This window comes from Artemia franciscana, chromosome 5, assembly GCF_032884065.1.
Source record: "Artemia franciscana chromosome 5, ASM3288406v1, whole genome shotgun sequence".
In the NCBI taxonomy this organism is placed as follows: Eukaryota; Metazoa; Arthropoda; class Branchiopoda; order Anostraca; family Artemiidae; genus Artemia; species Artemia franciscana.
This window is the reverse complement of record NC_088867.1, coordinates 46,062,855-46,297,085: the sequence shown is the minus strand read 5'-3', so window position 1 is coordinate 46,297,085 and position 234,231 is coordinate 46,062,855. Positions and strand designations below refer to the sequence as shown.

General features: G+C 35.1%; 2 protein-coding genes and 1 long non-coding RNA gene across 3 annotated transcripts; all 3 read right to left on the bottom strand.

Moving 5' to 3' along the window:
- Positions 1-4,744: 4,744 nt before the first annotated feature.
- On the bottom strand, positions 4,745-177,391 carry LOC136027492 (zinc finger matrin-type protein 3-like). The gene is made up of 9 exons (XM_065704802.1): positions 177,320-177,391; positions 160,474-160,808; positions 152,766-152,982; positions 113,983-114,068; positions 86,763-86,966; positions 81,906-82,081; positions 44,276-44,458; positions 31,117-31,295; positions 4,745-8,966 (listed from the first exon to the last, which is right to left on the bottom strand). Exons 1-9 carry the CDS (start codon positions 177,324-177,326, stop codon positions 8,950-8,952), a joined length of 1,404 nt encoding a protein of 467 aa, XP_065560874.1. The 5' UTR covers positions 177,327-177,391; the 3' UTR covers positions 4,745-8,949.
- LOC136027488 (uncharacterized) lies at positions 120,426-122,371 on the bottom strand. Its single transcript, XR_010617611.1, has 2 exons — positions 122,178-122,371; positions 120,426-121,537 (listed from the first exon to the last, which is right to left on the bottom strand). It is a non-coding gene; the product is annotated as an uncharacterized LOC136027488 (long non-coding RNA).
- A 6,885-nt stretch (positions 177,392-184,276) lies between the features above and the next one.
- Positions 184,277-227,060, bottom strand: LOC136027490 (carboxylesterase 4A-like). Its single transcript, XM_065704801.1, has 11 exons — positions 226,844-227,060; positions 216,279-216,407; positions 214,768-214,918; positions 209,383-209,568; positions 202,845-203,035; positions 197,748-197,928; positions 194,957-195,049; positions 193,596-193,699; positions 189,071-189,230; positions 187,686-187,803; positions 184,277-184,564 (listed from the first exon to the last, which is right to left on the bottom strand). The coding sequence occupies exons 1-11, from the start codon at positions 227,024-227,026 to the stop codon at positions 184,318-184,320; spliced, it is 1,743 nt and encodes a 580-aa protein (XP_065560873.1). The 5' UTR covers positions 227,027-227,060; the 3' UTR covers positions 184,277-184,317.
- Between the last annotated feature and the right edge of the window lie 7,171 nt (positions 227,061-234,231).

Genomic DNA, 234,231 nt, shown 5'->3' with positions numbered 1-234,231 from the left:
TGTTCTAATTGGCGTTTTCGCTAATATTCTAACTACATGTCTCGTTGTTCTTTATTTTCGTTTATCATTGCTTCAGACATTTTTTTAGTGCCTTTTGCCTTAGCTGCTTCGATTGGTCTTGTCACTTTTGATGGTCTACAATCTACATTGTTCATTACAACTCGTCGCACATTTACATTTCTCAAGTCGTCCTCTTAATATTGTCTCATTTGATGGTCCAACTTGTCCATTTGTGAGTTTACGATTTTGTCCTCTTTTGTTCTTGTTTGTACACATTTTGTGCTTACGTTAATTTATGATTGTGTCCCCAGGATATTATGAAACTGCTGAAAATCCTTTTTGATATTTACATCAACAAAATTTTTTGTTGTCCAACTGCTTCTAAAACAGTTTAAAAATCTACTTTCCTTGTATCTTCACTTTCAATCAACAGATTTGCTAAACTATTTAGTCTGTCTTGATTTATTGTTGATATCAGATAGTTTTTTTTTATTGGTTTTATTCCGGAGTATAGTCTCTCTCCAGAAGCAACGCTTACCGGAATTCTTAAGAACATTTCACAATTGTTAAAATCAATTGCTCATTTTGATGACGGGGGACTTTGGAACGACTGTGCCCCTATTTGGCCCAGTCATTCCAATCACCTTTTTCCGGCACTGGTAAGTAGTAAAAATGGCTGATGCAAGTCCATATTTGAGAAAGGGATATAATACCAAGGGACTTACCTAGGCTGAGCTGTTTGTGGAATTATACTTTTTTTTTACCAGAAGAGCATCCGGCCCCTGGCTCTTGTATATTCTGTTTTGATCAGAACAACCTTTTCTCGTACTGTCCAGAAAAGGTGAAGATTTTTCCTAGACTTTCAACTGGCCAAGAAGGTGTTTTTGTGAAGAGATCTATTGGAAAAGTCAATCGAGAAGTACATTCAGACGAAAGGGAGGGTTGACGCTTTTGACCGGGTGCGTTTCGCGACGGGTTGGAACAAAAGAACCAAGCAATAGTCCACGTGTGAGATTAATTGAATGCAAAACTTAACCTTTACCATCTGGGTCAATGGACTTTAGAGGGGTGGACACGCCATGCTTAAATGCAGATAATTTAAATATTTCAAGTCTGTATTCATGATTTGATGCAAATCTTGTGATCATTTATAGAGACTTTGTTAGGATCAATTTAGACTTCTTTTCTGAGTTAATTTCGGGTCGCTTTAATTTTTGATATCAATCCTTCTATATAAACCGTGAATTTATGGGTTTTTTTTTGTTTTTTTTTAAGTAAGCAAAAACTTATAATTAAAGACTTCAAACCTTTAAACACCATATCTTATAGAAATAAAACATCAGAATGCGAAATATATACTTACTGTCTTACCCTTTGGGACAGTCCTGTTGTAATCTTAATGATACAGAATCATCAGCATCTAATTATTAACATCTATCTAAAAGATCCACATCCTTTCGCATGAGGGGGGAGGAGGGATCCATATACAAATGCATGACTATTTTTACAATGTTCCGCGTGATTTCTCAGACATCATGTAAATTACCTGCTTTTGTTATACGGAAATTTATACCTCCTCTAAACATATTTCACATGTACAAGCACCCGTCAGGGCATTAGCTCGTCTATATTCAAAACTATATGCAACGGCGAGGATTGAAATTTCTAACTATTTCCCTTCCTATTCTACATAACCATGACTATTCAAAGTTAAATATTTCTAATGGAAATGCTAGATGCTTTTAGAAACTAAACGGAATTACAAAACTTTCACTTAGTTTAGAAATTAGATGAAACTCAATGAGAGCTATTTTAGTGATTTGGAAGTAAATTTTCCTTTCTCGTTTAATTGAAGTCTATTTTGGGGTATCAATAGGATCTTCTATCAGATTGTCTTCCTGGCTCACTGGTAAATTATAAAGCCAGTCTCCTTGCGGAAAAGATCAACCTTTTAATCCGTAATAGAAGGCCAGACAAATAGGAGAGACTATTCCCTGAGATTAAACACATGAAAAATGTGAAGTATTTCCTTAATTGCGTTTGATTTTTATCCAATCGATGTCCTTAAACTGGAACAGCTGGAATTATCTTTAAAGGTTGAAGATAGGTTACTCAGGCAGTAGACATGGAGGTTGCAGTCCAAATATAGGAAATAGAATTGCTAAAGTACAGGGAGTTTAACTCAGCTTACGAAAGCAAAAAAGGATACTAACGAATTTGAAACAAGATTGACGACTGTCGCTCATTTCGGGGTATATGACACTAAAATAATATACAGAGGATAGAATAGACCCTATATATAAACCGAGAAACAAAGATAAGCGAGAGGAAAAGATTAATGGTGAGGTACCAAACGCTGCTCTCTATCAACAAGTTGTTTCAAGCTCACTCACTTCGTGGGTCATGAAAAAGTGACTTAGGTAGCTTGCACTTGTCCCCTGATACGAACAACGGTATCCGCAAAGCACTTTTACCAGACGTGTTTTGTAACAGGACAGGAGAAAGGCTAGACATTCCAGCATATGGAAGAATCAGCAAATAAAAATGGCCTGAAACTTTTTAGAATGTCGTCAAAACAGAAAATTTAAAAGATGACGGATGAAGGAATCCTCAGCAGTTTCATGTTGTTGGGTGACATAACACTGCGACAGGCTTTGGGCAGTAGCGGCAAATTTGGTAGTAACAAAATTTGATTTAAGCCATGGTTTTTGAATTAAAATCAAGTTACCATCAATCCATGGCTAATAGGAGAAAGAGCAAGACAGATAGTCTGATTGGAGAGGCACACTTGGCATAAACCTTTTTCAGGAATGTATAAAAATGATGTCATTTTATATATATATATATATATATATATATATATATATATATATATATATATATATATATATATATATATATATATATATATATATATATATATATATATATATATATATATATATATATATATATATATATATATATATATATATATATATATATATATATATATATATATATATATATATATATATATATATATATATATATATATATATATATATATATATATATATATCTATATATATAAAAATAAGTTGTCTGTGGATGGATGGATGGATGTGTCAGGTGACGTCACCTGAAAAAACTGGATCAGGTGACGTCAAAACTGAAAGAACTAAAAAAAGGCAAAAACTACAAAAAAAACTAAAAACTAATAAAAAAAATAAAAAAGCTAAAAAACTAAAAAAACTATAAAGGTAAAAACCAATAAAAAACTAAAAAAAAACTGAAAAAACTAAAAAAAGGCAAAAACTACAAAAAAAACTAAAAACTAATAAAAAAAGTAAAAAAGCTAAAAAACTAAAAAAACTAAAAAAAGGTAAAAAACTAAAAAAAATAAAAAATAAAAAAAACTAAAAAAACTGAAAAATAAGCTAACCGGGACACAGGGACACAACTCCGGTACACCGGGATACAAATGACGACCGGGACACAGGGAATATAAATGACGACCGGGACACAGGGACACAACTACAACGGGGACACCGGGGGAAACAGGGGGATATAAATGACGACCGGGACAAAAAAACTAAAAAGAAAAAAAAACTAAAAACTAATAAAAAAACTAAAAAATCTAAAAATCTAAATAAGCTAAAAAAGAAAAAAAAAGGAAAAAAAAAAAGGAGAAAAACAAAACTAAAAAACGAATGTATATACAGACCGGGACACCGGGATACAAATGACGACCGGGACCCGGGACACAGGGAATATAAATGACGACCGGGACACAGGGACACAACTACAACGGGGACACCGGGGGAAACAGGGGGATGTAAATGACGACCGGGACACCGGGACAGGGAATGGTCGATTAGCAATCACCATCAACAAAGCTCAAGGGCAATCATTAGAATCATGAGGTATAGATCTGAATACAGATTGTTTTCCCATGGACCATTATATGTTGCATGTTCAAGAGTCGGTAAACCTGACAATCTATTTATATGCAAAGACAATGGGACAGCAAAGAATGTTGTATATTCGCAAGTTTTACGTAGTTAAAACCATATATATATATCTATCTATATTCACAGGTGGGACATAGGGACACAACTACAATGGCGCGTAACTATTATGGCGCGTAACGACTTACGCGCGCGGGGGGGCTTGGGGGGGGCGCGAAGCGCCCCCACCAACTAGGTGTTGGGGTGGCGCGAAGCGCCACCCCAACAGCTAGTATATATATATATATATATATATATATATATGTAGTACGTTTCAACCAATAGTTAAATCAACAGATTTATTAGGAAAACAATTCTTACAAGAGACCAGAATACACAAATCACATCACTGATAAACAAATGAGTCAATACATTTTCAATTATATAAAATAAAAAAACAAAAACAAAATAACACTGAAGTGTCAAACCTAATATAGAAGCACGATACCTTCCAAGATATTCAATGGCTGAGAAATCTAAAATAAGTGCTTTGATATACTAAAACAGTTATATGAACGAGTATGTTCAGAGTGTGGTGATATTCCATGGCTCAATTAACAGCATTTTGGGGACCCTAAAGCAATCTTATTTAATAATTGCTGATGGCGATCGCTTCTAATTCTAGTGGTATCCCTTATGGATAATTCCAAACAAAGGAATAGTTAAAAGTCAATTAAAATATTGACACTTCCGACCACCCAAATCGTATCCAGAATATTTAATCAGGGAGGGGGGTACATGATTTTTTTTTTATAAAACGAATCAAAGATTTGTTTATATACAGTTTTGTTGCTTTTTACAAGTCGGGCGACATATTTTTTTGGGCGGGGGATCGGGGTTAAAAACCAGTAGATCCTCCTTAATACGACCTTGCAAACCCCCCTCCTCCGATTTCTGCAGTATAAATATATACCATAGTAAGTATACTGCCCTCCTTAGAAAGAAAATCAAAAGTCCCAAATTCTGTATAGTTCTATACAGCTTGTAATTCCTGAAAGTCAGAACATTCAAAAATTTACACCCTAATCAGAAAGGTTGAATCTGAAGGCGTTATTGTGATTACAGAGGTAGCCTATTCTTTTATTTTCCAAAAAAACGAGAACAAAAAAAAACATCCTTGTTAGGCTAACAATATATATAATTCTGCCCTCGAAGAGGGAAAAAGGTGGGACGAGGGGGGGGGGGGGAGAAGGATAACTTACCCACGAGATTCATCTGTTAAGACTTCCAACACGAATAATGGAAAAATGTACCATCAAATAAGTTTAATTTAAGCGTTAGATCCCCCGCCTCAGAGTGGTAACTGTTTACAGATATAATTTAGTTAAAAGCAGAAAAAAAAAATATGAAAAGACTTTTCATAGGTTATGAAAGCTCGGCAGAAAAAAACTTTGGGGCTAAATATCGCAATTCTACGAATCTGCACAAACGGCTTTCTTGCTTAGCAAGGCAGGAAGGATTTGGTCAAACATTTTATTTAAATAATCAATCTGAAATAACAAAATTTGAGCATACTATGAGGCAAGTAATTCATATCTGCAACATTTATAAAATAAGGGCTCTTCAGAAATCAGCTTAAGCCCACAAACATAGAAAATAATTTGATTAAAACGTATTTATTATATACATTTTAAAGCTACACAGTTGAACCATAACTCCGCATATTCGAGTTTAAACTGAGACAATCGTCAAAACAATGCCTCTCTTACTAACGTCCATTTCCATAAAACTCGCCAAACCAAATGACCTCATGAACTGAATGTCAGTTTCGGAGGCATGTGGGTCAGGGGTAACGCCTTATTTTATGTCTGGTTATTCTTCCAATGAGTAACATGGTTGCCACAACTGGTGAGAAAGTCACACATCGGTTCTCTTCACCCCGCTGTAACTTTTAGACATTTCCGTTAAAGTAGTACTTACAAAATACTGATGTACTTTTTGTCCCAAATTTCCACTTACATAAGAATCTTTCAAACTACAAAGTCGCAGGAACTACACGTAGAGTTCTGAACGTAGCTTAAATGGAAGTTCGGAAAATGGAGCATACATTTCCAACTAAGGGTAATTCCTAGTATAAAATGAGCGAAAAACTTTTCCTAAGTTTGATAATACTTTTCTGGGTTTGCAAATGATGCAACGAAGAAGAATTGCCTATGTTTTATACGTCATAGTTCTATTGCGTCAGATACTAAGGCAGTTATCAGCAGAAACTCCTCATTCAGGATTAAGTCTCCTCTATTCTTCCTCTTTTCGACAATCAATTAAGCTTTTACTCGTTAGTTTCTAGTTCCAGAATAAATCTTGACATCAATGTAGGAGAGAATCAAAATTAAAGAATAAACTACGGACAGGGAAGATTTCCGAACTCTCCGTCCACACTTGAGTCATCTCTCTATCGACCCTTGAAGGCAGAGTCAGGGATCCGGTACCAACAAACTTGCCAGCATTTATGAATACATTATGGGGCTCCCTTGTGCACATATTGCCGTGTAAGTATTAGTTTCAGCAGAAACTTTTCTTCATTGCAGTATTGAACTATATCCCACCCCCCATTTCTAAAAGAAACTCCAGGATTTTTTTTTATTATTACCAAAGAAATATGTCCTTCTTTTGCAGCAAATTTATTACAAATCTATCAGTTGTTTCTTTATTACTTGTATTAGCGTATGTATTACGTTGTTATTGATTGCAATACATTCCTCCTATTCATAGTCAATGGAATTATAACCAGGTGACAACACTTCTACTGAACGCCCGTTTCTCATATCTAGGCCCCAATTTGAAACAAGCTACTACTCAAACCTGCTATATGCGAGACTTGAAGTTGTGAATCCTAGAGGCTACAACCCCGCATAGCTGATGAATAGAACAAGAAGATGGAAGTCTATACAAGCCTATCAGCATAAGACAGTTCCATTGCAAGATAAGACAACAATTACTGAAAATAAATCAATCCGAGTAAAACTTGTGTTTGAGTTTTATACGACAAAAGAGACTAGATGCTGATTGTCCGCGTGCTGCACTTACGGGACGTGGAACTTCTTCCTCAAACATTATACTTTTTGATAGCCCTGGGTATTATCAAATATTCCACTCACGGCAACACTGTTAAGTACACATCCAGTAGTAGCAGCAAGATGTTCCTTTTGCTTGTCGTTTACACACAAGAAAACAGAAACGAAACTATGTAGAAGTACTCCAAAAATTTCTTCAAAAGAGCCGAATAAAATAATGTGGCAGCTATTTTTTGAGAGGTGAAGGATGGGAGTGCTCTTGGTCACAAAATACATATTGATTAGTAGTCGAAATGCATGTAGCAAAATTTGTATTTCTTCCCTTATTGTTGTTGCTGCTGTTTCTTTTTTTTTAATTCCAAACAGGCTCTTTTTTGAACATTCATCAGACTTATTCTGAACAACCCTGACAGGTACTTAGGGCATAATAAAATGACGTCAAAGCGACACTGCTCACAACAACCGATCATAGATATTTTCAAAGACAACATTACCTTTCCATGACGCACGAATAGCAGTTCAAATAGGGTAAATTCTTTTATTAGACATTGAAAAACAATGATAAAATTCTGGATATTTTGATCACACACAGCGATCGTCATCAGCAGATAATCTGACGGCCACTGTGTATGTGATCAAATTATCCAGAATTTTTATCACTGTTTTACAATTTTTATTTTATTTATTAATACCAAATACGGTAAGCTTTCAAGCTTGTCGCACAGTGTCTAAAGGATTTATCCCTATTTAATGTGTCATTTGTAAGCGATCAATTTGCCAATATTGAAACTAGCACATATATACAATGAGGGCCATTAAAAAAAAATGGAAAAAAGAAGAAGATAAAGATAGAAAAAAAAATCTTTAAAACAAAACAAATCATTCAATCAGATCTATAAACATAAATTCATGGCAGTGGTAAAGTGAGGTGCATGTACGCTGTTAGTTAGGGAATTATTTAAAATAATTATTTAAACATAAGTGGACCTAACGTCTTTCACAAATATAAATTATAGTTGGAGCCAGAAATGAAAAAGGAATCTAGCTTATGGGAACTCATTTTGGGAAAAAAAAAGAAAAAAAAATACATACATACAAAAAAAAGAAGCTTGAAGCGCTAATTGGATTACTTGGAATCAAAAAAATGCTTGACCTGTTTCTGACGACACTTTTACCATCATTCCGCAGCTTTTAGCATGTTTTTCAAAAGTTCACCACGTATCTTTGATATAAGCAATATACCCCATAGGATATATACCAAATGCCAGTTATATACTTATCAAGGTTAACGTCACTGTTGCAAGACACGGGTCTTTTCTCAGCCTTAAACTATTTTCAATATATTATTGTAATGGCTACCTAAAGATATACTTATACCAGTGGCGACTCTGGCCTCTCTTGTGGCCGGGGCGAAATTTCAATGATCACATCCCCGCCTTCAAAAATTTTCAGGCAAAGTTTCAACAAAATTGTTATTTATTAACACAATTTGGCCAGCTACTATATTTACAAAAGTAAAACTTCAAAAATTAAAAGAATAATTAGTAGCTGCTACATTATTTATTTAAATTTTGGGCTCCTAATTTCCAGGGTCCGGGGCAAGTACCCCCCTGTCTCTCCCCTGAAACTGCCACTGTCTTATACTTATGGCTACTGCTGCGTAAATGAGAAATTTAGCCGAATACTATTTCGCAGTTGCAAAAAAATTAACATACGTGTTTTGTTTATATAAACTGGTGTAGTTTTAATTATTTATTAGCTTCAGAGCATATTCTTTATCAGTTATTTTACGTAGGAAAATCATATGCTGAAGAAGCCAAAGCACAAATAAGCAAGATACTTCTTCTTAAAAATTACACAGAAATCATACTATTTATACATAAACAGAAAGAAAATATCTTCAAATAAATAGTACAAAAACAATGACAAGTGCTCGGCAGAATCTTCTAGTTTTTTCCAAAACCTGAAATAGATAGGAATATCAATGTATTTGGCGCTAAAAAAGAGTAGCAGTAACAGGTACACATTTAGTTGATAAGAAACGTCAGTCACAAGGCCATGGCAAGACAAGAATATCGATGAATGAGTACTAAACTAATATGCTGAAACTTAAAAAGAGGACCTAGCCTATATAATGAGATGGCGGGTCATATAATGGGCAAGTTTGAATTACTGAGTGAGTTGTGAAAGGATGTATATGGAGACTTCAGGTTTGATTAAAAATGGCTGACAAGCGTAGTGATGGATGAGTGTTTGGTGAGTGTATAAAGATTAGGACGATTTATGAGACTAGCAATGGAGCATACAAATTTTTTTGTCATGGGTGCGATATTTTTGTTTGCGTAGTGTTATGTTTACTCAGTCTTAATGTCAGTTTTGTTAGTATCAATTTGAGTTCGATTTCAAACAGTTTGTGGTAACGAACTGTAGTAAGGAGCGAGCCGGCTCAATAGTAACCGAAACTCTAAAAATTGGAATTTTGATACCAATAGTTACATCAAAAGAATCGTATTTTAATGCTGATTTTAAATATATAAGTTTCATCAAGATAAGTTATACCCATCAAAAGTTAGGAGTGTTAGATTTGCCTCATTTTAGAAAACAGGGGGAAACGCCCCCAAAAAGTCATACAATCTTAACGAAAATCACACCATCAGATTCAGCGTATCAGAGAATCTTATTGCAGAAGTTTCAAGCTCCTATCTACAAAAATGTGGAATTTCGCATTTTTTGCCAGAAGACAGATCACGGATGCGTGTTTATTTGTTTTTTGTTGTTGTTGTTTTTTTCCAGGGACGATTGTATCGACTAAGTGGTCCTAGAATGTCGCGAGGGGGCTCATCCTAACGGATATTAAAAGTTCTAATGCCCTTTTTAAGTGAGCAAAAAACTGGAGGGCACCCAGGCCCCCTCCCACGCTCATTTTCCCCCAAAATTCACCAGATCAAAATTTTGATATAGCCATTTTGTTCAAAATAGTCAAAAACCTAATAACTATGTCTTTGGGGACGAATTACTCCCCCGCAGTCCCCGTGGGAGGGGCTGGAAGTTCCAAACTTTGACCTGTGTTTACATATAGTAATGGTTACTAGGAAGTGTACAGACGTTTTCAGGGGGATTTGAGGGGGGGTTACGTGGGAGGATATTTCCATAGAGAAACTTCTCATGGGAAAGAGAATTTCAATGAAGGGGCGCAGGATTTTCTAGCATTATTTGAAAAAACAATGATAAAATAAATATGAGAAGTTTTTCGTACTGAAAGTAAGGAGCAGCATTAAAACTTAAAACGAACAAAAATTATTACGCATATGAGGGGTTTACCTCTTCGTTATACCTCACTCTTTACGCTAAAGTATTTTTAAGTAATTTCAACTATTTGTTCTACGGCCTTTGTGATTCAGAGGTCATTCTTAAGGAATTGGGACAAAATCTAAGATTTAGTGTTAAAGAGCGACGAAGGTTGAACCCCCTCATATACGCAATAAACATACGAATATAGAAGTTCGTTACGTAAGTTAATTCGTAAGTTACGTATATTTTTTACCAATGAAAACGTTTGTAAAAAAATAAAAGTTCTAGTTGCTGTTTTAAGTAGTCAAAACTTGGAGGGCAACTAGGTCTCCTCCCTCGCTCCTTTTTTCTCAAAACCTTCCGATTAATTGCAATTAATTCATATGCAAATTTCGTTTTAATTATTTATGTGCGGAGAGCCAAGATCAAAACATGCATTAATTCAAGAACGTCCAGAAATTAAATAAAAAAACAAGTTTTTTAAATGAAAGTAAGGAGCAACATTAAAACTTAAAACGAACAGAAATTACTCCGTATATGAAAGGGGCTTTTCCTCCTCAACGCCCCGCTCTTTACGCTAAAGTTTCTTACTGTTTTACAAATAGAATTAAGAGAAAGAGTCAAACTTTAGCGTAAAGAGCGAGGCGTTGAGGAGGAAAAGCCTCTTTCATATACGGAGTAATTTCTGTTCGTTTTAAGTTTTAATCTTGCTCCTTACTTTCATTTAAAAAACTTGTTTTTTTTTCATTATGAGTTGCCATGGCCCTAGGGCTTTAAAAGCAATAAAGTTATTATCATTATTATTACTATCATACACTCTATCTTTTAACATGTTCTGTACGGACTCACGATTGGAAAGGAATTGCCCAAGTGGACGGAGTTTTACTACAGTGGATCATCGAAACACTCAAATCATACGAAACAGACATTCATCATCGCGTCTCTTATATTTGTAGATTAGAGCTCCGAAATGATGAACCAAAACGGTTAAATATTCCGCTTCAATTTTTCAACCCAGGAGTTTAAATTTTATTTCTGATACTACACAAAAGTATCCAGGCCAATCTCAATTTTCCGAAAAGGAAGTATAGGCCATTTGTCACCCAATGGCCTCATATTTTCCTAAGTAAAGTTGGTAGCAATCCTGATGGAATCTTTAGCGAATACCATGCAGAGCCTACCACGCTAAAGCTCTGCAGGGTGAAAAAATAAATCCTAGACCATAACAGCCTCTCATTGATTATTTTGGATAAGTCTCCTTTTTCCTCTCCAATTAAGAATTATTAATACATATTGCTGTCAGTTTCAAATATTTAGAATAAACTATACCCTTGACGGCAAATGATGAGAAAGCAATTTTTCTTTAAAGCAAGATGAATCTCTACTATTTTATACCTAAAGGTCCAACAAATTAACTATGAAAGTTTGACAGTCACCGATATTTGAGAGAAAAGGGGAAATATCATATAGGGGTTAAATCAAACAGTTCGTGGTAACGAACTGTGGTAAGGAGCGACCCGGCTCAAAAGTAACCATGACTCTAAAAATGGAATTTTTATAGAAATAGTTACATTAAAAGGATCGTATTTTAATGCTGATTTTGAATATATAAGTTTCAAAATACCCATCAAAAGTTACGAGCCTGAGAAAATTTGCCTTATTTTAGAAAATAGGGGAAAACACCCCTTAAAAGTCAAAGAATCTTAACGAAAATCACATCATTAGATTCAGCGTATCAGAGAACCCTACAGGAGAAGTTTCAGGCTCTTATCTACACAAATATGGAATTTTGCATTTTTTGTCACAAAACGGATCACGGATGCGTGTTTATTTGTTTGTTTTTAATTCCAAATTATAGAGAAGATATTGCCAATAAGGAGTTTTTTAAGACAGTGAATTACTGAAGAAAACCAATAGAACATTTCGGCTAAGTAACTAACAACAGTCTACAATGAAACAAAGGAATGAAATAAACATAAAATCTGAGTTGCGATAAAACGAGAAAACTAAAAGTGAAAACAGCAATGAAAGAGCACATAATAAAATCCAACAAATCCAACAATAAAATTCGTCCACGATTGAGATGGGAGGAAGTCATAATGAAAGATTTAAGGGAAACGAGAGCTTCCTGGGAGGGTGTAAAGAGGAAGGCTTTGAACAGATTGAGATGGAGGAGGAGCGTACGTAGCTGCGTAGGCCTAAGGCGGCTTAGTGCTGCGGTGAGTTGTTAGTAGTAGTAGGCTTGTAGTGTTACAATTGGAAAGAGCATAAAAAAAGAATCGAGTAGTGTGGTCACCTTGTTTCTATGCCAGTTACGGAATCTCGTATACATTGACCACCAAGACCAACAAAAAAGGTAATTCATACAGATTAGATCAGAAACAAGCTTTCAGCACTATTCATATCTCTTCGGCAACCAGTTTTGTATTTTTCTTAGATCTGAGTTCATGGTAATCAATATTAGTTTTTTTTCTATTGTAAATCGTTTTTAATCTGAGATATCATTAATCCCTGCGCAGCTGACCAGAGCTAGTCCCATCTCTGATACTTAACTGAATTTTTTAGACTTAACTGAATTCTAGTCATCAAAACCCTAATCCAGCTTACCAAAAATGACAACCTTAAAATAATATCATGTGTTTGTGACAAACGAGCTAATGGGACTTTTGTAACAGTTGAGCATGATAAATATATGAATTCTTTCATTTTGCCAACTTTTTCCATCATCTGCAAACTTCGAATAAAAAAAAATATTGTGTTGATTCTACCTATCTGCAGAAGGCTGTTCAGAACGTCTTAATCCTGTTTTTGTCTTCTGCTTAAAACTTTTGGCAATGTTCTTTTATTATTATTAGACAATTGTGTTTTAGGATTCATATTACATCAAATTCTGGAGGTCAACATATAGCTCTAACAAAGAAATGTTGGTTTCGTTGCAAAACTTTTAGACTATATCTTTCACAGAAACTTTTATTCGAAAATATACAACTTTTCTTATTCGTGCTTAGTTATAAATTGGAGAAACTTTGACAATAAAGTTTCATCTGTTTATTGATGAGAGACTATAAGCTTCAATCGACATAAAACGGAGCAGGTAGCAGCCATTTCCACTTTAAATACATTTTGCGAGAAAGCATGGAGTTGTTAAATTCTGGTTCTCCGCAGTTTATTCTAAATGGAAATTATTAGAAACAACAGAAATAAGAGTAGGCAGAAGCTTGAAAATATATAAAACTTAGATGAATTGCAAGGAAATATCTAATAAATTACACTAATAAAACAATATGGAATCTTAAATCAAAAAGAAATGGAACAGGTAGCAGCCTTGTCGCTTTAAACACATTTTGCGAGAAAGTGTACCACTTTGCGAGAATATAATATTGAAGTTTAACAGAGCAAATTTGGCAATCCTGAATTTTGGTGCTAGCGCTCGTCTGTCTTCAGTTTCATCCAATAATTTTTTAATGAATGTTCCCTGTTCAAATCAAATTTATTCAAAACATTTGAACTTTAAAAAGAAATTTAGGAAAATATGATATAACTAGCTGATGGGGTGGCGCTTCGCGCCACCCCAACATTCAAAGCCCTGGCAAACATTCAAAGCCCTGGGCAAACAGCAGTACAAACAGTTCGTGAAGTAACGGCTCGTTGAATGCTCCAAACCAATAACAGCTCCGTTGGTCAAGAATTGCATTGCCATATTTGGGGGGCCTAAGAAGAAAAGACCAACCGCAGCGAAAACTCACCTCAGCGCCGCTAGAAATGATGTATCACTGTTTGGAGCACTTTACGTGGGCTGTGTTGCTCGAGAAGGCGACATGGACGCCTTTTTCAAACACGAAAACAGTCGGTATCCATCGGCTTTGACGTCTGATGGCCAGATTCGTGTCGGCAACAAGGCTTAAATGTCTTAATCAGCTTAACCCCAGCTGCTGAGGTTAACGTTCCAAATGTTACAGCGAAACTGATAGATGTAGCTGCTCTGGTGCAAATGTTGAGCCCAGGGAATTCTAAGACCTTCGGAGAGTAAGCAGAAAACATGTTTTATCCCATGATAGATTATCAGCTCAGACATGCCGAGAGACTTGACCTCGTGTTCGATGTTTACAGATTGGATAGTCTAAAGTCGTCGGTCAGAAGTCAGAGAGGCAAGGGTTCACGACTAAAAGTTGTTCCTAACACACAAATCCCATTGAAGTGGAAAGAATTCCTGCAAGTAGATGCAAACAAAACAGACTTGTTTAACCTGCTGTCCCATGCTGTCGTGAAAAGGTCTCCAACGTCAAAACGGGTATATTGCACTACTGGAAACACATGCATAGCTAACCAGGCATTCGAAGAGCAGAACCTCATCCAGTTATGTTCACAGGATGACACCTGCCTTTTGCTTCACGCTTGTGATGCAGTCTTACAAGGACATGCGTCGACTCTCATACGAACGGTGGAAACAGACGTGATTGTGATTGACCTCATGCTTTGATCGCATTTGAGTATCCAAATTATTTATTGCGTTTGCTGTCCATACACACCTAATGTACGTTTTCATGAAATAATTCGATCGCTCGGGCCGACGAGATCACAGGCACTTTCGTTCTTCCACGCGTTTAAAGGATGTGATACCGTTTCTTCTTTTATCCACCACTCAAAGAGGCAGTTTTTTGCGACTTGGAAAAACATGCCAGGACTGACGTAGACTTTCCTTCAACTGACAAACCAGCGTTCCCAAGTGACAGAAGTCCAAGTACACGATCTTGAACGCTTTGTCATGAAGACATACGAAACAAGACTACGACGACGTGAATGAATTTAGGAAAGAAACATTTCTCCGACAAAAGACCAAGAACATGCAGAGACTTCCTCCAGCTAGTGCTACGCTTTTACAACATATCCTTAGAGCTGCACTACAGTCAGGTCATGTGCGGAGTCGCAGCCTGGAATCAACACCCATACTTCCCAGTTTTTCTGACTTTGGCTGGGTCAGAGGCACCGATGGAAAGTGGCTTTCCAATTGGTTAGGTTCCCTTCCGCCAGCGTTAAAATTGTGTCGCGAGACAGTGCGTTGTGGTTGCAAAAAGGGCGTGAAAGAAGGTGCCGCTGCAGGAAATTTGACCTTAACTGTAGCCCACTATGCTGGTGCAAATCAAAGTGCTTTAATTGTTGAACGTGTGATTATTCTTTTTACCTGAAGATCCGATTGATCTCTTTGTGTTCCCGATAAAATTATAATTCTTAAATGCTTTAATCCGTCCGTTAAGCTTATGTTGATTTATTTACAATAAATAAAGAGATGAAGAGTTAACAAGTATTTAAATGATTTTTGTTTAGCACATGTAAACAAAGGCCATAAATTGGACGCGTCTTGGTCTCATACTTAGGCAATTTGTACTGTACAGACTGTATTACTATTTGGCGTATGTCGGAATGACAGAACGATATTTAAAACTACTGCATTAATTACTCCACTCCAGCCTGTTATATCGGGATCATGAACCTCGTGCGATTCGGAAAACTGACATTTTCTTCCGCCATCTTCGATTTTAGACCCCAAGCGGACCAACGGTACAACTAAGGTATATTTATGTGAATATACGTGCGTTTTCAGAATCTGAAGTATCGATTACTCCTAATCCGCTCATTTGAAGTCATTACTTCTTGTTTTAACAAAACTTTTATTTTTCGACCGCCATCTTGAATCTGAAGCGTCTAGCAACACTACGGTACAACTTAGGTTAGTTTTACGTTCATATTCAGAACTTCTGCCATCGATTACCCCATACTGCCTATTTGAACGGTCTTATCTTTTCATTTTGATAAACTCATATTTTCGACCGCCATCTTGGAATTCAAGCCACCTAGCGGCGTTCCGACGGAAAATTTCACTCGTGTAATAGAGCCATATTAAAGAGCATGCTCGAAAGTATACCTCGGCCAGTTTTGGTGCTTTCCTCAAACATGGAAGCATTTTGGTGCTTTTCGCCCGCACTATACATACATTTTGTCTGTAGTATAGTCAGAGACAGATATTATACAGGAAGATCTGACGAAAATGGGAAGTCATATCCCATCCAACTAATCCTGTGACGAAAGTGGAAGCACACTCTAAGGAATTTCTTGTACCTAGGGTATAAATAATTGATGATTTCTTGTTTGTCCCTTGTCTCACATTTTAGTAGTTGGTTGGAGTACTATGCCATGTTTTACGCAATTGCTGTTTGTGGAAGGGCCATGCAAGCGATTTTTTTTTTACCTTTTATTTGGATAATCCAGTTTTCAATTATGCATATTAGACCGAATTGTACACCCATTTAATATCGGTTTTGCAACTTGATAAATAAAATCATGAAAAAACAACACACAAAAGAAAAGTGTATTTATTGAACTAATAGGCATTTGTGGCAATCTGACTGGTGAAAATTTTAGTTTTAATTGACAAAACAAAAACACTGTGATCTCCCATCCATGGTGATAGCTTGGTATATTAAAAAAACTTCAATTAGCTGTAGCAAAGTTAATGAAATATAGATTAAAATTTAATTAAAAGAAAATCAACTCTCTCGATTGATCTGAACAAGGTTTCTAAATTTGATACCCTTACTTACTGACTTTTTTAGCTCATAGGCCATGCTATTTGAGTATCATTAGTGTCAAGATAATTCTCGGAAAAAATCCCCTGGAAGTATCCTGAAATAAACCTCCTGTTGTCTATCCATTTTTATGTAATTCATCTGTTGCTTGCTTTTTTGGTCTAATTGCCCTTAAAATAAATTTCGACCTAAAATGCAACGAATACATAGATCTTGAATAATGAAGGCATCGACAACGAGTCTGGTTGCAAAGTTTTTCAAATAATTTCAAGAATTTGCTTCTCTTTTCTTTATGACATCCATACGCTTAGAGACAGACAGTCCATACATTTGGCCAGAACAGGAAAAATAAAATACTTATTGTGTATCAGATCTGCCAGACTCAAAGACGTGACATTACCAGATACAATTGAGGTATTTTTCATATTTTCTTTATCGAAAGTGTTGAATGTTTTCTTTATTTTACTTGCAGTCCACGAGAGATCTAGCTCAAAACTTCAAACATCCTATTCATTGTACTTGGAGTTCTCATAAAATATAACTTATCCCTTCTACGGGTAATTTTATTAACCCTCAGAGTCTAGAAATACAGAGTCTTTGGCCGTGGCATCTATATCATATTCTTTTCCACACAAATAGCATTGGTCAGTAAAAGAAAAAGAACTTGCTGGTAAAGTGACATCTAGTGTCTTAAGGGCATTGAAAGAAGATGGTACCTTTGTTATCGGCTATGGAAGTGAACTCCTCTTTTTGTTGGTATCTGTACCACCTTTCCGTCAATCACCAGTTCAGAAATCGAGTCTCTCATTACTGAAGCAGAGATTGAAGATGCAGATGAAGTTTCCAATTTTGGCATTTATAAGGAATTTCAGAAGTTGAATAGGAGCTGTGCGTCCTACCCTGGCAAATTTCTCCTTCTCTTAACTCAAGTCAGTAATGATGCTTGAAATTAAGCAGTACAACTATTTACTTAGTGAGAATGCATCGCCTTATTGTCGAGTGGCTTGACCGAGAAGTGCGATTGTCGATTTTCTCCTAGTGGCTTACCGAAATGCCTTTGACTTTATTCGCCATTTCATAGGAGTGACAAATTTGCGCACAATGGCTTCACGCAAGCATATTCTCCTTTTAGTGCCCGACTTTTTGCAAGACCATTTTCAGTGCGTCTACAGCCTTTTCCCTGGAGACACCAACTTGAAATTGACTGAACTCAATTGTCACCTTGCAAAACGGTTGTTTTTAGCAGTTATAAACTTTGTCCTTTCTGATTTTGAGGACAGGTTTAAGTATGTAGACGACTTGCCAGTTCTTCTGAAATATCTCATTGAAAACTCCGAGGCAATTCTCCAATTTAGTGATGCAATAATAAGCAACTTTGAAGACCAATGTACTATCAACAGCATTCAAATCAACGAAGAAAAACCAAAATCCTTCGCTCTATCCTCTAAAGAGAGACTTCGTCAGTCCTCCTACACCATATCCTAGTGTATCTTCGGCTGTAATTCTCGACGTTGGTGCTCGTTGACCATAGCGTTGACTGCTCGTTTAGTACTCAAGTTGATAAAATCACTAAAAAGGAAAATGGTGCGATGCGGGCCCTTATCTTACTACCTCATTTTGGTTTTTCTGTGTCCCAACTGAAGACGGCCTATCTGACATACATCCGACCAATTCTTGAGTATACTTGCCCTGTATGGGGCCCTCAAGTCAACAGGACAAGTTACCTTAGCGATCAACTTGAGTCACTACAAAAAAAAGTGCCTTTAAAGTTATTCTTTCAGCCGCATATGTAAGTTATGAATCGGCATTATCTTTCCTATAGCTAACGTACCTTCACGAACGTCGTTTGGGTTTGATCTTCCAATTTGACCAACTTCTTCTTAGCAGTTAAAAACATAGAGCAATACTACCACCAATTATGAGGAATAAAATAAATACAAGGTCAGCTAACAAAGTGAGACTGGAATTGCCTACTCAAAAACCGTTTCGCCAATTCGTTCGTTTCTTTTTACATGACAGCGTTTAATAAGTTATAGTCTAATTTTTTTTTCTTGTTTCCGTTGTAAGTACTAGCGCCATTTAGTTGGAATTTTATTCTAAATTACGCTTGCTTGTATAAATAAATTATTCTATATTCTATAATGGTACAGTTAATCCAAATGAGGGACTTTTGGAATGCTCGCTTCCATTATAACATTGGAGCTATGCAAACCAAAAACTACCCAAATTTGCCATAAATTGATACAGAATTTGAAGCCTTCATAAGTAGTTCCCATAATAAACTTGAATGTAACCACCAAGCATTTGGATTTTTTTTTTTTTTTAGTAATGGAAGCCGTTCAGAAATTACACTATACATTTTTTTTTTTTTTACAAAGAAGTCGACTAAATTTCAAAACTATAAAAACGTTCAACGAACTAGTGCTTTACTGAAAACGCGAAACCGACGCAATAATACAAAAATAGAAACAGGAAAATCCTTAATTAGCCAGCACAAATTAAAAGAATAATTCATAAAACTGTCAATAGTCTTTTATCAACCATGAAATCAATAAATTTTACGATACGACTTTAACCCTCTAAAATATTCAATAAAGCTTAGTTTTCTGTAAAGCGCTAATATCCACAATTTTATACATATAGGGAAATATCAAGGACCAGTTTACTTCAAACAATTTAAAAAAAAATATTACATAAACTGCAAAGCAGTAATTCTTGTTGGTTTTAAGTTTCAACTTGTTTTTCAGGTTTAAGAAATATTAACAAATAACCTCACAAAAAGATCTTTGTCCAATTTTGGCTAAAAAACTAAAGATATCAAGATGAGTGTTTGCCAAAAGAGGGCATTACACACAGGTTTGACTGAAAAAAAATGAACTAGAATTTAGTATATAAAAAGTCGATGGAGATTATTATCCTTTACATCATTGAGGAGTTGTAAACAAAAAGTACAATTATCTATGAAATTATTAAAAGAATTTAGGATGTGTAGTTAATATACTTTGCTTCTTTGACATTAACATTTTCCAACTGATCATTAAAAATGAATCAGTGCTAGAAAGAGAAACATGTCAAAAAAAAATTAGACTATAAAATCCTGTTTATAGAAATATGCTTCAAAACTATTTGCTGTTTCGAATCACCCCTATATTACATGCTAGAAATTTAAGACAATATAGTCCAACTATACCTCAAAGGCCTATGGGCACTCGACGCGGCTTTTTAATGCCCTTTTCAATTTAAAATCTACAAAAAAAATACGCTGAAATGATCAGGGTCGGATCAACTAGGCGCGAGGCCCCCTCTATATATTAAACTTCTAGGTAAAATTCAAATCCAGCATATAAATAAGCACACACACACACACACATGTATATATATATATATATATATATATATATATATATATATATATATATATATATATATATATATATATATATATGTTCAAAATAACCTTCAGGAGTTCTGTGATGGGTGCGCCCCTAATAATGTGATATTGTGACTGATATTGTGATACATTTCTCCAGCTATTTTGGAGCTGAAAATATTACAACTATTTTGGGTTCAAGTTTTGTATTTGTTTGTGGAACTCTTTAGAGAGCAAATGATGTCGTATAATAGGTCAAATAAATTCATTTTTGACTCGTTCTGATTCTCGTTGTTCTTTAATAGCACAGTTATTTGCTCTGTAATTTTTGACACTCTTGATACTTGCTTCAGCATGTCTGGTAAACCTACAATTCTTCGTTCTTCACTTTCATCTTTGACGAGTTCTGATTCCTGCTGTTGCTTGTAATACTTGCTGCTGATTATCGTCTAACTACATATTTCTTTGTTTTCATGGTGGTTTATCTTCCAACCCCATATTTCTCTGTTTTTCACATTCAGTTTGATTTCGTTCTGATCTTCATTGTTACATTCCTTGTAACTGGCATGTACGCAGGGGGGGGGCCTTCGCCCCCCCAAAGTTTTGTGAAATATTTAATTTCCCCATGTTTTGGGGGGATTTTTGGAAAAAGTAGGACATTTATTAAGAATCTAGTTACATGTGTGAAGCCTTTTTTGGGGCGATTTTACAGCATGCAATAATCCGGTCAAGTCACAGCCCAATTATTAACCCATTTTCTGTCTAACTTTTTACCCTCTTTGAAGTAATTAGCGATTGTACTGTTGATGGTGAGCCATCGCCCATCAGTAACCAAAGGTTTACAAAGGCGTGCTTCTTTTTTTTTTTTTTTTTTTTTTTTTTTTTTTTTTTTTTTTTTTGTAAAGAGAGTTTGCTTTCCACACCAAAATAGAATTATCCTTCATATTAGGGCGTTTATTCCCCCCCCCCCTTTTAGAATAAAGTACAACTTTTAATGGATCAATTTTTGAAAACTATCCTTTTTCATTAAAACCGACGTTTTCGAAATAGAAGAACTACCCCCCCCCCCCACAGCACCCATATTGCACTGTTAATCTCCCTTTCAGTGGGATATAATAGATTAATCACTGGAACATAACCTGAGCCTAAAACGTACTTTTGAGGCTTCAGTCTTCTCCCCCCCCCCATCCGCTACAATTCTACAGATTAAAGTTAATCTGTATTTTCCGATACACGTGCTTTTTTGCATTTATTTAGTTACTAAATAAAAAAGTGCTATTTTATATCTGCTGTTTCGAAGGTTTTGCCCCCCCCCCGAAAAAATTCCTGCGTATGTGCCTGCCTTGTAACCACATATTTTTTGTTCTTCACTTTTGTTTTTAAATCATTGTGATTCTTGCTGCCACTGGAATTGTTAAGAACATTTCCCAACTTCAAAAATCAATTTTTCATTTTTGAAGGCGGCGCAGGGTCCTTTGAAACACGAGGCTCGATTGGGCTCAATCGTTTCAATCGCCCCTTTTCCAGCCCTGAAAATGATCATTAGCTTGAACTAAACTTTTAAACAACTCTACGATGTTGTCTGCGTGCTAGTTCTAGTGGCGGTGATCGAGGATTGAATGTTTGTCCGTTCCTCGCCTAGTTTGAAAAACAAAACAAACAAACAACCTGGAAAAACAGACCAAGGGGCACTTTTCGGGTGCCATATGGCACTTTATGATGGCGTTACAGAGTCAACTTCATAAAAAGCCCTTTGATGGCTCTCTACGATGTTCCGGTACCATATCCAGCCTTTTCATTCCAGCAATGGAACCAAAACTGCATTTTTTCGGGCGCTATTTGGCACTTTATGATGGCCTTGTCTAGTCGAATTTATTGAGATCGGTTAGATATAAAAATAAGCTTTCAAATGAACCCTTAAAACGCTTTCTATAATGTTACAATGCCCTACTCAGCCTTTCCATTTCGAAAATGGCATCCCAATAACATTTCTGGGTGCCATATGGCACTTTATGATGGCGTTATCAAGTAGAATTTATAAAAAGCAATTATATATAAAAATGAGCTTTTAAATGAGCTCTTAAACGGCTGTCAATGATGTTCTAGTGCTACGCTAGCGGCGATCGATTTTCCTTGTTGTTCAATTTTTCCAAGTTGGGGGAGGGGGCTGTAAATGTTCTATAACAGGTTTTCGACAAAGGAAATTCTGATTCTACATTTTTCGTTCATATCGTGAAACTATCTTTGATGGGTTTTAGGCAGGGGTGTAATTTGCTATGAGACAGGGGGCAACTGCCCTCTCCAGACCTCATTTTGACCCCCCCACGCCGACTTCAGTTTCCCCCCAGCTAAAAATTAGTTTCTGGAAAAAAATGTGTCAAAACTACGATAAGCCTGCATAATCGAAGCATCCAGAGGAACAGGTCAGTTTTCTTTAGTATATCTTTGCCCTTATGGTACCATATGGCTCATTTTTCCTTTTTCACTGTCATTTTCACTTGTTTTGGAAAAATTGGCTCCAACTTTGCCCCCTCACTTAAAATTTTGATGAAATTTCGCCATTGGTTTTAGGCTCTTTTTTAAAAACTCCAGTAAATTTTCTTTCAAAATAGCATTTTACTACGAAGATCAATCGAAATAATCGCTACCATTCTTGGATCTAAAGATTCAATTTCTGATTAGACAGTAAAAAAAAAACAAAAAACAAAAACAAAAAAAAAACAAAAAAAACAAAAAAAAAACAAACAAACAAACACGCCTTTGTAAACTTTTGGTTACTGATGGGCGATGGCTCACTCTTTATTAGATTGCAGCGATCACTACAAACAGAATTGCTGAAAGGATCGTAGAATCACATGACTGGTTGTATCAAAAATCGGACTTCAGGGAAACATCGAGTCTAGTTTTGTTCATCGTAGACCACTTTCTCTCACAGAACCTCTAAGCAGACAGGTAAGCAAGAACAGGGGGGATTAATTAATGTCGAAATAATTCTTAATAATTTAACGTTGTTCAGAGTTCAGTTATTTCACTTATAGCCTGATATTTTTATGCCTAAATAGGTGCTGAGAAGCGGCAGATTCAGCAAAGTATGATATTTAGTTTCTCTTCCGCGCCTGTCCCTCTCACCCTTTGCCTGAAAAAACAACTTCTAATGAGGGAAACAAGACACGTTTACAACTTAAATTTCAGACAAGCCCCTTGACCATCTAAAGTCTAGCAAATATCGAACACATTCATTCCACGCAAAGCAGAACACAATAACATACCTTTCACTATCGTGTGTCTCATGCAAATACAAACAAAATGGTAGAGACGGAATGAATGCAATGGCTATCTGTTTCCCTCCCAGAAACATGGAAAGCTCACACAACTCTAAGGTTTCTTTTCAAATTTTCAGAAAAGTTCAAAGCTAGGAGGGGAGGTATTTTTATTTTTTGTTTTATTTTTCATATCTTCCATTGAGTAATGTAAGGACAATCCCTTTCAAACTAAACTGGACAGTTATCTAGACCTGTCACTCCAAATGACACCATAACAATTGCTAGAGTTGTTAAAATAGATTAAATTAAATAGCTTTCACAAACGGGCCAGCCGGACGGGCTTTTCTTCCAATATACTTAGCACAAACTCTCTAAAAAGGGGTCAGCAAATTAAATTTCGACCACCTGATACCATGATATGATGCCGTTAAGATAAGAAAGCTAAGGACTATCACGGGACCGATTTAATTTGTTTTTCTAAGAGGTCGCCAAGAATGAATTCTATTTCTCCTGTCAAACAGTTCGTGGCAATGAGCTGCAAGAGAGGAGCGACTCGGCTCAATATTAACCGAAATTCTAAACTACGACATTTTGATACTAATAGATACATCAAAAGAATTAGCTTTTTATGCTGATTTGAAATATATAAGATTCATTAAGTTTAGTGTAACCCATTGAAAGCTACGAGCCTGAGAATATTTGCCTGATTTTAGAAAAAGGGGGAAACACCCCCAAAAAGTCAAGAAATCTTAATGAAAATCGCATCATCAGATTTAGCGTATCAGAGAACACTACAGCAGCAGTTTCAAGCATCTATCTGCAAAAATGCGGAATTTTGTATTTTTTTTGTCAGATTAAAGACCACAGATAAGTATTTATTTATTTTTTGTTCTCCGCAGGGGCAATCGTATCGAACCAATGGTCCTAGAATGTTGGCAGAGGGTTCATTCAAATGTAAATAAATGTTCTAATGCCCCTTCTAATTGACCAAAAATATTCAGGGCAACTATCCCTTCTCCCATACCCCCTTTCCCCCAAAGTTGTTCGACCAAAATTTTGAGGTAGCCATTTTGTTCAGCATAGTTGAAAGGTCCAATAACTATGCATTTAAGAATTACATGACCCCCCCCCCCCACAGCCCCTGCAGAAAGAGCTGTAAGTTATGAAATTTACCCGTTGTTTGTGTATAGTATTTGTTACTAGAAAGTGAAATATAAAGACACTTTCAGGGGGGAGGGGTCCTGTCGAAGGAATTTTTCACAGGGAGAATTTTCCGTGGAGAAGGACTTTCCAGAGGTGAATTTTCCAGACGAAATTTTACACTGAGGGAAATTGCCAGAATTCCTGTAAGAAATTCTATTCATTTCTTATTTTCTCTATGTCGACACAATTTTACATGTTCCAGGGAAATTGTGAGGGGGACATTTTCAGTGGAGTTGGAATCGTCTGGAGGATTTTCCCATGGGGAGGGGATTTTCCTTGGGACATTTTTTCCATTTGGGAATTTTCCACGAGAGCAAATTTTCCGCGGAAGGGAGGGATTACAGCATAATTAGAAAAATACCCGAAAACATGTTTTTCAAATGAATGTATAGTAAGGAGAACTTTTCAGACGGAATTGTCCGCATGAACTTTTCCGGGTGAATTTTCAGCGATGATGCAATTTCTCGGGTGAATCTACAAGGGGAGGGGCATTTTAAGTGGGAGGAACTTTCCATAGAGGAATTTTCCATGGAGGGGAGCCATATTTTCCGGCACTATATGAAAAACGATTAGAAAAAAATCCAACTGAAAGTAAGGAGCAACGTTGAAACTTAAAATGAACAAAACTTATTCTGTATATTTTGGGGGTTACTCCCTCCCTTGCTCTTTATACTAAAGTTTGACTTTTTTCTCCCAATTCTTCAAGAACGACCCCTAAAGACAAGAGCAGTTTAATTAGAGTAAGAGCTTCTTTTATAAAACTAAAAAAATTCCGTGAAGAACAAGGAAGGGGGCAACTCCCCTCATACACGAAATCATTTCTGTTAATTTAAGTTTTGATGTGGCTCCTTACCTTCCGGTCAAAAACTTGTCTTTTCTCTATTTAATCACATTATGGGATCTGTGTATTAGTAATCATGGGTCTTAGTTTTTAGTCAATCATGGTAATGAATGGTAGGTAAAAAGCGATCCCTGCCAATAGCAGACAAAAAACAAGAAAAAAAAAGAAACCATAAGAAGATACCATAAAAAAGACTGAAAACAAAAAGCCTAATTTGAAGATGTCACGGTAAGTGAGAATAGAAATATGTCACCGTGCTTAGCCCAAAAGAGACACGACACTAAACTCAGTTTGAGGGATTAGTATTTTTTTAAAAGCCACCAATCACACAAAGTTAAGTTACATTTAATTAATATTTGATATTATGTCTAAGTAAGGCTCGACTGATCTTTAAAGGAATAAACAGAAAACAAAATCTGAGGTGACAGGCCAGCTCACCATGAATTCATTGGATGTTCAATCCACATATATCTTTCTTTCCTCTTGTTTCATTGTTAAGTATTTTCATGGATTCCTCCTTAACTTCTTCAAATAGCTATAACTTTAAATTCTAAAATACGAAAGAAATCTTGTGTTTCTTTTTCTCTCAGAAATGACATGGATATTTTCATTCATAAAACCAAAACCGTAATACCAGATTTTAATCCAGTTTCTTGTTGTGCCTCCCTATGGAATTCCCTAACAGCTAAAACTCAGCTGTGTCATTCTTACAGACAATTTAAAAGAGCTAAAAAACCACCCCTTAAGCCAAGAGAGTTAGTTCTCTCTTCCCTTCTCTTTTTCCCCTCTATCTCTCTTTTTCAATTTGTTTAATTCATTTATTTTGATTGGCATGGTGTTTTTTGTTGTTGTTTAACATTTTTTTTATTTTTTTTTTATTTTTTTTACTTCTTATCCTTCTGTTTGATTTTAGTACCATTATTTGATGTTATGTTTAGTCTCCACTCTCACAGGACAAAGAGCTTCTATGGGGGTATAAAGTTTCGTAACCTTTTCTCTATTTCCTTTAAATAAATTGATTGATGTTAGTACCATTACTACCTATCTTTATTAATTTTACAAGTGGTAAATTCTCGCTCCAAATGCATGACATCAGCTTTTTTACAATTTTCTCACCAGTTGCATGTTCCATGAAATACATCACCATATGGCGACTCACAACTTGATGTCTTAAAGAGGACCAAAAGCACACTCTAATCTAAAGCTTTTTTTCCATTCAATGTTTGTAGTTTTATTGTATTCAAGAACAAAGAAAGCTTCACCTATGTCCTTCATAATACTCTGTTTACAGCGTGGATCAAGTCCATCAGTTATCATGTACATAGCTTTCTTCACACTCATCAGCATCCCAGGCGGCAGATTACCAGGGAATATGTCTTCAAAGACATCAATAATTCCCTCACATGAAGCAGCAGACATAAAAGCTTGCAAGGAGTTGAGTACCCCTATGATTTCTGCTTAGTATGCATCATCTTTGTCACAAAACATCTCAAGAATTTTACTTCCATTGCTAGCTGATGGCTCTTCTCATTAGGACTGTTCCCTAGCACATCCACACAGTCGTAACTGTAACGGATTGAGATGGATTATAACCTGTTTCTTGTGCTCGTCCGATAAAGCATGTTGACTTAAGGTATAAAAGCCGTTACAGCAGCTAAGATTATTCCTGCATATTTTGCAGTAACCGATCAGAAACAACCCATCATCACCAATCCGGCATCAACTTTCTGACACTGCTGTCTTCTTTAGTTAACCAGGAATAATAAAATTTGTAGTTGCTCATTGTCTTTCCTAAATACACTTGAGATATCTGAAAGACAAGTAGGTTCAAACAAAGCAGGAAAAGCGTTAAGATTTTTGCCATCTGAATATTCCACTTATGGTACTCTTCTCACTCAAGCTGATACTAGTTTATCAAACAGCCCCAGAGAAAGAACATATAATTTGTACCATTGGAATGCAAGTCATTTCGAACAAGTTCATACTGGTACATTTTACGAAGCTACAGGAAATTGTCTATCCTTGAATGTTACCACAATATGACCAATCCATCCCACCTACCCTACAGCCTAGGTCAATTTTCCTCTATATTATTAAAGAGTACTACAGTGTCACCCATCTATCCTACCCACAATATTTTCGTGCTTATAATCTTTCTATGTTTACAATAGTTAATAGATACTTTGACCACAGATGAAATTCCCACTGTTTTGTTGCTTTTTTTGTGAACTGCGATAGCGCAGTCAAGAGACTAGTATAGCCATATTTGTGAAGAAGCTATATTTTCTAAAGAAGACCTTTTAAATATTTCATGCTTCAGTTTTCAAACAAACAATGCTCCCAAATAGGGAATTTTAGTGACTTTTGAGGGAGTTAAGGGACTTTCTGCATAAAAAGGGACTTGGGATGAACTTTAGCCAAAAACAGACTTTAGGGACTTTTAGGGACTAAATCCAAGCCATGATTTAGTACATTAGGAGCAGCAATATAACAAGAAGTACCATAGATCCAAAAACTTCGAAATTATAATCTACTAACCTAGTTGAAATATGATACATATTTATATCTCATTCCAGCCTATAGGCATAAGTCAAATTCGTAGAAGGACGGGCGAAGAGCCCGTTTGACGTGGTGATGTAGAGCTGAGAGTTACAGACACTTACTATTTAAGTTGATATAGCTAGAGATTCATAGTAAATGACAATTTATCATGTAATTTATAGTAAACAAGACTGCTTATTTCTGTCTATTTCTGGTAAATTTATTTGATTTTCCTTTTACGGAAAATCTTTTAAGGTAGTTCTATTCAACTTGGATTTTAAATGAATATATACTGATTGACAGAAACTTTTCAGAATTAGAAGTAAAATCAACCAGGAGGTATTCGTGTTACATCTTGTTATAAGGAAATAGTTTTCTATTAAATATTTTATTGTTCCCTAGGAAATAGGGAAGTGTCAGTAAAGTCTTTGAACGTGACAAAGGTCTAGGAATAATAATATTCCTTAGGGGAATTGCAAGGGAATTTCTCTTCTTGGCTCGTAAAAATGTTTTATTACTATTTGAGCTTGAGGCAATCTAGGGGACTTGTTGTACAGCTTCAACCTTTCTGTCTCTTAAGATAATTCAAAATAAATTTAGTAGTGACATTAATTCATCATTTTGGTCTAATTAATCAGATTTATTCGTGAGCCTTAACGTTAATCAGGAAATTGTATCTCTCTTAATCCAAAAGTTCGTTTTCTAGCTGTGGTCAATTTTTGAATATCTGAGGACCACCGGGTGCCTTCCCGACCATTCTCTCTAAATGTAAAACTGGCCAGCCAAAGGAAAATTCAGACAAATAAAAAGAAAAGAGTATGATTGTACATCAGATACTATGAAAGAGGGACGATGGGATACTGTGTACGGGGGAGGGGGATGCCAAATGCCTTAAGGGCCACATTTCAATGCCCAAATTACACGAGCCTCCCAAAAGAGTATGGGAGAATGGTAGTAGGAATTCATTTTTCATCCCCATTCATTTAGACTAAGCTTAAATAAGGGTGCTACGGGGTGATATATTACTTCTTATCGCTGAAAAATGTTTCTGGCATTTGTTCTAAAGCTTCATTTACCTAAACTTATTTTTTTCATGTTTTATAGAATTATAGACAATGATGTATGAGAGCGCATCATCTATTATGAAGTGGTGGATCATTTGATAGGTGAGAGGGGGACAGATGCCTCAAAGAGTGCATTTTAATCTCAGAGCATCCTAACTGTCATTGAGCGGTCACATAAATGTAGAATGAGTTCTAGAGAAAAGGAGGGGCACGGCAAGACGGGGCATGACGGGACATCATATGCCAAGGCAAGATGGGGCATCAAATACCAAAACACAAAATTTCTTGGGGAGAAGGGCTGGCAAGTTCTCTAGGAGCTTTGTTTTCAGCGGTTTTAAATGGTGAACAACATGTTTAAGCATAAGAGAATCCTATGGTGGGGATCACCATAGCTTCCTAACAATACAATAGGCTGGTAGAACAAGTATATAAAAGGGGGAGTTCTAAGCCTCCGGTTAAGGATTTTCAACCATATACATTGTAATGGTCCTCTTTCTATACTTACCTGTCTTTGAACTCCAGCTATGCCACCAAAAACTGCTATTTTTGATCCCGTATAGTCCAACATGACGTCGTTATCAAGACAAATTTACCAGCAAATGTAAACTTGATCAATAGCTCCAAAATAAGCCATTAATCATATCTATGCGACTTTCTATCAGCCTGGTAGTTTTACTAATCAGTAGACAATTTATGAAAACTCTAAGGGAACTGGGAGGGGGTATAAATGAGGAGGAAATGTAAACTCCCATAAATTTTGTCCAATGGGAATTCATTTATAAACTAATATTTCTTGCGAGCCCAGCTTCGATCGAAGTGACCCTCCGGGGCAAAATAACTGGTGATTCTTCGACAAAACGCTTTCTTCTATCTACCTCTATCATCCATCTACTTGTTGCCGAATATGACTGTCCACTTTGTTTTAGCTCCCAAATATTAGCTCGATTGGATCCAATCCTCCTGCTCTAAAACGCTGAGAATAACTATTTTATAATTCGAAGAATTATAATTCTTCGCCCCAGAGCTGTCTTCTATGCAGCTCAATCATCCTGCAAACGATACAACGTAGAAAACAGGTGCTCACTTTTTGTTGGGCTAAAAAAAACTCGTTTGGGCCAACTCTAGGGCTCCCGGAATAGAGCCAGTAGGGCAGGCCATGCCACCACGAAAGACCAACATCTACCTTTAAAGTAAAGATTTGATGTGGCTTCAATGACTGTCTTCAACAAAATAGCGATTCACCTATTTCTGAGGAACTTCCTTTCGACGAACCACCTCATCAAGACAATAAGACGAACATATGACGTATATCATGTTCTTACTAATTGAAGGAGGATATGCCAACAGAAAAAAAAATTGACATACAGCTTTGTACGGAGAAGCATTTTAATCTTTACCTGACTCTTTACCTGAGAACCAAATTTGAGCACAGTGAATTGATGCTCCGCTTGGCGCTAGGGAGCCGGGGGTTCAATCCTGCTGCGGCAAGGTTGGGCGACAGACATTCTTGTATCTGTAATCACAAACACAGAAACTGAAATGTCGATTCAAGGCTCTATGCGTCAGAAACGGCTTTGGAGGATTTTCGCCCTTTCCCTGTTGGGATGGGAGATCATTCCAACAAAGTCGCTGTTGTCTTCAAACAAAGGTTCCACAAAGGAATAAGATCCACTCATTATCATGGGCAAGTGACTAGTAGTACATTGGACAAGCATGATATCCCTGGTACCTTGAAAAAAGGCATACTTAATGGTCCGGTAAAGATTTCACATTTTCTAAAGGATAGTTTATGTTAGAAATAAGTGGAATTTCATCGTTTAAATTTTGTACATTCAACTGGAGGGAACAGAAATGAGAAAATGAAACATACATGCTCGGATACTTCCTCACATACCCAATCAAAACAAAGATAAGAGTTTACAAACCCACTAAAAGTTCTTTATTCGTGAACCTTACCTTTCCTTGTAAAGCGTTGCCTATCGTAAGGTTTTGGACGGAGACCTTTTTTCTCCAACTCAAGCTGCTTCTCAATCCTCTCTTTCTGATCCAGTCTAGTACGATGCTTTTGGCCATTTAAATGTACATCCAGCTGTACTTGGGTAGGAGCAGTAACAGAACATAATTTGCATTCAAATCTGTAACAAAAGTGACCGATGGAATACATGAAATACTGTAAAATAAAAGTATAATCAACGAAGAATGTAAATTTTTGTCGTAAACATATGCTTATACTGGTACACTACGTAAATGAGAATGTACAAGCTCTAACATTGAATCAAGGACGTTCTCTCTATAGGGACGCTACACTGTCTCTGCAATTTCATTTAACATTTTTTTTTCATTTTTGTTCATCCTTGAACCAATTTGATTTAAATTAGCTAAAGAATTTGTCGTGTCGTCACAAGTAAAGAGGCTTACTATCTAATAGTAAATCATTCTCTCTGAAAAAATCAGAGATATCTAAACATATGAGCTAAAACATTAGATTCGAGCACCAAGCCCCTCCTATAAAAATATATTTTGATATCTTTCCCCTGTCCTAAAGGCTTAAATTTAGTACACTGACGAGTACTTACTTTGAAAGCTGCACAAGTTGCACATAGGTAACTTGTGTCAATAGAGAGTTATACTAAGCTCTGATGCACTCGACAACCTCTGCCTATAAAAGTGCTTTCTTAGGTCGAAGAAAACATTGCTGTTGTTACAACAATTGTTGAGAAAGCAAAAGAAATAAAAAGAGAGAAAGAAAAAGAGAAAAAGGGAAAAAAAGAGAAAGAAAAAGAAAAAGAGAGAAAGAAAGAGAAAGATAGAAAGAGAGAAAGAGAAAAAAAGCGAAAGAGACAGAGAAAGAAAGAAAGAAAAGGAGAGAAAGAAAAAGACAGTAGCAACAGTGCTCCGCTACTGCTACTAAAGCTGCTACTATAGTTACTACTTCTAGTACTACTACTGACACTAAATATAAGGCTACTACTATTAATTCGAATGCTACTACAATTATTACTGTTGGTACTACTACTACTACTACTGGTACTAAATCTAAGGCTGTTAAGGCCTATAAAAGGTGTTTCTTAGGTCGAAGAAAACATTGTTGTTGGCCTTTATTTTTGAGTTGGAAAAGTTCAAACCAAGCCGGCTCTCAATCCAAATCTGATTTAGCAGCTGACTTGACAGAATATTGTGATCCTTCTGTCAGAAGCTTTTTTGCAGGTCAACGAGAAAAGGTTTAGCAAAATGTTAGGGCACTCAAATTTCTTAGAAATTTCACCTCGAAGATTTACAAGGTAGATTTACAAGCAAATTGCCCTCCGATTTCACATAACTCATTATTATAGTTTAAACACACCACAGTTTTTCCACGACTGCCTCTGCAGGCCTGGACAACCCTAATGCCTCTTCTAACTGATTGGGTTTGAATATAAAAATTACTTTTAAAGGTTAACTGAGTTAGTCCCATCGAAAAGCCGATTTATTTTTTCCTCAGACAATGACAGAAAAGCAAATTTTTCAAATCGACAAAAATTGATATTTAACTCGGACAAATCTCCCTGAGTCCAGACAACTCAGTAATAGAGTACTAACAAACGATCGCTATTCCATGATCACAGGTTTAATAACCGCTTTATTGATTTGTCTAAACTAGCCATTCAAGAAAAATCAAAGGTCGATACTATGTACGACACAGTGTTCTTTTTAATATGAAACGCGCAAACATAATTTTTTCTTCGGGGGGGGGGGGGATAGTAAAAAAAAAAATCAACGGTGATTTGAATAAGAAGTGCCCAGATATTCATTAAAGTTTAGGATTTGAAAATCAACCTTGAGCCCCTTTCCCTGCGTCAGTGGCGGTTCTGGCTTCTCTTGCGCCCGGGGAAAAACCATGTCTCCCTCACAAAAATTTCAGGCCGAATTTGAACGAAGTTTTCATTTATTTACACAATTATTTTCAATTTATTAGTTAATTAATAAAAACTTTTTTATTCTTAATTTATTATTTGAATTATTATTAATTATATTAATTATTTTTATTATTTAATTTTTTTTTCATTTTATTAATTCAGCAATTATTCTAATGTATTAACTACGACCTCTACTTTATTTTAATAAAATAGAATTTCACAGTGACAAGATAATTATAACTGCTAGATTTTTTGTTTGAAATTTTGTGCCCTTAAGTCTTCAAGTCCGGGGCAAGTGCCCCTTCTGTCCCTCCCTAAAACCTCCTCAGTCCTGCGTAAGTTCTTGCCTTTCATGCCTACGTATATTTCCAGAGCCGCCTTAATGTAGCAGCTATTGTTCATCTATTAAATGTTCAATTAAATATTAGAATAAGCTATTTTGTTGTAGCAAATTTACAACAGCAGATAACAAAAACAGCACATTTATAATAGTAAATTCAATACTAGAAGAAAGGTTCAAACAAGGTTGCCGATTGAAAGTTTATCTACAAAGAAAATGGCCTATTTATCAGAAAGCAATAGACCCTTTTCTCTTTTATCCAAATGCTTTTATGTCTTAACATAGCAGAAAGAGTATAAATTCACACAACACAATAGAACCCGATTTAAAATACGGGATGAAAGATACGCTTGGAAAATTGTAGCTGGGGCAGAAAGAACACGAGCCTTTAAAGCAATTTCATATTTTGTTTAATGTCTTCCATTTTCTCACCTTTTCCCCATCTTTCTGAAATCAACAAGCAAATGAACTTATTTTCTTGGACAAATTTCATACGCAATTTTCTAACGTAACGGAGTGCTAATTTTGACCGTAAGCTCCGTAGCGATCCGTAAGATGGCCAGTCTAAAGCGAAAAAGGAGGAAAATTTTTGGTCTGAAAGGCTCTTAAGACTTGACGCTACTTTATGTAATCTTAGAGAGTAATTTTTTTCTTTACGCAGACAGTGTTAAGAAGATTTACGAATTTTAAATTTAATTTGATTTATTAAATTTAATATTATTTGGGATTTTTAATTTAATATATAATTTTAATTATAATTTAAGAGGATTTAGAATTTTACGTCAAGTCAGTTTCTGTTACGCTACGGAAACTCCAGTACCCAAAAACCAATAGCAGCAACAAATGGCATTCCTGGAAATTTTTGAAAATGAATAATCCATTATTTTTCTAGAAAGCTTTAAACGCTTGATCAGAGCTCGGATCTCCCTCCCCATTCTGCATGTTTACTTTCTCAATAGTCTGCTTACGATATTTTCGGTGATTTTAAACGATTAAAATAATGGTTTTCTGAATGTTTACGTTAGCCAACATTTGACTTGTTTAGGTGTGAAAGGTTATAATTAACGTAACGTAACTTCACCACTTAATATAGACAATTACGTACGTAATGTGAAGGCCACTTTATGGAGAAAATTTTCCCCGTAGCATAGACATTGAAGAGTATACTCGAGGTCAACTTTTACGATCCGCAAATTCATGTTACGTTAAGAAAAAGTCAATAAAGAAGCAACAAAGTGGAACTTCTTGATGAATAATTAATAATTAGTTGGGAACTTTTTTATAAGTTTTTGTCTTAATAAGGCAGTTAATTCAGTAGCACAACTGCAGTAGATTTGGACTCTCCAGTCTTCAAAGGTTCATACATTGAAAGCATCAGACTCGGAGAGTATAACAAAATAGGAGAAAAAAGTGATGGATAACGACCTAACCGCACGGATGCCTCTTCTTTTAACTTCAACTCCATCTTTAGATACTGGGCCTATATCAGAATTATAGAAGTTTATAGAAGTACGAACTTATGAGTCATCCTTAGACTCCTGTACCAACGAGACAAATACAAAAAGCATTTTATTTATTAATAAAAGCTTAGTAAGAAACGTTTATGAACAAACAAAATTTTACCAGCAGCAGGCCTTAGGGCTTTTATATAGATTTATGTTTAGGCATTGTGATAATCAGTTGCCTAAATGTTTTTTGGGTGCACTTTCTGCTAGGTCGGATACGAATTGACCTTTTCTTATAGCCTGTTACAAGTCTCCACGCTCCTCGGACCGTCACTGCCGGATCAACATTTTTTTTTGTTTTGTTTATAAGAAATTAAAGCTCGGAATGTCATAGGTGATAAAACAAAATTCTAGTAATTCGATTCAGAGAAAGAAAAAGATGAGAGAAATACGACAATCAAAATCTGAGTTTTCAATACAGTGGCTTTACTGGTAGTTTATTAATGTTTTGTGTATGTTAGTGATAAAGTTTTGTGTCTGAACTGCAATAAGTACCTATCTATTCCCTTTTAAGCTATTGATTTAAAAAACAACTTCTCCACAAAATAAGTTTTTCAAAGAAAAGAAAAGAACTCCATTACACCAAAAATAAGCAAAAATAGAATTAAATTATCTACCAAGCATTAAACTGCCTCAAATCAGCATCGATAAATAAATAAAACATAAAAAAGAAATTACAATAAATAACCAAGTCAAACTCAAAGCGAGCATAAATTAACATGAGCAAGGCTCAAAACCCCCATGCCTTTCCAAGGCCAGCACATGATTTGCACTTTACTAAAAAAAACAAAAAAACAAATGCATGTGCATTATCAGTTTAATGTACATTTGCTGATATTTATTCCTTAAAATGTAAATAAAACTTGATCTATTAAAGACTAAAAGTGAAAACATTTAAGCTTTTTTCAGTAAAGTTTTTTTTAACTAATTTTTGTTCGTAATTGTTTAAATTGACATAGCCCTTTTCAGCGAAGTTGACCTTAAAAAACAAAACTTAATACCATTCGCAAAAAAAAATCCTATCTATGCTCTTTGGCAGGTTGGATATACTTACACTCTTTTGGTTTAGTAAATTTTAAGAGCAGAAGTAGCAATAGAAGTAGCCCCAAAGGTTTTGACAAAATGTCCTCAGTTGTTCTTGGAATTTTGCTGAGATGCCTTATTGACAACCAACAGACACACAGTGCGTTTTGATTTAATCTTAGAGCAACTTTTAGTTTTTACACATAATGGGCAAATTGCATAACTGTGGGGGGTTGACCTATGCAATATCCCAAGAGATACAGTTACAAGACCGTCCAGCTATGCAGAACGAAATGGCTATCTTGAAATTTTGACTGGCAGTTTATGGAAAATTATGAGCTAAAGAGGAGGGTTGATTGCCCTCAAATTACTTTTGGCTAGTCAAAAGGATACTAGAATTTTGAATTTTCAATCAAATAAACCAGGGGCGGATCTACAGCAAAATCTTGGGGGAGGCCCTATGTGACAAGGGCGCCAATAATTGACCAAATTGACAAATTTATTCTAAAAAAAGAATACAAAAAAGAAATAAACAGGATAAGAGGGCGCCAGAAAAAATCCTGGGGGGATGACGGGGTCCCCCTGGATCAGCCAGTGAAATTAGCTCCTTTAAAATATTAGTGATATAACTAGCTAGGATAGAGCAACGCTGCCTATGATTTTGCTTATATACAATTTAATTTTTGCATGCGCATAGTTTTTTCGTTTAGTTGAAACTCCCCCTAAACGTTTCAACTAAATGCGCTTAGTTACATTAGTTACAGTAACCGTAAAAGTAGTATCAAAAGTATACACATAGTGTCTTCTGGCTAGTTCGAAATTCGTCACGACTTACCCTGAAACATCTAACTTAATATTGTAAGCCGTTATTGTGATATTGCTTTGTCAAGCTTTTGACAATTTACATGATCATAGTTCGTTTGGATTTAGTTCAACATCCGTCAAAATATTCCTTGTAGCTTCACCTTAATACCCTTGGCTTGTTTTTCGATTTATTTCAATAAAATTTCGACATTGTCCAAAATTTTCGCCTTAATACTCTTAGGTCTACTAGCAGCAGTAATAGCACCAGTAATTATAGTAGGAGCTGTAGGAGCAGAAATAATAGTAGCAGTCTAAGCTTTAGTAGCAGTAATAATAATAGTAGCAGTAGTAGTAGGAGTAGGAGTAGAAATAGTAGCAGTATGATGCAAATATCGTATTTTGGTTTATCCAAAATCCCCCACAACAAGCCTTCTAAGTTTTAATTTCACACAAAAAATTGTTCCTAATATATAGCTGATATGTCTTTTTGAAAACCTGCATACGGATGGCAGGTTGCCATCCATACAAAAGAATTTTTTTGAAATATTCTCTGAGAGTTTCACCTACATACCCTTAGGTATAGTTTTAATAGTAGTCACAACAGTAGTATTACTACTCAACTTAATACAATTAGCCATTGCCATGATATTGCCGATATGCCCGTTTAATAACCTGTATATTCATGTAATTCTTGAAGTTTTCGTCTTAATGCTCTTAACCTTACAAGTAGTTACGATAGAAGTAGTATTTGGAGCTAGTAGTAGAACTAGTAAATGTTGCAGTGGTTGTAGTATTAGTAGTAGTGTGCACATATTCCCTTTTTGGTCAATTGAACCACCCCTTTAAGCATTCTCGGAGAGTTCTAACTTAATATACAAATCAATTCTTAAGATACGCTATTTTAACAATCTAATTGCTCATAGTGTGTTTTGTTAGTTCGATTTTGCCATTAATATTCTCTCAAATTTTACCTTCATAGACTTATCCTTAATAGCATTATTATCACAACAGTATCTGAGGTGGTAGAAGCAGTTGCATTGCTAGTATTGTATGAGCATTAGTAGTGTTAGCAGCAGTATTAATAGCGGTAGTAGCATGTATATTTTGTATTTTGGTCAATTGAACATCGCTTTCATGATGTCCCGGAAATTTTACCTTGACTCGGTAAGCCATCCCAAACAAACTGTTGATGTGCGCTTACGACCCCGTTTTGACACCCTTTTCCCTTAATTATCTAAGTCTTACAAGTTTTTGCAATTGAAGTATTAGTTGGAGCAGTTTAGTAGCAGTAGTAGCAATAGAAAAAGTAGCAGTGGTAATAGTGTGAGTAGTGACATGCATATATTACCTTTTTGTCAATTGATCTTCACCTTTAAGTATTCCCCGAAAGTTCCAACTTAATACCCAAATTCATTCTTGAGACACGCTCTTTTGACAACCTGCATTCACATAGTGTGTTTTTAGTTCAAATTCCCCCTCAATATTCTGCCAATTTTTCCCCTCCATGCATGTAGCCTTAATTGCACTAGTGTCATAGTAGTAGTAGTCGTAGTAGTAGGAACATCAGTAGCAGTAGTAGTGTATTTCTATCAGGAGTAACAGTAGTAGCAGCAGCATTAATAGCAGCATTAGCAGGTACATTTTGCGTTTTGGTTAGCCTAACATCCCACTCATGATGCCCCTGAAGTTTCCTCTTGATACGATAAGCCGTTCCGAAAATACTGTTGATACGCCCATATCAGCAATGCACACAGTATGTTTTAATTTAGTTCAAATTTCCCCTCAACGTTTCCTCAGATATTTTTCGATATCCTCTCGCTTAGTAGTACTCGCTAGAGAAGTAGTAGTTTTAGTGATAGTAGTGGTAGTAGTAATAGTATTTGCGGTAGTAGTAGAAGCCACAGTAGTTTTAGTACCGCGTAAATATGGCCTTTTTGGTCAGTTGATCATCTCCCATATAATTTCCTGGAAGTTTCTAATAGTTTTAGCGACAGTAGTGGTAGTAGCAGTAGTAGTAGTAGTGTCAGTAGAACCAGTGGTAGTTATAGTAATAGTAGCAGCAGCGTGCAAATACAGCCTTTTTGGTCAATTGATCACCTCCCTTATCATTTCTGAAAGTTCCAAATTAATATAATCAGTCATTCCTGAGTTACACCCCTTTGATAACCCATCTAGACATAGCATGTTTTGATTTAGCTTAACACTGCCCTCAACATTCCATGAAAAACACATCTTGATGCCCTTCGCATTTCGGGAAAGTAGAAGTCAAACATGCATACCTTTTCTCAATAGCATAATTTCCCATTCCTCAAAAGTAATATACGTTCAAATATATCTTATTCAGCTTTTTATTCCCAACTATTTAGTTATGCATGAATTTGCAGTAATTACACAGATTTTAAAAATAGATGTCAAACGCTTAGCCGAAAATTGATCTTAAAAGGTTTTTCTGCCAATAAAATTAGTTGGCAATCTTACAAAAATTAGTTTTGAACTTTTAATAATGAACTTTAAGGTACATATACAAAAAAATTATCAAGATATGCTGAAGAATATTTTAGTGTAACTTCTCTTTCATTTTTCCTTTGGGATTTTTGTATTTATACAAGGGTTCCGGACCAGCTTTGGGGGCTTTAAATCTATAATTAGTTCCAGAAACCAATAAAGCACTCTGTTTTATAACCCCCCTCCGGCCCAGAGAGTCTGTAATTTTTCCAGATGTGTATTTAAGTTTTACTAACCTATGGAATTCCAATATGAATACAACTATTCTTATTTTGTAGGCATCTTTTGAATAATTTTACTAGTATGCACGTACTTCACAGGTTTTACCAAACATAGGGATACCATAAAAGAGCTTTATGGTAGACGCTCCACCTTGCCGGGTAGAGAAAGTAAAGCGTCAAAACCCATTTAGGCAGGTGGTATTCCTCTGATGAGCCCTAATGGAAGGTAATTACTTGGAAATATTTCGTTAGACTTAAGGTGCTTTTGCTTGTTAACTTACAACGGCTTACATTTATTAATGACGACGTTGCATGGATTTGAACATTTCAATTTGGTAGACTATTTGGTTATAAGTTTTTGTCTTGTGTAATTGGACAGATGAGTAAGGATAAGCCCTTATTCAAGTGCTCATTTATCTCAATTGCTGATTTAGGAAAACAATTCTTTTCTTCTTTTATAACTCTCCTTTTTTTTTTCTTCTCGCTCCTTTTTTTTAGCCAAGTAATTACCTCTAAATTATATGTAAACAATGAACAAATTTTCGAACTTAAATCCCTTCCTCTGAGGCCTCATGGGGGTGGGGATTGACATCCCAAAAGGCAAAATTACTGAACCTTTGAACAATGCTGAAAAATTTGATGTCTCAAAACTTTGTTTGGATGTTTGTTTTGGAAAATGATGGGCGTGGATGGGGAGGGGTTGGTTGCTCTCAAATCACTGTCTCTTAAAAAGGACATTATAATTTTCAATTTCAATTCAAATGAGACCGATCTGAATTTTATACGACCAACAATTTCATAAAACCTTATATGCCCCCAAAGGCATATAAGGTTTTAACTTACAACCCTATCCCCAGATCACTAGGGGGTTGTGTCAACCCTAGAGACATTGTTATACGTTCTTCGAAATTTTTTGAACAAAATTGCTATATTTTCAAGCAGATGCGTTTGGTGAAAAAAGGTTGTCGGGGGGGGGGGGGGGGGGCTAGTTACCCTCCATTATTTTGAGTCTTAAAAGGGAACGAAAATTTCTACTTTTCAACCAAATGAGCCTCCTCTAAAGTTAAACAACCATCCCTTCCGTGAAAACCATAAATGCCCCCAGGGCACAGCTTACAACCCTCGCCCCCAGGCTCTGGTAGTTTGTATCAACCCTAAAAGCCGTTTTATCATCATTGGGCTTTTTTTAATAATAACTAGGAAAATGGAACTATATGTATCTAGAGGCAGAATATCGGTAGAATTGATAGTGTTCCTGTTGTGTTACCTGAAGTAATATATTTTTGGCTATCAAAGTTTGTTTTCAACATTTACCCTTAGACAAAAGTTACCCCTTGCCTTATAGCCTAGCTTATTTAAAATCAATTATTATGTGTAACAATCTTCGTCTTAGATCAAATTTACCCAAGTTAATACGTTACCTAATACGTTAAGTCTGCCTGTTATTTAGATACTTTGTTCCGACTTTAAGATCCTGTGTTCAAGATTGGACAGTATTTTCTATGATTACAACATAAACTTGCCTCTGGCCTTAACTCCTGAAAGCATCAGACCATATCAAAAGGCAAAAATGCAAGTGGGTCCACACAAAAACTGTAGAAAAGACAAAAGTAGAATTCTGGCAGAAACACCAGAAAAAAGAGCACTAGAAGCAGACACTGAGCTAAGGCCTGCTAGGAAAAAGAAAAAGTTGCTAAAAAAGTCAAAGGTTTCATTCATTGCTGACAAAATTAGAGACAGAATTTCAGATATAAATATACAGCTCAACAACAAGTCAGATGACAAGTCTTTACATTGTGGAAGTATCAGTGAGTTTGAGACTGATGAAGAATCAACTTGTTGAAAGTTTGTGCTTGTAAGGTTTACGGCGGGAAAGAAGCAAAACTCTGCTGTTTGCTATGTTGGTGAAATTGAAGAAATAAGTGGCAGACTAGCAAAAATAACCTACCTCCGCCAGTCTGGTGGGAAGTTCATCTTCCCTAAATGTCGAGATTGTGCAGAAACTGACTTTCAAGACACTATCATGAAGCTTCCCGCACTGTTTTCAATAGGAGGAACTGGGCAAACAGCCAAAACTCTTGTATTTGGTTTTGATTTGGCCCAATTTCCCATAAAATAAATTTAATGTTGCATTTTATTTGTATATTATCTGAATTAATTATTACAAGCATTAATCAGCGAATGTCCAGAAATGCCAAATGTGTGTCGGAAGTCATCCCTGGTTGGGACGACTTTGGAGATTTGAAAAGGTCACACGTTTTCGGGTCTCTCCAAGAAACGATTCGATTGATGTCATTGAAAAAAATCACCAATAAAAGTGAATAATCAAGTTATCTATTCGTTTAAAGGGAAGTTTGTATCTTAAGAATTTCGCCTTGTAGGGGTCAAATCCACAAAATGTACGGTTTCATCCCTCTCTCCCTTGTATAAGCGTCACTATGAATAACGATTTTATTCTGTGCTCCTTTTGTTCAAAAGCAAAATTTTTCTTTGAGTGTTTCTTTACCTTGTCTTAATTTTTCACTTATTCAAATTCCTTCTTTTTTATATCATGGCAAAAACAAATTTATCTTACCTCGAAGAAATAATACTTGGGGAGGAGAATATAAACAATTGAAGTACCGCATTTCTTCAGCAAGGCTATATTTTTATTCGTGAACTGGTTTACGTAAACCTATCCCTCCAAAATTCACCGATGTCAAAATTAACTACCACAATATGTATATTCTCTATCTGACTCCCTACTACTATCCAAGCTGAAAGGAGAAAAAAAAACAATTTTTTTCACTCCAGCTGGAATTTTCATCAAATTTGCATATAACTGGACTTTCTAGAAATCCTAATACCGCAACTCTGGTTTCACAAAATAGAACCTTAGATATTCTAAACCGGCCTCTGTTTATGGAGTTATTCTCAATATGAGTGCAGATTAGGGCATTAGCAGTTTTTCAAGGTCAATAAGGGGAAAAGAAACTTAGTGGTACGTCAACTCAGAGATAAGGACCACTCTAAATTTCCTTATTTCAAAGGGAAAAAAAGAAAAGAGACTTCTTATATTTACGAGAGAAAGAGAAAATCTTCATCAAATGCCATAACTACGAAGAGCTAAATATTCTAGGATAAGAGGAAAAACCAAAGGAAGGAGTTAAAAAAGAAACATGACAGAATAATTCACTTCATGAGACAAGTATGCAACCACATATGAAAGCTACGTTTAAAAAAGTATATCTGTAAGTAAACATAAGTTTTACTCAGAGATTCCATAATTATGAAATTACAGCAAAAGAAAAAGCACTGAAAGTAAAAACCTAGAATCTTTGAATTTGACAACGACAGAGGGACATCGTCAAAGGAACAAAAAATAATCACCAGAATGATTAGGCTCATGTATCCATTTATAGCCAATATACGACGAAGGTACGTATTGTTTAAGTATATCTTTAATTTGGAGAGCAGGGATAAAAACGAGCAATAAGACTAAAAAAAAGGAAAAAGGCTGAGGTTGGCAAAGCCTTTAAGATAATGGGATTAGAGTTCAGATCAACAAAATGACTCGGATTATCAACAAAATGACTCGGATTAGATCAACAAAAAGACAAAGCATTAAATGGCGTGTAACAGGCAAGTACGTCAAAATATTAAAATGAATGAAATGCAAAAATTAAGAAATAAAATAGGGAGTAAAATAAAAGGAAAGAAAAAAACAAAACCAAAAGTGAAAGGGTTAAAAAATTCGAAAAAAAACACAAAAATACGTGTCTCGAGATAAACAGAATTCACATCATCAGCAAAAGCTCATTTCAGCCTGCAAGTTTCTAGATAAAGGGAGAAGTAGATGCGGGTACAGAATTACTCAGCATATTTTCCAGCCTCTTGTCTTTACGTTGTAGCCACTCCTTTTTCTGCTGGACATAGATACTAGATGCCGTAATTCTACTATGTTTGCCCTGAGTTTTATTGCAGAAAACCGGCAAAATACGTTTTGGCCACAGTAGATAATAGACTGGATCCCGGAAATCATAGAAAGACGATGAGTGTATCATTGGGCTAATCGTTTACAGATCAAAGAATATCCATCCCCATGTCAAACTCGAATTTTTATGTAGATAGAATACTGGATTTTTGTATAGGTCAGCCAAAGGTAATCAGTAAGAGTGAGGTTACGACGAATTACTTTTACCTTACAAAACTCTCAACCTTACACCGTAAAAAGAATTCTCTCTTATTACAGCCAACATAGATAGTTTTTTAATAAATTACGTCAGCACACAGCGCGACTAGGAAGGAGGGAAGGAGAGGGGGGTTTTCTTCACTGTTTGGGTGTTCCTAGCTTACAGAGTAATCCAGTAAAACTCTTAACTTTAAAACACAATACAATATGTACCCTAACAGCTAGGCCAGAGCCAAAAACAGTAATCAACATATAAACAAAAATCACTAGTTTTGTACTGTCTCTGGACATAGGGAATCCTTTGCAGCTACCCTTGCAATTCTACCATAACCAAAACATTATCCAATGCACAGACCAAAGTCAACAGCAATTCAACGACATAGAATGTCGAAGCTAGAGATAGACTCCCTAAGAGGATTTTTCGAGAACCCCCTCCTCCCTCTGCTAGTTATATTCTGAAACAGAGTTTTGTATGCTTTTGACATACATAATTTTCTGAAGCGTCACATCCAAGCTCATAGAAAAAATGTAAGGAACCCTCATCAGACTTTTGTTCATTCACAGCACTGATCCAAAAGAATAAAAGCATCATCTTCCAGATCGAACAGTCAAGGTAAGAGAAAAGAATAAGAAAGGTAAAGCCAACTTACATATATTTAACAGTAGTATTTGTATCAATTGGAATAAGAGTGGCCAGATTTTTAAGTTTTTGTCCACTTTCTGTTTCGTAGGTCTTGCCACTAATAGCTGATCCGCCGCCACCAAGAGGAACCAAATTTGCCGAGAAACTGTTTTGCTGTGTCTTGTCTAATTCGCCGGTTAATCGTTGAGGTCTGAAAATAGAAAAGCTGCATATAGCACCCAAATTATGAGAAAGAAAGAATTTGAAATTTATTTTCTAGTGAGCACTTTAATCAGGAACATACGTAAGAGATTAATTTCGAGTGGTGGTAGGATTTTGAAATAAGACACAAGTAAAGCTAAAATTTTATGAGAAATAGGTGTAACTATAAAGAGGTCGTAAAAACATTGAGATTTCAGGGGCTCATGGCCCAAACCACTCCCCCACCTGTTATTTGGCTGAACAGAAATCATTGTCTAAAGATAGTTAAAAAAAGAAAATAATTTGAAAAATATTGAAATCAGTCATCTACAGGGGAATCAATTCTCAAAAATATAAGAGAGGGACAAAATGCATTCTTCAAGACCTGAACGAGGACAATTTTGTGTTGTTTTTTTTTCAATTTTTCAACGAAAATACAAAAACAGTATCTTCCAATAGAAATACCAAAAAAGGAAATTTAAAACCTGGGAGGGGGTAAGAGTCCATCATGTTTTTGATATTTTACTCTAATAAATAGGGTTAATCCACCCGGTTCCCTAAAGCCATATTTTATTGACCATGTGGCTTTTGGTTCTGTCCCACATGCCAGTCTATGATGAAATCAAGATTAAGATGGCTTGGCTCCACTCTAAGGATGAAGTTTGAAAAAATGTCAAAGACTACGACGCTTCCCCTTTCCGGGATTTCAGAATTTCCCGGGAATTCAATTTCAAATTCAAAACTAAACACGAATGTCATTTAGACAAGTGAAACTGAATATTTTATCAGAAGCTAAGTGGGAAATGGGTTATCAATTATTAAAACACTAATAAAGGAGAGGATGAAACTCTTCTCCTGCCATCGAGTCTGTTTGTCCTTAAAGGTCAAACTTCAATAAACCTAAAGCTACCTTTTCTGATAATTGAAAGTAAGGACCGACCTTAAAAATTAAAAATTAGAAGAATTATTCTGTATATGAAAGGGGCTGTCCCCTCCTCAACGCCTCGCTCTTCACGCTAAAGTTTGACTCTTTCTCATAGCTCTATTTTTTAAAACAGTACAAAACTTTACCGTAAAGAGCGAAGCGATTAAAAGGGGACATCCCTTTTCATATACGGAATAAATAAATCAATGTTCATTTTAAGTTTTAACGTCGGTCCTTACTTTCAGTAGAAAAAACTTGTTGTTTTTTTTTTATTTAATCAACTTAATAATCTTATTCGTTCGAATGCACTGTGCCATTTTGCCAATCAGGATGCAGTCACACTCTTTCCGTTTAATTGAATAATTCTAGTTGTAATAGCAGAAGTTGCAGTAGTATTTGCAGTCACAGTCACAATCAGAGTAGTAGCAGTAGTCACAGTGGCAAGTAGAAGCAGCTGCAGTCATGTGTTGTCTCATTTGAAGTCACAAATTGTCGCAGTGCAAGTAGTCTCAGTCGCAGATAAAAGTAGCCGCAGCAGCAGTCAAGTTCCATTCGTATATGCGAGTAGTTGTAATCGCAGTCATACGTTATCGCAGTCAAAAGTATTCCCAGTCTTAAATAATCGAAGTAATAGTCATAGTCACAAGTTTCCAGTCTCAGATGCAAGTAGTCATAGCCCCCGTAGCCGTCACATAGTCAAGTAGACGCAGTTGCAGTCACAGAGGTAGTACCAATAACGTCCTAAATACTAGAGATTTTCAATATCACCAGATCGGTCCATGATCCAATTAGAGTACCAACCGGGTAGTCATTCTTAAAACAAAATGTACAAAGAAAATTTAAATCCGAGAGGTGTTAATAGGACACAATTTCCACAAAAAAAGTAAACATAGAAGACACAAACATATTTTTTCATAAATTATAATTATAGCGGTTCCACTGAAATTAATTAGCGAAATTTTTAAACGACTTTCAAGAAGTTCCTCGGGTAAAACAAAGAGTTTTCTATCATGATGTCTTTACCTCATCTCTTTTATTTTTTTATTTCTTCTTTCATTCCTAATATTACAAGAGCGTAACTAAGAACTGAGCGTAGTATAGCTGACGGACGAAAATTGGTGAATAGGATCTATTCACTGAACCCGACGATGCGAAAAGACTAGCTTTTTCTTTCTAAGAAAACATAAGAGCTGAGAAAAAACAAATAAAACAGTTTCATCTGAAAGATCTAAGGAAACTTTCATTATTAAGTTAATTCAAACCCAATATTATTTAATAAAGTTCAAAAAGAGATCAGTCAAGATAGAATAGAAATCCTTAAATAATAAAATAGAAATCCAGAATAGAGTAGAAATCCAAGCTTAAAAGAATAGAAATTCATGTTATTGTGTTTGCAATAAAACGTCTTCTGTTGCATTTAACGGTGACTTCAAGCCGGTTTCGTGTGGAGATGCGTTAGATTTTTGGACATTTTCAGAAATCGCCGTTTGTAGTACTTTTTAAAGTTATGTTGATGATGTCGAGTTAAAGGTTACTATTATTTTAGAAGCATATTAAGTAACTAGGTCTGATCAGGTCTCTTCAAAATTCAGAAATGACAAACCCACTGGCTGTCCACATCAAAATAAAAAGAAGGGGCTATGTACTAAATTCGTTACTGAACACTCGAAATGTGGAGACAGATGTCACGGGCATGGGGCTAAAACTGAGCGCAGGCTCTGAAGCAAAAGGATGACTGAGGGTGACCGACGTTTACCCCCTCCCCCTGTAGAAAATAAGGCTCTTCAAATTTGAGAATTTTATTTGAGTTTTGTCTTTTTATTTTCCTTAGGGGGAAGGAATTTTGGTGTTTGTGAATTATGCGCCCCTCACTTAAGTTTACAGAGTGTAAAACTCGAGAACAAACCGATTTCTTCGTTAGCTTTTTTTTTCAGCTTAGCGCGAGACAAGACAAAGACAACCGGTTTGGAAGACAAAGAAACCGGTTTGTTCTCCAGTTTTACACAGCGTAAACTTGAGTGAGTGGCGCACCATACACAAGTGCCAAAATTCCTTCCGCTTATGGAAAAAAACTCAATAAAATTCTCAAATTGGAAAGCCTTAAGCCTTATTTTCCAGGGGGAGGGTATTTTCCGCGGGGGGTGTTTCCCGGAGGTTATTTTCCAAGGGGTGATCGCCGGGGGGAAGTAAACACCTAGAACCATGACTGAGACCATAAATGCTGTATGCAAGATTAGGGAGAAGTGATAGTCTGAAAATCTACTAGGAGCAGAGTTACATGACATCATAACAAGAACAGGCTAGTTTAGATTTTATTCTTATGTCAAGTTCTTGGTCATTAAGATGCCATTTGAAATTCTGTTCTGGCGAATGTTACTTGACTAACACTTTTACGCTTAAAATACATCGGTGAAAAGCTAGCGTTTTTTTTTTTTTTTTCAGTGAAGAAGTAATGTTTCACAGAAGACAAAATCGCACGCACAAAGTAGACACGTGTCTCGTAAAAAACGTTAATATACCCCTTGAAGCATTAAAAAAAAAAAATACCAGAGAAGCGTAAATAATAACGGCAAATAGTTATTCTCCATTAGGGAAAAGAGCTTTACTAATAAAGAGAGCCTAAAGACTATCATTGTTTAGCATATACACTTTATTTTCATTTAGTTAAGCTGTTAAGCAATGTGCTGAACATTGTCAAACATACATTTGGTAATTTTATTGGCAACCTCTTTCGCAATTCGGTGTGCAATATGCTCTTTAAGAAATGTGCTGAATATTGTCAAATACACATTTGGTAATTTTATTGACAACCTCTTTCGCAATGTAATGATCAATGTGCTCCTTAAGCAATGTGCTGAACATTGTCAAACATACATTTGGTAATTTTATTGACAACCTCTTTCGCAATACAATGAGCAATGTGCTGAACATTGTCAAACATACATTTGGTAATTTTATTGGCAACCTCTTTCGCTTAGTTGGGCCAATACTACAGTCTTTGCTAGTAAACAAAACTCTCCCACGGGGCCAAACAAAAAACAGGTCGTCCCCAACCAGAGTAAGAAGAGGTTATAAGAAAAGATTCGAGGAAAATTAGCTTTGAACAGACTGGGGTGGAGGAGGAGCTTGTAAAGCTGTGTTGGGTAACGGCGCATTGCTTCTACAAAGAGTTGTTAGTAACAATAGTGGTATATACTACAAGCAAGATAGGATTTATTCATCATGAAATGCGCATACGATATTACGTTTAACTATTCCCCCAAAGGCTTTTTGGCCTGTAAAGAAGGGGGAGGACAAACGAGTCACTTACTCAGAGAAGAAAAAAAACTAAAGTATGAGCTGGGAAGGCATTCTGAAGTAGCTACCTCAACTCCTTCTCCCTTTAAAAGGCACAAACCTTCGGAAATCATTGTGTTAAAAAAATGAAACCTATCAAAATATATGATTTGATTTAATGAAGAACAAAAAACTGTGTTCAAATAAAAGATAATCACTTATAGAGAGAAGAGCAAAAAGGAGAAGAATAAGAAAATTATATAAAATAAAATCTATAAAAAAGAAAATTAAATATATTGAATAGACTAAATTAATTACGTAGATTGGTAGATTAAACAAACTCAAATAAAATAATATATATATATATATATATATATATATATATATATATATATATATATATATATATATATATATATATATATATATATATATATATATTTTTGTTTTGTAGGCTATACTTAGAACGAGTCCAATATCTTATAGAACTTAATTTACCTTACTGTAAATAAATTATCTTTTAAATTTCCAGCCTTTTCGTCAAATTTCATGAACATTTATTTCGTGAAATCTCATTCACAAATGTCACCGTTCCCCTCTGCTAAGGGAAAGCTTTTTCTGAAATAGCCGAATATTCGAAGGTACTTCAAATTAATTCAATCTTAGAATATTCAAGTTAGAATTCAAAATCTAGATGTTACAATAAAACCAGGGATACTTTATGAGATCACATTAAAATCTATGCACGAATTTGAGGTTGAAAGAGTCTTGAGTGCTTGAAAAGTTCCTTTCTTTTATTGTATGGATCAATATAAACGTTACTTGTAGTTATGAATGACAAATCCAGTTAAGCTGGAAACAGGTTGTTTTGTAATGGGTTATATTTTGAGGAAGTGCATAGGACCTATTTCTTAGGCCTGATAATTTATGAGAGGATAATTCTATAAACACATCTCTCTCAATGTATGAACTGTACGAAAAATTATACAGAAATACTGAGGAGTCCGAAAATTTCAGAGAAATCAATATTGAAAGACCCCCCCCCCTTCCCACTCCTTATAAGTCTCTTTAGACTGGTTAGAATAACAAGATAATGACATCATATACCAGGACTAATGTAAAAAGGAGCATTATGTTAGTAAAAATTGAATCTTTCTGGTCTCCTGGCCCTTGCCATATACCAATTCGGCAGTCGAAAAGTACCATATGTCAATTTTTTAACATTGGAAACTAGAATGGCTTTCTTAAAGTTAATGTTTTTCTGAAAATTACTTGAGTTAAATACAATTTGTCTGTAATTAAAATTATATGTACAATTAAAAATTATCAGAATGCTTGAATGATGGCAACGGTTGTTTCTCTAATTCTGAAAAAAATCGTGCTGTGTTGAAAATTCACGAAATTATGATATTATCCCTATTTAGATAATGCCACAATTTCGATATTCTACTTGAATTATTCAAAGATTTAATGTAAGCCCTATTTGGCTCATTTTTTAAAATAGACCGGTGTAGGTTTTGAAGGAAGGTTATCAAACTTAAGAATTATTTGGGGGTTAAAAGACAGCTTGAAAATCATTAAAAGGTTAAGTTTAATGAATACCCATTATTTGGAATTACACGTACATGTAAATGCTGATTTTATTTTCAAGATTGTTTTCAGACTACCGTTTTTCCGTTTACTACGCACAACACTTCCTATAATCTTCCTTAATCCTCCATAATCTTCCTTTCATTACACCCCTACACAGAGGGGTCGAACTGTGTTTTCTTGCACTTTCTGCTTAATACAGAATGTTTCAAACATGCGCCACCAATAATCCTCAGACGATCCCCTCGGAAAATATCTATTATAACTACGCTTTTGTATTCGAATGTTGCAGAAATCTCTAGACTCTCTTCTCTTTATATTCTTGTCCTTATCTTTTGCTCAAGCATGTTTTTCTGCGTAAAATGATATTTACTAAACATTTCCTCTATAGACAGATTTTAAGTCGGCAATCCAAAAAGTCCAAATTTGTCTAAATTCTGAATTTCGACTTGTCTGAATTCTGTGATTCTCAGCTCGTTGGTTTTGCAAAGCCTAGCACATTGGCCACTTTAGCAGCAAAAAAAGACGAAGTTCGGCTCGGAGATGGAATCTAGATAGTTGAGCCAGTCTTACTTTCCACACCGCTGAGGGAATCTTTGACGTACCTACTAGTCGAACGCATAGAATAAAATTGCAATAAGCGAAACTATGTTCTGAGCAATGCTTGCTTGAAGATTACATGATGCTGAAAGGTTCATTTACCTGTTAACATTCGTAATAATTCCATTATTTTTTATTTGACTTGAACAAGTGGCTTCAAAAATATCGATCAATCTATCTATTTAACGATCAGTCGAATGTCCAGAATAAAACGTATCAAGTGTAATTCATAAAGTTGTCGGCAATAGATTTTAGAAAGTTATAAATTAAATTAAGAATGGAACATAAACATTGACTTTTCATAATAAAAAAAAGAAGACAAGTGTAATTTGTCTTTGCATAAGGACATTTGTGCGCAAGAGCCCGAAATCTTCAAGTTCACAAGTACTTAACATAGTGCCGCAAGCTTAAACAATGTTTCGATACAAAACAGAGAACGAAAATAATAAATAATTAAGAAAAAAACAAAACGAAACGAATATGATTTTCAGCAAGTGAATATAGGCGAAAAGGCAAACAAACAAAAAAGAAACTAATATTTTGTTTTTCTTCAGTTTTTTCCCTTTTTCTACAGGTAACTTCAAACGGTTAGTGCTCTTCTGATCTGAAGATGGCTTAGCGTAAGTCTTTTCAGAAGACTTTGTCGTTTCTTTTCTATTCACTAGATGAATATCACCCTTGTTTGGTTTTGTGGGGGGGGGTCGCATCTACTTTCAGAATATATCTACTAAATAGCACTATATGTGAATGTGCTGAAAATTATTTTTATTTGCAATCAAATATGTTTATATATTTTAAGGCATCAAAATAAATTTAAAAACGAGCTTTTCAAAAAAAGAGACATCTAGGGGGTTTCAGACATCATCAATCGCTGCAGCCAGCCAGATACAATATTACACAGCGATTACTTATGCTAAAGCTACTACTGACAACTCTAGCACTATGCCATCTGAAGCTTTAAAATTGATACTCTAAATTTTTTCTAAAAACTGCTAACCTCCAAAACACTTCTAAATTTGTAATGTGCAGCATATCCCAGACTTCCTCCAATTTAAATACCTTGAATTCCATTCATTTGAAGTACTCTTGGAACATTTCGTCAATTTCAGAAAAAGCATTTCCTTATAAGAGGGGGAGATGCTGAGACTAACAAATGTGATTTCACAGAATACCTGGTCTCAGAAAATCTGGAAGATATTTCAAAGAAACTTTATTTACAGCAGGGTAATTTAAATTGAGCAAGATTCAGAACTCCATCAAGGGAATCATAAGTACCAAGAAGTATGTGAAAGGATACAGGATGAGACCATTATGTTTACTGGGAAACTGCTCGTGCATGGTATATATCTGGCCCGTAGACCTGGTGGACTGATGGTTAGGTTGTTTTTGCGGATGAAGGATATAGGTTGTCAAAAATAGTTCTTTATGGCGATTCAGCTGGGCTTTAACGAAAAGCAGGACATACTAGAACGGAGCAGGAAGAGATGATAATACAAGATATAGGAGAAAGTGTAGGAGAAAGTGCAATAGTGACAAGATATAGGAGAAAGATATACAAGATAAGGAGAAAGTGTGACCACAGAGGGATGTAGGATAAACGTGCACAGATGTGGTGGTCCAGGCGGCTAGTGTTACGTTTTGCATACTACCCAATGCAGCAGTTTAGCGCCTGATCAAACAGTTCATGGTAACGAACTGTAGTAAGGAGCGACCCGGCTCAATAGTAACCAAAACCAAAATACAAATTTCGTTTTAATTATTCCTCTGCGGAGAGCCAAAATCAAAACATGCATTGATTCAAAAACGTTCAGAAATCACGTTTTTGAACTGAGAAACAGTTTTTTACTGTTTTAAAATGTTGAGTTAAAAGAAAGAGTCAAACTTTAGCGTAAAGAGCGGGGCGTTGAGAAGGAAAAGCCCCTTTCATATACGGAGTAATTTCTGTTCGTCTCAAGTTTTAATGTCGCTCCTTACTTTCATTTAAACAACTTGTTTTTTTTATTTAATAAATCTAAGAGGCCACCAAATAATTGTGTTTTGTTTCGGTAATTCATGAGTAACCTTTTTCCCGTTATTCTGTGTTGTTGAATACCTTTTATTAAATGAAAACAGTGCCTAAGTGTTAAGCAAAAATACAAAGTTCCTGATTGAAGGGATCATCGTTTATGATGGAAGGCTCCCAAACGTCATTTTAAATTTGTCGTTTCACCGACCATTTTACCCTTTTAATAGTTTTCACTCTTCAACGAGGTATATGTGCGCGTTGAATCCGTGACTTTTTTTCTTTCGTAATACAACCCAGTCGAGGAACATTCTTGACAACAGGTTTTCACAAGAAAAATTAGTATTTATACAAAAAAAACATGAATCTTAAAGAGATCATAGCTAGCATTTCTGGATGTAAAGTTTGAAAGATTAGAATCTACCAAACTGTAAATCGATGGAGCACACATAGATTGATTGCTTTATTCATATTCTTTAGGCCTCTCACCATTCATCCCTTTTAAAATTGTTTGCCTTTGGTTCTACCTCCATACCTTCGATGATCAGGGGTGAATTCAGTACATATATTTCTGGACTTCCTTAAGATAGAGTTTACATAATTTACCTAAATTATAATAAATGCATTTAAATTATTGTTCTCCATCTTTTTGCAAATTTTGTTTCTCTTTTAATTTCAATTCTACTCTTTTAGTTCAGAATTCAAGTATTCAATAAAAACTGAACACAAAAAGAACACTTCCCATCATATCACCCGCAAGTCTCTACGGCCGGAAATGCAGAGACAGAAAGAAAATGCCATAATAAACATTTTCTGACTGGTGTAACAATTTCTGACTCAAGAACCAAGAACGGATAAGACAGCAAAATTATCCAATATACTATTTACCTAGTACAAAACTCTGCACTAAATTATGCAAGGAGAAAATGTCATCTTTGACGGACATCGTCAAAGATCATGACGATGTTTGTCACATTTTTGAAGAAGCTTCTGTGATGGCTAAGCCTAATTACATTTTTGGGGTGAGGTTATAGGAATGAGTTTTAATATCATCTTTTTTAATCATTTAACTGAAAATCAGGGATAATGGAGTTTCCCGATTTGACCATCTGGGGGGGGGAGTGGGGGCCGGTCTATTCGGAAAATAGAAAAAATGAAGTATTTTTAACTTACAAACGGTTGAACAGAGCTTAATGAAATTTGATGTTTGGAAGGATATCGTGTCTCAGAGATCTTATTTTAAATCCCGACCGGATCTGGATAAAACTATTCTGAACTCTTTCCTGCTAGGAAATTGAAACAAAACAAATGTAAGGGAAATGTAAGGGAAGTGAAACAAAAAACAAATTAAAAGGATGAAGGATGAAGGATGAAAGGACAAAAGGAAAAGGATGTAAAACAAATTGAAAAGCAGGGATAAAACTATTACTCTGACGTACAGGGAACTTCCCATTCAGCGCGCTATGATGTGCGTCATTTTTTAACAAACTTTGCTACTGTTCGTATATATATATATATATATATATATATATATATATATATATATATATATATATATATATATATATATATATATATATATATATACACTAGCTGTTGCTGTACCTAGTGGAAAACTCTGCACTAAATTAAGCAAAGAAAAAATGTCATCATTGACGGACATCGTAGTAAAACGTGTCAACATGCCCATTGTTGGTAAAGCTCCACCGGCAAAGTTGACAGATAATCCACAGTCGCTGAAGATGTCAAAACCTATAGATTTGTGTTAAAATCACCCATTAGGATAACCTCACACGTTCGTATTAGCTCCAAAAGCTCATCAAGAATTTGATTGATTCACTTGAGGATCTGCACTTATCCCCAAGAACTTATCCCATAATTATGGGGATGAAAAGGTTCTTCCCTAGCAATTTAATATCAATGAACTGTAATGAAAAGATCTTTTTTTTTATTCCTTGATAGGTAACTCAAGAATGTATACAGAAAATTGTCAGATATTATACAAGGCGAGAACCCTTCTTCCATCGTCAGCCAACTTAAGTAGCGCATCCTAAAGAAACTTAAGTAGCGCATTTAAATGAAGAACTTCCTACACATTATTTTGCGTACCCCTCTGACTGATCGTGTTTGCAAACAGTGAGTTGTACAAAAACTGTGGTTCAATCCTGCTTTCTAGGGCTATTATAAGAAAATGAACGGTTGAGATGGCTAGAACAAATTTTGGGGACGAAGAATGACATATTACTAAAGATCATCCTTTTCGGCCACCCATCCAGGGCAAAACAAAAAGCAGGTCACCCCCGAATGGGACGGAAAGATGTCGTAAGGGTTTGAAAAAAAATTGGAACTTCTTGGGGGGTTGTAAAGAGGGAAACATTGAATAGGTCAAGACGAAGGGGGTGCACACGCAGCTGTGTTGGCCTCACGGGGCTTGGTGGTGGATTTTTAATAGTAGTAATAGCAGACCATAGAGTTTACGCTCAGGAGTTCATTACCCTTATTTCAAAATACATTAACAATAAATCATTTGGTAATGATGAGCCGTCCTAGCCGAGTGACTGGCGCTCCAGACTTTGAAATCCTTAGGTTAGGCGTACGAGCTCTGGTGTCGCTGGTTATTTGGTTTGGAATGGGAGTCAATGGTGTGAACTCGATAAGCTCAGCCGGAGTCAACCCAGCTGTAATATATATATATATATATATATATATATATATATATATATATATATATATATATATATATATATATATATATATATATATATATATATATATATATATATATATATATATATATATATATATATATATATATATATATATATATATATATATTATACAGGCCTCAATGGACCACACCAAGTTAGTGGTCTTGCTGAATTAATTTTTTCTTCTTACATGAAAGTCCTATTATAATAAGAAATCTATTTTATATTTTTCCGTCTTACATTGTCAGGCTATTACATCATTAGGAGAAAGATAAATAAACAGGATATGTCAAAACAATAGCAAAAGAGGAGAATCATGTTAATTGAAAGCTAATTCTTCCTTCTCAATTTCTCCAGTCAATTATCACCAATCCCAGTTGGATCGTAGAAACAACACGTAGTCTAGGCCCTAATCAAATTGACTGACAGTGAAAAGAGAACTATTGTCTGAAATACCACTTACATAGGAGAATTAAATCAATGGGGAGAACTTCAAAGAATGAATAATGAGCTGCTGATCTTGCATTTAGTAAATTCTTGACGCGTAGGGTGTCACAGGGAAACAAAACAGCATATGAGACTTGATTTCAATCCTCAAAATAAGGTAAACAGGAGACTTCGGTAATTTACCGATTTTTCACCCCCAAGAACGCGAGTCTGAATTTATTTTGAAACCTCACAGTTCAAGGAGAATGGTCAGAACCACTAGAATAACAAGGAATTATACAAATACTGGAAACCTAGAAATTTAAATTATAATCTCCCCTAAACGGAAGACCACAGAATAAGGAACAGAAGACAGAAACGGAAGACCAAAAATAAGGAACGGATAAAGGGAGAGGTGAGATATCTTTAAGTCAGATATCTCATTTGTAAAGTATTCGAAGACCCTCTAACCAAGGGACTTTTTGGAACCAATAATGTGCATTCAGTGATTAGGGCTTAAAATGCATAAAAAAAATATTTTATTAGGAATTTCATTCCCAAGGAATGCTCTCACGAGGAACTTCAATCTCTATGGAGTTTTCAGGCTAGGAATAATCTTCCGGTAAAGAAAGTTAACGCTATTTCAGAGATTTTTTGAGAAACGAAACAAAAATCCTTCCTAGAGAGATTCCCTCCTTTGGAATTTTTCCCTTATACCAAATCTACTTAAAAATAAATTTGGCAGTTTCTATGGAGTTTCAAGAAAGAGAGAAAAAAATAAACGCTATAATTTTTAGACTTTATAGCTTTAATTTAATTTAAACTTTAATATCTTCAATTTTAGACTATCAAATTGATTAAACTTCATAAATTTAAATCTTATATGATATTTATTTTAAATACGCTATTTTCATTTTTAGTGGTTAGTGAAATAAAAATTAAATACTTTCACCGTTAAATCACAGCTTTATTTTTCGGAAAAATTCCATATCTTTTTTATATGGTTAACCAGGCATAAAATGAAGAAAAAATTATTTATAAAATTCAGCAAGTAAGCGATGTCTGAGTTTGTTCTCAACTTTCACCACTGTTTATTCATCTTGAAATCTACGATAGAATAGCTAAAGGTAGGTAAGTATAAAAACATTAAAAACATTTAAAATGTGTTTTCTTCTGCAAAGTGCAAATTATGTTCTGGCCTTGAGAAGGCATGGGGGTTGTCGCCCCTACTCGCGTTTATTTTTACTCGTTTTAAATTTGATTCAGTTGTTTTTGGCAGTTTCTGTTCATTTTGGGTTTCATTTATTTATAGGTGATGATTTGTGGTATTTTTACGCATGGTAGATTATTTGATTTTAATTATGCTCATTTTTGGTCTAATGGAGTTCTTTGATTTTCTTTGAAAAACTTATTTTGAGGAAAAAGTTTTTTAAATTAATTTCTATTCGTTTTTTATAGACAAAGTCATTTTCACGGAAAAAGAAAATAAAATTCGATATCTTTTCCATTTTTTTCTGTAGGAATCCGTAGTTTGGCTTGCTATTTGTATGTCGAAGAAACTTTTTCAACAATATTTGAAAACCTTGGCACAAATAGCCAAGTAAAATTAATTCAGTTTTATGCCTCCTCTGGTTGACCTGAAATATAAAACAATACCATTCCCGAAAAATTCTACTGACTCTTAAAAGGGAACTAGAACTTTCAGTTTCCAATAAAACGAGTCTCCTCTACAGCTTATACGACCGCCCCTTCTATAAAAACCATATACGCCCCTGGGGCATAGCTTTCAACCCTTGCCCCCAAGCTCTGGGGGTTTGTTTCTGCCCAGAAGGCCTTGTTATATGATCTTTGGATTATTTTGAATAAAATGGCAATCGCAAAATTTCTATTGGATTCATTTGGGGAAAAGAGGACGTGGGGGGGGGGTAGTTACCTCTCGATAACTTTTGACTCTTGAAAAGGGCACTATATATTCTGGTTTCCAATCTATGAGCCCCCTCAAATTTCATACAACAACCCCTCCCATAAAACCTTGTATGTTACTAATGGACAACAGACATTGCATTGAGAGCTGTGAGGGTTGTCTTCCTCCAGGACATAATTACTAGGCTTTTAAACTATGCTGAATAAAATGGCTATTTCAAAATTTTGGTTAGATTGTTTGGGGAAATGATTGGCAAGGGGGAGGGCGGGTCACCCTCCAATCATTTTCGACTATTAAAAAGAGCACTAGTACTTTCAATTTCAAATCGAACGAGCCTCCTTTAAAGTGTCTGTGACGACTCCTTCTATACGAAGTGCCTTGGTTAGCAAAATAAATAAATAATACATTGTGCCAACATCGTTCTTTACTTAGGCAGTTCTATTGCGCTGCTTATGATTCGCAATACTTAAAGTGCATTTGGGGAACAGCTTCCGGACCGTCAATCTTCGAATGCGGGCTGGAAAGCCAAACATAAAATTCTTTTTAGCCCTCCTTTGGTTTCAAGATTGTGAAAGCCCTCCTGCAGCATGAAAATTCTGAGCTTCGGAAAAAAGCTGCAATGCTTATCGAGGAATACGCTGACCATGAAGAAAATAGATTAAACGAAAAAATAGTGGCGAAGAATAGGAATGTTCAAAGTTTTGTAAAGTATGGTTACCCAAAAAAATTAATAGAATACAAATAATTTGCAGTTATGAATTATTGTCAAGACCGTATTCAGGGGTGAGACCCACCGAAATTTCAATCAGACTCGTAAAGGCGCAACAATAATAAGTGAAAAATCTTAACCTGGTTTTTAAACTTTTTCTTGTACCTCCCCCCCTACCACCGAAAAAATAACCTCATCCTCAAAACAAAATCCTGGATAAGCCCTTGATTATCATAATAGTTTTGGGTGGCCGTCTGACTGACAGAATTTCAAATAACAAGCTGTAGGAAAATGTGATTCTATCCAACGATAGAAATGTTGAAATGGTTAGGAGTCATCTTGCGGATGAAAGATGACAGATTGATAAAGAACGTTCTTTGCGGCCATCCCGTTAAGACTATAAGTAGATCGTCCTCGAACGGGCGGGAAAGAAATCGTAAGGAAGAATTAAAAGGAAATGGAAAATTATTGTAAGGGGGTGTAAAGAGTGAAGCTTTGAATAGATTATACTGGAGGAGGAGCCTGTTGGCTCCGCTCAGCTGTGTTTTTCCCAGGCAGTTTGGTATCATAGGGAGTCGGTAGTAGGAGTAGTAGTAAATGTCATTATTAATATCATTGTAAATTGTGGTTATCACTATCCCTATCAAATTATTTTCAGTAATCAGTTATCAAAATAAAAATTCCATTATCATTTGTGCGGATTAATAGAGCTATCCGCATATTCCCGGTCTGTGTATCATTTTCAGCAGAAACGTAAATCGCTGTCAAGTTAAGCTAGGAAATAGTTAAAGAATTCCAACCGATATTGGATTTTAATTAAATTGATTATTATTGAAACAAAAATAATTATTTTTTGAAGAATAGTAGTCATGTAATTCAGTTACAGCTAGTCTAATATTACTTTCAAGTTCTAGAGCCCAGTGGATTGCGCATCTTCTTAAAGATTAACGTGTAATTCCAAAGGCAATGCAGAATCCATGAGAAGATCTATTGTTTCTTACTACCATGCTAAGTAGTACCGCATTTCGGCTCTTATAATTGTGTTAGGGACTAAACTCGTCACCATTACAGCAAAATTTAACAAAAAAAAAAAAAAAAAAAAAAAAAAAAAAAAAAAAAAAAAAAAAAAAAAAAAAAAAAAAAAAGATGACCTTTTTGAAAGTTCCATAGAGTTGTCCATGAGTCTTGTACCAGTTTTCAAGGTCCAATATGCAGAAAAAAAAATTAGATTTTTTTTTTTTCGACGAGTTGGTCATGGATACATTTTGTTAGCCATTTTTATTTCACTATGATTCGGACCATCGTGTTTTAACCATCGAGTAAAACCAGCCGCTTGCAACAAGACTGAAGTCTTTGCGCATTCAGGAAGCTAACGCAGTTGGCAGCGTGCCAAGAAGGCGTCCAAATCACGCCGAAGAGTTCGTCAAGCACAAAAGATCAGAGTCAATTCAGTCAAAATATACTACAGTTTGATTTTTGACGGTATTAATACTTTCGTTTTTCTTTTCAGGAAACTTTTCCACCCTACTTTAAATTGGAGAGTGATATCTAACTTTTTTTCGAGAGTCTAAGAGCTTTCCTCAGTTTTACGGAAATCCAACTTTCTCTCATTGGTCTATTAAACCTCGCTAAAGCAAGCCTTTTCCCTTTCCCTACTTAGTTTTTAACATTCTAAATTTAGCTTCCGACTGAAACTTAACACTAAGAATATATATTTCCAACGAGAATTAGTGAAGCAATTTGAGAAAAAGAAAACAAAGACTAGAAACAATTCCTAACTTATATATAAAGGAAAAACCAGTGATGCACAAAACCTTAAAAAACCTCGGAAAGTTCTAAAGAAATAAAACTGAAAACCACTCAAGTAGGCACGAAACCAACCTCTTGTGAATTGGACACTTTGTTCAAATGAACACTTTGTTTCATTTGATACAAAAAGTAAGGGAATTTACTGGCCTACTGATGCATAATAGAAGAAATGAAAAGTAGGTATACTTTTTAATATTCCACAAAAGCAGATAAATTCTGCACGAGTATTAATTCAGAGCGATTTAATGACTATTAAACACTGATTCAGAAATAACCAGGAGAAGATATACTAAAACACACCAAAATTGCGGTGATTTAAAAGGTAGTATAAAATCCTATCGGAGAGGAGGGGGCAAGGTAACGTATAGAGCTTAAAAGCTCGGAACTTGAATTTAAAAACACTGCTTGCTACAGGTTTTGGAAAAAATCGGCAAATAGAGTTACTCAATTCCAACTCTGGACTACCAAACGTTCTGGTAGACAATCCTCTCGGAGGAGAATTGGTGAAAATATAGTAATAATCGAGCGGTAGTTAAATCTGGAAAAGAAAGAAACTGCTCGAAACTCAAATTTACAAAATCTCACCTTATTCTTGCTGTTCGAGAGTACCTAGCCTAAGCGGATCAACTCCCCTTAGTATATCCTACCTATAGGCTACAGTGTTCATCTCCCTAAATAAAAACTGAATACAAGGAACGCAATTATAACTATAAACTAGATTTACGTTGCATGGGCAACGTGAGGTGTTGCGGCAACCTTTGTTCGGCTTCGCCGAGTAAAGTGTTGCGAGAGTATCACTTTAGTTTTGTTTCCTCGCTTCGATTAAACGCTGAAGTTGTTAATCTGTAAGGATCTTAAAATAAATACTAGGTAAACCAAATCGCAAAATTTGCGAACCCCTTATTACAACTAGCAAAAGTTGCAAACCCCTCATCGCTAAAGATGATTGTAGACTAACAGCCGATTATTACTTACAAGTCTCCTACATGTCTTACAGCTGGAACCAAATTGGTCTTACCATCAAATACACCGGAAACAAATAATAGGTAAATCAACTAGCAAAAGTTGCAAGCCCCTCATTGTGGAAGATGATTATGAGCTAACAGCCGACTGTTGCTTAACCGGCCTATTTTTGGCTTCAGTGTGTACCTTACTACTGAAGTTGTCAAACTCTTTAGACCTTCAAACTGGTATATCTCATGAAGGAATTTTTCTACCAAAAAATGGATGATATATACTTTGTTCAGCTCATTAAGAGCTATCGACTGCCGTCGAAAAAAATCTATCTGCCTTAGTTCAAAAGTTGACCTTTTTGCCGTAGGCCAAGTTTCTAACGTCATCACTTAGAAAGGAGCGAAGAATAAACTATAATTTCTTTAGCAATGGGAGAACTTTTAAAGTTGAAGAGGTATATTTGATACCATTTCTGTATCAGCCTATTTTTGGTTTCAGTGTGTACCTTACTATTGAAGTTGTCAACCCCTTTAAACGTTCAAACTGGTATATCTAATGAGGGAATTTTTCTACCAAAAAATGAATGGAATATGCTTTGATCAGCTCATCAAGAGCTATCGACTGCCGTCGAAAAAAAATCTATCTGTCTTAGTTCAAAAGTTGACTTTCTTGCCGTAGGCCAAGTTTCTAATGTCACCACTTAGAAAGGAGCAAAGGATAAACTCTAATTTCTTTAGCAATGAGAGAACTTTTAAATTTTAAGAGATACGTCTGATACCATTTCTCGACCGCAATCCCAAGTGCGAAAAACCGAATGATAAACTCAGCCGAAATCACGAACAGAAATGGGTAAAAACAATAGATGGTAGTACTTTCGGTCCCCACTTTTTTATTTCTGTATTTTTTTCTTTTTATCACTCAAAGAAGATATATTGGCTGTGGGGCCGGGTAACTGCCGCATATATTCAACACTTATAGATTTTAGTCCATCTTTAATTTGAAACTGGTGCCTGCCTGCTTGCCTGCCTGCTAGAACGGAGCTTCCCACTCGAAAGCAGAAACATGGCTTGATGAGACTAAAGTTTCACTGCATAACTTCAGATAGTTCTCTCTCACATAGGCTATAAAACTCCAAGTTACTTCACACATTATAGGCTTACAAGCAAAAAACGTCCTTTTCGGCCCCAGGCAAGAGCTTTACGAAGGTTTCCAAAATGCAAAGTCATATTCATCAATCCGGTCTAAGGTCCACACTTTCCGTAAAAGCCGCAGAGGTTAGACCCTTACCACTTTCTAGTAATATGCTGAAATCGGGGTGCTAGGAACAAAAAAAAAAAACACGACAAAACCAGTGTTGCTCTCGCAACACAATGATCCTCTCTGTAACCGGTGAAAATACAAACGAATAAGTGAACTCAAAACTGGAGTGACTTTACAATGTATGCCTAGACATATTCTGACCGGACAGTATAGCCAGCGTAGAGGCGGTTTTGGTGGGGGTAGAGGGGGCATCTGCCCCGGGAGCAGAAATTTTAGCGGAGCCAAATTTCATAAAAATAATCTATTTTGTAATTTTTACTCATAGATTAATCAAAAAATTTTGTAATTTTTGAAACTTTATTTTTATTAAAATAAAATAGAGGGCGCAGTTAATCAATGAATATAAATTAAAAATTAATAATTAACCAAATAAATTAAGAAAAATAATAATAAGCAAAAATTAAAATAATTATTAATAATTAAACAATCTAAATAATAAATTAAAAAATAAATAATTAATTAATTATCTCTTCCCACACATAAAAATAGTGGAAAATGGAAACATGATACAAGGTTATTTTTTATGGATATTGGATGACGGGAAAACCTTTCTTTTATATACCTTATTACCAGTTAAAACCCAAAACATGTCTTTCAGTTTGTTCGCTCTTTTCAAAGTTTCTATTATGTAACATATCACATTTTGAGTTACTGTAGCCACGTGGTGTAGGCTAAAGAAAACTCAAAAATGAAAAAATTCACATCAGAATAAAGTCACACCTTCATGGCTGTACATAATATATGGAAGAATCGGGTTTCAATAAAAAAAAGAAGCTAAAATCGGGTTTCAATAAAAAAGCTAAATGTGATTTTCTTGCATTTCTTTGATTTTAAAACCTGTGGGGAATTGTTTTTTCTTCTTTAATTATAGTTGCCGCTAAATATGATTTTCTCGCATTTCTTTTAGAATGTAAAGTATTTCTCGCTTTTTTTCTTGTTTTTTTTTCTATATAAGTAACGTGTTTTCACCTTTTTTTATGAGATTCATTCAGGCGATTCTACTATTTTTTGCACATTTTCAGATTTGTGGTTTTTATTTTCAAATGTTAGCCTGTACGTCATTTTTTTGTGTCCGTGGAGCTTTTTTACCGTTTTAAAAAGTAGAGTTGAGAGAAAGAGTCAAACTTTAGCGTAAAGAGCGGATCGTTGATGAGGGAGCAGCCCCATTCATATACGAAGTAATTTCTGTTCGTTTTAAGTTTTAATGTCGCTCCTTACTTTTAGTTAAAAAATAACTTGTTCTTTTTATTTAATTAAAGGAATAGAAGCGTGACTTTGAGACCATTTCACAGGAACAGACAAATGCTTTAAGGGCTTCAATTGCAGATAAAAGCTAAACAGCCAAAATTATGCTAGATGTTATTTAAATGTTTTAGCACTTGGAGAAAGAAGGAATTTAGAGGAGGGGGGTAAGAACGATGGATGGTTCTTATTCATGCTCCGTATGTAGAAGCGTTGGCGAGGGCCCATTTCACTTTATGACTCTATGTCCCGAATTACTGGATCTAAGGAACGATTTGTTTTCAAGTAAAGTGGAGGTAAAATGAGCAATTTGTTTCAGTAATGTTTCAGTAAGTTCTAATAATTATTGGGAAAATTAAAAAAAATTTTAAATATGGTAGATCGGGAATGGTACATAAAAAATATTTTTCAGAGGCAAAGGAAGGGGGATGAGTGCTCAAAATGTTGTTGTATGTGCCTACATTTTGTTTCGTATTTTATTTTGTGTGCTGCCATGGCCCTGTGGTTTTTTTGCAATAAATATCTAAGTATATACCTATGTATCTACAGAAACAATATAGGAAAAATTAAATAAAAACAGTGGTGACAAAAAAAAAAAACCGCTAGCACAGAAAGGAGTAAAAGGAAAGATATTCTTTGATGGAAAATAAACTAAACAGATAGTTTAGGTTAAAATTTTGTTTAGCCAATCGATTTTGCAATGCATTGAAGCAAATGGGTTTCAACAATGAAAACATTGATAAAATTTATGGCATATTTAGCTAATGTGACTAAATTCAATAATTAGAAATATAAAAAAAGATGGCAGCAGTTTCAAATTGAAAGTGATCCTTAAATCTAAAAATGGTCAAGATTTAACTACATAAGATTCCCTGGCTCCATTGCCAAAATGTCTTCTTGAAATAATAAAAAAGGTTTACTGTCAAAACAGAAGAAGAGGCTTGATTACGTCTGAAACTGTTCTGATCCATGATAACACCAGTTCTAACAACACTACCGTAACCCAACAGCTCCATGAGCAATTTAAATGGGACATTTCTCTAACAACATTCCGGTTGCCCCGGAGGGACGTTATTTGCTACGGAGCAGGGAGGGGGCAATTGCCCTTCCCGACCTCGGTTTGCCTCCCCACAGTTTACCTCCCAATATTTTTTGACAAAATATTGTCAAAACGGAGATAAGCCTGCATAATTCAAGCATCCACAAAACGGGTCAGTTATCTTTAGAATATATTTACCTTTATGGAATTATTTGGCTAATTTTTTTGTTTCGTCTGTCATTTTCACTTGATTTGGAAAAACTGGCTCTAACTTTGACCCTCCCCCCCCTACTCCCGGGATTTTGACGAAATTACGCCACTGTTGCCTTAGTGAAGTAAATCCAGGTTCAACCTGTTTTAAGTTTTTGCTTCGCTCTTCATTTGTCATGGAAACCACGTTTTCCGTATTTACTAAAACATAAAATACAAAGACAAAGAGAAGAAGACACTGGAAGAAATTCCGAAAGAAGAAATTTCGAAAGAAGAAGTACTAATATTCAGTCTGGAAACGCTTGTGAGTAGCAATGACAAGCTATCCTAGGAGCCTTCCTGAGGATTAGAAAGAGTAATTTTACGTACAGGAATAACTACAGAAACTATAGGAATAAAGTTTATGGGAATTATCTCGAGCAAGGCATAATAATTGGTCGTGTTTGAATTCGGTCTTAAAGCCCCCCTGATGTAGAATACCTATTTTATTTTTCTCTAAAAAACTCATATAATTATTATTTTTTTATTTATGTTCCAAGATTCTTTTAAAATCGCTTATTCATATTTCAAACTTAATTCTCGTAATGATTTAGTTTTTTTTAGCAAAATTTTAAAATAAATTAAAAATTCTTTTTTTTTTCATTTAGGACATGAATGTTTAAATAGAACAGACTCCTGCAGAATATATTACAGGCGTTCCTTAATTGAACACGAAATACAATTAATTGCCACACCAAAATAAAAGCAAGACATATATTACAAACTGAAATAAGAAATTGGTCTGCACAAATACGGAAACTTTCTTATTGCACCATGTTAAAAGGACAAAATCTCGGAAAGGAAAAAAGGATAAAGGAAACCAGCATTCTCTCTGTGAAAAGTGTCACAGAGCTTTACTTTATGGTATAATTTTTTTACTTTATCCACTTTTTACTTTATGGTATAATTTTGTCCCTCCTCAATCTTTTTTGTAGGAAGAATCGAAAACAGAACAAGAACAGTGGATTTACCAAAGGACTGTTAGCACTTGCACAGAGATCCTCTTTCAAATTAGAACTGGCTAAATTTTTTACCCTGATTCCGAAACCTACAAGCAATAAAAGTAATTTGGGATTTAAAGGATATAAGTTTTCGCAGTAAAATTTTGGTAAACTAATTTTGGAGCAAGGGGAAAAAATTCAAATTATGATGCCGTGAAACTCGTTTAGTTGTCTCCGGTTAAGGCCAGAAAATGCTAGGGGGGAAGAAACAGTTTCGTCAAAAAAGGCACATTTAAAAAAAAAAATCTGACGAGGGCGATCAAGAGCGGGGAAAATAATCCAAGTCGCAAACCGTTAAAGTGCACTTCGCAGATTATGTAACTTCAAATATATTTTTTTATTTTTGGAAATGTCAGTATTTGGGAAATACCAATGAACCATGGCAACACATTTCCAGAACAGATTTACCAAAATGAGGGAACAAAAAATTGGCAATCAAAGTTGCATAGTCCACTAAATATGAAATTCCCCTTTTTATTTGAACATGCCTTGTATAAAATTTTGTGGCAAAACGATTTTTGAGCAAGGGGGGAAATCCAGTCACGACTCTCCGTGAAAATTCACTTTTATTCCACCTATTAAACACATAAAACGTTGGATTTAAGACCATGGTTACCAAAGGGACGTAGAGTAAGCTGAAAATTTCTATATATGATTATAAGGGCAGGATAAATAAATAATTCAAGCCTTGACTCGAAGAAAAGCATCTATTTTCCGCCTATTACAGACAGAAAATGTTGGGGGAAATAACAAGGTTGTCAAACGAATGTACATTTCTAAATCAGGATTTTCTGAACCATTAAATGACAGGAAAGAAAACTTTCAGGTAATGGCTCATTTAGTCGTCTATTTCTTATTACAAATCAAGAACATGGAATGAAAGACCAGGGTTTCCAACTGAAAAAATAGCATTAAACATTATATCAACCAAGTACGGGCAAGAATAAACAATTGTTATGATGACAGGATTGTCAAAGGCAAAAAAATGTGTACCGATTCAAAGGGATGAGAAAAACTTCCAAAACTCCATTAAAACTAGTTGATTTTTGTTCTATAAAATACATAAATATTGAGGGGGGAAAAATATTATCAGAGGCATAAAGGCCTCAACGAAAAGTTATTAGGCCTCAACTTTAGAGCATAAAAAATAATATTAAGGAAGACTCAGCTTGACAAGTTCTCTTTTTTTTATCTATTAAAAATACACTAGTGAAAATTAATATATTTGTAAAAACTTTCACGGAAAGCTTATTGAATATTAAAGACATAGAATTATGTAAATATTTTTAGCCATCCTTTCAGTTTGATAAGCAGCCAAATTTTAGATAACCGCTAAATTGTAGAAGAGAGTACAGTATAAAGGGAGAGTCAATGAGAACTTGAAGAGACGTCTGTGATCCAGGTTGCAGATGTAGCTAGCAACCTCATAAAGGACGATCACATGCAATACTAAGAAATATAATAACCATTAACTCCTAAAAATAGAGTCGGATCAAAACAAAAAGTAGATTATCAGAACCGCCTTGTCCGAAACCCTACATAGGAAACTTACCGTCCTTTGGCTTGAATTAAATAAAAAAACTAGTTTTTTTTTAACTGAAAGTAAGGAGCGACATTAAAACTTAAAACGAACAGAAATTATTCCGTATATGAAATGGGGTTTCCCCTCCGCAATCCCTCGCTCTTTACGCTAAAGTTTTTAATTGTTTTAAAAATTAGAATTGTGGCAAAGAGTCAAACTTTAGCGTAAAGGCGGCTAGTGTCATCGGCTATAGCTGAAATTACTAATAAGACACATCCCCTTCCGCATTGCTACTCTAGAACTACATTACAGAGCTTAATGACTGATAGGTGAAAAAGTATCTACATAATCACAGACAACTTTAAAGTCACATATCTGTAAATCAAGATCTGAAGTGGCAACATGAGCCGTAGTGTTGTAAGTGTACTTAAAACAGTCCCTCAATAACATATCTTCTTTCATTTTTCTAACCCTAGAAACAAACCAAAAAAATGTTGGTTATGATGTGGAGAGAAATCTATGAAATTTTTGAATCTTGTTTTTTCTTATTCTAGCTCAACGATCCATTAATCATGAAATATATTTAATTCATTTCCTCCTGCTGTGGTTTGGACTTGTATATATATATATAACGAAAAGAGAAATCACCAATGCAACAGCACAAAGATTTAGAAGATTTAGAGCATAAATTTCCTGTCATCAATAGACTTTAGCATTCCGCCAGCACAGCTATTTAAACTCTATGTACATAACATGATTTAAACAGATGGATATTTTGAAAACAGGCTTTCTTTATACATAGAAGATAAAAATATCCTGTAATAAATAGACTTTAATAAACAGTCAGCACAACTACTTGAACTCTTTGCACAAAACATGATTTGAAGCAGCTGAACAGCTCGAAATTTTGAAAACAGGCTTTCTTTTTTTATGTAGAGAATAAGAAGCTTCTGTAATCAATAGATTTTAACAATCCGATAGCAGAACTATTTAAGCTCAATACACACCATACGGTTTAAAACAGCCAAAAAAGCTGAAAATTTGGAAAACAGGCTTTCTTTTTTATGTAGAGATAAGAAGCTTCTGTAATCAATAGATTTTAACAATCCGATAGCAGAACTATTTAAGCTCAATACACACCATATGGTTTAAAACAGCCAAAAAGTTGAAAATTTGGAAAACAGGCTTTCTTTTTTATGTAGAGAATAAGAAGCTTCTGTAAACAATAGATTTTAACAATCCGATAGCAGAACTATTTAAGCTCAATACACACCATATGGTTTAAAACAGCCAAAAAGCTGAAAATTTGGAAAACAGGCTTTCTTTTTTATGTAGAGAATAAGAAGCTTCTGTAAACAATAGATTTTAACAATCCGATAGCAGAAATATTTAAGCTCAATACACACCATATGGTTTGAAACAGCCAAAAAGCTGAAAATTTGGAAAACAGGCTTTCTTTTTTATGTAGAGAATAAGAAGCTTCTGTAAACAATAGATTTTAACAATCCGATAGCAGAACTATTTAAGCTCAATACACACCATATGGTTTAAAACAGCCAAAAAGCTGAAAATTTGGAAAACAGGCTTTCTTTTTTATGTAGAGAATAAGAAGCTTCTGTAAACAATAGATTTTAACAATCCGATAGCAGAACTGTTTAAGCTCAATACACACCATATGGTTTAAAACAGCCAAAAAGCTGAAAATTTGGAAAGCAGGCTTTCTTTTTTATGTAGAGAATTAGAAGCTTCTGTAAACAATAGATTTTAACAATCCGATAGCAGAACTATTTAAGCTCAACACACACCATATGGTTTAAAACAGCCAAAAAGCTGAAAATTTGGAAAACCGGCTTTCTTTTTTATGTAGAGAATAAGAAGCTTCTGTAAACAATAGATTTTAACAATCCGATAGCAGAAATATTTAAGCTCAATACACACCATATGGTTTAAAACAGCCAAAAAGCTGAAAATTTGGAAAACAGGCTTTCTTTTTTATGTAGAGAATAAGAAGCTTCTGTAAACAACAGATTTTAACAATCCGATAGCAGAAATATTTAAGCTCAATGCACACCATATGGTTTAAAACAGCCAATAAGCTGAAAACTTGGAAAACAGGCTTTCTTTTTTATGTAGAGAATAAGAAGCTTCTGTAAACAATAGATTTTAATAATCCGATAGCAGAACTATTTAAGCTCAATACACACCATATGGTTTAAAACAGCCAAAAAGCTGAAAATTTGGAAAACAGGCTTTCTTTTTTATGTAGAGAATAAGAAGCTTCTGTAAACAATAGATTTTAACAATCCGATAGCAGAACTATTTAAGCTCAATACACACCATATGGTTTAAAACAGCCAAAAAGCTGAAAATTTGGAAAGCAGGCTTTCTTTTTTATGTAGAGAATAAGAAGCTTCTGTAAACAATAGATTTTAACAATCCGATAGCAGAACTGTTTAAGCTCAATACACACCATATGGTTTAAAACAGCCAAAAAGCTGAAAATTTGGAAAGCAGGCTTTCTTTTTTATGTAGAGAATTAGAAGCTTCTGTAAACAATAGATTTTAACAATCCGATAGCAGAACTATTTAAGCTCAAAACACACCATATGGTTTAAAACAGCCAAAAAGCTGAAAATTTGGAAAACAGGCTTTCTTTTTTATGTAGAGAATAAGAAGCTTCTGTAAACAATAGATTTTAACAATCCGATAGCAGAAATATTTAAGCTCAATACACACCATATGGTTTGAAACAGCCAAAAAGCTGAAAATTTGGAAAACAGGCTTTCTTTTTTATGTAGAGAATAAGAAACTTCTGTAAACAATAGATTTTAACAATCCGATAGCAGAAATATTTAAGCTCAATACACACCATATGGTTTAAAACAGCCAAAAAGCTGAAAATTTGGAAAACAGACTTTCTTTTTTATGTAGAGAATAAGAAGCTTCTGTAAACAATAGATTTTAACAATCCGATAGCAGAACTATTTAAGCTCAATACACACCATATGGTTTAAAACAGCCAAAAGCTGAAAATTTGGAAAACAGGCTTTCTTTTTTATGTAGAGAATAAGAAGCTTCTGTAAACAATAGATTTTAACAATCCGATAGCAGAACTATTTAAGCTCAATACACACCATATGGTTTAAAACAGCCAAAAAGCTGAAAATTTGGAAAACAGGCTTTCTTTTTTATGTAGAGAATAAGAAGTTTCTGTAAACAATAGATTTTAACAATCCGATAGCAGAACTGTTTAAGCTCAATTCACACCATATGGTTTAAAACAGCCAAAAAGCTGAAAATTTGGAAAGCAGGCTTTCTTTTTTATGTAGAGAATTAGAAGCTTCTGTAAACAATAGATTTTAACAATCCGATAGCAGAACTATTTAAGCTCAACACACACCATATGGTTTAAAACAGCCAAAAAGCTGAAAATTTGGAAAACCGGCTTTCTTTTTTATGTAGAGAATAAGAAGCTTCTGTAAACAATAGATTTTAACAATCCGATAGCAGAAATATTTAAGCTCAATACACACCATATGGTTTAAAACAGCCAAAAAGCTGAAAATTTGGAAAACAGGCTTTCTTTTTTATGTAGAGAATAAGAAGCTTCTGTAAACAATAGATTTTAACAATCCGATAGCAGAAATATTTAAGCTCAATACACACCATATGGTTTAAAACAGCCAAAAAGCTGAAAATTTGGAAAACAGGCTTTCTTTTTTATGTAGAGAATAAGAAGTTTCTGTAAACAATAGATTTTAACAATCCGATAGCAGAACTGTTTAAGCTCAATACACACCATATGGTTTAAAACAGCCAAAAAGCTGAAAATTTGGAAAGCAGGCTTTCTTTTTTATGTAGAGAATTAGAAGCTTCTGTAAACAATAGATTTTAACAATCCGATAGCAGAACTATTTAAGCTCAACACACACCATATGGTTTAAAACAGCCAAAAAGCTGAAAATTTGGAAAACCGGCTTTCTTTTTTATGTAGAGAATAAGAAGCTTCTGTAAACAATAGATTTTAACAATCCGATAGCAGAAATATTTAAGCTCAATACACACCATATGGTTTAAAACAGCCAAAAAGCTGAAAATTTGGAAAACAGGCTTTCTTTTTTATGTAGAGAATAAGAAGCTTCTGTAAACAACAGATTTTAACAATCCGATAGCAGAAATATTTAAGCTCAATGCACACCATATGGTTTAAAACAGCCAATAAGCTGAAAAATTGGAAAACAGGCTTTCTTTTTTATGTAGAGAATAAGAAGCTTCTGTAAACAATAGATTTTAATAATCCGATAGCAGAACTATTTAAGCTCAATACACACCATATGGTTTAAAACAGCCAAAAAGCTGAAAATTTGGAAAACAGGCTTTCTTTTTTATGTAGAGAATAAGAAGCTTCTGTAAACAATAGATTTTAACAATCCGATAGCAGAACTATTTAAGCTCAATACACACCATATGGTTTAAAACAGCCAAAAAGCTGAAAATTTGGAAAGCAGGCTTTCTTTTTTATGTAGAGAATAAGAAGCTTCTGTAAACAATAGATTTTAACAATCCGATAGCAGAACTGTTTAAGCTCAATACACACCATATGGTTTAAAACAGCCAAAAAGCTGAAAATTTGGAAAGCAGGCTTTCTTTTTTATGTAGAGAATTAGAAGCTTCTGTAAACAATAGATTTTAACAATCCGATAGCAGAACTATTTAAGCTCAAAACACACCATATGGTTTAAAACAGCCAAAAAGCTGAAAATTTGGAAAACAGGCTTTCTTTTTTATGTAGAGAATAAGAAGCTTCTGTAAACAATAGATTTTAACAATCCGATAGCAGAAATATTTAAGCTCAATACACACCATATGGTTTGAAACAGCCAAAAAGCTGAAAATTTGGAAAACAGGCTTTCTTTTTTATGTAGAGAATAAGAAGCTTCTGTAAACAATAGATTTTAACAATCCGATAGCAGAAATATTTAAGCTCAATACACACCATATGGTTTAAAACAGCCAAAAAGCTTAAAATTTGGAAAACAGACTTTCTTTTTTATGTAGAGAATAAGAAGCTTCTGTAAACAATAGATTTTAACAATCCGATAGCAGAACTATTTAAGCTCAATACACACCATATGGTTTAAAACAGCCAAAAGCTGAAAATTTGGAAAACAGGCTTTCTTTTTTATGTAGAGAATAAGAAGCTTCTGTAAACAATAGATTTTAACAATCCGATAGCAGAACTATTTAAGCTCAATACACACCATATGGTTTAAAACAGCCAAAAAGCTGAAAATTTGGAAAACAGGCTTTCTTTTTTATGTAGAGAATAAGAAGTTTCTGTAAACAATAGATTTTAACAATCCGATAGCAGAACTGTTTAAGCTCAATTCACACCATATGGTTTAAAACAGCCAAAAAGCTGAAAATTTGGAAAGCAGGCTTTCTTTTTTATGTAGAGAATTAGAAGCTTCTGTAAACAATAGATTTTAACAATCCGATAGCAGAACTATTTAAGCTCAACACACACCATATGGTTTAAAACAGCCAAAAAGCATAAAATTTGGAAAACCGGCTTTCTTTTTTATGTAGAGAATAAGAAGCTTCTGTAAACAATAGATTTTAACAATCCGATAGCAGAAATATTTAAGCTCAATACACACCATATGGTTTAAAACAGCCAAAAAGCTGAAAATTTGGAAAACAGGCTTTCTTTTTTATGTAGAGAATAAGAAGCTTCTGTAAACAATAGATTTTAACAATCCGATAGCAGAAATATTTAAGCTCAATACACACCATATGGTTTAAAACAGCCAAAAAGCTGAAAACTTGGAAAACAGGCTTTCTTTTTTATGTAGAGAATAAGAAGCTTCTGTAAACAATAGATTTTAATAATCTGATAGCAGAACTATTTAAGCTCAATACACACCATATGGTTTAAAACAGCCAAAAAGCTGAAAATTTGGAAAACAGGCTTTCTTTTTTATGTAGAGAATAAGAAGCTTCTGTAAACAATAGATTTTAACAATCCGATAGCAGAACTATTTAAGCTCAATACACACCATATGGTTTAAAACAGCCAAAAAGCTGAAAATTTGGAAAACAGGCTTTCTTTTTTATGTAGAGAATAAGAAGCTTCTGTAAACAATAGATTTTAACAATCCGATAACAGAACTATTTAAGCTCAATACACACCATATGGTTTAAAACAGCCAAAAAGCTGAAAATTTGGAAAGCAGGCGTTCTTTTTTATGTAGAGAATTAGAAGCTTCTGTAAACAATAGATTTTAACAATCCGATAGCAGAACTATTTAAGCTCAAAACACACCATTAGGTTTAAAACAGCCAAAAAGCTGAAAATTTGGAAAACAGACTTTCTTTTTTATGTAGAGAATAAGAAGCTTCTGTAAACAATAGATTTTAACAGTCCGATAGCAGAACTATTTAAGCTCAATACACACCATATGGTTTAAAACAGCCAAAAAGCTGAAAATTTGGAAAACAGGCTTTTTGTTTATATGGAGAAGATAAAAATCTCGTGTAACCAGTAGATTTAGTAACCAACCAGCACAACAAATTGTACTCTTGGCAAACAATATGATTTGAACAGCTGAAGAGATGGGAATTTTGCAAACGAGCTTACTCTTTTGCGAATAGAATAAGAATCTCTTGTAATCAATAGACTAATAATCTTCTAGTATAGCTGCCTAAGCCTAGGTGCAAAACATAATTTGAGAAAGCTGAACTTTCATCGGCAACTACGAGCCAGGAGAAATCAATAAACACTAAAACGCGCTCTTTCACGGGAGAATTGAGGTTCTTTCAAGCGTGAAGTCTTTCCCGGGTGATAGTTTCCACTGCACCACACCTGAAACTTCGTAAGTTAATAACTCCTACATAGCACTAGGGAAAGCATGATATCTATAAATGGAACGATAAACTTCTTTCTTTCTGTCTTTGACGCAGTAGAGCCTAGCAGGATTCTTCGTTTTAGAAACACCATGTAACAAAAGCCTTGAAAAGTATAGCAAATCTGACTGCTGACGGGCCAGACACTCTAGGAAGGAAGTAAAGGAAGTAAAAAAAAAATAACAAAGCAAATATATGAGCTATCGTACATTGAATAAGAGATGCGTATACTTCATAGCATTCAGGGGAGTGAACAGTCGTTAAAGACGTCCAAAGGATTTCTTTTCGCTTACGGGGAAGATGAAAGAGCCTTCATCAAATTAGTAAAAACCAGGTGAATTGCATAAAACTTATGAGACATTATAAAAAAAAATTAGATCACGTGATTTTGTGTGAGGGCCCAGGCCCAGTGTCGAAGACTCTCTGAAGCTGTGAAGCCTCCCCCCTCCCCACAAAAAAAAATCCTACATACGTGAGTGTATCAGCTATATTGAAACATTGCTACAAGATACTAGGGTATATAGGAGTGCTGTTATTGATGTCTAGTAGTGTCTAGAATTAATCTAAAGCTGAAATATCGGAAGGGTAACTACCTCCCAGCAAGTTACGATGTTGGTAGACTCCAGGATGAGAATTTGAGAGAAACTTTCCAGGATCGGTTCGAATACTTAACTTAAGCGTTTAAAATTTGACAATGTGAAAGATGGTTGGAATAATTTTAGAAACACAATTTGTGAAGTTGCTGATGGTGTCTTAGGGAAGATATATAAGGGATTTTAACCACAACCTTTTATTTCTTACAGGTGATAAATTTGGCTTTGTTTTTTCTATATGGTTTCAAATAATCTTTACTCCTTAGCTTGTGGTCCAACTCGTACGAGGCGTGTTTTTTAATTAGGGTACACAACAATTGATTATTTAAAAAAAAAGTAAATTTATCTTCAAAAAGTAAATACTTTACTCTATTCAACAGCATAGTTGCCGAGTTTGTTGTAACAAATAACATACCTGACAACTAACTTTAAAGTAACCTTTGTATAAAAACTTGCCGCCTGTTCTTCTAACCAGGAATTCACTTCCATTTTTAAGTCGTCATCATCATTGTAACGTTTACCACTGAGGTGTTGCTTGAGATGGAGAAACGAATGGTATCACTCGGCGTAAGATCAGGACTGGGGTGATCTAAAAATTACAAGCCAAAATGTCCAACAAATTACGAGTCTGACCAGCAGTGTGAGGTCTTGCACTGTCACAACGAAGGACAATCTCCTTTGTCAGCATGCCAAGTTTTTTGTTTATATTTTTTTAATCGCCCTGCGGAGCTTTCTGAGGGTTAGGCAATGTGCTTTTGCATAGATAGTGGTTCCTCCGTTGCATAAAGTCGACCAAAGAAAAAAAAAACAAAAAAAAAAAAAAAAAAAAAAAAAACAAACAAACAAAAAAAAACACCATACCTATTCCCAAACACCGACGCCATGATTTTGCGCTGGGAGAGAGGATGTCCGGCCTTCAAATTTTCAGGGGAGTGTTTGCATTCCAATTTCAAGTTCTGTTGCCTTGGGCGTAATATACGAAACCAATGTTTTGTCTCCAGTTCTACCGGTTGCCACCTCAGTGGCAACCATTAAAAAGATTACGACGACGTAAAAACCGCAGTGAACTCTTGGTTATTGGAGCCGGCGGCAAGTTCTTATAAAGACTTTACTTTAAAATTAGTTGAGAGGTATGATAAGTGTTTCAAAAAAAATTGGTAACTATGTCGAAAAATAGAGTAAAGTATGCACTTTCTGAAAATAAATTCACTTTTTTAGATAATCTTTCGCTGTGTGCTTATGTTCAAACGGACCTAATTAAAAAACACGCCTCGTATATCAAGTCACTCTGCTACTCTGATTGATAATCAGATTGTCGTCGATTCTTACTTATTTGAATCACAGTTGTGCAGATGTGGTTGCACACCCTGGTTCAGACCATCTCCAAGCAGTGGCTCAGTTAGCCTCTCTTAAAGAAGTTTATACAAGGTCAAAGAAAGTAAAGCACGTGCGCTTAGAAAATAAATTATAAATAAATTTGTCAAGGAACTGAGCTAGCTATCTAAGCTGGGACACTGTGTCAGAAATAATCGGTGATTCTTCATTTGCCAACAATAAGTTCATGTTTACTTTACAACCAATTTACGATAAAACGTGTCCCTTGCGAGCTGTCTGGCAGATGAAGGATGAACCATGAAAACACTGAATAACTGACTAAATCATAAGTGGGAGAAACAAAAGAAACCTGCTATATGAACAAACTTTGCCCTCACAAGATACGATTGATTTCGAGGAGTTGAGAAAAGCAAGGAACAGAGTAGACTTTCTGCGACTCCAAGCTAAAAAGAAGCATTTTCGTGAGAAGTTCAATGAGCACAAGAGTGATACTAAAGCAACGTGGCAAATTATCACTGGATTCACGGGAAGAAAAAATTGCAGTCATTCTACTTGCATTAGCATTAATGACACCTCTGATGTCTTAAATCGCTTTGATCGGTTTAATTCAAAAATAGAGTGTTCAGTTCAGGGGGGTCCTAGAAATGAGTCCGAAAATAATTTCCGGGTGAATTTGTGGAAGATCGAGGAGTAGGACAGGATTTTCAGTCTGAAAAATGCACAAGTGATGAGATTGTAAAAATTGCGAAGAATATTAAATCAAATTCTACTGGGATTGATGGTCTCACTCTATGGACATCTAAAATCATAATGGTGTAAATACTTTCTTTTCTGTTTCACATTATTAACGTATCCTTGACAAAAGGGATCTTTCCAGACGCCCAGAAACAGGCTAAAGTAACATCGCTGTTCAAAATATGTTCGAAGTCAGATTTGGGTAACTGGAGACCTATCTCGATATTGCTGTTATTCTCCAAGATACTTGAGAAAGAAACAAGAAGCTTGAGTGTTCCATCGCCGCCTTTATATTCTTGTTAAGAGGCATGGCCTATTAAGTAAGACATAGTTCAGTTTTGGCCACTCGACTAGTTATGCTGCCATTCGTCGCATTGGTTTCGTGAACAATTGTTTGGAAAAGGATGAAATTCCCCTCGAAGGATTCTTTGATTTTAAAAAAAAGCCTTAGATACAGTGGATAATTGTAATTAATTGCGAAGACTGGAATGTATAATTATAAAAAGATCTTGTTTAAAATCGTTTAAAAACTGTTTGAATGGTAGGTTTATTAAAGTTATGACAGATTATGACGCTTCTGTCCCCTTTCGCGCAACTTGTGGGGTCCCACAAGATTCTGTGCTGTTTTTTATTATTCTTATTATCCTTTTCTGCATATTCATTTTTATTCTCATGAGAAAGACTGGTTATAATTTGGTTGTTTCGTTTCTTTTTTGTTTGCTTTTGTTTTATTTGTTTGTTAAAAGCGATATATTTGGTCACCCATCACCAAGTGCTTTCATGGAATTCTTTTGGCGACCACTTGGAATGATGATATGTGTTATACAGTTTTGTAATTAAATGAGCTGAACTGAACTGTCACAATTATTTAAAAAAGGCCAGACATTTGCAATACCCCAGCCCAAAAACTCATTTTCCGTTGGGAGAGGGGCACATTGGGAATTTCTTTCTTGGGAAAAAACGCGACTCTTCATATTGACACGGAATTTCTCCGGTGAAACGATTCAATCCACATAGCCCCCCCCCACGAGTAGCCAAATATCAAACTATCTTTCGGCATGAAGCCACCTAAAAAATTTTGGGAGAATGTTTACCAAGAGAACCAAAAAAGTCAATTTTAATTTCTTGAATTTTCATTCACAAAAAAAAAATTAGTTTTTATACTATTCTTTCCAGGACATATGCTAGACATTTCACATGTCCAAGTACATAAATTTAATATTTGTTATAAATAAACACATAAATTAAGGAACAAAAAAGGGCACTTTCCGTTCAGCAATTCGTTTCACAACAGAAAAGCAATTTTCAAGCCTGGCATATTTTCCATGACAAATACTGGGTACAATCCCTGTTTGTTTTCATTTCAGTATTAAACATATAAATTTGAAAGCTTGATTTGAAAGCTAACCCCTGAAATTGTTAACCCAGTGCTGGCTGAATCAATAGAAGAAAAAGATGAAATAAATCAAACAGGCAACAAATAGTAAAGTTATTTAGACACATTCTGATGTTTTAAAAATATATAAAAACATTAAATGTGAGCAAGAAGTAAAAGAGTTATTTATATTGTAATTAAGACTCGATCTGAATTACCCTTGAACGTATCCGCTTTCTAAATTTGTTACGAGTGAATGAATTTATTGATGCATTTATTGGCAAATTACTTTCGGAAAATAGAACCCTACGTGCCAGTGTCAAATACCACGCACGGTTTCACTAGACAATGAAAATGTTCTACAACAACAACACCCAAATCAATGCAGAATAAAAACTTTCTATTTCAGTGATTACAATACAAAGACATTATGACCAGAAAGAAGGGAAAAGAATCCAGTCAAACCATGGAGAGCAAATATCGAGGAAATTTCGTAAAACAATAGATGACACTTGGCAACTATGAATACTGGTACTGATTTTCAAGGATGAATAAATACAGCAAAATATATACATGAACCAACATTGACGTCTCTGTCACTTCTGTTCCCCTCCTTCAGTTCTAATCAAGCGAAAACAATAATCAAAAGACCCATAGATCATTCCAATATAGAGGTTTCCGTTCTGACAAAGAGAAGATTCTTCATAAATATCGATGATCGGAAAAACAACAAAGATTGTTTTGACAATTAGACTTTTATGAGTGGAAGAAAAGTCTGTTATTTGAGGGGCATCTTTTTGAAAAGCCTATGAATGTAGGCAATGATTTTGGGAGAATTTTTGACAATGCTTCATCCTGACATTGCTTCAAGCTAGAAAATCTAAAGACAAAAGAAACGATTTGACCAATAAGGTGAATTCTGTATTCAGTTCCTTTCGCTTAGCTTAATCTAGCAAAAACAAGTGAAAAGTCATATTCATTCAAAGATTTTCTTATTGATGAAAAACTCGACTCCATAAATACTGCCTATTGAAAACTTGCTTGGAAGTAAACTTGAAGGAGGGGCAGGGGATGCTGGTGTCTAAATATGTCTTTCAGAAAACGTTTCTAAAAAATTAAATTTGTTCAGTCAACTCTAACTGAGCACGTGTAGTACGAGTAAAATTTCTAATAGAGAACGAGGGTAAATAGATTGATTAGATAGGACTAGACGGAGGGTTCAGTTATAGCCAGAATTGGGATATTTTGATCGCCAACTTGCTCACGATCAACAAAAACGTATCAAAATCGATTAAAAATACAAAACATGAGAAGAAGCTGAGAAGATCCCTGCGAACCATGTGCAGTAACAAGAAACCAGACACAACAGAAGCTTGTATTTTGGTGACATAAGGGAGTTATTACTAATCCACCATTACTAACAGCAATTGTAGCAGGAACAGGAGTCCAACAGACCGCAAAACTACATCAGTTTCTAAGGTTTATTTACCCCATTTATCACTACTCCTCGAAGAGGAATGCCTTACCTAGTTCCAACAAAGTTCCCAGGGAAGGCTTTGCTCCCTTATCAATAAGACTGTCCAATTCAAATCCATTTTTAGTACCGATCAAAAGCTATAAAATTATACCTGTGCTGTAAAACTATCGCAAATTTAACCAATAACCTCATTCACGCAATTCTTGGATCTCTACAGGGCCTTTCCTTTCCAAAGACAATAACGCATATTTACCTTCTCGAGGGGGGTGCTGGGTGTCGATGAAGCAGGTACGCTAGTCTATCTCTCGATCTAAGCTAAGACTGAATTCCAAGACTATAGCATTAGCTGAATATTTTCAGAGACCACACTGGCTAATCATGACAAAAACAGAAAAAAAAACGAAGAGAGAAACGAGGATAATAAAAGCCAGTGAAAAACGTAGATTACAATGGAAATATTTCGGTCAAAACATGCGTTTGACCGTCGTCAGTGCATAATATTTAAAAAAAAAGACAAAATGGTGATAAAAATCCAATGATAATATAAATAAAAACCTTAAAACAAACACAAAAAATAAAATATTGTACGGCAATTCAATTTTTTCATTTATACATAGTATTTTTGCCATTCACTTCCCAGGTAAGATATTGTCACATATTCTGTTAGATTGTAAATTGTGATTTTGTTGATTTATATATAAACGATCAGAATTAATTAGTTTATTACAAATGGGGCTTAAATATGTTTTTCCAGTCTCTATTGAGAGCTGCCTTTCGGTGAATGTGTTTTTTTTATCTCAAATACCTCCCTGATACCTTTAACGGGGGCAATAATGGAGGTGCTTTCAAATAAAATGAGATGGTGTGGATTATTGTAGACATGTTAAGCAAAGGCTGAATCAAAAGTCTCATACCTTTGGCGTAGTCCGATAACTTTGTCGACTGAAGACCGGTGTTCCGACAACCTCTTCCACAACTGCTGGTGGGTTCTTCCAACATGGAAACAACCGCAAGAACAGGGAGCCCCATAAACTCCACTGTCCGGGTCTTCATATACCAGAGGGCCTTCACATTTTAGTTTCTGTGTTTGTTTCAAGGTCGTTTCTCTCTTCTTTACTGTTTTTTTTTTTTTTTTTCGTTTTAGCATTAGCTGAGCATAGCACTTCTCAGTTACATTAAAGATGCCAAAGAAAAGAAATTTAATAAGCTGAAGTGACAAAAGAATAACCACTTAGATAAAAGAGCCACTAGATAGTGCTACTGATTTTCCTCTTGGGATTTACTTAAGTTTACGGTCTTATTTGTGACTTGAGGCTACATGTGGGTAGATCACTGCTCTAACCATGCAACAGATGAAGCCAACAGAATAAATTAACAAATCCAAAGGTCCACAAAGGTTCAACCATCAAGAAGGAGAAGGAGGACAGAGAATCATTACTCGGAGAAGCAGTTGAAAAACACAAAAAATGTAGATTTTCACGCTACAATCTTTCCATCTTTCTGGGAAAGGGGAGGAGTTCTTTGGATATATTTTAAAAGACTCTACTCTAGCTACCCATTTAAAAGATTTTTCATTTTTATTTTATTTTTAGCTGGGATTGATTTTTAGTTTTGAAACAAATTACCTATATCTATGCGAACAAATGTACTAGAGTTCACCCAAAATCCACACCCTGCTTTAACATATACAAAAGGCGAACCTACAAAAAAAGGGTACTAGAGAAATAAAATTCGACTTACAGTTTATGCCACCTCCCAGTAGCCGGATTGAAATAACCAGTTTTCAAAGGAGGAAGGCCAACCGCTTTTCTCTGGTGATTCCGTCCTTGCTCATGTTGGGCTTTATGAACTTTTGATGTGAAAGCAATTTGGCATATGTTACAATACAACTCATGAGTTTCAGCAGGGACAGCTTTCTAAAATTGAGAAAATGTACGAATGTAGTTGAGCATTTGAATGAAGGAACTCAGGAGCAGAAACGTTGGTAAATTCACCATGTTTGCGCAAACATTGCCTAAGCCTTGAAACAGTTTCATGAGTCCTCCCATAATAATAATAATTAAAATAATAGCTTTGATAAACTTAGCCACCTCTAATCAGGGACATTCAGCCATACCCCCCCCCCCGCGTGCTGTTCTGTTAAATGTATTCAAGGGAAACAGTCTTTGTGTAGCGTGATGATATTACATGTACTCTAACCACTTCTTCCTGTTATAGAAGCAAACATTAGAAGGTTGAACTGAAAGGAACACGTAGCATCAAGTTCAATTTTTCAAATCAAATTTTCAATTTCAATTTTTCAAATCAAATTTTCAGTTCAAATTTTTAGCTTTTTTTAACGCTGTCCGAAACCAAAAATGGAAGGCGTCGCAAGTAAGGGGAAGGAGACTTTCTTTCAAATGTTACATGCAGTGACAAGCTTTACGCGCATCCAACAGAACAAAACACAGGGATAAATAGAGAATAACCACTAATACTCATTAGCAGCGCATAAAATACGAATTACAAATTAATTTGAAAGGCGCTTCTTCTAAGCAAACTGATTACTTTTTTAATCTCTAAAATTGAAAGGCAAAATAAGCTTTTAAGAAAGTCAAAGCGAAACAACAGGAGAAAAATTTCACATAGAAGGGTTGTCTTTATGGGGACCACGCTAACCACTATCATTAAAGAACCAGGACTAACACTGCATATATTTATCACTATAAGAAAGTGGCTATCGGTAATGTGTAGATGTCGCGGATGAAATTAAAAATTACGATAGCCACAAACTTGATATTAACAACCCATGAGAGAGGCAAGTGGTCAAAACCAATAGCTTCATATAAGACTCGTGCTCCACTGACAGTTAGAAGCAGTGATTCTAATTTAATGTAGTGACTATACCGAAATATAGCACCTGATGAATCACGTATGAAAATAAAGCTACCACTACATGCTATATAACTCTACTAAATCACTATCACTATTTGAAAGAAGCTACGATCAATTTGGAGATGTCAAAACTGAAGAAAAAAGGCGGTAATTCGAGCATATTTGAGTCCAAATTCAGACGAGCAGCAATAAACATCATTGAGAATATTGCACAAGCCCAGTATATTAACAAGGATAGGTCAGATGCTTGGCAGTTTTCAGCATTAAACACTGGCATATAAACACTAAACAGAAGCAAAATCTTTTTACCAAAATAAAGCAGCTTGCAGACGATTGTAATCAATCTCTATAGGCTAAAAACTACTAGAAAGACCGGTGCTACAACCGACACAGACCCTGAAAAATATACGAGTTAACATCTCTATGATGATTTTTTTAAATGATAAAAGCAATCTTTGAATTAAAAAAGGACAAACTGAATTTAGCTAGAATAAAAATGATTCATGAAGACGCATCAACTGATGAGCATCACAAAACAAAAAATTCTGCAGTATAAGAAGACGTGCGGAGATGCATATATACATGGCAAGTTTCATTACCAATTCACAGTGCCAGAACGAGTGCTAATAATGCCGGTATTCTCAAAATTTGAGTACTCACAAGACTTGCGAAACAAGACACCGGCAGGCAAGAGCTTATGGTTCAAAACCGCGTCAAAGTAAACGCAAGGCAACTGTATCTTAAGCAAAGAGTTATGAGCCTGACATTTTAAATAGAGCCTGACCGACAAGGTCACTTACATGAACACCGAAATTAGTTGGAGCAAGCCTCCAAACAAATATTTTACTTGTTTCTATCGTGGCAAGTAACCAGAGACAATTAGAAGGCCTAAATGAGAAATTTATGCTATTTGCCAGTCTTTCATAACAACAAAAACTTCGATTACTGGTATTATTCAGGATCGGAGAATTTAGATTTTTCTGTGTGGTATTCCGCCACGTTCCTGCTGTATCAATGACCTTTCAAAGCTACAGGGAACACACGAACAATTCAGTCCTGATTCAACATTTTACATAATAATATTCACGGCGATGAAATTTTTGAAAATGACTACTAAAACTATTACGGAGATGACGTCAAGAAGAGCATGTGAGACAGACGTAAAAATAAGAAAAGATGGTGGTTTGGCAGAGAATTTACAAGAAGGTAAAGAGAGTATTTCCAATTTAAGAACCTCATAAGAAACAAAAAGTCACTATAAAATCAAAATACGAGGTAAGCAAGAGGGGTAACTTCAGACCAGCGGCTATAAAAAGCAAAACAGACTCAAGATCACATTCTGCGAACATGGAATATCACGGAAAGATTTTTTTGATCTGAAAGAATATATTCCCACAGTAAATCAATACTTTCATTATGCCAAGAAAATCCAACATTTACCACAGAAATATACATCCACCAAGTTATTAATAGAATTAATCACTCCAAAAACTCATTATTTCTTCAATATCCCAAATTTTTTCTGACAAGGACTTGACTACCTTCGAAGAGACTAAAAATTAATTAAAACGAAAAAATAGATCAATTTTACCAAGAAGCTTAACAATACCACGAGTCAGCTCGAAAAAAAGGATGTCTCATATTTCATTTGCTGTGGTTATTATTGTGTACAGCTTGCATCGTACATAATACAAAGGCATCTCGGTAAAAAGTAGACGGCCAAAAACTAAATAAAAATTTAAGAAATAAAAAAGAACAGAGAATACCGGTTTTGATAGCTATGAGTTCAGCATAAAACGTATTACAGAAAATGATATTACCTTAATTTTGTCAATATAATTAATCCAAAAAAGCAAGATTAGCATTAAAAACATGTTTTTAATTATCCTTCGTTCATTTCGATGAATTGCCTCGTGTTATCTCAATTTATTTATCATTCCTGGTTGAATTTCAATGAAGTAAGGATGCTGGGACTGTTTTATACTAATTCCTCTTCATTCAAATACGTGTTTTTGTCACACAAACCAAATTTGTAGCACCGAATCTTATTCTCTGGAAGCTTTTTTTTTCGGAGTAAGCAAGATTACACCCGTTCATAAGTTAAGGCTCATTAGTTAGTGTTGTATTAGTAGTAGTAGCAGTATTATTAGCGGTATTAGCATGTGCATATTGCCCTTTGGTCAGTTGAACATCGCTTTCGCGATGCCCCGGAAGTTTCACCTTGGCATGTTCAGCCGTTCCAAAAATATCGTTGATGCGCGCTTTTGACACCCTTTTCACCTTAATTCTCTAAGTTTTACAAATTGTTTCCATTAAAGTAGTAGTTGGAGTAGTTTAGTAGCAGTAGAAGCATAAGGAAAAGTAGCAGTGGTGCAAGTGTTAGTAGTGACATCATATCGAAAAGAATCACGCTTCGAAGTTAAGGCTCTTCTTCTCCGGAAGTTTTCTTTAGGAGTCTAAAAACAGATGCCATGATGCCAAAACAGACCATGAGGAGTGGTGGGAACTCCCCATTGTGCACGTGAATTCTCAGGCAAAGGTGTGGATAATCATCACCTGACCACTGACAATTTATAAGGCTTATATTGTCTACTATTATTATTTATTAGCAACTTATTGCAGCACCAAGACGCCTGAGAAAAACAGAGCTGCAAACACACCTCCTCCACTTTAATTTATTCAAAGCTTGACTCTTTATCAACTCGATTCCCATTTTATTTAAACATTTCCTTATGACCTCCGCCCACCTTATTGGGGAGGACCTGACTTTTTTTAGGCCCCAGATGGATGATCAAAATGCACCACATTTGGCAATATATCACCCTACATCCGTAAAACGTGGCCTAGACATCATAACTTTTCTTTCATGGATAATGGGCATCATTTTACAGAGTTCAGTGCTGCCCTGTTAGCAGCACCGAACTCTAAAGTTGAAAGTGATGAAAACTAAGGATGGTTTTAGATGCTCAGCCACAGGAGCATCTAACATTATTTTTAGACAATTCCTTTGGAAAATATTCAGTATACCTTCCTGGACACTTCGAAGCGTGATTCCTTTCGAAAACACAATTTTGGTTTTAGGTAAAATATCCCAGTTAACTGAAACCAGGGGTGTAATAACCTATCGGACAGGGAGAAGGAAACTGCCCCCTAACTGAAATTTAGCATTTTCAAAGATCTTGTCAAAACTAAGATAGACCTACATAATTCAAGTATCCACAGAAACAGATCAGACTTGCTTAGTATATGTTTGCCTTTATGGTAAATTAAAGCTCATTTTTCATATTTACTTGGTAATTTTCACTTGACTTGGAAAAAAGTTTCCGACTATGCCCTCCTCCCACGATTTCGTTAACAGGATTTTGACAAAATTATATGTCTGACTGAAACCCCACTAATGTAAGTTCTGAACCTGTTTCTTTGTCTAGATTTCTTTTGTTTTCTACTTTTCTTTATCCGTATACTTGTCCCTTATTTTCTTTTTTCCCGTGTAAATATTTTAAAAAATAATGGTCAATTGGTATTCTCTGTGCATGGAGAAACGATCGAAGCATTTATATTAATTTAGTTGATTCTCTTGAACGCTAAAGTTTGCTATTAGCACTCCATTTTAGATTCCTTTAAATTTCTAGGGTAGCGAAATTAGCAAGTCGCTATCCCAACTTTAGATCAAAAGAGACCCGACCCAGGTACCGAAAAGCCGCCAAAAAAGACTATTCTTACTGCTTCTTCACTTAAGACAAGAACTGTCCCATTTGATGTAGTCCCATTACTAGCAATTATGTTTGATATTGTTTCTTTCTTCCTCTTCAAATAGTAATAGATTGGCATGCCTGTAGTCTGAGCATAAGAGAAGAAAAAGGTGCGCAATTTCTTCTGGTGAACCTTTCCTTCATAATGCGTTTTAGCTATCAGCGGTGACGTCATCTAAAAGAAAATACATAGATTAATTTATGGTTTATTTATAAGAATTCTAAAGAACAGCATGTGAAAATTATATCAGAAGCTAGCAATAATAATAATAATAATTTATTGTTACCCTCTGCAGACAACACAGATGCACTAAAGGGGGGCATAAAAAATGAAAAGAAAAACAAAAAGGGCACAAAAAAAAGAACATGCACAATTTTTGACAACTTCAAACACTTTAAAACACTATGGCAGTGTCCATAAATGTCCACTTGCCAAACAGACATTTGGCAAGCATAAATGAACTTAAAAATGCCATTTGTCAGAACTTCTGCTAGAAAAATCTATCATTAGTGGTACTATATCATAGGACCATTGCATGAACTAGCTCTTATCCCTGATTATTCTCCTCTAGCTCACCCTGATTCTAGAAGTTACAACACCTGTCTGGTATGGAGTGATTTGCAGGTTCAGTCCACTAGTAGCGTTTTTCATCTTATAAGTTAAGATTCCAGATATGTACTTTTGGCAAAACAAAAATATCAGCATACAAACTTTATATTAAGCTAAAGATTAAGCTAGAGGAATTATAATGAATGAAAAACTGAGAAGAAACAACGAAGAAAAAAAAGGATGAACAAAGAAGAGGATAATTTCAAGCCAGTGAATGAGAAATATAAAAGAAAAAAGAAAACGGATATTTAACATAAGAACCTCCACCAAACCGTCTTCAAAGCTAAAAAAAAAAAATATGAGAAAATTTAACCTTCCGAATTATTCGAGAAATAAATAAAACATTTACCACTTGGAAAAGAAAACATACTTATATGCAAACAATAGAAGAGTGTAAGCAATTATTTCGACATTTCCCCCTTTTTGCTAAAGCAAAGCCATATTGTGACAGAATTTTGGAACCTTTACTCTGCTTCATTTTATATACATCTTTTCACAGAGGTGGAAACGTTTATTTATTGTTTGGTTTTATTTCGGACGTCGCTAAAACTTCATGGTATATGACATAAACAAATAAATTATTCTATCAGCCTAATACGCGTAATTTTCTGCTTTTATCATTATTTAAGTGCCACCAAAGCAAACTCATCCCTCTACCCTTCATCCTGCCATCAAAATAACTCATCTAGAGAACCATATCTAACAAACAGGAGGTTGTTAGAGATCGACCATGATTGGTATAAAAGATGTTCCAAACCTATAACCCTCAGACAAAAAGTGATAATTTTATGAAGTGTTCTACAAATTATTCGTATTTGAAGGAGGAGCAACCCCATCCGCTCTAGTATTTTAACTAAAGCTCGAAATAAATATCAATTGCTGCGGTTGAACATAGAAAAAACAAAAAAAAATTGTTGATGCAGCAAGAAGTAGGCCTACAGCCCATTTTAGTACAACCAACAAGAACATTAACTGGCAAAAAATAAATTCCAAAAGTTCAATATTATACAGGTGTTACAATACTTTTTTTTCGACCATCCTAGCTAAACTACTCATGAAAATGAACTTTAACTTTCTTACACGTAAATAACTTTGGGGTATATTTTTCGTTATTAGTTTTTAAGCCTGAAATTTAGCAACAACAAATGATTGATAGTCAATTGTTGCACCACGATCTGGTCTAACACAAACTTGATTATTCTCGGAATTGCATCGGCATCGAGGTGGAACCAGGATTAGAATTGGAATCGATAAAATTATCATACCGACCCACAAATAGTTTTAAAGTCATTCACATCTTTGCTTTCTTCTTATAAGGTGGCTCCCTCTCTTCCCTTCTTTCTTTTTTTGTAAGCGATATGTGTGTTATTTATTTCTTGAAAATTTCAAAAGGTTAATTTTCTTTTGTAAACATATTTCTTTTTTTTTGCACTGAAGACGACCTGGCGGGGAGATCCTTGCCGACATTTCTGCTTAGTTTCGCTTAGTCACTGGCTGAAAATTATCCTTGTTGCTGTAGCTTGTCCTTTTCTTTTTCTATTTTCTCCTTATTTTTTCATTCACCGTAGGTCAGTCTCGTCTTAATACCTATTAAAGGAGTTTTAAATTATAGAGATAGCAATTGGAGGAATCTGAAGGAATAGGGCAAAAATGAACTATACAGGAAACGAATATTTAACAAATTCGTGGAAATATCTGAGAAGTATCTTTAAACAGATATACGTTGGATGTGTTTCCCATTGGCTAAGTAGGTATATCACTCTGATTTACGTAAGATCTTTTGAATTCTTGGGTTAAACAGATTACATTATAGAATGACAACGAGGAACAGCTTTAAGCTTTCACAGGCTTTCCGCGCGATCAAAACCATCGAGTATTCATTTGATTCATCTGCAAGTATGTGCACTGCTCGGGTATACCAAGCCGTAGGGAAAAATAAGTCCGGAATCTTTTGCTGGAGATACAAATCAAGTACAAATTCTTTTGTTCCATTTTTTTTTTCAAACTTGCTTTTTAAGGAAGTATGAATTCTCAAAGCAAGTTAAATTACTGCTGCAACTACTAACAACTCCTCGCAATACCAAGCCGCCTAGGGCCAACTCAGCTACGCACGCTCCTCCTCCGTCGTAATCTATTGGAATCCTCCCACTTTACACCCTCCAAGGAATTTCCCATTTCCCTTAAATCTTTCTTTAAGACATCCTCCCGCACCAACCGGGAACGACCTGCTTTCCGTTTAGCCCTTGGCGGTTGGCCGAAAAGGACAATATTCGGCAATCTGTCATCCTTCATCCGCAGAGCTTGCCCTAACCATCTCAACCTTTATCTCATTATAGCCCTGGAAAGTGGGATTGAACCACACTTTTCGTAGAGCATACTGTTTGAATTACGATCAGCCAACCGGGTCCCCAGAACAATCCGTACGCAATTTTTACGGAAAACATCTAGCCAATCTTCATCCGTTTTTTGGAGCACCCATTCTTCAGAACCATACTGGACCACTGTCATAACTGTACCTTCCAGTATTCTAATATTGGTTGCAGACTTATCTTTCTATTTTTCCAAACTTTTTTCAACTATGAAAAAACATCCTAAGCCTCGGCTATTCTACTTTTAACATCTTCACTACTCCCACCATTTTTACTAATAATACTACCTATGCAGGTAAAGCTGTCCACTTGATAAATCTTTTCGTTTCACAACGTCCTATTAAGGTGTTTTCGCTTATTCTTACTTACTTACTTGTACTTGTGGCGGGAATCAGGCGTTTCCACCTCGCCCGGCATCGATGATCTTAGAGACCTTCTTGAACCATGTTGATCGATCTTGTGCCAGCTGCTCTGCAAAGGCGAGCCACTGTGTTGACCATCTGTGACCAAATTTTCTGAAACCCCTTATTGGTTCAAGGTCTGACTTGGCCAGGTTCCACCAGTTCTTCCTCTGTCCTCCTTGGCGTTTCTTCCAGTAGCTAATAGGCTCAACTAGAAGTATTTGGCGAGGCAGGTACTCTGGCGGTTTCCGCAATACATGGCCCAACCATTTCAAACGGCGTTCTTTAATAGTGAGCACAACATCTCTCTGAATATTGCACATTCGACGTATATTCACGTTGGAGATACGGTCACGTAGCTGTACTCTGAGAATTCTTCGTAGACAAGTATGCTCAAACACCTTAAGTGTATTCTCTTGTTGTAGTTTTGCCGACCATGTTTCGCACCCGTAAAGGAGAACGGTGCGGACTAGTGCCATGTAAATTCGAACTTTCGTTTGGACACTGATTTCACGGCGATTCCATAAGGGTTTCCGAAGAGAGGCAAAGACTGTCTGCGCTTTCTGTATTCTCTGTTGGATATCAGCGTCGGAAGATCCGTCAGTACAAAGCTGGGAGCCTAGGTATGTGAAACGGTTGACTTTTTCCAGCTGAACTTGGTTGATAGTTAGTGGGAATGGTCCTGTGTCATGGTTAATAGCCATGAATTTCGTTTTCTCTGTGCTGACTTTCAAGCCGATCAGATCTGCCCAGGCCACAACGCTGTCAAGCATGTTTTGGGCTTCTACAGGGTCTGACAGGAGGCCAACATCATCCGCATAATCGAGGTCAGTCAGCGAGAGATTCTGTCCAACCTGCGCTCCTGGATAAGACGATAGAGCATTTTCAAGCACCCAATCGATGCAATAATTGAACAGAGTCGGAGAGAGGACATATCCTTGTTTTACTCCGAACTCAACCAGAAATTCTTCAGTTTCTTCGCCATAGATTCTAACTCGGCTCACTGAAGCGTCATAGTATGCCTTCATCAGTTCAACAAACTTCAGCGGCATTCCGTCATTCTCCAGGATCTTCCAAAGTTTCTGGCGAGTGACAGAGTCGAAGGCAGCAATGAAGTCCAGGAACATCAAGATCAGGGGTAGGTTGTATCTTTCAAACTGCTGGATAATGAGGCGAAAGGCGAAGATATTATCAGTACACCCTCTACCTGGTCGAAAGCCGGCTTGATTTCCTCGAGTTCCTTCCTCCCTTGCCCCTTTAAAGCGGTTCAAGAGTATGATCCCGAATATTTTGACGGCAATGTCTATGAGACTTATTCCGCGGTAATTTTTGCATTCGGTTTTGTCTCCTTTCTTATAGAAAGGGAGGATGACTGATGTCTTCCAATCTTTTGGAAAAGTGTTGGTCCTCCACACTTCTTCGAGAATGCCATGGAGCTGTTCAGCAGTGACCTCAGGGCATTGTTTGTATAGTTCCGGGGGGAGGCCGTCTTCACCTGGGGCTTTGTGGTTTTTTAGGGTTTTGATCGCTTTTAGTATTTCGGCTCTGGTCGGTGTATCCAGCTCGATATCATAAGGCTCTTTAGAGACGGAAGGTGGGAAGGCATCATGAGTAGATGAAGGGGATGGGTTCAGGAGGAGCTGAAAGTGATCCTTCCATCTTGCTGAACGTTCCTTCTGACAACTAATGATTTTTCCTGATCTGTTTTTGATTATTTCTGAGACAGCAGCTTTCTTACCAACGGATTCTTTCAGGATCTGGTAAAGCTTGCGGGTGTCATGTAAGCGTGCTGCTTTCTCTAATGACTCGGCAGCATCTTCCCACATTTGGCGGCGGTCCAGCCGAACAGAGCGTTTTACCTGTCTGCGTAACTCCTTTGTTTCTTCTTTAAGGCCTCCCATCTTTTGTCTTCGTTCACCGACTATTGACAGGGTTCTAGCAGTTATCCAGTGTTGTCGTTTGATTTTTGCTCGGCCTAGGATCTCATCGGCAGTCTCTGTCATCACGGTTTTAAAGGTCTCCCATCTCTTATCGGGAGTTAGGTTTTCATCAGAGCTGAGGGCGTCAAACCGGTTAGTTAGTTCCAAATTGAGGGCCTGCCGCACTTCTTTGTCTTGAAGTTTACCGATATCGAAGCCGACCTTTGACTTGTTTTTTCTTCGAATTGCAAGACGTAGCAAAATTTTTGCTGCGACGAGCCTGTGGTCAGATCCAGACTGTGAGCCTGTGTCCGCGCCATTGTAAGAGCGAGAGTCCTGCACGGAGCTTCTCCAGCGCTGGCGTACGAGAATGAAGTCAATTTGGGCCCTAGTGACACCGTCATTTGAATGCCAAGTTAAGAGGTGGCTAGGTTTGTGTTGAAATATGGTATTGGTGATAACAAGGTGGTTCATCAAGGCATAGTTTACCAACCTCTGCCCATTCTCGCATCTGTGACCCTGTCCAAATTTTCCCAGGATTTGTCTTGTGGTCTGGTCAGATGGACCAACTCTTGCGTTGAAGTCTCCAGCAACAATCAAGTAATCACGTGCGGCTATAGAAGAAGACAACTGCTGCAGTTCACCGTAGAAATCATCCTTGGTCGTTTCAGTAGCGTCACGGGTGGGGGCATAGGTAGAAATTATGGACACATTTGCAAGGTTTCCTTTTAGTCTGATTCTAGCAAGTCTACAGGAGACTGGTCCCCATTCTAGGAGAGCGTTTCTGGTTCTTTGGTTCATGATGAAACCAACTCCATGGAGTCCTGAATTATCTTCTATTCCGGAATAGAAAAAGTGGAACTGATGTAGTGTTTCTGGAGCCGTTATAACTATAGAGCCAGAACCGGAGATTCTGGTCTCGGATATGCAGAGTATGTCTATGTTGTACTTCTCCATCTCATGGACAAGAAAAGCTTGTGTGGCTTCTTGTTTAGCGGATCTTACATTCCAGCATCCAACATTTATCCTGGATTTTGCCTGTTTAATGACTGTGGTAGATTTTCCTAGATTTATGGCGTTGAAAAGATTTTTCGACTTCGCCGCCATATTCAAAGTCGCGTCGCCTGCCGGGAACGCCGTAGTATGGTTGGCTAGTTTACTTCTCGACACCCGCGCCAATACGGGGGCCGCGTCGCTTGCCGGGGACGCCGTAGTTGTTACAACTTTTCTTCTAGGTCTCAGATCCATCAATGTTTCTTGGGAATAGAGTTGACCGCAAGGTCCCCAGTCTTGCGGGTCACCCGGAGCGCGTTGGCCACCAAATCGCTCGGCGTGGAGCTCAGTGGTGTTTACACCCTTCCACCGCTTTGAGGTGTGCTGCCGGATTTCCTCTGCTGCCCAGGGACGGAAGATCGAGCCTCATTGCCTGTAACTACCATCACCGCCATGGAGGTATACAGGCTTAGCTTGACCTTTGACTCCCACCTAGAATCAGCAGGGGCTTTAGGAAGCCCCTTTTCGCTTATTCGTATAATTGTTGCTGTAAAAATTATCATCTTCTGCCAGGATAGTAGCTTTTGGGGCATTTATTATTTCAGCTATTGAAAGGATATACTAATTCCCGTTCCTTACTGAATAGGATAGATTTTGAGAAAATAAAAAATGTTGCTTCTTCAAAACATCGTGTTGTCCCAATTAAGCGGTAAATTTCTCTAAATCTTTCCAGCGATAAGTGTCAGCATAACTCCTTTCTAAGGAATGACAACATATCCGTTTATAGACTCCAAAATTTCTTATTCAGCTCCTTAGTTGAGCCAGAGGAAGTACATGCTCGATAGAACTTAAATTGCGTATTTCTAAGCGAAATTTTCTTTTTGAGGAAAATAAATACTATCAAGGGAGAAGAAGTGTTGAGGAAGCCTCTTTTTTATACTCTGTATAATATAAGAGGACCTCAGCTGGTAGAAACTCAACAAAAAAGTTTTCCTCGTTAGTTCTTGCGGTATTTATTTTTTAAGTGGGATTCAATTCGCTTTATTACAAGACGTGAACATTCAAAACAAAAACGGCTCGCCAAAGAAATGCTATTTGTTTGGAGCAGTATGTAATAGTGACAGATTAAAAACCAATAAAAGTTTATTTCCAATGATTTAGCTTGATCTAATTTTCTCGTTATTATCTATTGTGCTGGTTAAATTCGATCTATTAGTCAACAGGCGTTGACTTTTTCTTCTTTTTTTAACGAGGTTTGTGTGATCATGCGAGCTATGAAAGACGAATGGTAAAAGACAGGATAATGCTGACGGTATATTTTACAGGGCTGTTAAAATTTTAGAGCCACTAATTTTTGTGGAATTGAACTTAAATTTTCTTTATTTTTAAGCTTTGTTTGCAAAATAACACAAGTTATGATAGCAAAATTGTAAAAGATAGGATAATACTGAAGGTATATAGAGTACTGTCCAATTTTCTAGATATTCTTATTTTTTTTAGAACTGAATCTTGATTGTACAATCAAGATATAAAGCACACATAGTCAAATAAATTCCTCCAAATAAAGGGAGGCTTAGGAGAATACCCATCATATTGATCTAAATCATCTCTGAAAGACAGCTTCAAAATTGGCGCTTAAAATGTACTCCAAGACATCTACGCCCACAAAAGATAACCGGACTTCAACCCTAATAGTTTGTGCGCACCTTTCGTAGACTGTATAATGCGATGAATGCGCTGCCGAGCAGCAGTATGACCCTTGAAACTGAATGTACAAATTGGCAGAAGTCAGCAATTTGTTGTGTTATGATCCCTTTTGTTGCGAAAATAAGTATCTAGAACTTTAAATATATTTTCTGATGTATCTCCTCTCGATATTCTAAGAAAACCGGCTTGATAGAGGAGAAGGGACAGGGCTTTAAACAGCTTGAATTTGGTAACGCAGTTTTCTCTCGAGTTCAACTCGCTTTTCTGGGTGGTTCCTTTTCTTGCATAATTATGCAGATTTTCGCATGAAATAATTTGTTGATGAACATATATCTGGAATAGATATAAGTAACTAGTTTGCAATGCTTCCTAGAGCCTGGGTTTACATTGATGAGGACCTCTCTTAATTTACCGTTCACTAATATGAAAGATTTTAAATACTCAGTCTATAGGTTCCATTGCAACTGGACCTTCGTATTTCTGAACCCATGTAACTGAATGCTCGTGCATCTGACCCCAGGTGCAATTAAATCCGTGTATAATCCAATCCCCGGTAACTCAACCCTCGTACAACTTAGACCCCATTCAATTGAACCCTCATGCAACTCAACCCCCTGCAACTGAGCCCCGCTTAAATGTCTAATAAGTCTAAGCATAAACAAAGAAAAAGATAAATCCATCGTAAATGCTTTCAAGTCCCACCCGCTTTATTTCATATCAGCGCATAATAGACCCTAGAGGTCAATTTAATCTTTATGTGATTAAATTTTGGAAAATATACCTAAATTAATAAACACGTTTTTTTATATTTTGGAAGTATCTAGATTTTCGAACTATTTTTTTAACGCTTCATATAGGTGTTTAGAACAATCAAAACTCTCATTTAAATTAGTTTGTAAATACAAAAGGTAAACATTATTCTATTTTTTTTAAACAATTTTGCATTTCTTTCCCTTTACACAAAAGTCAAAATCGTCAAGAGAATGAATCCAAGACAGAAAACACCTACCAGGTTCTTTCCAGAAACTGTAACACTCGGTGTCATTTCCAGGTCAATCTTATGTGAAATGACCTAAACAAAATACTTCTACGTAACTTCAAAAGAGCTTAGGGAACCGGTTATAAAACCAGAGTTTTCACTTGTCCCTTGGGAAATCCTTATCTGAGCAGTGACTGAAAAGCTCATACTTTGCAGTAGCCCCCCCTCCCTCCCAAAAAAAAAAACACTCTGGCGATCCCAGATTTCTGCAATAGACCCATTCATGAAAGTGTCTTTCAATTTGGAAAAGTTCTGGGGTTACCTTGCACAAGAAGTCAGTTAATGGAGTTGAGTTCCACATGGGTTGGTTTGAACTGAGGTCCAATTAAACGGGGGTAAAGTTAAATGAGGTTGACTTGCACGTGGGTTGAGCTGCACGGGGGTCTAGTTGCACGAGGGTTCAGTTGCACGAAGATTCAACTAAAGGGGGTTGAGTTGCACTTGGGTTGAGTTGCACGTGGATTAAGTTACACGACGGTTAAGATGCACGGGGTTGATTTAATCGGAGGTTCAGTTAAACGGGGTTCATTTACACCTGGGCCAGATAAACGAGTGTTAAGTTGTACGTGGGTTTATTTACAAGGAGTTTAAGTTAGATAGGGGCTCATTTGTACCTGGGGCCAGATACACGATTTTTCGTGTATCTTTTCATAAATAAAATAAGCCTATATAAGTGGGGTAAGAAGATATCCTGGAACTGGTATTGTCTAAGATAAATAGAAAAGGAAATTAGGAAACTCGGACAATTTTCTGTCCATTCCTGTCCAAGCAACACAACACCATCTAATGTTTTCAGAATTATCTGCTAATATTGTGGAATCATAAGCAAATCCACGGTTAATAATTGTTTTGGGTTGGAGAAAGTACATGCTCTAAATCGGTGACTGATTAAAATTGATTTCAAAAGATTTAAGCTATTTAATTAATCATCTACCGCATTTACCAATTAAATTTAGATTATATTGTTCATTTCCGGGCAAAGTTCTATTTTAGAAAACAGGTCGGTTATTCAATGAGAAGAATTTTTTTTGTTATTATTGTTCTGAGCACTTCTTCACAGAATGGTCCAAGCTGACTGAATACACACAAATTTGAGCTGAATAGACAATACAAATTACCATAGTTTTTACATAATTTATTTTCAGGTTGGTTTCAATCCGCTCTGCTGGATGTCTGAAAGATGTGAGCAGGGAATATAGAAACAAAACTTTAAATTGCATTCAGGACTACACCCTCTAGTTTCCCAATATTTTTAGAAGTATCAGCTTCTCTTGCAAGCAATACAGAAGCCGAGGATCATAATATTGTGATATGTTGCTGTAGGAATATCAATCCGTTTTAAATGCTTCAAGATTTTTTTCGATCTTCTCTTTTGAAACTACACATGCCCAATGGAAATAAATTGTAAATTTATAATGGAGAAATTCTTTTAAACAAAATAAATATAATTAAGGAAAAAGAAGAGTTGAAAAAACTTTTTTAATTTGATAACGGTAAAGGATTATACCTGATGGGATCTCAACGCAAAAGTTTTCTTTATTAGTTCTTAGTTCAGTTATTTTTTAATTTGACTTCAACTTTCTTGTCTTCAAGATCTGGATACCAAACACGATGAAATAAACAAAAAAAGAATAGCTTTGAAATAAAAATCGCGTTTTGGATGTGGAATATTATACTACAAGTAAACCGTACTTCGCACCCAAAAAAATAGTGGATCTCACATTTTAATAGCATTAAAATTACATCCTGAATTTTCTGAGATATTTCTTTTGTTTGTTTCAAAATTATGAATCTCTTAAGCCAACATGACATTCTCATCAGTGGTACCACACTGAACTTTAAAAGTGAATAAGCAAAACTAATTACTTAAATTTGACCGCGTTCTTCATCCGAAAAAATACAAACACTGATGATTCCCCAAAGCAGCTGCACTTTCTGAAGTTGTTGGCGGCAAATATTTTTAGGTTATTCTTTGCTAATTTTCTAACTCACTGTTCCATATTTTTTTTCAAATTGCCATCTGCTACTACTGAAGATCCCAGTGTGACCACAGCTGATGGGATACTGACTGAATTGCCTTTCATTAGGTCTTACTTTAGCTTTTTCAAAGCTAATTCCAACTTTCTCTGCTACAAGATGTGGATGCCAAAATACGAATTTTTTTTTTTTTTTTTTAGATCCGAGAGCAAGGCGGGGGAGGCTTAGCACAGAAGAGCTAAAATATTTCGTCTTAAATCTTTTCAAATGAGGCCACACTTACTCTTAATAAATTTTTAGAATCAGAATCTTCCAAAGATTTTGAATCAGTTCTTCATATAGTTTTGCTGTCTAGATTCGCCCTTTACTAACAAAAACCTACATAACTGCGTATGGAGGTCTGTTTCACAAAAATCGAACCCCCAATTTTTCCTAATGTTTAAAAACATGTCTGATTTTGTAAATTTACACTTAATCAATTCAAACAATCAGATTTCATTTTTCACTTTCCTTAGTATTCTAAAGGAATTAAATAAGAAATTCTAATGTACAACTTTAATTCTAGCTCATATTTGGCACATAATATACATAAATCCTTCTTTAGGTGGATAGGCTGAAACATATCTTTTTTTCTTTTTTATTTTTTTTTTCTGTAGTGGCTGATTTCCACACATAAAGATCAGTAAGTGCAACCCATGGATGGTAAAGGAAAAAGGTAAAAAATACGGCATTGGACTTCACAGTCCCTACCAGCGGTGCTAATCTTCGTTTCATGGCCCTCCAGCAAGGAAGTGCAATAGGATGTTAGGGCCAGCTATCCTGTGCTTTTGCACACCATTCCTGTTTACCAGACCTTCCTCAGATTCCTCCATACTCAATTAGAGCTGGTTCGATTCGGGTTGAGCTTACAGAGCCACGCCGCTGCGCCCGTTTCAAGCCAAATAACCAGCGACACCAGGACTCGAACCCCCGTCCCCACGAACAAAGGATTCCAAGTCTAGCTTGCTAACCACTCGGCTAGGATGGCTGCCATACTTATTAATGTTTTTCATTCAACACTACTTGTTTTTGGAACGGCAACAAACACTGACAAAAGACACGAGATTCTGGGGAAATCATGCACAAAGGTATTTATTCAGCTTTGCTTTAGAGTTTCCACTCATTACTTATTAACTGCTGTATATTCCATGGCCATAAACGAAAAAGAAACTTAGTATACTTATAAAACATTATTCTACCAAAGGAGGTAAAAATTCTCTAATATAGACTCAAGTATAAGAGATAGAGGAAAACTATACATCTATTAAACTTAGAAATAAAAACAAATAAACACGCATCCGTGATCTGTCTTCTGGCAAAAAATGCGAAATTCCACATTTTTGTAGATATGAGCTTGAAAATTCTACAATAAGGTTCTCTGATACGCTGAATCTGATGGTGTGATCTTCGTTGAGATTTTATTGACTTTTAGGGGATGTTTCCCACTATTTTCTAAAATGAGGAAAGTTTTCTTAGGCTTGTAACTTTTGATGGGTATAACTGATCTTGATGAAACTTACATATTTAAAATCACCATTAAAATGTGATTCTTTTGATGTAACTATTGGTATCAAAATTCCATTTTTTAGGGTTTCGGTTACTATTGAGCCGGGTCGCTCCTTACTACAGTTCGTTACCACGAACTGTTTGATATATTTATGGCTCTTTTTTCCATTACTCTTTCGACTACCATTGTTCGTTCCAATGGACATCGAACTTCTTCAAACTTTAGACGGGCCGATGGCACATGCAAAGAAATTTAAATGACTGCGGCAATATACAACTGAACAGTTAATATTATAAACTGTTTTATAAACTGCCTTTACAGTTTTATTGACCTTAAATTTTCTGACGTTTTATACAATGACATTTTCTGACGTTTTCCTAGGAGTAAAATCGTACACAAAATATATTTTTGCCATAGATAATGATATTTTCCCTTCCTTCCTTAGTACTGGAAAGAAATCAGAAGATTTTTAATTTATTGATTACGGTGGAACTGGAAAATTACAATTATTGCTTTTATTGGTTATTGGAAAATTAAAATTTGATTAAATAGTGCCAGACAGCAAAAATTACATCTTGGTTAGCTAAAAATAATCTTAACATCTTTTTTTTATCTGAAAATGTTTCAGATTTCTAAAAGTTTCTGAAAAACTAAGAATTTCTTTCTAGCTTCTCCTTTTTGTGTACTCTATTTTCTGTGTCGTTTTTGTAACACAGATTCTCAATAAATCAGTGCCACTAGAGGATTAATTTGTAGTATTAGCCCCCCAGTAGTCATTCATGTGCCCTGCCTTCTGTTTTCATATTGTAAGAGGGGTTCTCAGTAAATTTTTCATCTTTTAAATACAATAATAATACAATAAAGTACTTTAACGGCCCTCCACGTGATAAGCACCACTTTTCGATTAGTTCGGATTAGTACCCAGTTTCTTAGACGTTATTAGAAATGAGATATATTTTTTTTAATTCTTAGATTGAGAAATTTTAAGCCTTACGGAACATAATGAAAAGAATGGGCTGTTACCATGGCTTCCTACCGGGACTACTTTTGCTTACGAATTCGAGCGGACTCCACGACCTTCTTTAGACACCTTTACAGACAAAAAAAAAAAAAAAAAAAAAAAAAAAAAAAAAAAAAAAAAAAAAAAAAAAAAAAAAAAAAAAAAAAAAAAAAAAAAAAAAACTCAATTATTTTGCAAAGACAGAAGGTTAAACCCTGTATACGAAACAATGCACTGACCGTGTTTTTATTCATGCTAGGAATCTGATAACTTCAAACCATTCCCAAAACTATCCCCGACAAATTAGGAATCGAAAAAGGTACACCATGTATATGTTTGCGAAGCTGAGAGAGGGTGAGGGGCTAAAGCCCATGAGCCTTGGTTTGTCCCTTGCACTTAAGGAGACGAAATTCTTCATAAGATCCTTGTTTCAATAAATATGCACACCTTTCTACAAAAATTTAAGTAGGAAAAATTTGTTTTAATACTGGTCATTGGTGGGCATAATCTCGGCAGTACACGCATCTTTTCGCCAAACGGTGTTCTGCTCTTTGTACCTTTCGACATTTATGGCTAAAATGATTGTTTTAAAATTTTAACACGATGCCATATTAGACCATATGGACGCCACGAGACCCAAACGTTTGGTGGAAACCCAGGGATTGCTTTCATCAGTTAAATGAGAACTAGATCTTAAATTTGCAATTGAATGTTCCCTCCACAAATTTTTGTGATCATCTGTCCAATGACACGGGGTTGTGAGGGGGAGGGGGGGGAATAATAAATGAGATATGAGAGAATCGTCATTAAGTCAAACCTTCAGCGTTTACATTGATCGACGTCATTGTACTAAGTATGATAACCATGTCTTCTCTTAATTATTGATTAATTGATACGTTATCCGTATGGCGGAATACAGACTCCCCAGAACGGTACTCGAGTGGCAACCAGAGGGAACCCGAAGAAGAGGAAAGCCGAAAAATACACTTCGTCGCACATACCAGCAGGACCTGAAGTTTATCAATTCGACAGTCCAACCCCAATGGGAAGACGTGTGGGCAGCAGCACATATGAGGGATGATTGGCGGCTCTTTGTTGATGCCCTGGGTGCCTCTGGCGGCACAGGAGGAACTAAAGTCTAAGGTAAGGTAGCCTATATGGTCATTGAAATAAATCACCGTATTTCTTTTTCATTTTGTAGCACCAAATACGATACTAGTTCACCAAACATCCTTTGAAAGTAGGAAAAAAAGTTAAAATAGAACTTTCAGGTAAGTCCCTTGGGATACGAGAATCCAACGAATTCTAATATCCTTTTCAGTAGAGGGATTCCAAGTTACTTGCGGTGGGCTCCCCAAATTAGACAAAGTACCAAAAGTTTCTTAGCAACTTTTAACAAAATCAACAGGGATATTAGACAATCAACGAAGACTGAGAAAAAAGATTCTTGGAGCGTGAAAAATATAGGTTACTTTCAGATATCGAAATTTATTTCGGGAGTAGAGGGTAAGATTCCAAAAGGCTTAAAAAAAAACAGCGAACGGTACGAATTTTGGGAAAAACATCAGAAGTTTGAAGTCTCATTGGAGGAGGGAAGGCTGGAAGATATGTAATGAGTTGAAAACACATTTAATCTCAGCAGAACCAAAACTAAACAAAACTTAAAAATCGATTTTTCTTTTTCAACAAATACAAACAAATAGTAAAAAACGAAGTAGAACAAAACGCAGTATATAAAAAGTGGGAAGCTTAACGGGTAGTAGCCAGTTTTACTTGGGAGACAAATCAAATTTACAATGTAAATTAAGAGAAACATTCTTACATGATAATATTCTTTGTTCACGGTTTCATCAGCTTCGAAAACATTTATTAAATACAAAACTGCAGAAAATATCTTTTTACAGTACGAAAACCAAGAGAACAAAAAGTTTTTAGCCCCCCTCCCAACAAAAAAAATAATTTGTCTGTAAAAATAAAATCGATAATTAAATAAATAAAGAGATTTCTTTGTCAAAACATTACGATGATTCTTTTTTTAATAATGCGCTTTTATTAAAAGACAGCTTCGTTTTCAAAGCAAAAGACTGAAGGGAAACAGGCATCCTAAATACAATTAAATAAAAAAACAATTTTTTTTAACGGAAAGTAAGGAGCGGCATTAAAACTTAAAACGAACAAAAATTACTTCGTATATGAAGGGGGCTGCTTCCTCATCAACGCCCCGCTCTTTACGCTAAAGTTAGACTCTTTCTCTTAACTCTACTTTTTAAAACAGTAAAAAATTTACTTTTTTTTGTTTTGATTTTGGCTCTCCATAGATGAGGGGGGGGCTAAATGGCTTTCTCATAGTTTTGATCGAATGATTTTGAAAAAAAAGGAGCGGGGAAGGAGGCCTAGTTGCCCTCCAATTTTTTGGTTACTTAAAAAGGCAACTAAAACTTTTAATTTTTTACCAATGTTTTTATTAGTAAAAGATATACATAACTTACAAATTAGCTTACGTAACGAACTTCTGTATTCTCATGTTTTTATTACGTATATGAGGGGGTTCACCCATCGTCAGTACCTCACTCTTTACACTAAAGCTTAAATTTTGTCCCAATTTCTTAAGAATGGCCCCTGAATCACAGAGCCGTAGAATAAATAGTTGAAATTACTAAAAATACTTTAGCGTAAAGAGCGGGGTATTAGGAGGAGTTGAGCCCATCATATGCGTAATAATTTCTGTTCGTTTTATGTTTTAATGCTTCTCCTTACTTTGAGTTGAAAAAACTTTTTCATATTTATTTTTTCATTGTTTTTTTTTAATAATGCTAGAAAATCCTGCGCTCCCTTCATGAAAATTTTCTTCCCCCATGACAAATTCCTCCAAGGAAAGTTCCTCCAACATATCCCCCTCTTCTCATCCTTCCCCCCAACCTAAAAATCCCCCTGAAAACGTCTGTACACTTCCAAATTACCATTACTGTATGTAAGCACTGGTCAAAGTTTGTAACTTGTAGCCCCTCCCAAGGGGACTCTGGGGGAGTAAGTCGTCCCCAAAGAGATAGTTATAAGGTTTTTCGACTACGCTGAATAAAATGACCATCTCAGAATTTCGATCCGGTGACTTTCGGAAAATAATTAGCGTGGGAGGGGGCAGAGGTGCCCTCCAATTTTTTGGTCACTTAAAAGGGGCACTAGAACTTTTCATTTCCGTTAGAATGAGCCCTCTCGCAACATTCTAGGACAATATACGATGACCCTTGGGGAAAAAACAAAAAAAAAATAAAAAAACAAAAAAACAAATAAAATAACCCCCTCTAATGGTCTCATATAGCCCTTGGCTGTAGAAAAAGCCAACCAAAAAAAAAAGAAGATAGAGTTTTTACTTTATAATATGCAGCAAGTATCAATGAATCATATTTCCTTGTTTTTATATTTTTATCTGTTTTTGAATCCTTTTTCATTAATTTTTATGTTAGTTTTTTACATAACCTGTGGCTATATGATACCGCTTAATAGGGGAGGGGTCTAGGGAGGTAGGGGATGAATTGTCCAATCTAGGGATGAATTGTCCAAAACGTGAACCAAACCACAAATATGATCATAAATTAGCAATCCAAAAATGTCTATCTTTCCGTTCTAGCACGTCTCCTTTTGAACAACTGCCATTCTTGACATTTTACCAGCTTTTTTACATATGTTCAGGTACAATGTGCGAACACCATTAGGAGGGGCGGGGCTCCTTTTTAAATTGAATTTAATGATTTGTAAAATTATTTGTTGGGTTTTCAAAATTTTTCAATAAACAAACATTTCAGATACGAGTACATGCAAAAAATACATTCATAAAAAAACAACGAAACTATAGTAGACAAAATTATGAATTAAAGTGGAAGCCACCCAGAAAATAAGCTCGAAAATATGTACAACATAAATTTGTTGTCTATTATAAAATAAGAATGTTATTATTATTACTGTATTTCCTTCACCAGGGGCCATAAAATAGAATGAAGTGCAACAAATAGTATTATAATTTCATCTCTCATCACAAGAATTGCCATTATTTATCTTCATACAGACAACATTCTGTCAAACGAGAAAACGATTACCTTTATCAAAAAAGACCCATAAACAAAGACGAAAAAAAGATTCGGACTAACGTTAATTATAACTTTACACGCTTCGCTTCACGAATAATATTCCACACCCGGAACTTGGCCTAAGAAAATAGTCAGCAAGTAGTTCAATTACCAAAAAAGGGACCAGAATGACAAGGAGGAGATTTAGGAAAAGAATTGTGATTAATTCCCGAACGTCTTTCTTATAAAGAAGTTCCTAAGGGATATTTTTCGAGAAGGCCTGGAAAAAGACAGAGCCAAGCTTAAACAAGGGACTTACAAGATGGCCCAAATGGAGTGTCTCTCTTCAAAACTTCTTTCCCTTCTCAAAAGCTATTTTTCTTCTTAAATGGTAATTTCAAGATGGTTACATCTTTTATATAATACCCTGACCCTCTGAAGTGAGAAAATATTTGGTAGGCTTTATCTTAAATACAATCCTGCTGCCATCTAGCCTTTTTACTAGACAAAGGAAGGTTGAATTGCCACATGTAAGTTCTTTTTGAACCATCATGATTTTGTATTGGTTTAAATTCCTGGGGTTCATAAACGTTAGAAAATACAAGATCAATAAAATCATACAGGTTAAAACTAGTTTTTATTTAACTTCGGAACCTTTAAAGGATTCGAAAAGACCGACAGATTTTGAGGCTTTTAATAAAAGATTAGTGTCATTTAAATTTGCTTCCCTGTACTGTCACATCATTTAGAGTTAGAAGAAGTTTGACGTCCATTGGAATGGACAATGATAGTCAATAAAGTAAAAGAAAAAAAAATCAATAATCTTATTCCTAGCTTAAACAGATGGATAGTCTTCCCTTATTATTTTTCAAGTCCATTTTGGAGCATTTTTACACCTTTTACATAAAAAGGGTAAGAACAGTGTTTTATAAATACAGTAATCTTCTATTTCATATACCATCGTTGCTCTAATGAACCCTGATAAAGCAAAAGAGAGGCATTTTTCTACCTCATCATACCTATATTTACACAAATAAAGGAAAGAGGCATTTATCATTCTTGTCACTACAACACACGAGCAATAAGCAGGCCTGGATTTACTAATAGGCCCACTAGGCCGGGACATAGGGGCGCAATAAATTCCCACTGAGCGATTAAAAAAAAACTGAACCGATGTGATTTATCTTCAAACTAGATTGACATATTTCTATAACCAGACTTAAAGCGAAATTACCTTGCAAATCACGCCTCAGAAATCACGGAACATGTAAGTGAGCTATTGAGTTTTTAACCCTACTACCTTCAGCCTACCTTTCTAAGTACTAGTAGCATAAAACTACAGCTTCAATAAGTTGCAAAGTGGCGAAAATCAATTGTTTCTGTATCGTAAATACGGAGAATTATAATAAATACATATACAGTACAGCTTATTTAAAGTAAGTAAATTGTAAATATGGAAAACTGTAAATAAATGAATAAATTATAAAATACATTACAGATCATATTCGCTAAATGAAGAAATGACAAACTATGCAGTATGAAGTGGCTCTCTTACATTCGGAATTAATACACAATTACGGCTATGGAGAAGGAAACATGCTAAGAAACAATTCTTATTTTATAATATACAAAAAAAAAAATGCAGTAAACATACTTTGAAGCTGCTCGAATGCGGCTGGCTTCAATATGTAAATTCTCACTGTTGCTTGTCTTCTAACCGCAGACAATTTGCTGTCTTTTCATACTAAGATATTTTCAAGGATATTTGATTGATACACTAAGACCGATTTCTTACAACGATATCTACTAAGCTTCAAACTTTTGTTTTTCTTTTTTAACGTTTTTGAATTGTTGTAATCCTTTGTTAAAATGTATAGAAATATTTTCGAAAATACCAGTTGTTTGCTCTTTGCGCAATTTAGTGTCTTTTCATACTCCTGTCTGTTCAAAGAGATTTTATTATTGAAGCTAGACCGATTTCTAACAAAGATATGTACTAAGCTTCAAACTTATCGTTTTCTTTTTTGAGGTTTTTGAATTGTTGTAATCTTTTGTCAAAATATAGAATCATCATTTGTAATAATTGCAAGTTTTCGGTTTTTCGGCCTTCCTACTGAAACTATATTACTGGTTGTGTTCAAAAAGGTTTTCTTATTCCATGTTTTTGAATTGTTGTAATCCCTTGTTAAAATATACACAAATATTTTTGTAATTACGAATTTTTTATCTTTACGCAATTTAACGTCTTTTCATACTGTTTCTTTTCAAAAATATTTTATTATTGAAGCTAGTCCGATTCCTAACTACGATATATACTAAGCTAGAAACTTCTGGTTTTCAAACAGTTCGTGGTAACGAACTGCATTAAGGAGCGACCCGGCTCAATGGTAACCGAAACTCTAAAAAATGAAATTTTGATACCAATAATCACATCAAAAGAATCACATTTTAATGCTGATTTTAAATGTATAAGTTTTATCAAGATCAGTTATACCTATCAAAAGTTACACGCCTGAGAAAATTTGTCTTATTTTAGAAAATAGGGGGAAACAACCCTAAAAGTCATACAATTTTAACGAAAATCACACAATCAGATTCAGCGTATCAGAATACCTTATTGTAGAAGTTTCAAGCTCGTACCTACAAAAATGTGGAATTTCGCATTTTTTTTTGCCGGAAGACAGACCACGGATGCGTGTTTATTTGTTTTTTTTGTTTGTTTTTTTTCTTTTTCCAGGGGTGATCGTATCGACTGAGTGGTCCTAGAATGTTGCGATAGGGCTCATTCTAACGGAAACTAAAAGTTCTAGTGCCATTTTTAAGTGACCAAAAAATTGGAGGGCATCTAGGCCCCCTCCCACGCTCATTTTTTCCCAAAAGTCACCGGATCAAAACTCTGAGATAGCCATTTTATTCACCATAGTCGAAAAACCTAATAACTATGTCTTTAGGGACGACTTACTCCCCTGCAGTCCCCGTGGGAGGGGCTGCAAGTTACAAACTTTGACCTGTATTTACATATAGTAATGATTACTGGGAAGTTTTCAGGGGGATTTTTTGGTTTAGGGGGAGTTGAGGGGGGTGGTTACGTGAGAGGATATTTCCATGGAGAAACTTGTCATGGGGGAAGAGAATTTCAATGAAGAAAAAAAAAGAAAAGTTTTTTCTACTGAAAGTAAGGAGCAGCATTAAAACTTAAAACGAACAATAATTATTACACATATGAAGGGTTTACCTCCTCGTTATACCTCAATCATTACGCTAAAGTATTTTTAGTAATTTCAATTATTTATTCTACTGCCTTTGTGATTCAGAGGTCATTCTTAAGGAATTGGGACAAAATTTCAGCTTCAGTGTAAAGAGCAAGGTATCGACGACGGATGAACCCCCTCTTAAACGCAATAAAAACATACGAATATAGAAGTTCGTTACGTAAGTTAATTCGTAAGTTACGTATATTTTTTACCAATAAAAGCGTTTGTAAAATATTAAAAGTTCTAGCTGCTTTTTTAAGTAATCCAAAAATTGGAGGGCAACTAGGCCTCCTCCATCGCTCCTTTTTCTCAAAATCTTCTGATTAATCGCAATTAATTAATATGCAAATTTCGTTTTAATTATTTATGTGCGGAGAGCCAAGATCAAAACATGCAGTAATTCAAAACGTCCAGAAATTAAATTAAAAAACAAGTTTTTTAAATGAAAGTAAGGAGCAACATTATAACTTAAAAACGAACAGAAATTACTCCGTATAAAAAAGAGGCATTTCCTTCTCAACGCCCCGCTCTTTACGCTAAAGTTCCTTACTGTTTTAAAAATAGAGTTAAGAGAAAGAGTCAAACTTTAGCGTAAAGAGCGAGGCGTTGAGGAGGGGACAGCCCCTTTCATATACAGAATAATTCTTTTAATTTTTAAGTTTTAAGGTCGGTCCTTACTTTCATTTAAAAAAAACTTTTTTATTATTTAATCTCTTTTAAGGTTTTTGAATTGCTGTAATCTCTTGTCAAACTATCGAATCATCATTTGTAATAATTGCAAATTTTCGTTTTTGAGGCCTTCCTACTGACATTATATAACTGGTTGCATTCAAACCTGTAGGCTTAATCACGAAGCGAGTATATTTTATCTAACAAAAAAACAAAATAATTTTAAACTTTTCACGTATTTTTTTAGTTTGAATCAATATATTTAAATTATAGCTTAGGCACCCTATACATTTTTGCAAATTAATAACTTTAGCAATTCGTAATTGAACATCACAACCAGCGAAAAAAAAAGAGAGAAATCCCAAAAATTTCCGCCCTGACTTCAGCTCAGCCCTCTTCAGTGCAACAAGAAGTAAATATATACCAACAAAAGTTCATAGGACAACATAAAACGACAACACTGAAAGACTAAAATAAAAAATGAATGAAAGAAAGAAAATAATGAAAAAATGAAATAACGAAAAAATGAAAAAATGAAAAAAATGAAAAATGAAAATAATGAAATGAAAAATGAAGAAATGAAAAAAAATGAAAAATGAAATAAATGAAAAAATGAAATAATGAAAAAAATGAAAAATGAAATGAAAAATGAGAAAATAATGAAAAAACACTGAATGAAAGAAAATAACGTTGGGTGGCAGATTACACTTTCAATCGGAAATAAAGAAGTTTCTCAATTGGTTTGATAATCTGTCTTTTCTGTATTGTCCTGTGGACTTTTACTTATAACTTTACTCTTCTTATTAGTCTACACCTGAGCCTTCCACTTAAGTCTACACCTGAACCTTCCTACACCTGAGCCTACCATCTAAGCCTTCCACACTCAACACATATCAAGGCAATATTAAGCCTATTTCAATACTTGTACATCAATTTTTCCGACGAACGTTTTGCTGTTGACCCGCTTTCTACTACTCCTCCTTTCGCTGAGAGTTAGTGACAATTTTAACCGATATTCCTTCTCCCTCCCACCATGTTAATAATTGAATATTGTGGCCGTCTAGTGGTTAGATCTACACCCAGTAACAATTTACTAAGGGATTATAGTAACTCCAAGAGCTTACAGGGAACTGAGGAAGTATTACCTAATTGATGTTTTATAATTATCCCTTTGTTTCAGCTATTCCCATTTTCTGCCAAACACAATTAAACTCGCAACTAAAACTAGAGCAAAAACAAGTTATATCCACTCATCCATTAATAATCAAGTTCAACCTAATCTCCTACCAAGCAATTCTCAAAGGCAAATATGGAGTCTGTCTCTGGGGTAACTAAATTCCCAACACTTACTAAAGACCTGCTTTCCTACAATAAGCGTTTTCGTTCTCATAAATCCATACATAATTAAGTGGATCTTGTGGCTATGAATATCATAGAATTACTCAGTAGTGCTTAAAGTTAACTTATAATAGCTATAAACAGCTGTGATCAATTAAGCCCTTTTGTGCGTTATACTTATTAAGGTTGATTTCCCCATGGCTAAAAATGGAGAGAATAAAAACGTTGCATTATTGTTACTATAACCTACAAGATTCCACTGGTAGCACTGAGAAACAGGTCACAAAAAAAAACAAATTTTTTCCTAATTTTTTCAAACGAATTCGGTGGTAAAAAAAAAGAAGCCTATTCCTTGGAAAAACTAGGACAATCATTCCCTGGCAAGGGAATCAATTTAGAAAGTATAGAGAAAATTTGGAGAAAACAGATGCGTTGAATGTTTTCCAAAAGTAAAAATTTGCATTGAATTACCAGTTAAACTGGAAACCACTCAGAAAATGCAACAATTAAAAAATTTTCCCCGAAGGGTCTAAGATTTTGAATGTACATCAAACAATTGATGGTAACGAACTGTAGATAAGGGGCAAACCGGTTCATTAGTAGCCGAAACTCTAAAAACCGTAATTTTGATACCAATAGATACATCAAAAGAATTGGATTTTTATGCTGATTTTAAATATATAAATTTCATTAAGTTTAAAAAACTTGATCAAGTTACTGACGTAGCTTGTCTACTCTAAGTTGCTAGTCTCGGGTACAACGACAATATTTAATGATCAATTTTGCACACAAATTAAAGAGTTTATATAGGTCCGTATTCTTTTATGGAAATTTTTAGATGCGAAAAGCTCCGAAAAAAGAGTTTTTTCAAGTGGGCCACATAATATTAATGATTAGAACATAATAACTTTACTCTATTAGTGTTATGATAATTATATGACGAAAACGAGCATAACAACGTAAATAGCAAGAAATTATACGACTTGTTTTGCGTTCAGCCTTTGGTGGATGACAGACGGTGGGACAGCAGTCGTTCTTACCGTATACGCAACGCGTAAATATAAACATCAAACAAACTTAGATTTTTATACTATTTCTTTAATTTGCATACAAGGGAAAAATAAAACATTAAAAAGTTTCCAAATAAGAAATTAATGAAAGCAGTTTAAATTTCTTAATATTTACACATATTTTAAACCAACTGAGAACTTTCAAACAGAGAACCTTACTGTAGAGGCTTCAAGTTCCTATCTACAAAAATGTGGAATTTTGTAAAGTTGAATTTCTAAAGCTGAAAGTATTAAAAAAAAAGCAATAAAAATTATACTTAGGACGTCTTATACTACATAGGATGAAGGTTTAACTAGAGTTGAACTTACTACATTGGAATCCCGGCTTCACATCCTGACCATGAACTTTGGTCACAAGTGCCTAGTTCTGACTATCATCGGCTTTCTTAATAATTTACACAAATTCTAAACCAAACTTCAAAATTAATGAATATTTCATTGATTCTCAAATTAAGAAGTTATTAAACTATTTAATAGTTTAATGCATCAAAAATAATGCATTAATTAATAATCTTAATTAATCTTCATTACAAATTCGATCGTTTGTAGCTTTTTTATCCGATTGTAAACGTCAGTAGCTATGACTGTTTAAAACGCAAAAAAAAATCTAAAAAATAAAATAAAGTATTAATAAAACATTAAAAATAAAACATTAAAAAGTTTCCAAATAAGAAATTAATGAAAGCAGTTTAAATTTCTTAATATTTACACATATTTTAAACCAACTGAGAACTTTCAAACAGAGAACCTTACTGTAGAGGCTTCAAGTTCCCATCTACAAAAATGTGGAATTTTGTAAAGTTGAATTTCTAAAGCTGAAAGTATTCAAAAAAAGCAATAAAAATTATACTTAGGACGTCTTATACTACATAGGATGAAGGTTTAACTAGAGTTGAACTTACTACATTGGAATCCCGGCTTCACATCCTGACCATGAACTTTGGTCACAAGTGCCTAGTTCTGAATATCATCGGCTTTCTTAATAATTTACACAAATTCTAAACCAAACTTCAAAATTAATGAATATTTCATTGATTCTCAAATTAAGAAGTTATTAAACTATTTAATAGTTTAATGCATCAAAAATAATGCATTAATTAATAATCTTAATTAATCTTCTCATTAATAATAATTAATTAATTAATCTTCATTACATATTCGATCGTTTGTAGCTTTTTTGTCCGATTGTAAACGTCAGTAGCTATCACTGTTTAAAACGCAAAAAAAATCTAAAAAATAAAAAGTCCGAATACACGGTCCACATAAAGATATTTAAATGATGTTACTCTGTAACGGACAGGAGAAAAATGCCTGTAATGGATAGAGGAAAACAAATACTAAATCCGAAAACAAAGTCCACAAAAAGATCGTAGAATACCGTGAAATGGGCAGGATATAGTTAATGGCAAGGGACAGAAGGAAACCAAAGGGAGAAGCTTTTAAGCTCTTGTCCAGAGCAATGATGATCGTTTTCCCCCATCTAGTTCATCATCTGAGCCACATTTACAAGGTCTCATCCCTGGAACTTCCTTCTGCTTTCCAAGTCAAAACACATAAGACTAGAAAAATCATTAGTAGCTACTTGCACAAGAAATCGAAGAATTCAAGCCAGACTAACTAATATAAATTTATCTATTAGCCTTGTTCGTATTGGCTTCCAATTGCAGATTTAAAGAAAAAATTAGGCAACTTTATTGTGAATTCTTATAAAATACGTAACAATAATCAACATATTATTTGTCCAAAACACCTGCCAGTAAAAACGGAAAATTCGTTAAAAGGTCAAGACCAGAAACAGTCATGAACAGTCATGCGTTGAACTAAGCTGAACTAACTTCAAAAGTGGGTGAACTAATCATGAGTGGATGAACAATAAAAAAAAAAATTATAAAATAAAAAAATAAAAGGTTGCATCGGAGATGACACAGCTTATTTTAAGAGCCTAAATTTTGGGCAAAGTAAGAATGAAAATATTTGCTTCAACTACTCTTTAATATTTTAGGGCTAGCTTAAGCAGGTTTTCTAAGTCATTTTTAAGTCAGTCCTGTGGCCTATTGTAAGAACTCGATCAAAATACTTGGAAGAGTCAGGTAACCATTTTCCCACAAAGAACATAATCAAGGAGTAATGTCTGATTTCTCAAGCTGAAACGTACTTTTTTGCCAGAAAATATGCTAGTTACATATTCAAATGTATTTAAACTATTTGTCTGTTGTCAAAACAGAATTACCATGTCCATTTCTTCAACAGATTGCAAATCTAACTGTCCTGAGCACAGAAGATTTTTTTAAAGGATTTTTGAACGATCTAAGATAATTTTTCACAGGAGTGTGGAATGGAACACGAATTAATCGACCAGAATGTATTTCCCATCTTTTATCTGATTGTTCCCCTTCTTTTTTTAAACGTCCCAAATGAAAAGTGGCTTTGATTAAACTACATATCAACCATATTTTCAACATCCCAGACTCTTATAAGGGAGTGGGTCATAATCTGACTTTGAAAAACGGGCAAAAAAGGTGAAGCTATTTGGCTTCCTTTTCTGATATGCACTTAAGGAACAGCGTTATCAGACTAAGAGAATACCTAACAGAGGTCATGGAAGTAGCCTATACAAGGAGAAGCAAGAACAGAAACAATCCGGTGATAATTAACTTTTTATTTTTTTTCTTTTTATTTACTCTTTTCTTTTTACTTTCCGCTTTTTTTACATTTACAGAATAGAGAACACACATAAGAAAGAAAGAAGAAGAGGACACACAAAAAAGGCAAGGATTTACAGCAAAGAAAAAAAATCTCATAATATTCAATTATTTTATATGTCTTGATATGGTATATTAGTTTAACCAGCCTATTCCTTATTTCAAATTGTTTTTGAAGGAGCCAGACCGATCCGTAAAAACAGAAAAGGAAGATTTAGAAATGGGGCAATAAGATGAGAGGTAGAGGGGAGAGCGAAAGAAAGAAGAGAAAAGTCACGAGAGAAAAGAGAAGAGAACCAGTCACGTTTAAAAAGGCGGGGGTATTTAGTTTCCTCTTCTGACATGTTCTTAAGGGATAATGCGAGCGGCTTACGAAAATGCACCACAGAGGTAAACTATTGGCACGCCTTTTTCCGCAGGTTTTTTCTAGAATTATAATTTAGTGTCTTTCCTGTCACTACATCACTCCCGTGTAGGTATGCCTGTAATGAAGCCTAAATAATAAGAACCTGAAGTAAATGATGAACGCTTACCTTGCTGTCACAAAGGTTGCACTCAAATTCTGTAAATTTATCAATCAGCTCATCAGGCCAAGTATCGTCAATTCCATATAGGGGATCTACAAAAGAAAAGAGGTAATATACTGCAGTGCGAAGCTTAAAAGAGGTATTTCAGTTTTGTATGCGTGAGTTTGAGACTCATTCACAGGAGGGAGGGTCTCCCTCCTGTGAATGAGCCCCTTCCCTCAATCAACAGCCATTATCTGTAGCCAATTTATCAAAAGATGTTATCTGCGGTGTCTCGGGAACAGATCGAGGATGCTGAAGAGCAAAAGACAAAAGCGGCTAAGAGGACTTCATAACTTGTATTGGAGGAGGGAAGGGACTAAATTGCGGCCAGGAAAACTACCCTGGGTAAGTCGCATGACTTAGCTGGAGAGTAAAGCAATTTTGCAATAAACCCGAAAGAGTTGAAGAAAAGTCATGTGGCAATGAACTGTTTTAATTAGTTGAGATCTTATTCCCAAAACGCATAATCGCATTTCTTCTTAAGAAATTTCGAGGCACAACTGCAATAAAACGTAGTGCTACGTTACGTAGTAGTTTGTTTCGTAGTAGTCCGTAGCACAACTTTTCCAGAGATGCCAAGTGAAGAAAGGTAATATACTGCAGTGCGAAGCTCAAAAGAGGTATTTCAGTTTTGTATACATGGGTTTGAGACTCATTCATAGGAGAGAGGGTCTCTGTTAGTTTTTTAGCACCCATTTTTCATTCCTCGCAGGTCCGTTTTTATAACATTCTTCTCACATTTTCCAACAGTTTTGTTTAACGCACTAGTCATGTGGGCTTTGGGACAATAAACCCCTTCCAAAAATAAACGACTGTGTAAGTTTTATATTCATTTTTCTACTTAGAAAATGTAAGGTAAGGAGTACCAATAGATTACAACTAACCAGCCAGAGGATTTTATCAATATATTATGCACTCCCAAATTATATTATGTTGCAATAAAGAGTTGTCAGAGCATGCTGCTTAACAGCACTAAAAATCAGTAGGTTTATTTAAAACTTTATTGTCTAAGCACTTCTATTGCTTTTATATATCTTTCCGGAAGTGTGTTATTGTTTTCTATTCGCATAAAAGAAGCACCGATATGAACATGTTATTTTTATTTTTCATTTGTTGTTATTGTTACTTAACCAATCCCTTGCGTAAAAACCCATTTGTATCTGCACATGTTGTATGTATTTAGTTTTTCTTCGCACCAACTTTGCCTCTTGAAATTACGCTGTTGACTTTTTTTTACTTATAAATGTTTTGTCCACACTTCGACAAAAAAGGATTTCATTCCCAACTACATTTGAGAATATTGTCTATTCCCTTATAAAAGGTAACATCTGTGAAATTCATAAATAAAACTGTTGCTTTAACACTCACTATGCTGTTTTGGGAAAGTTGTGAATTAAAAATTACTGTAAAAAAACTGCAATCAGCGCCATCTATAAAACAAGGAAAATCATTACTTTTGTAGTTAACATCTTCGAAGTCAAAATCGTAAACAAAATAATATACCCTAATCTCAATCACTGGTATAAAAAAAAAAAAACAGGGATATAGAGCTGAAAATCCACTCTTCTTCCCATTCTGTAGTATTTTGCCAGGATATCTGCAACAGTACCGATGACGAGGGCTAAGAGATCATCTTACCAGTGTGCCTGAACTATTTTCACATCGCCCTGCGTATATACCATTACTTCAAAGATGAGAAACAGCGCAAGAACACTTACACCATAAAACTTTCGATAATGACCGACATTAAAAAAAAACAAGAACTAGGTTCAAATTTAGCATACATGATTTTCGAAATTTAAAAAACGTCAAAATTGTGGAAAAAGAAACACCTTTTCAAATTCTTAAACAAGTTTATATTCTTAACAAGTATACGTAATATCTCAATTCTGACTCAATGGATGGATAGATATGAATTTGGATGGTTTTTAAATTCCCAAAATGACAGAAAATCATTTTGGTCACTTCAAAAAGGGAATAGAATTTTAATTTCTGCTCGATTGAGCCCCCTGTTGATATTCTAAGACCGTTGGTTCGACATAATCATCACAGTGACAAACAATCAAAAAAACAAATTAACACGCATCCGTGATCTTTCTTCTAGCAAAAATTAAAAAATTCCACATTTTTGCAGAACAGAGCTTAGAGCCTCTATAATAGGGTTCTTTGATACACCAAATCTTATGGCGTAATTTTCATTAACATTCCTTGAATTTCTCAGGATATTTTTTTCTCCCCCCCCCCCCTTTCGAAAATCAGGCAAATTTTCTTAGGCTCGTAGCTTTTGATGGGTAACACTAAACCTAATGAATCTTGTATACTTGGAATCAGCATAAAAAGCCAATACTTTTGATGCATCTTTTGAAGTCATAGTTCTGTTTTAGAGTTTCGGTTACTTTTGAGATATTCCGTGACGCACAACGAAAACATAACTTCACTAATCGCAGTCTCACAAATCGCGTAAATTACGGACGGAGTATTAACGAACTTAGCTATGGGAGGGTCCCATGACACGCGCTGTCTCAAGGATAACAGCACAGGGTGGCCAGGTCGCTTGCAGTATCGCCAGTCTCATTACTTTTATGCCAAACCTCCTACAAATTACCGAGGGCATGTCTATTATATCTCCCACTATTAGCAACAATTTTAGAACAACGCAAGCATTATAAATTTGATTTGCAATAGTAATGCCTAACCACCAAAAGCAAGAACAGAGAACACCGTGTAGAAAAGTAACACCATACAAGGAAAGCATGAGATAAAGGCGTACTATTAAACGTCAAAAGGCGTTTAACGTAAAACATTGTTAAACGTTAGAGACTCACGCTTAATCAGCCCTAAGAGAAAGACCAAATAAGAAACTTCTGTAAGCCGAATGAGATAATTTGACTAAATTTCATATAAAATAATAGATATTCAGACTTTGGATATACTAGGGAGCAAAATCCTCCCTGCTTTCACGTCAACAAACATGGACGAAGGGGGCCCAAATTTATCAATGGGGAGGAAAGAATTATCATACCAAAAACTAAGAAGGAAATTAATAACAGGATTTACATCATTGTCGAAAAGAGAAAAAGCACTTGACTGTGGACCACACTGTCGAAGTCCCAGAAAGGCCGAGTTGGCCTTCCACTTAAAGTGGAAACCCACAGAGAGACTATTGTGTATAGCAGAAGAGAGAATACAGTGAGCATGACGACCAATAAGGAAAATAGCCAATAATCGCATTTATATTTAAATGAAGAAATAAAATATACTTGAGGAATTTAAACATATTACACACACCTGCTGCGGGGCGAAAAGACTAGCAATCCGATGGGATTTTCCTCGCATTACGACTAAAGTGAAATTGGTGCTTTTGATGCAGATTTGTGTTTATGACGGCTCGAAGTCATACAAGTATTTGTAATTTTCGCTAATTATTTAGCATTAATATCAGTCGGTGAAGACTCTAGTTGCTTAGTTGCAGTTTCAACGGTAAGAACTAACCCCCAGATAATTTGGCTTTAATGAAGCGGATCCGGGAGCAATTTAGACAGTAACCGGGAGATATATTATAGTAACGAAGAAACAATTTTAGAGAAAAAAAAACTAGTAAAATGATTACATCTAATTGAAATAGAAATCCAGCCTCTATTATTAAATTCACTACAATCTCGGTATTGAAGCAGAAATATGTATTTTAGGCATACAAAGACGAGTAAGTTGTTTTCTTTATTTCTCCCTTATTTTTCATTACTATTTTAGAAATCACCAGAAAACACAACAATAAGAACCTGTATTATGACAAGGAATATATAACACTGACCTATGAAGCAGCAAATCCAGATTTTACTTGTGAAAATACTTGTAAACAAACATCAATAAACACACAACACTTGTCAATATCTATTTTTCTAGGGTTGTTTTTGTTGCATTTCCTTTTCAAATAATCATAAGACGTCGAGATTCTTTTTTTTACCAGTTGTATTATTGACCAGAAGACACTTTGTAAACCTTTTTCAGAGAGGCCAGTTGACATCAAATATAATAAAAACGAAAAAAAATTCATATAAGACATTCATACAAAATGACAGTGTATGAAAGCATGAAACTTACATAAACATGTTAATACCTAACTTTAGAGAAAATCCTTTCCTTTCGACATCTCTGGCAAAACCTGAATGCTCAAAAAAAGAAAAACGAGAAAAATAACTACTTTGGTGAAAAGTGACTTTTTTTACCAAAGTATACATCAAGTAGGAAAATGTTTCGTTTTATGTCATAAATTTACAAAATGTGACCCTATTTGCCCTTTTATATCCAAAATTTCTAAAACGTTTCATTTTTTGCCCTTTTATGTCATTGTGTCCCTGCATATGGGAATGTGTCCTTTTGACATAGAATGTATCCATTTAGCTAACCTGACATCTGGTTTTCCAGGTCATTCTTTCGTCACGTCCTTAGGCAGCAAATTCTGGGAAGAAAAAAAAGACGGGACGGGTTTTTTGGGAGTCTATTGCATCACACAGGGCCCTTAGGAGCAAACTTCCGTTTTAGCAAAAGTTAGTAAATTTCGGGAGGGCTGACCTTGATGACGAGATCCAAGATTTCCTATTAGTTTTTTCCTTGTTTTCCTTTTATTTCGACTTTATTTACAGGATTTCCTTGAAAACAATGGCAAATAATATGAAAAATACAAGGAATGGTAGAAGAAACAATAAGAGTATCAACATGCATTTGGCTCCAAAGCGTACTCTTTCTCTAAGAAGATCTGTAGGTGCTTGAATAGGCATAAAGAATAAAATCAACTTCATTTAGCAGTTAGTTTTCCATAATCAAATGAAAAACCACAGATGTAAAGTTTCAGCTGCTAAGGCAGAAATCTTTCACGTGAAAATTCCACTTTCGATAAACAGAATTTCCACATGATATCCTCTTGAATTTAGAATGAAACCATCCCAAAAAATTAGGAAAACTTCTACCGAAATTAGATTCCCGGTGTCTTAGTTATCCAACTGATTTCTCGTGAATTTGATCAATACAGCATATCAAATTCGTTTGAGCATACAAGGAGCATCAAAACTAATAAAAGGTAAATTCAGGTAATTTGAATAAAATATTGAACATAAAAATTATACTCTTCAATAAACAGCTGAAACGATGTAAGATGTAAAAAATGATACAAAGAGATTCTATTGCTTATCTATGATATTGATATTTTTTTTTATTTTGACCAATATTCAGAAAAAATTAAAGAATACTGCAAAAGAAGGTTTGGAGAATTTTGCTGTAATTTTTCCTAGTACTCATTGCAAATAGGAAGCCGTACATTCGCTTCGTACAATGAAAATGAATGAATTTCTGACAACTTTTTGAGCCTTTCCATGAGACCCTGGCATTATCTCAACTTTGGTACATCTGGAGCTTGTTTTCTCTTCTCCCTTTCATTTACTTCCTACTAATAAATGTTGTCCATTCATTGTTTTTCTTTGTTCCTTTGTGCTATTTAGTGTTTTTTCTGATACTTTCCGCTGTATTTTGTAGATTAGATAGTGAAATTCTTTGTACGGGTTTGTCGTTGAATCAAATCATTCATTCATCCATGAAGATTTTATCAATGAAAAGAATTTTGCTTTTGTTGATTGAATATGTATTATGATATGTACTGAATATGCATCATGTTGATTACGTTGATTAGTTCTAGTGCAGCTTTTACTATATGGTTCAACTTTGATTGTAGGCACGGCGGCGAAGCATACTATGGAATTTTTTAAGATTAATCGTAAATGAAAGCTACGACCTGGCTCTCGATCTCACGAAAGAATAAAAATGATCAGACTCGTAGTTTTCGGCCCTATTGTATTTGCTCAGGAACTTTACAGTTTAATCGAAGTTAGTTTTTTTTTTCTCTCTCTCACTGTTTCAAGTTCACAGTTCAAGTTTCATAATTTGCCTCCTTTTTCTTTGTTGTTTTCGTGGGTGAAGTTTCAAAAGAAAACTCTGATTTCTTTTTTTAAATCACAGGCTTTATACGATAACCTCACGAATCAAATGAAACCCCAAAAAATATTTGGGGAATTTTCAAACTAAATATATATATATATATATATATATATATATATATATATATATATATATATATATATACTAGCTGTTGGGGTGGCGCTTCGCGCCACCCCAACACCTAGTTGGTGGGGGCGCTTCGCGCCCCCCCCCAAGCCCCCCCGCGCGCGTAAGTCGTTACGCGCCATAATAGTTACGCGCCATTGTAGTTGTGTCCCTATGTCCCACCTGTGAATATAGATAGATATATATATATATGGTTTTAACTACGTAAAACTTGCGAATATACAACATTCTTTGCTGTCCCATTGTCTTTGCATATAAATAGATTGTCAGGTTTACCGACTCTTGAACATGCAACATATAATGGTCCATGGGAAAACAATCTGTATTCAGATCTATACCTCATGATTCTAATGATTGCCCTTGAGCTTTGTTGATGGTGATTGCTAATCGACCATTCCCTGTCCCGGTGTCCCGGTCGTCATTTACATCCCCCTGTTTCCTCCGGTGTCCCCGTTGTAGTTGTGTCCCTGTGTCCCGGTCGTCATTTATATTCCCTGTGTCCCGGTCGTCATTTGTATCCCGGTGTCCCGGTCTGTATATACATTCGTTTTTTAGTTTTGTTTTTCTCCTTTATTTTTTTCCTTTTTTTTTCTTTTTTAGCTTATTTAGATTTTTAGATTTTTTAGTTTTTTTATTAGTTTTTAGTTTTTTTTTCTTTTTAGTTTTTTTGTCCCGGTCGTCATTTATATCCCCCTGTTTCCCCCGGTGTCCCCGTTGTAGTTGTGTCCCTGTGTCCCGGTCGTCATTTATATTCCCTGTGTCCCGGTCGTCATTTGTATCCCGGTGTACCGGTCTGTATATACATTCGTTTTTTAGTTTTGTTTTTCTCCTTTATTTTTTTCCTTTTTTTTTCTTTTTTAGTTTATTTAGATTTTTAGATTTTTTAGTTTTTTTATTAGTTTTTAGTTTTTTTTCTTTTTAGTTTTTTTGTAGTTTTTACCTTCTTTTTAGTTTTGTTAATTTTTTTTTTACTTATGTCCTGGTCGTCATTTATGCTCCCTATGTCCCGGTGCTTTGTTGATTGCTAATCGAACATTCCTTTTGTCCTGGTCGCTTTCTCTTTGAGTGTCGTCATTTATTTTTTTCTTTTTTAGTTCTTTTAGTTTTTACCTTTTTTAGTTTTTTTTAGTTTTTTAGATGAAAATTTTTTTTAGTTTTTTCCTTTTTTTTCTTTTTAGTTTTTATTGGTTTTTACCTTTATGTTAGCTTATTTTTCAGTTTTTTCCTTTTTTCTTAGTTTTTTTTTATTTTTTATTTTTTTTAGTTTTTTACCTTTTTTTAGTTTTTTTAGTTTTTTTAGTTTTTTTTAGCTTTTTTACTTTTTTTATTAGTTTTTAGTTTTTTTGTAGTTTTTGCCTTTTTTTAGTTTTTTCAGTTTTTTTTTTAGTTTTTTATTGGTTTTTACCTTTATTTTAGCTTATTTTTCAGTTTTTTCCTTTTTTTTAGTTTTTTTTAGTTTTTAGTTTTTTTAGTTTTTTACCTTTTTTTAGTTTTTTTAGTTTTTTTAGTTTTTTAGCTTTTTTATTTTTTTTTATTAGTTTTTAGTTTTTTTTGTAGTTTTTGCCTTTTTTTTAGTTTTTTTAGTTTTTTAGCTTTTTTATTAGTTTTTATTTTTTTTTGTAGTTTTTGCCTTTTTTTAGTTTGACAACTTATTTTTATATATATAGATAGTTTTTTTTTTTACTTATGTCCTGGTCGTCATTTATACTCCCTGTGTCCCTGTGCTTTGTTGATTGCTAATCGAACATTCCTTTTGTCCTGGTCGCTTTCTCTTTGAGTGTCGTCATTTATTAGTTTTTTCCTTTTTTTTTTTAGTTTTTTATTGGTTTTTACCTTTATTTTAGCTTATTTTTCAGTTTTTTCCTTTTTTTTAGTTTTTTTTTATTTTTTATTTTTTTTAGTTTTTTACCTTTTTTTAGTTTTTTTTTAGTTTTTTTAGTTTTTTAGCTTTTTTACTTTTTTTATTAGTTTTTAGTTTTTTTTGTAGTTTTTGCCTTTTTTTAGTTTTTTCAGTTTTTTTTTTTTAGTTTTTTATTGGTTTTTACCTTTATAGTTTTTTTAGTTTTTTAGCTTTTTTATTTTTTTTATTAGTTTTTAGTTTTTTTTGTAGTTTTTGCCTTTTTTTAGTTTTTTCAGTTTTGACGTCACCTGATCCAGTTTTTTCAGGTGACGTCACCTGACACATCCATCCATCCATCCACAGACAACTTATTTTTATATATATAGATATATATATATATATATATATATATATATATATATATATATATATATATATATATATATATATATATATATATATATATATGTATATATATATATATATATATATATATATATACATATATATATATATATATATATATATATATATATATATATATATATGAGCGGATTTTTTTTTAAAATTAGCCACATGGTAAAGATGAATTCTATAATTGTTTAGTTCATTCAGGTTTTTGCAATGTGTTAATATTTGTGATTTGGTAAAAGTTATAATATTTAGTTTACCTATTGTTGCTAAAAAGAGGGATATATTAACAGGATAAGCTTGTTTCGATTTTACTAGGTTGTTTTACATTTGCTGTTTTTTTTTTCATAGGCATGTATTTTGGGGGTGATACCTGACACGGGGATGCCATGGATATTCTGTGGTAGCCACAACACTGTGCTGGGTAGAGAATTTAAAGTGGCGAAACCTTATATAGGCCAGTGTATTCTCCTGATGAGCCCTTGTGTTGGGTGTTGCCTCTGAATTATTTGTCTATATTATTTTTTCTATTGTTTGGTAAATGACGACTTATACTTATTGACGACATGACTGCCTGTCCATGGATTATTCTTTATGGTTGATTGTGTATGGCTATCCTGTTTGACCTATGTGATTGTATGGATGAGTAGGGTTAAGGCCTCATTCAAGTGCTGGTCTACATTAATCACTAATTTAGGAAAACAGTCTCCCTTTTCTCATTCTGTCTCTCTTTTTTTTTGTGTGTTTGTGCTGTTGCATTGGTGATTTCTCTTTTCATGATATATATATATATATATATATATATATATATATATATATATATATATATATATATATATATATATATATATATATATGGACAATAATCTCAATAATCAAATGAAACCCTCAAAAACATTTTGAGAATTTTTCAACAATATCAGAACCAAAATCTTCCGCTGTAGCTTGCAGGGCTAGTGACCGAAAACTTGAACTTCGGTAGGTAGGTAACCTCGGCTAAGGAGAAAATTCCTAAGGATAGGCGTGTCAGAGACCTGCACAAATTGACTTGATAAAGTCGTTTTCCCCGATTCGGCCATCTGGGGGGCTGATTTTACATCGCTGACACTTACAGTTCAGGTATTAACAGGCTTCGAAATTTCATAGTTCAATACTTCTTATGATATGAAACTACAAGTTTGCTAGCATCCAGACTATAAGAGCATGCGATCCAAATTTCGTATGGGGCTGTGCTGAAATTTAACCATGTGCCTATCGACTTTCATATTTTATCCCCCTGATCCATTAGCCCACGGTACTTGCCAATTTCAAGCGGGTCTGAGCATTCCCGCGCAATGGTCAGAGAAGGAGTGTATCTCTTTGAAAGTAGTCATTCTAGTGTACCATTAGTCCAAGATACTATCCCAGTAAGTTTCAAACCGGTAGATAAAAACAAAATCATACAAATCGTTCTGTTGGAACACTAATGGATTGACGTTGGAGAAACTGAAGATCCACTTCGAGTCTCCAACCACACATAATGTAACCCATGTATGACCCGGGCTCAAAATAGGATACTCCGTACGTATGTTTATACCAAAGTGGTGTGATGGGGGGATGGAAGGTCAGGGGACCCGAGTGCACTATGGTCTACCAACCATATAGATTGAAAAGGCATGTTGCCCTTGTTCAAACAAGGGACAGCATGCCTATATTTCTACAATATAATTGGCGATGGGGTGGGTAGTTTCAAAGGCTGACTTCGTGGGTTCAAGAATACGGATTGAAATACTTGCAAGTCCAAATTAGGCAAATTTACACATTTCGACCTCTCTCTTAAAAAGTTGGCAGTGAGAGCGGGGGGGGGATGAAGAGCTTAATTCCACTTTGTGCCTCTGATCATACAGATTCAAAATCGCTGCATTTGTCGTTAAAAAAAATCTATTATCTACCTTTCTATCTCCTAAAAAGTTGCCATTGGGTGAGACTAAGTTTATCTAGGACTTATCTCGTTTCTACACCAAGACAGGATTTAGCTCGTTGTTACATCGATCCTGAGTCAGAACTTTTCTCTTTGTCGCACTCATTCACTCCGCAAATGGAACTTGGCACATTTTTGCACTAAGTGAGGACATTCTTGCACCAGGATTTGTTTTGGTACCAAAACGAACTTTTTTTTCTATTAAAGTTTAGCTTTAGAAAATTAAATGAGAAAGAATTAGCTTAAGAAAGAATGAGCCATTCGTACAACTTTGGGTTCTTGCTCCTGGAGCTCGAAGGGTCGTGTCCCTCTGGATATAATTTTTGGGACATCCTGACCCTTTTGAGTAAAATAGATAATTAAAAAATTTGACCTGAAGATATGAGGAGTTATGGCGGTGCCTTGGGGGAGGGGACATATGATGGTTTTTGGTGTCATCCACCCGCTTTTAATCGTTAATGCTTCAATCTCTGACTAAATGAACCCCCTCCATACAGCGTGTCCGAGAATAAATTAAAGTAATTCATGGGAGACCCATCGCTCGTTATCAAGTCAAACACCACGTTGGCTATGATCATATTTGTCATCATAGCAGTTTTTCCTACTCTACAGTCAATAATCGTTGAGGCCACTTTTTCACCCTCCTTGGCCTAAAGTTAGACAATGTAAAAAAATGAAAGAAGTAATAGGGAAAAAACACCATGATTAAATAGAAACAAAAACGGTCCTTTTCCACGATTAAAAATGTACTGTCAGAAATCAAAATTGTTGAATGATCCCTGTTGAATGACACTTATTGTACAGACTTGTATTAAATTGCTCTATCACCATCTGAACTTTGTATCTCTATAAAAAAAAGATCTTACCCTCTGACTATTTTTGTACATAAATCGGACAGAACTAAAAATATTATCCTACCTACACAAGAACTAGTAAACAATACGAAAACGCAAAATGTATATTTCAAGGAGCTACAGTAAAAGTGGCATGAGGGGAAAAAAGACAAGAGAACTTCAAAAGCCACAAAATACTAGCGTTCTCCTTATCTCTTTGTACATACAAAACAAAAATGAATGTCAATTTTCTTTTCCCCTCGAAAACCAATATTCATTGAACTAAAGTGTTTACCCTACCTATACAGAGACTAGAAAACAAAGCAAAAAGTAAACTGCATCACTGAAGAGCTCAAAGTGAAAGACATACAAGAGGAAAAAGGTAGAAACAACCTCACTTCTAAAAGAGTTGCAAAGTAGTGTTTAGGAAACAACAATCAATATAGATCTTAACTCTCAACACCAAAATAAAACTAGTTAAAATCAACTTTTTTCCTTAAATCAATTCATACTCAACTACAGTTAGTACCTTATCTGTGCTAGAGCTTCAAAACCACCTACATATTTCATAACCTGAAAGTTAAGGATTTTTTGCTCAATATAAACGACTTTTGAATGATGGTAATGATAAATTTTGTACATTCCTTTATACAGAAAAGAATTGGATACTTTGAATATATCTGTTTTGGTTTATGGAATGAATTATTCAGGAAAGTATTACATCTAATTGAATAATATTCACAGAATTATAGAATTTCAGCAGAAATCCAAGGCCATTTGTCACGCCTTAATTCCCTGGATGACTTGATATCCCCCATGAATCGGCTATGCGACCCTTCTAACGCCTTATGTGTCCCGAGGCATCCCCAAGCCCAAGATAACAAAAGATCGAAATTTCAAAGAGTCGTTTTAATCAGAACGGCAGAAAGGACCAAACTAAGCTTCCGTGGACGATTTGACGAGCGCAACCCCTTGTGTATGAGTAACAAACTATACAAATGAACCATGAAAAACAGATACTAATAGATACATAGTTTTAGTAAAAAAAAAAAAAAAATCCAGTATAGCTAGTTTACTCCTAATTTAGCTTGCAAAAATCTTGGCAGACTAAGTAGGCTAGTTGACTTTAAGCTGGTAGGCCTGCTGTAAAAACAAATTTGTTGTCTTTTCCCTTTCCTGAATTTCAAGTACCTAAAAAGACAAGCATGCAGTACTTTTGGGTTCAACAAACTTCCCAAACGCTAGATGGCATTAACGGTTTTTCTCTTCGTAACAAGCACCATTTTCCGCTCAAGGAAGTTTCCCAAACTCTTCGGTATCGTCATTTAAAACAAGATCTTTAATCTAAAATATTACCTTTGTCATTATTTATCATTTAGTTTACCTTTTTTTATTTCACTAATCTTTCATACATCTTTTCTTTTATTTGTTTTCTCTGAATATGACGGAATATCTGATAGATAGAGAAACGAAACCATAAAAGAAAAGGTTAAGTGAATGACTTAGAGAGTTCCTAATTATTAATATTAAGAGTTAAAATTTGCTCGTCGCATCCTCTCCCCTTCCTAAGACCACGCTCCTCTTCTCGTAAAACTTTATCTACAGCCTCTTTAACTCGAAGAAGTATCATTGCATATTAAAGTATATATCAAGTATTTTGGCTCCTAGACAAACCAATTTATCAGCTCCATAATTACCACACTCAATATTATAATCTTTCCTATGTAGGAGTTTATTAAACTTTTCCTAACTATTATTAATGCAATTCCAAACTTAGCAAGACTCAGCAGTTTCCTAATTCTTCATGAGCACAACTCCCTCCCTATGCAACCCATACTTCCTGCCTGAGTAAAATAAGTTCTATACTACCTAATTTCAGGTTTCCTACCCCTGGGACTGAAGTTTCTGGACCTCCTTACCTAGTCCTCCTTTAACCTAGTCTTCGGCTATGCACCCCATACTTCCTGCCTGAGTAAATAAATTCTATACTGCCTAATTTCAGGTTTCCTACCCCTGGGATTCAAATTTCTGGAACTCCTTACCTAGTCCTCCTTTAACCTAGTCTTCGGCGCAATCCTTTCTTTAATTGTAAATATTTAATTTTGACAGTTAATTTGACATGGTTTTCAGTGTTCTTTTGATTTTACAGTATTTGGCTTAGAATACGAATTCGGCATTTTTTTTTTCTTTTACCATGTGATATCGTTTCATCCCCTACCCTTTCTGTTCATGTTTTTGCCATTAATTGCATAAAGTTCATTTTAGTTCTTGGACTTTGAATTTTTTCTTCTCTTTTTCTGCATTAAATTTTTACTGGCCATTTTTATGCTTGTTTGGTGTTTCTTTTACTTTTGCCTAGCTGGATTATTTGTTTCTTTGTTTTTCTTTCTCTTTTTGGACATATGAAGCGAATTCGGATCTATTAAAACTTATTATAGCCTTTTGAAAATAAATATTATCTTATCCTAACATGTCCAGTTAAAAACGTTTGAATTCGTCCGTCAAAATATCAAAATGATTTTAAGTTGTATTTTAACGTTGACTCTGATGGCTCTCCAAATATGGCTCTGAAGCATGGGCGCTCCGAAAAGCAGATGAAAATTTACTAGATGTTTTCCAGAGAAATTGCCTACGGAATGTTCTGGGTACCCGGCTGACTGACCGTATTTCAAACAGTAGGTTGTACGAAAAATGTGGTTCAATCCCGCTTTCTAGGGCTATAATGAAAGAAAGGTTGAGATGGCTAGGCCACGTTCTACGGATGAAGGATGACAGATTACCAAAGATTGTCCTTTTTGGCCAACCGTCTGGGGATACACGGAAAGCAGGTCATCCTTGTCTGAGTTGGGAGGATGTCATAAATAAAGATTTAAAGGAAATGGGAACTTCCTGGGAGGATGTAAAGAGAGAGGCTTTAAATAGATTAGGTTGGAAAAGGAGCGTGCGTAGCATTATTGGCCTCAGGCGGCATGGTGCTGCAGTGAGTTATTAGTAGTAGTAGTAGTATTTTAACGTTGTAACATTACAAGTTACAATTTTCACACTACTTAAGTCACTGAATATGATTTATAACCTCAGCACCCTATAGAGAGCCTAACTCCCTCCGTACGCACCCCATACTTTCTATTTAAGTAAATAAATTCTATGCTACCTAATTTTGGGTTTCCTACCCCTTGGATATGAGTCTCTGGAAATCTTAACAAGTCCAGTTAGAAGCGTCTAAATCCATCAGTCAAAATGTGAATACGATAGTTGTATTTTAACTTTGTAACATTCCAAGTTCAAATTTATACATTATTCAAATAACTGAAACTATCCTGGAAATTAAAACTATTCTTGTGAAATTAAACATAACGGGTTCCAGAGTGCTGGACAGGGACTAATACATCTTCTCAAATCTACATGAGGCGTTTGAGCCGTCTTAGAACCGGACAGCAGGGAGTCCCTGGGACCTTCAGTATGATTGGAGGCTTTGTGCAATCCTTCGCCCATCTTGGTCGCAAAGTGGTGATACTACAGTACTGCTACTACTACTAAAACTTCACTGCAGCATCAAGCCGCCTGAGGCCAACACAGCTACGCATACTCCTTCTCAATCCCAATTCATTCTAAGTCTCCCTCTTTACACCCTCCCAAAAAGTTCTGATTTCCCTTAAATCTTTCCTTGCGGCATCCTCACACCGAATTCCAGGAATCAGTATCCACTTTCTTTTCCCATTCTGAACCAACAATTACTAAACCCTTTTTGTTCTAAAAATAGAAAAGGATACGAAAAAGAAAACTGCATCTTTTATGAGGTCAAAGTGAAAGACGTATGGGGCGAAAACAGTAAAGAAAGCTTCGAAGAATCACAAAGCAATGTCAGACTACAACAGTATTTATTGAGTCAAGTCAACTTCCCCCTTTCTATGAAGTGGTCATTCATTCTCCAGATTCCGATCGAGATCACTCGATTATTTGAAGGAGCTGGACAATTTCTTCAAGTAAAAAAAGAATGAGGAAAGGAACTCTCCACCTACTTCTCTTTGATTCTTAGATTATAGACGGAAAAAAAATGTCAATGATGTTTATTCAGTAGTATCGGCGTTTCGATTTAAGAAAAAATAAGGTGTTGATGCCTTTAAGATAAAAGAAATGACTGACAATTGGTTGTCTCCTTACAGCAACCCTTTTTTCATGTTATGATCGTTTCATGACTTTGTCTCTTTACCCTTATTAATTCATTTTTCTTGAGTTAACATCCCATTCACATTTACAGAATCTAATTACGATATGAAACACCCCGGTTATTCTCCTACAGGTTGTGTTAATATCCAAACATTGGTCTCCGATATTAGTTAGCTGTACAAGGCATTTTGTCTAACCCAAAATTTTCTGTTTGTTTCATATTTTGTGCGCCTACCATAACTATTTTGACAAAATTCTACAAGGCCAGGGTATATTAGGCTTAGTTCTGCACAGATATTCAACTTAACAACACGAAATAGTGAGTTTAAGTTAGACAACGGCCATGTGTTCACAAAACACTGAAGGGTCCCTCATAGAAGTGTCAACTTACTAGGATACTGACACCACACCATCCCACATAGCTCAAATGTAAACCACTTCAAAAAGGTAAGTTCTGTAAACTCATACATTTGGCTTTTTGAATAAATCAAACAGTTCGTGGTAATCAAACAGTTCGTGGTAACGAACTGTAGTGAGGAGCGACCTGGCTCAACAGTAACCGAAACCCTACATCAAAAGAATCGCATTTTTACGCTGATTCTAAATAGAGTTAAATACTTAACTATAAATAATATTGGAAAGTTGGCCCGGGTAGGTATGAGGTATCGTGATGTTTTCTTATATAATTAGTTTAGTGTCTTTTCAGTCAATGTTTGTTGCTGTATTTTTTTCACTTATTTTGTGTATGTCACCATGGCCCAATTGGGCTTTTGTGTGAATAAATCTATCTATCTATCTATATCTATCTATCTATATAAGTTTAATCAAGTTTAGTTTTTCGCATGAAAAGTTACAAGCCTGAGAAAATTTGCCTTATTTTAGAAAATATGGGGAAACACCCTCAAAAGTCAAAGTATCTTAACGAAAATCACACCATCCGATTCAGCGTACCAAGGAACCCTACTATAGAAGTTTCAAGCTCCTATCTACAAAAATGTGAAATTTTGTATTTTTTCCCAGAAGACAGATCACGGATGCGTGTTTATTGCCCTTTTAAGTGATCAAAACAATTGAATGGCACCTAGGCCCCCTGCCACACTCATTTTTTCCCAAAGTTACTGGATCACAATTTTGAGATAGCCATTTTGTTCAGCATGGCCTAATAATTATGTCTTTCCGGACGACTTAATCCCCCACAGTCCCCGGGGGAGGGGCTGCAAGTTACAAACTTTGACCATTGTTTAAATATAGTAATGGTTATTGGGACGTGTACAGACATTTTCAAGGGGACGTTTTCACGTTAAAGGGCGGTGGGGGAGGGGGTTACGCGGGAGGATCTTTCCATGGAGGAATTTATCATGAGGGAACAAAATTTTCATGGAGGGGCAGCAGGATTTTCTAGCATTATTAAAAAAAAATGAGGAAATAAATTAAAAAAAATTCCGGGTGGAAGTAAGGAGCAGCATTAGAACCGAAAATGAACAGAAATCATTACGTATATAAGGAAGTTCGTCTCCTCCACAATACCTCACTCTTTACGCTAAAGTATTTTTTAGTAATTTCAAATTCTACGGCCTTGGTGATTCAGGGGTCAATCTCAATGAGTTGTGACCAAATTGAAGCTTTAGGGTAAAGAGTGAGGTATTGACGAGGGGGAGAACCCCCTCATATACGTAATAAAAATATACAAATATAGAATTTCGTTATATAAGTTAATTCGTAAGTTATGTATATTTATTACTAATGAAAACGTTCGTAAAAAAAGAGTTCTAGTTGCCTTTTTAATTAACCAAAAATTGGAGTGCAACTAGGCTCCCCCATCCTTTTTTTATCAAGATCGTCCAATCAAAACTATGAGAAAGCCATTTAGCCAAAAAGAAAATTAATATACAAACTACATTTTAATTACTCATGTGCGGTTAGCCAAAATCAAAACATGCATTAATTAAAAAACGTTCAGAAATTAAATAAAAAAAGTTTTTTAACTGCAAGTAAGGAGCGACATTAAAACTTAAAATGAACAGAAATCATTCCGTATATGAGAGAGTTTGTCTCCTCCTCAACACCACGCTCTTTACGCTAAAGTTTGTAATTGTTTTAAAAAGTAGAGTTGTGAGAAAGAGTCAAACTTTAGCGTAAAGAGCGAGGCGTTGAGGAGGGGACAACTCCTTTCATATACGAAATAATTTTTTGTTCGTTTTAAGTTTTAATATCGCTCCTTACTTGCAGCTAAAAAACTTGTTTTTTAAAAATTTAATTCTATACTGATCAATCCTACATAAGTATATACGATGTCGATTAAAGAACGAAACCGTGCCAACTCTATCCGCTTGATACGTCATACTCGGTTGAATGAGTTAGCATCTGATAATCTAAAAGAACAGTGCGGCTTGACCACTGTTTGACCACTTGACCACTTTCTGAGGCGATAATCAAAGAAAAGTTAAGGTAGTTAGATCAAGTCATCAAAATGAAGGATGATCGTTTTCCAACAACAGCGTTTTTTGGCATTTCGTTTAGAGCCAAATGAAAATCAGGGTTACCGGGATCAACAGAGACCATAAGAGATCTAAAGGAAACGAGAAATTCGTGGGAATGAGTGAAGAGAGAAGCTCTGAATATTTTAGTTGGTTTGGCGCTAAGACGACCTGTCAGCAGCAGTCATATTTCCAGTGCTGTACTAAATAAGATAAAGAACACCTTAATAAACAGCATTATGGAATTTAAAGCTGTAATGTGCAAAAAAAATTGTTTTTTTTTTATCAGCAACGCATTTTCAGACACTTTCAACAATGTTTTGCGACGTATCACCATTGCAACATTTCCAACATTTAAACGCTATAACGTTCAGTAACATTTACAACCTTACAACCTACGCTCTAATAATGATGATGTCTTTGCTTAGACAGTAAGGAACAAAATGTTTATTTTCTTTTAATTATATCAATTGATGCTTTTATAATAAACATTAAGCAATGGGAAAGACGGACTCAACCGATTTGGTATCTGAAAGGAGCATATAAACCATCATCAATTAGCCCTTCTATGCCATTTTAATGTGAAGACAGCAATTTTTGCGTCTTAAGTTAAGCAAACAACATCTCCTCGCCTGTCAAAATTAACTAAATTAACACTTCTTGTCACACTTCAAATATTCAGAAAACCCTTTCTTTTTCTTTCTAAGTGTTTAACATAAAAATGGCTGTCATCTTGAGGATTGCGACATTTTTAAATGCCCCTTTACTTTTCTAACAAAAACAGACTCAAGGACCTTCTACGAGAATAAATGAATTCTGTACATGATTAATTAACCAGTGCCTTACAGCTCGATTTAACAAAGCGAACGTGATAAAGTGGAAATATTGGCTTAGTGAGGGGTAATGAAACTTGTGTTCACAAAGAGATTAAAATTGTCCAGTTCATAATTGTTCGAGATAGTAAAACTTGTCAACGAAACAGAGAGTAAATAATAATTCCTTTGAACTGTAAAGATGTGAAGGCATCACTCATATGGCAGAAATGTGCATTCATCCTACAAGCATGTCATCTTGGATTTTAGCACAATAAGAGTACAAATAAGATCAGTCCAATATTCTAGCTGTAAATAAAGAAGTGGGAAATCAAAGAAAAAACTTCAGTTTATTAATGGAGAAAAATGACCATATATCCCTAGATACAAAGAAAGGGTTATGCACTAGGCTGTATCTTGCACGCCAAAGGCATAAAGTCAACGATATAATCCCGGACATAGAAGAGGAGGCAGAATTGGCTGCATGATCTTTAGTTCAGAGAACAAATTCTTTTAGAATGTAATTATTTATTTACTCGGAAATTAATTTCTATATCTCTAGCAATATTGAACAAAGAACCTTCCATGACAACAAAGACATCTACGAAAGAAACATAATTTTTGGTATCCGATATTTATTTTAATTATCATGTATCGCATTTCTTCGTCACAATGGTGTTACCGGGAAAAAAGTTCCTTTAAGACGTTAAAATTACAGAAAATCAATATTAGAGTGACGAAATTCAAATCCTGAGCATTCAAAGGCCAAATTACAAAAGTGAATAAAGGAACATCTTCCTGATAATAGGATTAAAAGATGTTTTCGAACCCTGTCTGAGTTGTTGCAGTGGTTTCTCTTAATTGAAAATGGTAATATATATATATATATATATGTATATATATATATATATATATATATATATATATATATATATATATATATATATATATATATATATATATATATATATATATATATATATGCCTGTTATGACAAATTGTTAATTGTAACATACAAACTGTAACATACCTATACTAAGAAATTGTCTAGGTGCCTTGAAAGAAATAATTAATTTGTTTAGAATTTCACCTAAACGCTCTGCAATTTTCAAGCCCCCTTTTTTGTGGTCTAGTTTATCCAAAAGATCTTCTGTAATGACTGGGACATCCCTGTGTGTGAATAAGGCCAATCCACTTAGCCCTTCTTGACCTGAGACACTCCTGATATAAGATTTCACTCTTCTCAGGGTAGAAAAAAAACGCTCGTACATAGCCGTAGTGACGGGAATCGTTGCATCAACCTTCAAAAATTGATTTAGAGTGGGGAAAATGCTCGGTAAAATTCTAGTTAATTGACTTCTTGCTAACTCGGAAAGGGTTTAAGTTAGGTAAATGAAACTTTCAGGGATGGGTCTACAGGCTAAAGTATGTCCCGGGAAGGTATTTTGAAGTACCCACCTCCACTCCTTCTCCCTCTAGAGGGCCCTGAAATTTGCCTACATGACAGGTAAATCATGTAGCTACCTATTGAAATTTTGACAAAACAACATTTTACCTTAATTTTCAGTTACTAGTTGCTTTTTCTCTGCCTTTAGTTCTGAAAATCCAATTCCTGTTATTTGAGTAGAATTTTGAGCCATATCAATGGTTTTTTTTTCAAAATTTAGGAAATGTATTTGCATATCTTTAAAACCTCATAAAATGGAATGAGTAAAGTTATGAAGCTGAAAACAATTTTGTTGTACTTCAATTAAGCAGAAAATCTATTTTGCAAGGTTTCACTTTTATAAAACACATATTTTTAAAGGTCATCAAAGGTCTGGGCCCTCTAGAGGGAGAAGGAGTGGAGGTAGTTGCTTCAATATACCTTCCCGGGACATACTTTAGTCTGTAGATTCATCCCTGAAAGTTTCATTTTTCCTAACCTAAACTCTTTCTGAGATAGCAAGAAGTCAATTAACTAGAATTTTACCAAACGCTCTTATCACATTCCTTTAAGCATGTATGAAATATTTTGGTGCCATGTTTCCTAACATTATCCACATTCTCCTCCACAGAGCTAACTCAGCTTGCAAGCTTCCCCTATAGCTGTTTACATCAAGATACCAAAAATTAGTCAGAGTATCTGATATATCCTTTGTTTTTCTTCGTCAATCGAAATACAGTGCTGAGAAGTAGGTATTGCAGTGACTCTAACAACTTTCTATGACTAAGGATCCGCTGATAGAGCTGCTGCAGAGAGTAGTTGGTAATGAAATAAATACAAAAAGTTGGTAATACGTTTCAGGATCATTTTAGGGTGTTGCGTTATTATTTCTATAAGTTCACTTAGGAGCTCATCTGGGCATTCTAGTGCTAATTCCTGCACCTTGGCCCAGTTGAGTTCCTTCAATAAAACATGATGAAACGTGGCTTCACTCCTCTCTCCTCTCATGTCTCTAACTTTGCCCTTAAGATCGTTAGCATGTTCGAGAGAATATACCATATCTATGGTTTCTGATTGCAAAGATGTCGATAAATTGTGTGATAGACTAAAATCTTTACTGATAGTAACCTTAGAAGCAGCAAAACTGTATATCTCAGTAACAGCTAACAAAGAATAAGCTTTGCCTGAAGATTCAGAAGCTGAATCAGGATTTTCCTCATAGCCTTACAGATAATAATGAACATCTCTGTTGACAAAATTATTGTTTTAAGTGCTCCATCCATCTAGTCTCGCAAAATGTGTTCAATCTTATTCTTTTTGTCCCTGTGATAGGATTACTTTCTTGAACAATTTGTTTTTATTTAATAATTACAAATTTTCAGTATTGTCTAAATAAAGAATGTGCCTTATATTCTAAAAACTTTACTTTTTCTTTTTAACCGGTACTATCATCCCTCAGTCAATTTATCCATCTCCCTCCGAAATTTGTCACTTCGTTCGCCCCTGATTTCAGGAATTATTCTTAAAGAATTGGGACAAAAAGTCAAACTTTGGCGTAAAAAGAGTAGGGCGAGGAAGGGGAAACGCCCCTCATATACAGAATAATTTATCTTTGTTTCAAGTTCTAATGTTGCTCTTCACTTTCAGTTGAAAAAATCTGTTTTTTTAGATCAGATTTATGACCTTTTTTCAAATCACACCGGGAAATTCCTTCCGCCCCTCCTCCTCCCATGAAAAACTCCCCATAGAAACTGTCCAAAAGAAGTCTCCCCTTCGTGAATCCCCCTGCAGGACCCCCCCCCCAGAAAAATGTTCGTATATTTCACAATAACAAATATAATATTTAAACACTTAGCAACGCTTACGGCCCTCCCCGGGGCTGTGGGGGGTCATGTCATCCCCAGAGGCTTTCAATATTGCTGAACCAAATAGATACCTCAAGATTTTCACAAGACGTTTATGAGAAAAAATGTGTGGGAATGGGGGTCATCTACCCTCCAGTCTTTTCGCTCACTTAAAAAGGTCACTACGACTTTCAAGTTTTGTTCAAATGAGCCCTTATCTAATCTTCTAGGAGAAACGGTTCGATACGATCCCCCCAGAGGAAAAAAAGATCCGTGATCTTTCTTCGGGCAAAAAAAATAGAATTGCACATTTTTATAGACAGGGATTTTAAACCCCTTTAGTGTGGTCCTCTGATATGCTGAATCTAATGGTGTGATTTCCGTTAAGATTGCTTGACTTTACTGGGTTTTTCCTTCTTCGAAAATCAGGCAAATTTTCTCAGGTTCGTAGCCTCTGATGGGGTAAAAAAAAAAACTTGATGAACCTTATATATATAGAATTAGAATAAAAAACAAACAATTCTTTCAATGCATTAATTGTTATTAAAACTCCTTTTTTAGAGTCTGGATTACTATTGGGCCGAGTCGCTTCTGTTTGATAAACGCTTACAGATGTGAAGCCAAAACGTTTGTTTCATTATTTGTTCAAAAAAGATACGCACTATAGTCAAAGGAATTAGCGAATTCGGCAATGCCAAGAATAGTGACATATCCAGGATCAAATGTAAATGGTGATTTCAGGGGCAAATGCCCCCCCCCACTAAAAAATCATAAGTGTCACTAGCTACCGGGAATGAAAACACCAACAAAGGAGCCTAGGTTTTTTACACCCCCCCCCAAAAAAAAAAAAACCTTAGTTCTGTGTCCACCCCTGCACACATCACCAAGCAATTGATACTGCGACAAATCTCGGTACACAACACAACAACAAAAAACACAACATATACACAACAACAAAAAATACAGTCAAAGATACACTTTATATTTTTCAGTTAGCAGACCTTATAAAAGAAAAGAACAAGTCCAGAAATTTTCCTACATTAGTACTAGTGATGAATTACATGGTCTTTTACTTGTTTTTAATATCCATCTCCCATCTCCTCAACGACAAAGAAATTGTGACGGATTGTCTTCTGTTTTTCCGTTTCCCGGGACATCCAGCTGTTTTCCAAAGTCCCATTTTAGATTACAATATGATTTAGAATAGGAAGCCCAACAAACTGTGGCCTTTCTTACAGTAAAATACAAGGAGATCTATTCTTTGCAAAAATACATTTGACAATAAGCAAGATAATGTTTATACTTCTTATCGTCCCCTTTTTTTCATTTACAATAGTATTGTTGGACTTCTTTACAATAAATACCAACTGCAGTAAAAAAATAGGGAAATCTCCTCTTATTTTCATGGGTAAACTTTATCAGGGGCGCCAATTCACGAAAAATACAGGGAGAGGAGCAAGGATATTTTCAAATTTAAAATATAGAGGGGGCAAATTTTGTCAGTTTTCAAAAACAAAAACAGATATCTTTTGTAGGCATAATAAGAAATATCTAGGGGGCTAGTGTCTCCTCCCCCTCCCCAATGGACGCCTCTACACTTTATACTATATATATATATATATACTATATATATATATATATATATATATATATATATATATATATATATATATATATATATATATATATATATATATATATAAATATATATATATACATATATATATATATATATATGTATATATATATATATATATAAATATATATATATATATATATATATAAATATATATATATATATATATATATATATATATATATATATATATATATATATGTATATATATATACATATATATATATATGTGTATATATATATATATATATATATATATATATATATATATATATATATATATATATATATATATATATATGTATATATATATTTATATTTATGTATATATATATATATATATATATATATATATATATATATATATATATATATATATATATAAACTTGAATGCTAACTTGGACAGGAATTGTAAGTCACAAAACTGATCGGTCAGAGAAGTTTAGCGATTTTTTTTTATCCTGACATGAGACTTAAATTGCCAAAACAGGATTTTCTTAAGAAGGTTTGCAAGACAATAGAAATCCTTTAGTTCCAATTTCTAACACATTCTTCAATTTTTTGCTCGTATATTACAAGTTTTTGTAACTTTTATATGTCAAAAAATAGACTAAACACGAAGTTTGAAAACGTAACATACTTCAGGAAATATTCCAGAAAGAAAATATTTCAGAGTCTAACGAAACAATTATCCAGTTCCTCTTGATCTTCCTGAAAAATTTTTGACAGGATCTCAGAAACCAATTTCAAAATTCAGAGCTATCAGATTAGCTGCAGAGAAGGCAAATATCGCAATAAGAAATTATTCCAATTTTTAACAAATACAGTTAGTGAAATGAATGAACCTTTTTAGCTTGTAAAATGTTAGCTTTTATCACACAGTCTTGGCTGAACTTTTCGTTAAGAAGTAATGATGCCAAGGCTATTTTAAAAAAATGGATTTTTAACCGAGAACTTTTATTTAAGTGTTTTATTGTTTATTATTTTCCTTGCTGAAGAGTGCCCTTAGATATAGGGCCGAAATATTCAAACAGGTTCTGTTGGTTCACTTTCTTTGGGGAAAAAAAAGTCCTCATTATTCTCTCTTTTCTTGTTGTAAAATATTTGTTTGCAAGCGGCTAAATTACAAAAGAAGACGTATTGTTGAAATTGGACGCGGGTTTTCGTAAAACTTCGAAGTTTTGACTTTGGAAAAAAGAAATCCAAGAAAAGTTCAAATTTGTAACTTTAAATGAGATACTTATTAGGTTTTTTTACTTAACCAATTCGTATGATGTATTGTAATAAATGAAACGTCCAATTTAAAATTTCACTGTTCCCTCTTGATCATCTTACAAAAAGAATGACAGCTTCTCAAAGGGTAGCAGTGTTTTAACGCCACCGCGGTTTTCCACCACTATACGTTTTCAGCCGCCTTTTAATTCATGTAGGTCAGAATAGACATAGATATCGACATAGACAAGGACACAAATATAGACAAAAACATAGACATAGAGATAGACATAGACTAGCCTAACCTAACCTGTCTATTCTGACCCAACTAATCTTCTTGTTGATGCTTGATTTCCTGGGTGGCGGAAAACCGCGGTGACGTTAAAACACCCACACCTCTCACAGACCACCTATGGAAGGATCCAAAACCTGTTTTGTATACGACTAAAATTGTCGAAGAAGAAGTAGTGTCGAAATTAGAGACAGATTTTCATAAATTTTCCAAAGAGGCTAATAACCTCGATAATATGTAAACCCTGGTGGCAAATAGGAGACTATAACTGACAAATTTTTGAAGAAAATATAGAAAAAAGTGAGGAGATTAAGATCTAACAATTGTAAAAGATTTACATAAATACAAATTTCTTGTCATTTCAAAAGCAGATAGCATTTTCTGCATTAATATTAATATCGTCTACCAATAAGATAATGGCCTTAGACAAAGACTAGCCCGGGAAAGAAATGAAAAACGTTGTAGACGGCGGTCTAAACTATGGGGATATTACCAAACGACTTGATGGAGATTTATGCGCAAATTAAACTATAATAGCTTCTGGAACTGAAAAATGATGGCAATATTCCCCCTCCCCAACTCCGGTTTTATTATAACTGTTCATTTAGACCTTCTCATTGCCCAAGAGTATACACTACCAAGAAATAAAAAAGGGAAAATTCCTCTAGGATGAATGATATCGACTCTAAAATAATAAAAGAGAAAAAAAAGGAATATTGTTGGATAGAACTTTTATATAAAAAATCTTCAATAAAAAAACTTGATATATTTGTAAAAAGCCTAGAAAATATGACAGTTTCCAAAGACTACTCATTAGTACTCTATTACTCATTGGTGCTATTTTATATGTTCGATTCAGCATCCTAAGAAGTACTATCTCCAATTCAAATAATGGTAAAATAGTTCAAAAGCATTTTGAGCAAATACTGAACAATTTTATTACAGAACAATTAGTTACTTCATAGAATTCTTCTATAAATCCAAGTTTGTTTGTTTGTTTTTTTTTGGGGGGGGAGGGAAGGGTATTATGAACTTCTAATTTTTTTAAAATAACTAAGAATCCTTGAATTAAGATTCCACACTAAAAGTACTAATGGTTAATAAGAATCCTACTAGACTTAAATATAGTACTGCAATATGAATTAATAAAAAGACATATTCTGGGGGAAAAACATGATTTTATCATTGCATAACCAACCAGAAACGAACCGAATATGGGCCAAATTAAGATATTTTTATTTTCCTACGGATAGGAAATCTAACTGGCGATCCAAAATTTATTATAGCTGCTCAATTAGACCTTATCACTGCCAAGAACATACACTCCCGAGGAATAAGAGGGAACACGCCACAAGAAAGCAAAGAAGGATTAATCCTTCCTCTTTGGAAGCGCAAAGGCAGCAGAAGCGATTGCTCCAATTACAGAGGAATCACCCTCCTATCAGTCCCCAGTAAATTGTTTACCATGACTCTACTGAACAGAAGCACCCAATTCCTCCGCAAATACCACCGGATTCCGCAAACAGGTTTTATGCCCTAGAGGTCCACGACAGAGCAGATCTTTACCATCTGTCAGGTGTTAGATAAAGCATATATTGCCTTTTTTGACTTCAAAACAGCCATTGATTGGGTTGACCGTGATTCTCTCTGGCTGATACTTGAACGAATAGGACTCTCTGAAAAGTAGTGCCGTCTGCTCAAGGCTTCCTACACTGATACTAACAGCTCTGTCCAGATAAATGGTCGTTACAGCCCAGTATTCGAAACAAACACCAGTGTAAGGGAAGGATGTACTGCCACCGCTTGACTTTTCAATGCTGTCATCAATTAGGTTACGGACCGAAACGTCTCCACTTTGGACTGTAGATCGGCGACCAAGTCCTAAGTGATTATGACTTCGCGGATGGCATCGCTTTGATATGCACCTCTGTAGCCGAACTCGAAGAAGCCCTTACCACACTGTCGGAAGAAGCATTTAAAGTGGGCCTGAAAATCAGCTGGCAAAATACTAATATAATCATCATTGATCCTGTAGATACAACCTCGAACTCGCCTTATTCAGTATATCAGTACATACCAAAGAAGTTGGGAAATCGTTCATGTATCTTGGCTCCGTCATCATCGACAGCGGATCCATCGAAGCTGAAATTCAGTCCCGTATTGCAAAAGCCACCTCAATCATGGCCCGACTGTGTCGCTCTGTCTGGTCGAAGCCCAACATCACCCGCAGAACGAAGACACATATTCACAACACTACTGTAAACCAAGTTTTTGTCTACAGTGCTTCGACCTGGCCTGCAGCTATTTCGGTCCGAAACGCTATAGACGTGGCTCAAACCAGGTTTCTCAGACGAATCGAAGAGATTAAGTGGTATGACTTTGTCTCCAACACCCAACTACTGTCACTTACCAACCAGACACCCAACTCACGTCAGCTCGCTGCACAAACTCTTCGTTGGTTCGGCAACCTAGCCCCTATGAAAAAAGAAACGCCATCCAGAATTGCGTTTAGTTTGATCCCTTGACCCACGGCTGGAAGCGCCCACGTGGAAAGCCTTGTTCTAGATGGAAGGACAGCCTTGGTCACCTCCTTTCATTGATCGTTACCACCTCAGACGAAGCTATAATGCTAGTTTAGAACCGCCTGGACTGCAGGCGACGAGTGACTTCTATCTCTACGCTGGACCACCAGCAGGAACAGTAAGTCAATTCAAGTAAGATCCAAATTGTAACTCCTTTCAGATCATACCTTCAGAGTCGGGCAATTATTTACTGACTTTCCTGTCCCTACTAACGGTATAGCCTTACTGAAGAACATCTATGCTTCGCACCAATGAAGAAAGAAGCTATTTCCTCTTTTTGCAGAATACCGGTACTTTATTTCTAATATATAAATTAGATAAGCTAACATGTTTCAGGCTACACCCTACTAAAGGTGGAGCCTCATCAAATTAGGTATCTGTTTTGCATGAATAAAGAGAACAGCAATTTCTCTTTTTTAAAGAATCACGATAGCCGCTTTTTAACATATAAATGAAATAGACTACCGCATTTCTGGCTGTAGGCCTATCTGACAAGGGGTATAACCTATTTGAAGTACATCTCTGCTTACATGAATAAAGAAAGCAGCTACTTTCTTTTTTTTAAGAGTCGCGATAGCGGCTTTTTAATATAGATAAAATACGCGACCACATTCAAACCGTATCCTATTATCACAATAGCCTCATAAAAATACATGATTGTTCTGCATCGATAAAGTACTTAGGTACACGTTTTCTTTTTCTTTTCTTTTTAAGAATTACGATACCCACTTTCTATTATAGATGAAACATGATACCACATTTCAAAACGTACCCTTTTAAAAGTACAGCCTCAATTACATACATGTCTCAAACGGAAATACATGTCCGTTTTGTATCAATAAAGAAAGCAGATATTTGTTGTTTTTACAGAATCACGATAGCCGCTTTCTAATAAAGATGAAATACGCTACCACATTAAAAGCCGTATACTTTTAACAGTACAGTCTCATTGAAATAAATGTCTGTTTTGCATCAATAAAGAAAGCAGCTACTTCTCTTTTTTAGAGAATCACGGTGGCCACTTTCTAATAGAAGAATGAAGTACGCTACCAAATTTCAAGCTGTACCCTTTTAACAGTACAGCCTCACTGAAACACATGTTTGTTCTGTATCAATTAAGGACGCAGCTACTTCTTTATTTTTAAAAATCGCGATAGCCACTTTCTAATATAGATGAAATTAGCTACCGCCACTTTCTAATAGAAGAATGAAATACGCAAACGTATTTCATGAGCCAAAGGTTTTCTTTGAAATAAATCAAGATAGTTTCCAATTGAAAAGTATCTTCATGACTTAGTTTCTATGGAACATCTGTAAAAGGCTAAAAACTAATAGTTGTCAGACTTGGAAATAAATAGATATAGAAACGGATTCGCTCCTGATCAAACAGAATTGGAAAACCAGTGTAAAAGCAATGAAGTTCCAAACAAAGAAATAAAAGTTAGATATTAAATTAAGATAATAAATTAGAAAAAAATCCGACAATAAAATAAATTAAGATTAGAATTAGAACAAACAATCACATGACAAAAATAAAACCTTTTCTTATTAGGAAATTTCTCATGGTCTAAAAAAAGTAGAGCAAAAAAATTAAAAAAGAACTATCTTAGAAAAGACAGAAAATATATAAATAGTTGTAGAACAATCCAAAAGAAATAATATGAAATAAAGGTAATAAGAATGTAAGTATTATTATAATACTATATCTACACAGACTTATGCGCGTTAAGAACCCCTTTACACCAAAAAAACTTTCTCTTTCTTGTTTTGTTCTTTTTTTACTTCATAATTGCCATTATCAGACTTGCCAGCATATTTGCCAGGAGTCCTACTTATCAATGATAGGACCATGCCCGATTTTTTCTCCGTTTTGCTTCTAATCCCGATGCCAACTCGATGTCTCGATTCCGACACGATTCCCAATTCCAAAAACACGTACTTTTTTATGGAGCCGATAACACTTATTAGATTTAAGAGGGCCATATCAAGTTCAAGTTAATTTTTTTTTTTTTTTGAACAATCACAAATAATTAAAAAAACAACATTTTCGCGCTGAAGAAAAATCTATGAAGGTTTGCGATCAACCTAATCAAGTTCGCATTATGTTTTTGATGCAACAGTTCGTATTAGACATGGTTTTGATCAAGCAGCAAATCAAAAATTTGCTGCTTCCGAGTTTCAGGCCCCTTGTCAATACCTCGCTCTTTACACTAATTTTTTTTTATTACTTATTCTAATTAAACGGCCTTTGTGATTCAGGGGTCATTTTTAAATAATTGGAACAAAATTCGAACTTCAGCGTAAAGAGGGAGGTATTGACAAGGGGGTGAGCCCCCTCATATACGTAATAATTTCTGTTCGTTTCAAGTTTTAATGTTACTCCTTACTTTCACTTGAAAACACTTGTTTTGTAAAATTTAATTTCTGATCTACACTAAAGTTTTACACTATTTATACTAAATAATCCTGATTTACATAGTTTTTTTAGTATTATTCTATTTAAACGGCCTTTGTGATTCAGGGGTCATTTTTACAAAATTGGAATAAAATTAGCGTAAAGAGCGAGGTATTGACAAGGGGGTGAAACCCCTCATGTACGTAATAATTTCTGTGTGTTTTAAGTTTCAATATTGCTCCTTACTTTCAGTTGAAATAACTAGCTTTTTTTGCTTAATTATTAAAGGATCTACTATTCTGACACGTTAAAAAAAATATGGGTCGCAGCTAAGCAGGCATTTGAGATCTTACCGTAAGGGCGGGAAGGGGGAGGAATTCAAAAAGATACAAGAGTATAAACCTATAAGACACACTAGATAATGAAAACGCTTGGTGGATTCCTTGGGAACTTTTCCCAAAGGCTCACCGGTACACGTCTTTTATTAAGTAAATAGTTACATAACACAAGAATCAAGAATTATAGGTTAATAGAATAATTTCATTTGTATGCGTCATTTATCATGAGGTTTTATAACCGAGAGAAATGAAAACAACCCCAAAAATAAATATTTCCGCGAAGGTAAAATGACGCAATTAAAATTAAATTAAAATAAAGATTCCCAAGTTTTATCATAGCATAGTTTTTCTTTGATTCAGAGGACAACATTTCCACAATAATTACTTATCTTCTTTTATAGCTGGCTTATGAATATTAAAAAAATTACATATGCTTATTAATCACGAACACACGAAGGGAAAGGGGACAATCAGGAAAGTGGCCCCCCAAATCTTGAAATTTTTTCAATTTTTCCTCCAGTAAATATATTATCCGTATTATTTGCATATTTCTTGAAACTTTGCACCCTCCAGTGTAAAATCCTTAGGACGTGCCTGGTCGTCATTATGGATTTTTTAATTATACTAAAACAAACCCAAAGGACGATGAGGATAGATTAGGAAAAGTCAATAAAGCAAAAAGATGTTTCAACAAGACTTGTTAAAAATTTTGCGCCAATTTTGTTGATGCATTGAGAAAGAGGAGCTTTCTTTACCAAACAAAAGAAAAAATACCTTTAAAAATCGAGTTCAAATTAATGTTGAACACCAAATGTCCCTACTGCAACTGCACTTCTATATGTAAAACTAATAAACAAAAACAAACCGACAAGAAAAAAGTTTGTCAGGCAATAAGCGATCATTTTGTTATTATTCAATTGAACTATCTCGTACAATGGCAGCTAATAAAGCAGTTTGCAGCGATCAAGTTACTTACAAATTTAATGTTCAGGACTCAGGGAGTGGAATCGTTTAAAAAAATAGGGAAATTCACTCGATTCCCAGTACGATCCTGATCCTTTGGACACCATGAGTATCATCATACTCATTGATTCTTCTTTGTCATCTCATCACTATCGATGTATTCGATAAGGCTATAACCACTAGCCAAACTAATGATTATAGCTCCGTTTTCAGATGACACTACGAATTAGTATTTTTTAAGAAGTTTAAGTTTCAGCTAGTTTTATTTTTCGTGGAAACACACTCGAAGGCAATCCATTTGCGTCACATTGGATGTATTTTTTTTTATTTACGTAGTAGCACGAATAGGAGGCAACCACTAATACGCGATGCTCCAATATCCGGTATAACATGGGTACACAGTTAATCGAGATCAAAGAGCATTGGAGGCTCATGAGAGATAAAACCCAAGTTCAACCCTGGGCGAAAAACAGCGTATTCTAGCATTAACTAGCAATAAAAGGTATTTGCACTTATCTTTTACGGTTTTCCTTCAAAATGGGTTAAAGGTAAAATATCCTCTTCAACCAAAAGGGAAAAAAGGTGTGTTTTTGAACATGACCAGTCTATACCTGGTAAACTAATCAATTCCTTCCTATTATATAATCCAAAAATGAGTATAAAAACAAAAGAATTTACTTATTTTAAGTCAAACTAGATTCAGAGAAACTTAAAATAACTTAAAATAAATTAAACTCAATTCCATAATCCTAGACAAGAAGAAAAGAACATTCGTTATTGGACTTTACGATCCCTAGCTGTGGTGCTGATCTCCGTTTCATGCCTCTTCAGCTAGGAACAGCAATGGGTGGGTTGGGGGCTAGCCATCCAGCGCTTTCGCACGACCTTCCTGTTTACCTTCCTCTAGATTTCTCCAGGTACCCATTTAGAGCTGGGTTGGCTCTGACTAAAGCCTATAGAGTCAGGCCACTGACCCCATTCAAAACCAAATAACTAGTAACACCAACACTCGAACCCCTGTCCTCACGGACAAAGTATGTCAAGCCTAGCGCGCTAACCACTCGGCTAGGACGGCTCTATTACTCAACTCTATAATAATAGAGCCATCATAAATTAGGTTTACATGTCCATCATTCAATTACAGTTACAGAGGCAAAGCATATAGAATTGTGCCAGTAAGCATCTATTTCAGCGTCCCAATGGATGAGATTTGCTTCGATTGTCTCGGCGTATGGAACAATTACCAAAATGTTCACTTTATATAAACAGGAATAAAAATATAAATATTTCAAAGACAAGGACTAAGAATTACTAGAAGTGCTGCTAAGCAATTTATTGAGTGAACATAGTAATTTTAACACAGAAAAGCGGTTGAACGGTTATTATTATTAGCAATTCGTCACATCACAAAGCCATCAGAGGCTGCCACACCTCAAGTCTGACTTAGTTTCTGGACAACATTATGGTTTAAGAAAAGGGCTCAGAAGTGTTAGTGCCAGACTATGTCAATAAAAAACGAACAGAAATTAATTTTAAAAAACTTTTTCAACAAAACAATAATTTCAAAGAAAATCAAAGAGCTCGATGAAGCCAAGAATAAGCAGAAATAAAGTCAAATAATCTTCCAAGCGTAAGACTACCACAAATCACTATCAGTAAATAAATGAAACTCAAAACGAACAGAAATTACAATAAATAGCCAAGTCAAACTCAAAACGAGCAAAAATTAAGCTGATAACCCCCATGCCTTATCAAGACCAGAACATAATTTGCGTTTTAAATGAAAACAAAAATCGTTTTAAATGTTTTTATTTCTCTTCCTTTCATAAATAAAAATTACCAAAACTTTAAGGAATAGATATCAGTATATGTCAATTAAACTCACAATCCCTTGTCATTTGTTTTCTCTCTTTTTTTCATTAAAGGGCAAATTGTATTCTGGTCTCGAGAAGGCATGCGGGTTAGCAGCCCTACTCATGTTAATTTTTGCTCGTTTTGAGTTTGACTCGGCTATTTATTGTAGTTTCTGTTCGTTATGAGCTTCATTTATTTACTGATAGTGATTTGTGGTAGTTTTACTCTTGGAACATTCTTTGACTTTATTTCTGCTCATTCTTGGCTCATTCGATTTCCTTGCTTTTCTTTGAAAAACATGTTTCGCTGAAAAAGATTTTTAAATTAATTGTTCAAGAAAAGGGCTCACGAGCACCAGAGGTGTTGCTAAATAATTCAATCAGCGAGCATAGTTATTTTAACACCAAAAACAGACTGAAGGATTACTATTGCTAATACTAGCCTGTTGTCACAGCTCAAGGTCGCCTGAGGCCACCACAGCAGAAAGCCATCACAGTTTCATGATTGAATTTCCTTCAAAGGCCACAAGTTTTCAATAGGGAAGCTCTTGCGACGGGCAAGTTTGAACTACAGTCTATAGAGTTTCCAGTCACGTCTTATCCATAGTGTTGTCACAAGGACTGGATAGAATAACAAGAGCTAAGAGCTCATTTGGCACTTGTGACGAGGCAAGAAGAGCTAAGAGCCAAGAGCTCATATGGTGTGAGCTCTAACAAAATTCTAAGAATCAATAGATTGATTTAAAAGGAATAATCAGGATTTAAAATAAGAGCTCTGAGTCACGATGTCCTTCTAAATATCAAAATTCATTAAGATCCGATCACCCTCTCGTAAGTTATAAATACCTAATTTTTTCTAATTTTTCCTCTCCCTTTAGCCCCCAGATGATCGAATCTGGGAAAACGACTTTATTAAGTCAATTTGTGCAGCTCTCTGACACGCCAACCAACTTTCATCGTCCTAGCACGTCCAGAAGAACCAAACTCGCCAAATCACTGAACCCCTCCCCCCAGCTCCCCCAAAGAGAGCGAATCCAGTACGGTTACGTCAATCACGTATCAAGGACATTTGCTTATTCTATCCAACAAGCTTCATCCCAATTCCTCCACTCCAAGTGTTTTCCAAGATTTCCCCCTCCAACTCCCCCCAATGTCAAAAGATCTGGTCGGGATTTGAAATAAGAGCTCTGAGACATGAATTCCTTCTAAATATCAAATTTCATTAAGATCTGATCACATATTCGTAAGATATAAATACCCCAATTTTCACGTTTTCCAAGAATTCCGGTATCCCCCTCCAACTCCCCCCAATGTCACAGGATCTGGTCGGAATTTAAAATTAGAGCTTTAAAGCACAAAATCCTTCTAAATATCAAATTTCATTAAGATCTGGTCACCCTTTCGTAAGTTACAAATACCTCAATTTTCAAAATTACCCCCCCCCCCAACTCCACCAAAGAGAGCAGATCCGGTCCGGTTATATCAGTCACGTATCTTAGACAGGATTTTGTTCTTCCCATCTAGTTTCATCCTGATCTCTCCGCTTTAAGTATTTTCTAAGATTTCCAGTCCCCCCCCCCCAATGACACTGGATCCGGTTGAGATTTAAAATAAGAGATCTGAGTTACGAGGTCCTTCTAAATATGAAGTTTCATGAAGACCCGATCACTCCTTCGTAAGTTAAAAATACGTCATTTTTTCTAATTTTTCAGAATTAACCCCCCCCCCCATAGAGCGGATCTGTTCCAATTATGTAAATCACGTATCTAAGACTTCTGTTATTTTTGCCACCAAGTTCCATCCCGATCCCTCCAATCTAAGCGTTTTCCAAGATCTTAGGTTCCCCCATCCAAACTCCCCCCAATGTCACTAGATCCGGTCGGGATTTAAAATAAGAGCTTTGAGACACGATATCCTTTTAATACCTAATTTCATTGAGATCCGATCACCCGTTCGTAAGTTAAAAATACCTCATTTTTTTCTAATTTTTCAGAATTAAACACACACCCCCCAACTACCCCAAAGAGAGTGGATCCATTCCGGTTATGCCAATCATGTATGTAGGACTTGTGCCTATTTTCCCCGCCAAGTTTCATCCCAATCTCTCCACTAAGTGTTTTCCAAGATTTTAGGTTTTCCCCTCCAAACTTCCCCCCCCCCAATGTCACCTGATCCGGTCGGGATTTAAAATAACAGCTCTGAGACACGATATCCTTCCAAACATCAAATTTCATTAAGATCTGATCAACTGTTCGTAAGTTAAAAATACTTCTATTTTTCTATTTTTTCCAAATTAACGGGCCCCCCACTCCTCCCCAGATGGTCAAATCGGGAAAAAGACTATTTCTAATTTAATCTGGTCCGGTCCCTGATACGCACGCCAAATTTCATCGTCCTAGCTTACCTGGAAGTACCTAAAGTAGCAAAACCGGGACCGACAGACCGACAGAATTTGCGATTGCTATATGTCACTTAATTAATACCAAGTGCCCTAAAAAGTAACAGCAGAACAAGAACCGAACAAGAATTTTCAGAGAGTTTGTCGGATTTACAAGGGAATTCAAATGGTTTACAGGGAATCGGATAAGGCAAATAAGGCAGTTTAGATACTTACATTTAATCTACAGATTGTGACCGAGTTAAATTTGTCCTTTTCAAAGAACTGGCAATTCAGGGGCGCAAGCCTTTTCTTGCCAAGTGAACAACCGGAGGGCCATAAATAGCAACATACTAATAACTAGGATTTTGTTTTTGAGGGGACCAACTCATTTGGATAGAGATGTCCAACTTTTGAAAATGTAGTTTTTTATTTATTATACAATCAAATTTTCTAGCATACATTTACATATTCTAAGGACACTTTTCCCTTGTACATATTCCAAGGAAATCATCTAGTATACTAAGGACACTTTTACAATGTTTTTTTAGTAGTTTTTCCCATGTAATAAGGAAAGGAGGAACAGGGTTTAAAATCAGGTAATTCCCCCAGATATAGATTTGAATAGCAATGAACAATAGTAAAAAAAAGTAAATCATAATCATACTTACTTATAAGTGTTTCAAGTAGATAAATTATCATTCACCAATAATAAGATAAATACCATAAACTTCCATTTCACTTTTTGTTTCTTTTTATTTGCTTTGGTCATTTTTTCTGGAAGGCTATTTTTTTCCTGCTTTTACGGTCAAATATTTGTTTTGCTGTCCGATACTTGTTTTGCTATTGAACTACGACTTTCACTATACAGCTACTAGCTAACAAGATGAAGAAAGTACTTTCTGCCAATTTTTGATTTTTTTGCTTAGTTTCTAAGCAGAAATATTATTCCACTTTGACTCAATAGAACTGGTAAGAGATTTTAACTCTGAAAAGCAATTTAAGCGAAAAAAATCAACAAAATCCACGCATAAAGTTTTACCTGAAAATTTCAAGATTTAGCAGAGCAGAACTGAAAATATAAAGCTGGGATGAAAAAAAATTAAGTTGGAATTCAGCCCCTGGCAAAGTCAAATTATTTTGATATTCTCAATTTCAACCATAAATGGGCTCTATGGCGTAAATTGATTTTGCTGAAAGAACACTATGCTGTTTATCCCGTTGATAATACATGCTTAGATCTCAGGGTATTAAAAATACTGATCTCAGGATTGATATCAAAGTTTAAAAATACTAACAAAATCAGGCCTTTGATGAAACAAAGTTTACACTGTATTTCTTCTTTTTTTTAAGATGATCCGAATAACAGGTGGACTCGTGAGAAAAAAATGAGGCTATCTTATTACCACAAAATATTGACAGGCTAAAAGAATGTTTGAGCTCTTGAAAGAAAAAACAGGATTTCAAGAATCTATGTAATATTGATAATGCAATCTAATATGGTATATTTTTCGACTCATGTTGTCTTTATACCAGTTCCAAGTAAAAAGTATATATTTCTTCCTGTTGATTTTAGCTCTTGAGGTATGTTCGTCTCAGGAGCCGGTGTTTTCACCCCGGAAAAAGTCAAATTATCTTGACATTCTCAATTTTACCCGTAAATCTACCCCGTAAATACCACGTATTACCCGTAATACAAATACCCCGTAAATACCCGTAGGCTCTAGCCTACAACAACAGATGTCTCTATAAGAAATAGAAGAAATTTCTGAACATTTCATGTATAAAACAATACAAATACCCCGTAAATACCCGTAGGCTCTAGCCTACAACAACAGATGTCTCTATAAGAAATAGAAGAAATTTCTGAACATTTCATGTATAAAACAATACAAATACCCCGTAAATACCCGTAGGCTCTAGCCTACAACAACAGATGTCTCTATAAGAAATAGAAGAAATTTCTGAACATTTCATGTATAAAACAATACAAATACCCTGTAAATGCCCGTAGGCTCTAGCCTACAACAACAGATGTCTCTATAAGAAATAGAAGAAATTTCTGAACATTTCATGTATAAAACAATACAAATACCCCGTAAATACACGTAGGCTCTAGCCTACAACAACAGATGTCTCTATAAGAAATAGAAGATATTTCTGAACATTTCATGTATAAAACAATACAAATACCCCGTAAATACCTGTAGGCTCTAGCCTACAACAACAGATGTCTCTATAAGAAATAGAAGAAATTTCTGAACATTTCATGTATAAAACAACGCGAGGCCATCTTTTTCCTGATTTTTCGATCAAATATTCGTTTTGCTGTCCGATACTTGTTTTGCTATCGAACTACAATTATAAGTAAATAATTTCTGAGCTTAGACCCCACTGCTTTTCCGTTTACAAAATTTGAGAGAGAAATAGTGGGTATATAATTTAAATATAACAGTGGAATAAAACAAAACAGTTGTTCGACTGTTTTATTTAAATTATATATTCGTTGTTTCTCTTCTAAATTATGTAACTACAACTATTTTTTCACAAATACTAGCTAACAAGATGAAAAACGTAATTTTGGCCAATTTTTCGTTTTTGCTCAGATCTCTATAAAAAAAAAGAAATTTCTATACAAAAAAGGATTTTTGCTCAGCTCTCTCTATGAAAAAGAGATATTTGAATTTTCATGTTAAAAACAACAGAAGGCTTTTTTTCATGATTGTACAAAAAAAGTACTTTCGGCAAATTTTTCATCTTTTGCTCAGTTTCTGAGCAGAACTTATATTCCAATTTGAGTGACAGTCAAAATGGAACTGGTAACAAGTTTTAAACCCACTTTCTGATGTCATATTGACTCAAGATTTTGCCACCAGTTCAAAAAAAAAATAAGCAAAACAAATCTACAAAATCTAGCAGAAAGTTCTATCTGAAAATTGTAAGCTTCAGCAGAGCAAAACAGAAAGCATGAAGCAGGAAAAAAAAGAATTATTTAGCCGAATGGAGAGTAAAATTATCTTGACACTGCCAACTTAACTTTTAGGATTTTTCTGAATTTTTGGAATTTCAAAGGACCATAGTCTATGACAACAGCGGTTTGTATGAAAAAAATAATTTTTTTTAATTTTCGAGTCAAAAACAAAAGACTAGCTTTTATTGTTTAACCCCAAATAAAGTGGGACGAAAATAACTTTTCTAATGATGGTAAACTTACTCTTCCGCTTCTCGGAAGCCGGGACAGCCGGCTGAACAACTTTTGGGGTTATCGACTCAACGCTAGTGGATGCACCCTTTGTATCCTGTTCAGGTTTGACTGGACCAATGAAATTAGCTTCTTCAATTACGTCTTCAAATGACTTCATTGGGCCACAAGCAACAAAAAGAGCCTCGGGCTTTGACTTAGGCAAAACTGGAGTCGTAGCGCTAGCTCCCTAAGTTTTGGGAAAATTTTAATAATTAAACTGTATTCACAGCATTAGGTCTTGAAAAATACAATTAAAAACAGTAATAACAGAAGTCTACAAAACTAATAAAATCAGTATGTCGAAGATGCGGTGGGCCTAACCTAAATTCTACGACCGGAATTCTTCTTTTATTAAATTTCGTTTGTCAAGTCTCAATAATCACTTTCTCTTATTGATACCCTTAACGGACAATTCCACAAAGTCCTTATAAAAGCCACATTATATGAGAAAATCTTACAATCCAACTAGGGAAAACCCCTAAAATTAATCTTCTAATTTATTAACGCCAACATATGATTTCACTACATCATACATTTAAACTAGGAGCAAAGATAAAGCCCTGTGTTCCTGAAGACGTTGGGGGTACACAACCGACTTATGGCAACAATTAGTAAGGGCAGTGATGGGGTATGATTTCAAAAAGACAGTGAGAGGCAAAGGAGTATAACGTTGTTAGTCCTGTTGTGGCGCAGTGGGTTTGACCTTAGCTTGGTAATACGGGACCCAGAGATCAAATCATGCTGCAGCAATGCACTGCAGGGCCGACGCAGGGACCTTAGTAGTCAAGAAGCGTCGTTAATCTGATACAATACAATACGAGTACAATGTTGTAAACGGCAGGGGCAGGGGACAGACATCGAAGCCAAATGACTACATCTAATAATTCTTTGTTTGGATAAAAATTTAAAGCAATATTTGAAAGTCTATTAATTGTCAAAGCAGTTAATCTAGATATTCACAGTTGGGTAATTTTCAGCATTCATTTATTAGACAACAACCTGATATTGCAGATAGTTTGAAAATATGGTTGGTAATCTTTAACAACTTTCACTTGAAACCTTTAGCGAGAAGATTTAAAACAGCTACCACATTGAGAAACTGACTACAAATCGAAAAATACATTCCCAATTATTTGAAGAATTCTGCAGTACTTGAACTCTAGACAAAGTTAAGCTTCCCGGGATTGGTGCATAATATAATCAAAATCCCGACTAGGATTTATGCAAACTACACCCGGTCAATCGCTACATCCGGTTCCAACTATCCTTAATTTAGAAGAGTATTCTTCTGTTGTCACATTCTGAGCTGTACTAGCTACGTCCTTTCTTTTAGTCTATGTTTCCGCAGTTTGTTCATGTTATATTTGCTGTGTATCTGTATACTGGCAATGATGCTATTGATCTGTCATTTCCTGTCGAGAAAGTTGAGAGCAGTGAGCTTCCTTTATCAGGTATAGTGATCTAGTATTTTCTTTTTTTTTAGAAACTTTAAGTAATGACAGGGATCGCTCAGGCTAAATCCATTAAAAAAAGTGAATTTAGTCACTTTGAGACACACAAAAAGTGAAAAGAAAAACGAAAGTTAAAGATCCTTAGGGTCTGAAAGTAGTACTGAAAACCGTATACGTTGGTTTCCCAACATTCCTCATATCCCTTTTGACCTTTCAGGGTCCCTTACAGACTGTTCTTTACTTGTCTTTTTCATCAGGTAATACGCTTTGTTTATTGTTGTAACGAAGAGTGACAACTTGCAAACAACAGGTACAATGGAAATCAGACTAATTTTCTGGGTACATGACCAAACAATCGATCAAAGTCTGATTTTGTTTTTCAACCCAATTCTACTTTTACTTCGCCCGTACCCCTCTGGCTAACTGAAGTAAAATTTTTGAAATTATGGTAATCTTCTTCCAAACACCTTTATACCAGCAGCAATAGCAAGTCAAGCATTCACTGACTTCTCACTCATTATGTGTCTGACATCAACTAGAATCTGACGTGACCTCCAAACACCATCTTTAACGGTAGAACTTTCATGGGAAAAGCAAAGACTAGCTTTGACTAGTTTGATAATTGCCAGAACAAAGACTAGCGCTTTAGCAAGTTTGGTCATTACCCGGATACTTCAAACTTTCTGTTGCATTCGTAATGCTGACTTGATTATTCTGACACTCATTAATTTTTTGCGGACGACAAAGAGAGACCTACTTTTCTCTAAGTTCAGCAGTTCAAGTTTATCACGTATAGTATCTAGCCTCAGCCAGAAATACAATGCAAACATTGTTTTGTTTCCACCTGGGACAATTTGGATCTGGGACCTCTTGGCCATAAAAATAAAATCGACAACTCTCAAAAAGAACTGGTGTTGCCTCTGTAAAAGGCATTTTTTTTTCATGGCTGTAATATTAATAAAGAGACAGTAAAACGTTTTTAAACTGCCATTCTCGGCATATTTGAAACGTCAATAAAAAGATTAACATAGAACTTTTCAAAAACAAAGTCATTATAGCGATATGGACTTAGTGCGAGTATTTGATCCTTTGAACATATTCCTTGTATTCCTCCCTAAAAAACTTTCTTCATTCTATCCCTGAGCTCGAGCCAAGGAGCCTAAGTCATTTTGCTTCATCAATGACTCAATCAATCATCAATCACTACACATACAGCGTAGTAACGCTGTAGACATTTGTTGTTTCAAGAGTTTGTGAAAAGTGACTTTGCATGAAAAGGGTGAAATCAGTCAAAATGTGTTTTAAATGGTCCTTGCAATGATGCAGACGCCAAAAAAAGAAAAAGCGACTGTTACAATATAGGGCTTTCAAGTTTAAATGTGATCTTTGAAACACTTGTAACTTTATCTAAGTCGTATTGTACTTTTAAAATGGAAAACATTGGCTATTTTTTTATACTGAATATTTCCTCTTGTGCTTCTCCTTTTTAAAATTCCTTTAACCACAAAAATGAATAGACTATAGACATCCAAAAATCCACAATGCCAACGCGTCATAGATACAGACAAACACACTACCTATGACGCATTGACAGTCTTTAAGTTGAATTAGAGCTTTTAAAAAAATTCACTTTCTAAAACAGTCTTTGCTCAACTGTAACCAAAATAAACCAAAGGATTTGTCTAGCCCTACTGTCAAGGGAGTTTGCAGCAGGAGACAAAGTACTGTTCTGTTATAGTCACTTGAGGCAGACCAGAAAGTCCAAGCCGCCTGTCTAGGTTAGGTAATAGAATACTTGTTGTCAGCACAGGATCTATTTTAATTCCAAGAACGAACAATCCAACAAGTGGGGTAGATCATACCAATCAAAGCCAATCCAAGATATAATTCGAAATCCCAGTTTAGCTTATTAACCATTCTAATTCCAAGATAATTTTTCCCTAGGATAGCAGGTTTTATAAGTGCAAAGCGGGGCAGCTTCAGAGTCTCTTTGACAAAAAAAAGGCAACTACAATTGAATAGCAAAAAAAGATGGCAGCCGAAGTGGTTCCAAATATGTTGTCACAACTTTCGTTTTTTTTTCATCTGATATATAACAAAAGAAAAAAAAATAATACAAAAAAATAAATGCAAATAATACAAAAAAAAAGAATAATCAAGATACCAGGAGGACTTTCAGGCAGTAAAAAGAAACAAGACGACACCGCAGATATTCTGGCAAGGACCTATGCCACGCCATCCTCAGTACTCGACACACACACCCATGCCCACAAATAAAAAAGGACGAAAAAAAATGTTAACCTTTTGAATTAAAATGTAACGAAAAAAAGAAAACACTGAAACACAAAACCAAGCCAGAACAAATAAAAGACAACTCAAACACCACAAAGAGCAAGAATCCTGTCCCTAGCAATTGACACAGCCTGTCTGCTAACCTGATTTGTGTTAACACACTCAATTAAGGGTTTAAAATGAGAAGGGATATTAGTTGATTTATCGACAAATCTTAGAACGTAGTATTAGAACGTATCTTAGTATGTATCTTTTATAACTAGGCTCCCACTTTTCACCACCTGGTCTACATCTCACAACGTCACGTGTGCCACACAGTTCCACCAAAATTGGCCGAGTTTGTGCCACGCTTGGAAGACTTTCTGCCATGCTTGGCACACGCCACCACATCACGCGTGCGTAATTTCTGAAAGCCGGCACCCCTTCAATTTTTCATACAATTAAAGATGACATTCAAGTGATTTTATATTGGAGCTAAAAGGAGTTGTACAAAATGCTATGTTTAACTATGGCTTTGTTATTCAACTTTGCCAATATAAATACTATATAACAGGTGAAAACAGTTACAAAATATTTCTACCAATCTACCGCATATAAAACATTGAAAATAAAAATTAAGACGCACAGACAAATTAATATATTGCCAACGCATACTATGATTCGATCCGAGCTATTAAAGAGCAAACGGTCATTAGTAACCAAAACTTTAAAAAATGTTTGGAAAAAAAAAGTCTAGTGAGAAAATCTGTCGTTTGTAGCTGATTCAGGAATTGTAAATATTATTTCGGTTTGTAGGGGTAAAATATTATTTGAAAATGAATGTTTTGAGTATTTTTTAAAAAGAGCTGAAAGTTTCAGGCGGGTAGGGGGTTCAAACCCCCTAACCCCCTCTCCCTGGATACGGCCTTGCCTGAAACCCCTCAAAAAAGGCGTCGAATCAAAATGAAAAATGCACACAGAAATAAGAAATGACAAAATTCCTATATAGGTAAGCTACATCATCTAACCTTGAACAGCAACATTTTCATCACCCTTTGCATGGGTAGCACTGACAAATCTTTTTTTTTCTTTTTGTCACCGCCACCAGGGTAGTCGACATCATAGAGACCTGTTTGAGGGTTCATTTAAATGCTGAGTTTTATAAATAAGTCCATTTCAAAATTTGACTTAACAACGCCATCACAAAATGCCATATACACTAAAAACGACACGCTGGTTGCCATTTCTGGTATATATATGCTTAGAAGAATGAAAAGGGTACCACCATAAGCCCAGATGAAAATTCCAAACCTGAGGCTTACAATGCCCCTCTTGCAAATTCCTCCACCAAGCCCCCTTAATGTTTTTTCGTAAACCATTTACAAACCAACAGAACTAGCAGGCTACTGCAGCATCATAGAGAGCTATTTAAGGTCTCATATACAAGTTAACTTTTATATTTACGTGTTTTAGTCGTCTTAAAGTTAAAGTCGTCTTGATAAAACCGCCATAAACTGGCATTTGGCACCAAAAATGGCACTTTTTGGTGCCATTTTTGGGGTTAAGAGGCTAAGAAGCATGAAAAGGGTGCTGTCATAATCTTCATGGTCAAATCCTTAAATCTGAGTTTTATCCCCCAGTTTTATCTTCCATCCCCCTAGTAAGTTTCATAAATCGTAGGTTGACTAGCAGAAATGGCAAGCTGCTACAACACCAGAAAGATGTTGAATAGCTCATTTTAAAGTTATTGATGATTTATTGAGTAAAGTTATTGAAGCGCTTTTTATATATTTTTCTAAATCATTTCATCATAAAGGGCCTGATGGCGTCAAAAATGACATTTTGGTGCAGTTTCTAGAGTAGAAATGCTGGGAAGCATGAAAAGGGCACTATGCATGTCGACATGGTTGAAAACCAATAACCGGAGGTTTACAATCCCTTAGTTTTAGTGCTACCCTCTCATCCGCTTTAGCAGCCTACTAAAGAACAAAGCACATCTAAAATTTGTTTAATATTCTTCTTTTTTCTAAAATTTCTATATATTTTACATAGGAGAGTATTTCATAAATAAACGTTTGATTTATTTTCAATTTCTCAAAGATACCGAGGATATTATACCCGTTGGACTCTTTCCAACAAAATTCCAATTTTTTTTAGGGAAAGTTTAAGAAAGATGTGTAGTAAAACCTATGTATACATATAATAACATAATTTAGTAAGATTCACAGGAATTCTTTACTTTTACCTCTTTAAACAAAGTCTTTGTGTAAGGTCTATTGTGAATATTTTTAAAACCTTGAAAGAACAAAAATTCATAGAAAAAAAACAAAGTTTTTCGGATGGAAGTAAAGAGCCGAAACTTAAAACGAACAAAAATTATTGGCTTGCAGTTTTATACAACATATATTTGCAATATTTGTTCCAATAAGCTGACTCGTAATGTTTCCTTAACTTTAGAATCCTGACAAACTAACGCTTTGCTGAAAATTGGTCTTACTTGAAGTTTTGAGAGAATTGAGATTATATATTAAAATTTACTGACTTCATGGCCGTTGAGAGACAACTGAGAGCCTTATAAATTAGTCTTGTATTTTCTGCAGGGCAATGATGAACTTTTTAGCTCCTAATAGTGTTGTGTTTCGTCGATTTTTGTTTTCAGTAAAGTAATAGTTTTTCAGAATTTTGCAAATTTAAGGAAATATTAGGAAACAATTTATTTGAACCAATATTGCAGAAATATTGGATAAAAATGCGAGGCGATAACGTTTGTTCGTTTTAAGTTTAATCTTCGCTCTTTACTTTTATCCGAAAAACTTTGTTGTTTCTTTTAGTTAATCACAACCAAAACGTTAAGTTCATCCAAAGTTCAAAGTTAAGTTCATTGAGTTCATCAAAACGTTAGTCATATCCAGAACATTAAGACTAATTGTTCCATAAAATATAGGTTAATCAACTATGGTTTATATTTTAAAACATATGACAACAATAAATGATAATAATGAAGATCTTGCCTTATAGAAAAAAACTGAAAAAAAAAACTTTCTACTAACCTGCGATACAATGCTTAACATACTATTTCAATACTGGTATGAATTTATTATTTATTTCGATGAATATGCTAAACCTCTTCAGAAAAAGAAGTATAGAGCATTGATTTGAAAAGTAAATAGGTCGTAGCAATATTTGTTTTACAAACATCTTATTATTATTATATTTTTTTAATATATATATCATATCATGCTATAGTACTAAATTTAATAGTATCAACAACATTAAAAAATCCTATTATAAGTATTATGATATTACTTCTTTAAACGTTGGATACAACCATAACAAAAAGGAGCCCAAGCACCACTGAAGCAAAGCAAGAGCCACTTCCATGTGCCAAAGACCCAAGCTGCTCATCAATCAGAACAACCACAGGGGAGCAACAAAAAGACTGAAAAGTAGGGTTTCTTGTGATATTTATATAAAAGATTCAATTAAATTATTGGGAAAGTTGCAAATTTTCAGCTTTTCGAAAAAAAAACAATATTCTGTTAGTTTTATTTCAATTCTTCTCTATTTAAGCGATTTTCATTTGAAAATTTAAGTTTTTTCCAATTTTTAGATTAGTCAAATTCGATTTCAAACCCAAAGTTAAAATCAAAGCTGTACACATTAGGGGTGATAGGAAACAAGTTCGTCAAGGAGCCTCGGGAGACATACGTAGGTAAGTAGTTCTCTTTTGTGGTTTGCTCTGAAGACTCCCCTCCCAGAAATTTTCGAAAATAACTTTGTTGGTCTTAAGAGTCCCCTTTAAGAAAAAATCTCGAAAAGTCGAACTTTAACTTTAATTTTCTATTTCTTTACTTTATTGTCTGGGATGTTAAAAATTTTATGGTGAAGGCATTACTTTGCCTCAGAAATTAATGAGAAATTTACTCATAGTATAGTAATTTGCTATATCTACTTACACTAGTTACAGCTATTTCATTTTTCTCAGTCTGTGCTCCAGTGTCAGGCGTTGCAGTTACAGGAGGTGCAGCAGGAGTTTTGGAATTTAAAGCTGATTGATTTTCAACAGGCTTCTTAACCTCTGCTTGGTGTTTTTTGACATTTTTCTGTCTGAAATAATTCCTATGATGTCTGACTGGGCCACCATTCCAGTTGTCTTCAAAACTTTGAAAAAATACAGGTCTTACAGGGAAATTTCCAGCAGCACTAATGAAGTTACCAGGGCCTTGCCAATACATATTATACGGATAGTTTGGATATCCTACTAGTCTAGGGGGCAGGTATGGTCTGGGACCTGTAAAGTTCAACACTATTACAAATAGAAACGACAGTCAGAGAGACACTAATTTGTGTCTCTTTGAAGTTGTTTGGCAACTTCAAAGAGACACGTCAAACAACTTCAAAAATAGCTTTCTTTAGTTAAGGGGAAAATGGGCCATATTCATCCCACACCAAGATTAAAAGGAGTCTAAAAAGTGACTATTAATAAAAAAAAAATATTAAACCATGGCACTTTTTTATAGTGGTAGACTGACAAGATTGGGCAGCAACAAGAAGTCCCTTGCTGTTGGAAACAAAGTAAAAAATTGTCACATCAGCTAGCAGAAGAACCTGTTGAACAAGCGCATAAAAAAAACTCCAGTATACACTTTTTTATGAAAACTAGAGGAAAATATTTTGCTCCTTCCCTCAATCTTTCCTAAACAGTTGTATATTTTTTAATTTTTTTTTTTTTTTTTTTACAGAAAGATTTGGAATTATTTGGATTTGACTTCATAATGAGTAATACTTGCCGGGCTTTAGTCACCAACCATATAACGTTATATGGCTGTTTTTTTACCTTAAGATTATTGATTGGTTGGGAGTGACTTTCAGTGAGGTCTTACACCCCCTGTTAGTTCCAAGCCTATCAGAGACAAGGCACATTTTGATTCCATTTTTTGGGGAACATGAATTCTGCATTATGGTCCCCCTGGCCCATGTAGATATTTAAGTAATTTTCAAGCCGACAGGGGAGACAAAATTCACGGCCTCTTTTTCGAGCAACAAGAATCTTTTATCTTTAGATCTTGGATGATAAAAAAAAACACTTGAAATCCAGTAACTCCTTTTTGGCCTGGACTGAAAAAACCATTATAGTCTTGTCAAAAATGAAAAAAAAGTTTTGACCAATTTTCATACCAAACAAAAATTCTTAAAGTATGTTCAGGGGTCCCTACGACCAAGGGAATAACAAATGTAGGCTTCAACATTTTTAGAAAACTATTTGGCCCTTTTTTGTGTCCAATTTTTTGATAAACCAATGTCTCAAAGAAAACCTATTTGACCCTTCTCATCCCCCTCTCTGAACACTATTTATTTATATTTGTCTTTCATTTCTATGCATACATTCTAAGTTCAACACGGAGTTAATAGCACAAACGTTTGGGAGAATGGGAGACAAAAAAAAATCAATTTTCTCCCATCCAACCTCAAAATCGAAGTTTGAAAAACATTTGACCCTTCTACCACTCCTTGAAACTTGAATTCAAGTCCCAAAGCCATTCCCAAAATATTGCAGATGTGCTATTTTGGCAAGCTGCATCATCAAAAGATTATCTTTTAATTTAACATGCTACTTAACTGTGAATACATTCCAAGTCTAATAGGGGCGAATGTTGCAAACAACTTTAGGCAGATAGGAAAAAGAATATTTTAAGCCCCCCACCCCACCCAGCACGTCCGAAGTTGTGTTACACAACTAATGTCTTCTTACTAACCTTAATACTTTACCACGAACAGTTTCTCATCTCTACAAGGGTTTATTGTGCAAAATCTATTAGACAGATTAAAAACAAAAAGTTGTTTGGTCCTCTTATCCCCTCTCCCTAAACAAAATAAGTCTCTTTGCCCCACCACCCACTTTGTGAAGGTTTCAAAACGATCCCCCAAGCAGTTTCTGAGATATTACAGATAAGTTATTTTGATAACCTGGATATATGTAGTGTACATACATTTACCCCTGCCCTCGCCTCATTCCCTAAATCAAAACTTGAGGTCCATTTAGCTCCTCGGCGCTCCCTGGATATTTAAAGTGACCCAAAATCGGTTTCCCAGGTATTTCTCACATGCTATATTGATAACCTTGGTATATTTACTGTCTTTTGATTTACCTCATTACTTCCCCATGAATAAAATTAGGTTCTGCAAGTGCTAATAATGGCTTCACTCTTCCCCTAATACTCTGAAAGTTTCAACTTGATTCCTTGAAGCCATTAAAAAGGGGAATCGGCGTCTACACCCCCCCCCCCAGTAAATTACCTCCCCGCAGAAAATCCCCCCAAGGAAAATTTACCCACACACAAAACTGAGCAGCCAAAGAGAAAGTACAAAATAGGTAAATCAAAATGTTGATCAGATGTCCTAAGGGTAACAGAAGGACCAGATATCAAAAACAGTTTAAGGACAGAACTGGTTGGTCTCCAATCACTTTCGACTTGCAAAAAAAAAAGAATGAGAACTTTCAAAAATTGTCCATAGGTTTCCCAACAATAAATACTATTTGAAAGCAATGGACTAATTGCAAAACTTACGCCCCTTTCCCCAAAGGTTCTGGGGGGGGGTCTTTATAGGACCTTTCACTTATGATGAACGAAATGCCCATCTCAGGATCTCACTCACATTTCTTTGGGGGGAAAGGGGGCAGGGAATGGGGGTAGTTACCATACATCCTGGGTCAATTAAAAAGGCACTTAAACTTTTAATTTTTGTTAAAGTGAGGCCTCTCCCGATTTTCCAGGACCCTAGCTTTGAAATGATCATCCCTGGGGAAACTTATCGTAAGTTTTATTTAATTTAAATATATTGAGAATTAGTTCTGATGGAGAGACAAAGGGAGGGCAGAGGTAAAAATTGATATGTTCCCAAGGGCTGTATCCAGGAATTTTTTGGGGGTTATTTTTTTAGGGGGGAAGGGATATGAAAATGCATCAAAAATATTTTCCACAGGGAAGGAGGGTTCTGGGGGGAAGGGGTAAACGGTTAGACTCATTAAAAAGACACTGTAGATACGCTATTTTGATGAACTGGATACAAACAATGTACTTTTATTTACTGCTGCCTATTTCCCACTATGTCAAAATCAACGTTTCAATTGGCTCCCCATGTTCAACAATCCCTGAAAGCTTTATTATGATCCTCCAAAATACAACAGATAACATATTTTGGAGATATTCCATGTTTTGATTTTCTTCGGTATGTGTGTTGTTTCAGGAGTCAGTAGCCCCACCCTTTAAGTCAGAAGTCAGGGTACAACTGATCCAACACTCTCTAAGAATTCCAACTGAATCTCCCAAGCTATTCTTGAAATATTGTAGACATATTTTATTGATAACCTGGGTATACATAAAGTCTTCAGATTAACCTTACTACTTGACCACGAACAGTTTTAAGTTCAGCAAGAGCTTAATTGTGCAAAAGGCTTTTAAGCAAATTAAAAACAAAAAATTGTTTGGTCCTCGTATCCCCTCTCCCTAAATACAAATTTTTTAGTCCCTTTGCCCCCCTCCTCCAAACTACGAAGGTTTCAAAACGATCCAAAGGCCATTCCTGGGATATAACAGATATGTTATTTTGATAACCTTGATATATTTAGTGTACTCAAGATTACCTATACCCCCCTAAGTCAAAATTAGAGGTCCATTTAGCACCTCGTCACTCCCTGGATTTTCCAAATCAATCCCCAAATGTGTCCTTGAGGTATTGCTGATATGCTGTAATGATAACCCGGTTACATATATTGTCTTTTGATTTACCTCACTACTTCCCCATTAATAAATTCTATTTTCTGCAGGGGCTAACAGTGCAAAAACTTTAGTTAGATTGGACACAAATATTTGGCCCTCCCATTCCCTCTTCTTAAGTGCAAAATGCGAAGTCTGAAAACTGCTTAACCATCCTACCACAACTCTGAAAGTTAAACTTGATTTCTTCAAGCCATTAAAATGGCATTGCCACATATACTATTTTGATAGCCTGGATACCTATGACTCCCTATTTACCTCTGCCTCTCTCCCCCCATGTCAAAATTTAAGTTTTAATTGGCTCTCCTTGTCCAACACTCCCTGAAAGTTTCATTTTGATCCTCCAAGACATTTCAAATAACATATTTTGAGAGAATAACATAGTACAAGCTTGAAAGCTTACCGTATTTGGTGTTAATAAGTAAATAAATAACATATTTGTTCTATCTTTCAATTCACTTGGGTGTGTGTTTTTTAGGAGTACACCTCTGAACATTCTGGAGAATCTTAACATTCCCGCCATTCTCAACAGTCCCAAGCCGATTTGATGACTTAATATCCCTGCATTTTCTACTACCAATAAGCAAAGGGAAATTTACCTAGTTTAGGGCTATTGCCCCTATGGCTGTAGGTTTAATGTTGACATCAGATACATACTTACTCAACTTGACTATTCTGAACAAGATGGCACATTTCATTTTGAGTCAATACCATTGGGGGAGAAGGAGGGGTATGAAGCTGCCAAAAGGAAAAAAGGCACAGGAGGGCAGCTGGTTGCCTCTGACCCATTTTGGCATTTGCAAGGCTACTAGAACATTTAATTTGGGATCAAATGAACCTGCTTCTATAACCAAGCCTTCCATCCAAAGGTGTCAGAGGAAAACAATGTTTGTCTTCAGAGGGTAATATGGGGAGCAGTATCATTAATAAATATCTTTTTTGTAGTTTTATCTCTAAAAAATCAAAAAAAAAAGAATTTCCTCCTAGATCTTGAAAAGTAAGCTTTTCAAGATCAAGCTCCCCCCCCCTCCTTTAAATTTTATGGATTAATGCCATTGTAAGGAAATAATAGTAGCAGAAACTCAACTCTGGTCGTGACAATTCAAAAGGATGTATGTTACATGCTGCACATTTTACAGCTAGGAGGAAAGACTGAAAAATATATTTTGTAATTGTGAGTGAAATTAAGGACTTGTCTTTTCTGTAAGAAATATTCTTCTAAGACTCCTAAGGCAGAAAACTAAACAATTTCGATATCAGAAGGTATAATGTTACACATTATATGCCAATATTTTATAAGCTGGTGGAAAGACTGAAAAATTAATTTTGTGTTTTATGAACACAATTAAGAACTGGCTTTTTTGTAAGGAAAATTCTTCTAAGGCTCCTATGGTTTACAAACCATGTCTGAAGGCAGTATTTTACAGTAGGTTATATGACAGAGGTGCTAATACGAATGTATTTGGTGCCTTATGAATGCGATTAAGAACTGGTCTTTTGTACAAGGATATTTGTTTCAGTTCAGCATTAAATTTTCTTTGGTCTGCGATAGACTATGTAGTGTCTATAAAATTCCAAGCGTGTCCATTTGTCAATAAATAACATTTTGGAAAAGCAGTAACTAAAAAAAAAATCCAAAAATAAACATGAAAATCCTTTATCTGATTAGAGCTAAATGCAGTGTGTTTGCTACAGAAAAAGAAAGAATTAAAGTATTTAAGCTACAGCATACTCTACACTATACAGGCTTTGCACAAGATAGATGGCATTGTTCCCAATATGCTTTTGTAATATCATGCAAAATGAGGATGTACATTGTAGATATACAGCATTTTGCAATGATATTGATATGTTATTTAACTTTAACAACAATTTGCATACAAAAATCAATATAATTCACCTAAAACCAAACAGTTGGCATGGAGTGAATCAGGTAAGAAAACACATAACATCTTTTAAATTCACTATAATAAGGAAGAAAGAAAGAAACATAATAATAATAAACTAAGAGGGGCAGCAATTACACATCATGTCCATACTATTGGGTCAAACTCCCCAGCCAACAAATAATTACAACTTAGTTTAAATCAAATCTCCTCCAAAACACTAAAATTCATTCTTGCTTTGTAATTTTTCTTTCAATTTTCCTTTAAAATCACTAAAATTGTCTATCTTCTTCATATCATTATCGAATTTATTCCATAAATCTATACCCTTCATATTAAAAGAAAACATGGACCTGGCAGACACTATAGGTGGAGTGCAATAATCCTTCTTTCCCCAAGCATTTAGGTTACATATATTCCACCTGCTATAAAACCAACCATTAAAACACTGAAAACTGGTTCACGTTATACCCATACATAAAAAGATTTTTGAAAAAGGGGAAGTGCCTAGTTATTTTAGGAAACCACTGTATAAGAAAGGTAATTTGATTGAGTGTGGTAATTACAGAGGCACTAACCTCTATGTGATACTTTTAAGACTTAGAGATGTTGTAGATAAACTTTAAGAGAAGAACAGTACAGTTTTAAGAAAATGTGCAGGATGTGTAAATCAAATTTTCACTCTTAGATTAACAATTGACAAGTGCCTGAGTAATCAAACACCTCCCACGCCACAACTTTCACTTATGATTCCAACGAAGACTAAACATAGCAAGGTGAAGCAGCCCTGCTTCCCCCCGAAAATAAAGATTGTTGGATACTTTCTCACTTTAGAAAGAGTTTTACTGTTTTCACAAATTTGCTCCCAATCCCCTGAATACTTTCAGCAGAAATTCTTGATTATACTGAATCAAGTTGACTGGAAAGCACCCTCTATTGATAGCAATTCAAAAAGGTTTTAACTTTTTCTGAACTTAACAAGGTTTTCTACCAGATTTTCCATTACTTTTTAAAGATCTCATTACTTTTTTTTAAAGATCTCATTACTTTTTGTTTTGTTTTTTTAATTCATGCCTACAAACTGAATATACTGAAGTAACTCTCATGTGATAAAACCTGAACCTTTTTCCTTGAGTTCTATCTGTCCGAGAAGGTTGTCTTAGTTCTCTTTACAATATTGGATCTACAAGCTTACTATATGGCTCTTTGTCATCTTCTAGATCAAGAACATTGAAGAGACAGCAAGATAAAAGTTTCCTTCAAACTCTATCGAGAATGTCCTTGAGGGGAAGACCAGTAAATTTAACCATCATAAACCTTTAGGAGACAGGGTTGATCTATCCATTTGATGACCAAGTTACTTCAGTTGTTAGAGCTGGACAATTACAAGAATGGTTTATTGGATTTAAAGGCACTGGACAAGTTCCAGATTTGAGACTCCATTAAGGTATGTGACTCCAACAATCAAGCACAGACATACTATTTCAAAGGCTGTAAGTCTATATGGGTCTTCCCCATTCAGGATCCACAGGCAGAAATGGGCGTGATCAAGATATTGACCAGTTGTGTTCACCTGTTTAAATTCAGATATAGTCCCATTTTTATTTTCATTCTCTTTGCCAGATCTGTGAACAGATGATTTTCAGTGTTTATTTACTTTTTGCCTGATGTTTATCTTGTATTTTAATTGCATTGACAAAAAATCACATACTGGTGAATAATTTACCAGAAGCCAGAAAAGCTTTCAACAACAGAAAACAGAGTAAAGAAATAAGTGAAACTAATTAGTCAGGGGTTAAAAGTTGGAGTTTTACAGTTCAGTATGTACAAAAAATGAGCAAAGAAATGGCATTCAGCTGTTTTGTTGTTGTTGTTTTTTATTTCCAGACCACTGGTGAAGCAATCAGCAACTGGCACACAAAAGCAGGATTTAAATTACAGCTGTTAAGTGATAACAGGTTGCTTCCAAAGTGTAATCCAACCAGATATCAATCAAAGCCAAAGAGCAGTAATTACAAAATTTCAAAATCAAGGCTTCTATAGAGGGATATCTTCAACCAGATCAAAAACGATTTGTCCTTTACCAACCCAAAGATAAGCAGATCCAATTTTAGTAACAGTAGTGAAGGCTTTAAGGAGTTGCAGCACTTATCTTATTTTAAACAAGTTGGGGGTGCAAGACAGGGGATCCTCATTCTGTGTCTTATAACCTTGTCAATTTGGTCAATTATTGGTGCCTTTGTCACACATCCCCCTCCCCAGATTTTGCTCTAGATCTACCTTTGGATAGAAGAATACTTTCATCCTTTTTTTAATCTCCTTCAACATCTATTTATTTTGAAATGATATTTAAAAAAAAATATTAAGTATTTAAAAACCTTCAAATGAGATCGCATTTTATGCAAGCTTAAAACAAACATAAACAAACCTTTTATTTCTGCTATGAAGTACAGTAATGCAAGATTTGACATTATAAACATGTTACATCTTGAAAATTCTCATAAAAATCATCCAGACATGGATACTGAGATATATTATGGATAGCAAGGATTTGCACATTAAAATCCCCCCCCCCAAAAAAAATAGGTGAATTACAAAAAAAAAGACAAAATTAAAAACATATGGAAATTGCAGAGGCAGCAGAGGACACATCACCATTAGGACAAGTACTCAGAACCATGAAAGTAGAGACACATCTAAAGAAGAAGGATATAATAGTCTCATAAACTTTCTATATTTTCAAAATTACTACAGAAGAAGGAAACTACAATGAAAAGCTTGTAAGTACTTTTCACTTTTTAACTTGTCTACATTAGGTAAATGCAGCAGTAAATGTAAAGGTTTAGTATGAAAAAATCCTAGATGATAAGCTTTATGCTATATTGGAATAATTGAATGGAATAATACTGTATTCAAATAATTTATACTATATTGGGATAAATGAAACTTTCAGGAATGGATTCATAACCAAAATTGTGCCTGGGGACAGTATTTTCAAACTTCTTTTTAAACTCTTTTTTCTGTTTATAAGGCTTCAAAGATTAAACAAAAAGGAAGAACCATCTTAACCTTAGTTAGAAAAAACAACTCCATTAATTTTGATTTAAATGTTAGGCTATCCTTTGATTTTATGTCTTGTAATTTGATTCAAAGTATCTGTTATACTTTGATTCTAATGATTCAAATAAGATTTGACACCATATCATGATTCTCTATCAAATTTTAGAAGCGTTTTGAATAAATTATGTAAACATTATAGAAAGGATGTACCAAGGAAAGTTCAAATTACTTTCCCTGTACCTTATTTGTGTACTAAAGCCCTTAATTATAGCACACTTGAAAAGACCATTGAGGGGAGAATCAAATGGTGATTTTTTTTTACTTCTGGTTTTTGCCCTATGTCAATTTGACATAGCCACCTTCCTGGTCTATAGGGCAATTTAGGCCAAGTGTTATCAACCTAACTTCATGGATTTGCATGTTGGTAAAAATACACAAAATTGTAATTTCACTACCTGTCTCTTAAATCACTATTTGTCACTATTAATCATTAACAAATGAACTAACATCATTTTTATGTAATCCTAATAAAGGGGTTAATGCAAGATTTGTCTCTCACTCAATTGGACTATCTGTCTTGGCTTTTCCTACAATTAGTCATGGCTTAATGCCCAAAACTATTCAATTTTAATTCAGTAGGGGAGAGGTTGGTACAGTGGCGCAGTCTGCTACAGTGGCGCTCTTGATCCCACTGCCACCTGTAATTAGATTAAATTCTAAAAAAATACGCACTAGGATGGCAGTCACATGGTCTATGATCGTCAGCCATTTTCAATTTTTTGGGGCGATTGCAGTTTTTGAGGTGTGTGATTAAGTGCTTTGAAAAATAAAATCTTGGACAAATGGAAAATATTTTTTGACTTTGCTAAGGTTTGTAGGCTACAAATAGTGTCGAATTCTGGCGAATATTAGTTCATCTGGAAGCTCCAACAGTTCTAAACATAGTGCAGCCATCTGTTTGTCTCTCGGACATTATTTCAAATTTTGGTTCACAAAATGGATAAAAGAGGGCATTTCGGCTACAGTGGCGCATTTTGGTGGAGGGTATAGTGGCGCACCCCGAAATTTTTTAAATTCATAAACTTCACGCGGTAGGTAGCCTATATGATAGTTTTGACTTCTACTACTACTACTACAAACTCGTCGCAGCCTTAAGCCGCATGAGACCGACACACTGGCGAACACTTCTCCTCCATACCACCCTGTTTAAGGCTTCTGCCCCCAAAGATTTTGGGTAATTTCTTATGATCTCGTCCCAGTCTAACGTGGGACATCCTGTCCCCCCCCTTCAGACCACTAAGTAGAACTAATCTAGGAATTCGATCGCCCAGGTTAGGCTGGGGTTCTAGGTTAAGCTCGGTTCAGGTTAGGCTGCAAGTTCTAGAAGTTCAGTAACAAAGGCTACATCCCCCAAACATTAAATATTGGTCTTTCGCAGAATGCCTAATGAAGCAGAGCGTATGAAGCTTGCCGTGCACGCGGTACTGGAATTGAAGCTTTCACAACGGGCTGCTGCCAAAAAATACGAGATCCCAGAGACAACACTCCGTCGATATGTAAATAAGGCTCGCAACGCGTCGGACGATAAAAAGCTGACTTTAAAATTTGAGCCGAATTACCCAGTCCGTCAAGTGTTAAATGATGAACTTGAACAGCAACTTCACGATTATTTGATAAAGGCATGCAAAATGCACCATGGTTTGACACGGCTCAACGTCCGCCAATTCGCTTTCGAAATTGCAAAGATGAACCAATTGAAGGTGCCATCAACATGGCATGAGAAAAAGATGACGGGGAAAGACTGGTATTACAGTTACATGAAACGCTTCCCAGACCTGTCTATCCGCAAAGCGGAGGGAACAAGCTTGGCCAGAGCCACGGCATTCAACAGAACAACTGTAAACGAGTTCTATAACAACTTGGAGACTGTTATGAATAAGTTTAAGTTTCAGCCTAGTGATATTTATAACTTAGATGAGACGGGGGCAACAACAGTGCAGAGACCACCAAATGTGATAGCACCCAAGGGGCACAAACAGGTGGGCCAAGTGACTTCTGCTGAGCAAGGCGAACTGACCACAGTCTGCTGCACCATCAATGCTCAAGGTAATTTCTTGCCACCTTACTCTGTCTTCCCAAGGAAAAGATTTGGCTCCCAGTTGATGAATGGTGCACCACCAGGCAGTGGCAGTAGCGGTTCTGCCAAAGGATGGATGACATCTGACATCTTCCTGCTTGTCCTCGAACACGTTGTGAAACATGCCCGCTGTACAAAAGAGAGACCCATATTGCTGATAGAAGACAACCACTCTTCTTATGTGTCGATCCAGGCCATTCAGTACTGCAAAGATAACGGGATAGTGGTTCTGACTTTGCCACCCCACACCAGCGGAAAGCTACAGCCACTGGACAGAACAGTCTACAAATCATTCAAAAACTACTACAACATCGCCTGCAATGACTGGATGGTCAGCAAACCCGGACAGACGATTGGCATCTCTATCATCGCTCAACTTGTTGGAAAGGCCTTCCAACTCTCCTTCACACAGAAAAACATAGTCAGTGGCTTTGCTGCTACTGGGATTTTCCCCTTCAACCGCCTACTTTTCACAGACGACGATTTTCTCGCATCAGCTGTGACCGACAGACCAGACCCTAATCCCAGCGCAGCTCCAGAGGCCGAAGAAGTCGAGCAAGAATTGAATAGTCATAACGAAGCGGGTCCAAGCTCTGCCTCCCCAAGCGCTGCCTCCCCTACCGCCGTTACACCCGAAGCTGTAAGGCCCTACCCAAGAGCGCCCCCCAGGAAGCTGCCAGAAGGAGCTCGGAAGAGGAAGAAAACTATCATTGCCACGGATACCCCAGTGAAAGATGCTTTAGAGAAAGAATTCATGGAAAGGGAAGCAAAGAAAAAGGCCAAGACTTCTAAGATTAACCCCAAGACAAAGAAAGCCGTTGTCCAAAAGCCAGTGCCAAAAAAACAGGATGTCCAACCTAAGAAAAAGGGCAGTGCTGTTGGATACTTTGGTAAATTTGACCGCAATTTCAAGAGAAACAGTCATGTAAACACCCTGTTTTCTGATTCTTCGTCTGATGATGACTTTGGTGACTCTGCCACAAAAGGCAACAGTAGCTGTGATAGTGATGAAAGCCTCCACTGTGGCCTAGAAGACCAAAACGATTTTTTGTGTGACGATGAAGTCCGTGTTGGAGATTATGTTCTTGTTTGCGAGGGGGAGATCAAAAAGAACAAAATTTACTCCGTGGGCGAAGTCCTCTCTGAGTCCAGCTTTGACATTGAGCTCATGTATATTAAGAGAATGGTTCCTTTCTACAAGTTCATCAGGACCAGTGAAAATTACACTTTCAGCAAGTCGAGTGTCGAAATGAAGCTACCTGCTTCAAATATTTCTGGTGGCACAGAAAGACAGGCGGAGCAACTGGTCTTCCCCATTGACCTGACTGCTTACAATATTAACTAGTGTGCCTTCTTCTTTTATTTTCAGTTCATTATTTTTTATTTCCTTACTCATTAAACGAAGTATTCATCTTAGCAGTTTGATTACGCCACTGTTCCAGATGGGTGCGCCACTGTTCCAGATGGGGTGCGCCATAGTTCCCGCCTAGTCGGCAACAATGGCGCAAAAAGTGGCTGTCAGAAAACATGACTCCATCAAAAACTGGTTCAAAGAAGAAGTGTGAAATAAATCATCAGTGTAGAATAATAAACTGCCTGCACAACAGTTTAAAAATCGTCCAAAAATGTTAATATTTGCCAAAGTTACGATGCTTTGACCTGAAAGTGCGCCACTGTACCCACCTCTCCCCTACCTATTTTTTTTTTGTTTGAGATGGGGGTCAGTGGCATGATTCTGTAAGTTCAGCTAAAGTCAACCCAGTTCTAAATGGGTATCTGGAGAAGGTAAAAAGGAAGGGTGTGCAAAAGCACAGGATGGCTGGCTCACATCCCCCCATTGCACTTCTTGGCTGAAGGGCCTTGAGATGGAGATCAGCACTGCCAGTTTGGACCTTATGGGTCTAGTCCTGCATCCTTTACCTTTTTTGTCTTTTAAATAGCTTATTAGGTACTATGAATTAGAATTTTGCAATTCAATATGAAGACAATTGAATTCTTCTTCTTCTTTCACAATAAAATTACCTTACAGGTCAGGAGGTACAAAATAAATGTTCATTTAACAATATGCACTGATTCTATCAGTAATCAAAAATAATAAGTAAATATATTGTTTATTGCTCTATGTGGTCCTATCAGAGAAGAAGAGGGGGGGGGCATCATAGTAGTAACCATTATATTGGATAGAATGTTGGGTAAATTAGCTGTTATCAACCACATCTATAGGAAACATGCACATAAAATGAAACTAGTACCATCAAATTCTTATTCTACACTCTTTCCTAATATCATGGCTGTTTATTGGACAATGCATCCCTTGGCCTTTGGCATTTAGAAAAGATATAGCCCTAGGATATGCAAAAAAAAACTAAAAAAAAAATACACTAAAACTATAAAATTCTTAAAATATAACATGAACCATTTTTGTATTAATCAGATAATTATATTTCCTTCCATTGTTTTAGATCATTTAAATAATATTTTTGTCCAGCAATTGTACTAATGTTTTGGTTTACTGTTTTTACTAGGCAAGAATACAATAAAAACAGTTAACAAAAAAGATATTACATATCAGAAGATACAAAACCCAGAGCAATACAACATTAGGGCTACATACAGAGTAATAAAGGGGAAATAGGGCACATTGTTAGAAAAGTGACCACAAAAGATCATAGAATAAGGAATGTAGTGATATCATTTAATTTTATTTGCACATTTCCTTTAGAAGTGATTAAACACAGTTACTGAACGTAAAGGTACTATACTTTGTTATTACAGCCTAATGTTTCATTAGTAGGAACAAACTTTATTCAGGTATATAACCAATATCATTGCATTGACTGTGGAATTCCCAGGTAAGTAGCATAGTCTTGGCAAACTGTAACCCATTGGCCTATCCATGACTGAGAAATAGGAAAAGAAGGAATTCATTTACTGTTTAGCAAAGAGAAAATCTATATAGTTTTGGCTAACACATTTCTTAAAGAATTGAAACAAAATGATTTGCAAAGGTAAAGTTAAAGATGATGGCTTTTTGTTATCTTGGAAAGTAGTAGAAATAGAAGTTGAACTTTTAGCAACAGCCCCAGCTAACAGAAGAAACAAGGCCCAAAAAAAGTGAGCCTATTAAAGTCTTTAAAAGATTCTATTTGTAGTACAAGAATAAAATGAATATAAGGAATTTGTATTCATTATAATAGTCTCTAAAATCTTATAAATCAGAATTGAGCTACAAGGCAGAATTGACTACAATGTACAAGGCTTTTGTTGTGTCTTGTTTAAGCTTGGATCTATATCTGTTGATTTCACTTTTGTATGACTTATGAGTTTGGATAATAGTCTGATGAAAGTCAACATGATAATGTAGCAAGTATTATAGTCTTGAACAAACCTTTATACTAGGGCTATATCTGGGACCATTAAGGGGTGGGGTAAATTTTGGCAATTGTTTAGTTTCATCACAAGCTGTCTAATCTATAGCACTTCAAAATACTAATTCTAGAAGTGCATCCATTTCTGGTTGACCCTCATCCTCCATTGGGCAAGCTAAAAATGCCTTAAGTGGGCAGGGTTTTGAAGCTGCAAGAAAAGTTGGGGTTGTAGGCTGCAATACGACTGAAATTATATTTTATCATCACTGGTAATTTCTGTATAGTAGGAAGTTGAAAGATAATTAAAAAACTCACACATCCTTAAATTACCTTAAATCACAGCTTGGAGCAATATAAGGATTATCCATCCTTGTGATGCTCCATGAAAAAAAGAATTTGTTTGGAGTAGATTGTGGCTGTTAGATTAGACTCTTGTGGAGGACTCTGCAACTTCCCAATTGTAAAGGAACTCCTGGCAGAGCCATTCCCTATCAAGGTGGGACTTGAACATGTCAATGAGCTCTGTGGGCAGCAGGGCAAGGTCTGTATTCTGATTGGTTAAATGCACACCTTGCCTTGCTGCCTGCAGGGCTCATGGACTAATATGCTTTGCTCTATAGGTAATGTTACCTGTAAGCAAAATCAGATGTTGCACTGCCTACCTTCAAATCAACAGAACATAAACATAATTTTTAACTAATCACTCTGATTTGCTGGTTCAAATTTCATCACAGGTCAATGTCACAACAGCTAGTATTGCAATTGTTCAGAAACAATCAGCTAATTTAAACTTGAAAGTGAAAGTGAACCATCTTGGATATCAGCATTAATGGAAGCATGAGTTTTTTAAATATCTTTTGACTTCCTACTATACAGAAATTACCAGTGATGACTGTAATTAGTATTCAAAATATAATTTCACTCATATTGTACAACCCCAATTTTTCTCTCAGCTTCAAAACCCTGCCCACTTTACCATTATTAGTTTGCCCCATGGAGGAGGAGGGTCAACCAGAAATGGATGTGCTTCTAGAAATAGCATTTCTAAGTGCTATAGTATGGAAACTATGCTGCTTTGCAGCATAGTTTCTAATTTAGACAATTTGTGACAAAACTAAAGTTTTACCTACATTTCCAAGTCAAATGTTTATTAAACTAACCTATATTTGAAAAGAGCATAGTGAAAAGATACATCAAGTAGTGTGTTCATCTTATCTTTATGACAGTAAAGCAATATACACATAGGCTTATATATAGCCTACCTTTCTGTGCTATAGAAATAGGGGTAAAATTCTAGTTGACTGACTTTTGACTATCTCAGAAAGGGGTTGGGTTAGGAAAATGAAACTTTCAGGGATGAGTCTACAGGCTAAAGTATGTCCTGGGAAGGTATTTTGAAGAACCCACCTCCACTCCTTCTCCCTCTAGAGTGCCCTGACCTTTGATGACCTTTAAAAATATATGTTTTAAAAAGTGAACCTTGCAAAATAGATCTTCTGCTTGAATGAAGAATAAAAAATTTTTTTTAGCTTCAAAACTTTGCTCAATCCTAATTTATAAGGTTTTAAAAATATTCAAACACTTTTCCTAAATTTTGAAAGAAAAACATAGATATGGCTCAGAATTCTACTCAAATAACAGGAATTGCATTTTCAAAACTAAAGGCAGAGAAAAGGCAACTGGTAACTGAAAATTCAGGTAAAATGTTGTTTTGTCAAAATTTCAATAGGTATAGGACCTGTCATGTAGGCAAATTTCAGGATTTTTCAACTAGAATTTTACTGAAATAGGGAAGGAGTACCCTGGAAATAATCAAGGAGCTTAAAAGACCTTTCCAGGGTATACATTAGGCCTAGATCTGAAAGTTTTAGGTAGAATTTTACTTTAGAAACTTTTGGCTATCTTGGAAAGGGGTTAGGTTGGGAAAATGAAACTTTTGAGGATGGATCTACAGGCTAAAGAATATCCCAGGAAGGTATTTTGAAGTACCCTCCTCTACTCTTTCTCCCTCTAGAGGGTCCTGAAATTTGCCTACATGACAGGTCTATACCTATTGAAATTTTGGTAAAATTATAGTTAATTGACCTCTTGCTATCTTGGAAAGGGTTTGGGTTAGGAAAATGAAACTTTCAGGGATGAATCTACAGACTGAAGTAGGCTATGTCCCGGGAAGGTATCTTGAAGCAACTACCTCTATCTTACACCTAAAACCTTATAAAATGGAATTGAGCAAAGTTATGAAGCTGAAAGCAATTTTGTTGTACTTGAATTAAGCAGAAGATCTATTTTGCAAGGTTTCACTTTTATAACACACATATTTATAAAGGTCATCAAAGGTCAGGGCCCTCTAGATGGAGGAGTGGAGGTAGTTGCTTCAAAATACCTTCCCGGGACATACTTACTCTGTAGATTCATTCCTGAAAGTTTCATTTTTCTAACCTAAACCCTTACTGAGATAGCAAGAAGTCAATTAACTAGAATTTTACCAAGTTTTATTCTCCTGAATCAATAGTCTTCTAATAGTAAAAGACACTCATCTAGAATCTTTAGTAAAATAGAAATTTCAAACAAACCTGGCATTTTTATTCTTTGAGCAGTTTCAGCTGCTTCTTCTTATTAGCTGTGTTGACAAATCAAAAAATTCCCAAACGTACCGCATTGTATCACAACCTCCGAATTTTACCAGAAAATGTGCAATTGTACTGTATTAGTAACGCTACTTATGAACCCTGACGAAAGTGCTTTCACCTCTGCTGGATGGTCTGTAAAACTAATATTCCTACTACTACGAGCTGTCTAAGCTTCAGCTGATCCTTTTCTAATTGCAAGACGAATGCAGAGAGGCAAAATAAGACAGACTAGACGTGTAAACATACTAGCAGGAATAATCGAACTTATATATCAAACAGTTCGTGGTAACGAACTGTAGTAAGGAGCGACCCGGCTCAATAGTAAACGAAACTCTAAAAAACGGAATTTCGATGCTAAAAGATATATCAAAAGAATTGGATTTTCATGCTGATTTTAAATATATAAGTTTCATCAAATTTAGTCTTTGTCATCAAAAGTTAAGAGCCTGAGAAAATTTGCCTAATTTTGGAAAATAGGGGGAAACTCCCCCTAAAAGTCATAGGATCTTAACGAAAATCACACCATCACATTGAGCGTATCAGAGAACCCTATAGAAAAAATTTCAAGGTCCAATCTACAAAGATGTGCTATTTCGTATTTTTGGCCAGAAGACAAATCACGGGTGCGTGTTTATTTGTTTGTTGTTTTTTCCCCAGGGGTCATCGTATCGACCAAGTGGTCCTAGAGTGTTGCAAGAGGGCTCATTCTAACGGAAATGAAAACTTCTAGTGCCCTTTTTAAGTGACCAAAAATTGGAGGGTGCCTAGGCCCCCTCCCACGCTAATTTTATCCCAAAGTCAACGGATCAAAATTTTGAGATAGCCATTTTGTTCCGCATAGTCGAAAAACATAATAACTGTGTCTTTGGGGATGACTTACCCCCCCCCCCCCCCACAGTCCCTGGGGGAGGGGCTGAAAGTTATAAACTTTGACCAATGCTTACTTACAGTAATGGTTATTGGGAAATGTGCCAACGTTTTCAGGGGGATTATTTTGGTTTGGGTGAGGGGTTCAGGGGAGGGGGCTATATGGGAGGATCTTTCCTTGGAGGAATATTTCATGGGGGAAGAGAAATTCAATGAAAAGGGCGCAGGATTTTCTAGCATTACTATTAAAAAAAATGAAAATATAAACATGAAAAAGTTTTTTTCAATTGAAAGTAAGGAGAAGCATTCAAACTTAAAACGAACAGAGATTATTACGCATACGAGGGGCTCTAAAAATACTTTAGTATAAAGAGCAAGGTATTTAGGAGGAGATAAATACTTCGCTCTTTATGCTAAATTATTTTTAGTAATTTCAACTATTTATTCTACGGCCTTTCTGATTCAGGGGTTATTCTTAAAGAATTGGGACAAAACTTAAGATTTAGTGTGAGGAGCGAGGTATTAACGAGGGTACAAACCCCCTCGTATATATAATCAAAAATATAAGAATATAAAAGTTTGTTGCGTAAGTTAATTCTTAAGTAACGTATTTTTTTTTACTAATAAAAACGTTCGTTAAAAATTAAAAGATCTAGCTGCCTTTTTAAGTAACCGAAAAATTGGAGGGCAACTAGGCCTCCTTCTCCACCCCTTATTTCTCAAAATCGTCTGATCAAAACTAAGAGAAAGCCATTTAGCCAAAAAAAGAATTAATATGCAAATTTCATTTTAATAATTTATGTACGGAGAGCCAAAATCAGACATACATTAATTCAAAAACTTTCAGAAATTAAATAAAAAAACAAGTTTTTTGAAATGAAAGTAAGGAGCGACATTAAAACTTAAAACGAACAGAAATTACTCTGTATATGAAAGGGGCTTTTCCTCTTCGACATCCCGCACCTTGCGTTAAAGTTTGATTTTTTCTCGCAAATCTAATTTTTAAAACAATAAAAAACTTTAGCGTAAAGAGCGGGGCGTCGAGGAGGAAAAGCCCCTTTCATATACGGAGTAATTTCTGTTCGTTTTAATTTTTAATGTCGCTCCTTAGTTTCATTTCAAAAAACTTGTTTTTTCTATTTAATAGCCTATATAGATGACATCAACGAAACGCTAGAAACTCAAAAAGAAATCGGGCTTAATTTTGTATGTCTAAGTGAATTTTTCATTAAAATTATTTTTTATTATTATTTTAATCTTGCACTAATTTTAATTAGTGCTATAGTGTATTAAGTCTATTCCCTTCAAATATAGTGGGATAATTAAAGTTTTATATTTGTCCATCGGGCGAATTTTCAGTTTATCCCTCTTCGCTGGTTTCATTTTTCTCGCTTTGTCATGGGGCTTATGCGATAAGTGCTGTGAGATGGTTTGAGGTCCTCTCTCTGTAATAAGTTCTGTTCTCTGTCCCTATCCTAATAAGGGAAACCCTGATTGTGCAGTCGTTTAGGTAAATTTGGGTTGGTCAATCACGAGTTTTCTTAATCTGAGCCTTGACTGCAAACAGTGCTGCAGGGTGACCCTATGTGGTACCATGTCATAGAGGATATCACAGCTTAGTAAACGACAAGCATTGCCTGGACCTGGTTAATGAATAATTCTGCCACATTTTTTGTTTTGATGGGTTTTTATGTGTGTTTTTTGTTGTTGTTTCTTTGGGGGGCGGGGGGCTGAGTAGACTCTTTCTAACTATACTATTTATTCTTAGTTGCCACATTGTAGTGTAATATTTGCAACATGAATATAACTTGATCGGAGATAATAGGCTTAAGATTGTTTATACAGGACTGTGACCCTTGCTGATTGAATAACATCACCAAAAAATGAAATTAAGATAATGTTTGGCAAAAATTGTTCGGGCTGAGTAACCTCTCCTTAACCAGAGGAACCTCCAAACTGGATGACCTGAAGCCCCCCCTAGATTTCTCAGTTTGTATTTTTTTTAAGAGACGAGAAAATTTACATTACTCCTCCCCTCCCAGGATTTTTGTATCTTGAACAAAAACAAAATCGATAAAAATCCTTCCCTCCCCTATATTTTTACGAATTGTAATACCTGTCGGAAAACTTTCTGCTGTCTTGTTCTGAGCCGACTTAATAGCTTAAGTGCTTCCAGGAAGTGTTTAGGGGAATAATGAACTAAGTAAAAAGACACTATGTACAGACACTTTGACTAAATCAAAAGATATTATCTGCATCCAAGTGATCAAAGAGACGCACCTGATATTTCTGAATGTGTGTCTCTCAACATTCAGAGAATGATGAGGGGAATGTTGAATTTAATCAAAAAACGCTGTTTGCATCCAGGCTGTCAAAATGTCCTAACTGGGATAACTCAAGAACGTCTTAAGCTATCAAGTTTATACTTTCAAGGAATGTTTACTGGGATGTTAAACTAAATTAAAATATACCACTTGTTTCCAGGTTGTCAAAAAGACACGTCACTATAATCTGAGGAACGGCTAAGGTTATTAAGTTGAAACTACAAGGGCATGTCGAACGGGATCTTGACGAAATCAAAAGACACTATGTACATCCGTGTTGTCAAACGGTATGTCTTTTGAACTAAATCAAACGACACTATAAACAATAATTTTGTCAAAGGGCGTATGTATAATATCTCCAGAACAATTAAGTATCTTAAGATGAAACTTACAGGGAATGCTGAAGTGAATTTTGAACTTAATCAAAAGAGATTAACTGCATCCAGGTTATTTATACAGCATTTCTGCGATATCTCTGGAACGACTGAGGGTGACAAGTTGGAACTTCTAAGGTGTATTCAGGGGAGATGGAACTAAATTAATAGGCATTATCTGCATCCAGGTTGTCAAAAAGAATTATCTTAAAATCTCAAAAATCTCAGGGCATTTTAAGGGGGTCTTTAACTGAGTACCGTTGTCAAAATCATTTATCTGCAATATCTCAAGAAATACTACAGATATTAAGCTCAGACTTTCAGGGTGTGTTGAAAGGTGTGATCAACTACATAAAAGGCATGTGTGTCTAGGCTGCCAAAAGCACGTATCTAAAATATATTTGGAACAGTTATGAGTATTAAGTTGAAATTGTCGAGCAATGTCGAGGGTCATGTTGAACTAAATCAAAAGACAACATGTGGATCAAGGTCGTCAAGAGCGCATATCTACAACATCTTAATATCAGCTAAGGGCATCAGTTTAAAGCCTTCGGGGGATGTTGAGGAGTTTGTAGAACTAACTCAAAACACACTATTTGTATCCAGGTTGCCAGAACAGCGTAAGCGTAATAGCTCAGAAATAGCTAAGGGCATTAATGTGATAATTTTAACGTATGTTGGGGAGGATGCTGAGCTAAATCAAAATAGAATATACGCATATAGGTTGCAAAAAGGCGTATCTTTTAATATCTTAGAGACGACTGAGGCAATCAAGTTGAAACTTGTTATCTGTTTTATCAACTGGAAGCAGTTCTATTTGCATTGATTCTTGATGTCTCATTTTTATTTTATCAGCAACAAGTCAGAACTATTTTTATTTAATGAGCTTAAAATGCATTTATTTCAACAAACAAGCAGGTAAAACAAAACATAATACAAGAAGATACTTACACTGAAACTGGCAATCAATATTTGTCTACATTCAAAGCTGTAACTTGATAGAGGTCAGAATGGCTTTTGCACTACACCAGGTAAAAACTTCAGATATTTGATTCATATAATTGAATAATAACCAACTCCCCCAGCCTTCGATTCAAAGGTCAATAGAACCACCAGTAATAAAAATCGTTGCAAAGTTTTATTCAAAATAAAAATAGCTAGACCTTAATTCTGATGCAGAAAAAATGAATCAAACCTCACAAATGCTTTTTTTTAAACAAATATAATGACTATTTAAAAGGGAAAAAATAATTTAAAAATCCATAAGAAAAGCTTTAAAAAAAGTTAAGAGATACGTTAAACAAATAACAAGCAGAAATAAAGTAAAAAAAAGAAGAGTCAGACTACCCCCCCCCCCCTGAGCCTCTAAAGGCCAAATTATCATTTTTGCTTTAGCGAAAACAAATTACATTTTAAAAGTGTTTTTATGATTATAATGTTGATGAATACGCAATTGCTGATATTTACAAGAATAAATATCATTATGTATCATAAAATCTGTCTACTCTTAAAATTACTTTTCAGTAATCTTGGTTAATACAGTAAGTTCCCTTCTTTTTTTACTGATGTTTTTACAAATGAAATTCAAGCCGCCAGGAATAAAAATTATTTTCAGTAGATTGCAAATAAAGCTCTGACCTTTAAAAGGTTAGGAAGCATTAGCCCTGCTCTTATTTATGGTAATTTCTGTTTGTTTTAAATTTGACTAGATTATTCATAGTGATTTCTGTTCGTGTTGCGTCTCATTTATTCATTACTGCAAATTTCTGTTCGTTTTAAATTTGAATTGCTCGTCTTTGGTTTAATACAGCTGTTTACCTTCCTTTGCAAAACCTCTTTTATGAATTTTTTTTATTTAATGTGGTGAAAATAGTGGCATGGTCTCTACGACTTTGAAAGAGAACAGTCATATTGAGTTTTTAACAGGCAAATTCAGGTGTTTTGAACTATTCTTTATTGGAGTTTCAGAAACTCCATAACTCCATATTAACTCCATATTGACAGATTACATATTAACAGAAACTCCAAAGGGAAAAACCCCAGGTTAGAAAACCTGAACTAAGGTGAAAAAAAATTTATTTGCGTCAAGTAGGAAGAGTGGGTAGATTGGCAGGGAGTAGAACTCATTATGAATAAGGAAATCTTTAAGTCTTGCTTAGATCAGGAAGGTGTTAATAATAGGATTCAAGTTACTCAGTTTACTACCAAAAACTGCAGTGTATTATTCAAAGTGGTAGATGCCTCTGTAGAACAGAATAATGGTAACAGTAATGACTCGAATGAATTTTACAGACAGTTACAAGAATAAACAGTCAGGATTCCAGGAAAAATGATATTTCTATTAGGGGACTTTAATGCCCAGGCTAGTATAGGTAGAATAGATGGCATTCTAGTTAGAATAAACTTGGTATAGGAGTGACAATAGTATTGATAATAGACCGCTATAACTTTGTAGGTGCAATGCTCCACTTATAAACAATATAGTTCGTATTTGGTCATAAAACAGCCCATAAGCCAATACGACTAAGATGCTCACTGTTTGGAGCATTTATTTTAATATTAGGGATTTTGTCAATAAATCTTGTGTGTATATCTTTAAGCTCATGTACTGTTGGATAAAAAGAGCGGTGAAAATTGAAAGCCATCTGGCAACATGTTCTGTTGCAAGACATCTTCTCAACGGAAAGATAATCATAAGAAAGATTAGCTCCATGAAAGATTAGAGATGCAGGTAACATTATTTTTGGCAGTCTTAATTTCAAGTTTGAATTTATTGCTTCTGGTAATTTTGTTTGTTTTGAGCTTGACTTAATAGATGAGTCAATTTTTGCATTATGTTTTAAAAGTTGTTCTTTGCTTTTGTGGAATGAAAGATCTTAAGCTGAAATGACCAGCCATGGCAAAGAACAACAAAGAGAGAAAATACTCAATGAAGAACAAACAAACGAAACTGCGGCCAGTAGAGAGAAAAGACATCTTTTCTCTTCGCTGACGTTCTCATCAAAGTAACTCTATTAGCTTCTGTGACCTATGTGAATCAGCTGCGACAATTGTATTTTATCAATATTGGTGGTGATTTTATTGATTTTTTTCAGTTTATTTAGTTTCTACCTTTGTTTCTTTCTGAAGACGCCTCGTTTTCATACAGGCAAAATAGCCAAGACGTTTTTTTTTTTTTTTTTCTCTCTACTGGCCGCAGTCTCGTTCGTTTGTTCTCTCTTTGTTGTTCTTTACTTTTGTGAATACCCATTTTTAGTTTGGAAGTCAAAATTTTGTGTCTAGCACTGAAAAGAAAAAAGAAAAAAAAATCTTCTCCTAATTCTTGTCAAAAAAGATCAATCTAACGAGTTAATTTTTTAGTAAGAACAAAAAAAAATTATTTTTGTAAACTTCTCAGGTACTTTTGCTGTTGTAGAGCATCTTCTAATGACCAATAGTTTTCTTCAATCATTTCTGGCATTATTGCGGAAAAGCCTGTATCTCTAGCAACTGTGTAAGTGTTTGCGTATTCTACTTTCTCTTCAAAAGCCAGGTCAATATCAAGATAGATTCTGTTTTCATCTGTATACCTACTCCATTTGGAACTGTCTGGGTATATTTCAACGCCTTCTGGTGTAGGGTCCCTAAAAAATGCTTATGTTTAACTCTAGGTTTGAGAGGTATAGCCTAGGTCCATATATCTGTGTTTCATTCCCTATGCATAGACACTCGCATTCAATGAATGCACAAAAATGATAATTTTTCCATACTACGTCCGAGTGGATCGTTGCTTACATCCATGCTTAACTGTAAAAATTAAATTAAAAAAACAAATTTTTTTAGCTGAAAGTAAGGAGCGACATTAAAACTTAAAACGAACAGAAATTACTTCGTATATGAAAGGGGCTGCTTCCTTATCAACGCCCGCTCTTTACGCTAAAGTTTGACTCTTTCAACTCTGCTTTTTAAAACAGTAAAAAACTTCAGCGTAAAGAGCGGGGCGTGCATTCCTGCGTACCCCACGTGCAGATCAAAAAATTGAGAATACCTATATTTTACTTTATTCTTAATATCACGAGTTATTTGAGAACTAAAAAGACTTAAAGAATTACAAAAAATGGACCATAAAAAAAATGGACTTGCGGAATGCAAAATAAACTACAATCCAAAAAATTAGACGAAGCACTTCCATCAAAATCAGATTATCACGTTCATCAACATTTATTAGTAGCTTATTATTTGCAAATACGACTACAACAGATCAAACAAAACGTACTAAGCTAACCACAGTTTAACTATAAGAAACAAGTCGTCTGCAAAAGCCCAAAAAGATAATCTACTTATCACAAACTGAATATTTCGGAAGAATCACTGAAGATATGAAGACCCCCCCCCTCCATTTCTAGCTTCAATCTTAACTGGTAATCTAGGAAAATTCATCACTTCCCAACTTTAATATTAAATGTAAATTTAAATGATAAAACCTTAAAAAATAGTCACAGATACATTCATATCTAGTTGACTAAGAGCATGCCAAGTATGAGCAAGGCAATTACTATTGAATGCTTCCAATAAATCAAGGATTAGAAAATGAAGACTGTAATCCAAGTAGATTCCTTAATAGGCCATACTAGAACATAATGAGCAAAGTGACAAATAAGCCGTATCTTAATGCTGTTTAGTTAGCCTCAAAACTATCAAATTCCTTAATTTTCGGAAGCAGTATATACTCAAATAATTTATCAAGCAGCTCGTGATAGCGAACTGTAGTATGGAGTGACCCGACTCAATAGTAACCGAAACTCTAAAAAATGGAATTCTGATACCAATAGCTACATCAAAAGAATCACATTTTAATGCTGATTTTAGACATGACTGCCTGTCCATGGATTATTCTTTATGGTTGATTGTGTATGGCTATGCTGTTTGACCTATGTGATTGTATGGATGAGTAGGGTTAAGGCCTCATTCAAGTGCTGGTCTATATTAATCACTAATTTAGGAAAACAGTCTTCCTTTTCTCCTTCTGTCTCTCTTTTTTTTTCTTTTTTTTTTGTGTGTTTGTGCTGTTGCATTGGTGATTTCTCTTTTCATGATATATAAGTTTCATAGTTTTACGAAATATATAAGTTTCATATCTTAATGAAAATCACACAGTCATATTCAGCGTATCAGAGAACCCTACTGTATAAGATTCAAGCTCTTATCTGCAAAAATGTGGAATTTAGCATTTTTTACCAGAAGACACATCACGGATGCGTGTTTATTTGTTTGTTTGTTTTTTTGCTTTTTTTGTTTTTTTCCCCAGGGGTGATCGTATCAACCCAGTAGTCCTAGATTGTCACAAGAGGGCTCATTCTAACGGAGAATGAAAGTTATAGTACCCTTTTAAAGGGACCAAAAAATTGGAAGGCACCTAGGCCCCCTTCCGCGTTCATTTTTTCCCTAAGTCACCGGATCAAAATTTGGAGATAACAATTTTGTTCAGCATAGTCGATAACCTGAATAATTATGTCTTTTGGGACGACTTAATCCCCCACAGTCCCCGGGGGAGGGGCTACAAGTTACAAACTTTGACCATTGTTTACATATAGTAATGGTTATTGGGAAATGTACAGACATTTTCAGGGGGACCTTTTCGCGCTTTGGGGGGAGGGGTTGTTCGGGGGAAGGGGGAAACATGGGAAAAGGTCTCTGCACTGCATAATCAATCCTGGAAAAACCTGCACGTAATGATTAATCTAGGAAAGCCTTGGGGAAAATATTTAATTGACCTTAGAGTTTTGACGTATTAAGAATGATTTTCACCGAAAATCATCAGTTAGAGATTCAGTACCTGAAAACCAAACTGCAGAAGTCTGTACCTATTGTGGGTTTTCCAACATGTTTCCACTCACTTCTACACGCTTTTTGCCAAAAAGATAAAGTAAAGACGGAACAAATATAAACAGCTTGTAGGTGATTAGGCCATGTTAAAATATTCTCTGGTGAAAAGACTGAGTTTAATTAAAAATTAAAAACAATGATGGACATAATTTTCATAAATGCTCTTTCAACGAGCAATCTTTGGTCTTGGAATTTTGTTTGGTATTCATATTTTTTCTTTCTTGTCTTATTGGACTTTCTTGTCTAATTGGACTATTGAAGTTCAATTGGCACTATAGCTTTAAGTAGGACTTGAGAGGTTTTCCTTAAACGCTTATTTATACTACCTTTTGCTTCTTTTAGAGAAACATTTGCTTATGTTTGATGTTTTGATTAATGCATTCTCCAAATTCATACCCATAGTAAAAACTCTTCACCAGTAACAACTACCTAACAACTACCCCCCCCCCCCCCAAAAAAAAATAATAATAAATAAATATACTGCTGACAACTGACAAAATTCATGGACCGCTGATGATAAAAACGTCAAAAAGATAGTGCCCGTGAAATAGTGGGCTGCCAGTAACAAATAAAATACCTCATGGAAGAAATAATAATCTTGGCAAGTTAAAATTATATAAGAATTTTTCAAAAAAATTTCAAAATTTTTCAAAAATGAAGAAAAAGAATTCCCTAATTTTTTAGTTCGGCTCTGAAGAAAAACAGAACGTTTTTGATATAAAAAAATTTCGATATTCGCTTGAACGAGTTTAAGGGTAGAACTATATAGGATGGTAAGTTAACGGCGTGTTTTTAAGCGCCATGGTTTCAAGGTTTAGGTCCAGCCTGTAATCTAAGAAGTTTTAAGGGTGCTACTCTGACAAAAAAGTTGTAAATTACCCATAGATTGCGAAGTTAGTCCAAAGCTCGACCATGCGTTCTGTCATGTGTCTTTCTGTTTCGTTGAAGAGTCCAGTAAATTGGAATAAATAAATCAGCTCGTCAGAGTGACAGACACCTAAAACACAAAGTGGGATGCTAGTTAAAAATTACCAGCGACTTCTTAGAGTTCTGAAAAATTTCGATAGGTCAGAACCTCTTTGTTGAAAAACATTTATAAAAATAATGGAATTTTGAGACCTAAATAAGGAGTGGTCTGCTAAACTCTGCTAATAGCATAGCATAATTATATATATATGAAAAGTCCTATACTTTTCATTAAAGATCTTTGAAGTACATCAATCTAAACCTCTCTTCATGACTCCGCCTCTTCACGCACGTGCAATGACAGATGTTTAGTGCATTACGACGGGCTGTGATCTGACTTGATCCTAAGAAGCCCAGCTTAGATACCAATACAGTTATGAAAACTCCTATCTTGCCCATGAGAAGCTTTTGGTAAAGAGATCTGAACATGGCACCTCCTAGATCAAATAGTTCGTGGTAACGAACTGTAGTAAGGAGCGACCTGGCTCAAAAGTAAACGGAATTTTGATACTAAAGGATACATCAAAAGAATCGGCTTTTTATGCTAACTTTAAATATATAAGCTTCATCAAATTTTGTCGTCAAAAGTTACGAGCCTGAGAAAATTTGCCTTATTTTGGAGAATAGGGGGAACCACCCCCTAAAAGTCACAGAATCTTAACGACAATCACACCGTCGCATTCAGCGCATCAGAGAATCCTACTGTAAAGTTTCAAGCTCCTATCTACAAAAATGTGAAACTTCATATTTTTTTGCCAGAAGACCGATCACGGGTGCGTGTTTATTTATTTTTTTTTTCCAGGGATCATCGTATCGACAGAGTGGTCCTAGAATGTCGCAAGAGGGCTCATTCCAACGGAAATTAAAAGTTCTAGTGCCCTTTTTAAGTGACCAAAAAAATTGGAGGGCAACCAATTGGAGGCCCCCTCACACGGTAATTTTTTCCCAAAGTCAACGGATCAAAATTTTGAGATAGCCATTTGTTCAGCATAGTCGACAACCACAATAAGTATGTTGTTGGGATGATTTATTCCCCCACAGTCCCCAGGGGAGGGGCTGCAAGTTACAAACTTTGACAAGTGTTTATATACAGTAATGGTTATTGGGAAGTGTACAAACGTTTTTCAGGGGGGATATTTTGAGTTGCGGGTCGAGGGGAGAGGGATATACGAGAGGATCTTTCTTTGGAGGAATATTTCATGGGGGAAGAGAAATTCTCCGATAGTGATTTTGACTAAGTGTATCAGAATTAATGGGATTTTAAGATGGAAGACATGATAACTTGTACAAACACTCACCATGAGGAATGACGTCCATTGCTGGGCCACCGACAATGACACCGTAAAGGGAAGCTCTGCCTTCGTAGTTGAAAGCGTACATCCAAGTATTTGGATTATGCACAGCGTGCATTTGAGCATTCAAGTAAGTTCCTTCTTTTAGCAGTAAAACTCCAGTCATCTGTAAGAATTTAAATAGTCATAAGCCCAATTTTAATATTAAGAGGGACTTCTGACCAATAGAGATGGAGGTACATTAAATATTATCAACATTGAAAGCAATGTAAAACTAACATTAGAATCACAGGAATGTCTTTATTATTATTATTATTTTTATTTTTATTAATCAATATTATTTTTATTCAAGTTCAGGTTAATGAGATCAATCAGAATTCTCCTACTGAAATTTTATATACCACACTGTACAAATTTAGATTACACTGTCCTTCCTTTTAAATTTTATATTAATTTTGTTGCACAAACATATAACATCTAATTTGTAATGATATAACAGGTAGTCAAGGACTCTTGGATAAAAATTAAACTTTCGCAAAACAAAGTTAAACTTTCATACATAAATTCTTAGAAAATTATAGCGGCTTCCAAAAAGGGCGTAAGTGTCTGAAACAAACTTTTGGGTGAGGTGCTGTAGGTGCCAAAAAAAGCATAAAGGGGTGAGATCGCTCTATGAATATCCCTGCTGGGGGATATTTTCCAATTCTGTGCAAGCAAGAATAGTGGTATCGTCTTTTATTTCGCGCGTAAAATATTTATACAGCAGAAGGTAAGCTTTCGATCCCTATACATATTGAACACAATGTAGCCGTTGTCATAGGATATTCGAAACCTTGTTGTGTATTTTTGTTTGAAATCACATAGTGTGATCCCTGTGGGAATTGCAATCTAGTTTTTGTTTACTTCAAATTTAATGCAAATTAAGTGTGAACTTGGAACAGATTTAATAGCTAATTTCTCAATAAGCATTACAATGATCACCCAAATATGAGTAATTTCAACGAGTAATGAGTAAAACATGAAATACGATGAAATCGTAGCCACACAAATTTAAAACAAAGTTTAATACTAAATTAATTCTGATCGTTTCAGTCGCTAATTTGTTCATGTCATAAAGGAATAACTTAGTTTTAATGGCACTTGGTATTAACCAAATGACATATAGCGATCGCAAATTCTGTCGGTCTGTCTGTCGGTGTGTCCCGGTTTTGCTACTTTAGGCACTTTCAGGTAAGCTAGGACCATGAAATTTGGCAGGCGTATCAGGGACCAGACCAGATTAAATTAGAAATAGTTTTGGCAATTTGACCATCTGGGGGGGGGAGGGCCGGTTAATTCGGAAAAAATAGAATAATGAAGTATTTTTTAACTTACGAACGGGTGATGGGATCTTAATGAAATTTGATATTTAGAAGGATATCGTGTCTCAGAGCTCTTATTTTAAACCCCAACTAGATCTGGTGACGTTGGGGGGAGTTGGAGGGGCGACCTAAAATCTTCGAAAACGCTTAGAATGGAGGATTCGGGATGAAACTTGGTGGGAAAAATAAGCAGAAGTCCTAGATACGTGATTGACATAACCGGAACGGATGTGCTCTATTTGGAGGAGTTGGGGGGGGGGGGAATTCTGAAAAATTAGAATAAATTAGGTATTTTTAACTTACGAAGGAGTGATCGGATCTTAATGAAATTTTAAGTTTAGAAGAATATCGTGTCTCAGAGCTCTTATTTTAAATTCCGACTGGATCCGGTGACATTGGGGAGAATTGAGGGGGCAACCTAAAATCTTGGAAAAGGCTTAGAGTTGAGCGATCGGGATGAAACTTGGAGGGAAAAATAAGCAAAGGTCCTAGATACGTGATTGACATAAGCGGAACAGATCCACTCTCTTTGGGGGGTTTGGGGGGGGGGGGTAATTCTGAAAAATTAGAAAAAATGAGGTGTTTTTAACTTGCGAAAGAGTGATCAGATCTTAATGAATTAGATTTTTGGAAGAATATCGTGTCTCAGAGCTCTTATTTTAAATGCCGACCAACCCCGGTGACATTGGAGGGCGTTGGGAGGGACCTAAAATCATGGAAAACGCTTAGAGTGGAGGGATCGGGATGAAACTTGGTGGCAAAAATAAACATAAGTCCTAGATACGTGATTGACATAACCGGAACAGATCCACTTTCTTTGGGGGCTAATTCTAAAAAAATAGAAAAAAATAGGTATTTTTAACTTACGAAAGAGTGATCAGATCTTTTTTTGGAGGATATCGTGTCTCAGAGCTCTTATTTTAAATCCCGACCGGATGTGGTGACATTGGAGGGCGTTGGGAGGGACCTAAAATCTTGGAAAACGCTTAGAGTGGAGGGATGGGGATGAAACTTGGTGTTAAAAATAAACATAAGTCCTAGATACGTGATTGACATAACCAGAACAGATCCGCTCTCTTTGGGGGAGTTGGGGGAGGAGGGTTAATTCTAAAAAATTAGAAAAAATTAGGTATTTTTGACTTACGAAAGAATGATCGTATCTTAATGAAATTTCATATTTAGAAGAACCTCGAAACTCAGATCTCTTATTTTAAATCCTAACCGGACCCAGTGTCATTAAGGGGGGGGGGCGGAAATCTTGGAAAACGCTTGAAGCGGAGAGATCAGGATAGAACTTGGTGGAAAGAATAAGCACAAGTCCAAGATAGGTGACTGACGTAACCAGACAGGATCTGCTCTCTTTGGTGGAGTTGGGGGGGGGGGGTAATTCGGAAAAATTAGAAAAATTTAGGTATTTGTAACTTACGACGGGTGATCAGATCTTAATGAAATTTGATATCTAGAAGGATTTTGTGCTTTAGAGCTCTCATTTTAAATCCTGACCTGATCCGGTGACATTGAAGGGAGTTGAAGGGGGAAACCAGAATTCTTGGAAAACGTGAAAATCGAGGTATCGTACGAATGTGTGATCAGATCTTCATGAAAATTGATACATAGAAGAATCGTATGTCTCAAATGCTCCATTTTCCATTCGAATCGGATCCAGGGACATAGGGGGTTGAAGGGGGGAGACATAAATCTTGGAAAACGCTTAGAGTGGAGAGATCGGGATGAATTTTGATGGGAATAATAAGAACAAGTTATAGATACGGGATTGATATAATTGGTACGGATGATCTGGGGGTTGTTAATTTGGAAAAATCAGAAAAATTGAGGTATTTTTAACTTAAGAACGGATGACCGGATCTTAATGAAATTCCATATTTAAAAGGAACCTATGTCTCAGAGCTCTTATTTCAAATCTTGACGAGATCTGTTGAAATTGGGGGGATTTGGAGAGGGAAACCAGACACCTTGGAAAACGCTTATAAATGCCGTAATTACGTGACTGACGTAACCGGACTAGATCCACTCTCTTTGGGGGAGTTAGGTGCCGGGGTTCAGTGCTCTGGCGAGTTTGGTCCTTCTGGAGGTGCTAGGACGACGAAAAATGGTAGGCGCGTCAGGGAGCTGCACAAATTGACTTGATAAAGTCGTTTTCCCTGATTCGACCATCTGGGGGGCGGAAGGGAGAGGAAAAATTAGAAAAATTGAGGTATTTTCCGAGTGGGTGATCAGATCTTAATGAATTTTGATATTTAGAAGGACCTCGTGACTCAGAGCTCTTATTTCAAATCCCGACTGGCATTAAGTCTCTGATTTTCCTTTTAAATCAATCTATTGATTCTTAGAATTTTGCTAGAGCTCATACCATATGAGCAATTGGCTCTTCCAACCTTGTCACAAGTACCATATGAGCTCTAAGCGCTTGTTATTAAAAACTGTTACTCGTTTGTTGAATCTGGAATGTTCTTACAATAATGCATATTCGTGGATGCAATGTAAGGTGTACATGGTACTGTCACAGATAGCTTGAAACCATATTTAATTAACATTAGACTTAAAATAGTTTATGTTTTAGTGGATCTTTTGCACTTTTTATTCAATGCCACCAGAAAAAGTATTTGAATCAATAGAAACAGGGGGAAATTCTGTGTTTGATGTTTTCACTGTTCTGTAGGATATTTGTCACTCATTTGCCAATGTTTCCACATTCCTGTTATGTTGGTTTTGGCTATTTACCTGCTTGGCAATTGAAACACCTTTTCCATATTATCTAGAATCTCTTGGGGTTGCAAATCTATGATCAAAAGGTATAAGCCTCCGAAAATTTTGGATCCTGAATCTTTTGTTTTCGTTTCACTCTTTATTATTCTTTATTATTTATTATTCACGCTTTATTATTATTATTATTTTCTAAACTAGATTGAAGGTCCAAAAGCGGGTACAGAGTAAACATTGGGAGGGGCACCAACAAAACTGCAGCTCTCCCAATGTTATTCTCATACCTCGGTCCCTTTGATTAATTTTTTATCCTTTAATAGAGGGCATATGCCTCTAAAGCCACATTTGGATTCGCCCTGTAATGGACTAGGTATTTAATGAATATCGTTGAAAATGACAGAAATTGACTTTTAACATTAATTATCGTAAGTAAAACAGACACTTACGTCAACAACACCTGGAACCATGGCATAGAAATCTCCAAGCTCTGGACCGTCAAAATAGAAAGCTATGACTTCGTCAACTTCTTCTGGTGTTGGTGGGTATCCATCTGAAAGTAAAAACTAATTGAGAGCCAAGAAAAAATTAGTTGACAACAGAAACTGTGGCTCGGCTTAAACTAGCATCTTGACTAGTCAAAAATATCTATTCTTTAAGAATATTTGCTGTTTTCTTCTTATTTTCTAAAATTCTTTTACTTGATGTTTAAAAATTGGTAAGAACAGCAAAGATGATATCATGACATTTTGTTGTCCAAGTGACGCCTTTGGACACGTTTTTTTCATTCCCAACCTATTTTTGACGGCTTCCATGGCACATTTTGCCGATAGCACGGCTTTGTTAGGCGTTACTAGTATTTAAAAGTACTTAAATCGTCTCATTTGTAGTCAACTTAAATTGTTAACGTTACCGTTCACTTTACAAATTTAAGCTAATATTTCCAACACAAATGCTAAAATCTGTAAATATAAAAGATATTCAAGGCTGTTAAAGGGGGAGGGAGTGAGGTAAGTTTTCTACGGGACCCGGGTTGGTGGGGGGTTAAGGCTAAGGTCTTTCTTTACATGGTTCTGTTAGTCATTTTCTTTTTACGCAGCAGTTTCAGCAGGAGAGGGCAAGGTAAGTTTTTCCCTGAATGTTGGTGATTCTAGGAACTGCCATGGAAATCTTACCAAACAAAATTATAAAGTACGAACAGGAGATCCGTTAAATTAGTGTGTTTTCGTATTTCATGTGATGATACTAACGTTATATCATAGTCATTCTATGTTGTTTTGGGTAGTAGATGAAAATCTTACAGCATTTACAGTAGTGATAAACAGTGGGAAATTATCAAAAGAAATATCAGGTTTACTGTTGACTAAATTTAAGACCAAAGCGAAGGCTTTGTAAATATAACAGGTGCAATGACAACAAATAAATTGAAAACTAAAAAAATGTGGAGGTTTCTAGACAACAAAGAATTGAATCTGATACGATGAGGAAGAATAAAGAACAATTAGCTGTAAGGTAACAATTTAAAATTTCTGAAATAGTTGAGCTTTAATATTAAAATACTACCATCGTCGGGATTCGAACCAACGTGTCGAGCCAATGATCTAAGCAGTTGGCTCTAAGCAGTAAGTTATGAGGACCTGTTAACAAGTTATTCGTTTCGAACAACAAACAACACATTTCTTGTGTAACTATGTAGTAGAAATAATAAACTGAAAAGAGTTTAATGCACAAAAACCTCTATACCAGAAAATAAAAGCAGAATTAGAGTTTAGTTAAATTGCTGGAAAAAAAAACAACAATAATTACTTACTGATTCCATTAAGAAGTACCTCAGCAAATTCCCTTTTCATAAATTCAGTGTCATTGAATTTATTATTCGGCAAGAAGTATGAATTGTAGGTCACTGAAAATAAATAACGGTCGTAAAAACGATAACTTAATTAGAATACAATTAATGAAATAATGCACACACGAATAAAAAATGTAAATAGAAGTAAATAGAACGTAACACGAATGAGAAAATATATAATAGACTATAGTTATGAAGGAATTAGACTCTGCGTACGTCATTACTCTGCGTATTGTGACCTCTGGTTTTGTGATTTTTAGTATTTGCCAGGTGAATACTTTTTATAGCTTAACTTTCATTACAACTGAATAGTTTGATCTCACATCCTTCTTTAAAGAGGATTCACTAACCACCACTATGCTGTAGTAACTAGGTGAATTACGTCATTACTCTGCGTATTGTGACCTCTGGTTTTGTGATTTTTAGTATTTGCCAGGTGAATACTTTTTATAGCTTAACTTTCATTACAACTGAATAGTTTGATCTCACATCCTTCTTTAAAGAGGATTCACTGACCACCACTATGCTGTAGTAACTAGGTGAATTACGTCATTACTTTACGTATTGTGATTTCTGGTTTTGAGATTCTTAGAATTTGCCAGGTGAATACGTTTTATAGCTTAACTTGCATTACTACTGAATAGTTTGATCTCATATCCTTCTTTAAAGAGGAGTCACTCACCACCACTATGCTATAGTAACTAGGTGAATTACGTCATTACTTTACGTATTGTGATTTCTGGTTTTGAGATTCTTTGAATTTGCCAGGTGAATACGTTTTATAGCTTAACTTGCATTACTACTGAATAGTTTGATCTCATATCCTTCTTTAAAGAGGAGTCACTCACCACCACTATGCTGTAGTAACTAGGTGAATTACGTCATTGCTCTGCGTATTGTGATCTCTGGTTTTGTAATTTTTAGAATTTGCAATGTGAATACTTTTTATAGCTTAACCTTCATTATTATTGAATGGTTTGATCTCATATCTTTATTTAAAGAGGAGTCACTCACCACCACTATGCTATAGTAACTAGGTGAATTACGTCATTACTTTACGTATTGTGATTTCTGGTTTTGAGATTCTTAGAATTTGCCAGGTGAATACGTTTTATAGCTTAACTTGCATTACTACTGAATAGTTTGATATCATATCCTTCTTTAAAGAGGAGTCACTCACCACCAATGTGCTGTAGTAGCTAGGTGAATGCTTTTCCAAGACTGGTTTTAAGGCCCGGTAAGTTTACGTGGTGCTTTGGATTTTGTAATCCTGCACTTTTGCATTCTTTTCAAAAATCTAAATAAACAACAAAATAATTTGATTCACCTAAAGATATTGTTTTGTGGTATGATTCTTGTATGTGTTTGCAAATTCTTTGCAAAATGCCGCCTAGAAAGCAAAGGAAGGCCAACATTATTTTCTCAGTCAATAGATACTAGTGACTTATTTTCATAACCAAATGTTCTCATAAATCGTTAATGGAATTTAGAAACTCAGGCCTTTTCCACACATCAGAACTTTGTCACTTGAAAAATGATAACAGTTTTGATCATCTTGACTACCCGCCTTGCTAAGTTCTTGCCTACCTTCTCCTTACTAAATACCTAGAAAGCACTCAGTTCTTTTTGTTCTTTTTCTTATGAATGTAGAGGCTAAGAAACACTAAGAAAAGAAACAGGCAAAATAAACTTCTTGAAAAACTATTAGGAATTCTCATTAGGAAGAGTGAACTACTAGCCTGTACCGTCAAATAAAGACCACCAAGTGATGTTATTTGAATTCCAGTAAGCATGAATTTTGAATTCCAATTTTTAAAAATTTTCGTTAAATTACATAAAAGAATCTTTTGCATATCTGTCGAATAAAAACATTTTTATTGGTAATACTAATAAAAGTGTACCATTTTTACAAGTGCAGAAACAGGGAGATTCTGCTTATTTATAGCACAATTTTTCTGGCTGACTAAATGTATTTTTCAGCTCAGTTTTGAGGAAAAGGAGGGAAATATTCGTCTGTGTAATGCCAGTTTTTGCATTGAGTGAAGTATATGTTGATACCGTCATAACAAAAAACTCCTCTCGAAACCTAGTCTGGAAAATAATATCAGCTTTTCTGTTTTTCATTTTTTAAAAATGGAAAAGGACAGGACCATCTTGTGAAAAAAAGTCTTAAGCCTTACCGCCAGCAACAAAGATCCTTTCGTGCTTATTTGCTCAAAAAATAGGAACACAGAATTTGAAAAATCAAAATTTGCCGGAAAATAATATTGAATTTTCTATTGCCCAGAACCATTTTGTAAAAAAAATAAGTCTCAAGCCTTACCGCCAGCAACAAAGATGCCTTCGTGCTTATTTGCTCAAAAAATAGGAACACAGAATTTGAAAAATCAAAATTTGCCGGAAAATAATATTGAATTTTCTATTGTCCAGAACCATTTTGTAAAAAAAATAAGTCTCAAGCCTTACCGCCAGCAACAAAGATCCCTTCGTGCTTATTTGCTCAAAAAATAGGAACACAGAATTTGAAAAATCAAAATTTGCCGGAAAATAATGTTGAATTTTCTATTGTCCAGAACCATTTTATAAAAAAAAATAAGTCTCAAGCCTTACAGCCAGCAACAAAGATGCCTTCGTGCTTATTTGCTCAAAAAATAGGAACACAGAATTTAAAAAATCAAAATTTGCAGGAAAATAATATTGGCTTTTCTATTTTCCAGGACCATTTTGTAAAAAAAAAAATCTCAAGTCTTACCGCCAGCAACAAATGTGCCTTCGTGCTTATTTGCTCCAAATATAGCAGAAACCTCTTTATTATATTCCCCCCTTTCAAAAAGAGCAAATGGGTCATCTGTAATGGCTCTTTCGGCTCCAGCAACTTGAACCACAGCTGATGCACCTCCAAATCCCAAGCCACCATTAAGACGATCCTCTTTCTATAATACATGCTTTAGTTATGCCGGATACACTTTAAAGATAGAACAATAAAATATAATATACAGGGGCGGATCTAGCGCCAATGAGCAAAATATTGGGGGCCCAGTGTTACAAAGGTGCCAATAATTGACCAAATTAATATTGATTCTAAAAAAAAAGAGTGAAAAAAGAAAAAAGGGAAAGAAGGCGCCAGAAAAAATCTTAGGGGTTCCAGGTACCCTCCGGCACCCCTGGATCCGCCAGTGATAAGATAACATTTGGCTTTGAATAAGGTGTCACATGCTTTGAGAGAACCGAATCAGCTTTACTTGTCAATAATAAACAACTTTAAAGTTTAGTACATTTCCAACACAATAAAAAAAGACAAAAAAAATGAGTTCTCACTCACTTGTGAAGGAAAAACAAGGTTTTTCAAAAAGACAGAAATCATTTAACATTTATGATATTTTGTTATTATTAGAGAGCAGATAATACTTAGCAGAAGGTGTTAAAGACGTTTTTCTCCTCTTCAACTATATTTTATTCGTCGTTTCACAGACTTTTAGCAGAATTTCGATCTTGGTCAGTAGGATTTCTTGGTCCGTTGATTTTTGAATTTAAAAAAAGAGGGAATAGTTGTGGGAAAAGTCAAAGTCATGGCCAATTGTAGAAAAAAGCCAAGACAGATTGTTGAATTAAGTGGGCAGCCCAGTCAAGGGTTAATTTTATCCCTTTGATTGCCGTTGTTACTGTCTGCCATTTATGCTACACCTTTCCGTGCATGCGTGTCCCTTCACAAATGCCGAACTAGAGTCGTACCTGTTGGAGGTTCTCGCTGTTGGTAAGGCCCACAAGTCTTTGCAACAAAATTTTGGTCTTGGCCAGTAGAATATGTGATAAAAATCGCCGGTCAGTCGCCAGAATTCACTAGCCTTTCATTAACAATCTAATTTAGCAAAAAATTAAGAAACATCATCCCTCTCCTAGCTGTTTGCTCATCGTCCTCACCGATTTTACCAGAGTTTAGGTTTTGGCCAGTAAAATGCTTTTATAAAAATTACCGGCCAGTCGGCAAAATCCACTGGTCCTTTTGATCATTAACAAATAGTAGATGTTGATTGGCAAAATGTATAAGAGACACTCATCCCTCTTCCAACATGTTTGCTCGTCCTCTTCACCGCTTTTATCAAAGTTTTAATCTTGGCTGGTACAACAGTTGGCAAAAATCACCAGCCAGTCTGTAGTAACAACAGCCCCCTCCCCCTAACACTTCTAAAGTGAGAACCAAAGACTTAATTAAAAGCATTCGTTTCAAGTTAGCTTTCACTGAATATCCAACAACTGAATGGGGGCTAATAGCACAGAGCAAAGCATAGATAGAAAAAAATTGCAAATATATCCTTATTGTGTCCTCTTGGCAAAAGTAGTTCTTTTGGATTTGACCCAACCTACAGTAAAAGCTAAAAATGGATATAAATACAGATAGTCATTACTTAGACTCAACCTTTGAATTTAACTTTGGAATTTTGCTGGGTAACGCTAAATGGCGTTTTGGTTATTTTTGATTTATTTTGATATCTTAAAAAAGAACTCGAGCTTCTTTTTTTATCGCTTTTCAATACTCCCTGGTGTGAACTATTGCCCATCTAAGCATTGATTCCCTCGGACCACCGTGCGGAAAAGTGCGTTCCACACGGTGGAACGCACTTTGGTGCGTTCCGGTGGAACGCACGGTGGAACGCACAAAATACCCACTTCAAAAAGTGGGTATTTTTTAAAATTAAAGAGACTTAGTGGAAGGCGTTTAGAAGGGTAACAAGTCTTTAGTTTTAACAATTAACAACTTATTTGGGGTTGTTACAATCCTTGACATAGCCTTGGCTTCCCCTTTCAAGATTTTATTAAAATTGGTTCTTGTTAATTAAGATGAGATTTACTCGTGTGAAATTGATGACTCGTAGGGAGTTAGGCTGAGAGCTTGTTAGCTAGAGAGATTGTTTAGAATTTACATTTGATTAGAATATTATTACAAATAAATCGTTCCTTTTTTGGTAAAACTAAAGTCTTGTCTTCAGTAATCAGGCTGGGCATTGTCGGATTTGAAATCAGGGCACTAGCTCTGACTAATTTTGGGACTCAAGATATTCGAAGGTACATAAGAAGTGTGATGCTTATTTCTAATTTCAGCAAACTGGAAAAATCTATAAAGTAATTTAAGCGAAATGGTAAAGGTTCCATGAATACAGGCCAGGTTCCTTTTGTGTGTGTACGGGGGGGGGCAATTACTAAAAAATGATAATATAAATGAGAAGTGCCCTAAAATTCAGAAAAAATAAGGCTTTTTCGTGTTTTTATCGGGGGAGGGGGGCTGAGCTCCTTTTGGGATTTAAGCAAGGAAAACAGAAGTCAGTAGTACATATAAAAGAAAATGGTGGATAGATCATCTTTGAAGTACTAGCTCCAATCCCTTTTTCCAAGAAACAGAAGCATTAAGTCGCAAGATCTAAGTATCTGGGCTACAGAGTATATATAATTTCATCTATTTGTTATTAAATGGTTTTCCAAGATTGCCAGAGTTAGCCAGCTACTACCCCAAGTTTGGATCCAAAAAAGCACTAAGCTGAGTACCGGAGACCCAATTTTTGTGAGAACCTTTGTTTTCCAAAATATAGCTTAAATTAAGAAATATAATTTCTTAATTTAAGCTGTTTCTTGTCTTGAAAGGGAGACATTGAGCATCACTGTACTAAGTCAAATGATTATATCCATGAGACGTTTTATTTTACTTATGCTATTAGCTTATTAGTATTTTTTTCTCGTTATCTTTACTTTTTATCTATATATATATATATATAAATAAGTTGTCTGTGTGTGTGTGTGTCTGTCGAGTGACGTCATGTTTGTGTGTCGACTGACGTCATGTTTTCGACTGACGAAATTACAGACCGGGACATCGGGACACAAATGACGACCAGGACACCGGCACATAGGGAATATAAATGACGACCGGGACGCTCAAAGAGAAAGCGACCGGGACACAAGGAATGTTCGATTAGCAATCACCACCAACAAAGCACCGGGACACAAATGACGACCGGGACACAGGGAGTGTAAATGACGACCAGAACATAAGTAAAAAAAGGTAAAAACTACAAAAAAACTAAAAACTAATAAAAAAACTAAAAAGCTAAAAAAACTAAAAAAGAAAAAAATAAAAAAAGGAAAAAAAATGAAAAATAAAGGAGAAAAACGAAACTAAAAAAAATAAAAATAAAAAAAAAACTAAAAAGAAAAAAGGGGAAAATACAAAAATTTATTTCATCATATACCATTTCAAAAACGAATGTATATACAGACCGGGACACCGGGATACAAATGACGACCGGGACACAGGGAATATAAATGACGACCGGGACACAAGGACACAACTACAACGGGTACGCCGGGAGCACAGGGGGATATATAAATGACGAAGGGGACACAGGGAATGTTCGATTAGCAATCACCATCAACAAAGCTCAAGGGCAATCATTAGAATCATGAGGTATAACTAAAAAAACTAAAAAAAAGGTAAAAAACTAAAAACTATAAAAAAGACCAATTCAAAAACGAATGTATATACAGACCGGGACACCGGGACACAAATGAAGACCGGGACACAAGGACACAAGGAATATAAATGACGCCCGGGACACTCAAAGAGAAATCACAGACTGGGACACCGACCGGGACACAGGGACACAACTACAACGGGGACGCCGGGGGCACAGGGGGATATATAAATGACGACGGCGACACAGGGAATGATCGATTAGCAATCACCATCAACACAGCTCAAGGGCAATCATTAGAATCATGAGGTATAGATCTGAATACGGTTTGTTTTCCCATGGACCATTATATGTTGCATGTTCAAGAGTCGGTAAACCTGACAATCTATTTATATGCACAGACAATGGGACAGCAAAGAATGTTGTATATTCGCAAGTTTTACGTAGTTAAAAACATATATATATATATATATATATATATATATATATATATATATATATATATATATATATATATATATATATATATATATATATATATATATATATATATATATCATGAAAAAAGAAATCACCAATGCAACAGCACAAACACACACAAAAAAAAAAAAAAAAAAAGAGAGACAGAAGGAGAAAAGGAAGACTGTTTTCCTAAATTAGGGATTAATATAGACCAGCACTTGAATGAGGCCTTAACCCTACTCATCCATACAATCACATAGGTCAAACAGCATAGCCATACACAATCAACCATAAAGAATAATCCATGGACAGGCAGTCATGTCGTCAATAAGTATAAGTCGTCATTTACCAAACAATAGAAAAAATAATAAAGACAAATAATTCAGAAGCAACAACCCAACACAAGGGCTCATCAGGAGAATACACTGACCTATAGGGTTTCGCCACTTTAAATTCTCTACCCAGCCAAGTGTTGTGGCTACCACAGAATATCCATGGCATCCCCGTGTCAGGTATCACCCCCAAAATACATGCCTATGAAAGAAAAAAAACCAACTAGGTGTTGGGGTGGCGCCACCCCAACAACTAGTTATTAAATAAGATTAAGGAGATTTAAGGAAATATTGCTCGTATGTTTCTAAATCAAAATATCTTTCCAAAGTTTTTTTAAACGCAACGATTGTTCAAAACAACCGTGCTGTGAACAATAAAAACCAACCTCTTTTATAACATTTGTGTCATGATTTCTTTGATTGACGTTTACATTTAGTTAAAATAAAATGAAAGTTTTGCAAAAAAGAGGGTTAAAATTTCAACTAGAATCATATATTGGTGATTATGTAGATGCAGCAGCTACCGAATGAAAATATCTTACATTAGTCCATCTACGTTAGAATGTTAGTAACAAAATTAAGAAAATGCACCTCATATATTCTGTATGCTCCAGACAAGACGCCAGCATCAATAGTTCTCAAGCATGCTATCATGGCTTCGTACACATCAATTGGACAGCCAGCAATTTCAGCAATTCTTAACGTATGTGGAATAGGGTCTTCATCAATAGCCCATGGAGTTAAGGCCGAGCCACTCTCTCCAATTACTCCATGGAACAAACCTGTAATATACAACGAGTCACAATTGAGGTTAAATGAAATGAGAGGAGAAATAAAACTATTATGTCTAAATTATAATTTACATTATATTTAGAAGATGGAAAATAGAAAACTGCAAAATTATTGTAATGCACCCTTGTTACTACAAGTTTGTAATGACCCGTTTTACGGATGAGGGGTGACATGTTGCCAAAGATTGTTCTTTTTGGCTATCCATTTGGAACACAACAAAAAGCAGGTCGTTCCCAAATCTGGTGAGAAGTGGGAATAAGGACAAGTTTAAACAAAATTTGAATTTTTTTAGGAGGGGTGTAAAGAGTAAAGTTTTTCAATCGGTTACGATGAAAATGGTGTGTTGGCCTCAACCAATTTGATGCTAAAGTGAGTTAATAAAAACTCATAAAAAACCTGAGAAAATATTCCTTATTTGGGGAAACACCCTCAAAATGGCAAGCGATCTAAAGGAAAATCACATCATATAGATTCAGTATTTTAGAGGACACTTTTGTGGAGATGAGTTTTTATTTTATGAGTTTTATGAGGTTTTTTCTCAGAGTTTTTATGAGTAATTTTGTATGAAAAATGTCCAGCTTCGCAAGTTGAACTAAAGTTAATGCAAATATTATTTTTAGACGTTGACCACCTCAGCAAAGGCAAAATTAGGTTATCTTCGCCTTGATTAGGCTAGATTTTCCTAAGTAATGGTCAGTCACCAGGGGACTTTAATTTCATCCAATTTACCTCAAGCTTAATTAACTTTTTTGGCTTATTTTATTTCTAAGCCGTCAATTTTTTCCTGGAATCAAAGGTTTGCTAGTACAAAAAATAACAGAAATCATATGACTTTATTATAACTGTTCCTATGACTTGATCAGAGCTACATATTTCATGATTAGCTTCAAGAAATCGTGAATACAGAGTAGCAAATATCTTCAGTTTATTCATTACAGTCATATTAGCTCATTATTTTTAGCCATGTTTATCGTTCTGAAACCTATCGAATGTCCTGAATCAGAAACCCTAGTGGCAATAATACGGTCCCTATAAAGAGAATCCACCACGTACCTATGACCTGATTTAGGACTAGTTGAACTGCTCAACTAGAAGTTACAAGATGTGGAAAGTTTTTCGCGCGTCTTTTTTAATATTTCATCTTTTTACGGCTTAGAAAAAAGAAAATGAGTGCTTTGCTTACTTTCTTTTTTGCTACATATGATATCGAATTTATGAGATTTTTCCCTTATTTTCGTTTCTTTCTCGCCAGTCTTATTATTAAGAGTCGTAGTATCTGTAGTCGAGTGTTTTTTTTTTTTTTTTCCTTTTTTTTTGTCCCTATAAAGAGAATCCACCACGTACCTATGACCTGATTTAGGACTAGTTGAACTGCTCAACTAGAAGTTACAAGATGTGGAAAGTTTTTCGCGCGTCTTTTTTAATATTTCATCTTTTTACGGCTTAGAAAAAAGAAAATGAGTGCTTTGCTTACTTTCTTTTTTGCTACATATGATATCGAATTTATGAGATTTTTCCCTTATTTTCGTTTCTTTCTCGCCAGTCTTATTATTAAGAGTCGTAGTATCTGTAGTCGAGTGTTTTTTTTTTTTTTCCTTTTTTTTTGTCCCTATAAAGAGAATCCACCACGTACCTATGACCTGATTTAGGACTAGTTGAACTGCTCAACTAGAAGTTACAAGATGTGGAAAGTTTTTCGCGCGTCTTTTTTAATATTTCATCTTTTTACGGCTTAGAAAAAAGAAAATGAGTGCTTTGCTTACTTTCTTTTTTGCTACATATGATATCGAATTTATGAGATTTTTTCCTTATTTTCGTTTCTTTCTCGCCAGTCTTATTATTAAGAGTCGTAGTATCTGTAGTCGAGTGTTTTTTTTTTTTTTCCTTTTTTTTTGTCCCTATAAAGAGAATCCACCACGTACCTATGACCTGATTTAGGACTAGTTGAACTGCTCAACTAGAAGTTACAAGATGTGGAAAGTTTTTCGCGCGTCTTTTTTAATATTTCATCTTTTTACGGCTTAGAAAAAAGAAAATGAGTGCTTTGCTTACTTTCTTTTTTGCTACATATGATATCGAATTTATGAGATTTTTCCCTTATTTTCGTTTCTTTCTCGCCAGTCTTATTATTAAGAGTCGTAGTATCTGTAGTCGAGTGTTTTTTTTTTTTTTTTCCTTTTTTTTTGTCCCTATAAAGAGAATCCACCACGTACCTATGACCTGATTTAGGACTAGTTGAACTGCTCAACTAGAAGTTGCAAGATGTGGAAAGTTTTTCGCGCGTCTTTTTTAATATTTCATCTTTTTACGGCTTAGAAAAAAGAAAATGAGTGCTTTGCTTACTTTCTTTTTTGCTACATATGATATCGAATTTATGAGATTTTTTCCTTATTTTCGTTTCTTTCTCGCCAGTCTTATTATTAAGAGTCGTAGTATCTGTAGTCGAGTGTTTTTTTTTTTTTTCCTTTTTTTTTGTCCCTATAAAGAGAATCCACCACGTACCTATGACCTGATTTAGGACTAGTTGAACTGCTCAACTAGAAGTTACAAGATGTGGAAAGTTTTTCGCGCGTCTTTTTTAATATTTCATCTTTTTACGGCTTAGAAAAAAGAAGATGAGTGCTTTGCTTACTTTCTTTTTTGCTACATATGATATCGAATTTATGAGATTTTTTCCTTATTTTCGTTTCTTTCTCGCCAGTCTTATTATTAAGAGTCGTAGTATCTGTAGTCGAGTGTTTTTTTTTTTTTCCTTTTTTTTTGTCCCTATAAAGAGAATCCACCACGTACCTATGACCTGATTTAGGACTAGTTGAACTGCTCAACTAGAAGTTACAAGATGTGGAAAGTTTTTCGCGCGTCTTTTTTAATATTTCATCTTTTTACGGCTTAGAAAAAAGAAGATGAGTGCTTTGCTTACTTTCTTTTTTGCTACATATGATATCGAATTTATGAGATTTTTTCCTTATTTTCGTTTCTTTCTCGCCAGTCTTATTATTAAGAGTCGTAGTATCTGTAGTCGAGTGTTTTTTTTTTTTTTCCTTTTTTTTTGTCCCTATAAAGAGAATCCACCACGTACCTATGACCTGATTTAGGACTAGTTGAACTGCTCAACTAGAAGTTACAAGATGTGGAAAGTTTTTCGCGCGTCTTTTTTAATATTTCATCTTTTTACGGCTTAGAAAAAAGAAGATGAGTGCTTTGCTTACTTTCTTTTTTGCTACATATGATATCGAATTTATGAGATTTTTTCCTTATTTTCGTTTCTTTCTCGCCAGTCTTATTATTAAGAGTCGTAGTATCTGTAGTCGAGTGTTTTTTTTTTTTCCTTTTTTTTTGTCCCTATAAAGAGAATCCACCACGTACCTATGACCTGATTTAGGACTAGTTGAACTGCTCAACTAGAAGTTACAAGATGTGGAAAGTTTTTCGCGCGTCTTTTTTAATATTTCATCTTTTTACGGCTTAGAAAAAAGAAGATGAGTGCTTTGCTTACTTTCTTTTTTGCTACATATGATATCGAATTTATGAGATTTTTTCCTTATTTTCGTTTCTTTCTCGCCAGTCTTATTATTAAGAGTCGTAGTATCTGTAGTCGAGTGTTTTTTTTTTTTTTCCTTTTTTTTTGTCCCTATAAAGAGAATCCACCACGTACCTATGACCTGATTTAGGACTAGTTGAACTGCTCAACTAGAAGTTACAAGATGTGGAAAGTTTTTCGCGCGTCTTTTTTAATATTTCATCTTTTTACGGCTTAGAAAAAAGAAGATGAGTGCTTTGCTTACTTTCTTTTTTGCTACATATGATATCGAATTTATGAGATTTTTTCCTTATTTTCGTTTCTTTCTCGCCAGTCTTATTATTAAGAGTCGTAGTATCTGTAGTCGAGTGTTTTTTTTTTTTTTCCTTTTTTTTGTCCCTATAAAGAGAATCCACCACGTACCTATGACCTGATTTAGGACTAGTTGAACTGCTCAACTAGAAGTTACAAGATGTGGAAAGTTTTTCGCGCGTCTTTTTTAATATTTCATCTTTTTACGGCTTAGAAAAAAGAAGATGAGTGCTTTGCTTACTTTCTTTTTTGCTACATATGATATCGAATTTATGAGATTTTTTCCTTATTTTCGTTTCTTTCTCGCCAGTCTTATTATTAAGAGTCGTAGTATCTGTAGTCGAGTGTTTTTTTTTTTTTTTCCTTTTTTTTTGTCCCTATAAAGAGAATCCACCACGTACCTATGACCTGATTTAGGACTAGTTGAACTGCTCAACTAGAAGTTACAAGATGTGGAAAGTTTTTCGCGCGTCTTTTTTAATATTTCATCTTTTTACGGCTTAGAAAAAAGAAGATGAGTGCTTTGCTTACTTTCTTTTTTGCTACATATGATATCGAATTTATGACATTTTTTCCTTATTTTCGTTTCTTTCTCGCCAGTCTTATTATTAAGAGTCGTAGTATCTGTAGTCGAGTGTTTTTTTTTTTTTCCTTTTTTTTTGTCCCTATAAAGAGAATCCACCACGTACCTATGACCTGATTTAGGACTAGTTGAACTGCTCAACTAGAAGTTACAAGATGTGGAAAGTTTTTCGCGCGTCTTTTTTAATATTTCATCTTTTTACGGCTTAGAAAAAAGAAGATGAGTGCTTTGCTTACTTTCTTTTTTGCTACATATGATATCGAATTTATGAGATTTTTTCCTTATTTTCGTTTCTTTCTCGCCAGTCTTATTATTAAGAGTCGTAGTATCTGTAGTCGAGTGTTTTTTTTTTTTTCCTTTTTTTTTGTCCCTATAAAGAGAATCCACCACGTACCTATGACCTGATTTAGGACTAGTTGAACTGCTCAACTAGAAGTTACAAGATGTGGAAAGTTTTTCGCGCGTCTTTTTTAATATTTCATCTTTTTACGGCTTAGAAAAAAGAAAATGAGTGCTTTGCTTACTTTCTTTTTTGCTACATATGATATCGAATTTATGAGATTTTTCCCTTATTTTCGTTTCTTTCTCGCCAGTCTTATTATTAAGAGTCGTAGTATCTGTAGTCGAGTGTTTTGTTTTTTTGTGTGTTTTTTTTACCATAGAGCCTTGCGAGGGATGATCCAGTATTTACAATATTTTCTTTTTTTGCAATTTGCTAATTAACTCATTGATTAAAGTTGAACAAGGGTAAGCGATTTTACTTTCCTGGGTTAGCAGCACTTCACCCGTTAGCGGTTCTTACTGACCTCTCTGTATCCCTATACTAAAAAAAATGAAACAGAATTTCAAAAAGTACTGTGGTATATACCTTAATGCATCAAAACATCATATAATACCTTTAGAGCTATCATACTATACACACATTGCACGAGGACATTAACAAGTGGACACTAGTTACCTTCAGTCAAAGATTTTGATTAAGATTTTCAGTGAATAAAAAACATTGTCCGTATCCTGTCTGTAGGGCGAAATCATAGACAAAAGTGATTTTCATCACGATAGAGTTCTTGAAATCTATATAACTGTGTTATAACAAGGCGCCAAATTTTCAGTCTGCTATTTTAGCTTTAGATGCCTTTGAGTTCCAAAATTATGAGGCTGTTATCACGAGTCTTAATCCAAAGCTCGGAAAGCTTTGATTTTTGTGAGAACCCGCTATTTAATAACTGTTCCAAGACGAGCAAATATCCAAGCTTTCGTGAGATGTTATACATATACGAGTAAATATGGAAATAGTGGAACAGAATTTATCCAATAATGCTCATTTATTAGGAAGAAGTTATTTAGGACGAACATATAAAATGGATACTGATAGGACGATAGCTCCCATCTTACTGCAAAAATGTTTTGATTGAAAAAAGAAGGTTAAATGTACAAATATAGAAGGAAGATATCCCTTGAGAACAAGATTTTCAAAAACACTCCTTGAAAAAGGTGAAGATTGCTGCCTGAAAATTCATTTTGACCCTTCATCCCCCTCCCTCTAAAGTTGTTTTAAAACATCCTATTCTAATCTAAGACTTGTGAATAAAAGGTATTTGAAGGGAGAATTCCCTGATATTTAGCTTAATATGCAATTAGTTTTAGAATAAAAATAACTAAAAATAAGTTTCTTCCAAGTGAAAATAAAGAGCGATATTAAAACTAGCAGCAAACAGAAATCATCCTTTATATAATAGCCTGAGGATTTGGCTTGACTAAAACCCGTGGAGTGGGGTTTGAATAATATGTTGGCGAGGGTCATAGAGGAGTAAAATGTTTCTAATCCATCAAGCAACCAACCCATAAAGATTGAGGGTTCCTTGATTGCAAACTTTCTGCATAATCATATACGGTTAATATCAAGGAAAGAAGGTACTAACCATTAGCTTGTGGCGCAAGCATGAGGAGGGAAACTGATGCTGATCCAGCACTTTCTCCGAAGATAGTAACACGGTCTGGGTTTCCGCCAAACGCTCTAATATTCTTTTGAATCCAGCGCAGAGCTTCAATTTGGTCAAAGAGTCCAGCGTTTCCTGGCATGTCGTCCGTTTGCATTGAAAACCATCCTAAAAATATCCAGTGTTGAAAAGAAAGAAAATAAGGTCTAAGCACTTTTTCGAATATTGTCAAATACTGTATTTTTTTTTTGGGCTTTTTCTACCAGAGATTCATTTAAATGCAATGACTCTGCCAAGCTTTCTCCCAAAATCGTGCTTTCATAGTCTGATCTTTTCCTCTGATTAAATAATCTTTTCCTCTGATTTGATTCTTTCTCACAACTCTACTTTTTAAAACAATAAAAAAAACTTAGTGTAAAGAGCGAGGCGCTGAGGAGGGTACAACCCCTTTCATATTCGGAATAATTTCAGTTCATTTTAAGTTTTATGTCGCTCTTTACTTGGTTAAAAAACTTGTTGTTTTATTTAATTTCTGAATGATTTTAAATTGATGCATGTTTTGCTTTTCGCTCACGGCAAATGAATAATTAAAACGAAAATTGCGTATGATTTTTTTTTTGGCTAAATGGCTTTCTTATAGTTTTGATCGGACAATTTTGATAAGAAAAAAGCGTGGGGGAGGAGACTTAGTTGCTCCAATTTTTGGTTACTTAAAAAGGCAACTGCAACTTTTAATTTTTTTTAACAAACGTTTTTATTAGTAATAAATAAACGTAACTTACGAATTAACTTACGTAACGAACTTCCATATTTGTATATTTATTACGTACTAGCTGTTGGAGTGGCGCTTCGCACCCACCCCCCAAGCCCCCCCGCGCGCGTAAGTCGTTACGCGCCATTGTAGTTGTGTTCCTGTGTCCCACCTGTGAATATATATATATATATATATATATATATATATATATATATATATATATATATATATATATATATATATATATATATATATATATATATATATATATATATATATGTCCTACCTGTGTCCCACCTGTGAATAGATATATGTATATATATATATATATATATATATATATATATATATATATATATATATATATATATATATATATATATATATATATATATATATATATATGTTTTTAACTACGTAAAACTTGCGAATATACAACATTCTTCGCTGTCCCATTGTCTGTGCATATAAATAGATTGTTAGGTTTACTGACTCTTGAACATGCAATATATAATTGTCCATGGGAAAAACAATCCGTATTCAGATCTAAACCTCATTATTCTAATGATTGCCCTTGAGCTTTGTTGATGGTGATTGCTAATCGAACATTCCCTGTGTCCTCGTCGTCCAAGCCCCCGCTTCGTGCCCCCCAAGACCCCCCCCACGCGTAAGTCGTTACGCGCCATATTAGTTACGCGTCCTTGTAGTTTTGTCCCTGTGTCCCACCTGTGAATAGATATATATATATATATATATATATATATATATATATATATATATATATATATATATATATATATATATATATATATATGTTTTTAACTACGTAAAACTTGCGAATATACAACATTCTTCGCTGTCCAATTGTCTGTGCATATAAATAGATTGTCAGGTTTACTGACTCTTGAACATGCAACATATAATTGTCCATGGGAAAAACAATCCGTATTCAGATCTATACCTCATTATTCTAATGATTGCCCTTGAGCTTTGTTGATGGTGATTGCTAATCGAACATTCCCTGTGTCCTCGTCGTCATTTATATATCCCCCTGTGCCCCCCGGCGTCCCCGTTGTAGTTGCGTCCCTGTGTCTCGGTCTTCATTTATATTACCTGTGTCTCGGTCGTCATTTGTGTCCCGGTGTCCCAGTTTGTAATTTCTCTTTGAGTGTCCCGGTCGTCATTTATATTCTCTGTGTCCCGGTCGTCATTTTTGTCCCGGTGTTCCGGTCTGTAATATCTCTTCGAACAATCCCTGTGTCCCGGTCGTCATTTATATATCCCCCCTGTGCCCCCAGTGTCCCCGTTGTAGTTGTGTCCCTGTGTCCCGGTCGTCATTTATATTCCCTGTGTCCCGGTCGTGATTTGTGTCCCGGTGTCCCAGTCTGTAATTTCTCTTTGAGTGTCCCGGTCGTCATTTATATTCCCTGTGTCCCGGTGTCCCGGTCGTCATTTGTGTCCCGGTCTGTAATTTCATCAGTTGACAAACATGACGTCAGTCGACAAACAACTTCATGACGACATACCAGCTCAGTCCTTATAATGACGTCAGTCGACAAACATGACGTCAGTCGACACACAAACATGACGTCACCCGACAGACATAACACACATACAACTTATTTTTATATATATAGATATGAGGGGATTCGCCCCCTCGTCAGTACCTCACTCATTATGCTAAAGCTCGAATTTTGTCCCAATTCCTTAAGAATGACCCCTGAATCACAAAGGCTGTAAAATAAATAGTTGAAATTGCTAAAAATTCTTCAGCGTAAAGAGCGAGGTATTACAGAGGACACGGTCCCCCTTATATACGTAATAATTTCTGTTCGTTTTATGTTTTAATGCTGCTCCTTACTTCCAGCTGAAAAACTTTTTTTATTCGTTTTCTGATTATTTTTTTCAATAATGCTAGAAAATCCTGCGCCCCCTACATGAAAATTTTCTTCCCTCATGATAAGCTCTTCCATGGAATGATCCTCCCACATTACCCCCTCCCCCGAAACACCCAACCCCCCTCAATGTGAAAAATTCCCCCCCCCGAAAACGTCCGTGCACTTCCCAATAAACATTACTAGATTTAAACAATAGTCAAAGTTTGTCACTTGCAGCCCCTCCTCCGGGGACTTTGGGGGATTAAGTCGTCCCAAAAGACAAAATTATTGGGTTTTTCGAATATGCTGAACAAAATGGCTATCTAAAAAAATTGATCCGGTGACTTCAGAAAAAAATGAGCGTGGGTGGGAACCAAGGTGCCCTCCAATTTTTTGTCACTCAAAAAGGGCATTAAAACTTCTAATTTCCGTTAGAATACGCCTTCTACCGACATTTTAAGACCACTGGGTCAACACGATCACCCCTGGGGAAAAAACAAATAAACATGCATCCGTGATTTGTCTTCTGGCAAAAAGTACAAAATTCCACATTTTTGTAGATAGGAGCTTGAAACTTCTACGGTAGGTTTCTCTGATCCGCTGAATCTGATGGTATAATTTTCTTTAAGATTCTATGACTTGTACAGGGGGGGTTCCCTATTTTCTAAAACAAGGCAAATTTTCTCAGGCTCGTAACTTTTGATGGGTACGATTAAACTTGAAGAAACTTATATATTTAAAATGAGCATAAAAATATAATTCTTTTGATATAACCATTGGTATCAAAATTCTATTTTGAGAGTTTTGGTTACTATTTCCTTACTACAGTTCTTTACAACAAACTATTTGATTGTGCCCTCTGTTTTCTTTGGACCAACTTTGGAGAGCCTTGTCTTAGCTTATAGAAAACTTTTTTTGTAACTTGTCAAAAATTTGCTTCTTAGAATGTGATTCTTTTTTAAACTGAGCGTGTTAAACTGAATAGATAACATTCTCAGCCTTTCTATAATTAGTGTTTGTCCCTTTTTAATCCTTAGATGTAGTAAACTGTATAAACATTGTTGTTTGTTTTTCTTTGCAAATAAAATGGCTTTGTAAATGTCATGATAAGAAGCTTTAGTTTTGTTTGATTAAAACCTGTTTGAAAGACAGATATCAATTTTTTTTGTTCTTTTTTTACGATGTCATTGGCATCCTTCTTTTACAATTAAAAAAAATTGTGATTCTTATAAAAGAATTATTGATAAGCTATAGCTTGTAAATATTTATCTAAATGAATTTGTGTTGCTATGGATTTCCTTTTTTTTCATTTCTGTTTTTGGAATCCGAAGTCTAGACTTCATATTTTCCTATGTTTATCCCTTATGCAGAGAGAGGGACAGGTCTCTGCCCCATGCTCTCCTGTTTTTTTTTTTTTTAATATTCAATCTTTTTGTGACTTGGTAATAATTCCTTGTGTTTTGCACTTTTGGCACTTTTTTTTGAAGTTTTATCTCTTTTGCCATTTAAGTCCCTTCTTCCTGAAAAATATTACGATCGAACCTACCGTCCAAATATTATTTGGTCTTATATTGCTTATTTTATCATTAAATAAAAATTATTTTATTGTTTGCTTATTATTATACAAGAGCCACCTTAGCTTTCTGTAACGTTAATACAATGTATATAATAGTTACAACTATAATATATCAATTGAACTCTTATCTTGGTCAAAGCCTTACTAAGTGCTCCAAGGTGGTACTGAATCCTAGAAGAACTCAGCGATCAACCATGGCGTAAGTCTGGTTAGTTAAAATACCCCCCAAGAGATAAAACCACCAATATGAATGATATGCGCTACCCCTGGTCCCCACTGCTGCGATTTCGCGCGAAATCCTGCGACATTCGACAAATGAGACAAATCGTGCGACAAACGATGCAAAACCATCCGTTTTGCGGCAATGTCGGATGCGTTGAATAATTTCAACTCATAAGACAGATCACATGCGTTGTTCTGATTTAAAAAAAAATCATGAACAAAGTCATGGAGCTGATTGAAAAGCTAATTTTGGCTGATTGAATTCTTCTAGAGTTTGTCGCAGCGACGCAAAAGTCTGCGTTTCTTTGTGAACCTCCATCCGATTCTGTCGTACGTCTGTTCCGCCAGAAAAAAAAATCGTGTCGAGAATAACGCAGAATGGGAACCAGGGGCTACTGGTATCTTTGAATCAGTTTCATTTGAAAGCTAAAACGCTAAATAAGCTGCTTAAAAGAAAACTATTTAATCCCTACGGGATTAATTTTAAAACATTGCCGATTAAAGTACATAATTCTCTGCAGGAATATAATTCTATAATTCTTTGCTTAACATTGCTTGTCCATTGGGAATTTCTATTTACCAGGTATAACTGTGAGTACTGTTAAACAAAGACGTTTTTCAGCACATCACTTGGTTCCAAGATACTTGTTTTTTTCCAGAATATGCAATTATTTCTTTAAACATTTGCAAGAATAATTGAGAAAAAATCAGCAGACAATAAATTACTTTTATCGTATCCAGAAATCCAAAAACCTTTCCTCTTAAAAATAATAGCTAGTCAATATAGTTGACAAACAATCATAGATTCATCGTTTTAGTTTTTTCTCTGTTCTTTTCCCTATGTTCTATGCTATACAGAATAATAGATTAATTTATTAGATTACAATATTATAACTATAATATTTTAATTGAGCCCTTATTGTAGTATAAAGCCTTACCAAGTGGTCCAAGACGATATTGAATAACAACAAGTACAACTCGACGATCTAGTAAAGCGTATGGCTGATAAACTAAAGAACCACCACCAGAGAAGCCACCACCATGGATGAAAACCATTACTGGTATATTTGGATTTGTGCCATTTGGAAGCTAAAATATTAATGATGCTGCTTCAAACAAAAGACAAAGTAAACATATTTTAAATACCCGTGTTGCTTATGCATAGAAATTACAGATTGGTATACCCAATTTCATTGCAGTAATTCATAAGGCTAGATTTTTCTCGGGCTCATAGCTTTTGATGGGGAACACTAAACTTAATAAATTTTATATATTTGAAATCAGTATAAAATGAAAATTCTGTTGCTGTATCTACTGTTATCAAAATTCAGTATTAAGGGTTTCGGTTGCTATTGGCCCGTTCGCTCCTAACTTACAGTTTGACTGCTCCATCTGTTTGATTAATATTTTGCGTTGCTTTTTTTTCTCTTTTCTTCGTGTATTATTTGTTGGAGTCTATGTAATTTATTTTTTTAACGTGTATAATATATTAACTTTTTTCTTCTATTCATTCTTTTTTTTGGCGAGTGATCTTTCAATCCTTATAATTATTTTGTTTTTTTTTAGTCCTAAAATGAATCATTTGTCTTCCCCCTTCATTACAGGCCTAGGAGCCTAACGTATGATTGATTAATTTTGAATAAAAATTTTCGTATCTTTTCATTGTTTTAGAGAAAACTTTGCGCTTTTAGCAGTATCCTATTTAGGCTTATGTAATGCTACAACACAGAAGGTCAAATCTTGCAATATTAATTTCGTAATTTTTATGCTCGGAAGTTACAAGGTGTTATCCTTGCTTGTACCAGAATAAAAACCTACCTTAATTAGAAGATCTTTTTAAAATTATTAACAGATGAAAATAATCTAGGTTTTTAGGCCTAATCAAAATGCTCATTGCCCTTAATAATGTGTTTTGCAAGATAAATTTCAATTTATCTTAAAAGATTAAATTTCATACTGTATTTTTCTTAATCTTTGGTAACAGTAATATTAATTTCGATATAATTAGTTACAGGTATGGTTCTAATATGAATTATTCAACTTTCACAATTGGTTCGTTTAACCGTCTTATCCGCCTTTTTCCATATACAGTTTCTTTTTTCTTTTTTTTGTTATAATCCACAATTGTTATCTTTGTGCAACCCGAGGGTGAGTGAAGGAGAAGTTTACCAAAACACACCTTCCGACAACAGTATGACCAAAATACGACAATTGGTGTGGAGCCTTACACAGTAGTTTCAAAACGATTTATGTTTTTTTTTTCCGCGACTTATTCCATGCGTGATTTGGAAACTTTGTGTTTTTCCATTGTAGGGAGTATCAAGTTTGAAAAATTTAAGAAGATTCTCCATAGGTCTGAGTTTGAAAATTCTCAACCCCAATTTGTGGAAGCTCCTTAGAGGAATTATGGTAAAAAGAAAGAAGATAACTAGCCAAAATGAAAAATTACCTCGGGTGTAAAAACATTCAAAAGTAAACAGTCTTCCTCTCCAGCCTCTGCGTTTTGGTTACATTGTGGTCCGAAAAAGGTGGCGTCATAGACTTCACCATCCGGCAGTGGGCTTACTGGCACAGGTGGCTATAAGAAATATCGAAATAACAAGTTTTAAAAAACGATTCTTTCTTTCTTTGCTGTATCGTGTAAAAATCGCCGTCCAAACAGTTAAACAGCCAATATTTGCTATAAGAAATATTCAATAATTTGCTATATCTTAATATTTTCACAACTCTTTTCTTAGCTGTCTTCTAGGTGTCATATCAGCTTGAAGTTCGATACAAATTAATTAAAAACCAAGAAGTAGCCGATTACGATTTAGATTAACGATTAGCTGATGTAGATTTGTTATTACGATGTAGATTAGCGTCACTTGTTTTGAAACGTTAATTTAAAAGACTTTATCCACAAAAGATGTTTTTCAGAGAAAAGAGTAGCTACACAAAAACAATGACGAGCAGATATAAAGCCAAATAGTACTTCAAGCGCATAACGACCATAAATCACCATCAATAAATAACTAGAACCAAAAAGGAACAGATATTACGTTCTGGTCCTTAGAAGGCACATGAATCGCTAGCCCTACTCACTTTTGTGGAATTTCCTACTCAATTTCAGTTTGACCTGGCTATTTATTGTAATTTCTGTTCGTATAATATTCAATAGTAAAATACTTTGCCCACAAAAGATTTCATGGTCTTTTTACGCTTGAAATATTATTTGACGTCATTTCTGCTCGTCTTTTGTTTAATGCGGCTCATTACTTTTCTTGAAAAACTTCCTTTGTGGATACACTTTTTCAAAATTGATTTTGTTCGCTTTTAATTGACATAGTCTTTTTCACTGGTTAATATTGAAAATTTTTAAGTCTTATTCGTTTTTCTCCATATGAATCAAGATTACGGTGTACTACAGAAAAAAAAATTTGAAACAAAAGTTAGTAGTAGTATATGTACTAAAGAGCTTTGGAGGGATTGGAACAGTGAGTAGTAACCAAACAAGTAGCAGGTCGCAAAAGTTTCAACTTTATTCCCTTAACCTTTCCCTAAGATATCACAGACCTTTTTTTGACAACTTGGGATATTTATAACGTCTTTTAATTTCTCCCACTCAACAGGCACTGATAGTTCTAATTTCATAGTCTTACCCATTCCTGAGACATCGCAGATATGCCCTCTTGACAAAAAATGGACTCAAATAATATCTTATGATTTATTTTAACATACCCAAAAATATACTCTGGAAGTTCCAATGTAGTAGCCTTAGTTTTTCCTGGGATATCGCAAAGAAACTCTTTGACAATCCGGATGCACATAGTATCTTTTGATTTAGTTTTTTATTCGCATCAACTTTCCCTGAATGTTTAAACTTAATCCCCTATTTTGTTCCTGAGATATTGCATCTGTGTTATTTCGAAAACATAGATGTCCTTAATTTTTCATATATCTAGTATAAATAAATATATATTTTGCAAAGAGAATGATTAATACCTAAAATATGATATTTATCACTAAGGCTTTCTTATGCAAAATATAAATTTTCATAAAGATAGGGGCTTGAAGGGGTGGTAATCCTTCTTATTAGTTACTTAATATAATCCTGAAGTGTCCATTGCACTCACAGGGTAGCAGTCAATAGCTAACCTGATTACTATGACCTAATCTTATGTATGGATTTTAATTTTCCTCGGAGGATAAAAATGCTCACAAGAATAGCTTGTGTTTTCTTTGTTTTCAATTTTTTGTCTAAATGCAAGAGATGTACCTGTATTATTAATATAAATAGATTAAAATAATTCCAAAAAATGAGGCTTTCAAAAAAAAGTAAAGAGCCGCATGAATACCTAAGACAATTAGACTTAAAGCCCTGTAATAAATCGAACTTAAAGCGATCATCTATGAATAAATGAAACCCAAAAAAGCGAGCAATCACATTAAACATAAGCACAACAGCTACTGATTTAGACAAATGAATAGATCCTAAAACAAGTAAATGTTAAAATGATTAATCAAGTCAGACTTAAAACGGGCAGAAATTTTTAATCGAATGAACCCTTTTCGAAATCCCGCATGAAGTGGCTCTCAGAAAAAAATAAAAAAAACTATACGTTTGTTGCTCTTTACTACAGATAATGCTAGTGCTGTCTCTGATAGGGATTAAGGATAAAAAAAGCTATTTTTTTCAACTGAGAGTAAGCAGCAACATTAAAACTTAAAATCAATAGAGACTATTCTGTATATGAGGGGGACTGCCTCAACCCTCACTCTTTAGACTAGAGAGTTAAAGTTATTTGAAACGCTTCCCATTCAAATTCAACATCCCTTTTGTTCGAGTATTGTATTGTATTGTATCAGATTAACGACGCTTCTTAACTACTAAGGTCCCTGCGTCGGCCCTGCAGTGCATTGCTGCAGCATGTCCTTTTGTTCGAGTAGTCTTTCTTAAAGAAATTTTTCAAAAAAAGCGAAATTTTAGCGTAAAGGTTGAGGAAGGGGCATCCACCTTGATATATGGAGCTACCTTTGTTCATTTCAAGTTTCGATGTTGCTCCTTACTTTCAGTTGAAAACTTGTTTATTTTTATTTAACTTCTGTCTGTTTTTCAAATCAACTCAGAAAATCCCCTGTTCCCTATATGCCCTAGAAAATCCGCCCGGGCAAATAAACCCCATCCCGATCTTCTAGGACCACTGATTAGATACGACCACCTCTAGAGAAATAAACAAATAAATAAACACGCATCCGTGATCTTTCTTCTGGCAAAAAAATCAAACAAACTGAAATTTCACATTTTGTGGATAAGAGCTTGAACGATTTCCAACTGTTCGTGGTAACGAACTGTAAGTAAGGAGGGACCCGGTTCAACTGTAGCCGAAATTATGAAAAAAAAAACGGAATTTTGACACCAATAGATATATCAAAAGAATTTGATTTTTATGCTCATTGTAAATATATAAGTTTCATTAAATTTAGTCTTACCCCTCAAAGGCTACGAGCCTAAGAAAATTTGCCTTATTTTCCAAAAAAAAGGAGAAAACACCCCTGAAAATCAAAGAATCTTAATGAAAATCACACCATCAGAATAGGCGTATCAAAGAACACTCTTGTTGAGGTTTCAAGCTTCAATCTTCAAGCTTCAAGCTGGTAAATTGCCAGAAGAAAAATCAGGGATGCGAGTTTATTTGTTGTTGTTGTTTCCCCAAGGGTGATCATATCAACCCAGTGGTCCTAGAATATCGTAAGGTGACTCCTTCAAACGAAAATAAAAATCTCGGTCCTGTCTTAAAGTTATAAAAAATATTCGAAGGCAACTAGACTCCCTCTCCCACCCCTTTCCCCCCAAAAGTGCCCAATAAAAATTTTGAGGCAGCCATTTTGTTCATCATAGTTGAAAGGCCCTATAACTATGCCTTTGAATATAACATCACTCCCCCCACAGCCTCAAGGGATTGGTCTTTAAGTTATAAAATTGCCCATTGTTTACGCATAGTATTTGCCAAACAGTTCGTGGTAACGAACTGTAGTAAGGAGCAACCCGGCTCAATAGAAACCAAAACTCTAAAAAATGGAATTTTGATACCAATAGCTACATAAAAAAAATCGCATTTTAATGCTAATTTTAAATATATAAGTTTCATCAAGTTCAGTCTTACGCATCAAAAGTTACGAGCCTGAGAAAATTTGCGTTATTTTAGAAAATAGGGAAAACACCCCCTAAAAGTTATAGAATCTTAACGAAAATTACACCATCAGATTCAGCATATCAGAGAACCCTACTGTAGAAGTTTCAAGCTCCTATCTACAAAAATGTGGAATTTTGTATTTTTTGCCAGAAGGCAGATCACGGATGCGTGTTTATTTGTTTGTTTTTTGTTTGTTTTTTTCCAGGGGTGATCGTATCGACCCAGTTGTCCTAAAATGTTGCGAGAGGGCTCATTCTAACGGAAATGAAAAGTTCTAGTGCCCTTTTTAAATCACAAAAAAAATTGGAGGGCACCTAGGCCCCCTCCCACACTAATTATTTTCCCAAAGTCAACGGATCAAAATTCTGAGATAGCCATTTTATTCAACGTAGTCGAAAAACCTTATAACCATGTCTTTGGAGACGACTTATTCCTCCACAGTCCCCATGGGAGGGGCTACAAGTTACAAACTTTGACCAGTGCTTACATTTAGTAATGGTTATTGGGAAGTGTACAGGCGTTTTCAGGAGGATTTTTTGGTTGGGGGAGGGATTGAGAAGAGGGGGATATACTGGGGGAAATTTCCATCGAGGAATTTCTCATGGGGGAAGAAAATTTCCATGAAGGGAGCGCAGGATTTACTAGCATTATTAAAAAAAAAACAATGAAAAAATAAATATGAAATTTTTTTCAGCTGGAAGTAAGGAGCAATATTAAAACTTAAAACGAACAGAAATTATTACCCATATGAGGGGCTCGCCTCCTCCTAATACCTCGCTCTTTACGCTAAAGTATTTTTAGTAATGTCAACTGTTTATTCTACGGCTTTTGTGATTCAGGGGTCATTCTTAATGAATTGGGACAAAATTTAAGATTTAGTGTAAAGAGAGAGGTACTGACGAGGGGGCGAACACTCTCATATCTGTAATAAAAACATGAGAATAAAAAATTCTTTACGTAAGCTAATTTATAAGTTACGTATATCTTTTACTAATAAAAAGATTCGTAAGAAATTAAAAGTTCTAGTTGCCTTTTTAATTAACCAAAAAATTGGAGGGTAACTAGGCTTCCTCCCCCGCTCTTTTTTCTCAAAATCATTCGATCAAAATTATGAGAAAGCCATTTAGCCAAAAAAAAAAAAATATGCAAATTTCGTTTTAATTATTTCTCTGCGGAGAGCCAAAATCAAAACATGCATTGATTCAAAAACGTTCAGAAAGTAATAAAAAAAAACAAGTTTTTTCAACTGAAAGTAAGGAGCGACATTAAAACTTAAAATGAACAGAAATTACTTCGTATATGAAAGGGGCTGCTTCCTCATCAACGCCCCGCTCTTTACGCTAAAGTTTTTACTGTTTTAAAAAGAAGAGTTGAGAGAAAGAGTCAAACTTTAGCGTAAAGAGCGGGGCGTTGATGAGGAAGCAGCCCCTTTCATATACGAAGTAATTTCTGTTCCTTTTAAGTTTTAATGTCGCTCCTTACTTTCAGTTGAAAAAACTTGTTTTTTTTTCATTTAATTACAGGGAAGCAAGCATACATTTTAGGATGGGAAGGCTAATTTTCTGCTGTTCTTTTTTCACGGGGGAACTTTCCACGGGGAGGGAAGTTTCAAGAGGGTGAAATTTTCTGAGAAAATTATACACTGGGGGAGTTTTCCAGAATTCCTATACAATTTATTTTTTTTTATTTCTTGCTTTCTCTTTTCCTTATCGATTTCACGCGTGGAGTTGTTAAGGGTGATTGTCACAAGAAATTTTCACAGGAATTGTATTGTCTACAGGATATACCCAGGAGGAGGGTATTTCTCCGTGGAGGAAACCAGATTTGCTGGGATTATTTAAAAAACAATCAGAAATTCAATTAAAAAAACAAACATGTTTTTCAACTCGGAGTAAGGAGAAACACTAAAACTTAAAACGAACAGAAATTGTTACGTATATGAAGGGGGTTGCCTCCTCCTCAGCACATCGCTCTTTACGCTACAGTTTTAATTTTGTCCCAATCCTTTAAGAACGACTCTTAAAGAATCTTGAAGTCGTTCTTAAAGAATGACTCTGAAACACAAGGGTTGTTTAATAGGAACAATTAGAAGCTTTTTTCAAATGTACTAAAAACTTTCACGTAAAGACCGAAGTGTTGATGAGGAGGCAACCCCATTCATATGGGTAATAATTTCTGTTCGTTTTAAGTTTTAGTGTTGCTCCTTACTTTCAGTAGAAAAAATTTGCTTACTTTATGATCTGATGGTGTTGATTTTCGTTAAGATTGCTTGAATTTTTGGGGATATTTCCCACCTTTTTCGAAAATCCGGCAAATTTTCACAGGCTCGTAGCTTTAGATGGGCAATATCAAATGGAATGAAATTTATTTATTTGTAATCACAGACTGCGCAAAAGCGCTGCCTGAGTAAAAATCGATGTGGGTACAATGCATATAAATAGATTGTCAGGTTTACCGACTCTTGAACATGCAACATATAATGGTCCATGGGAAAACAATCCGTATTCAGATCTATACCTCATGATTCTAATGATTGCCCTTGAGCTTTGTTGATGGTGATTGCTAATCGACCATTCCCTGAGTCGCCATCGTCATTTATATATCCCCCTGTGCACCCCGGCGTCCCCTTTGTAGTTATGTCCCTGTGTCCCGGTCGTCATTTATATTCCCTGTGTCCCGGTCGTCATTTGTGTCCCGGTGTTCCAGTCTGTGATTTCTCTTTGAGTGTCCCGGGCGTCATTTATATTCCTTGTGTCCCGGTGTCCCGGTCGTCATTTATATCCCCCTGTGCCCCCCGGCGTCCCCATTGTAGTTGTGTCCCTGTGTCCCGGTCGTCATTTATATTCCCTGTGTCCCGGTCGTCATTTGTATCCCGGTGTCCCGGTCTGTATATACATTCGTTTTTTAGTTTTGTTTTTCTCCTTTATTTTTTTCCTTTTTTCGTTTTTTTCTTTTTTAGTTTATTTAGATTTTTAGATTTTTTAGTTTTTTTATTAGTTTTTAGTTTTTGTAGTTTTTACCATTTTTTTAGTTTTTTTAGTTTTTTTTTTTACTTATGTCCTGGTCGTCATTTATACTCCCTGTGTCCCGGTCGTCATTTGTGTCTCGGTGCTTTGTTGATTGCTAATTTATATTATATTTATATTTATATTTTTTATATTTATTAATATTTTTTTAGTTTTCTTTTTCTCTTATTTTTCAGTTTTTTCCTTTTTTTTAGTTTTTTCTTTTTTAGTTTTTAGTTTTTTTTTTGTTTTTTACCTTTTTTTAGTTTTTTTAGTTTTTTTAGTTTTTTAGCTTTTTTAGTTTTTTTTATTAGTTTTTAGTTTTTTTTTAGTTTTTGCCTTTTTTTAGTTTTTTCAGTTTTTTTTACTTTTTAGTTTTTTACCTTTTTTTAGTTTTTTTTTAGTTTTTTAGCTTTTTTAGTTTTTTTTCTTTTTAGTTTTTTTTGTAGTTTTTACCTTTTTTAGTTTTTTTTCTTCTTTTGTATTAGTGTGAAATAATTCAGACGTCATATGCGGACAAACACGACGTCACTCGACAGACAGACAGACAGACATAACCCACAAACAACTTATTTTTATATATATTTATTCATATTTTTTTAGTTTTCTTTTTCTCTTTTATTTTTCAGTTTTTTCCTTTTTTTTAGTTTTTTTCTTTTTGAGTTTTTAGTTTTTTTTAGTTTTTTACCTTTTTTTAGTTTTTTTTAGTTTTTTTTAGTTTTTTAGCTTTTTTAGTTTTTTTATTAGTTTTTATTTTTTTTGTAGTTTTTGCCTTTTTTTATTTTTTTCAGTTTTTTTTTAGTTATTAGATTTTTACCTTTTTTTAGTTTTTTTTAGTTTTTTAGCTTTTTTAGTTTTTTTTTCTTTTTAGTTTTTTTTGTAGTTTTTACCTTTTTTAGTTTTTTTCTTCTTTTGTATTAGTGTGAAATAATTCAGACGTCATATGCGAACAAACATGACGTCACCTGATCCATCCACAGATCCACAGACAACTTATTTTTATATATATAGATATGTTATACATTTATATTTATTTACATTTTTGGGGTAGATAACTGAGTTTTACTGCTGATGATGGATTCTGTATATGTGTCCGAAATATCCAGTTAAAAATTTATATTTGTTTCACTGTCAATTAAAAGGTTTCATACCTATTTTGGATGATTTATAATCACAGGCTGCGCAAAAGCGCTGCCTGAGTAAAAATTGACGTGGGCACAATGTGCCCACACGTTATTTATTTATTTATTTCATTACTTATTTTTATTTTATTTTCACCAAAGCGTAGAAGGAGTTGCTGTAAGAACTTTGGAAGGAGCTCAATTGATTGAATATTGAGGTTTCAGTGCCATTTTTACGAGTTAAAAGAGATTTAAGGTGTTTATGGAAAGGGTGGTTGTACTGACCTCGGAAGGGGCTCATTGGGTTTGAAATGAGAAGTTCTAGTGCATTTTTTTAAGAGTCAGAGTGATCGGGAAAAAACCACCACCACCCCCACCCGCTACTCACGTCCTTTTTTTCCTGAATCTATCCGGGAGAGATTTTGGGATAGCCATTTGTTCAAAAACAGTCCAAAGATCATAGGCAGCGCAATAAGTAAAGAACGATTTGCACAATGTATTGTTCATTTATTGTTTTTAGACCAGGACACTTCGTATAGAAGGGGTTGCCGTAGAAACTTCGAAATAGGTTCATTGGATTTGGAATTGAAAGCTGTAGTGTTCTTTTTAACAGTCAAAAGTGATTAGGTGGCAACCCCGCCCACCTATCAATTCCTCAAACACATCCAATGAAAATTAGAGATAGCCATTTTGTTTAACGTAGTTGAAAGGTTCAGAAATAATATCTTTCCAAGTGTCATACCCCCCCCCCCCAACTGCCTTTAGGGCAAGGGATGTAAGCGCTCTTTTGGATGTCACGCTCAGGGGGGAGGGAGTAAAAAATTACAAAAAGGCATCAGAATTTATCCCCCTCCCACACCCATCAATTCTCCAAACACATCCAATCTAAATTTTGAGATAGTCATTTTGTTCAACATAGCTGAGATGTACAGTAAACATCACTCTTAGGATCTCAATCCCCCCGACCCTTAGGGCATGGGCTGCAAGTTGTGTAATTCGTCCATTGCTCACATACAGTGTTTGTTATTGAGAAAGATGGTCATGTTTGACCTTCAGAGTCCAAAAAGACAAAGAACATTCAGGTAAACCTTTCAGTGAATGTTAAGAGGAGTGTTAAACTAAATGAAAACACGTTAGGTGCATACGGGTTATCAAAAGAGTGTTATCCGGAATGGGATAACAATCAAAATCTGTTAGGTTAACTTCGAACGATCATATTTTGTCTGTTTGTTTTGTTTTTTTACGAGCACTGAGGACGACTTAGCGGACGTCCTTGTCGAAATATTTGATTGTTCTTCATCTTCATATTTTGCCAGTAGCTGACAGAATTCTCGTTTTCTCACCTATTTTATTTTATTTTTCATTTATTATATCCTTTCCTTTCTTGGTTTCATGTGTCAACCTAACAGAAAATAAAACTTCGTTTTAAAATGTTCGTGTATTTCTCTAGTTTCAGTTAAAATTTATTTCTTTTTTTGATCTGACTCTATTTTTGGGAGTTATGGGCTATTGTGTTTGTTATTATGGGACATGATCGTCTTTTAATAGGTTTCTTTTCTTTTTTCCTTGCTCGTTCTTTTCTTTTTTCCTTATATTTTTCTAAAAGATGCGACGCTATCAACGTTTCTTTTAAGATGGTAATCAATACACAAAAATAGAGTTCTTTACAATTTATATAGTTTGTTTTTTAATATAATTCCAGCACCCCACTATCTAAAGAGAAAAGACGGGGAAAAAGAAGCTGTCTATGCAGATATCGTATTTCATGCAACAGTAAAGAGTCATATTAAGCAACCTGTATATTAGTTATTGGATCAACTGAACATATTTATTCATTTGTTAACAAACATAATAAAAATATTGTTTGATGTGTGTAAATGTGATATAATTATTTATATTAGCTTATGTTCGTTTTGGGGATTAATTTACTCATTAGTAGTAATTTCTGGTCCTTCAAATGATTGACTTATGACAGCAATTTATTTTTCATCGTCATAAATTTTTGTATGAATCCTTACTTTTCTTTGAAAAACTGAATTTTCGGAAGAAAAGTTTTTCTTTTCCAATTAATATAATATAATTAACAAAAGAAATTATTACAAAATTTTCTGGAATGAAAATAATAAGCAGCGTTAAAAGTTAAACAGAATAGATATAACCCTATCTAAAGGAGGAGCTCCCTATCCAATAAAGTAGTGATTACATGGTATAACACAGTTACACACCAGGTATAAGGATTGAAGTCATAGGAAATTTTTGGTGGGTATGGGGTTGGTCGCAAAGGGTCTCAAATGGTGCATCTTTCCAATCATATTTTCAAGTTTTCAACGACAATAAATACCATATTTGTAAAATTACCAAATTGCTTTAATTCTTGCAATCTAAAAGGATTTCAGCTCGATTTCTTATGAAATTCCTGAAAATTGAACATTTTTGTACAGAACTGGTGTTTACATGATTATTGTGACTTACTAATTTGACAATTTTCAAGGAAAAACATAGAAGTTGTTGAAGGGTTAGAAAACAAGTACTTTTTTCCCTTTTTTTTAAGGAAAGCTAACAATCACCTTGATATATTGTTAAGAGCTATGTTTTGACAAACATTTTAAAGAATCAAAATTACAAATCAATTATTTTGTGTATCTATTATAAATTCATTTGTAAGAACACCTTGCATAAAAGAACAAAAGACCCGAAATTCGAAGAACTTACCAGGAATCTTGTTTGAGGATTTGGCATTTCGGCATATTTCAAACGAAGAAATGAATAAATAAGATTGTCTTCAATATAACTTTTCTGTGTAAAGCCTAATACATCTCCAAACCCTGGTATATTTAAAGTTATTTGCTCGGCAGCCACTAACCCAACCAGCAGGCAAAAAATTAAGAGCTTCATCTTTGAGTTTTGGACTACTGCCTAATAGTTTTTCTTGTGTTTACTTTATATAAATTTTTGGATGACCAAAATAGATGAACTTATCTCAACGGGAATTTCTATCCAAATAGAGATTATTTTGTTTTTCCTTCCATTTAAAGATTTTAAACTACTACGTCAAATAGAAATCAAACAAAATATTGACAATGATATATTGAAAGCTAAAAATGATTGTTAAGACAATTTCAAAAATGAAAGTTATTATAAAGTTTAGATTAGTCATGGTTAAACCCAAGTTTACAAAGTCATATCGAAGTGCGTTACCAGTGCATTAATTTTAAACAGTTTGTGGTTATGAACTGTAAGTAAGCAGTGACACAGGTTAATAGTAGCCAAAACTCTAGAAAAATGTTTTGACCAAAATACATATAAAAAATTACTTTATGGTGATTCCAAATATGTAAAATTATCAAACAGTTCGTGTTAACGAGCTGTAAGTAAGGAGCGACCCAGCTCAATAATAACCGATACTCTAAAAGACATAATTTTGATAACAATAGAAGCATCAAAAGAATCGGGTATTTATACTGACTCCAAAAATATAAAATTCTTTAAATTGCCCATCGGTGTTACTCCTTCATGTACCCCATCCAAAAGCTACGAGTCCGAGAAAATTTGCCTGATTTTTGAAAAAGGGAGGAACACCCCCAAAAGTCAAGAAATCTCAGTAAAATTCACACCGCCAGATTCAGCATTTCAGAAAACTCCATAGTAGAGGTTTCAAGCTGCCATCTACAAAAAGGTAGAATTTTATATTTTTTGCTAGAAGAAAGATCCCAGAAACGTGTTTTTTTTTCTTTTTTTTCACATGGATAATTGTATTGGATCAATAGGTCTAGAGAATTGGAAGAAGGCTCATTCAAACAGAGAGGGGGATGTTTTGATGGGTGAATTTTCCAGGGAAAATTTTACAGAAGGGAATTAGCCAGAATTCCAATTTGAAATTCTTTTAATATGATTTATTTTCTCTTTAGCGACTCGATTTTACATGTAAAGCTGTACCGGAGGAATTGTCCTGGGTAATTTTTCTGATGGGGAGGGGTGACTCTTCGTGGGATTTATCCTTCATGGGGGAGTTTCCGTGGGAGAAACATTTTTCACGGAGAGGGATTTCCAGCAGGGGTGGATCTAGAGCAAAATCTTGGGTGGTGGCCAATGTGACAAGGGTGCCAATAAGAAAAATCTAGGGGGGGGGCAGGGTGACAAAGGTGCTAATAATTGACCAAATTGACAAAATTATTCTAAAAAAGAGGGAAAAAGAAAAAACAGGGAAAGAAGGTGCCAGAAAGAAATTTGGGGGGAGAGACGGGATCCAACCTCTCCCTGTATCTGCCAGTGACTTCCAGCATGATTTGAAACAGATCAGAAATTGAGTAAGAAACAAGTCTCTTTTCAAGTGAAAGTAGGCCACGTAGAATTTTCCAGGAAGAATTGTCCACGGGAAATTTTCAAGGGGGAGTTTTTCTTGGTAAGGGGAGATCCCATGTAACGGGAACTTTTCATGGTGGAATGTGTTTTTTTGGTGGAGTGTTTGTATTTTTTTTCCATTGAAAGTAAGAGCAATGTTAAAGCTTAAAACGAAAAGAAATTATTCTGCATATGAGTGGGGGATTGCCTCCTCTTTAGTACCTCACTCTTTAAGCTAAAGTTGGACTATCTATTCCAATTCTTTAAGAAAGACTCCTAAATCCCAACGAACGTTTTATTAGAATAAGAAGACTTTTTGAAACACTAAAACAATTTTTCGTAAAGAGTGAGGGATTGGAGAGGGGACATTCGACTCATTTACTTGGGGGACTGCTGAATTTGGAAAAAAACGAGCATAGGAGAAGGCGCTGGTTGTACTCTATTCTGTTTGGGCTCTTAAAAGGGACATCAGAACTTTTAATTTTTTTCGAATGATTCGTCTCCTGATCCCTCTCCTCTCCTCGGACCATTGGTTTGAAAAGAACACCACTGGGAAAAACACAGAAAATAAAAGTTTACCATATACGATAAGTTTAAAGCTTAATTCAACCAAGTTGATTCACATTGTGTTTGATGAATTTCTGTTCAATGAGGCAATATTTTGCATCAGCAGATATGGAGGAGTATCAGTGGTTCGTTCCATATCTGGAGGGTGGACAAGTACCTAATGCCTCAAAAAGCATGTTTTTATGTCAGCGTTTTTGATCTTTCTGTTAGCATTCAGGTAAATATAGAAGATGGTCTGGGTTTTGAGGAAGTGTAAATTAATCTCTGTCCTCCCTTTAGCTGTTTTTTTTATGTTTATCAACAACAAAGTTGGATTTTCAACAGCTGGAATAGCTGAAATTGAATATTAAAGACCATATTGGGAATTTCTCATCATTACTGAAATATCCAATTTGTTGAGAAACAAAAATGTTAGATTCCCATACCCAAATTGAATTTTCGACTTGTTGAACAATAAACTAGTTGGATGTTCTCACATATTGTTGAATTTTCAATTCGTTGACAGAAAAACATGCTGGATTTTAAGATCTTTATTAGATTTCTATCTTGTTTTTTTAGATTTCTAGTTCTTTCATTGGACTTTCCTTACTACCGTTGCTCATTTTTCTAGGCCTGTTGTTGGATTCTCAGTTACTTTCATTAAGCTTCCTATACCAGTGTTGTGTATCTTTCTAGGTTTATATTCTTGCTTCTAGTTCTAGAGATTTAATCTCCTTACCTAACCTTTAAAATAAACGACAAATACCAGATAAATAATCACTTATTTGCAAACATCAAATATATCTCAGATAAATGTGATAAGTTCAATTTGTCAGGCCTCTCAGGCTAACAGCCAACATTTTTATAAAAAAAAAAATAAGGTACGTCAGGAAAGGATGGTTTTCTTTTCATTTGGAAAACAAACCTGAAAAGAAGATGAAATCAAACTAAGGCAAAAATTACATGGAAGACACTCCCTCTTATTCCTTCTTCCTATTTTCTTATTAAGAGACAAAGGAGAAACAGAATTCAATGATTTTGACACAAATCCCTCGACACCTTGATCTACTGATCCGATAGGCCCAGTTTCGATTCAATAATAACTTCTAAGATCGGGAAGAAGCTCTAGTCTAGAATTTTATTGATTTCTCTTTTCTTTAGCATAAACAGCCCCTTCCCGAAAAATACCCTTTAATATTTTAAATAAAGTAGATGAGTAACTTAATTGAGCTAAAATTTCGAGAAGTAAAATCTGAGCAGGTTACTCAAGTTTCTACACTTTACTGATATGCTTTCTTTGAAATATTGAAGAGAATATGGGAGGCGATTGTTCTAAACTGTCTGCAGTTTAGACCGCAAAAACATGTTTCATCTAAGAAAACCAAAACATCAACTACAGGCGAAATATATTATTAGTTGGGGGCTACACTGTAAGAAAAAATTGATTTCCAACAAAATGTTTGGATGGACTTTAAACAAGAAAAACAAATTCAATCTTTTTGTTGAAATTGTGAATTGCTGTTTGAGTTCCGACAAATTATTGAAAATATTAAAATTTATGTACTTTTCAGTAGAAAAAATGTAATTTTTAGCGTAAATAGGTTATATTAATCAACTTTTTTTTTTATTTTAACAGTAGATTAATATTTCTTGAATTTCATATTAAATTTGACTCTGGGACCATTGAAAGTATTATTCTATGTGGATTCCATGTATAATAATGTCATTAAATTCAATACTACCTGTCAAAAGCTACGAGCCAGAGAAAATTTGCCTAATTTTTGAAATAGGGAGAAATTCCCCGTCAAAACTCAATGAATCTTGATATACATTACATCATCCAAGTTCAGCACATCAGAACACTGAATTGTATAGGTTTAAATCTCATGGAACCATATGATTCAGCATAGTTGAAAGGTCTAATAACTATGTCTCTGAAGATGGTATAACCTTTTAATTTAATTTGTGACCATTTTCAAGTTATGCCAGGAACTTTGCACTAAAGTTTAACAGCCTGTCCGAATTTAAAAACAAACGACTCTTGAAACAAAAGGGTCGTTTAATTACAATAAGAAACAGATTTTTTTTTTAAGTAAGAAAAAAATTTAGGGTAAAGAAAGGGGTATTGAAGAGTAGGTAGTGCCCACCAAAAATGGAATAGTCCTTTTTGTTATAAGCTTTACTGTTGCTCTTTGCCCAAAGTTGGAAAAAATTGTTTTTTCTATCTAGTCGGGTTTAAAGTATCCCGTCAATTTTTGATTGTGAACATTTAAATTTTTTCATTTACTTTTTTTACTTCGAACTTTTTCATCCTTTTTTTACATGTCTTAAAATGACATTAAATATAATTATAGTAAAAGAAATAAATTTGTGATATTTTCAAAATATGAATGAAGAAGATAAAAACTATCCGTTAGTCGTGATTTTTTATATTAGAAAAATAATGTTTGTAGTGAATTTTTTTTTATTTTTTTTTTTAACTTAAAATTTATTAAATGTTTTCATGGGACTTAGATTTTTATAATATAACTAGCTGTTGGGGTGGCGCTTCGCGCCACCCCAACACCTAGTTGGTGGGGGCGCTTCGCAACCCCCCCCCCAAGCCCCCCCGCGCGCGTAAGTCGTTACGCGCCATATTAGCGCGCCATTGCAGTTGTGTCCCTATGTCCCACCTGTGAATATAGATATATATATATATATATATATATATATATATATATATATATATATATATATATATATATATATATATATATATATATATATATATGTTTTTAACTACGTAAAACTTGCGAATATACAACATTCTTTGCTGTCCCATTGTCTGTGCATATAAATAGATTTTCAGGTTTACCGACTCTTGAACATGCAACATATAATGGTCCATGGGAAAACAATCCGTATTCAGATCTATACCTCATGATTCTAATGATTGCCCTTGAGCTTTGTTGATGGTGATTGCTAATCGACCATTCCCTGAGTCGCCATCGTCATTTATATATCCCCCTGTGCACCCCGGCGTCCCCTTTGCAGTTGTGTCCCTGTGTCCCGGTCGTCATTTATATTCCCTGTGTCCCGGTCGTCATTTGTGTCCCGGTGTTCCAGTCTGTGATTTCTCTTTGAGTGTCCCGGGCGTCATTTATATTCCTTGTGTCCCGGTGTCCCGGTCGTCATTTATATCCCCCTGTGCCCCCCGGCGTCCCCATTGTAGTTGTGTCCCTGTGTCCCGGTCGTCATTTATATTCCCTGTGTCCCGGTCGTCATTTGTATCCCGGTGTCCCGGTCTGTATATACATTCGTTTTTTAGTTTTGTTTTTCTCCTTTATTTTTTTCCTTTTTTCTTTTTTTCTTTTTTAGTTTATTTAGATTTTTAGATTTTTTAGTTTTTTTTATTAGTTTTTAGTTTTTTTGTAGTTTTTACCATTTTTTTAGTTTTTTTAGTTTTTTTTTTTTACTTATGTCCTGGTCGTCATTTATACTCCCTGTGTCCCGGTCGTCATTTGTGTCTCGGTGCTTTGTTGATTGCTAATTTATATTATATTTATATTTATATTTTTTATATTTATTAATATTTTTTTAGTTTTCTTTTTCTCTTATTTTTCAGTTTTTTCCTTTTTTTTAGTTTTTTCTTTTTTAGTTTTTAGTTTTTTTTGTTTTTTACCTTTTTTTAGTTTTTTTAGTTTTTTAGCTTTTTTAGTTTTTTTATTAGTTTTTAGTTTTTTTTTTTAGTTTTTGCCTTTTTTTAGTTTTTTCAGTTTTTTTTAGTTTTTAGTTTTTTACCATTTATTAGTTTTTTTTTAGTTTTTTAGCTTTTTTAGTTTTTTTTCTTTTTAGTTTTTTTTGTAGTTTTTACCTTTTTTAGTTTTTTTTCTTCTTTTGTATTAGTGTGAAATAATTCAGACGTCATATGCGGACAAACACGACGTCACTCGACAGACAGACAGACAGACATAACCCACAAACAACTTATTTTTATATATATTTATTCATATTTTTTTAGTTTTCTTTTTCTCTTTTATTTTTCAGTTTTTTCCTTTTTTTTAGTTTTTTTCTTTTTTAGTTTTTAGTTTTTTTTAGTTTTTTACCTTTTTTTAGTTTTTTTTTAGCTTTTTTAGTTTTTAGCTTTTTTAGTTTTTTTATTAGTTTTTATTTTTTTGTAGTTTTTGCCTTTTTTTATTTTTTTCAGTTTTTTTTTTAGTTATTAGAATTTTACCTTTTTTTAGTTTTTTTTTAGTTTTTTAGCTTTTTTAGTTTTTTTTTCTTTTTAGTTTTTTTTGTAGTTTTTACCTTTTTTAGTTTTTTTCTTCTTTTGGATTAGTGTGAAATAATTCAGACGTCATATGCGGACAAACATGACGTCACCTGATCCACAGATCCACACACAGACAACTTATTTTTATATATATATAGACTAGCTGTTGGGGTGGCGCTTCGCGCCACCCCAACACCTAGTTGGTGGGGGCGCTTCGCGCCCCCCCCCCCCCAAGCCCCCCCGCGCGCGTAAGTCGTTACGCGCCATAATAGTTACGCGCCATAATAGTTACGCGCCATTGTAGTTGTGTCCCTATGTCCCACCTGTGAATATAGATATATATATATATATATATATATATATATATATATATATATATATATATATATATATATATATATATATATATATATATATATATATATATATATATATATATATATATATATATATATATATATATATATATATATATATATATATATATATATATATATATGCAACATATAATGGTCCATGGGAAAACAATCTGTATTCAGATCTATACCTCATGATTCTAATGATTGCCCTTGAGCTTTGTTGATGGTGATTGCTAATCGACCATTCCCTGTCCCGGTGTCCCGGTCGTCATTTATATCCCCCTGTTTCCCCCGGTGTCCCCGTTGTAGTTGTGTCCCTGTGTCCCGGTCGTCATTTATATTCCCTGTGTCCCGGTCGTCATTTGTATCCCGGTGTCCCGGTCTGTATATACATTCGTTTTTTAGTTTTGTTTTTCTCCTTTATTTTTTTCCTTTTTTTTTCTTTTTTAGTTTATTTAGATTTTTAGATTTTTTAGTTTTTTTATTAGTTTTTAGTTTTTTTTCTTTTTAGTTTTTTTGTAGTTTTTACCTTCTTTTTAGTTTTGTTAGTTTTTTTTTTTACTTATGTCCTGGTCGTCATTTATACTCCCTGTGTCCCGGTG

What these genes read in the sequence shown, in the direction of transcription:
- LOC136027492 (XM_065704802.1), bottom strand. An exon ending in GCAACCTTTGTGACAGCAAG is followed by an intron (nt 86,967 to 113,982) that starts GTAAGCGTTCAT and finishes ATTTTCTTTTAG; the next exon opens with ATGACGTCACCGCTGATAGC. An exon ending in TTGTCTTAAGTGAAGAAGCA is followed by an intron (nt 82,082 to 86,762) that starts GTAAGAATAGTC and finishes TCTCAATTTTAG; the next exon opens with AAAGCTGTCCCTGCTGAAAC.
- LOC136027490 (XM_065704801.1), bottom strand. Translation starts at nt 227,026, where the DNA reads ATGAAGCTCTTAATTTTTTGCCTGCTGGTTGGGTTAGTGGCTGCCGAG. An exon ending in TGAATGTTTTTACACCCGAG is followed by an intron (nt 214,919 to 216,278) that starts GTAATTTTTCAT and finishes TTAATATTTTAG; the next exon opens with CTTCCAAATGGCACAAATCC. An exon ending in ATATCGTCTTGGACCACTTG is followed by an intron (nt 209,569 to 214,767) that starts GTAAGGCTTTAT and finishes GGATATTTTTAG; the next exon opens with GATGGTTTTCAATGCAAACG.